Source organism: Lissotriton helveticus, chromosome 5_1 (assembly GCF_964261635.1).
Source record: "Lissotriton helveticus chromosome 5_1, aLisHel1.1, whole genome shotgun sequence".
NCBI lineage: Eukaryota > Metazoa > Chordata > Amphibia > Caudata > Salamandridae > Lissotriton > Lissotriton helveticus.
This window is the reverse complement of record NC_136065.1, coordinates 1845235106-1845523463: the sequence shown is the minus strand read 5'-3', so window position 1 is coordinate 1845523463 and position 288358 is coordinate 1845235106. Positions and strand designations below refer to the sequence as shown.

The window sequence follows — 288358 nt, the reverse complement described above, 5'->3', positions numbered from 1 at the left end:
TTCTATATATATATATATATATATGTGTTAACAAATCAATTTGTATGTTTTTTGTTTTTACTTACATTAATTATTTATTAATTTTAAGGTTATTTAAGTATTTTAAGTATGTTTATGTTAATTATATTTATTATTTATTAATTTTTAATTAATGTAAAGCATTTTTATAAATTCGATATTTTGACTAACTATATTTTTTACATCGATATTTTTGATTCAATATTTTTGTACTTACTTGTTTGGAGATAGGATGTCGATATTTTGGTATTCTATATTTTTACCTCGATATTTTTGTAATTCGATATTCTTGACATCGATATTGTTTCAGTGATCTGGTCCACACATCGCTTACTTAATCTAGTCTAGTTCCTAAACTGTGGGCTTACGGCTTTCCAGAGTTGCTGGACCAATAGGATTCTTCCCCACACCCTTTATGGTTGAAACCATCATGGGTAATTGGTTTTCAGTTCCCTGGCATTAGGCATTGACTTCAGGTGTATTGGAGAACCGGGTTTTGCATGTTTTTCAACAGTTTCCCGCATAGGGGGATTATACCTTGCTGAAGTCAGTTGAGTTATTACTCAAATTGGCTCATCAATCAAAATCAAGCAGTCTCAGAGCTTGGTATTACACAAACTAAGTTTCTAGATTTCTTCATTAAGATATTCGGTAGAGATTACAGTGCAGAAATACAGTCAGTTTAAAATCAAAGACCTGGGAAGCTTCTTATATTGTTTCCTCTGATAGTTTAAAAGAACCACTCTCAATATTGCACTACTGAGCAGCAAAAACACAAGCTCGCCCGAAATATGGCAGACCATTCGGACTCCTGGCAGTTCCGTGGCAGATGGTCTACTGCCCTAGGGTTTCTGACAGCAGATCTAGTTAACACCTTCGACGCTCATGACGAGCTGAGCTCGTCATGAGCCACGGCGCTCCGGTGCTCATGACGAGCTCAGCTCGTCATGGCCCGTTGAACGCTCAGGTGCGGGGAGAATTCCCCTGCTGTGCTGAGCGTTTCACGGGAGTCAATATACCTGTGACGAGCTAAGCTCGTCATGAGCACCGGAGGGCCGTAGCTCATGATGAGCTGAGCTCGTCATGAGCATGGGGGTGCTGTGCGCGCCCCCTCCCCCCCAGCACAGCGGGGGAATAACCCCCACAGCAAAGGGGTTAAAGACAGCAGTTCCTTCACCTCCAAAGAAGAAGTGGATGCATGGTGTATTCACCTTTTCTGGCAGCTATCCTATATATTAAGGCCATCCTTTTTAGGTGTGTGGTAATGTGACATCAGCTGGCAGATACTGTATACTGGTTGGAGGAAGGTACGAAAGAGTCGGTGCCTGAAGGCTTAATGCAAGCAAGGACAATGGGTCCCCATACGTCCGATTTGGAAGTGAAAGACAGCCATAGGTTGGAGGACATAGCTACCTCATAAACCGAGACACAATCAGACCCGGCTCTAGGAATTTTTATTTGGGTGGGACAAGGGTTCATTCGGGTGGGCCCCATCGGGCTCGTTTTGTCCCATATATGTCTGGGCAGGCCTGCTTCAGGGCCCTACTTTATCTCTTCTTAGTCTTACAAGGCCCAGTAAAACGCACTCTTTTCCAAATCTCTTTCTAAATATTATCACTCTCAAAAAGTGCTTTTTCCATGTAATGTTCCTTTGATGAGAAGAGAAGGTTTCTGAGGTGGGAGAATCAGGCAAATGACACTTCTCGGGCTCCTTCTGTGCGAGCCTTCAGGGAGAATCCATCTTCATTACTACCTCCACCTGGTCCCGTACTCTGCAACACACTCACTTCCTTACAGGCTTGATTATCCACTACTCCTCTCCAGTGCACCTTATCTCACAGCTGACCTTGGGCCCCAGCCCCATATCAGGCACCACCAGGTTCCACTTTCATTTTTCCGGGTAAAAACATTAGTAATATCACCTTCAAACTTAAAACATTGAATATAGCAGTAAACATAATTAGCAAGCACTTTGAAGTTTGTTCTACACTAGCCCTTATGACCCGACTGCTAATTAAATAAACAAAAACAGAAAGGCCATGACATGGCTGACCTTAGCTCTAGTTCGAAATTCTTTTTTGGCGCCCGACCAATGACCTCTTTCTTCGTAAATACCTTTACTACCACCTTCCAACAGTGCCCCTCATCCCTCCATGGCTCCCCCTATTGACCTCCTCCTCGGATTCCCTCACTGCCACCCTCTACCAGTGCCCCTCATCTCTCTGTAGCCCCTCCCCCAATGACCTCCTCCTCAGATTCCCTCACTACCACCCTCCACCAGTGCCCCTCATCTCTCCGTAGACCCTTCCCCAATGACCTCTTCCTCGTATTCCCTCACTACCACCCTCCACCAGTGTCCCTCAACGCTCCATAGCACCTCCCACTACATCCTCCTTGGATTCCCTCACTGTCACCCTCCACCAGTACCCCTCATCTCTCCATAGCCTCTCCCACCATGACCTCTTCCTTGGATTTCCTCACTGTCACCCTCCAACAGTGCCCCTCATTGCTTCACAGCCCCTCCCATTACCTCCTCCTCGGATTCCCTCACTGTCACCCGCCACCAGTGCCCCTCATCTCTCAGTAGCCCTCCACCCCATGACCTCTTCCTCGGATTCCCTCACTGCCACCCTCCACCAGTGCCCCTCATCTCTCCCTAGCTTCCCCTCCACCCCATGACCTCTTCCTCGGATTCCCTCGCTGTCACCCTCCAACAGTGCCCCTCATCTCTCCGTAGCCCCTCCTCCAATGACCTCCTCAGAGTCCCTCACTGCCACCCTTCACCAGTGCCCCTCATCTCTCCTTAGCTCCCCCTCCACCTTATGACCTCTTCCTCGGATTCCCTCACTGTCACCCTCCAACAGTGCCCCCCATCTCTCCATAGCCCCTCCCCTCATGACCTCCTCAGACTCCCTCACTATTGTATTTTGCCAACAAAAATAATTCAAGGGGAATCAAAGTACCTGGCTCCAAGACTGGCACCTTCCTATAGGCTCCTTGAGCTGGGATGGGAGCACAATCCATCTCAATCTGAGCAGTACAGCACAATATACCGGCTGTGCTGGCTGACAACTACAGCAGAATCCCAGGATCATGCGGTAGCTGGCCCTGATGTGCATTTTGGTGAAACTGGGGAAGCTTGACTACATCAGGTGACCTGTGAGCACAAGCGTCACCGAGATGGGGGGGGGGGCGCATCACTGGAATGAGCTCCTGCAGGCCTGGTGGCAGACAGTCAATCTGCATTTGCCCTCCTTTGCAGATGGTACATTGGGGGATGTGTCCCCAAAGGTCTTGGGGCCACTGGAATTGGGTGTGCGGGCCTGCGGCCTACGATTATGTGATGTGACGGGTAGCTGTAGCTTTGACAGGTTGGCTTACTAGCTGCCCTGTCTCCCCCAGAACAGCTGACCAGATTCTTTTGGCGAAACAGACTCACCTCCAGACTGGTTGTGACCTCCAGGCCTCTGGGAGTTGGCTGCTGCCACAGGCCCCCCTGGATTGTTGTGGACTTCTGGGGGTCTGCGGTAGAGAATTTCTGTTTTGAGTAGCTTGCTTTTCCCCCTGATTTTTCTCTACCCTATTTGCTTCAGGGGCCCCCTCTATTTGAGTGGCCTGCTCGGGCTTCCCTGTTTATCCTCCTAGAGCCGGCAGTCAGTGATCTTCCTACTCACCTGGTGGGTGCTGCTGGGGAGGCGTGGCTGGGTCTGGGATGCATCGTCGCCGTGCCTGCTCCCCCCTGACCCCGGTCCGATGATGGTATGGCCCTGACTCTACATGCAACAACTGAAAGGGTAGTAATACAGCCTCTCTGCTGTGCCTAAAAGGCCACCCAGACAAATATCTGCTTGACATCCCTAACCCTCACTCATCACTAGTCCAGCAGTGTGCAGCTATCCCATAAGAACTGTGTTAGTTTGGGAACTGGGGTCATCACCAGAGGCTTTTTGCTTCACCTTGTACTCCAGCAACTTACCCCTATATCAACCACTACTATGCTGTGATCTCATCCTTGAAACTTGTCAGGAATCAGCCAATCAGAAAGGGTGTACTAGCCTTCTTTGCAGGTTCAGTGGAGGTTTTACATTTTCAAAAGCATTTTAACATATAGGGTTAACCTGTTTCAATGTTTTCCAAACAGGAATTGTAAATAAAATATAATTTGTTTGATGTGTTTTCCAATGAGTGCAAGGAGACGGCTTACCACTCAGTGTGAAAGCTTTGAGGCTATACCGACATTTTCAGGACACGGTTGGAGTGAGGCGAGTGATAGGCTTTTAGCTATGCCATGTTGAAGCTTGATACATGTGTAGCGGGCAGAGGTCAGCAACATGGATCTAGTTAGAGAGCAGCAAGCGGTTAGTGAGAGAGTGAACAGTTATATAACAGCCTTCAGGCAGCTCATCACTACTTTCAAGTTTATGTATGTGAAGGAAGAATACTTGTGGGGCCTATTGCTGATGCACTCCATCCATCTCAAGAATCTGGAGACAGTGTGGGCTGCAGAAAACCATGGTTAGAAGAATAGTCTCAAAATGTCTTTTGGTTCCAAATGTCACTTAAATGTATTTAGAATGTGAATGATCATGTGCAAAAATAATGAAAGAGCAGAGCCCAAGATGGCCGCAGCAGCGTAGAGCTCCCGAGATCGAGCTATAATAAGCCCAATATCTGTCACAATGATCCGTTTTCGCCCACAACTGAAAAATCTCCTGAGACCCTCAACTCACCGGGGAGAGGCAGACTGAAAAAGAAGTAGCCCCGCCGCCTCTAAATAAAGATTGCGACCGGCTGAAGAGATCAGCAGAACAACGAGTGCCGCTCGCCGGTGGCATGAGCGTAAGATGGCGACCGTCTCCCCCTGGGGCTCCTGCCCACTCAGATGAGCCTGTGTCTGGCCGTAAAACCCCTGCAACCTGACCACAGAGCGAAGCACCGCCCCTGGGGAGGCAACCGGAGGGCACGGATCTGGTGGTTGGAGGCACAGATTGTATAGATAACCTACGGGAGGCATTGGGGAGCTGGATCGGCGGCAAGGGACTGTCCTTTTGCCCCTCTGGTACGAGCCTGACGCAGCTGGGTGCGCGACTTGTGCCGCATGTCGCCACCGCAGTGAAGAGGAATCCATTGTTTCATACTCAGAGGCGTCGAGCAGGGGGCTCTCCAGTATTCCGGCTCCCACCACGATTTCTGGAGCCTCACCCTAAGATGGCACCGGCCGGCTTTCGCTGCCGTCGCGGGGTGGGGGGAGCTTTGTGGCCACGGATCTAGAGGTCGTTGCCCACTGTGAGGAGGTAGGCTGCTGCACCCCACGTGAACTGCTGCTAATGAGGCCGTGCCTGGTCACTGTCTTTGCCTCAGACCCGCCTGACCTTAACATGGTGGCCAGGGTGGCTTGAACGCCCATAACAGTCTTGAGTCCCTAAAGCCTTCTCCCCCACCCCGGCACCAATTAGCATGCAACCATGCAGGTGAGCTGAATCTTAAATCTTTAAACCAGCCCATGAGGATTCAAATGGTGGCGGGGGCTGCACTTTGAGTGATTGGTTTGCTCCTGGGTATCGGTGGCATTCCGGGGACTTGCCTGACGTGCCTGAACATGGTGGCCAGAAGCTCTTTCACAACCCTAATCCCGGCGCTACTCATCCAGATGCCGGCATGTCCCAGCCGGAGGCCCTCCTCGAGCGAAAGTTTAAAAATTGTTACCGGCTGTCTCCACGGTCAGAATCCCTTACCTGACCCCAAGATAGCTGCCACAGATTTCCCTACCACCAGACTTCGAACAGACCTTTATCGCATCCCCCATCGGCATACGTGGCAGCCCCAGCTCTGGCTGTTTTTTACTCCCTCTCCCCCTCCTTCTTTTACCTCAATCCTCGTTGCCTATGTATCTATTCAAAACTCTTTTTCCCGTGCGTTGAGACCTGATCAACATGGCTGATACCCGGTGGAATTGCTAGACAACTAATGAGGAGATTGGCCCTGGTTTCCCCCTCGACCATCACCTACCCAGCCCGACATTGGACACAGTTCTTCCCCGTCTCCTTGCTATGGCTCCTTCCTTCCTTCCTCTCCTAGAAATTCTCTCAACTTTGTTGTTTGTTTACATTTCCCTACTATGCTATTGTAACTGATGTAATTTGTAACGCAATGTTCTTCTGTTTTAGGGCTCTGATACCTCCGGGTCTAGCTAGCGCTACATAATCCTTTTTGATGTACCTTATAATGCAACGATCCCCTCGTTAAGCGCTCTGATACCTCCGGGTCTAGACAGCGCTATATAGCCTTCTCAAATCAAATGGACTAAAATCTTGTTTTCCTGATCGTTGAGACCTGAGCAACATGGCTGATGACCAGTGGAGCTGCTAGACAACTAATGAGGAGATTGGCCCTTGGTTTCCCCCTTGACCGTCACCTATCCAGCCGGACATTGGGCACAGTTCCTCCTCGTCTCCCCGCTATTACTCCTTCCTCCTCTCCCCTCCCTCCTACGAATTCTTGAAAGATTGTTCATGTGTACGGTACCTTACTTTGCACTTGTATCTGATGTAACTTCTAACGCAACAATCCTAAATGTAAAGCGCTCTGATAACCTCTTGGGTCAAGTTCGCGCTATATAAAACTTTATAAATAAATAAATAAAATAAATAATATCCTGGCCATCTAATAATGACTCTTGATACAATTCCTATCCTGGAACATAAGGGGTTAATAACCCATAGAAAACCAGACTGGTGCTTTCCTATCTACAACATTGACATTGCCCTTTTACAGGAGACACACCTTAGTGCTCAAACCACTCCATCATTTGCATCAAAAAATGCCAGTCACAGGTTGTTGACGAATTACTCTTCCTAACCCAGAGACACGGACATCCTGGTAAGGTGAGGATTTCCCTTTAGAGTCCTCCACGAGAATATTGATTCACAGGGCCGCTATAACCTGTTTCAGGTGGTAGGGATTTATTACAACTCATATGGCCTATTCTTTAGTGTTGATTTGTTTGTCTCTCACGCATATGTTTGCATGTTGATCTGACCAATTGCTAATCATGTTATCTCCATGTAAAGCACTCTGATATCCTCGAGGGTCACGTTCGCGCTATACAAAACCTTCTAAATAAATAAATGGCCCAAATTCAGAAGGCCCACAGTTCATTAGACAGCTTTGGGATAAATGTCAAAACCCGAGTATTCAGTACCATACTATTGGCCGGAGATTTCAACCTCGTCCGAAACACATCACTTGACTGCTCAATTGTGGCAACTTGCATCCACCTTGCAGAGGCGGCAGAACTTGCCCATATTTTAGACACATCACCCTAGTGGATACCTGGAGACAAAAATGCACACACTATGGAAGGCACACGTGCACACACACAGACACATATCTAGAGCACATGTGTCATGAGCAAGACTGGATTTCTGGATTGGCTCCCATTATGTGTGTGGCTGGACTAGACATGTTGAACATCTTCCATGCACTCTTTACGATCACTACCCTATGAAGCTCTCCTTTGAAACGCCTTCTTTCAAACATAGAGCCTTCACATGGCACCTCTCTCCTCGGTGGATGTGGCATGTCGGGAAGAGGTTGCTGCTGAAATTACTTCCAAGGTATTGATGCCTCTGATCTATCACATACTACCCAGAGTTCTTGAATCTGTGGGGCTCGACTCCGGTGGAGCTGGGGAGTCCTGGGAAAGGGGTTCCACATTCCCCAGCCTCACTTGTGCCTGGAATGCAAAACATTTGCTTTTGTTTTGGAAAAAGACACATTTCAATTGTTAAAATGCTTCAGCTGAAGTTTCATTAATTGAGTCTCTTGTGCTGTGAAAAACTTTTGTGCCAGAGTGCCTGCTTGCCTGAATGAAATGCGGATGTGCACTATTAGTTAATCTGCAAGTGTAAAGGGTGCTGGGGACTCCGTTCTGGCTTTAATCGATGTAATCACTTCAAACTTTTTAATGACAAAGATTCGGTTTTTTGAGCTGTACTGCAAAGAGTTAACAACAGGGCTGTGAAGTGTGCTTTTAATCATAATTGAATGTACACAGCCCTTAGAACCCCATGGGAGGTGTTGAAGGAAAAAGTTATGCAAAAACAAATGCATTACATACGCTCTAGTATTACTAAACTCTACATATTGGAAGCACCATTTTATCTTAAAACTATTTGCACATTTTGTATCAGTCTATCTTATACTGTGTGTAATGCAGGTGTAGTAGCAAGTCCCAGCCAGGCCTACTAGTGCAAGGTATTCGCCCTTCTCTGCTCAGAGTCCTTAGACTAATAGTAAGAAGTTGGCACAGAAACTGGAATAGAAAAGACAGAATTTATTAAACCTCATGAGGTGGACTACATTCACACAACACCCTTCGGTATAGTATGAGGTAGCACACTGACTAGAAGGATCTTGGTCCTTTTATCCCCACACAGGGGCTGAAATGAAGGCGGTGCAAGGTACAGAGTATTGGTTTCAGACACATATAAGGTCATACAGAGAGTGTGCTAGCAACAAGTGGGAAGGGCTGACAGTTAGCTAATTTTGGTGGGCACATCTTGACAGTTACAAGTTGGAGACAGCTGTATGCTCTTCTGAGCATGTGCAAAGTAGAGGAGACTAAACATATCTTGTCTCTAGGCAGATTTCAAGAGCAGTTGACAGAAAGGTAGGACAGAGCACATGGCATACAAAATGGCCGTCAGAAATACAAAATGGATTCCGTAAACGGGCAAGATAGTCTCTAAATACAAGATGTCTTCTGCTAATGCTTAATCCAATCGCTGTTAAATTACCACAGACGGCCCTTTCAGCATTTGCTGAAGACATTTGTCTGTCTAGGGTAATCTGGATCTGCATCCTGTATATTGATATTCATCATATTAGAAATGTTATTGCTTAACATTTGCTGTTCTTTTGTAACACTTCTCTTGGCAGGTGTACAAGCAGTAATGCACATAGAGCAAATCATGGGACCACATTGTATACAAGTACAGCATGTAAATAGTATCACCAGTAGTATACATAGAAAAGTCAGTAGTTTCCAGCCCCAAGTAACAAAGACTGTCCATATCCAGTTTGAAAATGTCCATGTACCAGTCTCTGGGTGAATGTCTGCAGCAATCTCATGCAGTTTAGAGATTGCGTCATAAACTACAGGCGAATGGTCAGGTATATAGACACAGCAGCTGCTTCCGATGATGCGGCATGCACCACCACGATCAGCCAAGATCACATCGAGCACCATCCGATTTTGGAGTGCTACAATTCTTGCAATTTGCAGTTCTTCTGTAATGTTCCCAAGTGCCATAGCTGTCTGATTGGTGACAGCTTCCACTACATGAGTCAATCGTCTGATCTTTCTACTATTTAATGCAGCACCCACGAAAAAAAAAAATTGGAAATCAACATGTTGTTGCAGGGCGGTGTCTGTCTGGTCAATCTCATCAGTACTTGTTGTCCGTTTATATCTATTCCTTGAAATATCATTATACAGTTTCAGGTCAAGATGATATGATGCAGGTGCTAAAAACACAGCGGGTAGCAAAAATGATATGTAACATACCCCTGACCATCCAACAGGTAATTGGTAATATCCTTTATTGCCACACACAAAATAGGTGTTATGTGACGCTACAAAGCTGCTATTGTTAACACCCTCAATGTTTAATACAGTAGTACATTCGCTTCGTTCTACGGGAATTCTCCCAACACTGCCAATACATTAATCTGATTTTGCTCTGGTTACAGAAATCACAGAGGGTCCAATGTTCTTCATATTCCTCACATTTGTGAAGCCATATGGTGTCTGGTTGGTATTCATCCCATTCCCATTTAGTCCCTTTAGCTTGAGGATACCCATTTTTGTCTTGGTAACATTCTTGATTTAATTGAAAAATGATTCCACCTACTGAAGGCTTTCCATAAGCAAACAAAAGGGCATACAAAGCTTGACATGAACCATTATGAAAAAACGGTAGAGGTATAAAAGGCGTTCCTCCTTTCTTCTGGTGTGCAGGTATCATCCCACACACCCAACAATTGGTAGTATTTTTAGCATTATGGATATGATGCAACATCTGAATGTGTTATTCAGATAGGACTGTCGATGTTTCTGCTCTTGATAAGGAAGAGTGTAGTAGTGATGCTCCAGTGGAGCTGGAGTGGTTGCAACACAAAGCTGTCGATCAGGAACTGCTTTCTCAATAAACCAAGTGGTTATTGCCCAAACCACCAGGGCAACAACAAACCCTACAGCACAAATCAATTTCCCATTCATTTCAATTGACAACTATGCTCGATATTTCTAAGAACCTGTTGAAAACAATTGTTGGAGCTCTTATCCCTTGGGTAGCCACTGATTTCTTCACCACGGGCCAAGAAGGGTGTCACTACACTAATGTAGGGCTGATCCCCCCCCTTGCCTCACTGGCTCTCCGTTTCGCAAACCCAGGGCGGTAGCTCAACCAGTCTCGTTCAAAACTGCAGATTCTTTCCTCGGTCTCAAATTGTATCGCGATGCCCCAGGAATCGTGTGGTCCGGGAAGACTTCCGTAGACTCATCAGATGAGATAGCTTCACCCTTCTCCGTTTCCAGAATCTCTCGATGGTCAATCATCACAGCAGGTTCCACCAAGGTGGGCGATAAGCGCTTGCAATGCGTGGTATGGACCCAGTTCTTTCTGTTCATCACTCAAACCACTGTCCTTGTAGCCAACAGCACCCGCTCCGGACCTTGCCACCTCGGCTCCAAGCTGTTCGATCTGTCGAAGACCTTGACCATCACCTGGTCACCGGGACGGAGATCATGGGCCTCATATGTAGATCTATCAGGAAGAGCTTCTTGAACCTGTTGATGAATAGAAGTCAAACTGTCAGTTAACTGTGCCAAATAATCATTCAACAGAACACAAGGTACATCATGTATAGGGCATGGCTTAGGAACTCCCCAAATGTTCATTGGTGTTCCAAATACTACCTCATACGGTGTGAGACCTGATCGTGAGTGTGGTACTGATCTTATGGACAACAGTGCCAAGGGCAATGCATCCAGCCACTTTAGGGACCTGGAAGCCACTATTTTCGCCAGCTTCAATTTTAAGGTAGCATTATACCTTTCCACCAATCCTGCTGATTGTGGGTGAAAGAATGCATGGAATTTCTGTCTGATTCCTAATCCTTTCATGACATAATCAACAACTTGCCCAATAAAATGAGGTCCGTTGTCGCTCCACAAAATTTTAAAAACACCATACCTAGAGAAAAACTCCTTCAGAAGCACCTTTGCTGTGTTAAGAGCAGTATTATCCTTTGTAGGGTATGCCTCAATCCATTTACTGAAGGCACATACCACCACTAGGACATATATTAGATTATTACAGTGTTCAAGCTGGATGTAATCCATCTGCAGCACTTCAAAAGGTGCGGTTGGTGTAGCAAACCCTCCTATAGGAGTTCGTGTCCCTTTTCCAGGATTGTACAACCAACGGATCAAACAGGACTGTACCACTCTCCTAGCTGTTCTTGAACCTGTTGATGAATAGAAGTCAAACTGTCAGTTACTGTGCCAAATAATCATTCAACAGAACACAAGGTACATCATGTATAGGGCATGGCTTAGGAACTCCCCAAATGTTCATTGGTGTTCCAAATACTACCTCATACGGTGTGAGACCTGATTGTGAGTGTGGTACTGATCTTATGGACAACAGTGCCAAGGGCAATGCATCCGGCCACTTTAGGGACCTGGAAGCCACTATTTTCGCCAGCTTCAATTTTAAGGTAGCATTATACCTTTCCACCAATCCTGATGATTGTGGGTGAAAGACTGCATGGAATTTCTGTCTGATTCCTAACCCTTTCATGACATAATCAACAACTTGCCCAATAAAATTAGGTCCGTTGTCGCTCCACAAAATTTTACAAACACCATACCTAGGGAAAAACTCCTTCAGAAGCACCTTTGCTGTGGTAAGAGCTGTATTATCCTTTGTAGGGTATGCCTCAATCCATTTACTGAAGGCACATACCACCACTTGGACATATATTAGATTTTTACAGCGTTCAAGCTGGATGTAATCCATCTGCAGCACTTCAAAAGGTGCGGTTGGTGTAGCAAACCCTCCTATAGGAGTTTGTGTCCCTTTTCCAGGATTGTACTGCCAACAGATCAAACAGGACTGTACCACTCTCTTAGCTGTGCTGGCAATCTCAGGATGCTTCCAGACTTGTGTAAGCAATTTAGTTATTGCTAGAGCTCCAACATGTGCCAGCCCATGTGCCATTTGAACCATAGGTTGTAAATAGGCTGCAGGTAACTTCCATTTATCCATGTCTTTGTTGCGCCAACAACCCTGATCGTCCAATATTCCATCTTTGGACCATTGCTCAAGTTCTGCTACAGAAGCAGATCTCTGTACATCTAGTACTTCCTCTCTAGCATCATGCCATTGTTCAGCTTGAGATTTCACTACGTACATGGAAGTAGTGCTTCCTTGCATCGCAGTTTCACGAGTTACACGATCTGCAAAGGCATTTCCTTGTCCTATTTTGTCAGTGACCTTCTTGTGTGCGCTACACTTCACAATCGCAATTTTTGGGGGATATGTCAGTGCAGTCAAAAGGTTATGTACTAGTTCTCCATGCATTATCTGCATCCCGTGGGATGTAAGAAAGCCTCTTTCCTTCCAAAGTAGGCCAAAATCATGGGCCACTCCAAAAGCATAGCGGCTGTCCGTGTAAATGTTCACACATAAGTCAGTGCTAAGTTCACACGCTCGTGTCAAAGCTATTAGTTCAGCTGCTTGAGCCGACTTCTGAGGTATGCGAGCTGTTTCTACTACTGTCTCAAGCGTGGTGATTGCATATGCGGCTGAGGTCGTAGCATCTGGTAACTTCAAACAAGACCCATCAACCCACAGTTCCCCATCTACATCTGGAAGGGGCGTATCTTGCAAATCAATGTGACCCTTTGTCTGTTCCTCAGTAAGGAATATACAATCATGAGGTTCCTTTGACTGGGACTGAGTCACAGGATATGGCAACAAAGTGGCTGGGTTTAGTTTAGCACACCTCTTCAATGTAATATGAGGTGCTAACAGTGTCAATTCGTATCCTGTCAAGCGAGCACTAGTTAAATGTTGCGTTCTAGTCTGATTTAAAAGGGCATCTACTGCATGAGGTACTAGCACCAACAGTTTGTGTGACAAAACTATCCCTTCACTCTGACTTATAGACACAGCTGTCGCTGCAACGGTACGAAAACATCCAGGCAACGCATGAGCAACAGGATCAAGAACTGCAGAGAAATATGCACAGGGACGCTGCTTGTCACCGTGTGTCTGCTCGCCCTCTTTGTTGGCCGGGGGGCTTGAAAGCAATGGTGGCACTGCACCTTCAGTCCAAAAATGGATCCTATTAGAAGAACCCTCACTTCCCTGGTTGATGGCTTCAGGACAGTCCTGAACCCCCACCACCCCAGCGTGCTTCCTTGGTCCTGAAACCGAAGGACCTGCTTTGTTTGGTCCCTGTGGCCGTCACTTGCTCCTTCTCCCTGGGGACCTCGGGGCACAACACTGTGCAGACAATCGGCTGCTTGTGCTGCCTATGATGACTTGTGGGGCAAGCAGGCCTAGCAACACTGTACCGTCACCCTTCCCCACAGTCTGGCCTCGATGTTTGCTTCCTCAATATAAGTTAGGACTGCCTGCCCCAACCTCAGGCACAGACACATTTGTACAGATATACCACCTCCATGTATTGGGCTTCAGGCACTACTACAGACTCCCCTCTGATGCTGCTAGTATAGCTTTTATTCTCCAAGCTATACAGGCCACACGCATGGTTGTCGCGACCATGGTCGGTTAGGTGTGAGTAGATGTGGCGCTGCTGTACCAGAATCTACTTAATGTTGTGGACAGGGTCTCTGACGCAGAAGCCCATACCTTGGAGCTTGAGGACACTGTTTGGCAGTTCAGCTCAACTGTCCACGCTTATCCACATCCACCAAACCTCTGGAGGAATGCACATAGGATGCGGAAAAGTGCGCATGCAGGAACAATTTCTATTTTGTTGGTTTCCTGGCGGGTGTGGACGAGTTCCTGGAAGATTGGACTGATCGTGACCCCACCAAGACATTCTGTCTTCTTGCATTGTCTTGGGACGGGTCCCAGGCACAGTGTCCCCCCCCCCACAGGCGATGGCGCTCACGAAGATGGAGGAGTGTTGCTATTGGCACAAACTGATTTCCTGTGCATGAATCTCACATTCTCGCTGCAATTCAAAACTGTTTCCTCAATTCAAAACTGTTTCTTTTCATAACCTTCTCTTGCCTTACATTTAGCCATGGCTCCATTCCCCCCTCCTTTCTATTGTTTGTTCTCACGTGGGAGTTTGAGCGACAGATGCTTCCGGGATTGAAGTGTAGGGTGGGACAGTGATATGGGTGAGTTGGGGTTTTGTTTCAGTGGTATTGTTGTGCTGTTTTTCTTTCTATATTTCTGTCACTTGCGCAGTACACACTTACTTCTTTTACTATGATGCCAACTTGTTACCATTGATCACCTTCACGATCCACTGTTGACCCACCATACCTCTATCCGTCTTATAGTAGCCTCGTTGCGGCCCCCATAGCTTGATGACATCATTCAAGGTTATGACTTGGAACGTTAATGCTCTTAACAATAACATAAAGCGGACTTCAGTCCTTCGCTTTGGCTAAACATCATTCCCCAATCATGCTGCGCCTTCAGGAGACACATCTTATTGGAACCCGCAGTCCGGATCTCACACGATTCAGATATGACAGAAACTACCTCGCTGGTCACCCTCGAGGCTCCTAGTGATATTCCTTCAAAAATCCTATCCCCTCTCCATCACTCACTCAACTTCAGATGTGGAAGGGATGCATGTGTATGTGGAGCGTCTCCTAGAAGGTAGTCACTATAATCTCCTTAGTGTTTATGTCCCACACAATTGCCTCCAATTGTCCTTAGCCCTCATCCAGGGCATAGTTCTAGACCTTACTTTAGGTCCTACCATTTTCTGTGGCGATTTCAACGATGTGATAGATCTCAACCTTGATAAAACAGAGGCGGGGTGAGAAGCCCCCAACCCTCTTCCCCAATTGCGGTCTGGACAATGTCTCTGGGCCTCTGTGAAGCCTGGAGAAAGTGGCACTTATTACTTGCTGAATACACTCACTTGGGATTGTATCCAGGATCGACTACTTTTTCCTCCCAGTCAAACAACTCCCCAATGTATAGCCCACCTACATCTTGCCTCTGGGCATCTCTGCCCACGCCCCAGTGGTACTACAATACAGTTGGCACATGGCTGGCCATAGGCCCCTCTGGCTTCTCAATACCTTGTGGACGAGAAATGTACAACTCATCTTTCCCAAGAACTCCACTCACATTTTGACCTCAACACGGACTATTAGCCTTCAAGGGCACTGTGTGGTTAGCCAGCAAGGCGGTAATATGGGGCAGGGCCAAAGCATTCCTTCGGGGACTAACCCGCACCCGCATTCAGCATGTCTCAGAGCTAGAAGCGAAATTTGTACTCCTGGAGCATTGGTACAGATGCTCTGGGGATGCCCATTCTTTATGACAGTTAGAGAACTGTAGAACTACCCTCCTTCACTTGTGCTTGGAGGAGGCCGAGTAGTGTTGGATGAGCTCCACCAGCCGGGCTTATAAATGGGGAGACAAATCTGGGACGCTCCTCTACTGGCTGGCAACACATGATGCCATCTCTAGACAGATCCCTATGGTCCCCACCGCTTTGGGACCACATATTATATCTTCAGTTGACATTGCAACCAAATTTGCTGCTTAATATGGCTCCTCATATGTCCGTCACTATGACTATGTTTCCAAACCATCATTAGTGTGCTCTATTGGGCGCAAGTTAGGGTCAATGGCATACTGTCCTCTCCCTTTGCCATCCGTAGGGGTACCAGACAGGGTTGTCCACTCTATCTACTACTATTTGCCCTTGCTATCGAACAGCTGGCAGTCTGGGTTCACTGTGATGCTCAAATTTGGGTCTTAAGTAAGTGTGTCTAGATTAAAAACAACGCTGAACTAAGGCGAGAATGAGCCCTTGGCTTTGTTTATTACGGTCAACATATTTAATGGCCACAAGTGCCAAAAGGTCTGAGCATTTTGTCAGGACAGTACCATTTTGTCCCATGGTGCATGAGATGTCATCTTTTCTGAAGGACACCAAGGAAGTTTTAACCCTCCTAAATGATCTGGATCTTGAGGGCTCAGGCACTATTATCACTCTGGATGAGGAAGCCCTCCACACTAAAATCCCCCAAGAAGCGACCCTTTCAGTTGGTGATGACGTTTTAAGAGCAAGAGCATGGACTTCAATCACACCCATAACTTTAATAATGGAATGCACGTATGGAAAACTATTTTCAATTTGAAGAGGCATTGTATCTACAACGCCAAATAACTTCATTGATAAGCTCTTTTGCTCCAAGCCTGGCATGCCTTTATATGTATAATTTCTAGACCCTACATATCTACAATGAAAACAATCCTTTCAAAAACAAGATCAAACTATGGAAACGGTGCACAGACGACATACTCATCATATGAGATGGCAACACAACAGGCATTGACAAATTCTGCTTATGAATCCATAGGATTCACCCCTTCCTGAAGTTCACACATATAATATCTCAGGAGAGATTCCATTTCTGGATCGGATAATCAACATTCCGAGGAAACATTACCACAACAAAATCTTATAACAAGAAAACAGATAGGAAAAGTCATCTGGAGTTCAGCAGTTTTCACCCCATATCTCTGCGCCTTAATCTACCTTACAGCCAGTTCTTGTGAAGATGGAAAAATGCAACAGGCTAACCGACTTTGAAAATCCAGCATACCTATTATAAGAGAAGTTTCGGAGCAGGGGTTATATACGTAAAACCATACGGGAAGCACACACACAGGCCAGGAACAACAACAGAGAGCATTACTAGAAACACAACATAGGAATAATAAGGAAAGACTGACCGGCTTAACCACATACACTCCTGTATCAAATCAGGACAAAAACATAATAATGAACAAAATGGTACACCTTAAACAGCGAAAGAATGCAATAGGAACAACCCCTTTTCTTCTTCAAGAGATCTAGGAGCCCACTAGATTCCCTGGTCCACACTAGGTATTACAGAAAACCTTATCTCACGTCTCTGACCCCCTTTTGGAATTTTCTGAAGATCAAAGGCCCTTTTCCATGTAGTAAATTCAACGTCTGCCACCTCACTACCAGACAAATGGAGATTGAATTGGGTTTACCAAATAAATGGCAGGTAAAGGAACACACCAACTGTAACACAAAGTACTGTGTGATTCTGATTCGATGCCCATGAGCCTTAAAATATGTGGGCACCTATAAAGGTTAGGATCTATTAACACTGCATCCTGATTTGGTGCTAGAGAACAGCAACTTGATTGACTAATCACTATTTGGAAAAAGGACACACACCAGTGGACATAGCCTGGACAATAATAGAGAGATTACTAGAAGGCCCTGACATTCAGAGAAGACTGTTTCAAAGGGAACAAAGATGGGTGTTTACTCTTCATACAGATGTCATTGGCCTCAATGATAAATTTTCTTAGTCTCTTCTTACCAAAAGGTAACTGGCGTCACCCATTGAATAACCCCCATTCGTGGACTTATAAGAAATATGCTACCATCATCACAAAGATGGTCTACAGTAACCATGGGCATCATTATTCTTTTTAACATTACATGGCAATTTCCATTCCAGACCCGGTATGTTTGCTAAACTCTTAGGAAATACTGACTATATAGATGCAGGTGCCCTTTTCCTATCCCTTTTCTTGTGTACCTCTTTCATATGTTACCATATTTAATATACACCACTAATATATAGATGCTACCCAGGCACTTAAGTACCTCAAATTCATGTGTCAGCATATATTACCAATTTAATTTGTTCATTTATCCCCAAAGCATGAAAAATATCAGTTTTCCTCCTTGATATCACTAAGTGAGGATTATGCTTCTCAATCTTTACTACTCATTAAAAACAGCAGCCAATCCAAAAATAGTAAAGCATATAACATACAACATTTCCCATGAGGCTTTGAACCACGCCTCTAACAAACCCACCAATCGTCTGGGAACATCCAATACAAAATAGAGAGGCACCATTTCTACCTCTTTCTTTGCAGACAAGCAGTCCATAAGTAAGAAAACAGTCCAAGAAAGAACAAGCACAGTTCCATCTCTCAACAGAGAGTTACCACAATCCAAATGGTGTAAATTTTGTTTAGAATCAGATCCTAAAAGAGAAAAATACCTTGAATCCCATCTTAAGTAGGGAGGGAGAAAAGACTATACATATCATAAATTGACAGCAATTACATCATAAATCTTACCTGTCCCAACGGGTGGGATAATCCTCGCCTTCGTATTTTTAATAGATCTAAAATTCTTGTTGCAAATGCTAGAAAAGTTTCTATTCTATGGTAGGAGCGGAGGCTCCGTTTATGCTGGTTCGAAGCTTACCAACAAGAACAGAGGATACATACATGCACAATAGGTTTATAGAAAAAAAAATAACAGGGATTCAGATGACCAATCAGCAGCCCTGAGAATATCTTCCAGAGTAGAACCCAAAGCGAAAGCTTTAGAAGCCGTAGACCCTCTAGCTGAATGAGCACCTTACACTGAAATATCAATTCCAGAATCCGACATGACCCAACAAAACCCAACGGGCCAATGTCCCAACTGTTGCTGAGCGGAAATGTTTTCGTATAGCCAGTAACAAGGGACCAAGAGGATCAGTTCTATGAGCCAAAGTCCATGCTTCATAAACCTTCAAACATTTTATTACCCATAATTTAGCATTGTATGGAAAAGCAGAGTAATCAATAGATCGTGGCATGGGTTTTGTTCTTTTTGAAATAATAAAAGAAGTACCATCAGGAGTAACCAACCTACCTGCCAGGTCCAGGGCACGTACATCTGACACTCGTCGGCACAAAATCAATAAAAGCATACTAACCCTGGGCGTAGTATGCGTAGTGGGGCTATGCGAAGCTACGCAAAGTGGGTGAGAAACTATGCCCACCTGCACATTTTGCGTAGTCCCACTACGTGCCGCCTGCTCCCCTCCCCTACATACCTAATTTTTGTAAATGCGCAAAGAAAAGTAAATAAAAGGCACTTACCTTGTCCGCTGTGTCCCGGGGTTCCCTCTGCTCGTTCACGCCGCCGTCTTGGATACCAATGCGCATGCGCGGCCGCCCGCGCATGCGCATTTCTCACGAGAAATGCGCATGCGCGGGCGGTCGCGCATGCGCATTGGTATCTAAGACGGCGGTGTGAGCGAGCAGAGGGAGCCCCGGGACGCAGCGGACAAGGTAAGTGCCTTTTATTTACTTTTCTTTGCGCATTTACAAAAATTAGGTATGTAGGGGAGGGCGGGAGGGAGGCGAGTGGCGGGCAACTTTGCTATGCCCACGGAGTAGGCGTAGTGTTGCCTGCTACGCCTACTTTGCAAAGGGCGAAGTAGGCAACATGAAGTCCTCCACCCAGGGTTAAAGCATACTCAATTTGGCAGAAATTTGTTTCAAGGTTCAATCATTATTATCAGGCCATGATTCTAATAGACACAAAACATATGCGACATCCCATAACTGATTGTACTTAGGCTTTGGGGGATGAGCCACCCTAATACCTTTCGGTAGTTTGCATACCATGGGATGGACAACTACGGGTTTATCATCAATAGGCTTATGTCCAGCCAACAGTGCCGACCGAAAATTATTTAATGACCTGTAACATAATCCTGATTCAGCACATTCAAAAAGGAAATTCAGGACATCTTTCAACACGGATCCCACGGGATCCACAGATCGTTGAAAGCACCAACCCACCCATCATTTCCATGCAGAAGAATATTGTTTGCAGGTGGAAGGAGCCGAAGCTTGATGTATAAATTTGGCAGCTGCCGCCAAGAGTCCCGCAATCTGTTCATGTCTCCTGACACTGTCCAGACCATGAGAGTCAATTGGTCCTGAAGAATTAGAGGATGCAGGGAACCCAGTGGGTCCAGGAGTAACTGAGGGAAAGCCGAAAGAAGAATGTGAAGACCTACAGATAATTCCAATAGAGTCAGAAACCATGATTGTGTCTTCCACTGAGGGGTAACCAGAACCAGAGTCACCAAGTGGCGTCGGACTTGCACCGCCACACTCGGAATCACTCTCTATGACTGGAGTGCCGCTCGTAGCCGCTTCTGAAGTGCCGCGATCCCTCTTGTTCCTGCAATCACCTGGCACTGGGGTTTCTTTGAACTGACTTTGCCGACCTTTGCCTTTTGCCTCCTGATATTAATCGCGCCGAACTGGGCTAAAAGGGCAACATCAGCGCGAGGCTGCGGGACTGTGAGGACCAGAAGGCAGTGCGTGATTGGACGTAGCTAGTCCTCTTCCCGCCACCACCGCCCCGCAGTATAATACGGCTCATGGCCCCCGCTCCGCGGGTGCCGCTCGTAGCCGCTTCTGAAGTGCCACGATCCCTCTTGTTCCTGCAATCACCTGGCACTGGGGTTTCTTTGAACTGACTTTGCCGACTTTTGTCTTTTGCCTCCTGATATTAATCGTGCCGAACTGGGCTAAAAGGACAACATCAGCACGAGGCAGCGGGACTGCGAGGACCAGAAGGCAGTGCGTGATTGGACGCAGCTGGTCCTCTTCCCGCTCACCACCTTCCTCTATTTAGCCACGCCCTTTCCCGCGACTCGTGGGACGTGCGCGGGCGGCGCCGGGCAAAGCCCGGGCCAAGGGCGAGCCCGTCTACGCCAGGTCAAGGCAGGGCTGGACCACCCCTCTTGGATCCAACATCCGGGACTGATTGGCAGTAAGAGGTCTCTCACTGGTTTCTATCATGTTGGAAATGGACCACTGTGTTTGTGGGTGTGTGTTTGTGATAATCCCCTCTGTGACTGTACAATTTTGGTACTTTTTTTGATTTTTGACTATCGATTAGACAATGTCTACTAAACCCGGCAAGGGAAAGAAATCTCAGGTGGGGGGAAGTGTTAGAGGGACATTAGACGCTTTTTTAACTAAGGCCATCTCGACACTAGAGCATGAAATTTCAGTTGCCGAGAGCCGTTTATCGTTAGAGTTCCAACAAAACAAGCGTTCATCTTTGGGTTCAATAATATTGATCACCCCCCCCCCCTAAACAAACTAAACAAAGTACACAGTGCACTGAGAATACTCCAACTACAGATATAAGTATCCCATTATTATTTCAGGATAACTCACAATCTCCATCACACGAGCTAAGTAGGAGAGAGGATCGTGATGCTGTTACTTTGGATCCCTCCTTGGATTTTTCCATGGAGGAGCCTTCATTGTTACAGCTCTCTAACCCCACCCTTGTGAACAAAAAGAGCAAAGCTCCACAAAAACTACCAGGGCAAGGAGCATCATTGAAGAGCAAGAGAGGGGGGAATTCCCATCGGGGCAGGCGAACTAAAACATCTAGAACTGGTATGAGTCCTCCTATCGATCGAAGCCTGCCAGGAAATCAGAAAAACCTGGCCCCAGTGGACCTAAACTTTCAGGGAATAAAGAATCATCCCATTTCCAAAACCATCGAACTCGCCCCTAAGCAATGTACTGTGGAGAACATAGAACATCTAGTTAGATCCCTACTCCTTCCGCTACTCGTGAGGGTAAAAAGGATGGGAGAACAACTGAATACCCTAGAGGAAACAACTATACTAAATACTAAACTTTTAAAGGAATTAGGAGCCATCAAATCTAACCATATGTGCGGTGGGCAGAAGCCCAATAGGCATTCCAACACAGGGGATACCTTATCCTGTTCCAAAAAGCTTAGTAAGGTTGCTGAGAAAGTTGTAACTGGGGCTGTGGAGATAAGAGGTAGAGGACCACCCAGCCATACTCCTAAACCACAACCACTTACTACCGATATAACCCCCGACAAGATTCATCGTTCAGATAAGGCTATAAAAAGAATAGGCTGTCATATAGACCTGCCTCCAGAGGCGGCCCCATACGTCATAGTGCTTACGGGGGTCCCAGAGCTAACAGAAGGGAAGAAGGAAGGCTACTTAGAATTAAAGAACAAAGTAGTCCACTGGCTTAGAAATAATAGGCCTCCCCCCCCCCACATAGATGGAGAAATAGCGCTTGTGAGAAGACTAGCCTGGGTGGGACAGAGACCCAAAGACATAAATGGGGATGTAATTATAATCAATTTTAGAGATCGGAGGGTGGTAACTTATATCGCTGATTGGTATCTGGAACGGAGAGGCAGTGGTATATCGTCTCGAGTTCTGAGCTACTTTTATCCTCAGTCCTTGATGACTCCCTACGGCCCCGTGTTTCTTCTGCTAAATATAAATATCCTGCCCACGCTCCTCATCAGTTGAACATAAATCAACAGAGATTTACTTATCCTGCATCCAGACATGTAGAAAGGCCCATTAACTACCGGGGTGATAGTATACAACCATTCCCCTACACCCCTCATTGGCCATTTTCTCTGACTAACCGCTATAACGTTCTTTCTGGGTTGGATGATCTAGATTGACATCTGAATACTATTTCGGCGGAGTACCCATTAAAATCTGTCACTCCGCCGCTCATAGCGTCCACAATGTCAAATCAGCAAATGAGGAATGTAACGTTGAAGTTGGAAGGGGACTCGAAGTATATAAATGATACTATCGGGAAGAAGGCAGCCGTCTCTAGATATCACCAGAAAGTGACTTCAGATGTTGATATGCCCACGGCTCCACAATTTCAATCAGAACCCCAGGCCCAAATGGCCTCTCTCTCACCTAAGGGAGACAGAGAAAGCCTTACTAGAGAGAACATATGCCGTTGGCATGTGGATTCTACTCACAGCATTCTCTCGTGGAACGTCGCCGGTTTGACAAATAAAGTGTATCAGCAACCCTGGTTAGACGTTGTCTCTGAACATAGTATCATCTGCTTACAGGAAACCTGGTCCATAGAGGAATTAAATATAAGTGGGTACCAAACCTTTCATACCCAGCCGTGGCTAGCACACAGGGACGAAATAGAGGGGGTCTGTGTACATATCTCTCCACAAAAGGGGACATTTAAGCTTTAAAGTTTCTGACCACCGATTTCTATCAGATCTTGTCGATTAATTGGGGCCATCTAAACAACATGATTATAGTAAATTTTTACAATAATGTGCCTCCTGATATGATAGAGACCATAATTAATCAGCTCTCGTCTAGCCTAACTACCCTAAAGGATCAGTCGCTGGGAGAAAAGTTTATGATCTGGGTGGGGGATTTCAACTGTACTATCTGCCCTTACTGCTCCACGGGCATTTGAGGCCTAACCGAGCACAGGGAAGATAGTCCCACTCATTTCACCCACACGAAACATGGTAGCACTTTTAATAATATTTTCTTTTACTTTAATTTGTCCTTTATAAATGAGCTATGTAGTCCGAGTATCTCTTTCCAGCCAACTTTTAATGGGAGGGGGCGCAATTCTACAATTGACTTCACACTAATATCCACAGCCCACGCTGGGTTAATATCATCCTGGGAAACGGGTCAGGTTCCCTTCAGTGATCATTACCCTTTATCCTTTACATTAACAATCAAAGGGCATAGAAGAAATGTAGCGGAAGATTTATTATATACCCCAAAGATTAAATTGGCATCTAAAAATGGCTATACAATCAAATGGGACAAGGTGGATTCATTAGGGTTCCTGAGAAAGCTTCTCTCGACCTCCCTTGAAGATATATCCATCTGCCTGGCACAAGATGAGGACCCAGAAAAATTCACGACCTCCTTTTCAAAAATACAAGCTACTGCAAAAACCTTATTGACCAGAGAACATGGGGCCGAGTCAAATAAAGCTTATAGGTGGTTTGATCACAAGTGCACTAAAGCTTTAACAGCCTTTAAAAAGATCCTTCAGGCAAAACCAAGAAACCATGAGCTCATTCGGCAAGCCAGAAAGACGTATACAAAGACGCTTAAAACCAGAAAAGCTACATTAAAGAGAGAAGCTTGGGAGGCCTTACAAGAGGCATCACATTGTAGAGACAACACAGCCTTTTGGAAGGTGGTAAATGCTCCCTACTTACAAAGTCAAGAGGCTGATTTTATAGATATAGCAATAACCGGGGATATTTGGGTGACTAATTTTAAACATCTCTATGATAGAGTAACTCCTGGCGACATCATGAATATCCCCAGCGATAGTCTCAATGATTGTAATCAGCCCAGCCCATTCCCACTCGACATAATCTTCAGCTACCAGGAGGTGTCTAAAGCTATAAAAGACTACTGTCCAATTTCACTTTTCGACGCAATGATGAAGGTGGCAGGCCGGATCATACTAGACAGGATCCAAACTTGGGGGGAGGAAAATCAAATCATTTCAAATTTACAGTATGGCTTCAGACCAGGCAAAGGGACCGTGGAACAGTGTTTAAACTTGGCACTCCTTATTTCTAAATATACTCAGGCAAAGAGCGGAAAACTTTTTATCACCTTTATCGATCTTAGCTCCGCTTTCGATTGCGTAGATCATGTTTTACTTTGGGAAATTCTCAGTGATATGGGCACTGACAGTCAAATTCTGGCCTTTATTAAAGAACTTTACAGGGGAGCAGGAGCAAGGGTGAGATATGGCCGTATGGGGGAGTGTTCAGATACATTCCCTATACAGAGGGGGGTCAGACAGGGGTGCATTTTGGCACCCCTATTATTAATCCTTATATATAAATTCCATTGGAGAATATCTTAGGGGTGCACAACATGATTACCCTACAATTAGCGGGTCCCCAGTACCAATACTACTATACGCTGATGACGCGGCTTTAATGTCGCGGACCAGACTAGGACTACAGAGGACCGACTACAGAGGACCGTGGATAAATTTACCACTTTCATGAGGGACAGAGGCCTAAGAGTCAACACATCTAAAACCTACATAATGTCCTGTGGGAAAGGGACAAAGAGGGCGCCCTGTCCAGTTTTCCTCGATGGTAAGAGAATTGAAACCACGGATATGTTCTCTTACCTGGGCATAAACTTCGACAGGAGGGGAAGCTGGCAAGCAGCAGTCGCTGCCAGACAATTAGCTTTTACACGCTCTATCGGAGCATTGAGTAATTTTTCGGCCAAACTAGGGGGGAAACCATCCAAAGAATTGATACACATATATAAAGCTAAATGTGTTTCAACAGCTACATATGGTGCCGGTCTGTGGGGGATGGAAAACGCTTAGATGATACAATGTTGTGAAAATCAGTTTATTTGCCATCTACTGGGCGTTTCTAAGTCTACTTCCATGTACATGTCACACATAGAAGCTGGTCTCCCATACATCTCAGATATCATAAGGATTTCCCCCATACTTCTCTGGCACAAGGTCTGGGTTACACATGAGACCTCATTAAATAGAGATTTAATTAATGACTGTCTTTCCCTTGATGGAGTAGCCAATATCAAATGGCTATCCTATGTAAGAAATATGCTTAATGATATAGGACACCCTGAATTCTTTGCTAGACCAATTAGTATGGAGATGGTATCGAGAGGCTCGCTGAAAAAGATGGCTCTTCATCAATTAGCAAGCACCAGATGGTGTTTTGAAAAAGAGAAAAAAACCATCTTGAGATATCAGCAAATTACCCCTAATGAGGGGCTAGAAAAGTATCTCTCCCTAGTGTCAAGCCCTCATGCTCGTATGCTGCTGACTTGCTTTAGGCTCGGCTCCTTTTTTCGTTTGATTACTTTTCCCCATTGTAACAACTGGTCCATGGATAATCTCATATGCCCCTGTGACGACACCTCTCACCAATCGAACATCCATTGTGTTCTGTTTTATAAATTTTATCAGCTACCTCGAAGGGCTTTTCTGCTACCGGTCCTCAGGGCATGGGGGATCCGAACTTGTATACTAGCTTTCATTAAGCTGCAACAGTTAGATGAAGATCATGTTATTCACGCAGTATCCAGCTTTTTGAAACTTGTGATTAAATTTCGGAACACAATGTGACGTTTTAGTAATATCATATGTCTTAATTGTTTATACGTGTTCGAGTAATTCGCAGGCGATATGGGCTTTCCTTATACCCACATGAATTCATATTTTTAAACTGTGACACTGTGATTTTAAGGATTTTTGATTAAGTATTTTATTGATTGTGTACATTGTAATATGCGTTTTAAATTATGCGCTTTCATGATTTTGATTCTTGAAATCGAATAAAGCTTGTTTTGATTTGACTGGAGGAAGGCATCCATGCCTAAGGCCTTTGCATCCAGCCTCCAACTATAGAGCCATTTCAATTGAGTGTTGAGCCATGAAGCAAACAGGTTCATCTGGCATGGACCCCGAGCAGACATTATTTCCTGAAAAATGTGAGGATGGAGTTTCCAGTCCCTTTAGTCCCTCAGGAATCTGAAATTCCAATCCGCTAGCAGGTTGTTTTGCCCAGAAGGTACTCTGCCAGGACCGCAATCTTCTGAGAAAGGCAGACGTGCCAGAAGTCTCTGGCTATGTTGACCAGCAGACGCGATCTGGTGCCCCCCAAGTGTTTTTAGTATCAGACTGCCGAGACATTGTTCATCCGCAAGAGAATGCAGCAGTTGCTTTTGATTGGAGAGATTGACTGAATGGCAAAAGTGCCTGCCAGAAGTTCAAAGCTATTAATATGAAGTTGTAATTCTTCAGCTGACCACCGACTGCCTGTAGAAAAGTCTCTGCATCGCACGCCCCATCCACAACAACTAGCTTCTGATTTGAGGACTATGTTTAGGGATACTCCTAAAATGGCCTTGCTATTCCACACCCCCATGTGGAGTAGCCACCACTGAAGGTCTTCTTGGGCTTTGGCAGCTAAGGGAATTAGATGGTCGTAAATGAAACCCAGTTGCAAGTGGTGAATCTTCAGATGCTGAAAAGCCCTGTACTACAACGGGCCCGGGAATATCACTTGAATTGAAGATGCTAGCAACACAATGATCCGGGCCAGGTATCTCAAAGGCACCATCTGGTCAACAGAGTTGATCTCAATTCCCATTCTTCACTTTCAATGGAGATAGAAGTAACTGCGCCGTGAGGGAATTCAGTTGAAAGCCCAGGAACTCCACTTGTTGGGATAGGACAATCATGGACTTTTTGGTATATATCACAAACCCCAGCTCTGGAAGAAGGGACTTTGTCCAAGACAAATTAATCAACAAAGAGAGTGATCGTTAGCCTTGAGAAGCATATCGTCTAGAATGATGATCATGCGAACCCCCATCTCACTTAAACGTACGACTACTCGTTTCAACCAATACACTGGACACTCAGGGAGCAGAGGATAGACCGAACGGGAGAGATTGATATTGTTAACAAAGGACTTTCCAGCGAAATTACACGTACCAATGATGAGAGGGGTAAATAGGGCACGGCAGACAGGTATCCTTGAGATCTAGACGAACCATCAAATCTCTTTCCTGCAGAAGATCCCTTAATAGATGGATGCCCTCCATCTTGAAGTGACAATAAATCACAAAAGGGTTGAAAAGTTTGAGATTCAGAACTAATCTTTGTCCCCACCTCTCTTTTGTACTAAAAACACGTTGCTGCTAAAGCCCTCAGGGTGGAGGACATCAGCGCAATTACCTGTTTCGGCAAAAGTTCCAGAAGTTCTGCGTCTATAAAAGACTCGGCTGAGAGAAGGGAAGGATCTTGATAGGGAGGGTGAGACCGTTCTCTCTGATAACCCTGGACAGTATCTAGAAAACCAAGAATCGGAAGAGATCTTTTCCCAATTGCGAATAAAGTACTTCAGTCTGCCCCCCAGAGGAAGCTGCCACAGGGTAGTGGGAACCATTACCTGCAGATTGGTTGTCGGAATTACGGAAACCTCTGTTGACTCCTTGATTAAATTGGCCACGGAAACCTCTGGATCTTGTAGGGTAGAAACCTGCCTGGGATGGATCTTGGGCGTAACCTCTAAGCCTGGGGTTGAATCCACGAGGAGCACCTCGCTGGTTGTAGCGGGCCGTTCGAGCATCCTCTACCACGACCGGCCCTGCTAGAAAGGGGGTTGAAAACCCGTTTGAGTGAAGTTTGGGATTTGTCAAGAGAGGTGAATGTGTTTATGAACTTGGCTATATTCTTAACAAAGCGGTCACCAAACAACTGGCCTTCTGCCAGGGGACCCGGGTCTGCAGTAGCCAGCCCCACTAACTGTGGGTCAATTAGATGTACGGCCTTGCAGCGTTCTGAGGCCAGTGCACAATTAGCATTGCCCAATAGGCAGATAGCCCTGAGTCCAACCCACGAGCACCTCTGGATGAACAGGAGCGCCTGTCTCTTGGGCTTAGAGGGTCAATTCTAGCATCTTGGCCATGGGGCCTGAAACGTCAAGGCGTTTGTGTTGGCATGCAGAAAGTGCTTGGTCAATGCCCTTTTAGGGATCCTTGTTGTACTTCTTAAGGAAGGTCTGCATGGATGCATCAATATATGGGGTGAGGGCAGTTGGGGAGCGGCCTGAAAGCTCATCTAAGCATTGGGAAATGGGTAAAAGTTGTGAGCTGGGGGCCTTGTCTAGAGATTTTTGATTGGACTTGTCAATAATGGCCACCATGCCACCATCATAACAATTATCCTCGTCCTCATCAGGACCATAGGCTGCCAGACCCTGGTCAAAGGTCTCATAACCCAACATCCTCGCAAAGGGGAGTGAACACACCACTATGAATCCCCAGAGGGAAGCAAAGTTCATCCAAGTATAAATATCTATATCCAATAAGAATGGAAGACCAGAAGTCAAATTGTTACAGTCCTGCCCAGCTTAGAGTCAGGGTGTCCCTGGGAGCAATCAGCTGGCTGCAGGCTCTAATAGAAGTAACCACAGTGTGAACACCAGGCCTTATGCAGGGAACCAGAAAGATCCCCAGTCGCCTGAAAAGTTTCTTTCGTTTGAAAACCTTTGCCCCGGTAACAGAAGAGCTGCAGGAAATCCCCTGTTTCAGTTCGGAGAGAGGGAGCTCCAGTGATGTGTTCGAAAGCTGTCGACACTGGGCCAGGATATAAACAAGCATTGAAAATGCAATAGGTCTCGCAATAGAAGAGTTTGACCTTTTGGTGTTGCAAATGTAAAACATTTTTTTTGGTTTATATTTTTTCAAATTATAAAAGTATTAATTTTGTTTTTTGTAAAGTGAATAGTTATAAATCTACCAAATGTTAAATTTATAGCATTAGTAAAGTTACATGTTTAGTTTTGTCCTTGTTTACATGTATTTGATATGCAAACTTACAATTTTGTGTAAAATGTTATAAATAAAGGATAGTGACCTAATGTTGTTTCTATTTTTTAATGCTAAAACTTTTACATGTAAAAAAGTACAAAATTAAATATGTAAATTACCTAAAGCTATAAAGTTAACATTTGGTTGAATTATAACTATTCATTTTACAAAAAACAAAAGTAAGTCAGTTAAATAAAATGCACGGCTAGGATGGGATGAGATCACAATGTATGTAGACGAACGGATCCCTCGACCCCTCGCAGTCCGGCTTCAGAGCCAACCACAACACCGAGACCGCCCTCATCGCAGCCACCGACGACATCCGGACCCTGCTCGACAAGGGGGAGACAATGGCCCTCATCTTCCTGGACCTCTCCGCTGCATTCGACACGGTCTGCCACCGCACCCTAGTCCAGCGCCTCAGCAACATCGGTATCCAAGAGAAGGCACAGGAGTGGATCATCTCGTTCCTCGCCGGTAGAACACAAAGAGTCCGCCTCCCCCCGTTTTGCTCCGAGGCCACCGAAGTCATTTGCGGCGTCCCGCAAGGATCTTCACTCAGCCCCACCCTCTTCAACATCTACATGAAACCTCTCGCAGCCATCGCACGCCAGCACAACCTCAACATCATCTCTTACGCCGACGACACCCAGCTGATCCTCTCCCTCACCAGAGACCCCGACACCGCCAGAACCTGCCTACACGAAGGGATGAAAGACGTCGCCGAGTGGATGAAGGACAGCCACCTGAAACTGAACTCGGACAAGACGGAAGTCCTCATCCTGGGATCTTCGCCCTCCTCCTGGGACGACTCCTGGTGGCCCCCAGCCCTGGGCACCACACCCAAGCCAACCGACCACGCACGCAACCTGGGCTTCATCCTGGACCCCTCCCTCTCGATGACCAGACAAGTCAACGCCGTCTCCTCATCGTGTTTTAACACCCTGCGTATGCTTCGCAAGATCTTCCGCTGGATCCCGACCGAGACCAGGAAGACTGTCACCCAGGCACTCGTCTCCAGCCGACTGGACTACGGAAACGCCCTCTACGCCGGAACCACAGCCAAGCTACAGAAAAGACTCCAGCGCATCCAGAACGCCTCCGCCCGACTCATCCTGGATGTCCCCCGACGCAGCCACATCTCCAGCCACCTGAGGAACCTGAACTGGCTCCCCGTCGACAAGAGGATCACGTTCCGGCTCCTCACCCACGCACACAAGTCTCTCCACGACCTGGGCCCCAAGTATCTCAACGACCGCCTGACCTTCTACACGCCCACCCGCCAGCTACGGTCCACCAGCCTCGCCCTCGCAGCCGTACCACGCATCCGAAGAGCCACCGCCGGAGGAAGATCCTTCTCTTACCTGGCTGCCAAGACTTGGAACTCCCTCCCCATCCACCTTCGGCTGACCCAGGACCATCTCGCCTTCAGGAAACAACTCAAGACCTGGCTGTTCGAGCAGTAGCATACCCCTCCCCCCAAGCGCCTTGAGACCCTCCCGGGTGAGTAGTGCGCTATACAAATGGCATGATTGATTGATTGATTGTATGAGCATAAACATCTTTGCTATGCAGCAGCACAAGTGGGCAAATATCGGTATGCAACCATACTAAGCGCGCTGAGACGTGCACCTACACTCCAACGTGCACACTGGGTAACATAGGCCTGGAATGTCAGTGTGGCATATCCTAACACCAGCACACACATTGTGAAAGAGGAGACGTATTATCTTTGCACTGGTGAAAGTACATAAAGTGCATAAAGCGCAATGAAGAAGGTGGTACGGATGTCAAAACGGGAAGATGGACAAGAGAAAACCATGGTACTGTGCATGCATCTTCTATACTTTAACTGCACGATAATGCACACACCGGGACAGGTCTCATGGAAAGGTTGGTGTTTTTTTTAGCGTTTTATATAGCGCAAACTTGACTCAAAGGTATAGAGTATCAGAGCGCTTTACATAGCACCAGTAACGTTACAAGAGGCACATTCATTTTTATTAGGCGCGGGGAGATTAAGTGATTTGCCCAGAATCACAGGGTGTTGCGCGTCCTTGCCGAGATGTGTTCATTCCTGCAGATGTGTATTCTGTAAACACGGCTCATTCTGTGAGGCCGAGGCTGCTGCAGAGAAGTCTGGATTTGTTGATCGCGCCAAAACACACACATGAATGAACCCAGGAGCTTACGGGTTGACAGACACACCACCAGCACAAGCTAGATCCTCAAAGAGCTGAACACACACACACAGATGAAGACAGGTAATCAGCGTGAAGATGCGACTCACGGAAACAGACACAATAAACAGACCATTCTCTAGACGTGAAAAGGAAACAGAGGCACATGGAGACACGCACAACACATGGGCAAACAGGTAAGTGTGAGTGACAGAGAAATGACGATGCAAACGGACCCAGCGACACAGAGATATACTTTAAGCACACAGCAGACAATATAAGTAAAAGCCAGTGCGCACTGACAGATACATTAAAACAGACACAGTGACTCACAGCGATACACACAGACACCAAGACTGGGGAAGCATGGCTACTGATGAGATTGCTTAAGGGTGGTCGTTAATTAAAGTCGCTGTCACTTGCGTTTGCTCTGCCTGTGATACACACACACCACTTGTTACACACAAGGCGCAGCTCTACCAAGAGTGGAGGGTGAGGAGAACGTAGTGTAATACAGCAGTAGCAGCGTCACATCAGCATGTACATGTGTGCTGAGAACCCCAAAGCTGCGTGTGGAGGGCTCCTAATGTGCAGCGGAAAGAGGGAAAGACCAAATTAAAAAGAAACAGCGACGGAAGGGAAACGTTGCATGCGTACTATTTGTACTTGCAACAGTTATAAATGTTTTTAGATACGCTCGCTGATGCCCCATGGCGATGTCTGTGCTGTAAGAGATTAGAACCCACATCCGTCGGTAAGCAACCCAGTGGGCAACTGAGCACCGTGAATGTGATCTGAGGCGGAGTGGGTGCCCGGGCCTCTTGCTGCCTAACTTGATGCACTCGGAAAAGGTGGGGGAAGGGAACCAATGCATTTGTGCTCGAAAGGTGGGAGGGTGAAAGCAACAAATAAAACAAAGGACTGCGTTTGTGCTTGGAGTGTCGGAGGAGGGCTCCTAACGTAAAGCAGAAAGAGGGAAAGCCAAAATTAACAAGAAGAAAATGGAACGATAATTATTTAGAGAAGACATGTCTAAATTGAATGAAAAATATCTTAAGGCTTTTCGAAATCGCTGGATTTGCCATGGCCACGGGTGGAGGTGGAAGGCGAGCCATGGGCAATCAGGAAAATTAACCCAGTCCGCTTATTACCTGCATAGAGCCGCCCAGTGCAACGTATGACTGCACGGCCATCACCACAAAAAAAAGTATCAAGCAAAAAAATACTTATTTTATGGTGGAAAATGGGCTAAAAAGAAAAGGAGACACGGCCGGCCGGCCGTGAAACTGAAAGCACGGCCTGCCGGCCGTGAAAAAGGCTTTGATGCAGCAGGGGGTAATTAGGGGAGGAGAATGGCTGGGCTGAGGCGGAGCGGGAAGAGCTGCTGGCGGCACCAAGCTGACGATTTGATGCTGTGCACACGCATTTTAACTAATTGCGCTTGCGCATTGAGTTAAAAGTGCACATGCACTTCATCAAATCTCCAGTGAATTGCCAGTGTAGGTAAGCTCTGTTTAAGCCTCTATAGTCTCGCTCTGCTCAATGCGCATGCGCATTGATAGGCGAGACCTAAAAAGATCTCCACCAAAGGACATGGAGGGTGTCTGATGTCACAGAGAGGAGATTGGCACATGAATCCTGCTCTTTCTAGCATCAGACGACCTGTCATTCCCTGCAGTGTGCAGGGCAGCAGCATTGTGAACACCCAGCTTTCACAGCTTAAGCGGGGATGGTGTTGACACCTATAATTATTTATGGGCTTATTCTGTCTGCAGAAAAACACTCATAAAAAAGAAAGGGAAAACTATATCAGAGGTCAGGGGTGGGAAGCCAATAACAGTAAAGGAGGCCTAAAAGGAAAAATGAGAGAACGAAAATGAAAGTGTGCAGGGGTGTAGCTTCCATTTGTACAGCCGTGCACCGAACCCTGTTTATTGCTGTATTTTAGCAATCAAATAGTAGCCAAGGGCCCACTTACTTCCTTACAGTGTTGCCCACAATACACTGGCTACAGTGCTGAGAGTGTGGGAGAGATGGCTAGAAAGAACACATGAAAAGAAGAAAGAAACTGTGACCAGTAGGAAGGGTAAAAAACATGGATGCAAGAGTGAAAGAATTGATGGATGAAATGTAAAACAACATTACATTGGTGGGTGAAAGAAAGAATGGTAGGAATGATGAAAGGATGGATGAATGGGTAGATGTATGAATGGAAGTGTGAATGGATGGGTGAATTGATAAATGGAGAGTGAACTGATGGATGGATGAAAAAGAAGGCATGTATAGATGGGCAAATGATGAATGAATGGCTGGAATTGTGAATGGAAGGTTTGAAGGATGGGTGGAAGACTAATGATGAAAGGGTGGATAGGCCGAATGATAAAGGAAGGAAACATGATAGATGAAGGGAAGGTGGGATGAAGGGACCACATAAAGTGTAAGGCTTACTCGCTTCCCTTACCCCTGGACATTAAAGATATGGATCAAGTGTGTGTGGGGGGGTATTTTAGTTTTTGGCTACTCCCCTGGTTGAAGGGGTGCACTGGAGCGGGGTGGTGGGCATAAGAGGCTGGGGAGGGTGTTGGGACGGCCAGAGAAGTTATGGGAGGAGGGGGACAAGAGAGGAGTCACTGGGAGGGAGTGGGGAGTGATGACAGTTGTGAAATCCACCACGCTGATGGATTTTCTGCATTACGAGTGCACTTCGCACTTCAGAAATTCCACTGTCTCAACAGTTTTGTGTTCACACATGGAACATAATCAACAACTTTCAAAAAGAAAAGGGGGAGACGGCTTTTCCTGGAAGAAGGCGCGGTGCTCTGGCTTACCTTACAAACAACAAAAGAGCAGACAGTTTTTCTGGATGGGCGCTTGTGTGCTCCTGCACCCAGGTGTCTTACTTGGAAAAGCAATCAATTACCAAACGACAGCAAAATGCCAATTCAATTATTTTAGAGACTTGTTCAATTGTTGCCAAAGTTTGAGGGCAAGTGATTATATAAGTTAAGTGTCGACTTTTTTTAGTTCACGCTCCCAAATAGGTGAGCAAATCAGACTTCCCCAAGATCCCATAATATGAAACAGCTCAAAACTTTTCTGTTTCAATTTCTCCTTAATTGGCACCTCATTGGCTCCTGCTGGGACACTCCCAGGAGTAGCTGCGCGCGTTATAAAAACCCCATAACATAACAGAGGGAGTTAACACCTCTGCTAGCTGTTTGTCTGTTGGTCACCCTCCCTTTACTGGCTTACTGGTAGTATAATGCCAGTAAAGAGGGTGATCAACCTCGTTTTTAGGTTTCGACCTGGCGAGGGGCAAAGCCCCTCCCAGATCGAAAACTTTTGTTTTCAGTAGGGATGTTTGGACCGCCTCTGTCTATCATTGGCTAGCTCCATAAATGGAGGCTAGCCATTGGGAGACAGAGGCTGTCAATCGCGCTTTCTCTCGAAAACGCGATTCGGGGGCGTTTCTGGTGCTTTTTTTAAGCCCCGCCCCTTTGTCCCGGGCCGCGCTGCGATTGGCTGCCGGCCCGGGACACCCCCGTGATGTCATTCCTGGGCCGCGCTGTGATTGGCTGCCACCCGGGACACCCCCGTGACGTCAGCCAATCACAGCGCGGCCCGGGACCTGGCTTGTTTTTATCTGATGGTGTGTTTTTGTGGACCTAACAAAATAAATAAATTGAATTGAGAGTACCACTTTGTTAGGAGCAAAGAGGTACTCTGAAGAGTGACTACCTGCACTTGAATATTTCCATTTAAAGCTGCGAGTATATCAAGAAAATAATAATGTGTATGAAATATTATGAGGGAAACGTTAGCAGGATCCATCTTCCAAGAGAGAGGTTTCTCTAAGTCAAGTGACAGCTTTTACACCACTTGCTGCTCTGGATATTTTACTATAATTTCGGTCCACACGGTGGTATTTCAGGTTTTCCATTCTCAATGATAGTTTAAACAAAACTACATCACAATTGTGTTTGCCGTGCAAAGTAGTGACCCTGGCGTTGCTGAGGCGAGGGGTCAAAAGTGACGGAGGAGGGTGACAGCGCGTGACAGCCATTGGCCGGGTGTGACGGTTCACAGACGACCCCCTCTGACACCGGTCTGTTTACATAGAGCCTACTGCAAGCACTACCTGCCACCGGAAGTGAGCGCAAGACAGTGCAGGAATTTCCGGTGACGTCGCCGTCTGGACTCCATTAGGGCTGCAGCTGAGCAGAACCGACTCACAGTAGAGTACGGGCAGCGGAGTCAGGAGCAGCTGATCCCCCCCACCGGCTCCACCGAAGCCGAGGGGTGCCCCCTCCCCCTGCACACCCCGCACCGCCACCCCTCTCCCTCCCCAGCCCCGCCGTCTCCCACCACGGCCGCTCTCGGCGAGGAAACTCTGGCGTTTGCTTCCTCCTCCTCCTCATCGGACTCGGACACCGGCGGTGCCTCCCCCGAGCAAGAAGCTGCGAGCCTCGGCGGCGGCGGAGGGCGCAGGAGAGCCCGGGGCTTCGGCAGCAGCAGCAGGCCCAGCCGCCCAGGCCGCCGGCCCCGGCCCGCTCCTCCCGCGGCGGCCCCCGCAGCCTCAGCCCGCAGAGCGCCGCAGCCGCCATGCAGGCCAACGGGGCCCAGGTGCCGGGGGGACAGGGGTCGCAGGAGCCGGGGACGCAGAACGGCGAGGCTCCTCCGGAGCCGGCGCACGCCAACGGGCTGCTGAGCCTCAACAACAGCAACAACCTGAACCTCAACAACAACGGAGTCACCCCGGCCGCCTCGTCCTCGGGCAGCGCCTCCACCGCCGCCCCTGATCTGGGGGCCGCTCTGAAGAAGAAGAAGCGACTGTCTCAGTCCGACGAGGATGTCATCCGCCTCATCGGGCAGCACCTCAACGGGCTGGGGCTCAAGTGAGTGCCCAGGCTGGGGGTCGTTAAGACTGGGCAGTGTGTCACCGAGCAGACAGCCGTGGCAGTGGTTGTGGGAATGAGGGAGATGAAGGGATCCATGTATGCTCCAGGTGCAGCTAGCTGGTGAGGTGTCAGTCTTGGGGCTCCCAAGAGCCTCCTCAGAGAAATCGGATTATTTGAACAGCTGGTTGTAGGCAGTGGTGGTTTATTCTCATGGCAGTTTAATCGCCGTGGTGACAGTGCCATTCCTCCTGGGTGTAACAGGGAGAAGTGTGCCTAACGTGTACGGAAAGGCCGAATCACTGAGCCCCCTAGGGCAGAAAGGCAAGTCTCGGGGAGCTGACTCCCCACCCCTTAACGCAGCCTTCGATGTACTTGTCTAGGGTCAGTCCTGGTCTCGCCTCACCGGTGGCCTTTAGGATAAGTGTGGCCTGTAGCAAATCACACAGGCTCTTGTTTTCCTTGCCTTCCCGCCCCCCCTCCAGCTGTCCGTTCCCGCCCCCCCCCCCTGTCCGTTCCCGCCCCCCCCCCTGTCCGTTCCCGCCCCCCCCTGTCCGTTCCCACCCGTGTGCCCGATTTGTTGTAGATTACATCATCCCTAGCTGCAGAATAGCGGCATCTGCTGGGATTTGCGGTTCTTTCATCCCCCTCGGAAAGAAGGCTGGTATTGATATCATAATTTAATTGGACCCATTTGATGGCGCCGCTTGGAAATTGAAAGTTGTAAGAGTGCTGAAAAGTCGTGCAGTATTCAAGGCGTTTTAGGCGTCAGAGATCACGCTGCCGTTTTGGGGCCTGTTTTTTAATTTGTGAACTTTGGCAGCTCGCCACCCCTGCCACTGTTTGAAATCCGCCATAGAAATGCTGCACGAAAGATCAGGTTATTTCAAACATGTTACTTTAAGATGTGCTGACCTACTTCTCATTTTTTTTGCGATAGAACGACATTATGTGGAACTGAGTGGATTAATAGTACAACATGGGAAGTCAGTCTGCCTGCGACTCTAACGTTATACATTTAACCCCAGGCGATGCGTGTTGTCATACTTTTCTCCACCTTTTGCCTTTCTGCACTGTGATTGATATTTGTAATTTATTAAAAGATTGTTTAATCAATTATAACAAGGTAGGTGACAGTATGCACACAGTCACTGTATTCGAAGGGAGGAAAGGTGGCCTAGCGGCTAAAGAAAGCTGCTGACTTAGGAACAAGGTTCGAATCCCGCCCGCAGCTCAACTTCCTGTGATTCTGAGCAAATCATTTAATACTTTGCTGCTTTAAACGTTTGTAACTTTAAGCGTTCTAATTCCCTAAGGAAGCTTGCAATACATATTAGAACAAAAAATAAATAAGTAATCATTTTCTCAAAATGTAATATCTGTGGAGCACACTTAATATTTTATGTTCATAAGAAAATCCCATAGCAAACATCTCTTATGTTTCATGACTCAAGCACTACCATTCTTTGAGTTGATTTCTCTGGCTATCTCCTTAAAACAACGGAGGAGTCCTACAATATAAAAGTTACAAATATTTGGTGTTCATTTGTGCAGGCCGTTGTCTTTGGAAGCCCGGGTGAGTGCAGTGGACAGTACATCATTGTATTACTTGAAATACAAATCCACAGTAGCTCCCTCCCTGTCACTGCCCCAGGTAGCTACACTGGAACAGATCACGATAGGAGTCAATCTTCAGTATGATTATGTACACCATACTTGACTGCCTACTGTGTTACACCATCACGTGCTTCAGAGCCAGGCAGTGCTTACTTTGAGCAAGTGGTTGCTGGTGCTAACCATCGTCACCTAATTGTCAACACTTGCACTTAAATCAGTCTGTCACATGGAGGTGACTTTTGTCTAATTTACAGATGAGCACAGCAACAGTTATTTATTGATGCAATGTACATAAAAAAAATACTCATTTTTGTCCCCTAAGCCTTTCTTTTAGTTTTGAGGGGCTGGAATAGTGTGGGTGGCTCTGTGTGTGGCTCTCTGTGTGTGGGCGTGTGGGTGCAAATGCAATAGGTCTCGCATTTGCGAAAGATTAAGCTATTGGCATCGTAAATGACAATGCCATTTATTTATCGGTTTTCAAAACCAACACATAAATAAAAAAATTGTCATTTACAATGCCAATAGCTCAAACTTTTCCAAAGGCGAAACCATTGCATTGTAAATGCTTGTTTGTTGTTGTTAGCTGTAATTTTGCGGGCACATTTGTAATAAAAATGGCTTGAGTTTTACAAAAGTGCAGATTTTGCGACTTTTAACAAATCGCGATATCCTTGGTGGTCTGCCTGAGACCAAGGTTAACGCATGTCTGTCTATCTAATGCTTCTTGCAGCTTTGCCTCCGCACTGTCCTTCTTGGTGCTCGTCTTCCCCTGCCTCTCTTAGGAGGCTGCTGTACTGTCAACGACATCTAAGCACGTTGCCATGTGCAAACCAGCTAGAAAGCCTCCAAGTTACTGAAGAAGTTCGTCAATAATGTTGGGCAAGACTTACAGCCCAGGGACACGTTTGTGAAGTCTCTACCAGCTGCAAGTGCAGATTCATTCTCAGCTTATTGCAGGTTTGTCTTTGACCTCAATCTCACTCCTTAAGGAAAATATCCTCCACAGGAGACCAAACACACAGCCGTAGCGCCAGCAGCCCACACATGTGAGATGGATGGACTGATTCCGACAACTGGCACAATAGAAGATCCTGGGAAATAGATTTGTAGCCATATGGATCTGTTTTGCAGGATTAAAAAATGGCCTAATTGAGACAGAAAAGGTTTTTGTGCTGCCTGGGAAGAAAATTAGAGATTCTGTTTTCAATTGTGGTTTACAGTGGCAATCAATGGCTGCCTTACTACACAGAGTTACTATACAGGATAGTACGTACTTGAGGTAATCTGCAGCTTATGAGGGACAAGCACACTCCTCGCCAAAAACTAGTAGGTTCGAAAGAGGTACGTTTTACCTCTAGATTCAGAGCGTGCCCTACTACACAGAGAAAGTAGTTTGGGCGCTCTAAAAAAGATCAGATGATAAAGCAGAATACAGAGATTGTCCAAAATCTTGTGTGGGGTTTAAAATCGAGTAAGAATGGTCTACAGGGCTCCATCCTTGCTGCGTGGGAATCAGTAAATGAAATTGGCTGTGCTATTCGCATATATCTGCACCACTTCTTTGTAATACATTTTGCACCTGCTTTTTTCTACGCAAAACAAAAATGCACAAGGCTCAAAACAGAATCGCATAACGTCTTTCAGCATCACCTTCTCTCACTTGACTCTGTAACTGCTTGGTGGCAGAAAGAGACTTTGGCATAGATTCATCAACCTAAATTGCGCTCGCAATAGCTGCGAAACAGCTATTGCAATCGCAATTACGGCTCCCGCAATTCATCAAGGTAAAAAACAGTAAATTGCGAATTTGCAAACATAAATTCGCAGAATCAATGTGGAACCCCCTTAGCGAATCGGTAACCGTGAATTTCCACTTATTCTGCTAATTAATTTGCGAATTTGCAAATAAATCGCAAATTCAATTCATCAAACATCGCAAATTGCGAAAACCCCAAAAATCGCTAAATGCGACTCGCAATTTGAGAAGTCAAACCAGGTGGTAACCATCAAGTTCAATTGGAAAAAAAAAAGAAAAAAATTCAAACAGGAAAAATGGGCGGAGCAAAACAAACACACTTAAGGAGCATGAGGACATTCACAATGCCAGGTCTATACATCGTGGCAAGGCGGCTGAGGCTCCAGGCTGCAGCCCAGAGCCAACGCAGGATCCAGGAGCACATCTTCCGGCTGCGGATAACACTCCTGGGCCAGACTGAAGAGGAGATATACTATATACTCCAAATACAGGCTGAATGGGGCAATGATAACCAAGCTCATCCAAGAATTTGACCCCCTGATGCAGCACCCAACAAGGAGGACCAATACCGTGCCCACCCATGTCAAGGACCTGTGCTGCCTGCACCTCCTGTCCTCCGGAAGCTTTTAGGGGATAGTTGCATATGCAGGGGGGATCTCCCAGAATCACACTGTCATGCTGCCTACGGAGTTTCCTGGACGCCATGCTGACCCGGATACACCACTACATAACCTTCCCAACCACCCAATAGGACTTAAACCAAACAAAGCTTAACTTCTATAACACCGCGCAATTCCCCCATGTAATTAGATGCATTGACTGTACCCACATCCACAACAGCCCACCCGCTGAGACAGAATACATGTACCGGAACCGCAAGTCCTACCACTCACGCAACATACAGATGGTCTGCAATGCTAAGACAATCATCACCGACATAGTGCCACAATACCCGGAGAGCACGCATGATTCGTTCATCTTCAGGCACAGCGGCATACACACCCGCTGGGCCAGGGATGACATTGGCGAAGGACATCTCCAAGGTGAGTTGACATGCCCACATACAGTATGTCAAGACCATGTAGCTGCACATAACAGTTACTGACCCTCTGCTCCTATCCTTCAGGTGACAGCGCCTACAGCCTCCGTGAGTACCTCCTCACCCCATACCTCAACCCTGCTACACCACAGGAATGGCCTTACAATGCTGCGCACATTCACAAAAGAAATGTCATTGAGCGAACATTTGGGATGTTAAAGAGCCGATTCCGCATCCTACACAAGACTGGTGGGGCCCTCAAATACCAGCCTGAGGTCTGCTGCCGCATCGTGGCCGTGTGTGCCATACTCCACAATATTGCTACCAAGCAGCGGATACCTGTGGAGATCTCTGGCAGTGAGTCGGAGGGGGACAACTGCCCACCTGCACATGTGCGTCATGCACGCGGGGAGATTCCTGCTGAAGGACACAGGCGCCGCAACCACATCACACTGAATTATTTCTAGTGCACCCATACCCCTCACACAACACTGCACTCATGCATGCCAAATGAAATGATGACATGAGTAGGATTTACGTTTGAAATAAATTCTTATAATTAGGTGAACAAGATCTTTCATTTACTTTTTTTGTTCAAAAAACATGAAAACTGTATTACGTCATAAAGCCCCATGATTGAGAAGCAGGCGTGCTTGGTACTTCAGCATGGCACTGATGCTAATGTCCAGTCAATCATTGGCGCCTCCGGCCGGACGCACCCTCCACATCCACCTCGCCAGTATCGGGCCATGATGCTGCATTGGGCCTGGTACTACGGCGTCGTTCGGGTACCACCGGCAGGGACAGGCTGCTCAGACTGGATGTGCCCTCACTGGCATCATCACCCCTCCCCCCTTGCATGGCCATGGCCACACACCTGCTGGTTTTGGACAGCGGTTGTGACCTGTTCCAACGCCCTAGCAACATCCTGGCACCATTGCACCATTTGTATCTGCATTGCCAGGGACCGGCGTGACAGTTGGGATGTTGCATTCCCGATCAGGTGGTTTGACCTGGTATATGCTGATAGCCGGGTCAGCAGCTGGCGGTGGCGGCGGCGGCTGATGTCCTGCTGCGACACCATGATTTGGCTGTTCTCCCTCACTGCAGCCATCAACTCCTGCACGCTTTCGGTAAGCTGGTTCACATTGCGCGCTGCAGCTGCAGCTGCATGGCTGCCATGTGCCGTGCCTGCTTTTGGTGGACAGCTAGCATCCGGCGCTCGATACCAAGCCCTGGATCTTGGGCATGTTGCCCCCTGTCAGCTCATGTTGCCATGTTGCGCTGCTGGCTCAACCGGCCGCTTGACTGCGACCGCATAGTGGCTGTGTGCCGTGTCTGAATCCTGGGTGGTGGTGTGGGCTGTTCCACTGCCATGCATGACGCATGGGGTGGTTGCACTCCTCCTGTGGCTGCAGGGGTGGCCCTGTCCGCTTGGGGAGTTGGTGGTACTGATGCTGGTGTGTGTGACGGTCCAGGTCGTGGGGCAGGATGGCTCTCTCTCTCCGTCTCCTCTGGGGTCTCCTCAATTTGGAGTGCCTGACTGTCTGTGCTCTGTGGATCTGCAGCACCTGAGATGTAAATGGGTGCATGATTAATGATACGAATCGTGCACATGGGATGTTGCAACATGCATGCAGGCTTGCATTCCCTCTCTGGCTTTAGGGATATGTTTCACTTGACAGGTCTGGCTGTGCGTGGCTATCAGGGAACTATTGTCACACTACAGGTACCACAATGCAATATGGCGTTTCTAATGTGCATGGACTGCATTACTGGGGTTATCAAATGGCTAGCTCTGGGGACATGGGCATTCTTAGGGGATGGGATTGTTGTGTGGGTCGGGAGGTGTCCAGCTGAGTGACCCCCACGCAGGCTGCTGGGTTGATGGTATCCTCAACAAGGTCCTCGAGTGGAGTGTTGCCGCAACTGTGGGCTCTCCTCCTTCCGTGGCATGTTGCTCCCCCAGCCTCTCTGCTATGCGCTCTTTGGCACGGCCTCTGAGGTCATACCACCTCTTCTTCAGCTCATCTATTGAGCGCTGGGTCACTCCTACTGAGTTTCCGTTCACCCTGATGCGCTGCCAAATGCGCCTTTTGTCTGCTTCAGGCACCTTCCTGGATTGCTTCCCAAAAAGCCTATCATGGTCCCTACTGACTCCCTGGATCAGGAACTCCAGCTCCTGTTCTGAAAATTTTATTTTTATTTTCCTTCCAGTTGCACTGGTTCCTGCTGCATCCTGGGACATTCTGGAGTTGGATGTATGTCCTGTTGTGGTGCTGCAGGGTGTGTCTGATGGAGCTCAGTGCTGTGCCTCTTCCTCTCTCCAGCTCTGTGTTCAGAATGAGTGAGGGAACTGCCTACTTCCTGGTTGTGATGTCATCATTGTGCTCGAAATGCGATTTCCTGTTTTTGCAATCTCGCAATTTGCGAGATCGCAATTTGCAATTTCGGTAATTGCAAAATCGCAATTTCAACATGGGAAACAGGAGATTCTGCGATTTTTTTTGCGATTTAGCGAAATTCGCATTCGGCGATTGCGGCCGACTGCGAATCGCATTTTTGGAACACTTTTTTTTATGCATCCCATTCTGCGAATTCAAATTTGCGATTCGGTATTTTTCGCAAATTAAAATTCGCAGAATCAGGGCTTGATGCATCTGGGGTTTTTTTTTTTTAAGTCTGTTCTATGCAGCGCAGCCAGACTCAGAAAGTACTGACACCAAGGTACTATCATCCATGAGCGAGCAAGGCTCAAAAACCCTTGATGGAATTAATTTAGTATACATCCCCTACCGACCTTCCTGGTTAGACTACCTTTTGGGACTGATCGAATCCAAAGAGATTTAAGACTGTTCAGTACTTCTCAGGGACCTAAGCACTCCTCTGCATAACCATATTAAGTCAGCACATTTTTATTACAACCCAGGATTAGGCAAAGTTGATGAAAAATTGGCGATGACAGAAAAAGTTTGCTGACATGGCCCAATTTGCTGAGGGGTTTTTAAAGCCACATCAGCTAGACTCCAATAACGATTCTCTGCTCCAGGAAGTCATGAAGCAGGAATTCGTCCTTGAAGCCTGCAGGTCTGAAGCCTGCCACGAGCTTCAGGTAAGTGGTGCCAGGGTGTGTGTCGCAAGATACTGCACAGGATGGAGGAAAGGAGGAATGTAATGAAGCATGGTACACCCAATGGGCAGTGTGAGCAACTAAAAGCCTGCAGAGGTGGGGATCGGGGGGCTTATGGGCGGTGGGCGATACTAGTACTTTGTTGTGGAGACTGGAATGCACCCCAATTCACTCCCCCCAGTTACACTGAGTGTCCATTTGCGTCAGTAGAAATGTTCCCCTCTGCCCGACCCCCTAATAAAGCTCTGAGTGCTTCACACCTTCCCAAGTCCCGGTCCTGAGGAGAACCCCATAATTGTAGGAGGTTCGAAACGCGTTGGCCTAGCACCTGGGGAAGAATACCATATATACCAATATTTCCCAAACCATCCTGGTTTTGGAAATATTGGCACCTTTCCTATTTCACTATTACAAACCATTAAAGTTAGCGGCTCCCCAGTAGCTTATACCGGCAGGAAAAGACTTTGTCAAAAATAGGAAATGTCTATTCTGCTGCATGTTTTCACTTTTTAAATGAAGGAGTGGTCTATGAATGGGTAATCTTACTACCCATTAAAGTGAACAAAATAACTTTTATATGTTTATGTATTTGTGTTATGTTGATTGTTTAACATTTGAACCTTCCCCCAAAAAATTGTTTGCCCTCCATAAAGACATGTGCAGCCTGTAATAACATGTTTTAAATTGACCTACATGTGCACAGTGCTTTCACTCCTAGAATGGAACCTCACAGATCTAAAATCTCACAAAGCTCTAGTTACCAGTGCACAAATCGTTTGCATAAACAGATATCTGAAGTAATTATATTTACCAAATAATGTTTACTCTCAGAATAATGCATTTCCCACAGATTAGTTAATCTTGCATTTATTTTTCATTTCGGGTGTCTGTAATTATATTTTAAATACAGTTATTGCCCGTGCTCAAGACCACTGGGATTAGGTGGTGGGGAGGACCAAATTATGTGGCAGGATTGACTAAATAATATATCAGTAGAAAGAAAATTATGCTGCAAAATGCGGCACATTTTGTGATGGCATTACTACATTATATTGAATTTTTTACAAATCTGAACACTGTTGGGGCAAACATTTCAGCTCCTTAGTACCAGTTTAACACCCAGAGTTTGCATATATGTTGTACATGATGATCAGAGTTGTGCTCTTACCATGCTGTGTCACTGCTCTTATGCATGACTTTGAAGTGAAAAGGAGTAAGAGATAGGTTGCTCTCACCGACTCTAATGTATAGCTGGATAGAAGTATGTGAGCACCTTGTGGCCTATGTTTAGAGTGTTCCGGTATGAGACGAAGGGTACCATCCATCAAAGGTGCAAATCCAGTGATTCGTTTGACACAGTAAACCATGAGAAATTACTAGATTGACTCAAAAACAGGACGGGATTAGCGGGAACCGTTCTTAAATGGTTTAAATTTTTCTTGCTGAACCGAACTCAAAGATTTTTTACTTAACCGAAATCTGTCATCGCCGTCCCCTATTACAATCGGAGTACCGCAAGTCTCAACACTCTCCCCAACTCTATTTAACCTTTATCAGGTCAACTAACTGAAAGACTTCGTCTCACCAACATCTCTTTCCGTATGTATGCAGATGACACACAGATTTACATTAAAATGTTGTCTCTAGAGTAGATTAAGACAATGAATGAAGCACTAAAGTTGACTGTGCATTGGTTAACAAGTAACCAGCTTAAACTTAACGGGCAAAAAACCAAACTCTTACCAATATCCCCCTAAAAGTTCAAAAAAATTTGACCACATCTCTCTGCCCTTGAAGGCACTGAATTTGGTACCATACGAAGCCAGAATCCAACTCAAACTGGCCTGTATCACACAAAAAGCACCTCTAAAACACCTTCGTATCTAGCTCAAAATATTGTTATATCCAGAGGAGGCAGGTACTCCCGGAGTGCTAGGGATATGGTGCTGAAACCACCATTCTTCCAGAAGAAGCTTTCATAGGCGCCTCACCTAGAATCGGGAATTCGCTACCCCCAAACATCAGAAGAATCCCGATCACGTCAAGATTCAAGAAGGAAGCTAAGATTTTTCTACTGGGCAAATTCCTTCCATAACTCCTTTCAGAGCAAATACCAAACAGTTGCTTAGCGATTATCGACTGCTCCTTATGGGGACATAACCCGCTAGCCCCACAAGACGTCTGAAATGAAACCCATTGGGATCTGTACACCCGTCTTTCAGAGAGTCTGACCACAGTACTTATTGAGGCTGATGCCCAGTGTAACTTCAAAATGTGGTATCTTTTATGGTGCTTAGTCAATTGCAAAATTGTATTCGATGTAATCCTTCAGGGTCAGAGTTTATTGTATGCACATATGTTCTTCTCATGCTTTGGAATTTACAGTTTCACTCAAGTGTTAGATATGATTGCTCGCTTCTATTCCACAGACATCATTATATCTCTGTGAAGCACTCTGACACCCTAACCGGTCACATTTGCGCTCTATAAAACAATAAATAAATAAATAAATAAAAGGCCCAGAATTTCACCCATTCACCCCAAAGCAGCTACAGTGAAAGGAAAATGCCACATGAGCCTCCCAAGGAAAATGAGCGCTCTAACTACAAGTTAAATTCAAGCAATACAAACCAAACAGAACCCTGCATTCCAGACTTGCACCACTTATCGTCATACCTCTTTACCCTAAGAAATCCGTAGGAGGCACTGCTTTCTGTGTACAAGTTGCCATGCTCTGGAATTCACTACCAGCCAGCATTTGAAGCACCCAGGAGCATAAACCCTTCTGAAGACAGTTAGGAACATTGCTATTTCCTATATAACTGCACCACCAGCATCCAGGTAATAGAGCCCAGAAAACAGTCACACTCTCTAGCACATTCTTCAGCTTACAACCCGTGAATTCAAAACACCTCAACTAGCAAACCACTTTCATTATGCAGGTCAGCAAAAAAGAACTGACCTACAGTTCACCTTAGCATTAATTAGTTATATACTGCCATAGCTAACAGTTATGGCCCACAATAACACTACAAACATAATACTCAGCAGTCAGCAACAAGCTGTAAGGTACACCTAATAATTCACATAATACATTTTTGCTGCAATACGATACAGTTTGTGCATTTCACAATACAACAGGGCCCATAGCACCCAAATCACTCTTTGCTAAAGACAGCAATTACCTGGAATGAGAAGAATGGATGGACATGAAGGTTTGGGCTATTAACTAAAATCATTTAGAGAACCTGATGACTGAATATAACTTTTTTCAATAAAGATTCTGTTTAAATTGTACCTTATGTTATGAATGATTTTGAGGTGCTGAGAAAATTTAAAAACAAAAAAAAAGTTACTACCATTTATATTCTAGTGTCATAAATATTTATGTGGGGAGTTCCTTGGGACTCCCAAGGGTTAGGCTAGCACCATAGAAATGCAATATAATACTATATAACGGTTGCACTCATCTACATTTTAAAGGAAACATGCTCTCCTTTGTAGCAAAAGTGTGCTAAGGTACCACTGCAATGCATTTGTCAATAGGGAGCGATATGCTAATGGAGACATTCATCCCCGTATATCTGTCCCCACCAAGTCATTAATTGACACCTTGCAAGTGGGCTGAAGAGAGAGCAGGACCAAACACAGGTGGAACAAGAAGCAATTAAAAAACAAAGCCCCTTCTACTTTTAAAAGGCCTTTGAAATACTATAGCCCAGCACGCATCAGCTTAAAGCATCCTCAGTGTCATTCGAAGCTGCAGCAGCCAGGACTACAGCATAGGACAGGTGTGGGGCGGGTATCTGAAACACTTCTAGCACAATGGGCCTTGTGCACGTGGATTTGTGAAAAGACATGCTGATAGGTAAGTCAGCAACCCCTGGTTAAACTTAATTTGTTTTTCAGTCCCCAAGAAGTGAACACACAGAAAACAAGCATTGGAAATGCAATAGGGCTCGCATTAGAAAAGTTTGAGCTATTGGTCTTATAAATGAATTTTTTTTTATTTATGTGTTATTTTTTAAAATAGCTAAATTAATAACTTTGTCATTTACAATGCCAATAGTTATAACTTTCGCAAATGTGACACCTATAGCATTTGTAATGCAACATGTTTTGTATTTCCATGACTTAGATGTATTGATATTACAAATAACAATGGCTTTTAATTTTTTTTAAATAATTAATACTTAAATAATTTATTTTATTTGTAATGGCAATAGCTTAAACTTTTGTAAATAACTTTTGTGAAGATTATGTTCAGTGGTTTTTATTGTGACGAAAATCCAAGAACAGAAGTGAAATATTAACATCTTTTTGTGATTTGTAATAAAGCGTGAACGCTTGAAAACAGCTTGAAACATTGAAAGAACATATTTGAACCAGTGATGCTGTGGTTGCGCTAAGTGATGCTGTAGTTGCGCTGAGTGATGCTGTGGTGGTGCTGAGTGATGCTGTGGTTGCGCTGAGTGATGCTGTGGTTTCGCTGAGTGGTGTGTGCATGGGTGGAGCTTAGTGGGTGCATTGGTGGAGCTGTGTAGTGGGTGCATTGGTGGAGCTTAGTTGGAGCATCGGTGGAGCTGTGTGGTGGCTGCATCGGTGGAGCTGTGTGGTGGGTGCATCGGTGGAGCTGTGTGGTGGGTGCATTGGTGGAGCTTAGTTGGTGCATCGGTGGAGCTGTGTGGTGGCTGCATCGGTGGAGCTGTGTGGTGGGTGCATCGGTGGAGCTGTGTGGTGGGTGCCTCGGTGGAGCTGTGTGGTGGGTGCATCGGTGGAGCTGTGTGGTGGGTGCATCAGTGGAGCTCTGTGGTGGGTGCCTCAGTGGAGCTTTGTGGTGGGTGCCTCGGTGGAGCTGTATGGTGGGTGCCTCAGTGGAGCTGTATGGTGGGTGCCTCGGTGGAGCTGTATGATGGGTGACTCGGTGGAGCTGTGTGGTGGGTGCATCGGTGGAGCTGTGTCGGTGGAGCTGTGTGGTGGCTGCATCGGTGGAGCTATGTGGTGGGTGCATCGGTGGAGCTGTGTGGTGGGTGCATCGGTGGAGTTGTGTGGTGGGTGCATTGGTGGAGCTGTGTCGGTGGAGCTGTGTGGTGGCTGCATCGGTGGAGCTGTGTGGTGGGTGCCTCGGTGGAGCTGTATGGTGGGTGCCTCAGTGGAGCTGTGTGGTGGGTGCATCGGTGGAGCTGTGTGGTGGGTGCCTCGGTGGAGCTGTGTGGTGGGTGCATCAGTGGAGCTGTGTGGTGGGTGCATCGGTGGAGCTGTGTGGTGGGTGCATCGGTGGAGCTGTGTGGTGGGTGCATCGGTGGAGCAGTGTGGTGGGTGCATCGGTGGAGCTGTGCCGGTGGAGCTGTGTGGTGGGTGCATCGGTGGAGCTGTGTGGTGGGTGCATCGGTGGAGCTGTATGGTGGGTGCCTCGGTGGAGCTGTGTGGTGGGTGCATCGGTGGAGCTGTGTGGTGGGTGCATCGGTGGAGCTGTATGGTGGGTGCCTCGGTGGAGCTGTGTGGTGGGTGCATCGGTGGAGCTGTGTGGTGGGTGCATCGGTGAAGCTGTGTCGGTGGAGCTGTGTGGTGGCTGCATCGGTGGAGCTGTGTGGTGGGTACATCGGTGGAGCTGTGTGGTGGGTGCGTCTGTGGAGCTGTGTGGTGGGTGCATCGGTGGAGCTGTGTGGTGGGTGCCTCGGTGGAGCTGTATGGTGGGTGCCTCGGTGGAGCTGTGTGGTGGGTGCATCGGTGGAGCTTTGTGGTGGGTGCCTCGGTGGAGCTGTATGGTGGGTGCCTCGGTGGAGCTGTATGGTGGGTGCCTCGGTGGAGCTGTGTGGTGGGTGCATCGGTGGAGCTGTGTGGTGGTTGCATCGGTGGAGCTGTGTGGTGGGTGCATCGGTGGAGCTGTGTCGGTGGAGCTGTGTGGTGGCTGCATCAGTGGAGCTGTGTGGTGGGTGCATCGGTGGAGCTGTGTGGTGGGTGCATCGTGGAGCTGTGTGGTGGGTGCATCGGGCTGTGTGGTGGGTGCATCGGTGGAGCTGTGTGGTGGGTGCATCGGTGGAGATGTGTGGTGGGTGCATCGGTGGAGGTGTGTGGTGGGTGCATCGGTGGAGCTGTGTGGTGGCTGCATCGGTGGAGATGTGTGGTGGCTGCATCGGTGGAGCTGTGTGGTGGCTGCATCGGTGGAGCTGTGTGGTGGCTGCATCGGTGGAGCTGTGTGGTGGGTGCATCGGTGGAGCTGTGTGGTGGGTGCATCGGTGGAGCTGTGTGGTGGGTGCATCGGTGGAGCTGTGGGGTGGCTGCATCGGTGGAGCTGTGTGGTGGCTGCATCGGTGGAGCTGTGTGGTGGGTGCATCGGTGGAGCTGTGTGGTGGCTGCATCGGTGCAGCTGTGTGGTGGCTGCATCGGTGGAGCTGTATGGTGGGTGCATCGGTGGAGCTGTGTGGTGGGTGCATCGGTGGAGCTGTATGGTGGGTGCATCGGTGGAGCTGTGTGGTGGGTGCATCGGTGGAGCTGTGTGGTGGGTGCATCGGTGGAGCTATGTGGTGGGTGCCTCGGTGGAGCTGTGTGGTGGGTGCATCGGTAGAGCTGTGTTGGTGGAGCTGTGTGGTGGTTGCATCAGTGGAGCTGGGTGGTGGGTGCATCGGTGGAGCAGTGTGGTGGGTGCATCGGTGGAGCTGTGTCGGTGGAGCTGTGTGGTGGCTGCATCGGTGGAGCTCTGTGGTGGGTGCATCGGTGGAGCTGTGTGGTGGGTGCATCGGTGGAGCTGTGTCGGTGGAGCTGTGTGGTGGCTGCATCGGTGGAGCTCTGTGGTGGGGGCTTAGGTGGAGCTTTGTGGTGGGTGCATCGGTGGTGCTCTGTGGTGGGTGCATCGGTGGATCTGTGTGGTGGGTGCCTCGGTGGAGCTGTGTGGTGGGTGCATCGATGGAGCTGTGTGGTGGGTGCATCGGTGGAGCTGTGTGGTAGGTGCCTCGGTGGAGCTGTGTGGTGGGTGCCTCGGTGGAGCTGTGTGGTGGGTGCCTCAGTGGAGCTGTGTGGTGGGGGCATAGGTGGAGCTCTGTGGTGGGTGCATCGGTAGTGCTCTGTGGTGGGTGCATCGGTGGAGCTGTGTGGTGGGTGCCTCGGTGGAGCTGTGTGGTGGGTGCATCGGTGGAGCTGTGTGGTGGGTGCATCGGTGGAGCTGTGTGGTAGGTGCCTCGGTGGAGCTGTGTGGTGGGTGCCTCGGTGGAGCTGTGTGGTGGCTGCATCGGTGGAGCTCTGTGGTGGGGGCATAGGTGGAGCTCTGTGGTGGGTGCATCGGTGGTGCTCTGTGGTGGGTGCATCGGTGGAGCTGTGTGGTGGGTGCCTCGGTGGAGCTGTGTGGTAGGTGCCTCGGTGGAGCTGTGTGGTGGGTGCCTCGGTGGAGCTGTGTGGTGGGTGCCTCGGTGGAGCTGTGTGGTGGGTGCCTCGGTGGAGCTGTGTGGTGGGGGCATTGGTGGAGCTCTGTGGTGGGGGCATAGGTGGGGTTCTGTGGTGGGTGCATCGGTGGAGCTATGTGGTGGGTGCATCAGTGGAGCTGTGTGGTGGGTGCATCGGTGGAGCTGTGTCGGTGGAGCTGTGTGGTGGTTGCATCAGTGGAGCTGGGTGGTAGGTGCATCGGTGGAGCTGTGTCGGTGGAGCTGTGTGGTGGGTGCATCGGTGGAGCTGGGTGGTGGGTGCATCAGTGGAGCTGTGTGGTGGGTGCATCGGTGGAGCTGGGTGGTGGGTTCATCTGTGGAGCTGTGTGGTGGGTACATCTGTGGAACTGTGTGGTGGGTGCATCTGTGGAGCTGTATGGTGGGTGCCTCGGTGGAGCTGTGTGGTGGGTGCATGGGTTGCATCCCACACTCATTGTTTCAAGATAAAAGTATGCAACTTGCCACCATGCTTGAAATGCACGCAGAAAGAAAGCTTACTAGTTAGAAAGTATTAGGCAAAGTAGGACGCTGAGTGAAAATATGCCTGCAAATGCTCACAGCCATGTAAAGTTACAGAAAGCCCCCTGAAATTATAAAAGTGTGTTATATTCAAATAAAAATAAGGTAACACTAGTTAAAAGGAGTCTTTGAGGCATAAAGTTTGAAACACAAAAACAAGAAGAACTCACTTAAAAAGTAGCAAACATGCATAGTTCCATAGAGCAACCTGAAGCACAGGATGAAGACAAGCACACAAAGGAGACAGCTGGAAAACTTATCCACTATCACAGAGTGCTTAATCAAATAGACAAGCGAGAAAAGCCAGAAACACCAGGGGTGCGGGGAAGCAGATTGCCTTCAAGCATATGGGGAAAGCGAGGCACTACAGAAAGGCGAGCGCGCGTGAATATTTAGGGGAGGACAAATGCAGACACGGCCTGGGGCAAGCTTGTGGGAGGAAGGCTGGTGGCATTGTGCACGCGCTCACGTGCACTGCATCAAATCGCCAGTGGTTAAACTCTAGTTAAGCCACAATATAGCTCGCCAGCTATGCGCAAGCGCATCAGCAGGCGAGCCCTAAAAAGGAATCAAGTTTAAACAGAGATTGCATTGCTGTCTTGGTTTAAACTTCAGTGTCGTTTGTCCCCCTCGTCCCACCCATCCTTGTCGCCTACACCTCCAAAATCTGATCCCCCGCATCAACCACACTTCCTGCACCCATGAAAGGGAATGCTGTTCCACCTGCTCAAAATATATATTTTTTATATGCCTTTAAAACAGGTATCAGCTCGACATGTGTGAACGTGTGACAACAATTCCTAGCTGATGAGCTGCGACCAGGCCTGAAATTCTGCTGCCTTAAAAAACACACCCTACTAGTCAAAGAAGAGCAACGAGGCTGCACTAAGTGCTATGAAGCCGCCCACCTAAAAAACCCTCACCAAAGTTGGGAGAGCTACAGCAATGATAGTAACGTGCAGTGAGCTTTTTAATAACATATGTTTTTGGTATTTCCTATAACCAGTTACCCACAAACACCATCCAGAGTGGCATACGTGCCAGCCATGCCAGAATACAGTCCTCAAGCCGCACCTTGAGTTCCCTAACCATATCGGGTTATGCTGGTGTCCAGCTACCAGTTGGTCTTTCAATCACCGGTTCTAGAGCACAAGGGTTTGACCGTGAAGTTTGTTTGCCACTCTTTGGCACACCTAGACACACAATTGCATACACAAACAGATATTAGATAGACTTCCGACCACCTTCACACGAAACAGGGACTCCTTAGGGTTTTAGGACAGATGGGCTTATGTGGCTATCAACTTAGGTACCAGAGCCTCAAAGATCTATATATTCACGATGCTCAGAACAAGATGTAAGACACTGGCTCTCTTTTCCCAGAACAGAACCATTCCAGAAAACATGTGACAGAGTCCTAACATTTAGGACCTTTTCCCTAATTACTTTTGGATTTTTAGGTCTTAAGATAACCATCATTTATATGAAACTCTCCTCCTGTAATATAACTTTAAGGTGTGTATTAAAGAGTATTTTTTTTCTTAAAGCAATAAACCAGGCTGTGAATATATATTTATTGTGTTTGTAATAATTGCTTTTATTGTATCTGGCTAAACCTTTACAGCTGCCTCCATGATCTACGTCTTAGTGGCATAAGCCAGGGAGGTTTTGGAGGCCCGATTTTATGTCTCAGTCCACGTATTAAATATTATGATTAATAAGAGATACCTGCAGTTTCAACTTTCATGCTGCCAGGTGATCTCAACATCTTTGATAAACTTGCAAAAAAGGCCCGAGAGTTGATGTTCAGCCTTGTGACTCAGTTCTACTGTTCAGTGAAGATCCAAGACTCTTGGGATGTTGGCCAGGTTGGTTCTTGGCTAACTATGTCTCTCCTTTCACTGAAAGGCTTACAGGTTTCTGGAAGGCAGGCAGGGCAAATTCAGAAAGTTGAGGAGGACATTTTCTCTAGTCGGTCTTGGTAAGCAGAATCTCCGGTCTTCTTGGGTCCTAAGATTAAATCCCTGTCTTCAGAGGGACAGAAAATATTCAATTCCATGTTCTTCAGTCACCAACCACTAGGGGACAGCGTGCTTTGGCTCAACAAAAAGTTAGGATCAGATTTACAAGCCCCTTGCACCACTTTTGCATCACTTTTAACATGGGAAAAGTGACGCAAAAGTGGCGCAAGGGGCTTGTAAATCTGACCCTTAGTGTCTTCTAGCCAGTGAAGGCAATGTTTACAGTAAAATGTTTTTCATTCATATCGGCATTAACATGTAGTACGCACATTTACTGAGTGCGTATCTTTCACACTTAGATTGACAATAGCTAATGTAGGCCTATATTCTAAAATAGCTAATGTCTGATCGCCATTTTGCTTTGTTTCAGTGGCTTTCTTCCCCGAGAGAAGCTGTTTCGAAATGTACCATTTCGACGTGTCCCTGGTTTTCCAGTTAGGATATGAAATGTTTTCTTTATGTGATGCTTTTAGAATGTGTTAACGAGATGTTGCAATGCACCTGAAGTCCAATCTATTGCATTATCTTGCAGATAGCTAAGTTTGTAGGATGTTTAGACTAGCCTCATAGCGCAGTAGCTGAGAAAATAATTAGCTTAGTTATCTACTTGTGCCTTAACACTGATTGGTCTGTTATGTGGGAGCCATGTGTTGGTATATCAAATGTTGGAAATGTGTGATTTAAAACAAATGCAATGTGGATGAGAATTCAAATGAGTTTTGTTCCCGACTTACTAGCAAAACCTTTCCTTGACTTAGCAGTGTAGAGTGCTTTCTTTATGGGAGAAATGATTTGCTTAACTTTTCTTGTGGCCCAACTTTAGAATAGTTTATCTTTGCTTATATGACTTTTGGATTGTGTTAAATAATACATTGACTAATGCATTCATATATTGATTATTTATTTACAACTAATCAGACCCCCCCAGGATATAGCGGCATGAACTAGTAAATTTAGCGGCACAAATCAGGAAATTTAGCGGCACAAATCTGGGAATTTAGCGGCATTTAGCGGCATTTTATTTTGGGGGTTTTTCGACAACAAACACAGATATCTTATGGTTTGAGTTATTTTACAACATGGAGCTATGTAGATTTTGTTTATTTACAATTCAGGCCATTTGTTTTGGTTAAAAGGCATGTTAATCTTGGCCATGTACGTTCAGTTCTTCTGAGCACTCCAAATCTAGACCAGTATTGTGCTGCTGGTTATAATGTAAAAACAATAATGCCCGGATCAATTGCTCTGAAAGGGACCGTCGTCTGGATGAGAGAATAATTTTGTAGATGCTGTTGCTCCTTTCAGCATCTGCAGAACTGGTCACACAGTCCTTGTACACAGCTGCAAGTTGGGAAAGAGCTGGAATGTGGTCAGCCAGCCCACGCCAAAAGAGGTCCGTGTCAATCACTCCAGAAACAGATGCCTGCTCTGCTTCTGGGCCTACATTTTCAAAGTAGAGGCGAAGCTCCTGATCGGGAACTTCGCATAAACCAGGGATGGCTGAATAGGCACTCTTCTCATTAGGCAGGATGCAGAGTCGCGCAGGATTGAAAAGGCACACTTGTTTCAAGAATTGTATGCTTGGCTGGGCCTCCCCCATGTATTTGCCCACCTTTTCTAGTGAATGTTCAAAAGCTTCATTAAGCTGGGTTGTTATCTTTTTCTTCTGTGCCAGACTTACTTTTGCCCCTGCAGTGGTCTGTAGAAATGGTTGTAGTGACTCCACAGTGAGGACTGAATTGTTGGTTAGGTTCATGTGGAGGTCCTCCAAATAATCATAGACCTTCATGGTCACTGGTGTCTGACTCTGGAATAACTCCATCAGGTTTAAAATGCTTTGGCATTTTTCTGCCACAATGTCCAATTGGACTTTAATGCACTCCCTTTGGTCGCTGTTCAAAATCTTCTGCAGATTTTCAAGGGAATCTGGGGGAGACTTGCTGAGTTGCATCTGAGACTCAACAAACCCAGCATAGGCCTCAAAGTGCTTGCAGTGGTACTGGACAGCAGCAAACCAAGAATTCCAGCGGGTACTGCAAGGGTCAGGTGCCACCCGTGCTTTCATCCCATGGTTCTCAGCAAAATGGTGCAGGTACCTTCTCTTTCTGCTACCGGCCATGTAAAAGATGTGGGAGAAGTACAGAAGGAAAGCTTTGAGCTCCACAAAAGGCTTCCTAAATGACTCCCCAACAAGATTAATTATGTGTGCCAGGTGATGTGTATGGAGTTTGTATACAGATTCCTCAACACCGTGTTGTATGCCTTGAGCGTTAATGCCGCGTTATCAGTGTTAAAGGAAATAACGTTCTGGAAGTCTATGCTGTACTCTGTGAGCACCTTTACAACAGCTTGCGCTACAGTCCCATGGTTGCACTGTGATAGGAAGACTGTGTCCGCCAGGTGGGTATGGATCGGACGGGCACCCTGCGGAGAGACTACTGTAACTAGCACATTCAAAACACACCGCCCTTCGACATCTGGTGATTCATCAAAGATAACATGATCTTCTGATCTTTCAATAGCTCTTTCAGCTCGTTCTTGGCACTTATATATCTCTCTGGGAGATTACGTTTTTGCAGCTGATGACTCCCAGGTATCGCTCCACCATTCCGTACTCGCTCGTGTAGGAACTTGCGCAACACAGGGTGGTCGGTTTTGCTAAGCAGAATGTTCAACGCTGTGCAGACGTTAAGCCACTCACTTATCATTTCATGGTTTGCGGCACCGGCAGCTGTACTCTTTGTGAATAGCGAGTTCACAGTCATCTGACATGCACGTTTTGGCGAAGATTGAAGGTCAGGATCATCTGAACAGCGCTTCAAGTGTTTTTGGGACCGCACATGCATATCCACAGTGTGTTTCCGGATGTGCTCCACCGCCACATTGCACACACTGCAAAACAGCACCCCACCATCAGCGTGCATCACGGTGCTGAAGTCTCTGGCCCGATCTGCTGCGGTTATCTGCGTGGGCAGATGTGATCTGTGCTTCACACCCTTTGCAGGCTTTTGTTGTGGTGGATTGTTGCTCCCTTGGAATACAGAAGATCTCGGTGTTGTGTCGCAGTCAGTTAACTCACCTACAAAGATAGTTGGTATTACTAAATGCGTCTCAAAGGGGGGAAAGGCAATTGTTGAATGGGAAGTTCAGATAGCGCCGGTGCTCAATGATAAAAAATGCTTGCAACCCTGAAGCACTAAGTAAAGTGACAAAATTGTTGGGCCATAACTGCAATGGGAAATGCCAGTCCCCGAACAGCGTTGAGCAAACAGACAGTGTGAAAACCGCATGGGCAGCCGCCTACAAATATATTTGGTGTTAGCTGTGGTTCAAAGGGGGAAAAAGCCATTGCAATTGTTGAAAAACTCTAAGTAAGTGCCTGAAAAATAACATGCCAAAGGTTGCATGGGTGGTGAAAAATGGACCAATAAGTGCCCGGTCAGCCACGTGCAAAGAAAGTGAAAAAACAAACAATTATGAAATTCCCCAGAGGTGCCCAGAACCCCAAACTTACCAGTGCGCTGCGGCAGCTGGCCCAATTACGGCTCTTGTAACGGCAGATTCTTCCCTGTGATGCTCTGCAAAAGAACCAAAATAAAGAGTTAGGAAACTCGCCAGAGGGGCCCAGAACCCCAAAACTTACCAGTGCGCTGCGGCAGCTGCTCTAATGGCTCTTGAAACTGCAGTTCCTTTCCCCACAGCCAACACAACAATTGCCCCAAACCAAAACAAACAATTATGAAATTCCCCAGAGGTGCCCAGAACCCCAAACTTACAATTGCGCTGCGGCAGCTGGCCCAATTACGGCTCTTGGAACAGCAGATTCTTCCCTGTGATGCTCTGCAAAAGAACCAAAATAAAGAGTTAGGAAACTCACCAGAGGGGCCCAGAACCCCAAAACTTACCAGTGCGCTGCGGCAGCTGGCCCAATGGCTCTTGAAACTGCAGTTCCTTTCCCCACAGACAACACAACAATTGCCCCAAACCAAAACAAACAATTATGAAATTCCCCTGAGGTGCCCAGAACCCCAAACTTACCCGTGCGCTGCGGCAGCTGGCCCAATGGCTCTTGAAACTGCAGTTCCTTTCCCCACAGAAACACAACAATTGCCCCAAACCAAAATAAAGAATTATGAAATTCCCCAGATTTGTCCGGAAACCCAAACTTACCAGCGCTCTGCCAAAGAACCAAAATAAAGAGTTATGAAATTCCCCAGATTAGGCCCCCCAGGCCCCGCAGAGTGCCCCTGTGTGCAGCGGGCCCCCACAGTACATTCACAATCAATAAATTAGGCCCCCAGGGCCCCGCAGCGTGCCCCTGTGTGCGGCGGGCCCCCACAGCAATACATAAAAAATGAATTAGGGCCCCCAGGGCCCGCCACGTGCCCTGTGTGCGACGGGCCCCCACAGGATTACATTAAAAAAAAGATTTACGGCGCCCGGGGCCAGCCGCGTGCCCCGTGTGCGGCGGGCCCCCACGGAATACATAAAAAACAATGATTTATGCCCCCCGGGGCCCGCCGCATGCCGCGTGTGCAGCGGACCCCCACAGAATACATAAAAAACAATGATTTATGGCCCCCGGGGCCCGCCGCGTGCCCCGTGTGCGGCGGGGGCCCCACAGCAAAACATTAAAAAAAAGATTTAGGGCCTCTGGGGCCCGCCGTGTGCCCCGTGTGCAGCGGCCCCACACAGCAAAACATTTAAAAAAAGAATTAGGGCCCCGGGGCCCGACGCGTGCCCTGTGTGCGGCGGGCCCCCACAGCGTGAAGGACTGTACCTGTTCTTCACGTCTCCTGCCTGCCGGTGCCGCTTCCTCCCCTGGTCTCCGAGTCGTCGTGTCCGGTACTGCTTCCGTGTTCCTGGGCTGGGCTGGGGGCTGGAGATGAGTCGTCGTGTCCGCTGCCGCTTCGCTTCTCTCTCTCCCAGGTCTCCTGCTGGTTGTCCGCTGCCGCTTCTCTCTCCCCCTGGTCTCCTGCTGGTTGTTCCGCAAAATCCTGGAATGGCTGGATCTGAGTGTGAATGGGCATTAAGAAGCGCCCTGACTGTGAGAGAGACACACCCTTTCTATTGGCTCAAGGCAAAACGGCGGATTTCGCGGGCGTTTGTGCAAATATCGCAGCATTTCAATGGAACTGCCAATTTCGCATTTTTTTGCAAATCGCGAAATCGCAATATCCTGGAGGGTCTGCTAATTTGATGATTTGAGTTTGTAACTTTGCTAATCCGTTTAACAAAACCATATTGGTTTGAAACCTTCACCGCTCTCCATCTTCCTTGTGGAGTTTAATGTACTTCACATTATTGAAATTTATAGAATTTAGATGTTACCCTCAGTCTTAACTAAAGATTCATCAAACTGCACTTGTTGGGCCCTGAATTTGCACCAGAATTTGCCTGAAGCAAAGCAAGCCATCAATTTGGTAGCAGAGGATGGTTTACACTGAGGCTTAATAGAGTTAAAGTTTGCCCCAGATAGAGTAAAATCTGCCCCAACTCACTCTACATTCCCAAGCTTCCATTGTCCCATTTGGAGTACGGATGGCTTTCCATCATGCCTGAAGCAGTTGCAGTATCCTAGAAGTGAGTATAATTAGGATTATGTATTTTTGATTGTGAACTGTCAATAGTTGTTGTGTTTGCGGTTCATGATTTGAGTTGGTGTCAACTTTGGGTGCAAGAGGGCTCTATGTTGGGATTGAGAACTGAAGTGTTTTTTCATGAATATTGCTTGTGCTTGTGAGGGTTAACGCATTTGCTGCAAAGAGTTGAAGTCTGAATATCGGATTCAACGTAATCCAAGATCTCAGGATAGATGTAGAGTTCCATTAAGAGGGTTTCTGACTTGCCTGTTAAGTTGTGGTTTTGGACCGTGAGGTGCCGCCAAGACAGGGACTTATTAAACTACTATTGTGAGACTGTACTAAGTGAGATTGGTGTTTGATTGTTCCTTTGAGCACAGGAGTAGACCGCACTAGTCAAGGTGAGTTCCGGCTGGTCGAGAATGAAAAATTTCCAAGTAATCATGACGGAAAGTTTCATTCTATTAAGGACGCGGAGGCGAGGATTATGCTCATCTTTCTTTATTATCCAAACTCCAGGAACTTCAATCTAACAGTAAAAACTTCAAATCCCATGATCCCTGCAGTTCAAGGGTCACACATAGTACACCAATCATCATTTCCTATGGACTACGAGGGCATGCTGCTGCCAACACCTTTTCTCTTTTTTGACTGCAACCTTGAAAACATCAAGGCTTGCTATTCCGTCTTGGAAACTTCAGAGTCTAGGAGAAAAAAAATAAAAAATGTGAAACTAATAAATCCATTCTCCAAAACTGTGTGTAACATCAGATGGTACTGTAAAGCACACGTTACCAAAAGAATAAGCACTAAGGGCAAACATGGAAACATTCCCACAACAGCAAACCATCACAAAAGTATATACTTATCCCATACGTTGGTGAAAGAATACTTTGGTGACACACATGAACCTTTATGATTCGGGCGGGTAAGGGTCTCCTTGAAACTCAGGCAGGAATATTCACACCTCCGCGTCCTTAATAGAATTGAAACTTTCTGTCATGATTACTAGGAAATGTTTCATTCTATGTCAGGACCAGAGGCGAGAATTATGCTCGTTCAAAGCATATCCACCAACAATGACACAATATCTACGACTGGTTTTAAATAGAATCTTTTAAACATGGAGTCTGAAGACCAGTCTGCGGTGTTTAAGATGTCTTCCAACCTGGCACCCAGTGAAAATGCTTTAGAAGCCATTGCCCCTCTCATTGAATGTGCACCAAATTGCAAAGTATTTATACCCGCGTCCTGCATCACCCATCTGATCCAACGGGCTATAGTTGGTGGCGAAACCGCTTTGAAAGGCTTCCATAAGGAAATCAACAGCTGGCGCTCCCCAGGAGGGCGAGTCTCTTCCATCATACTTTTGTATTCTTTGTGACACCGAACCACACACAGCTTCTGGGATTTATCAAAAGCTGGGTAGGACACAATTCTAGAATCTGACTTTTTCCGGCACATAATATGAAAGGCGACCCCTTCAGGGGTAAAAATTCTACCTGAAATGTCTAGCGTTCTGACATCGGACACTCTACTGCAAGATACCAAGCATAAAAGCATAGCCAGTTTTGCCGAAAGCTCTTTGCGGGACAAATACTTATTGGGTTGCCACAATTGGAAAAGGTGCAGTACTCTATTAACAACCCATAATGAGGAATACCGGGGCTCTGAAATGAGCGTATCAATTTGCAAACCAATTGGTGCTCCCCAACAGGGGCTCCTGAGATCGGGAGGTGTCCGGCTGAAATTGCCGATCTGTAGGAGTTGATAGTCCGATATGCCAGGCCCAGGGTCGCCAATGAGGCCAAGAAATTCATAATGGATATCACTTCGTACCCCATGGGATCCTGTCAATTCCTAAGACACCAACCGACCCATCTGGTCCATGCTGACTTATAGCGTTTGTTAGTGCTATCGGCCCATGCTGCTCCCAGTAGCACTTGAGCTTCTGCCGATAGGCCTGAGACCCTCCAGCGATGCCCGAAATCCACCAAGCTACTAAGGGCATCCGGCCTTGCTGGATTAGAGGGTGTGGAGTGCCCTGAGGATTCCTCAGGAGAAATGGATCTCGGGGTAGAAGGATTGGAGAATCCCAAGAAAGTTCCAGAAGAACTGGAAACCACACATGAGACCTCGACTATGGGTTGATCAAAACCACCATCGTCTGCTGTCTGCGGACTTGCGTCATGAGCCTCATTATCATGACGAACGGGGGAAAGGCGTACCCAATTTCCTTCGACCAATCCTGAAGGGAAAGCGACCGTTGCTGCCACCAGAGGGTCCGGCTTACAACTGAAAAATTACGGAGGCTGATGGTCCAGCCGGGACGCTAAAAGGTCCACAGAGAATGGGCCCCACATGTCATGGAGTCTCCAGAAAACTGGCAGGTGCAACTGCCATAGGCTCATGTCTTCCCAACTCCTGGAGCAACAATCTGTTATTACGTTGGAAGCTCCCGGAAGATACTCCGCTGTCAGTGAGACGTTGTGGGAGAGGCAGAACGTACAGAAGTCTTTAGCTAGGTCCGCCAAGGCCTTGGACTTCATTCCCCCGAGATGGTTGATGTACCGAACCGCCAATACATTGTCCATCTTCAAGAGTACGCGGCAAGACTCTTTGTCTTTTGTCCAACATTGGATTGCGAATGCCCCGCCATCAGCTCTAGGCAATTGATGTGGAGTTGACCTTCGTCTGCCGACCATTTTTCCTCCAGTAAAGGAGTGCCCACACGGGGCCCCCCCAACCTGACTTGCTGGCGTCGAACTCTATCACAAAGGGGTCGATTATGATGGCGGACGGATTGCAAAATCCGTCCGCCATTCTCCCTGAAATGACCCCCCGCCACATTAGGATGACTGGGGGGTCCGCGGCGGACGGCAAGCCCGTCCACCGCTTTTCCGCCGGTCGCCTTCGCGACTGGTGGAAAAAGTGCTAACATATGGTGGCGGTGTCTGCGAGACACTGCCAACCATATTAAGATGCTGGCGGTCCAATGCCTTTCCACAACGGCATTGCCGCCGTGGAAAGGCATACAGTCTTTGCTTTGGGGGCCCGTTGTGGGCCCTCACGGTGAAGAGGGGGTGGGGGTGCACATAGGGGGTACCTATGGTACCCCCCTGTAGTTGCATGCACAATGCAGCAGGCACCGCGCGGTGCCTGCTGCTTTGTGCATGCAAATGCACAGCATGCATTTTTTACTTTGCGGCAGGTGCTGCTTAAAGCAGCACCCGCTGCAATGTTAAATATACGGGATGTGACCGCCAGGGTGGCGGTCACATCCTAATTCCAACGGAGGGAAAGCCGCTGCCCCTGTGGAAGGTCCCTCCTCCTCGGGGGTGGCGGATGGACGCAGGTCCGTCCGCCATCATAATCGACACCTAAGTTCGGTTCGCAACTGAATATGGCTCTGCCATTCCAGGCATCCATATGGTCCAGCCACCACTGCATTTCCATGCGCACTTCCTCCAACAGGGGCACCTGATCGGAGTACTGTAGACCTCTTCGGAGGTGCAAGTCTTTTAGGCGTTGTAATGCCCTGTAATGGAGCGGACCTGGGAAGATCGCTTGAATGGAGGAGGCTAGAAGACCCACCAGACGGGAGATCTGCCTCAGTGAGGTTGAGGAACGAGCTAAGACCCGTCTCAATTCCCTGCGAATCTTGGTCATCTTTTTTGCAGGAAGACTCAAAGTGCGAGAAACTGAGTCTACGACGAAACCCGGGAGGTTAACTGTTTGGAGGGCATCAGAAGCGATTTCTTGGGACTTGATCACGAAACACAGGTTCTGGAGGAGATCTACTGTCTCCTGCACCTGCTGGGAGAGACAGTGAAGACATTGTCCCAAAAGGAGGATGACGCCAGATAGATAAGGCAAAAGCCTTTTGCCCATAAGGTTTCCACCACTGGCTTGAGGACCTTGGTGAAACACCAGGGGGCCAAGGACAGCCCGAAAGAGAGCAAGGCGAACTCGAACAACTGGGCTTTCCACAGAAACTGTAGGAAGCTACGGTGAGGTGGGAAAATGGGGACCACCAAGTACGTGTCTTTGAGGTCCAGTCTGGCAATCCAAGCATCTAGTTGGAGGAGATCTCTGAGCAGATGTATGCCCTCCATTTTGAAATGGTGATAGATCAGCCATTGATTGAATTCTTTTAGGTTTATGACTGGAGGCTGGCCCCCGTCCGTCTTGTTGACAAGGAAGACATTGCTGAGGAAGCCCTTGAGGCGACGATGCGAGGCGACCACCGCTCCTTTTTGCAGCAAATCTGCTACCTCCTGATCTATGAGGTCTGTCTGATCGTGAGCAAAAGCCAGCGGCCGAGGGTGAATTTCCTGCATGGGGAAGCATAGAACTCTATGTGGAACCCCTGTACAGTTTGTAGCACCCATGTATCTAAGGTAATAGTTCTCCAGTTGTGCGTGAAAACCACCAACCTGCCGCCCACCGTGTGATGTGGAAGAGGAAAAAGGCTCACCTCAGATAGGCATGGATTGGCCTCTGGGCTCTCCTCTGCCTCTGCGGCCGCTGTAGCCCCGCCGGGACTGGAAGAATTCTTGGTGGCCCGGATCTTGGGTCTTCTTGCCGGTGACTCGTTGAGGGCCTTGGGTGTAGAAACGGCCAGTCGATAGGAGTAAAGAGTAAAGATGAAATTCATTAAGAAAAAAAGCTTTCTTGAGAAATGATGCGAGAATACCTCTCATGAGGGTGAGGAAGTCTCTTCATGGGGCAAACCTGTGCATTATGTGACTACCAAGATTTGGTTACACACTTGCACTTGGATCAAACAATGGACTAAGATCACAGCGAATGAAGGGTGCTTGAAATTTCCCCCACATGGTAGTATATTCAATTGGGGAATAATTGAAAAACCTAAAGCAAGTGTTGTGCAAGAGGAAACCTCCACTGAGACCTGCTCAATATGGGGCTTTGAATGCATGGAAATATGCTGCACACGTGCAAGAGAAGTAAAAAATATGAGACCCAAGCTAGAAATAAGGTTTTTAGTTGGATGGAGACAAAGTGGGACATGCAGCAGCAGGGATGGGGGGAAAATGTAAATGAGGGAATAGGTATGTATCCTATGATAGCGAGCGTAAGACAGCATGAGGGTGAGGTGGAAATGAGGAGAAAAGGGATGAGAGCGACAGTGACTCAGACTGATGACTTTTTGGATGCTTTGTTAACTTCCAGACCAACTTCATACAATGTTGTTCATCAGGCTGCACAAAGTCAACATCCCTTTTTGGAAGCTGTAGGAAGAGGAACAAACACAGGCAGAGGTGCGAGCACATCTGTTGATCAGCATTTCGCAGAGGGAGGTTTGGCCCCCTATCACTCCAGATCCACTATTAAAAGATACTAGTGCTGCTCCTGTCCTTATGGTGCCAGGTGAATCTGTTGTTACCAAGCTCCTAGTACGTCCGAGGCTGGTACCACCCTACATTTAGGAATATGACCTCATGCAGGAGATGCTCCATTTATAAACGTGCCTGTTATTGGTGCTGAGTCACAAATTAAAAAAAAGAGACAGCTTCTAGAGAACTGGTATGTAAGATTAGATGGAGACTTTGAGGAGCTTGCAAAGGTAAACCATGATTTAGACTTCATAGAGGGGTACAATGGGGAAATATATTTGTCTTCGAGTAGGGAAGCTGCAAGACGTACTTGTGACACTCATGACAGATTGGAAGAGATAGCTATGGAGTTTGGAGTGTATTTGAATAAAAGTCAAAAGTTAAAGAAGAATTTCAGAATGTTCATGAATGAGAACACTCTAAAGAGTATGAGAAAATCTGTTTTGAAATTGCATGTGAGGGAGTTAGCTGAATGTATCAGAGGTTGGAGTAACATTCAAAAGCATAAAGACAATAGTCCAGAAAGGAAAGGAAACAGCAAAAAAAAGTTGGTGAAGGTGGGCTAGAAAAGGAAAACGGTCAGAGTGATATTGAGGTCAAATATGTGCAGGTGCCCTGGAGTCATGGAGCTCTTTCCATATGTACAACTCAGTTTTCATAACTATGGAATAATCTTGACCTATGGTACACTGAGGTGGAGAGGTTTGTGAATATTTTGAAAGTGCTTTGAGAGATCTTAAGAGCTTCCTTTAACATTGTGGTCCCCAATGATTAATGGGCAGAATGTAAGGTGGCTGTAGCTTGGCCAGATGATGAACCTCCAAGAAACGCTGACTCATGCACCTTACATTTTTGTCATGGACAATTATAAACTGGTGATGACTTTTTTTTAAATGAAGGTCCCGCAATAGGGGCTTGATTAGCTTAAGAAAACCCAAGAGTCCAAAGAATATGTATATGCTTATGAAAGGTTAATGCAAGTTTTCAGACAGCATTGTGGCAGTGAATATCCAGAAAGGAAAAACCTTAGTGGTTTCTTATCACAGTTCGGTCTTGTTTGGTGCACATAAATTAGCTCTTATGTACAGCAGGATGTGACTTTTGGCAGTCAAAGTCATTTGATGAGATTTTGTATTATGCAAAGTATTGTAGTGATAATTTGGAGGCAAAACACAAAAAAGATTAAGGAGAAATAATGTTGGACCAGACTATGTTGATATTTCAGAGTGGTTCATATATGGCAGGCACAGGATTAAATTCTGTTCCCGGAGCTGGTGAAGGAATGCTGAGAGTTGGCTACCAGGATGGTGATCAGATGATGAAGAGTGGGAAGTTTGTTCCACAAGGCAGAGGCCGAGGGGTGGTTGTTGATCAGAATTCAGGAATGGCCATAGACATGTTGAAACCGACTACTGCATTTCATATTTGTAACAAGATGGACCACTGGTAACGGGAATGTAGACTGAATCCAAATTAAATGCAAAAAGATACTCAGATGTCAAACAGAAATGCAATGCCAATGCATAATATGCAAGGGTGAAGGTGAAACACACACAAATATGATCCAAGCTCCCATGATGCAAGAAAACATGACCACATTAAGGTATAACCCAAAGGTTCAAGACTGTCCCATTGGACTGGACTCTGATCAATAATGATGACAATGCCTGACGAGAGGAGGATTGCTAACTTGGCGCAGTTCTAGAGGTAGACCAAAGTGAGCCTTATGTAGATGGAGAGGTGAATTACCTCCCGTATCATTCTTTATAGATACTGGAGCTGTTTGCTGTACATTTAGAAGAGAAGAAGTACCTAACCTAGCCCTCTCTAGAAAATAACTTCACGTTAGAGGCATTTCCAATAGAAAGAGTATAAACACAGTTTTGGCCAAGGTCCCTGTGAAAATAGGGCCCCTTGCAGAGGACCATTAGTTTGTAATATGTCATTCGAGTCCAGGCAGTCTGCAGGGATTTACTCTGCAAAAATGAATTGTATCATCTATTGCACACCGGATGGTGTTGAACTTTGAGGATGCAGACTTTTCAAATTGAAAATCCAAGAGACAATTGTTGGGTTATACCCAGGCCTAGCAAGAGAAGACTTACCATCCTGATTTGAGAGATTCTGTGAAGGAGTAACTCTGATTTTACAGGCACAGATATTGGTCTGATCAAAGGTGTTGAACCTGTGAAAATAACCATAAAGCCTAATTTAATGTATCCCAGAACACCTCAATACAACCGTTCGCCTGAGGCATTGGCTGAAATTACACCTGTAACTGAATCTATGCTAGAGCAAGGCATTCTGAAGGAAATATTAGGGAGTCCCTGCAATTTAACCATGATGGGTTTGCAGAAACCAAATAAAAAACATGGAGGATACTTCAGGGTTTAAGAAAGGTGAACCAAATTGTTGTACCATGTTGTCTTGTGGGACCCTATCCTGCTGTGATACTCTTTCAAATCCCCTGTGACACTGAGGGGTTTTTGGTCATTGATCTGTGTAAACAGTCGTTACCATTCTTCTATGTAAGGATAGTCAGTTTCTTTTCATTTACTGATTTTCAGATCAAATCAAGGCATGGTGCTAAGTTGCGCAAAAGTATACAGATAGCCCCTCGATCCTTCATCTGATACTGTATTAAAATCTGGAGACCTTACAGTTGCCATGCAACTCAGTTCTGGTCAAACATATCGATGACCTAGTGAGGTGTCTCTGCCTTGGTAGCTAAATAGTAAAGCAATACAAACTTGTTCTAAGGTACATAGAGGAATACCTGGCTTCCTACTATTGATTTTAAATATGGCCACTACTTGTTTACTGAGGTGGCTGCTGTTGATACAAAGCCTTTTCCTTCTGCTGAATTTTGACGTCCTGGACACTATACAAGAAGGATGAAGAGTCCAGGGAACGTTGCTATATTTAAGGTACCTTTAACCTCAGGATGGCTCAGTGGCCTTCACTGGACTTGCTCTTGCAGGTCAGCTGGAATTACATTAGAGGCAAATACCTCACACAATGAAGCTACTCCTGCTTATTAGTGGAACTGATTGGCACCAGGAGGGACCACAGAGTGGAGGCGCACCACCCTGGGCACCACCCTTGACAACTGTGTGACTACAGGGGGTGGACCTCTTCCCTCGTGACAGTTCTAGAGATACACTTAGTGGAACTCTATCCTATTAGGAGTGTGATTACTGAACCAAACATATTATCATAATTTACAGGTGGAGTAATCTGATATACTAAAGGTATATTGACAGTAAGGGATGTAGCATAGGGATCCGCAGTCCTGATGAATGCCAGTAGAGACACATATTTCGGCAGAAACATGTCGAACTTCATGCAGAACAGAGGGGTGTTGGGTGCCTAATACACTCACTTCACCACCATCCTTTGGTAGGGAGTTACCTTTTAACCCTAACAGGGGAATCCAGGAATACATCTATTATGAGGATATTCCTTATTTACTTTTAGACTTATAATCTGCACAAATCTTTCCTTTTCCTTTTCTTTGTGTTTATATTGTTTTTTCGACCCTATTGCTCCGCTTCAAGCGTTAGTCTGCGCTGAGGCTTCGCAGCAGCCCAATGATGAAGCATGCCACAATTCGTTGTGGGTTAGGGCAGTTTTTTCAAAGTACTACACTTTGCTACACTTTATACTTTGATGAACACTCTATAAAAATTGCGACTTCTGAAGCCTTACTTCTTCATGTGTGTTGAAATTATTATTTTTTACCATAATTACGATTGATGTTTGTTTTGCAAGGTCTGGCCACAGTGATTAAGGTCTTCAAAGCTACTGCACTTGGTTTGGTGAAAGTGGTTTGAACTACCATCAGTCACATTTTGGTGGCTCAAGCTAAAACCTTAGCCTATGGGAAGTTTATTTAATATCTTGAAGATTTCCATGCCACAAACCTAATAATATGCCTTTCTTTCATATTTAATTTCCAACAAGGTTTAGAATTTCTTTCCTTCTGCCTCTTTTTCATCTCTAACATTTTCTTCCTTTTTGTTCTGGAAATTGCAGGCAGTTGCCTCAATGAAATCAGATCTAGGTAGCAGCCCTTTGTTTAATTGATATGCCAGAGTCTCACGTAAGCTAATAATTGTTAGCACATTTTGTCTAGCTCTAAGAATAGATCATTTTAACTTGTTTTTGTGGATTCTTTATCACTAGTGCACTGTGCTCCGGGTATGCTTCAGAATGTCCAGGCGTGTGACCTAAATGTCATACTTGGACTTTTGCTGTTGTGCTGCTAAAGAACCTGATAACTGTGGGGAGCTAATCTTACACCCTGCAGTGAGTTAATCCAAACTTAGCTAACCTTCTATTATTTCATTTTTTATTACATTTCCACTCCCATTTATGCCTAAACAAATTTTAAATTGCTATACCAGCAGGTCATCAATGAGAAATTCTAGGACATAATACCGGAAATAGCCCTCAATCTAGTTATGTACTTGTTTCAGCAGAGCTATGATACTTTTAGAACCCTAAAAAGCTCAAGACCAACAAAGATAGGTTATTAAATGTGCGGGTCTTATCTTGCATACTAGGCATAATAGAAGAGAAAACTGTTAATTGTGTTCCAGTTGATGTATTTGTACTGGTGAGATAGATCCAGGAGATATTTTCTTACTGCGGAGTAGTACGAACATAACTATCCTGACAGGGTGTCAGAAGGTAAATTCAATGGCCTTCTGTTGGTTGTGACAGTTCATTTATAATTTACTCACAGTAACATTTGCTTGTTGCCTGAACAATTATCATTTTCAAAAGCCAATACGTTTCATTTGATTAGAGCTTCTTCGAGGCTTTTGACTGTACATGTTCTCTTTGTCTGTCCATATTTGTGAGTGATCTGGTTCACATACCAACACTAGACCACTACATGTTCTGTTTTGTCTGCTATTAGAATGGCTTGATTAGTACACAAATAACTTGGATTTTTCCTGCTAAATTTAAATACTTTTCAACTTGAGTGACCAAAAAGAGTGGAGAGTTATATTGTAAAATTTGTAGTTGAGAGACAACCTTTCGCAATCTCAGTATAGGGAATTTTGGTGGTGGATCCCATTTTTAATCTGTGCAGCTAGAAGGTTTCAGAAAGCTATTGGCAATAGTGATATGCTGTAATTTCTAAGGGCCCCAGCTGCTATTTGTAAAAACTGTTTCTTTTTCTTTCTTGCCACAGAAAAAGTTAAATGTGGGTGCATTTCATATAGGGAAGTTGACAGCAGTTTATCACAGGGCCCGCAAACTAATATGAGATACCAGAACGAGTTGTACTACTTTGTCATGCAATACTCTGCTATTCATTTTTGGAGGGTAAAGATCATTCTGACTGAAGAAACAAGAGGGTAAGGAGTTATCTTTTATGTAATTGCTTTTACCAGCAACATCTTCTTGGTTCAGTATAAAGAAACTATTTATGGCTAGTGGAAAACCTGGGAGAACGCAACAATTGGGTTGGTTTATATGCACTTAGAAACATAATTCTTCCTAGAACGTTTGTGATAAATGTGCTTAGTACCTAGTCTGAAGGTGCATTCACAATGAAAGATTATTTCAATTTCTACTGATGCTAAGGAAATAGTTATGTAAGTGTCCCTACTGGTGATGCTTATCCGCTCGCTGGTGATTTACCAAGATCTAAAAACTTCTAGTTTTTCTTTCTTCTGAGCAAGAGGTGTATGTCATACTGTATATGAGGTTCGCATCCAAACTATGCCTCAACACCTTTTCAAATTGCAGATTCAGTTGAATTACATGGTTGCGAGACAATTTTGGTATCATTATCAGCAAAACGTCAGACATAGTTTAGTGCAAAAGCTAGAGCTTTGGATTCTTGTCAAGAAGAGCCATGTTTCTGAATTACAGTTATTAAGACCAGAGTTATCAAAGAGATAAAGGCAATCTTTGCAAAGTTGTTACAGTAAAATATTTGCTGTTTCAGTCTATTTGTGTAATTATTTTAGTCCCTCTTCATTATAGATTTATTCAACACCTGATAACTTTTCTTCTTCAGAAATGAACTTAGTACAGATATGTAAAAGTGACAACATACTGGAGGAATAGCTATCACATTTACTTTTCAATGTGATGAGAAGTGAGCCATAAAGATAGAGTAACAACAATAGAAATATAGAGAGATGAGGAAGCAGTAACATCTAAGACAAGATGGATGGAGAAGACCAAGGGTGATATGAGAACTCATAGTGAGGAGCATGTGACGTGTGACAGCCGTAAAGACCAGCAAGAGTTGGATGCCAACAAAGGGAAGAACAGTCGAGTGAGTAATCAGATACAAAATAAAGAGGCAAAAGACTACTGGACAGTGGATTGTGCTGACCAGTCGAACCACCTTCAGAAAAGGGTTGCTGTGTCTCCCAGCGCCATAGATCAGATGACGAACCGTGGGCCTCAAGTCAGTTATCAGGGAACAATGGGGGTTTTTTAAAATAAGCTCCAGCTTTTCCACAACCCAGGATGACAAAGCAGTGTGGCAAAAGGTGAACCCTAGTAGTGTATTGTTGCAACAGTTGTATGAACTTCCTGAACAATGTTAATGGTTCACCAGGATATTATGCAGCTTAAACAGTTACTTGTAAAAAGGGAAAACGACAAATGGTGTCTCTTTGGCGAAGGAAAGGGGAATATTTCTTAACAAGGTAACAATTACATATAATTTGTGTATGTTTGTTTCAAGGAACACAGCATGGGAACCTCCAAGAAGTAGTGGCGACAGAAGGCTACCTGGAGGAATAGTTAGAGCAGGAAAATTGAAACTTCAAATAAAGAGACTATAACTTATTTCTGTGCAATAACATGCTCAATAATGATTTATTTATTTTGCACCCATTAGCCTACTTCAGTAGTGATCTGAGCAGATCAGTGTACTACAAAAGAAGAGAACAACTTTGCCAAAAGAAAGGAAGAATTTCAGTTGTAGTTACAGAGAAGATACACCTGTAACTGAAAAGTGATTTGGAACAAAATCCGATATTGATCTCTGGTGAGACTGTTGGAACAACTATCCCTGAACGACTTCTACCATGAACCTTTCTGATAAAAGAGTGGGGTTAAAAGTTTCAAAAATAAATTCTAATTTGTCAAGTATGAACTATAGTTTGGTAGTCAAACAGATCACCCGTCTTGCGATCGAAAAGAGATGAAATGGTATTTAGAAAAAAACTAAAAACATGGTTCTTCCCCCGATAACTTCTTCTCCTTGACTGCACCTTCTCCTCAGCGCTTGGGAAGCCTTCGAGCAGCCGTGCACGCTATAAATCCATAAACATACGAAAAACTAATTTGTGAAGACATGAAAACAACAAGAGTTCAACCACTTGCATTACTGTATAGCACTAAGAAAAGAATGTCTTCCAGGTCTCAAGACAGCAGCAGATACTCTCTCTATACTCAAAGATTACAATGATTGATGGTTCTTTCAAGAGGTACTTCACTCTATCGTGTTTATCAAGAGAACTCTGGAAGAGGAATTCTTACACTAGATCTTTGTGTCAAATTGTGGAGATTCTCAGTTGGGCCTGACCCGAAAGCCTTACATAATGACAAGTGATTGAAAAGAGGCTCCATGTTCTCCCAGTGAGTTATTATTTGAATTCTGCTTCAGGAGTTCAAATGTGAAGTTCCTCTGATCTTCACTACTCAATCTTGGACGGTGTGCTTTCGGTATGTATCTTTTTAGAGTTGTCTGTCAGGATTTCCCTCGTCTTTTATCATTCAATGATCTAATATAAAATCTATAAGCATAAAATCTGTAGAATTTTCTCCTCCGAATCAAAGGCATCAAAAAGTTGCAGGACTACTTGCCCCCCAAAAAATGCTATGCTCCAACTTCCAGGGATAAGACAGGCTAATGTGTTATATTCCCTGTTCCTGTGGCCCATGACTCCATAGCAAGTGGTCTGAAAGTCTATGGATTTTTTCAAAATATATTAGAATCAAATAGTGGCGTAGTAGATGCCAGATCTTAATTAGTACCTTCATTTTAGGATTTAAAAACAGATGAAGGAGAATCTGCATGTTTCCTGGCATCCGCTTTGGCAGGAGGGATTCTTGGCAGGCACGAGACCAGTCATGTGTGCTGAGTTATCTGATAAACCTCACTCAAGGGGTGAGAATTGGGTGTTTCAAGGTGTGGTTTGCCTTGGATGTTTATATGATAAATCACCTTGCCTTTGATGTTTAAAAAAGCACACAAATATGATTGTTTGTTAGTATTCACAACATCCTGTCCTTCCTCTTTCCACCCTTGAGTGCATTGGGAGATTTACTGATTACTACCATATTTCCTGGAGGTGTAGAGGAAGGGTTTCTCAATTGTTACATTTATTTTATCTCGTAGAGGAAAACACATGTATTTACACACAGGATCCTATTTCTGTGCAGAGTTCTCTGGAGTTGAGAACTCACTTAGCAGTAATAGTATTCTTCATAGGAATATGCACAAAAGCCTGGATAAGCTGTACATACGTATGTGTAAAACTGTAACTTGTCGACCTCTGAGGCGGAAGCCGGAGGACTGTCTGTATTTCTGTGTTTTTTTAAAAAAAGCTTGCACCTTCATTGTAGTATTTAACCGCTGATCACTAGCGCTGCTACAATCTTGTCGACCTCTGAGGCGGAAGCCGGAGGACTCATTGTATTTCTGTGTTTTTAAAAAAACTTTCACCTTCACTGTTTTTAAAACGCACTCACCTGCACCCTGCACTCAAAGCGCTCGCTTCTAGCGCCTAGCAGGCTCTCTGGAATCCCCCTGAAACAGCCGATTGACCGCTGAGACAGGGAAACTCCCCTCCACCCGCCATCGCGGCTCGAAGGGTAGACACGCCCACTTCGAGGCCACGCCCATCCCCTTCTCCCTAAAATGTGCCGGCCATACCAGCGCAGCGGACGAGCGCAGCGGGAGCGCCTAAGGCAAGCCCGTCTGCGCCCGTCCGCGCACGACCGGGCCTAGGGCCAGACTCTATGCCGGACCCTACCGCCACAAGGGTAAGCTACACTCGTAGAGATCTTCTCAGTCTTAGACCCTCTAAAAGCAGCACATGTCATGTAATGCACGATCCCAATGGTTCTTTTACCAGCTGTAATATCTGCAAACCAGGAAAGCTACTTCTTCCCAAACCCCCGGTACCACCCCCAGGCCTTAAAATAGCGACACTTAATTGCAGATCGCTTCCCAAGCACGCCCTGCTCATTCATCATCTTATTGTCGATCTTGATCTGGACATACTTTTCCTTACGGAAACGTGGATCACTGAGCATTCTAATTCGGACATAGTTTTGGCTTTACCCCCGGGCTTTCTTATCATGTCCCAACCCCGCCCCTTAGGCAGAGGAGGTGGATTAGCCATCATCTATCGGGATCTCTTCGCTTGTCGAACCAGCGAGATTCAGAGCCAGGAGTCAGAGAGCTGCCTCTTCACGATCCAGCTATCCCCGACCAGCTCCCTGTCAGGCCTCCTGGTGTATCGGCCCCCCGGGCATTTCGGCCCCTTTTCGGCCGCCTTCCTGGAAACCATCTCATCCTCGGCCCACCTGACATCCAACTTCTTAATTACAGGAGACCTAAACATACACTTCGATGACCCACTAGACACAGGGGCATCCGACCTTATCTGTGACCTGGCGGCCCATGGCCTTCTCCTTGCTAATACCGGTGCCACGCATACGAAAGGGCACCTGCTTGATCCGGTATTTTCGAACATTTCTTCCCTCCAATTCATCAATTCCCTACCACTCCCATGGACGGACCATTTCCTGGTCACGACCCATCTACCAGGGGCATTCAGGAAACCCCAAAAACCCACTACTTACACCAGAGACAGATCGTGGGCCAGACTCTCGGTGGAGGACTGGTCCGATGCCCTGGACTCCACGACCCCCAGTCTCTTGGTTGATCCTTCCACCGCTGATACTCAGTTTAGAGATTGGATCTCCTCTTCCCTTGATAGTATTATCCCCATAAAAAAACGTGAGAACAAAAATTGGATCAAGGGCCATGCCCCATGGTACAATACGGAACTCAGAGCTCTCCGTAAAGAGTGCAAAAAGGCTGAGAGACTGTGGAGAAAAGACTGGCTCCATAGCAATAAGAACATGTACCATAGCTCGGTAAGACGCTACAAATCTGCCCTAAAATCAGCTAAAGCCGCATTCTATGACAATAGAATAAAAAATGCTACTAATTCGTCAAAAGAATCTTACCTAATAGTCAAAGAACTACTTAATGTTCCAATGGCACCGTCCTCTCATTCCCCTTCCGCGGATAGAAGTAAGGACCTGGCTGCCTATTTCGATTCCAAAATCTCACGGATACTGGACTCCCTTCCCACCACCAGCCCACATAATCACATGGATTCAGAGGCCTGCATTAACAGCCCCCGGCTGTCCACTTTTAGAGCAGTTTCCCTCACCGAGTAACTTCCACGCTGGCCAAAATGAAAAGCGGGTCCCCCCTTGACCCGGCCCCGGTTAGATTCTTGAAAACCGTGTCCCCCAGTATAGCCCCCATCATCAGGGATCTCATTAATACCTCTCTCTCCCACGGCACAGTGCCTCCCAACTGGAAGAATGCGGTTGTCAAGGCTCTGTTGAAAAAGCCCCAACTGGACCCCGACGACATGGCCAACTACAGACCCATATCGCTCCTTCCATGTATCAGCAAGATGGCTGAGAAATTGGTGAATGGGCAATTATCCCAATTCCTTGAGGCAAACAAACTTCTACGGCAATCCCAAACTGGATTCCGGCCCGGCCATGGCACGGACACTGCCCTCCTCTCCGTTATCGAGGAGGCCAGGTGTATCCTGGATTCAGGAGGATCAGTGGCAGTGATCCTCCTGGATCTCAGTGCCGCCTTTGACATGGTGGACCACCGTGTCCTTCTACATCGCCTGGCCAGGGCAGGAATTGTGGGAACTGCACATGCTTGGATTGACTCCTTCTTATCCGGACGCTCATTTCAGGTGTGGGACGGCAACTCACGCTCAGACCCACTCCCACTCACAAGTGGTGTCCCCCAGGGGTCTTCGCTTAGTCCCACCCTGTTTAATGTCTACATGGCCCCCCTTGAAGATGTCGTGACCCCTTACGGGATAAAAATAGTAAACTATGCTGACGACACTCAACTCGTCGTCTCTCTTTCCCACCTGGATAAACACCCAGACAGCCTGCTGAACTGTCTCCAGGATATTCACACCTGGATGTGCGAATCTTCCCTGAAGCTGAACGGTTCTAAAACCGAAATTATGCTCTTGGGCAATAAATGGACCTCCATCCCTCCATCAGTGTGGCCGGACGCTTTTGGTGAAATCCCCACACCAAAAAAAGAAATTAAAACACTAGGAGTATGGCTGGAACCGGACCTCACTATGAAGACTCAGGCAGCCAAAACAGCTGGTACATGCTTCGGCCTCTTGCGTTCTATTCGCAAGATCCTCCCTCTCCTTCCCCCCCTATCCAGGAAACTATTGGTTCAGGGGCTCATCTTAGCCCGGCTTGACTATAGCAACGCCGTTTATCTCGGCGCACCTGAATTCACCCTGGCTAAACTCCAGCGCACCCAAAATGCGGCGGCGAGGCTCATTATGAACCTTCCACCCAGAGCCTCAGCCAGGTCTGCACTTAAGACTCTGCACTGGCTTCCTGTTCACCAGAGAGTTGAGTTTAAGGCCCTGTGCACCTCTCATAAACTCATCAACGGTGTTGGCCCAGCCGCCCTGAAAAACATGGTCATTCCCTACAAAGCCCCCAGACTCCTTCGCTCTGACGGCGAACACCTGGCCACGGTTCCTAAGTTCAAGAAGGCTCGCACCGGTGGCCGTCGCTTCTCGGTCAAAGCCTCCGCAGGATGGAACTCACTTCCACGCAGCTTGCGTCTGGAACCTTGTCACGCCCTCTTCCGAAAAAAACTAAAAACCTTCCTGTTCCCCAAATAGTTTTCCTTTCTCCCCCTCTCTTGGTCTTCACAGATTTACAGCGCGGGGATGCCTACGGGTCACCAGGCGCTCTACAAATCGCAAAATAAAATAATAATAATAATAAAGTGCAGATTTACACCTTCCGCTGTGAATTTGTCGCCAGGTATCTAAGTTTCAGAATTAAACCTGTCATGAAAAACAAGGTGCTGAGTATTCTAAAACCTCAAAGGAAATCAAAGGGGGGAGTGAAGAGGTGATGCCGGTGGGCACCGAGGTGGGCACGTCCTCCTCTTGTCAGGGTTTTAGGTTAATCAGAAAGGGCCACCTCACAGGGGGGATAGATAGCTTTTGATCTTAACTTCTAGTTTCGAAATTTCAATTTTCAGTTCTTGGGTCAGCTTTGTCGCTGTCTTCACAATGAGAACCAGCCAATCTCTGGTACATCTCCAGCTGATCAAGGACCAGTCTCGTTTAAATTCGAGGTCATGGGTAAAGATGAAAGGTTCATTTTTAACTATTAGTCCTATTGATAAGTATGCATTTCCATATCTATAACCTCTGGCTATGCAGAACCTATGTATGTTACCTACCCTGTGTGTGACTGACTGTGTGTGTGCTGAAGGAACTCTTCAATAATCCTCAATGTTTACACTGGATCCCCTACTTGAAAATATTTCTGTGTGTGTTTCTCATTTTTCCCTACAGGTAATTTAGAGTTAAGCGCACTTTGGGATCGGCGCATTTTTAATCTCTTACTCTTATTTTGCAGGCATACTACATTATTAGTGTGGTAGCATATATGTGCTGTAATTATTAATTGGTAGTTACTCACATAGTTCTTTTTTTCACTTTTTTGTACATACACTTTTTTTCTACCGATGTGGAGAATACATTAGTGAGTGACAGGGGGATCTCCCCTAGGTCCTGACGAAGAGGCCCCGTGCCTCGAAACATGTTGACCCACTTAGGAGAGAGAGCCCATTAACCTGCTCTATCTCTCCGTTTCACTTTTTCTTTTTAATAATACCAGCCAGTGTTTAATAAAATTCTTTTTTCCACTAGGCCAGGTATTTTTTAACTCACACCAGATATCACCCCTGACCCCACTGACACTCACTCCCAACACATAGCACCTCCATCTAAAAGGTGCTCCAGCGTATCCGCTTGTCGCAGCACTGCCCCGCCCCGCAGCGGGACGGGAAGACCCCGATGATGAAGCATGACACCAAGGGCCCTTTTGGTGTGTGAGGGGTATTTTAACAAAGATGTTGTATTCCAATGACATCTGGATACACATCCACCCATTGTGAGGCTTATTCTAAAACCTCTCCTTGAGAAGACCTGCGATGAGTTCAAACAATGGTCTATGCTACATATCCTCTGTGGAGCAGGATACAGTTGATAAAAATGGTAGCAGAGTAAAGACATCATTTTGGGCCAGATGTAGGTAACTTCAATTTACCGACTCATAAATACCGAATTTTACCGATTCGGTATTTATGAATCGGTAAATATGAAGGAGGGAGATGTAGATCATTTTTAAATGTGATTTACCGAATCGGTAACATTCGGTATTTACCGATTCGGTAAATACCGAATCGGTATTTCCCATTGATTCCTATGGGCTGTGAAGCCCATAGGAATCAATGGACCGAATCGGTAAATACCGAATGTTGCAAGGGTGCAGGGGGTGTCACTTTGACACCCTCTAGCACCCCAAGTAAAGGCATGTGTGACATGTGGCACACATACATGCCCTAAGGGCATGTCTGTGTGTCACATTGCACAGTGTGCATGCACAGATGTGCATGCACACCTGGTTTCGGTATTTTACCACACAATAGGATTGTGTGGTAAAATACCGACTCTTAAGGGCCTGTGGCACTCTCAGGAGTGTCATCTACATTTGGATTTACCAAATCGGTAAAATTACCAATTCGGTATTTTACAGAATCAGTAAATTTACCGAATCGGTAAATTTACCGATTCTGTAAAATAATGGCCCCTACATCTGAGAACCCAAATACCGGTCGGTAAAGACCGAATTCGGCCGTTACCGACCGGTATTAGGGCTCCTACATCTGGCCCTATGTCTTTAGTATTCTTTGTCTGCAAAGGCGACACTATGGGATATGGGTGAAAGTATCGAAATCGAACCTCTGCCATTACCACCGGAGGGCTTCACCTTCTAACCATGGACATTTATCACAAAGCATACCAACCTACAGAAGGTGAGTATTGGCTCCTGAAACTCAACATGAAACCTTTATAGCTAGTCACTCAGAGTTTAGTGGTGGAGGGTTGTAGAGGAATGGAATAGTTCTACAAGATGATAACAATACCTCCTCTACTTGTATATCTGATACAGCAATCTGTGCATATATGCATTTATGTGGTATTTATATAGCGCAAACCTAGCCAAAAGATAGCAGAGCTCTGTACAGTTTTAAACACAAAGATACAATCAATAAATAATAGAAGACGTAGCTGGGAGCAGAAGTGGAAAGCCACTGCATTGTGATTTTTTTTCAAAGAGGTGAGTCTTCAGCTCTTTCCTTATTTGGAGCAATGTTGGGATGGTCCTCGTGTAGACAGGGATGCTATTCCAGATACTACCTGAACAGACAGAGAAAACCTTTATCCTTGTTATTTGTATTTTTTCAACCTCTTTGTCTTCAGTCTGATGGTGTTCTTGCTGCTTGTGTTCCGAAAGCCACGAGAGACTGCAAGCTTTTTCAGTCAGATTAGGGGGGTGGGGTGGGGGGGGGGGGCTCTTGGTGACGATTATGTAATTGATGCAGTGGCTTTTGAAGATGATGCAAGCCGGCAAGGGGAGTCAGCAGAGTTCCATCAGAATTAGGTTGTTGTGGTCATATGTCTTCAGGCCATGGAGGAAATGTGGAACATACAGCAAGCAGGATACACCAATAGGTGGACAAGATAGTGTCAAGAGTGGGAATCCATGGAGGAGGGTGCTACCACCATCTAGATGCAAGAGCTGCTTGAAGTTCAGGGATGTGGCATTCCTATAGCCCGACGCCCTGGACATATTGTTTGAGGTCAAGGGCAACACGTTTTCGTGTGTATTCTGTCCTTGGTACAAGTAGGCCCAACCCCCTACATCATAAACCCCTTGACTGCCAGTTGACAGTACCATATTATGGATCAGGTAAAGGCATTACCTGTAGTTAAGGTAATATTTGTGTCCATGTGTTAATGCTGTTCAAACTTGGTTCATTAAAGCGAAACCTTTATTATTAGGGTGAAAGATCTAAGTACATGTTGTTAGCTCAGACTGTACTACTGACAGTGGTTCCAGTATAAAAATGTGTACACATGTTTTCAATGTTTAGCAATATGAGGCTATGGATACTGCTCCCAGAATGCTCTCTGATTAGATGCAAATATATGCAGAAGCTGGAAAGCAAGATTGATTATTCTTTGCTTTCAAAATAAAATGTTCACCAGAAATTGCAAAACCATTTCGCTAAACTACTGTAACATTTTAGATACCTTTTTCTGAGGCATCAATTAGTAAAATGTGTTGATGTATGATAGTATTTCCAAAAAATATTCATAATGATAAATCAGTGTAACCAATTTTAACCCCTTGCATACTCATGACGAGCTGGACTCGTCATGGCCCACAGTGCTTGTGTGCTCAAGACGAGTCCAGCTCGTCCTGAAACATCGCCTGGGAAATCCCTCTGGTGCGGGCACCAGAGGGATTCCCTTTATACCAAAAATGCCTCAATAGCTGGGCAAGAGCTTCCCCAGCTGCCGAGGCCCCCCCCACCCTGGTTTCCCTGAAATGACGATCTACGCGCACGTCACGCTGACGTCATTTCAGTGAAACTGAAACTGAAATGAGCCAAGAGGCTCATTTCAGTTTCCCTTTCTACGTGCTCAGGGGGCTATCTGCGCCCCCTGAGATGTAGAAAGACGGTAGAGGTATCGTTGGAAAGGCGAAAATCTCCCCTTTCTAATGGTACCCCTCCCCAGTGGATCCCTGCTTGGGAATCGCCACAGGATGGTGATCCCCAAGCAGGGATCCACGCACTAGACACCAGGGAGGGGGGAAGCGGCCCCTTGGGCAAGGGCCTTTGCTCCCCCCAATTTATTTTGGCACAATTTAGTCTTTTTGCCCCCCCCTGGGGGGCAGATGGGGACAGTAGCCTCCAATCTGCTCCCCCGGGGGCAAAAAGCCTATTAACCAGGAGGGATTTTTTTTTGCACAATTATTTTTAGGTTGTGGGCTGCCCAAAACGGGCACGCAAATGACCCCGCCACCCACACAAAAATGATAGACTTTCTGCCCCCGGGAGGCAGATGGGAACTGTGGCCTCCAATCCACCCCCCCCCCCGGGGGGCGCAGAAAGCCCCTAAAACCATGGATTTTTTTGTTTTATTAGTGTAGGGCTAGGGGCTGCCCAAAATGGGCATGACAAAACCCTCACCCCTAGAAGAATGTCAGTCTTTCTGCCCCCCCGGGAGGGCAGATGTGGCAGTGGCCCCTGATCTGCCCCCTGGGGGTGCAGAAAGCCCACTAGGCGCCAGCGAGTATGCAGGCTTTTTTATGTGTGGGGGTGGGGGCTGCCCAAAATGGTCATACCAATGTCCTCACCCCCACAAAAAACAGCCACAGTCTTTCTGCCCTTTTTGGGGGCATATCGGGACGAGCCCCCCTCCCCCGAATCCCCCCCAGGGCAGCAGAAAGCCCACTAGGCTCCGAATTTTTTTTAGCAATGTGCCTACCTGTAGATTTTGAACCTTAGCTCTGCTGGCACCTAGGGAAACCTAGCAAACCTATACATTTGAGGTGACATAATTTTGATGTCGCCTCACTACATTTTGTGCCCTTGCCTGTCGTGGGTACTTGGGCCTCCCACACGAGTGAGTTCTCATTTTCATCGGGAGATCCGGGGAACGCTGGGTGGTAGGAAATTTGTGTCAGCCCCTTGATGCCACAACTTTCCCACACGAAAATGTGTGAAAAAAGTGATTTTTTTCAGCTAAAATTGAGATTTGCAGGGGATTCTGGGTAAGGAAACATTGGGGAGCCACAAAAGCCAATCCACCCTGGAAACCCCCGGGTGTCTAGTTTTCATAAATGTGTGGGCCTGGTAGGGTTCCCTAGGTAGCCGCCGAGCACCGGGCCAGGGTACCCCCTTTGCAGAACCAGGTTGTTTTGTGAAAGGCAATTTTGATGTTGCTTCACTACGTTTTGGGCCCTTGCCTGTCGCGGGTACTTGTGCCTCCCACAAGTGTGAGGCACCGTTTTAATCGGGAAACCTGGGGGAACGCTGGGTGGTGGGAAATTTGTGTCAGCCCGGTGATGCCACAACTTTCCCACACAAAAATGGGTGAAGAAAGTGATTTTTTCACCTAAAATTGAGGTTTGCAGGGGATTCTGGGTAAGGAAACGTTGGGGGATCCACGCAAGCCATACCTCCCTGGAATCCCATGGGTGTCTAGTTTATAGAAATGTGTGATTTGGTAGGTTTGTTTCCCTAGGTGGGGTCCGAGCACAGGTTAAAAACCACAGCTAGGCACTTTGCCAAAAAAGGTTAATTTTTCACTGCGAAATTGAGGTGTGACCACGCTGTGTTTTGCGCCGTTTCCTGTCGCGGGCACTAGGCCGACTCACACAAGTGAGGCACCATTTTTATCGGGAGACTTAGGGTAAATAAGATTTGTAAAGCAACTGTTATTACCTATTGACTTTTGATGCATTTCTGCCTTCCAAATGAAAGACATTTTGTAAAAAAGAAGTCATTTTGAAAAATAATCGATAATTCTCATGCTAGTATGAGTATTCCCAATTTTGAAAATGGGCAAATATCTACTGTTTATAAACTCTATAATTTGTTCCCATTTTAGAAATACATAGGTGTCTTTCATATCGATTTTTCCATGTATACATTTTCCCAGAATAATTGATATATACCCGGTACATAATAAGAAGCCATTGCAAATTGCTGCTCAGTTTTTGACACTGGGTTCGTTGGGTTTTTCAACTAATTTAAATTTTTTCCTATATTTAACTGTTAGTTTCTATACAGAAACCTTGATGGCTCTACACAAATGACCCCTTGCTGAATTCAGGACTTTGTCTACTTTCCTAAAATGTATAGCTTTCCAGGATCCATTATTGCTTTCATACCCATTTCTCCCATTAACTGGAAGGAGGTTAAAAGCACAAAAAATAGCAAAAATAGGCTTTGTACCAGAAAAATGCCAAAACTGTGTAAAAAATGTTGGTTTTCTGACAAAAGTCTGTCATTCCCTAAAAGCTGGGTAAATGGTGATTTCATCCCCACAAAACCTTTTTTGATACCATTTGCAAGGAAAACCCCAGACGCTTTCATTTGCAGCCCTTTTTTACAATTTTTCCCCCAAAAATCAAAATGTAGCTGTATTTTTGCTAATTTCAGAGATCCCTCCAGGGGAATCCACAAACCCCTGGGTACCTTTACAATCCCCATGATGGAAGAGAAGGACGCAAATTTGGCCTGGATACCTTATGTGGTCAAAAAGTTACAGGGGCCTAAGCGCACACTACCCTAAATAGCCAAAAAAAGGCTTAGCACAGGGAGGGGAAAAGACCTAGCAGCGAAGGGGTTAGTAAGATTATGGAACATAAAAATAAACAAGCTGTGGTAAAGTCAATATGTCTGAAATTGTTGGTCAGCCTTTTGTTTTAGTTAATGCGTGACTTGTTTTGGCATGGGTTTTGTAAAACCTTATTGGTGTAGGAGCTTCTGGGCCCTCATCATTATACCAAACATTGGCAAAAGCAAAAATTATTTTGGTCTCAAATAGCACACATTGCCACAGCAGTTCTTGGCACTGAACAAAACGACTGTCGATTACTCCTTGTGAAAGAACAGAATGCTGTCGCTCACAATGAAGCTAGCCAATAGACAGAATTTTAATAAACACAAAAGGGCATGGTTAACGCCAGACCAAATTAGGGGCTCAATTATTAAATAAAATCTCAAAAGTGCACTTGTATCCATGTATTAAGTGCAGATATACAACATTTGCAAATTCACAAGACTTTACAGAAGTAGGCCAAGAAATAGTCCTCCTAGAAAATATTTGTTAACAGCATTTTAGCATGAGCAAATATGCAGGTGCAGATTTGCTCATGAGAAAATCTGAGTGTTTGTAGGTTCACTTTCCCTCCAACCACTTTTTTGCCAACCCTGGAAGAAGTTTAATGTCTGCCATTGTCAGGAGTACATTTCCAAACTTTCTCAGTATGGAAAAAGATTAGAGAAGAGTTGGTGAAACCCCTTAAAACATGCAAGTCAGTAGGTTTGCACAGACTCAAAAGGGCATTCCAACCCTGGAACTGTTGCTTACCATTAACTTTAGCGCCAGTGTGTAGATCTGCGGAAACGTGACAGATTGCTAGTATGCAAAACCCTACTATGAAAGGAGCCCTGGCATAATCAGAGAGGCTATTTCGGAGCTCTTATATAATGAGATTGCTGCTATAATTTGTTACAGCATTACATGGCACAAAAGGGACAAGTGGATTTTGTTACAGGACAAGTAGATTTATGAAGCAACCTGCCCCATGGACAAGTAGATATTTTATTAAATTCCACACCCCTGAAAGTGGCTTTCTGGAAGAAACAGTTTCAGGTTTTTTTTTACAGATGAGAGCTGGTACCAGGCCATCTCTGCTGGCTTGACAAAGTGTTTTTTGAGGATGAGGTGTGTGTCCAAGGTGAATCCAAGTGATTTGGCATGGAGTGAAAGTTGGAGGTCGAAGTCGTCAAGGTTCAGGTCACTGAGCCGCATTTGCACTAATTGTGGCTTGCTTGTTTGGCAAACAACAGAAATTCTATCTTACTGGGGTAAGCTTCAGGTTGGAGCAGGCCAACTGGATCTGGATGAGATGCACGCAGTGTTTGAGGTAGCGATTGACTGAAGCAGAGGAGACTTTCAAGTACTGTTTTTTTTTTATTATACACTTTTTATTTGAAGATGTCAACAAACATAAAAAGCGCCACAAGGTCATAATTATTAAAACATTTCATTTGAAGATATAACACCAGGAAGAAATTTCAATTCACAAGAAGGGTATATATAAATAAGCCATAAAAAGTACAAACAATAAATATCATATTGCACACCCCCAACATTTCTTATTTGGAATTAACCAAAATACTTTTATCCCAAAAACTACAGGGTATAAATAATTTATCAAAAGAGCCCGCTCCTAAAGCATTTATTCTTTCCAATTCCTTGAGTCTACATAATTTCGACCTCCATTGCTAAAATGATGGTATTACTTTTGAGTGCCAGTTTTGAAGAATAATTGATTTAGCAATTAAGACAATGATATATACTCTTATTCTTTGCAAGAGGCCCATGTTATTATCAGGTGAATACCCCAAAACCGCAGTCCAAACACAAGTATGGGATAAATACTGCTCGATTTCAGACCAAAATGATCTTATTCTTCACAACACCAAATGATGTGTCCATGAGCCACCCCCTCCCTCATACACCTAAAACAGATAGAATTTGAGTATTAATTGTATGTAAAAACGCTGAGGTTCTATACAGGAGCCACTTGGAATAATATTGCATCCGTCTAAAATTTGCACCTTTCCTTACAGTAAAATTAAATTCATTAAACGTAGTCCAAGTAGTAAATTAAACCTGGATATCTTCTTTGGAATGCCACTTATACCGAACCTTCTCAAACTGTTTTGCCTTTATTTTGTCTGAGAATTGCGACCTATCCACTAATGGATCTGCACTTTCTGGATTCTACCAAATCCTCTACTAATTCCAGGTTTGCCTGAATTCTGCTTGCATCTAATTCCCTTTAAAAAATCAATTTTAATGAAGGCCCATTGGAGTATTATCAACCCTAATGGTAGGCTCACTATCAATCCACGATTCCGCATTCAAAAAGTCTCGAATTAAACCAAAACATTTATTCTCCCATTTGGAAATAACATTCTTCTCCAAAGGGGACAAGACCCCATAAAAACATAGGCCAGATGAGTAACGGTGTAAATCATAAGAATTCCAAAGTGTTTGAATAACTGTTCTTTGTGTTTTATAAACAATTGTAAGGTCTTATATCTGACTTTTTTAGGAGCTCTGGTGAGGCGAAGAAAATCTGTGATATTCCAGAAAAATTATTTTCAGAACATAATTGTCGAACCCATACCCACTTGGAGATTTAAAAAATCTGAAAGTGTTGTGTGCGAATTTGCAGCATAACATACTCTCAAATTTGGGAGAGCTAATCCGCCTCTTTTCTATGCCTGCATAAAGTGTTGACTGCCAAACGAGACGATTTATTTGCCCAGATAAAAGCTGGAAACATACCCCCAATTTCCTTTAAAAAAACGTCATCTGACGCTGCCATGGATTAGCAGCAAACAAAAAGTTGTAGAAAGGCAAAACTGACATCCTAACCAAGGAAATACGGCCCATTATAGAGAGATGTACCTTATTCCATTTTAATAATAATGCCTTAACCTTACTAGTTAGGGGAGATATTATTCACCGAGCACAAAGACACACTGATCTGAGTGGACAACAGCTCCCATAACTTGACTTATACTATTAGCCAAAAGTTGTGTTATAATCTTACAGTCTACATTTAAAAGACTTAGGACTATATTAACTGATATCCTCCTTGCCCTTCCCTTTCTTTAGGAAGCTAACTTCTGTTGCTGTGCGAAAAGAGGCTGGGATTTCACCCTCCTCCAAAATGTTGTTGGCAAATTTTAACAATTCAGGGTTTAAAACTGATACAAATGTTTTATACATTTCAACTGGAAGGCCATCTTCCCCACAGGCTTTGCCGCTAGCTAAGGCTTTAACAACCGCCTCAATTTCGTTAAGGGAGATTTTTGCTTCTAATGTTTGTGCTTGATTTACTTTCAGCTTGGGTATAGGGAGTTCATTCAAAGAGTTACTGAGCGCTTCCGCATTGACCTGGTGCTGCCTACTATAAAATGCTTCATTATGCTTAAGAAATCTCTCCTGTATTTGCTGAGAGTCTCTGACATGGACATTTGTCTCTGCGTCTACGAGTGATAATATCTTATTCTGCTGCTGGTTGTATCTCACCTGCCAGGCCAAAAATGTACCTTTGTACTCACTTTCCTCATACACCTTTTGTAAGTATGCAAAGTTAGCTATATATCTACACTCAGAGTAATACTTCTGCATACATAGCCTAACCTTCCTAAGTGCTACCTTATTGGCTGACGGTGGCGTCCGTTGTATCGCTATACTTGCTTGCTTTCATTCTGTCTCCAGCAGTGCCTAAGTAATGACATACATTTCCTCTGCCCAGTCTCCTTGGAAGTGATATATCCACATATTGCTTCTTTGAAAGCATCCCATACATTCTCAATTCCAGTTGAGTTATTGTTTATTTTAAAATAGTTGACTATTTCACTCTGTATATCCGTACACCACTCCTCGTCTTCGAGGTTTACTTTATTAAAAAAAATCTTCCCCCAGCCACTCTACTTTAATGCCTGCTATTTACATCTTTACTAAAGCATGATAGGAGAAAGCATTTTGTATGCACAGGATAGCCAGTTAATTGCAAGCTTTATGAAGAGACAAAGTAATCCAATCTGGCAGCTGACATATGTCTACTGAATGACAGAGTATTCAAGTTTATCTCATTAGAACTGACAGACCCAACCCTCCACTACATTCCAACATAATGAGGATGAGTCTAAATCTGAATGTTGAAGGAGATTAGAACCCCCCACCCTAATATAACAAAACCTGGAATATTGTGTAGTGCCTGACTTCATTCTATGAGAGGCAGGGATGTGGAATTATTTTAGCCCGATGCCCAGGGCATATTGTTTGGGGTCAAGGGCAACACGTTTTCATGTGTATGTTGTCCTTGGGACAAGCAGGCCCAACCCACTACAGCACAACCCTTTTGGCTGCTAGTTAACAGTACCAAGTTATGAATCAGGGAAGGGCATTGACTGCAGTTAATGTAATATTTGTGTCCATGTGGTAATGCTATTCAAACTTGTATTCATGGTTCATTAATGCAAAGCCTTTATTATTAGGGTGAGCGCTTTAAGTAAATGCTTTAAGCTCTAACTGCAGTACCGACAGTGGTTCCAGTATAAAAAATGTGTACACACGTTTTTAAAAGTTAGAACTAGGAGGTTATGTATAATGCTCTCAGAAAGCTCTCTGATTAGATGCAAATATTTGCAGAAGCTTGACAGCAAGACTGATGATTCTTTGCTTTCAAAATAAAATTTTCACAAAAATGCAAGCAGGAAAAAAAACTGTTCGCTAAACTACTGTAAACTTTTTCGTACCAAATGTGTTGATGTATGCTAGTATTTCTCAAAAATATTCATAATGGGAAATCAGTGTAATCAGTTTCAATAAGATTATGGGAGACAATAAAAATGAACAAGCATTGGCAAAACCAGTAGGTCTGAAATTGGTGGTCAGCCTTTTGGTTGTGTCAAGACGTGACTGGTTTTGTCATAGTTTCTTAAAACCTTATTGGTGTGGGAGCTGGCAGACCCTCACCATTATAACAAACATTGGCAAAAGCAAAAAAAAGATTTGGTCTCAAAAAAGCACATGCACCTTGTGAAAGAGCAGAATGCTGTCACTCACAGTAAAGCCAGCCGATGGAGAGAGACAGCATTTTAATAAACATAATAGGTTATGATTAACGCCAGACCTAATAAGGGACCCAATTATTAACAAAGTCTCAAAAGTGCACCCATGGTATATGCCCTTGCATTAAGTACAGATATACAAATTTACAGAAGTAGTACTCCTAGAAAATATGCGAACTGCATTTTAGCATGAGCAAATATGCATTTGTTGATCTGCTCAGGAAAAATCTGAGTGTTTTTAAGTTCAGTTTCCCTCCAACCACTTTTTTCCAACCCTGGAAGATGTTTTACATCTGCCATTGACAGGAGTACATTTCCAACCTTTCTGTGTGGGAAAGGATTGGAGAAGATTTGGTGGACACCCTTAAAACATGCAAGGTAGTAGGTTAGCACAGACTCAAAAGGCCATTCCAATCCTGAAACTATTGCTTACAACTAAGCAGGGGTGTGGAATTTAATAAAAGATCGACTTGTAAATAAGGGAATTGCTAGTATTTAAACGCTACTATGGTATATGCCCTGGCATAATCAGAGAGGCTTTATCAGAGCTATTATATAATGAGACTGCTGCCATAATTTGTTGCCGCATTACATGCCACAAATGGGACAACTGGATTTTGTTGCAGGACAAGTATATTTATGACGCAACCTGTCCCATGGACAAGTAGATATTTGATTAAATTCCACACCCCTGGAGAGGAGTCGGATTGTCCAATATCGAGGCAAATTGTAAGTCTATCATTATTAAGAAGTCCACTAATAAGGGCTCGCCTGCCTTCTTTATCCGTATTGAGAGTACGTAACTTGGAGAGGGAAATGTTTATTCATGTAAAATTCAACCCCAATATGTGTTGCGTTTACCCATGACAAACACTGATACCCTGCCCATTGTTTGAGCATTTTAAAAATAGGTTCCTTTTTATCAATGAAGTGTGCTTCTTGCAGAAGCACAATGTCTGGGGAGTGCCTTTTCACCCATGTATCTATTGCTCTAGGCTTGGATGTATTATTAAGGCCATTAGCGTTCAATGTCACAATCCGAGTAAACTCCCTATGATGTTATATTCACTAACATGCATATAAATGCATTAACAGTGCCCCCCCCATGAAATACAATAGTTAGCGTGACTAAATGCGTTCCTTTCTCCAGCTTTTCTTTTTACTAAGTTGCCCCATGCATCATAAAAGTGCAATGTGCTTCTTGAGCCATAAATATAGCCATTATAGCCCTGTTGTAGTATCCTTACTCCATTGCGAAAAATAATGCCTGTGTAGCTAAATGTCTCACCGGGCCCTCCATGCTACACATACAATCTCTGATCATTTAGAAGAGATTTACAATATAAAAAGAAAAAATAATCTGTGAATGGGCCCTGGCCTCTTTGCCCCTTTATCCATTCTTTTATCCTGTTAGCAGCCCCTCTGGTGTTAATAATAGATGACCTTCTTGTAAATACTGTTACAAAACTCTTAGCTTACCAACCCCCAGTGCCCATCAATCAATCAATCAATCAGAGTACTTGTAAAGCGCGCTACTTACCCGTGAGGGTGCCAAGGCGCTGGAGGGAGGGGGGGAGAGGTGGGGGTGTGCTGCTACAGCTCGAAGAGCCAGGTCTTGAGGAGTTTTCTGAAGGTGAGTAGGTCTTGGGTCTGCTGTATGTGGGTAGGGAGGGTGTTCCAGGTCTTGGCGGTGAGGTAGGAGAAGGATCTGCCGCCAGAGGTTGTTCATTGGAAGCGGGGGACAGCGGCGAGGTCAAGGCTGGCGGAGCGGAGCTGGCCAGTGGGGGTGTGGAAGCTGAGTCTGCTGTTCAGGTAGGCTGGTCCGGTGTTGTGGAGTGCTTTGTGTGCGTGGGTGAGGAGCTTGAAGGTGATCCTCTTGTTGACGGGGAGCCAGTGTAGGTTTCTCAGGTGTGGGGTGTTGACGATCAGTCGGGCGGAGGCATTTTGGATGCGTTGTAGTCATTGTAGGTGTTTGGCTGGGATTCCTGCGTAGAGTGCGTTTCCGTAGTCCAGTCTGCTGCTAACTAGGGCCTGTGTCACCGTTCTTCTTGTTTCAGTCGGGACCCACTTGTAGATCCTGCGGAGCATGCGGAGGGTGTTGTAGCAGAAGGAGGAGACGGCGTTGACCTGCTTAGACATGGAGAGGGAGGAGTTGAAGATGAATCCTAGATTGCGTGCGTGGTCGGTGGGTGTTGGTGCTGTTCCCAGTGTGGTCGGCCACCAGGAGTCGTCCCAGGCTGAGGGGGTGGATCCGAGGATGAGTTCAGCTTCAGACGGCTGCTCCTCATTCAGTCGGCGACGACCTTCATTCCTTCGTGGAGATTGGTTTTGGCAGTGTGTGGGTCCTTGGTGAGGGAGAGGATGAGCTGGGTGTTGTCGGCATAAGAGATGATGTTGAGGTCGTGATGGCGGGCCACTAGTGCGAGGGGGGCCATGTAGACATTGAACAGCGCCGGGCTGAGGGATGAGCCCTGGGGGACGCCGCAGATGATGTCGGTGGCGTTCGGATCAGAAGGGTGGGTGGCGGACGCTCTGGGTTCTGCCGGTGAGGAAGGATGTGGTCCAGTCAAGGGCCTTCTCTTGGATTCTGGCTTCTAGGAGGCGTGTCTTTAGAGTATGATGTCAGACCGCGGCTGACAGGTCCAGGAGGATGAGGGCTTATGTTTCGTCGTTGTCTAGTTGGCGTCTGATGTCGTCTGTGGCGCGATGAGGGCTGTCTCGGTGCTGTGGTTTGGTCTGAATCCGGACTTGCCTGTTTGAGCCTGTTAAGGGCAGAGAGGACAAGGGCAGTTGCCTGTTTGAGCCTGTTAAGGGCGGAGAGGACAAGGGCAGTTGCCTGTTCGAGACTGACCAAGGCCAGAAATACTGCCCAAAATACATACCTCCTTTATGCATCTATATACTTTCAATGTACTTATGGATCTATATAGTTATCACTTTCTTCTAATTTAGCATTTCCAATGCACTTCCCTTTTTCTCAGCCTATACTTCGCTCAATATATCCTCCACATCCACTCTCTCATTTAACCCCATACCACTACTATGATACCCAAAATAACCCTTTCTAGACTCTCTCTTACTCTACCCCTCCTTGCATCATCTTACACCTCTTTTACTATAGCGATCCCCCAAAACAAACCTTTCTAAACTCTTCCCTCTTTTTTACCCCTCTCCATCCCTTCTCAATCCAAATAATTGACTAATATATCCACCACTAAAATTAATTTCTTGTTTCACCATACTAATTCAACACTAATCCTGATGGGTTCCAGAGTAGCATGCTACTTGCGCTTCAAAACCCCATCAGGGGTAGCAAGCGCTATATAAATACAAACCTCTTTCCCTTCACTATCCCGCCACCTACCCTTCTCTATCGAAATAACTGAATAACATATCCACTACTCAAATTACTTCATATTTTACTATACTAATTTTCAACACTAATTCTTTATGCGTTCCGGAATGGCGTGCTACTCGCCAGAAAAGCGCTTCAACATCCATCAGGGGTAACAAGTGCAATATGAATGCAAACCTTTCTTCCCCTTTTATCCCTCCGCTATCCTTCACACTCCAAATAACTGACTAATATCCACCACTGAAATTACTTTCATATTTCACCATATTAATTCACCACTAATCCTTTATGGGCTTCCTCAATAGCATGTTTCAACACCCCATCAGTGGTAACAAGCGCTATATAAATACAAACCTTTTTTTCCTCCTCTATCCTTCTGCTATCATTCCAAATCCAAATAACTGACTAACCTATCCACCACTTAAAATGTACTTGCATGTTTCACTATACCAATGCAACACTAGTCCTCTATGGGTCCCGGAGTAACGTGCTACCCGCCGAAAAACCGCTTCGCCGCCTCGTCAGGGGTGGTGTTAAAATCTAGATCGTGGCATAAACATTATCGGCGCCATCTTGTCTCTTTGCAGATCCATGCGTGTGCGCAAGCAGCAGCCATTTTGAATGCCATGATCTCTCTGCCTACTGCCGATAGCCAGCGCGCCTCACCCCCTCACACCCCGGCTTCGCAAGCACACACCACCCCTTTTTCTTGACAGCCCCCGGTCTCTCCTGCTTGGACCCTAAATGCACTTCCAGCGCGACCCTGCCTCCGAGCCACATCCCGTGCTGAACCCCCCCACACCCTTTCATCTCATTCATAAAACAGGCCCTTTTGATAACCTCTTCCTCCTTGCCCTATTGTTCGGCCTGATCCCAGGCCATCACTTAGCCCAACAGATGCAGTTTATTGCCCCTACAGTAGGACCTCGCCTCACTTCAAAGGAGTGGGGATTAATCAATGCCCTCACACCCCTAGATCCGATCGATTGCCCGCATTTCTGTTCCCAGCGGAATGCCCAGCTGCGCGATAGCCATCATGCTGAGATTAGGGGTGGGGACTCCTACTGTAGATATGTGTGGGAACGGGCCTGAACCGGGGATTCCAAAGACGCCTTTTCCGTACTTCAAAGCATTACCAAGAATGTGTTGCATGTAATAAAGTAATAAACCAGTGTATAAGAGGCGAGGCCTCAGAAATGTCGAGAGAGGACCTCGAGAAGATACCCTGTTGTCTGATTTGACGTGTTCTGTTCCGTCGGAAATAAACTCCTGTTTCCTGCCTTCCAGTCTCCAGCGCCTGCCTCTTTATTTGGGTAATCGTGAGTTGGGTGAGAAGCGGCTAACGCCGGGCAAACCTAGAAAAAGGGGTAAAACGACCTGATCTGCCTGAACCCTTTTTCATCAATTGGCGTCCCAAACGTGGGGCCCATCAGCGACACGTGGATCCAGTGGGAGAGGTCCCGACGACGGAGTGAACGACTGCAACGATCGGGAAGAGCTCCTGCCCGATAGACCCTCGTCTGGCAGCCGATCATCCGAACTTCACTGGTTCCCAGCAGACCTCTCTCGAGTGATCTACGGTCCTGACTGGGAACCATCAGGAGTGCCACAGCAATTACGGAGAATAGAGGACGATCGGGCGCTGGAAGCGGAAGACGAGAAACTGTCCATACGGTCCGGGTAAGGTCGTGTAACACGACAAACTGGGAAATATTTGATTGTTTGATTGGAAAATACTAGTATTACTCTCCGAATTGTTGGTTCTCTTGGAGATTCTCTGTCTGCAAACTGAGAGGGATAAAAGTATTCTCTCTTCCTTTGCAGGTAGTGAAGGGTAGGTAACACAGGCTTTTGCCCCCGTTGTAATCCGTCGTGCCTATCTTTCTCCCCCACTGATTGATTGTTTGCCCGAACATTGTTTGTTCGAGGATTGTTTTCTCGAGAATTCTCTGTCCACAAACGGGGAAGGATAAAAGTATTCTGTCCTCCTTTGCAGATAGTGAAGAATAGGTAACGCAGGCTTTTGCCCCCATTGTAACCCGTCGTGCCTATTTCTTTCTCGCCACTGATTGTTTGATTGAACGGACATTAATTGTTCGATATTGGTTCTCTCTTTGGGTATTCCCTATTTGCGAATACTGCAGAATAGAAATATTCTGTCCAGTCTTCACAAAGTAGTGAAGGATAAGTAGTGCAGACTTTTGACCCCGTTGTAACCCGTCATGCCTATCTTCTCCCCATTGGTCAGTAGTTGGTTCAGCCCGGACCGCTTATTAGAGGTGGATCATCCGGCTCCTCTGGAGGGCACCCCTAATAAGGATATGTTTTTAAAATATGGACTAGTCGCCGTAGCTTATAGTAAGTTATGGAATAAATATACTAAAAAGGATCAGGAAAGTCAGTGGCCACTGATAGGATCCTTCGATGACACAAAAATAAGCGTGCTGGAAACAGCCCTTTGTAACAATAAAACCACGGCCACTATGCTTGATAGTTTCGGCATGTGGCGCAAAGAAGCAGAACAACGAAAGAAAAGAGAAGAAGCGAGAATAGGAAAAGAATTACGAAAGGCAGCCCACCTGGCCGCTAAGAAACTAGAAGAAGAGATAAAAGAAAGGGAGAAAGCCAGACAAAAACAGGAATCTGAGTCGACAGGCCAGTGTCCTGTTAGGACCCCCTCTACGCTCTACCCTGAGCTGACCTCCAAACAACGGGCGAACGATGAGCTGCTGCTAGGTCCTCCGATCATCTATATGCCCCCCCCATATGCCCCCTCCCAACCCCTAGTACAGCACTTGCCAGCTCCGAGTGCAAATGAGAATAACCTTGAAGCTAGTGCCCCAGCCCTCACGGCCTCCGCTCCGGCCGCATTAGTAACAACATCAGATGAACCCGAGACTAACAAGCAGCCACCGGCTAGACCGAATAGATTGAGCAAAGATGAACGGGAGGGAATTGACAAGATAGTAAAGGCACTGGTAGACCGGAAGGAGAGCGAAGAATACACGATGGATATGCACAATTCACATGCCGGTAGCCACAGACGGCATTTCATTTTACGGTTTAGTTACCTCACCCTGAACGCATATGAGGATAGGTATCAGAATCGGGGTCCTGCTAAACTGACAGCGTTATATAGAAAAGTCGATATTGGAGACGAGGCCGAGCGTGACGCGGCGGACCTCTTCATGCAAACGCTTGAGGTTTTCCGCCACCTCACGGAACAGAAACCAGAAAATAAGATTACAGTTCCCGAAACGACTGGGTCCTCATCAGAAGTAGGCAACACTATGATGCCTATCAGAGAAGCCGCCCCCTACTGGGTTCCCCCACGAGGTCAGGGAACGAACGACGATATCAACCATGCAGATGCAAAGGGGAGGGTTGTGTGCAACTGGGTTTATCAACCATGGGATCGGCAAGATATTTTAACTTTTAGGCAAACCCTACCCGATTTAAGAAAGAACCCGACAGCATTTTATACCGAACTAGGTACAGCCTTGGGCTCAACCATAATGACTCTAGCGGACATTGACTTGTTTTTCGGGTTATGTCTGCCGGCTGACGTGTGGAAGCAAATCCGGAAAACCGACCACACAGATCTGTTCGGACATACCTGGAATCAACTCAGTGAACTAGATAGGCAACGGGAGCCCGGAAAGAAACCTGTAAAAGACATACTGGAACTCCCGGACAAAATAGTTCAGAAGCTAAAGACATTGATCCCAGAGAAGAAGGTAGACTGGTCGGTAGTCACGGCTTGCCGTCAGAAACCCCAGGAAGACGTATCAGAATACTTCTCCCGATTTGAGACGGTGTTCTCCGACTACAGTGGCCAAGACATGACCACTGCAACCGGACAACACCTATTCGTGCAAAACTACGTAAAGGGTCTATCGCAAGAGGTCTCCCAAAAGTTACAGACGAGCTAGGGTAGTTGGGGGGCCTCCAAACCTGCAGCTATCCTTCAGATGGCTCAGTATTACGAACACCAAAAGAACGAGAACGAGAGGGCGACTGAGAAAAAGAAAAAGGACTTGAAAGAACGAGTGATGATTGCTCAATTGCAGGGAGTGACGACAGGAAGGGAACGGTATAGAGGAAACTACCAACCAAATGCGCCCCCTAGAGACCGCACACCCACACCCGGCGCTCCACGAACAGACCTCGATGAGAACCAGTGTGCGTTTTGCAAAGGATTTGGTCATTGGAAGTCTCAATGCCCGGTCCTCCTGGAAATGCTTAAAAATAAAGAGACAAGGGACATGGCAAATGGCCCCAAAACTAGAGGGCAGGGACGAGGGCACACCCACGACACCAACAATGACAGACCTGGCAGACCGAACACATTTGACCGCCCCCGACAGAATCAGTGCCAACAGTCTGACTGCGACAACACTCACGACTTTGCATAGGACTGCCAAGGGCAAGGAAGGGATCCAGTCGAGCTCTATGTTGACCAGCAAGGTCCTTACGTCACCGCTAAGGTCCTAGGTACGAAGTCTCTGGTAGACACTGGCGCGACACGTAGTGCGTTATCTAAACGACTGATTCCAAGGGCACCCTTGTCTGGCTCACACATAACATCAATAGGCTTTTATGGAACGCCCTCCACTAACCCTTTATCCGCACCGGTTTCCTTTGACTTGGACAGTAACCCCACTGACACGACGTTTCTGCTTTCCTCCAACACCCCCGATGCCATTATGGGACTTGATTTACTAAAGCATTTCCGAGCTACTATCAAGTGTTCACAGGACGGGGTTCGAGTCATTCTGTACGATAACCTGACTCTGCTCAGACATCATCATGCACGACACATGTTCTCCATCTCAGACGCTGACGCATCCTTACTTGACTCTCTACCTCTGTATCTGTGGGCTAAAACTGACGCTGATGTAGGACGAATGATGATCGACCCCGTGCGCATAACTGTCCGCCAAGATGCGATACTCCCAAAACTCCCACAATATCGGATATCGCCCGAAGGTGAGAAGGCATTGGTAATGATTATCCAGTACCTGGTAGAGGCAGGAGTGGTAGAGGAAGTAGTCAGCAATATTTGCAACAGCCCTATCCTACCCATTGTGAAGAAGCAGGGCGAGGGAGATGAGAAAGCGTACCGCTTCATCATCGACCTTCGAGAGGTCAACAAGGTAGTTGTACCCCAGTACCCCGTAGTCTCAGATATCGCCACCATTCTGACCCTGATTCCTTCCACAGCCACCACCTTCACTGTAATAGACCTCAAAAACGCTTTCTTCTCCATCCCCATCCACCCGGACAGCCGCTACCTTTTCGGCTTCACGTTAAAATCCCGCTCATATAGATTTTGTAGAGCTCCCCAAGGCTACACAGAAAGTCCCAGCATCTATAGCCAGGCCCTCAAGAGACAGCTGGACGCCGTTCAGCTACCGGAGGGAGTGGTGTTGATACAATACGTCGATGACATCCTTTTGGCGGCCGACACCACTCCACTTGCAGTCACAGCCACCGTCCAACTCCTGCACTTCCTCGCGGAAAATGGCCACAAGGTCTCCAAAAAGAAGTTGCAATTCTGCCAACCCCAGGTCACCTACCTAGGCCACCTCTTGTCCAAAGACGGGAGAAAGCTTACACCCGATCGAATTCAGGCCATTCTGGATACCCCCGTCCCAAAGACCCAGAAACAAGTCCGCTCCCTGGTAGGCCTCACCTCCTTCTGCCGGCAGTGGTTGCCAAATTTCAGCCTCATTGTAAAGCCACTACTTTCCCTACTAGCCAAAGATGTCCCCTTCCCACTCCCTTGGACCCCCGAATGCCAATCGTCCTTCAAAGAACTTCGAGACGCCCTTTGTTCTGCACCGGTCCTAGGAACCCCCGATTACACAAAGCCCTTCTCTCTCTACACTCACGAAAGGGAGGGGTGCGCTTTGTCTGTCCTGACTCAAACCATTGGCCCCAAGCAACGACCATGTGCCTATTTCTCCGCCACCCTTGACCCCGTAGCAAGAGCCTTGCCTGCCTGCCTTCGAGCCGTAGCTGCCGCTGCTGTCTCTATCCGACAAAGTGAGGGGATCGTACTCTCGAATTCCCTCACGGTATTAGTGCCCCATGCTGTTGACACCCTCTTGTAACCAGACTAAGACGCAACACCTGACTAGCGCCCGACTGACTGGATACGAACTGACTCTGCTTGCACCCCACATCACGCTGAAAAGATGCACCACACTGAACCCAGCCACCTTGTTGCCCCTGCCCGAAAACGACCCGAACGTCCCCCCTATACATGACTGCGTGACCCTCACAGACGAACAGACTAGGAGTAGAGTTGACCTCCGAGACACCACCTTCACAGACCCTGACGGAGAGCTATGGGTAGACGGTTCTTGCATAAAACTCCCAGACGGCACCACCTCAGCTGCCTATGCAGTTACCACAACCCAAACCGTAGTTGAAACTGCCCGCATCGCGCAGCGATCCGCACAGGCGGCAGGACTGATTGCCCTCACACGAGCATGTATTATAGCGACAGGGACTACTGCAAACATTTACACGGACAGCCAGTACGCCTTCGGAGTGGTTCACCATTTCGGACTCTTATGGAGGGAAAGGGGATTCTTGACGTCCCACGGCACGCCCATCCTCCACGGAGATTTAGTCTCCGCCCTGATTGAAGCAGTTCTCCTTCCCAAACGATTAGCGGTAATCAAATGTCAGGCACACAAGAAGGTGACAGACTTAGTCGGACAGGAAAACGCGCTGGCCGACATCACTGCCCGAACCACAGCTGAGAATAGGACAACGACACGTATGTATGTGACCAGGTCACAAGCAGAAAAATGGACTGACGCTAGGGAAACGATTAGGGACATCCAGATGGCCAGCTCACCACACGAATTGACTGAATGGGCACGGGTGGGATTGAAAGACGAGGAAGGCTGCTGGCGGACAAAGGACACTAACAAATGGTTGCTACCCAATTCATACTTGATCCCCATACTGACTATGGTACACTCCCCCGCACACATAGGATCTGCCCCCATGATCAAACTCATCTCCAGGGTCTGGCACAACGACAAAATTCCCGACTCAGCCAGACGCCTGGTCCAGCAATGCCTTATCTGTTTGCAACACAACCCTGGGAAAGGAACTGTGGTACCCCGGGGAGGGTTTGGGGTCCCCGACCATCCTTTTGAGGTCCTCCAGATGGACTACATCCAACTAGAAAGATGCCAAAACCTGAAGTATGTATTAGTCATTGTGTGTGCTTTCAGCAAATGGGTAGAAGCCTATCCAACCCGTGATAACACTGCCATGACCACTGCCAAGGTACTGCTGAAAGAGTTTTTCCCTCGCTACGGTCTTTGTCGAATACTATGGAGCGACAACGGCCCCCACTTCATAGCTGAAGTTATCCAACTAATCTTGAAAGGGTTGGGTGTAAAACAGAGGTTTCATGCAGTTTTTCACCCCCAATCTGCTGGCTTAGTTGAGCGACACAACGCCACACTGAAACTAAAACTGTCAAAGATAGTGGCCACCACAGGACTTAAATGATCAGATGCCCTCCCACTGGCATTGCTATCGATGCGCTCCACTCCCACTAAGCACCATTTGACCCCCTACGAGGTTGTATTTGGGCGACCGATGAACCTCTGGACTGCCCCTAAACCGACCTCCATTCACGACGTCCCGGACATCCTACTGTCTGATTACTTGTGCAAATTGACTAAAACGTTGTCTGTCATTCATCAGCAGGTGCAGCAGGCCATCCCGATGCTTCCAGGGGTCCGGGTCACGATATCCAACCGGGAGATTATGTGCTGATCCGGAATTTCCAACGGACAAAGAGTCTGGAACCCCGGTGGACGGGCCCCTGGCAAATACTGATTACCACCCGAACGGCTCTTCGAGTGGAGGGGAAGCGACACTGGCTGCACGCACACCACTGTAAGAAGGTCTCCTCGACCCTGACCACGACAGAAAACGTCAGCACCCAAGAAGAACTGCTGAACGAAGACCGGCCATCATTGAACTGTTATCCTGATACCGAGGCACTCGAACTTGCAAAATTCTCTGATCCCACTGTGCCATCCAGGGAAGGGTATTTCCTGCGTCGAAAGGAGGGAGCTTCGGCTAAGTAGACCACAGACTAAGTTGAATCTCAGAACGGTAGCCTAAACACAACCAAGGGTTACCCGAAGAGAGGCTAAACGAAGTCAGCGGTTCTGCCCACTACCGAGCACCTTGAAGATGATGGAAGCGCCAGATAAGAAGACGACGGAAGCAACAGGAAATACCCGTTATCGAAACCCAAAGACTGACAGTATACACGAATCGAAGACAATTGCTCTTTTCATTGTCCTCCTCTTTTGCCTCCTCCTCATGACTTCCTTCTGGATCATGGAAGAGAGCGCACCCGCTCATCAGATATTGCCGACCGCTGCACAGCCAACCACTATGAAAGAACATCACCTGATCTCCCTTTCGCCTCAGCTCCGAGAAAGGCGTAAGGAGTTCTGGAACAATTCCTTCGTACAACTGTTGCATCAACACAACCTTGCCGCCAACGCCACAAACTGCTGGATCTGCGGGTTGCTCCCGCATGCCACTGGACACTCCATCCCTTTCATCCCTTCCCCTTTCTCAGTTCACGGTTCTTGCCTTGCCTGGTTGACCCTCTTGCAAGAGAGCTACAGGGACAACGCCACTTCTGATCAAACAGTGTCGCACTTCTACCACGGGTTCTGGCTGAACAAAACCGGAAGGACTTCTGCTCCCTTTTGTCCTTTGACCTCTGGCTCCTCCTTCCAGATGGACATCCCTGCCAAGGAGCGAGTCGAAATGCAGGTGTTCCATAATCCAGCCAGACCCACCTTCTCCTACTTACGGAAACGAACTGCTGCCACTCTGACGGTGGCTCTGTCTGTTATCAATGTCACGGGCCTCGTGTGCCTCGAAGGCTTGGGAACACAGCCGGTGGGTCACAGTTCCTGCCACATCACCAGAACATTGGACTCCATCGATCCCCCCTCCTTTGTTGCTTCTCCGAATATGTACTTTGTTTCTGGCATCAAAGCTTACACTTGGCTTCCAAAAAGTTGGGGGGGTACCTGCTACGTCGCCTTCGTTCTCCCTCCAACGTACGTGGCCCCAGCAAACCATCACCGGCAGAAGCGCGCAAAAGACATTGAACAAGCCGACTCCACTGGAGCACAGTTCCTGGATGCAGTGAAGGGACTTGTTCCTCTGTGGGGCCCAATGGCAAACAGCCGCGCCATCCGCCACCTGACCCAGGCAGTAGAAACGACCATGAACATCACGGCTGGCATCCTCACTAACAATACGGCCGAGCTTCAGGCAGTCCGCCTGGTGGCTCTTCAGAACCGCCTTGTTCTAGACGTAGTTCTAGCTGACCGAGGAGGAGCATGTCGCATCATTGGATCCAGCTGTTGCACCTACGTGCCAGATAACTCGCCCTCAGTCTACAAAGCAATCGAACACCTCCACAGACTTTCCTCAGAGGTTCACCAGGAACAGGAAGGATGGTCGCTTGGAAGTTGGTTTTGGGGCACTTTGAAGGACTGGGGATGGAGGTTATTCACATTTATATTGATACCGGTCGTGATACTGTGTGGGTGTTGCCTAGGTATTCAATGTTTGCCACCTCTGTGTTCGCTCATTGCTAACTGCATGTGCCCTAAGACTTCGGACTTCAAAACTGAACACATGAAAGCATTGTATGACCTCGAAATAAGAAATATAATGGGGATTGACGTAAATTAACAAGCTGGCTAGATATGTTGAAAAGGGAGGACTGTTAAAATCTAGATCGTGGCATAAACATTATCGGCGCCATCTTGTCTCTTTGCAGATCCATGCGTGTGCGTAAGCAGCAGCCATTTTGAATGCCATGATCTCTCTGCCTACTGCCGATAGCCAGCGCGTCTCACCCCCTCACACCCCGGCTTCGCAAGCACACACCACCCCTTTTTCTTGACAGCCCCCGGTCTCTCCTGCTTGGACCCTAAACGCACTTCCAGCGCGACCCTGCCTCTGAGCCACATCCCGTGCTGAACCCCCCCACACCCTTTCATCTCATTCATAAAACAGGCCCTTTTGATAACCTCTTCCTCCTTGCCCTATTGTTCGGCCTGATCCCAGGCCATCACTTAGCCCAACAGATGCAGTTTATTGCCCCTACAGTAGGACCTCGCCTCACTTCAAAGGAGCGGGGATTAATCAATGCCCTCACACCCCTAGATCCGATCGATTGCCCGCATTTCTGTTCCCAGCGGAATGCCCAGCTGCGCGATAGCCATCATGCTGAGATTAGGGGTGGGGACTCCTACTGTAGATATGTGTGGGAACGGGCCTGAACCGGGGATTCCAAAGACGCCTTTTCCGTACTTCAAAGCATTACCAAGAATGTGCTGCATGTAATAAAGTAATAAACCAGTGTATAAGAGGCGAGGCCTCAGAAATGTCGAGAGAGCACCTCGAGAAGATACCCTGTTGTCTGATTTGACGTGTTCTGTTCCGTCGGAAATAAACTCCTGTTTCCTGCCTTCCAGTCTCCAGCGCCTGCCTCTTTATTTGGGTAATCGTGAGTTGGGTGAGAAGCGGCTAACGCCGGGCAAACCTAGAAAAAGGGGTAAAACGACCTGATCTGCCTGAACCCTTTTTCATCAGTAGTAAGCGCTATATAAATGCAATTACAATACAATACAATATTATGTGTGTGGTAAGAATGCCTACTATAGGTCGCCTGCACACTGGTATGGGTGTTATATGGGGATTGTCTTTCACAAGGATAAAAGTTATGGAACGAATGAAAAGAAGAGGGAATTAACACAAACTAAATGGGGAATTAGTGCTGCAGAGATTGTGGGAGATATTTTTGGAGCATGGATACCTTCAGTTGGAGTAATTTTAAATTCACATAAAATTAAAGTAATTGTCCACAGTGGTTGATCGTTTATCAACAGACACTGCTGGTGGGTTCTTAATGATTGATGCAGAAATGGTTGCTATAAGATCTATGGTCTTGCAAAATAAACTTGCTCTTGAGGCAAAAGAGGGCTGAGTCTGTAGTATGGTGGAAATTCAACAGTGCTGCACATATTTTCCTGACTAAAGTAAGAACCAGAAAAGGGGGTGGTGATGGACAGAGCATCTGAATTAAGCAGAACACTCATACCCAGTCAAAAGATCAGGGCTTGATCCATCACCGTTTTTTTAGCTCACTGCACCATCCCAGTTCAGAAACTGGCTCTGTCCATCACCACCCCCTTTTCTGAATAGTTTTGGCCACTATAGGAGTGGAAGGGTATGCTCAGACATGAGTCCCTTGCTCCCAGCATCATCAGGATTCAAGCAAGCCGGGCCGAAGACGGCTGCAATGCCAGAAACCGGTCCCCGGAAGCTTTTTTCCTTTCCAGTAAAGAATTGGCTTGGTAGTTTGGTCTGCCCTGTTCCCATGATGCACTGGGCCAGGGACAGACTAATTTGACTGTAGCCAGGTTCTGAACTGGGATGGTGCAGTGAGCTAAAACGGTGATGGATCAAGCCCTGATCTTTGGACTGGGTATGAGTGTTCTGCTTAATTCAGATGCTCTGTCCATCACCACCCCCTTTTCTGAATCGTAAAGTAAGAACCTGGCGGGATATATTACAAATATTACACATCTAAGGGAGGATTTAACTGAACTGAAGGTTGACGGTGCTTGGGAGAGACTTGGTAAGGGCTTCTCCTCAGTGGGTAATTGGTTTATACTTTAAGTCAGAGTTTGCTAGGAAAAATACTAACACCAATAGTTGCTGTTGCTACAGGGATACTAATGCTGTTATTAATATATAAGTGCTGCAGGTGCAAGAAACAAACACTAAATACAAAACGAAGAGCCAGAAAGAGAGAAGAAATAGAGTTGGAAGACAGAAGAGGAAATGACTATGAAATAGTAAAGGATATAGATGGAGTTCTGTTGAAACAGAAGAAAAGTATTGCTTTCTAGGTAGTATAACATGATGACAATCAGATTTTTGGGGTGGTTATTATGATGGCTCAAGTCACCATCAAAGGGGGGATTGATGGAGCAGGGTTTTTGTGAAATAAAACCTGCTTGGATTGAACTCCTCATTGTGTGATTAACCAAATGGTGTGAAAATTTTCAGTGCAAAACTAAAAGGGGTAAAAAGGAAAACTGCACAAGCGCATGCGGGGGAAAGTTAGTTTAGGCTGCAAATGCACATGATTAATGCAGAAAATAACAGCCAAAAGGTCGCAAGTTTCTTTTCACTAACATGTTCGAAAATAATGTGCAGAGCGTGAGAAAATACAATCAAAAGCATTCATAAGAGTATTTAATAGTTGAGTTTTATAAAATAACAATGATAATCATACTTGCATTTATTTTTCCTAGAGCGCATTTTACTGCTTTGCAGAGAAGGCCTCAAGAGTCCTTTAGGTTTACTTTACTTTTAGAATATAGAATGAAAATATGTAATCTGCCCTTCGTGAGGTCCTAATGATGGCCAAGGTTGTGTAGAGGAAACAATGAACATTATGAATGGAACTTCTTTGCCGAGCGGAGTATGCGGACACTTGTACTATAAGATTGATACATTTGCAAGATGGAGAAATGCACAAGCCACAGAATAGCGATATTAGTATTTCCTCTGCCGAACGTTGATGACTTGAGCTGTCAGAGACAAAAGAACTATTGAAAAGTTAGGCACATCAAGAGTGGAGTGATTAGACACCCCTTGTTTTGAACCAATAAGATTTGCATATTTTATGTGTAATGATACATGAGGGGTTGGACCTTTGGTGAATTTAGGGTATAACTATTAGTAGTAGGAGGGTGGGGGCTAGGTGCGTTTTTCCTACGTTGCGAGAGGAGAGAGCTGTGTTGCTGTTTCCTACGTTTTGACTGGCTGTTGTTCTGCTGATCCTGACTCTCTGACTATGCTCCTCAGTTCTTCTTGTGGAGGCCCAGCTTACTTTCATGGCCGGAGGGCAGCTTTCCAGATTTCTAATTATTGCAGGATAGGTTAGAATGAAATTCTGAATTTGCATAAATCTTATTTGCAATTGTCCTTATCCTTTTGTCTCTACGCCTACCCACTCTTTCATTGCGCTGATATTTGAGATGTACAATCGTAATTTATCACATTACTGTTCTCTTGTGTGATTATCTATGATTCGAGTTGTACTGTACTTGATGAACAATCACATTATTTTAGATAAAAACATACTGTTTCATAAACAGAGTTTGTCTTTATTTGAGTCAATTTAGTTATTTTGAATGAATATTTCTTTATGAGGATACTTCTTTAATTTCTGATATTATTTTGCCAATCCCTGACCACAATCAAAGATTCATCGAAGAAGGAAGAGGATAAATTAGTAATGAGCAAAATGGTAAGATTGGATTAAACTCATACAGGGCCTGTTAGGTATTAAATTGGGTCCAGATAATAGAAATGAATCAGTCCTCAAACGCTGGATCAAAACGAAGAACTTTGTGCATGAGAATGTGAATGTAACTTTGAATTGTTTTTCCAACTGTAACACAAGTGGAGTAGTTTATGCCATCAGAGAATCTATGTGGGGCAGACCTCGCAAAGAATAAAAGCAAGAATACTCCAGCACCGGAGCAGGATACGCTGTGAGACTGTCGGAGCTCTATTGGCGTAGCACTATCACTAACATGGACATTCTTTTGATGACATGAGATGGCAGGTGATTGAGGTACTCTTACGGAACCCAAGAGGAGGCAACCATCAAACCAAATTGAGGTTCCAGGAATATAAATGAATCAAAAGATTGAAATCAGTTGACAAAAGATTGAACATCCAAGAAGAATAGTGACAACCCACCTCTATGTCCTTCTAACCCTCCTCTCGTGGACCATATTATATATATATATATATATATATTATTATTTTACATGCTCTAAATAGCTATTGTATTCAGTCCTTGTTGTCTGATTACATATGAATGTCTCTTCCTGCCACTTATCTGCACTGTGTTACCATCTACCTCTCTGACTTAGTTTTGACCCATTCAATACAGCACTGTACCATATAACTATCATATTGAATAACAGTTCTCTCTCTCTCTCTCTCTCTCTCTCTCTTGTTCCCTTTTCCATAACACAAGGGTGACCGGCAGAACCCCTGGGATTTCTGAAACTCTTGTAACCAATTCTTTCCTCTGTGATTATTTGTTTCGCCCACCTGACATACACATGGTCCGACTGTTTAGGTTTGGTTTGATTCCGATATATCTTCCAGGTACTATCATTTCTATTGGGAATACCTTAACTAGCTGCAGCAGAGTAGACCTACTTTGGTCCCTCCAGTTTTTCCTCTTCTGTTGGGTCATGATATGGCCGTTTTCCTGGGGTTTTAATCCTTTGCATGTATTATTTGGTGTTTGCTTTTAGTCATACCCTTAGTGGTCTCCATCGTATGTTCCTTGTATGAGTGGTTTTATTCACTTATAGGCCTTAGGTGTTTTAAACCACATCCGATTAAATGGCATGCCACATGTTCTATGCCCAAGTAGCTTTTTGTGAGACAGCATGATTAGCTCTGTGTCCCATAGCATTCCTTAAGGTCCTTTCAAGAGGGTGACTGTTTTTAACCTGATCACAGTGGATGCGGATGCAGTCCCTGTTTGATGGTTACCTGATATCCGACGCATGCGGTTCTCTCCTTCGCCCTATGTTACAGGCAGGAGTAGCAATGGCTTTTTGGTTTAACTCCATTACAGGCGCCATCTGGTTGTAATAATACTTGGTTAATGTTCTGCATCAGTCTTCTATTATGATGATAGTGTTGTGCTTACATTTACAGCAGCTCAGCCAGTATGCATGTGTGTATGTATGGAATCTTAGAATGCCTGATGACAGTGTGGAATGTTGGTATGCCTGGTGGACTGGAAGAGTGACTGTTGGAGTGAGTGGGCTGAGCTGTGAATATGCAGCTCCTGGTGGGGCCATGAACTAACTTGAATTCATCTTGAATCAACCATCATTCTGCTTGTAACCAACAACTATGATCCTGTAACTTTTTAAAATAAACCTCTACTTGGATTTACCTCGTGACTACCATTATACTTTATTACAGATAGCAGGATCAGCTTTGTGTACTTTTGCAGTCCCTCCAAGATGGGGCCTGTTTCTGACCCGATCCCAGCAGACACATTCTTCTTTCCATTTTGATGTTTGCTTGATATGACTCGTGTCTCTCTCCGCCAACACTGCTGAACAGCACGTGAAAAGGAAGGAACATCCGTACTTTGAGGCATGTCCCTAACTGCTTCAGGCCATGGTATTTATGCAACCATCCTAGCGCCCCTCAAGATAACTTTTTCCTCTGGCCCTTTTAGGAAAGCGAGAAGGTACCACGCTTCCCATTCACTCCTGATTTCTAACGAGTTTTCTTTGATGTACGCCTCAAGTAATCAAATTTTACTCCCAAATATGTTCGCTGGTGTGTTTTGTGCATAATGGTTCCTGTGGCACTCTGCATGAAATCTCCCTAATGCACCAATGAACCACTGAGTACCCTTGTATTACGACTTGTTCAGACCCCTGGGATAAATACAGGGGGCCATGTATGTATTTCTCACAGCAGCATTTTTCTCGCTTTCCTAGAATTCACTTGATCTAATAAGATTTTGGAAGGGTTGGACTGATATCTCAACGGTATGGTTGATTGGGTGATATCACAGACAGGTTCTGCACTCCCAGTCATATAGATTAGTTATGGCATTACTCTGCAGATGGCGATTGATATAGGAAATAGCTCGTTTCCCCTCACTGTTTCCTGTGAATAACTACTTTCCTTTTTACATTTCTGTTGTTCTGATTGATGACACCCGTCGCTATTGTGTGCTTTTTCCCTGGTACAAGTGTTCTCATTTTTCAAACCTGTCTCATTCGTGAGACATAGCCTCCAGCTATATCAGGTGAGCCCCCAACTGCTATGCTTTTATGTTTTCCTTTCCGAGCCACCTACTCTACTCAGACCCTACTTTCTTTCATTTGCTGCATTTGTCTTGAGGAAGCCCCTGCTAAATGTTATTCTCTGAGGGTCGAAACTCTGACCAATACATCCCCACATGGTCATTTGTTGAAATGGTTCCCAAAACTATACTGTGACGAGATATTATATTTTCGTGATTTTGAAATTGGTCCTGTTAGTTGAGCTTTCAATCTGTGTTTTGCACACTGTATATATATATATATTTATGCACTCTACTTCACTTAACTTCACTTTGCACTGCACCACCACACGGAGCACCTTATCACCTGTTGGAATTGCCATATGAGGATTATAAATATGATTAATCCAATCATTAAATCTGAATTTATTTTTCATTCTTGTCAGTAGGGACCTTTTAGACCTACCTAACTTGCAAATAATTGCCCTTGGAACACTTATGATAATAATGGCTGGGGAGAGGAGTTGGCCTAACGGCTAGGGCGCTCGACCTCGGACCTGGGGATCTGGGTTCGAGTCTCGGTAACGACGCCAAAACCTCCTGTGATTCTGGGCAAATCACTTAATCTCCCCGTGCCTAAAAATGAATGTGTGTCTGTCCTCATGTAACGTAACTGGTGCTATGTAAAGCGCTCTGATACCTGATTCGGTTCGGGTCTAGTTCGCGCTATATAAAACTCTGCAACAAAAAAAATGGCTGAATTGAATACGGGAATATGCTGTCACAGCCTCAGAGTGTGTGCTCAATCACACCAGATACGTAAAAAGAAATCTTCATTGTGAAACCCCCTCAGACCCAAATTCAAAACATCACCCACCCAAGTGAACATCCCACCTCGAGATACAGCTGTGATCCTGGTCAAGGAATTGCGATGAACAGCTGCTGACAGTTGTTGTATTCGATTCTATCAGAATGTGGTCATGGCTTCTTGAAGTGCCAAGTCAACAAAGGTACTATTGCTCCTTTCACTGGTGTGGCTGAACACAGTGTGATCTTTCTGTGGCCCTACGTCCCCACAGATTTGTGGATCAAATCATTCCGCTCCAGGGTATGGTGCAGAGGAACCAGAGTCACAAAGCCTTCCCGAACTGTGGTCCATGGAAATCATTCCCTGGGCTAAAGTGGGCCACTGTTCCACTCCACCTATTTGCTCAAGTGCTCCTCATCTAGGCAGGCTCTCTTTCATACAGAGATGCATGCAGTACTCCTCTAGAGTAGTAGCTAGGCTCCCTCCTTGAATGTAATTACAAGGAAACTCTGTAGCAGGATGAGGAAGTTGTAGGTTTCTGGTCCTCAACTTGGCAATGGGTGTTGGCAGTCAGCGAACCCAAAGGGCTTTCTTTGTCTCCAGAGGTGTGGGTCTCCAGATACTGGTTGATGAGAAATCCTTAGACAGACTGGGGATTTCTAACCTTTACTCAAACCGGAGTTTGTGTATTCCACAGATTTAATCCTGGAACTGGTTTCAGGCAGTTCACGACTTTTCTGTATTCTTCCCAGACTGGTCAAGCCACAGTCTTTGTTTTTAGTGTTAGCCGAAAGAAGTAGTGGGGCTCGTAGCTCTTATTAGGGAGGCCAACAACAAAGGCCTCTCCTATTCTTACAATGTGTTGCAACCCCCACTGTCAATCCTTCACGGCTTGGTGAGCTGACTGCGGCCGCACTCAAAACAGCACAAGAATTGCCTCTCCAAACCACAAAATCTAGTCATACTCTGGGTCGCATTCCACGCCACAGTGGGCTTTCGGAGCACATGACTGTTGTGTGTTGAGGTAAAAAAATCAGAACACCCAGAAGTTTGCTATTGGAAATGCAAGGTAGAATGGCACACTCTTCTGAGCCACGCAGGCAACCAATTCCATCCCAATACACTCAGGAACCTGACAAGTTGCTAGTTGTGGTACATAGGACATTATGATATACTTTCTTCTACAATTAAATGCCAATATATCTGCTAACAAGTTGCAAATAAACAAAAAAGAAGAGAGCAGACTGGTTAGGGTGAGACTGAATGTGTCCAAATTGGTCAAATGAACAAATGGGTACACCTGAATGTGTCCGGGGGTTGACATGAATAAATGTGTATGTTTGGAGGAGTAGAATGAAAAAGAAAGTGTGTGGTTGGTTTAAGATCGTCTCAGAGGTCACTGAAAGGATGCGGCTATAGGAGAAATGTGGAAAGCGTACTTCTGCGCTCTGGATACTTCCACTCTTGTCCATTTAAATCCAATGGGGTACAGGTAGTCGGAGGTAAAACAAAGCAGTTTATTCAAGCTTAAGCGGGGCAAAACCAACAAGGAAAAAGCTGTTCCGTGAAGGTATGAACAACTGAAAACAATTCTTTTATATTTATAGTATATTTCAAACAAGTTTGTGTGCAGACTCCACTCCCATCCCCTAATCCTGTGGTTCCCAAACTGTGCGCCGCGGCGCCCCGGTGCGCCGTAATGAGGTGCCAGGGGCGCCACGCACACTAGGGTGACCAACCGTCCGTAAATTCCACGGGCCTTTTATCTGTAATTTTGGCCATCACAGGGAGCAGCGCTGCTCCCCTGTGAGAGGCCTCACCCCTGCTGCTGGAGGCGCCTCGCACTCCTCCAGGAGCACTATAGCAGCCCCTCCCGCCCATTGTCATTCAGTATGCCGCTGATTGCCACTTACTGAATGACAATGGGGCAGTCTGGGGTGTGTGACACCGTGTGGCAGCCTCCTCCTGCCTCAGACAGTGTACAGAAGGGCATTCTGTACGATAAAAAGTAAAACGCCCACTCAGCAGTTAGAAAATACTTCATTCTAAGAAGCCTGTAAAACAAGTTAAAAAGAACGGGTTATCGTTCTTTCACTGTACTGTCATTTTAGAACTGAAGTATTTTCAATATTGTATTCAACAAAGCCATGGTTGCTCCTTTTTTTTTTTTAAGGAACTAGCAACCCTTGACAAAGCCAATAGTCCTGGCTTGTTGAGGTGTAATGATACTTGCTGTATTATATATCTGGATGCAATGACAGAAACAACATAATACCAGTGAGGCGGAACACTATGCTAAGCGCAGATTTTTAGCCTAGGTGTTTTAAGCTGTGCTCTTCATTACGTTAAACACCCGCTTTGAAGAGGCCCCCCAGTTGTTTTACACCGCTTAAAGCCCTGGAAACAAAACCTTGTTACAGTAACCTCCCATCCTGGCACTGTGCATCATGCATGACTTCTATGTTTTCAGTCTGCCTATGTGCAGGGGCATAGTGAACTCTCCACCAGCCCACCCCTTGCTGTAGTTCATTCTTGATGGGACTCTTCTGCCTGCAACTCTGCAAACAAAGGCTCAGCTTATAATGTGAAAAGGTGGGTGAGTAAATAAGTGAAGGAATGTCTGAATGGCTGGATGGATTCCTGAAAGGATGAATGCATGAATGAAAGGGGGAATGGATAGATAATGAAAGAAAGGATGGATGGATGGATGAGTGAATGAATGGAAGTATGGATGAGAGAAAAGATAAATAGATGGATGTATGGGTGGAAGGGTAGATCATACATGGCAACATTTCAGGAGAGCAAAGTGGGAGATTTAAAAAAAAAAAATCAGGAGAATGGGGCTTTGAATCGGGTTACTGGCATGTATGGGCTTTGGAAGTGTGCTGCTGCAGGATCGGACATTTGACACGCAAATGCACTTTTTTTCTTACCTTTTAGAAGCATGGAGCATAATGGCAGGCAGAGAGGGTGATGCAAGTGTTGGGCACTGGCCTGGCAGGTTGTTGGCAGTGCATGCATCCCCACCCCCCTGTGGCAGCCCGGGTTGAAACAGCTCCCCCCCGCCTCCCCCCCAGTACTTCGCAGGTCTTTAAAAGACGATTCCCTTCTAATGACGCTTTGTTGGTTTCTCACTCTTCGAGAGCCCCTGCATCGCCACTCTTTGCTGGAGAATTAGCACTTTACACAATACCAAGCCCTGTCAGCTGAAACTCACGAGGAATCAATGTTTTGCTACTAGGAATCGGGAGGCGGGAGACTAGCCTTCAAATCGGTAGTCTCACGCCTGAATCGGGAGGGTTGGCATGTCTGGGGTAGATGTATGAGTGGAAGGGTAGATGGACGGGTAAAAGTGTGGATGGGTGTGTGAAAGGATGGATGGATGAGTGAAAGGGCAGCTGATGGACGAGTGAATTGGTGGATGGGTGTGTGAAAGGATGGATGGATGGGTGGATGAATGAAAGGGTAGATGATGGGCAAGTGAATGGGTGGATGGATGAATTGATAAGTGAAATGGTGAATGGATGGATGAGTGAAAGGGTGGATGTAAGGATTGATGAGTTAGTGAAAGGGGGTAGATGGACAAAAGGATGGATAGATGGGTGAAGTGAAAGGGTGGATGGATGAGAGAACGGACGGCTGGATGAGTGAACGGATGGTTGGATGAGTGAAAGAATGGATGGGGAATAGAATCAATGGATGGATTCATGAATGGATGAGTAAATGGGTGGGTAGATGGATGGATAAGCGAAAGGGGGATGGAGAGAGAAAGGGAGAATGAATGACTGAAAGGGTGAATGGGTGGAAGGATAAATGACTGGGTGAATGGATGAGTAAGTGAATGGGTGGATGGATGAGTAAGTGAATGGATGGCTGGGTGGAAGAGTGGATGCATGGATGATTGTACAGATGGATGGGGTGACAGGGTGGGTAGATGAATAACGGATGGAAGAGTGAAAGGGTGGATGGAGGGATGGATGAGTGAAATGATGGACGGAAGGATATATGGTGGATAGGTGTGCAAATGGTTGAATATGTTTGGATATAGATGGGTACACAGATGGAAGGACAGACCTTTTTAGTGTAAAAATAAGGCTGGGGATACTGATTACGACAGACCAAACTCAATGTTCCATTTTCTCAGAGCGGGTCTCAGTACCAAAAGGTACTGAAAGCAGCAGCTGGCATAAATAAGGGTTTGGGACCAGGCACTCTGTTGGGGGAAAAAAACGATGGATTGGGATGCAGCCAAAGTGATTGCCAGTGGATGAGATTAATAATTCAAGCATTCCAACCAATATAATACCTTCATTGCGTCCCAAATACTTAAAGGAAGATAACAGGAGGTACACACCACCCACCCACCCACCGGTAAAAAAATGGTGGGGAGCCACGGCCAACTGCCAATTAGGTCAGGGGAGCCACAGGTCAAAAAAGGTTGGGAACCACTGCCCTAATCCATTGGAAATGTCCTTCCAGTTAGACATACAAAAAGAATAGCTAACCACACTACGTTTTCAAGATAAGTAATGTAAGAAAGAATCACAGACCTTAACTAATTGCAAATTGAATGGGAAAAGAATGTGGCTTAACATTTCAGAGAAGCACAAATGATCAACAAGGTCTAATTATTCTAGCAATCATTCAGTACTTTTCCAAGAGTATGGAAAGCAAAAGAATACACAATGTCAGAACATGGAAAACCTCTCAGACAACGTTGTAGAAAGTTAGGTGGATTTAAAAAATGTCTGAACTCATGTTCATATTATGTAACCTTTTCCTCAAATGGTCCTTGAACATAAGTTCAACATTTATTAATTGTCCGCTATCACTAACCTATAGAATTCGTAATAGATCATTTGGATTTACCCCTCATATCATGATAGTACTTCATTTTCAGACATTCTCCATTATAGGGTTGTTAACAGGGAAAATAAGAAACAAATGGGCCTTTGTAAGAAGGCTAATCTGTGAGGGCACTAACACTAATGTTCATTAAGTCCCATATTTATTCTTCTTGCATCACAAGCATATTCTGTTGTGGAACAGAAACTGGAAGGGGCTTGCAGACTGAAAGGAGCATGCTGCAGCACATGGGAAGACAATTCACACATAGACAGCAACCTAAAATAATCTCATGAAAACCAAGGCTATCACTAATGAAAAGGGGGGGCCCTCGGCCCCCCCGCACGCATGGCGGCGCGGCGACCGCCTCACCCCTTCTCCCCGCGGGTCCTTCGACGGTGGGGGCGTGCCCTGGGGGCGCGGCCCACTGCCGATTGGCCGGCGCCCCTCCTGACCCGGAATCAATGGACTGGTTCCGGGTCGGGGGGGGCGGGCGTGAGGAGGGGCCACCCGGCCCCTCGGGAATAAGAGGTAGGGAGCGCCCAGGAGACTCCCTTGTCCCTGGACGCTCCCTCGCTGAACGTTGTGCCCCGCGTTCGGGGCTTCTTTGTTTAGTAATTCCTCTCGTTTATTTTCCAGGTGTGCGGGGAAGAGCGTGGAGCAGCGCGGGATTCCCGAACCTGATCGCCGGAGCCGCCGTGTTGGGCCAGCCGCGTCATTCGGGCGGAGAACGCGTGGTTTAATTATTTTTCGCTTTCCTTTAGCAGGGGACGAGAGGAGGTTCATCGCTTCGCAGGTTGGTGAAGCGGATTGCGGAAGCGTGTCAGGTGCCGCGCCGCAGGCGCCGTGAGCGGCTGACGAAGCGTGGTGCGGCCCGTGGGGGAGGCCTTTAAGGTATCGTATCGTGTGGGGACGGGGGTAGCAGGGATCAAGGCGCTGACTGAACAAGCGACCGGGAGCGGGCAATTGCCGTCGCAGTCTGTGGCCGATAACGAAGACCTTGCTTCCTTACCGATTTGGCGCGCAGTCACGCTCGCGCTTAAACAAAAAGAAAACTTGCTTACCTAATTTTGGCGCGCATTCACGCATTCACGCGCATTAGTGGCAGTACGTGTAGCAAGAGATAGCTGTGTTAGGTGGATTAGACAATTGTTGGGGCGCGCAGTCTCGCGCATTCTTACTAGCGCATAAACAAAGTAAGCAGGGTCCAAAACGAAGTGGCATTTAGGTGACTGTTTTTCACGCTACATTGCAGTGTTTATTTATAATTCATTGTGCTACAGGTAACACAAAGTGTGCAATTTATTGAAAAACGAGGTGACATTTCGGGAATGTTTTTCACAACGTATTGTTTTAATATTTAAGTGATCAATTTGCATATCCTTACACAAAGTGAATTAAGGTTTATAGATCTTTGAATGCTTGCACACTGCTTTTTAATTACAAGCCGCCAGTGCTGGTGATACGTATCTCTATGCAGACATTTGACGACATTAATGGTGCAAAAGTTCGTTTATAGGAGGGATATTGTGGTGATTTGGGGTGATTGTGCTGATATTAATTTTGTGGTGCACAGCAACAGTGAGGTGAACTGGGGGGTTCAAGTGTCTCCTTGTACTCACACTGGGTTTCCCTAAATTTGCCCTTGTTTCATTACACGGTGCTAATACATATCTCAATTCCAGGCAATTTAACGAGATTTTGGGGTTCGATTCTCTAGCGGACAGGACCTAGGGCCATCCAGCACGCAACGTGGTGTGGACGGGGACCACTGACCTACCGCCAGCAAGGACGCAGGACTGATCGGTAAGAGGGGTACGGGGGGCTAGCACTCATCGCTCCTGGTGGCCGCCGGGTGGGTCTACATTAGGTTTACTCACCCCTTACATAAGCGGACAAGCCGCTAGTGTTGCGGTCGCCGTTGCATGGTGCTGAAAGCCCCCTGGTGACCCTCCATCTGTAAGGTACACACAGCTGACCTGTTGGGAACTAAGTAGGCAGCGGGTGTTTTTTGGGGGTTAGCATCATGCCAGGTCCAAGGGGTGGAAAAAGGGGGTCCAACATGGAGGCTATGATGCGGGCTATGATGCGGGAGATGAGCGACATTAAACAACAGCTAGGACAAATTAAGGAGCGGGAAGCCCGGTTGGAGGATAGAGATGGCGAGGCACCAGGCCCGTCCGGGAGACCGGTCCGCAAGAGGGTGGCACCAGTGCCAAGAGGTGAATTTGTCACCCCACAAGGGAAACCTAGGTCCAAAAGACCCAAGGAGGCGGTACCTACCCCAGTCCCAGGGGATACGTTACCCGCCGCACCGCCCGCGGTGGTCCCACCCCCGCAGGTGCCTACACCCATTGCCCCTGTGGTGCCGGTGCCGACAGGTCAACCAGTAGACGCTGGGGCTGCTTCCGCACCGGTGCCCACAATCCCGGGTACAGGCGGGCCACACCCGATACCCGCTCTGCCAGCGGTGCCAGGACCAATGGGCATAACCCCAGTGGTACCTGTTGTCCCGGGGGGTAATGTAGATTCAATGCCACCCGAATTGTTATCTCAGTTGACGGCCATGATGCCATGGCTCCAAAAAGGAGGAGCCTTCCCGAATTCAGCAGATTATGCGGCAGAGGCGGCAAGGTTCGTAGAAAAAATCAGATCGGCACCGATCGCCGACAGTGTTGCATTGCCAATTTCTTCTCCCCTTGCAGGCTCAAGTGTTCCCCAGCTGGACGGAGTACAAGGGCAGCCGCCCCCGGTGCCCGCACTTGGTAAGGAAGTGGCATTGCCGCTCTTGGGGGACGGCGTAGTACCTTCCAGGAGCGAAAATCTAGCTCAACATGTGTCTTTAGCTGTTAAAGAAATGATTTGGGCTGATAAATACGTGTACATTTATTCTTTATTATTGGATAATAGGGAAATGGAGCAAGCAAAAGCACTGAAAGAGTGGATGCTCCCGAGTGAATGGAGGGCGCAGTGTACTAGATTCAGGGTTGAGGAAAATCTCAATAATTGGATGCAAGCATGGGCCGTTTTTACTGCAGTTAAGGCTGAGCGTCCTCCAGATCTGCAGGCTGCATTGGCCTGCTATTCGAGCAGGATTGTGGGGTGGAGTCAACAGTATTCTGGGGAAGCATGGAAGGGTTATGATGTAAATTTTAGGAAGGCGTTGGAATTCAATAGAGCATTACCATGGGACACGATAGACTCCATGGCCTGGCACAAACAGTTCTCTGACACTGCACCTCCCCCTCAGTTCGGTGCGGGCAGGGTGTTCACTAGACCGCAGCAGCCCTTTCGGCCCCCCCAAACGAGTGAAGTGCCTGGGAAATTTAGGGCAGGTGGGCCAGAAAAGAAAGGGGTGTGCTGGGATTTTAATAAGCGTACCTGCACAAGGGCCGCGTGTAAGTTTAGGCATGCATGTGCCTCCTGTGGGCACCCCTCTCATCCAGAATCTACCTGTAGGTCCAAGCAAGGTAACACGGGACAGAGGGGTAGGGGAAGGCCACTATAAGTCAGACACGTCACGCCCCCCCACTCCGGTGGATGTGGTGGCAATGATTCCATTCTTGAACAGATACCCTGACCACAAAGCGGCCACCCTACTCCAGGAAGGTTTTTCAAAAGGTTTTAGGATCCCGGCCGGGGGATACACAGGCAGTGCGCACTGTAGGAATCAATTATCAGTCACACACAATCCGGCTGTTGTGGCCGCCAAAATTGACAAGGAGCTTTCCTTAGGCAGGATATCTGGCCCTTTTTCTGCAGTGCCAGTACACAATTTTGTGTGTTCCCCACTGGGAGTTGTCCCCAAGAAAGAGAAGGGGCAATTCAGATTGATTCATAACCTATCAGCGCCAAAGGGGGCCTCACTGAATGATGCCATTGACGAAGGTATCTGTAGTGTTAAGTACGCCTCTTTTGATCAGGCTGTGACCTTATTACAGTCCACTGGACCCGGGGCGCTGATGGCGAAATCAGACATAGAGTCCGCCTTCCGCCTCCTCCCAGTCCACCCGGCTGACCAACATCTTTTAGGTTTCACCTTTAGGGATAGCTTCTACATGGACAAATGCATGCCTATGGGTTGTTCTATTTCTTGCGCCTACTTTGAGATGTTTAGTTCATTTCTTGAATGGGCCATGAGACAGGTGACAGGCCACCAAAGGGTCATGCATTACTTAGATGATTTCCTCTTCCTCGGTACAGCGGGTTCTCAGGAGTGCGCACTAGCATTGCAGGAATTTTGCGTGCTCATGCGGGCTTTTGGGGTCCCGCTTGCGCCTGGGAAGACGGTGGGCCCGACCACCTGCTTGGAATTTCTGGGCATCGAGATTGACTCGGTAGAGAAATGTTTTAGACTACCTAAGGACAAGGTGCGCAAATTCAAGACGTCGCTACAGTTATGCCTCCGGAAGGAGAAGGTCACTTTGCAGCAATTACAGGAGGTGGTAGGGCAATTGAATTTCGCACTAAGAATCATCCCAATGGCTCGCCCCTTCTCTCGCTCCATCGCGCACGCGATGCAGGGGCTGAGGGAAAAGCACCACCGCACGCGCCTATCGTTTGAAATTCGCCAGGATATGCTTATTTGGATGGCATTTCTGGAGGATTTTAACGGTAGGGTGGTCTGGCCCCGCCCGCTCACTACATCAGCGGAGTTAGGACTATGGACCGATGCGGCCGGTAGTGTGGGCTTTGGTGCCATCCTAGGGAATAGGTGGGTCGCACAACAATGGCCAGAAGAATGGAACACATGGGGTTTGCTCGGCAACATTGGCTTCCTGGAACTTTTTCCAATATGGGTGGCACTGATGGTTTGGCCCGAACATCTATGTAACCAATCAGTGGTGTTTTGGTCAGATAACATGACAGTGGTGGAATGTATCAATCAGCAGGGGGCGCGGTGTCCTTTCATACTTCGTCTGATCAAAGAAATTGTTCTGCGTTGCCTTAAACTGAATGCTAATTTTAGAGCCAAACATGTCCCTGGTGTTTTAAACAATGCTGCTGACGCCCTTTCTCGCTTCAAAATGCAGGTTTTCAGGGAACATCTCCCCACAGCAGACCCCTCGCCAGCACACTTCCCAGCAGTACTTTGGCAGATTGGTGCCCCAGATTACAAGACCTCGTGGTCGCTAGCCTAGCCCCCAGGACCAAGACGGCTTACGAAGGGGCGTTTCTGTCTTATTGTTCTTTTTTGGGGCCACAGTGGGAAGCGCTTTGGGCGAAGGAGGATGGGTTTGCAGCCTATTTAGAATGGATGCACAAAGAGGGGCGCTCAGTAGCAGCGGCAACCAGACATAGGGCAGCGGTGTCATTCTTCGCTCAAGCTAGGGGCTTCCGGGATCCCACCAATACCTTTATGATACGCAAGGCTTTAAGGGGATGGCGCCGTATTCAAGGACACCAGAAGGATAAAAGGAAGCCCATGGGGTTGGCCCGGCTAACAGCCTTATTGGGCACGCTGGAGATTGTTTGTAACTCAGAGTGGGAAGTGCTTCTTTTTAGGGCGGCATTCTCCCTGGCATTTTATGGGGCACTGAGAATTAGTGAACTTGTGGCAGGGTCTAAGGCTGACATACTGGGTGGCTTGCAGAAGGCTGGGGTGACGATAAGGGGTGACACCATGTGGGTGATTATCCAGAAATCAAAGACCGATCAAGAAGCTAGGGGTCACACCATAGTTCTGCAACGGGCCCCCGCCAACCCGTGCTGCCCGGTGAGGCACGTGGAATCACTCATGGGACTATTGGTCGGTTCAGCAGGCAGGGCGTTGCTCTGTCACGCCGACGGGAGCCCCTTGACCAGGTATCAATTCAGGAGAGTGTTCGAATTAGGGGTTACAAAAGCGGGTCTTGATCCTAGAGATTTTGGATCTCATTCCTTCAGGATTGGGGCAGCAACTGAGGCGGTGGCGGGGGGCCTCCCAGTGGAAAGAGTGAAGACAATTGGGAGGTGGTCGTCAGACTGCTATAAACGTTATGTTCGGATTGACATGCTATGATTACCTGTCACTCACGCTTGGTCTCTTTTCCGCTCTCTTACAGTTTCTCAGACCTGTTACGCAGGGGAGGAATTTGTCGTCGGGCACCGCCAATATTCATCGGCACGGAGCGGCGACCAGGAAACAACAAAGAACAATGTCTGGATTGTTGGTCATTCATATGTTAAGCGAGCGGAATGTGTTTTCCTGTCAGGTGACAAGAAGGGAAGGGCGGCACAACTAGGGTTGAATATCACGTTCTTTGGCAGAGGAGGGTTGTGTCTTCACGAGTTTAGGGGATTCTTCCAAGGGCTGTTAGCACGCCAGCGGGCTCCACCGTCAGTGGTGATACTTCACCTTGGGGAGAACGATTTGGCAACACTGGGCAGGCGCACCTTGATTGAGGAGATTATCTCAACAGCGGGTTGGATAGCTAGGACCTGCCCCGGCTGCACACTAGTATGGTCACAACTAATACCTCGACTTCAGTGGCGGGGGGGCGATTCAGTCAGGGCGTTGAATCACTCGGTAAAGAGGATCAACACACGGCTGGATAGGTTGTTCCGAACCCCCGTGTTACAGTCAATACCTCACGGGTGCATCTGGGGTCAAAAGTATTACTTGAAAGACGGGGTTCATCTGACAGAAGAGGGTAATGTCCTATGGGCTGACAATATCTGGGCTTGGCTGGAGGGCTGGGGTAGGAGGATGTGTCCTTAGATAGGGGCTAGAGGGGGAGGCCAGATCGTCGGTTAACAATACTGGCCTGTGGCGGTAAGGTCATTATCGGTGAGCACATATTTGAGGTCTGAGGGGGCGGGCATCATCCTATGGAGGTTCCCGCCCAGGGGGAGGAGCCTGCGGGCCACTCCCAGTACTCCAGGGGCAAGGTAATATGCAAAGGAGCGCGGGTAGGAGTAGTTCACGCTTTCCTTAGGCTGGTAGCCACCCCGCGCGCGTGGACTCATGACGCCACCGGCGCAGAGTAAGGGCCCTCCTTTAGTGGGTAAATGGAGTTTGGGGCGTAGACCGGGCAATTCCCGGGGTAACAATGCGCATGCGCACTTCTAAGGGGAAGGCGCCGCTTGTAGGACCTGACACCGGTAGTGACCCTGCCATATGGCCAGAAATGTACAAAAATCAAGATAGGATGTTTAGTTAAGCTAGGAACAACTTGTATTAGAGTTTTGTTAAGGTCAGGCTCTCAAACTTGTTGATAACGATTGTATAACTGAATGTCCTGCTGATTTTTGTATTTCATTGTTGATTATGCAATTAAAACCCTTTTTTTAATTTCATACTTTAATAAATACGGCCGGGCGACTAGCGCCCGCCTTTCCAAAGAGTAAACACGTCTCGTGTCCACGTTCCTTGGTGTTGGGTGCCGGATTGGGGGGGGGGCGGCAGCTAGTCGCTGACCATGTGAAAAGGGGGGGCCCTCGGCCCCCCCGCACGCATGGCGGCGCGGCGACCGCCTCACCCCTTCTCCCCGCGGGTCCTTCGACGGTGGGGGCGTGCCCTGGGGGCGCGGCCCACCGCCGATTGGCCGGCGCCCCTCCTGACCCGGAATCAATGGACTGGTTCCGGGTCGGGGGGGGCGGGCGTGAGGAGGGGCCACCCGGCCCCTCGGGAATAAGAGGTAGGGAGCGCCCAGGAGACTCCCTTGTCCCTGGACGCTCCCTCGCTGAACGTTGTGCCCCGCGTTCGGGGCTTCTTTGTTTCCCACCCACCATCCCTTGGTACAAAGTTTAAGCAGCGTTATGTCCGGTCTAATGGTAAGTTTCATAGGTATAGACCGCGGGAGAGAGTAGGTTGTTGTGGTATTTTGTGATCTGTTGTCAGGACCTTTTTCCCTTTGTAGAAAAATGATGTGTGAAGTGAACTATATTTGAAGATGTGTGTCTTTAGGCCTTTTTTCCCTTGGTAGATATACGTAGTTATTGTGATTATGAGCAACATGCATGAACCGAATTGTAATTTTATGCCATGTGTCGTTAGGCCTTTTTTCCCCTTTAGCTATGCGTGGATACTGTTCTTTATTAGCCAGTGTAGTTGTCCTTTAGACTTTTTTCCATAGGCCGTCGTATTTATTAGGTATGGGGCATGCGGTAAGGTCATTATCGGTGAGCACATATTTGAGGTCTGAGGGGGCGGGCATCATCCTATGGAGGTTCCCGCCCAGGGGGAGGAGCCTGCGGGCCACTCCCAGTACTCCAGGGGCAAGGTAATATGCAAAGGAGCGCGGGTAGGAGTAGTTCACGCTTTCCTTAGGCTGGTAGCCACCCCGCGCGCGTGGACTCATGACGCCACCGGCGCAGAGTAAGGGCCCTCCTTTAGTGGGTAAATGGAGTTTGGGGCGTAGACCGGGCAATTCCCGGGGTAACACTGCGCATGCGCACTTCTAAGGGGAAGGCGCCGCTTGTAGGACCTGACACCGGTAGTGACCCTGCCATATGGCCAGAAATGTACAAAAATCAAGATAGGATGTTTAGTTAAGCTAGGAACAACTTGTATTAGAGTTTTGTTAAGGTCAGGCTCTCAAACTTGTTGATAACGATTGTATAACTGAATGTCCTGCTGATTTTTGTATTTCATTGTTGATTATGCAATTAAAACCCTTTTTTTAATTTCATACTTTAATAAATACGGCCGGGCGACTAGCGCCCGCCTTTCCAAAGAGTAAACACGTCTCGTGTCCACGTTCCTTGGTGTTGGGTGCCGGATTGGGGGGGGGGCGGCAGCTAGTCGCTGACCATGTAGTTTCCAACCCCATGTGAGCAGTATTTCTCTAAACCAAGCTGACCAAGCCCAGTCTCCAGTATCCTGATGTGTTTCAGCAGCAATTTTGTAAAGTTTTTGAATGGCCAAATTCACATTTAAAGCGTTATTTGGAATATGCACACAGCATGAACTACAAATTAAGTGGCATACCTCCTCTCTCCTAAAAGAATGTCTAACAATACGAATTTGAAGGGAAACAAGACGGGTGGCTTGCATGTCTACAGGAATGTTACTGAGTGCACCAGCATTCTCATTAATAACTGCTTCCACTATCCTGATCAATTGGCGCATCAGTACACTATTGGCCATAGGACCCCAGAAAGGCACCAGACCCTTCCTTGCATCAATAAATTGCTGCAGTGTGGTATCTGTCTGGTCAACCTGTACTTCCAGTTTATTAAATCGATGTGTCCTGTGATAATCAGACGGTGCAATATTAGCGAGAGGAGGAATAAATGCAATATAACATCTACATGACCATCCTTTAGGGAGTCAGACACAAGCCTGATTACCACAAACAAAGTAGGTATTTTGTGAGGCCTCAAATGATGGAGAACTAGTGCAATTTAATATCACTGTACGGGAGCAAACACTATTCCCAACAACAAGGGGCTCTTCACCTTGAACACAAAAGGGGGTGCTATGGCCATGCAGAGGTATGGGTATCATAGCCACATTGAACAGCTTTCTCTCATTATAGTATTATAGCATAGAGGAGTTATCATAGCCTGTAAATTCCTCCCTCTCCTCCATGGTGCCATAGATCCTAACAGCATTTGGCCAGCATAGATGATAAACGGGATCGTTAAACTGGCTCTGTACAGTTTTATTAGTAACTTTGATATAGGAAGCAAAATTCAAGTCCCACCAGGCACTGCAAGACCCTTTGTAGGATAAATGTAGAGGAATAAGAGGTGCCTTCCTTTTGACTGAAGATGGCAAGAAGCCACATATCCAACAAACTGTGGCATTATAGCCAGGATGAGCATTATGTAAAACCTGAATGAATGTATTATTCACATATTGCAAGGGGTGTGGTTGCTTAGGAGGGTCAAGGGTTATGTACCGGCGCTCTGGTATTGGTGTGGTGACTGATGTCGCTGACTTTGAGGCTGGGTGGCTTTCTTCCAACCACCAGAACAATCCTAGCATTCCTAACATTATTACAGAAAACACAGAAGCACAACAATTTTCACTTTCTTGGTCCAAAATAGTTGCATACCAGACACTGGAGTCTTCCCCTCCTGCCACAGATCAGAGGGTGATTTCCCAAACTGTCTCAGTTCAATACTCCGAGTCTTAACCATATTGTATTATTTGTGTATGATATACAAATACCTGTTCTTGATGAGTGATGCTTTATGCTCAGACCATTCTTGTTCTCTCTTTTCTACCCTTCCCCTTCCTTGGATAAATAACCTTGTCTCTGCAGGCCTCTTCTTTTTTCCTTTTCAAAATCAAAAACACCTAACAGTCAAAAGCAAACTAACATGGCTAAGACCTCCTAAAAATCCCTATTGATTCTACCCAAGAACATCTTGAGTTCACAGTGTCCTTTACTTCAAAGCCTCACTGGCAAGCTTTTATATAGCGATCCCCTTTTGTATCGCTTTGTTCACCCTAAGTTGGCAGGGTATGCTCAGACGTGAGTCCCTTGTTCACTTGGCAACTGGATTCAAGATAGCATGGCTGATGAGGATTATGAATCCGAAACCGGTCCCAGGATGCTTGTTTCCGGTCCAGGGAAGACATGGCTTGGCAGTTCGGGCTGCACTGTTCCCATGAGGCACAGGGTCAGACTGATTTGCATATGGTCATGTCTGAACTGGGGTGGCTGAGTGAACTAAAGAATGGTGATGGATTTAACCCAGATAATTTGACTGGGGGTGAGTGTTTGATTTGCTCAAACGCTCCGTCCATCATCCCCTTTTGTATTGCTTTGTTCGCCCTAAGTTGGCAGGGTATGCTCAGATGTGAGTCCCTTGTTCACTTGGCCACTGGATTCAAGATAGCCTGGCTGATGAGGATTATGAATCCGAAACCGGTCCCAGGATGCTTGCTTCCGGTCCAGGGAAGACATGGCTTGGCAGTTCCGGCTGCACTGTTCCCATGAGGCACAGGGTCAGACTGATTTGCATATGGTTATGTCTGAACTGGGGTGGCTGAGTGAACTAAAGAATGGTGATGGATTTAACCCAGATCATTTGACTGGGGGTGAGTGTTTGATTTGCTCAAACGCTCCGTCCATCATCCCCTTTTGTATCGCTTTGTTCGCTCTAAGTTGGCAGGGTATGCTCAGACGTGAGTCCCTTGTTCACTTGGCCACTGGATTCAAGATAGCCTGGCTGATGAGGATTATGAATCCGAAACCGGTCCCAGGATGCTTGTTTCCGGTCCAGGGAAGACATGGCTTGGCAGTTCCGGCTGCACTGTTCCCATGAGGCACAGGGTCAGATTGATTTGCATATGGTCATGTCTGAACTGGGGTGGCTGAGTAAACTAAAGAATGGTGATGGATTTAACCCAGATCATTTGACTGGGGGTGAGTGTTTGATTTGCTCAAACGCTCCGTCCATCATCCCCTTTTGTATCGCTTTGTTCGCCCTAAGTTGGCAGGGTATGCTCAGACGTGAGTCCCTTGTTCACTTGGCCACTGGATTCAAGATAGCCTGGCTGATGAGGATTATGAATCCGAAACCGGTCCCAGGATGCTTGTTTCCGGTCCAGGGAAGACATGGCTTGGCAGTTCGGGCTGCACTGTTCCCATGAGGCACAGGGTCAGACTGATTTGCATATGGTCATGTCTGAACTGGGGTGGCTGAGTGAACTAAAGAATGGTGATGGATTTAACCCAGATCATTTGACTGGGGGTGAGTGTTTGATTTGCTCAAACGCTCCGTCCATGTTCCCCTTTTGTATCGCTTTGTTCGCCCTAAGTTGGCAGGGTATGCTCAGACGTGAGTCCCTTGTTCACTTGGCCACTGGATTCAAGATAGCCTGGCTGATGAGGATTATGAATCCGAAACCGGTCCCAGGATGCTTGTTTCCGGTCCAGGGAAGACATGGCTTGGCAGTTCGGGCTGCACTGTTCCCATGAGGCACAGGGTCAGACTGATTTGCATATGGTCATGTCTGAACTGGGGTGGCTGAGTGAACTAAAGAATGGTGATGGATTTAACCCAGATCATTTGACTGGGGGTGAGTGTTTGATTTGCTCAAACGCTCAGTCCATCATCCCCTTTTGTATCGCTTTGTTCGCCCTAAGTTGGCAGGGTATGCTCAGACGTGAGTCCCTTGTTCACTTGGCCACTGGATTCAAGATAGCCTGGCTGATGAGGATTATGAATCCGAAACCGGTCCCAGGATGCTTGTTTCCGGTCCAGGGAAGACATGGCTTGGCAGTTCAGGCTGCACTGTTCCCATGAGGCACAGGGTCATATTGATTTGCATATGGTCATGTCTGAACTGGGGTGGCTGAGTGAACTAAAGAATGGTGATGGATTTAACCCAGATCATTTGACTGGGGGTGAGTGTTTGATTTGCTCAAACGCTCCGTCCATCATCCCCTTTTGTATCGCTTTGTTCGCCCTAAGTTGGCAGGGTATGCTCAGACGTGAGTCCCTTGTTCACTTGGCCACTGGATTCAAGATAGCCTGGCTGATGAGGATTATGAATCCGAAACCGGTCCCAGGATGCTTGTTTCCGGTCCAGGGAAGACATGGCTTGGCAGTTCGGGCTGCCCTGTTCCCATAAGGCACAGGGTCAGACTGATTTGCATATGGTCATGTCTGAACTGGGGTGGCTGAGTGAACTAAAGAATGGTGATGGATTTAACCCAGATCATTTGACTGGGGGTGAGTGTTTGATTTGCTCAAACGCTCCGTCCATCATCCCCTTTTGTATCGCTTTGTTCGCCCTAAGTTGGCAGGGTATGCTCAGACGTGAGTCCCTTGTTCACTTGGCCACTGGATTCAAGATAGCCTGGCTGATGAGGATTATGAATCCGAAACCGGTCCCAGGATGCTTGTTTCCGGTCCAGGGAAGACATGGCTTGGCAGTTCCGGCTGCACTGTTCCCATGAGGCACAGGGTCAGACTGATTTGCATATGGTCATGTCTGAACTGGGGTGGCTGAGTGAACTAAAGAATGGTGATGGATTTAACCCAGATCATTTGACTGGGGGTGAGTTTTTGATTTGCTCAAACGCTCCGTCCATCATCCCCTTTTGTATCGCTTTGTTCGCCCTAAGTTGGCAGGGTATGCTCAGACGTGAGTCCCTTGTTCACTTGGCCACTGGATTCAAGATAGCCTGGCTGATGAGGATTATGAATCCGAAAACGGTCCCAGGATGCTTGTTTCCGGTCCAGGGAAGACATGGCTTGGCAGTTCGGGCTGCACTGTTCCCATGAGGCACAGGGTCAGACTGATTTGCATATGGTCATGTCTGAACTGGGGTGGCTGAGTGAACTAAAGAATGGTGATGGATTTAACCCAGATCATTTGACTGGGGGTGAGTTTTTGATTTGCTCAAACGCTCCGTCCATCATCCCCTTTTGTATCGCTTTGTTCGCCCTAAGTTGGCAGGGTATGCTCAGACGTGAGTCCCTTGTTCACTTGGCCACTGGATTCAAGATAGCCTGGCTGATGAGGATTATGAATCCGAAACCGGACCCAGGATGCTTGTTTCCGGTCCAGGGAAGACATGGCTTAGCAGTTCGGGCAGCACTGTTCCCATGAGGCACAGGGTCAGACTGATTTGCATATGGTCATGTCTGAACTGGGGTGGCTGAGTGAACTAAAGAATGGTGATGGATTTAACCCAGATCATTTGACTGGGGGTGAGTGTTTGATTTGCTCAAACGCTCCGTCCATCATCCCCTTTTGTATCGCTTTGTTCGCCCTAAGTTGGCAGGGTATGCTCAGACGTGAGTCCCTTGTTCACTTGGCCACTGGATTCAAGATAGCCTGGCTGATGAGGATTATGAATCCGAAACCGGTCCCAGGATGCTTGTTTCCGGTCCAGGGAAGACATGGCCTGGCAGTTCGGGCTGCACTGTTCCCATGAGGCACAGGGTCAGACTGATTTGCATATGGTCATGTCTGAACTGGGGTGGCTGAGTGAACTAAAGAATGGTGATGGATTTAACCCAGATCATTTGACTTGGGGTGAGTGTTTGATTTGCTCAAACGCTCCGTCCATCATCCCCTTTTGTATCGCTTTGTTCGCCCTAAGTTGGCAGGGTATGCTCAGACGTGAGTCCCTTGTTCACTTGGCCACTGGATTCAAGATAGCCTGGCTGATGAGGATTATGAATCCGAAACCGGTCCCAGGATGCTTGTTTCCGGTCCAGGGAAGACATGGCTTGGCAGTTCGGGCTGCACTGTTCCCATGAGGCACAGGGTCAGACTGATTTGCATACGGTCATGTCTGAACTGGGGTGGAAGAGTGAACTAAAGAAGGGTGATGGATTTAACCCAGATCATTTGACTGGGGGTGAGTGTTTGATTTGCTCAAACGCTCCATCCATCATCCCCTTTTGTATCGCTTTGTTCGCCCTAAGTTGGCAGGGTATGCTCAGACGTGAGTCCCTTGTTCACTTGACCACTGGATTCAAGATAGCCTGGCTGATGAGGATTATGAATCCGAAACCGGTCCCAGGATGCTTGTTTCCGGTCCAGGGAAGACATGGCTTGGCAGTTCGGGCTGCACTGTTCCCATGAGGCACAGGGTCAGACTGATTTGCATATGGTCATGTCTGAACTGGGGTGGCTGAGTGAACTAAAGAATGGTGATGGATTTAACCCAGATCATTTGACTGGGGGTGAGTGTTTGATTTGCTCAAACGCTCCGTTCATCATCCCCTTTTGTAAAGCTTTTATAGAGGTCCAGACGTGTGTGGTCTTGACCACCGGCATGGGTTGTTATCTCTACAGAGATCGTTTTTTCATTCAAAGTCTAAAGTTTTTGACAGTCCTGGGTCTAAAATTATACAGAGGCGAATCATAATCCAGAGACTCAAATAGAGGTATTGGTATCAATTTGGGCTCAAAAGGAGTGTAGTCGATCAGTATATGCGCTACTTCTCCTTCTTCAACCAGCTCACCGTCATTAAAAGATACTTGCAGGGGGATTTGTTCACTTTCCAAATCAGGAATTCCTTGCTTCGCACATTGATCATAGAAAAAAGGCAATGGAGCTTTCTTAACTTGGCTGGCATGCAGCCAGTGTTTGTGTCCCATGCACTTGACAGCACTCTGAGTGGCGAGTAGCACTTGCACTGGTCATTTCCAGCGTGGCTCAAGACTGGATTTTCTCTGCAATGTGCGGGTGAGACCCAGTCTCCAGGATTCAGATTATGACCTGAACCTTCAAGACAAGGAGGGAGACTGGCTTTCACCTGTGAATGAATAAAAACGCAATTCTTTAGTCAATTGGTCAAAATAATCAACAAACAAGGAATATTCAATTCCTGAGACTTTCTTTGGGTTAAGTACATGCCATACATTTGCAGGCCTCCCCATGACTACCTGAAATAGAGATAAACCAATTTTCGAGTGTTCAGTATTGTGCAGTGAAAACAAAGCTGTGGGCAAGGCATCGGGCCATTTTAAGTTTGTTTCAAAACACATCTTTCCCTGTTTCCCTTTCAAGATACCAATGTATCTTTCCACTACGCCTGCAGCCTGTGGATGGTGGGAAATGTGAAAATTTTGTCTCATCTGCAAGCCTTTCCATACCAGGTCCATCACTTGGCCAATGAAGTGTGGCCCATTGTCGCTCCAAAGAACTCTGGGCAAGCCAAATCTCAGTAAGTACTCATTCAGGAGTACTTTTGCAGTACATAGGGCTGTGTTATCTCATAGAGGGTAAGCCTCCACCCACCTACTAAAAGTGAAAAGTACCACTAAGACATACTTGAGCTCGCCCACTTGTTCCATTTCTATGAAATCCATTTGCAGGACTTCAAAGCACAAATCTGGTGGTGCAAAATGGCCTGTCGGGACTGGGGTACCTTTTCCTGGATTATAAGTAGTGCATATCATGCATCTTTTGACATGAGACACTGCCACCCTGGGAATCAGTTGTTGGAACCATACGTGGTCTTATGTTGCCACTATTCCTTTGGCACTAATGTGAGCCGGGCTGTGTGCCATAGTAACAATAGCGTTAACATTACAATTAGGAAGCATCCATCTTTGTTTCTCTGACAGATCTACCCAACATCCACTATCATCTAATCTACCATACAGCTGCCACACCTCTTTCTCTTTTAAGGTAGCTTCCTGTTATATCTCTGTAACACATTCTTTGGTATTGTTAAACATTGGTACTTTAGGGACCCATCTAGCTGGTCCTGTAACATACATTAAGCTATATTCCGATTTGGCTGTTTGCTTGGCTGTTTCATCTGCAAAAGCATTTCCCTGACCTATCTCCTCAATAACCTTTTTACGGGCGCAGCATTTGACAATGTCTACTTTTCTTGGTAACATCAACGCATTCGATAACCTTACTATTAATTCCCCATGCTGTATTTTAGCAGGCCTGGGTACAGTTTGCGGACTTTTGTAATGCGAAACTACGCAAAGTTACAAAAAAACTCTGCGAGGTTACACGAGTGGCGAAGTGCAGTGCAAACTGCAGTTTGTGCTGGTTTTCCTGCTGCTCGGGTAGAGCAGCAGCTCCCGCTGGCAAACTTACCGCTCGCAATCGTGAACTTACCATTTGCGATCGTGAGCGGGGAAAAAGCACCGTTGCACTACACGAAGCAGAGTTTTCTGCACTCCGCGACGCGCAGAGTGCAAAAAACATCACAAACTCCGTGAATGGAGCGGAGTTGACTGCCCAGGCCTATATTTTAGTACCACGTGAGGTCAAAAAGCCTCTTTCCTTCCATAATCGCCCAAATGAGTGGGCAACACCAAAGGCGTACTGGCTGTCAGTATAAATATCTACAATCAGATCTTTACTCAATTCATATGCCCATGTAAGGGCAATCACTTCTGCTGCTTGTGCTGACATTTGCGTTATTTTACACAACTCTACCACTGTTTTCAAAGTGGTGATGTCATAGGCAGCAGTATTTGTACAATCAGGTAATTTGAAACATAAACCATCCACAAACAACTCTCCCTGTTTGTCAGATATGGAAGTATCTGTTAAGTCTACGGTCCCTTAGTCTCTTCTTCAGTGGTGAACACACAAACATGATGTTCTTCCCCTGAATCGCTGAGGAGGGGTAGCACTGTGGCTGGATTCAAAACATTGCAACATTTCAGAATGATATTTGGAGCAAAAAATGTTAAGTTATGCCCTGTTAAGCGTGTACTGGTCAGGTGCTGGGTCTGAGTTTTGTTTCGTAGCACATCCACAGTGTACGGTACCATAACTGTCAAATTGTGTGGAGGAAAAATAAGCACAAGGTCTATTCCTCCCCCATGGTATTGTGTTAAAAAAGATAGAGCGCAGCCATCTTTCTAATTGGACAAACACAATTCCTTTGAATAATCAGACATACCCAAAGCAGGTGCATTGCATAAAGCATCCTTTAGTTGTCGAAAAGCATGCTCACACTCATCTGTCCAAGGGAGTGGGTTTCTAATATTCTTAGATGTTAGAGCAAGCAAAGGTTTTGCAGTTAAAGAGAAGTTAGGTATTCACTGCCTGCAAAAGGAAGTCATACTTATAAAGGCACGAACATCAGATGGGGTCTGGGGGTGTTTCATTTTCTGTACCAAATAATTTCTTTGTGGGTGCAGTCTTCTATCCCCCCTTTGACAGGAGGTAACCCTAATAGGCAACCTCCTGTTGACAATATTGCATTTTAGATTAGGACACTTTATGTCCTAGCAGTGCTAAATGATGTAACACATTAACTGTTGTCTCCTTAGAACCTTCCTCTGTAGCTGAGGCAATTAATAGATAATTAATGTATTGGAGTAATACAGAGCCTTTTGCAGGGGTAAAAAAGTCTAATTGTTTCTTCAAAGCTTGACTATATATACTAGGGCTTTCTGCATACCCTTGAGGAACTCGGGTGAATTGAAGGGAACGCCCTTGGAATGAAAATGAAAAAAAGTATTGACTCCCTTAAGCAATGGGCACACTAAAAATGCATTTTTTAAATCAAGCACAGTAAAATGTATTCATTTATTTATTTTAAAGGTTTTATATAGCGCTGGCTACACCCGAAGGTATCAGAGCGCTTTACATGAGCATCAGATTATAGTTACAGGTTACATTGTTACAAAGGTTACACAGTTATTAGAGCATGGCAACATAGTTACTTGTAAGGTCGAGATAAACAATAAGCACAAATACGTATGGGGAAAAGCAGGCAAGGGGAATGATTCAGGGGATCGGGGAAGTGGACAGGTAATGAAGGCGGGAAAGAGGGAGGAGAGGGTGAAGGACACCGCATGGAAAGAGGAGGGGAAGGGCAACGGGGACACATACCGGTAGACGAGTCAAAGCAACGTCCAAAGTCCAGTAAGCTGTGATCCCAGGGGAAGTGGTATCACTTCCCTATCTCTGCTGCGGGAGCCTCCCTTTACGCAGTGGACTCTCTCAGAGGGGTCTCTGAGACTCCAAGGCCTACATCCTGGATCCTTCCTCAAAAAGGGGAGAGGGAATGTTTTGGCAAGGGGTGCCATACCATACCTCAGCTGTGAGTGGCTCCCTTGGCGCAGTGGACTCTCTCAGCGGCTTCGCTGAGACTCCAGAATATAAATATTGGATCTTTCCCCAACAAGGGGAGAAGGAGCGTTTAGTCAAAGGGCACAAAGGACAGGGGGCTAGGCAGACTAGCAAGCAAGGTGAGAGATTCAGGGGAGAGGGGATAAGAGCTAGGGAGGTAGACAAAGAGAGAAAGAATACTAAATGGGAAAAAATTTAAATAATGAAGTAATATATAGTGCTGGCTAGACCTGAAGGAATCAGAGCGCTTTACATGAGGAACAATAATGTTGCAATTTACATCAGTTAAAAGTTACATAAGTATCAAGAAAAGCATTTGAAGAACATAGGGGACAAGGTGAATGGAGCAAGGAAGGGTAAGGGGATAGGGTAAAGGGGTAGGAGGAAGATAGGATGTAGAGACGAGGGGAAAATCTGCCCAATGTCCAGCTGAGTAGGTGACGGCAGGGGAGCGGGGGGTGGGGAGTCCACAACCCATCTCCTCTTTAGCTATATGGTAGCTCCACCGGGCATCAGCCAAATCGCTAGGTCTCCACAGTCTGGGATAAGTTCCGCAGGTTCCAAGTTCTGATGTGTAGGCAGGTTAGGGGAAAGGTTCAAGGTCTGGTCAATGTCCAATTGTTGTCCCAGGGAAGTAAAACAAAGTGTAGGGGACCACTATGGAAGCCATCTTGGGGTCAGGCAGGGGACTGTACTGTACACTAGTACACTGGTGGCCATCCTAAGGTTAGGCATCTGGCAGTTAAAGTCAATATCCAGGACAGTGGCCGCCAGAGAATAACAAACCCAGCGTGCACACACCATCACACGCACACACATGCACAAGCACACACAAATGTGAGCAAACACTCTCATATGCGCACTGACGCACACACACAAGCACATAGACAGAAAACATCCAAGAACAAAAGCACACATAAAATCCCATGCTCTAATACAAAAACACCCAAATACATGCACACACAAACACCATCACATGCATAGACATGCACAAGCACACACAAGTGCGCTCACACTCGCATGCACGCAGACACACACTGAGGTATCGGAATCGATTTCTCATTATGCAATACCTATAATCGATTTGTTATGATTAGCCTGATGTCACTAAATACCTTAGTTAAATATACGTACACATTAACATTATAGTATTCACCATAATAGCCTTGCACCAATACACGCACAAACGTCCTATTGTGGCCTCGCTAAAAGCATTGCATTAACTAGGCCCCATTCCTGTCTTGCACCCGAGACTCCCTCCTGAGAAATATCCCAACTGTTGCTAAATCCGCTGTTTCAGCTCGGTAGGCCTGCCAAGGTCGTAGGTAGCCGAAGAGAAGACCGATAAGCACATTCCGGGAGGGGTGCGGGGCGGGCTGTCTCAAGACGGCAGAAGGGAGTCACCCGTTCGACCTTGCTAAATCTAGGATGAGCGAAACCAGGAGCGCATTGTGTGCCATATATGGACTTTCCTTTTCCTGTCTGTGCCAGCCTGTACTAATTTGTATTTTTCCATGTTGGGGTATGCTGATGCCAATGCAACTGTATATATGTGATGTACTGACAAGCTGCCAACAGTCTTCTTGGCGGACCTCGTGGGGAGAGGTCGCAAGGAGCTCCTCGGACAGAGATTGTTTGTTATAATAAATGCTTGGACCTTCTGCACTGCCAACCGACTGATTATTGGTAATTGGGTTTACTGTACTATAATTGGGTGGTGGTAAATATTTTGCGGTACTTCAGTTGGCGACTCCGCCGGGACTCCGCGTTGGGGCTGTCCCTGTGTATGCACAGACAGTCGGAGGGACATTGAAAAGGGGTACCCTCGATCGGGGGAGTTTTCAGACTAAACCGACAAGAATTTGGGGTTTGCTCCGCCCTCCCGATCCAGAGGACCTCAGCTGCTAATAGCCCCACGCCGGAGTCCTTCGGGCATGACCCGAGAACCAGCCACGTTGATTTTATCGAGAGTTGGCAGTGGAGAACGTTCAATCAGACCTGCGTGCACCAGGTGAGTGTCGTGTCTCGTTATATGTTGAACTACGTCTGCAGATCTGGATATTGGTACTTAGCATTTGGTGACCTGTGGTCACGGAGAAACTCTGAATTAGCATTTGGTACGAGGAGACTCTGGATAGGGGGTCCGACGGGGGCAATGGTGAGATTGCACGTGCGGACGCTCCTGGTGTCTTTTGTGTAAGAAATACTGGAGATAAGGATTGCACGCCTCAGGGGAACTGTGGTTCTCGCTCGGCCGGACTGTTCTCGGGAAAGCCGATGGTTGAGATTGGGTAGCCTCCGGACAAATCTGGAGCGGCGCTTAAATGCGGGCTCAGCCAGAATAGTTCGGGAGGTGAACCATGAATACTGTCGGATGGCCTGTAGGCCGGTCTGTGGTTTAAAACCTGTGTGACTATCTCCAGGCAGTCTGAGGACGAGACTGTTGTTGGAAACGTTCTTTGCAGTATTTTGATTAGTAGCAGAAGAGTTCTCCATAGGTGGGAGTCGACGGGCTCCACCTTTTCATTGCATTTATTTGTGGGATTTTTTTGGTACGTTTTGTGTTTTCATGTTATGTCCTTTTAAAGCTGTACAATGCAAGACATGAGCGGGTTTTGAATGACAAACATGGCCATGAGAATGAAAGCGCTGTGATTGATTAGCAGTTGGTTCTGTTATATTTTGTACTAAACTTAATTTCTTTTCAGCTGAAATAAAACAAAAGGGGACATGCCGTGTCTTAGCAAATTATGTTTTGGTTGTGTCCGCAGCGATGATGTACGGCTGGACGAGAGTCAGCCAGCTCCCCCAGAGGGGACACCCGGCCATGATATGTATTGCAAGCATGGTATTGGCCCCCTTATTTTTAATTCCTTATGGCACAAGTACACTAAGGATAACGAAGAATTGGAGTGGCCAAAAACTGGGTCTTTTGATGAAAAGAAGCTTCAATATTTACAAGAGCGCCTTTTTGTTAAGCAAAGTCGACAGTCTATGTTCGACACTCTTAACAAATGGCAGAAAGAAGCAAAACGGAGGCGCATTCGATCAGAGAAGCTCCTCAAGATAGAGCAAGGACAGACTATAACACAGAAAGCTATCGCCCATGACAAAAACAAAATAGAGAGAAATATCGAAATTGCAGATAGACAATTTAGGTTACAAGTGGACAAAAGCTATGTAACTCGAGAAGGAACGGAAGATGAGATAGAGGAGCTACTGGATGCAAGGCCTCCTCCGCCGTACGCCCCACAGCGCGTATACCCCGCCATTCCTGTCCCGCCCGAAACCAGGTCACGAGCATCAGCCCCAGAGGAACAGGGCTCTATCACCTACGGGCAAAGCGCCGGTGTTCCTCCTCCTCCTGGAGGGAACATGGCCTCGCTTGTCCCCGATTCCATGCAGGCACTAGTACCCCCTCATATACAACTAAGTTCCCCGACTCCCGAGTGGGTCTCGCCCTCGATCGGGGCCGCGCCCGGCGAGTCAGGACAAACGCCGAGGGGGGCAGCTGGGGGAATGGACGGCAAATGACTATTCACTAGATCATCCGTGGGATATGGGGAGAAAAAGGTGCTGGAAGATCAGGCTGTTAGATGGATAAGGAGCGACGTGTACCCTGTGACTGATATATGGAGTACGGTCAAGGATTTAGAACCGGTCATGCAGCAACACGTGCTATTCCAAATGTCTAATTCACTCATTTGGTCCTGGGAAGTCAGCTTCAGGGACGGGACTGCCCCTCAGATATTGTATAATATCCGAGACTGGGCCCATAAATTCAGCCTAACACCGAATGAGGTATTTAAGAATATAGATACCCTGGTTCAATACCGAAGGAGACTGTTTTTGAAGAGTCCGCAGTGGACTACTCAGCATCCGATGCGAGAGGATCATCCCATTTATCATCCCGAGGTCCCTGAACAGCGAGATGATAATCAGGCAGTCACACGGGCAGGGATAGCAGCTAGGTTCCAGGAACAATGGGTTTACACTCCATGGAAAAGAAGTGAGGTCCTAGCACTGAAATCCCAACTACCTGACCCCCGAAAGAATCCTACCGCCTACTATAAAGAGTTGACTGAGGCAGCTGCCTCTGCTGTAATGACTTTAGCAGATGTTGAGTTGTTCTTTGGGTTACTTGTACCTATTGACATATGGCGACAGGTGCACGACTCTAATCATGTTGAGCTAGGAGGGACATGGGAGGAGTTGAGAGGCTGGGACCAGGATCGCAAACCCGGGGACAAACCGAGGGCCGAAATAACGTCTCTACCAGCAAAAATAATAGCTTTTATGCATACTCTGATTCCGCCCAGAAAGGTTGACTGGGATAAATTGTCTGCTTGTCGGCAGAAGAAGGAGGAAAGTGTGTCCGACTTCTTCACAAGGTTCGAGGAAGTTTTTATCGATTTTAGTGGGCAAGATTTGGCAACTGAAGGTGGAACTAGATTGTTTGTTAACAGATTCGTTACGAACTTGGCCCCAGAGATTTCTGCACGATTAGAAGCAGCAGAAAGTACATGGACTACCTCTACCCCGTCCGTAATCCTAAACATGGCCCAGTACGATGAACATAGAGAGAACGAAAATAAAGAAAAGGTGGAAAAGAAAACAAAAGATCTTAAGACTCGAGTATTGTTGCAGCAAGTAGTGCGGGGACAAGGAGGGGGGAGAGGAGGCCGAGGAACTATGTCCAGAGGGGCGGGAGCAGGAAGGGGTGCGGGAGGAGCCCCGACAATAGGTTTGAACCAGTGTTCTTATTGTAAGGAGGAGGGACACTGGAAAGCACAGTGTCCGTTTTTGCTTGCCCAGAACGGAGCGGTCCGAGGGCGGGGGCGCGGACGAGGCGGCTCCGACCTAAGTGATATGCACAAAGAAGAAAGACCAGGCAAGTCGGAAAAGAACCATTTTGATTGTCCCCAAAGCAGACAGTACTTTCACGAAGGTTATGAATGCGAGGATCAAGACGCATACGCGACAGCATAGGACAGCCAAGGACAGAGTAGGGGCCAGGTGTCGATTCCGGTCAATCAAAGGGGACCTTATGTAAAAGGGGAAGTGTTGGGGACCTCTGAGAATTTCCTAATTGACACAGGAGCAATTAATAGTTCAGTTGCTCGATCATTGGTTCCAGGGGCGGCTCTGTCCGGGCAAAATAATGTTTCAGTGGGATTCTCGGGAGTCCCAGTTGTCAGCCCCATCTCTAGACCTCTCCCTTTCACGATCGGTCCTGCCACCATTGACACTCCTCTACTACTGACCTCACATTGCGGGGAAAATTTGTTAGGATTAGATATGTTAAAGAAATTAAATGCAACAATTCATTGTTCGGCGGACGGGGTTTATTTAACGATCCGACCCTATGCTGATCACGTGAAACAATGTTTCGCTAAAGGTGAACGCCTTCCGTCTGAGTTCGATGGCATTCCCGCAACGCTTTGGGCAATAGGGGATGCGGATATGGGTAAACTGGATATTCCTCCGGTTCACATTACGTTGAAGCAAGGCGCAAAATTACCACGCATCCCGCAGTATAAAATAGCACCAGCAGGAGAACGAGCGTTGCTGCGCATTATTCAGGACCTGGTTGATAAAGGAGTAGTAGAAGAGACGGCTGCCAATGTTTGCAATAGTCCGATCCTCCCCATTTTGAAAAGGAACTCCGATGATAGTGAGCAGGGTGCTGCTTACCGTTTTGTGATTGATCTGAGAGCTGTTAACAAAATAGTGGTGCCACAGTATCCCGTGGTGACCGACATCACCACGATTCTTACAATGATCCCACCAACTGACCAATATTTTTCGGTCATTGACCTGAAAAATGCTTTCTTCAGCATTCCCATCCATCCTGATAGCAGACAGATCTTCGGATTCTCGTTATCTGGTCGCAGCTTCTGCTTCTGTCGTGCACCTCAAGGTTATGCTGAAAGTCCGAGCATATATAGCCAAGCCCTTAAGGCTTTGCTGGATGACCTGGATCTGTCGAGTGGCAATGTATTGTTGCAATATGTGGACGGACTGCTCATTGCCTCTGACACGGAGGAGGGTTGTAAGGCGGCCTCGGTTAAATTATTGCATCATTTGGCCGCTAAGGGGAACAAGGTATCCTTATCAAAATTCCAATACTGTCGACAGGAGGTGACCTACCTCGGTCATCTACTATCGAAGGAGGGTAGACGACTAACACCTGAACGCATCACGACTATTTCTAACATGTCTGTTCCTTGCACGCAGCGTGAAATTCACGCATTTCTTGGCATCACCTCTTACTGTCGCCAATGGATACCTAATTTTTCCCTTCTTTCTAAACCTTTGTTGCACTTGACTACGAAAGATGTGCATGAACCCCTACCCTGGACGGATGAATGTCAGCATTCTTTTGACTCTCTAAAAACTGCTTTGTGTTCTGCTCCTGTTTTGGGCACTCCTGACTATCATAAACCTTTTGTACTATATGTACACGAGGTCGACGGTTGTTCATTGTCAGTGTTAATGCAGGACTTTGGTGGTAAGCAAAGACCGTGCGCTTACTTGTCAGCCACGTTGGATAATGTTGCAAGAGCGCTTCCTAGCTGTCTGAGGGCCACAGCGGCTGTCGCAGTGGCAATCCGGCAGTCGGAAGGACTCGTCTTGAATTCTAATTTGACTGTGATGGTACCGCATGCTGTGGACACATTGCTAAATAAAACCAAAACGCAACACCTTACAAGTGCACGTCTCACCGGATATGAATTGACATTATTCGCACCACACATTACGATCACTCAATGTGCAACATTGAACCCTGCCACGTTGTTACCACTCCCTATGAGTGAACATGATACAGATCTCCATGACTGCTTTTATCGTACCGAAGAAGAAACCAAAGGCCGAGTTGACCTTACTGACACCCCTCTAGATGACCCTCAAGGGGAGTTATTTGTGGATGGGTCTTGTTTTAAGCTAGCAGATGGAACAACAACAGCTGCATATGCAATCACTACTTTGAAAACGATTGTTGAGACGTTACGAGTACCTCACCGGTCAGCCCAGGCTGCTGAACTCATGGCCTTGTTGCGAGCCTGTGAGTTGAGTGAAGGACTCGAAGTCAACATTTACACGGACAGCCAATACGCCTTTGGCGTGGCCCATAGCTTTGGGCGGCTGTGGAGGGAGCGGGGTTTCCTTACTTCCCATGGCCAGAAAATTCAGAATGGTCCCTTGGTTGTACGGCTGTTGCATGCCCTCACCTTACCCAAGAAGGTAGCCATCATCAAGTGCAGTGCACACAAAAAAATAGTGGATGAAGTGGGGGAGGGAAATGCTTTCGTAGACCAGGTGGCTAAACAGACAGCACAAACCCCGATGTCAACTATGTTCGTAAATACCTCTGCAAGATGGGTGGAGGACTCTGAATTGTTTGATAATACTATTGAAAGTGTGAGAGTGTTGCAGAAGGAAGCCAACCCCGAAGAATTAGAGAGATGGGAAACGGAGGTAGGTAGGTTGGATGAAAATAATTGTTGGATTGATTTGACTGAAAAACAGAGATGGCTATTGCCCAATGCACTAGTACAGGCTGTTGTGACTATGGCACACGGACCGGCACACATGGGAGCGAAAGGTATCTGCGGGCTCCTGGACCCATTTTGGAACAACCCTAATATTCAAAGGACGGCTGTCCGGTTGGTCCAATACTGTATGGTCTGTTTACAACAAAATCCAGGGAAAGGGGAAAGTGTCTTGAGCGGGAATTTTGCACCTCCCTCATTGCCTTTTGAAGTGCTCCAAATGGACTACATTCATATGGAGCGCGTCAAAAATTTGAAATACGTACTGGTGGTGGTATGTGCTTTTAGCAAATGGGTTGAAGCCTATCCCACCAAAGAAAATACTGCAATGGCCACAGCAAAGGCCCTCTTAAAAGAGTTTGTGCCCCGCTTTGGATTGCCCCGTTTGATCTGGTCGGACAATGGGGGGCACTTCCATGGGGCCCTTGTCAAGCATATCTGTGAGGGTCTATACATTAAACAGAAGTTCCACGCTGCCCGACATCCGCAATCAGCAGGGCTCGTGGAAAAACATAACGGCATCCTTAAGCTCAAGATGGCAAAAATACAGGTAAGCACTGGGTTAAAATGGCCTGACACCTTGCCTTTAGCTCTCATGTCATTACGCGTTACCCCACATTCTCGTACCTTTATGCTCTGACTAAAGACCTTCGTTCTGTTCATCAGCAGGTAGCTTCTGTACTGCAGCCGCTTCCAGAGGGCCCCGGTCATCGACTGCAACCCGGCCAATGGGTATTGGTGAAGAAATTTGAGCGTGATACCAGTTTGGCTCCAATGTGGTCCGGGCCACACCAAATACTCTTGGCCACCAGGACGGCGGTTAAAGTAGATGGGAGAAAGCATTGGATACATGTCTCCCATCTAAAGAAACTGCCTCTGCCGCTTCCTTTCGATCAGCAACGTCCAGGGGGAATTCTGACGCAGGAAACAGAGAGAGCCGCTGCACTTGTACCCTTTTCGGACGCCTGCGAGATTGAACCGAGGCTAGGAGAGGAGAAGTCGGGACCAGATGACTTGGTCCCTACTAAGTCTGCAAAAGCTTTGAATCCTGCTATCAGTACCCCGGCAAGTGAAAGTTCTTATGTGCGTAAAGCACCTGGCATCCTTTTTCCGGATCAGGAAGTGCCGGGTAATGTGCGATACAATCTGCGGCCAAGAAAGCCAAAACCCGGCACCTCAGACCCCGTCCTCAGGAGATAGGGAAGGACTGAATTGCATAAGAAAGGGTTTGCTAGTTCTTTTGGTCTGAGGGGCTGAGCGAGACACTGGACTGAACACGCTGAGAGCTGGAACTCTGATCATTGTGCTCTGTTCAGAAAGAAGACTCACATCTGCTTCAGGGGCCTAGGTTGTGCAACGGAGGTAAACTGGAGCACTACTGGTTGGTTTTGTCTGGGATGAACAATAAGAGTCCACCTGTGAGACTCTGACGGACACAGGAAGAAGAACCCTCTGGCAGGACGGACTGCTAGTCCTACTTTGGACTTTTAGCTAGGAATGTACCCTTTTGGTCGTATTGTCTTAGAAGAAGAAATCCCGATTGCCCCAAAATACGTACCCTTTTATGAGCCAATGTTTTCCACATGGACCACGAAGGTCAAGGTAGCATTCGTAGTGGTTATAGCTGTTATTGTAGCATTGTTTATGGGCTTGTTCATATATCTAGAACATGAATATTCTTTGCAGAAATTGTTGCCATCCACTGCTGCACCCTCCGAGCATTTTCTGTTTACGTTGGCACCTCACAAAGAAAGGCATCGTCAGCAATATGCTAAAAATGTATTTGTCGAAATGCTTCATCAAACACACAGTGTCACCAACACCACTGATTGCTGGGTTTGTGGGCTTCTACCGTCTGTGGTGTGCAATCATGATCTATTTCTCTCACGACCGTATCCTATCTGGGCAGCTGTGAGGCTTGGTACAAATTGTTTTTAGCAATATACCGACACTGGGGCGAGCAGCGCAGGGATTTCGATGTTAATGAACATAATATCATTCTAGACTATGTTCGAGCACACTATGGTTTGAACCAGACAGGACATGGGGGGCGGGGAACGATAGATCCACAAGCTTGTATCCAGCTGGACTTGGTAACTATGAATAAGACTTGGTTGCAGGATGAACTTTCTGATTTCAAGGATTTTAATGCTTCACAATACTTTCAGCTGTTTATTGAACGTAATGTTACAAGAGATCGTACTGTACCCATTCCTATTTTGAATGTTTCTGCTGCATTTTGTGTGCAAGGAGTGGGCCGGATACAGATGGGAAACAGTATCTGTAATTATACCTTTCGTCTGAAGAAACGCATTAGTCCCCCTTTGGTAACTCCACCTAATGTGTATTTTGTTTGTGGAAAGCATGCATATAATTGGTTGCCACGCAATTGGGTGGGCTGTTGCTATTTATCTTTCCTCTTCCCGCCAGTATACATAGCACCATCTGACTACCATAAGACGCATCGACTATATCCAGCATGATCACTCCCACTCCCTGTAAGCACCACCCCCACTACATTCCTTAATAGACCGCGCAGGCAACTCGATATGACCGAAGTCGATCAGACAGACACCTCTCTGCAGCAGTTCACGGATTTTAGCAAGGGTTTAACACCCTTTTGGGGCCCCATATTCAATAGCAGGGAAATAAGGAGATTGTCCAGAATAGTGGAAAATGTCATTAACATAACAACTGACATTCTAGCGAACCTCACTGTGGAGCTTCAGGCGACGAGACTCGTGGCACTTCAAAATCGTATGGTTTTGGACGTTATCTTGGCTGATCGAGGCGGAGCATGCCACGTGATTGGCAGTTCTTGCTGTGTATATATATCCCTGACTCCGCCCCCTCTGTTCATCTGGCTATCCAGAAATTGCACCGCATTGCTTCTGAAATGCATACCGAAAATGGGTCCTGGTCATTGTCGGGTTGGTTCTGGGGACTCTTGTCCGCTTGGGGATGGAAGTTGTTGTTGATCCTGGGTGGTGCAGCCGGTATCATCTTTACCTGCTGCGTCCTGATACAATGTGGTCCGGCCTGTTGCTCTTACTGTGCTTCCCGAGTCACTACGCTGTGCGTTCCGACCACGGTCCCTACTAAACACCAAATGTTGCAGCAAGGGATACATGAATTAATGACAATTAATGAAGAAATATTCGAGGAGTAACTGCCCGATTTTGTATTTAGCTACACCACGCTAAAAGGAGGGTTTGAGGTATCGGAATCGATTTCTCATTATGCAATACCTATAATCGATTTGTTATGATTAGCCTGATGTCACTAAATACCTTAGTTAAATATACGTACACATTAACATTATAGTATTCACCATAATAGCCTTGCACCAATACACGCACGAACGTCCTATTGTGACCTCGCTAAAAGCATTGCATTAACTAGGCCCCATTCCTGTCTTGCACCCGAGACTCCCTCCTGAGAAATATCCCAACTGTTGCTAAATCCGCTGTTTCAGCTCGGTAGGCCTGCCAAGGTCGTAGGTAGCCGAAGAGAAGACCGATAAGCACATTCCGGGAGGGGTGCGGGGCGGGCTGTCTCAAGACGGCAGAAGGGAGTCACCCGTTCGACCTTGCTAAATCTAGGATGAGCGAAACCAGGAGCGCATTGTGTGCCATATATGGACTTTCCTTTTCCTGTCTGTGCCAGCCTGTACTAATTTGTATTTTTCCATGTTGGGGTATGCTGATGCCAATGCAACTGTATATATGTGATGTACTGACAAGCTGCCAACAGTCTTCTTGGCGGACCTCGTGGGGAGAGGTCGCAAGGAGCTCCTCGGACAGAGATTGTTTGTTATAATAAATGCTTGGACCTTCTACACTGCCAACCGACTGATTATTGGTAATTGGGTTTACTGTACTATAATTGGGTGGTGGTAAATATTTTTCGGTACTTCAACACACACACAAGCACACAAACAGAAACTATCAAAAACACAAGCACACATACAATCACATGCTCCTGAACAAAAATACCTAAGGACCTACACACAAATACATGCACACACACACACACCATCACACGCACAGACTTGCACAGGCACACACAAATGTGCGCACACACTGATACGCGAACAGAGGGCGCACACAGGCACGCATACAAAAGCATCCACAAGCACACATACAATCCCATGCTCTAATACAAAAACACTCAAATACATGCACACACCATCACACGCACAGAAATAAGCACACATACAGAAACATCTGCGCTCACAAACACAAGACACATAGAATCACATGCTCTAATACAAAAACAACCAAATACATGTCCACACCATCACACGCAAAGACATGCACAAGCACACACAAATGTGAACATAGTCTTTCATACACGCACAGGCGCATACACAAACTTGTGTCCGCACACACCCCCTCATACACACACAGACACACACACAAAAGCACTCCCATGACACATTTCTCCAGGACTGCCGCAGCATTGATGGCAAACAATGGCAGGTTTGGACAGACTAATGAAAGAAGGCTAGTTGCACACGCACTTATTGCAACTGCTGCATCCTCCGCTATATTATGCAAATCGCGGCCCCTCCCCCCTCAGGCACACTCGTACCTCACAGTGGGTGCAAGGCAGTAAAGTCCGTAGAAAGGAGTTTTGATCCCCCGGAGTGCAGCCAGCAATACTACTCGCCAGGGAGGGGGCATGGGGTGAAGAGAGCCCCATCAGTAGCTTGGGGCCTGGTCTAGCACATGGCAGAGAGGTGCATTGTGGGCAGGATGTCTGCCATATACAGGGTGTACGCTGCCACACAGGACCCACCAGATGCCACAGAGTCTCAGCAGCTCACAGGGTAATCAGGCATAGTCAGTGGTACCGATGTCCTGAGGGCGCCGCCATCTAAGGACCAAGCAGTTGGCCCACGTGTTAGCTCCGTCGGGTGTATTCCTCAAGAGAGCACTGGGTGCACACTGATGGTCGCGCAGTTGCTCCCGGGTCCATCCAGATGCCACCAGGTACCAGGAGCTCGCAGGGTGGTAAGCGGGAGTCAGCGGCGCCTATGTCTTAAGGGCGCCACCATCTTAAGGTCAGGCGTCGGCCCACGATGCATCTCTGCCGGGTGTACATTCGCAGAGGAGCAGGGAGAGCTTCCTGACGCTGCCGGTGGAGACCGGCTCACCTCGGGCACGAGAGCTGGCGAGGGGAAACCCAGGTCTTCGGAACGTCGTCGTCCTCCTCGGATCTGGTGTTCAGGTCCGATCGGCAGCCGCCATCTTAGCCCGCGGCCCCGAGAGCCTCCCGCGGCCAGGCCAAGGACACTCCCGCGATTGAAAAGTCAAGTAAGCGCCACTAGATTGCGCGCTACATGTTCTGCTGCTGAATATGGCTAATTTCAGCCCCGGGGGACCGGCACTGAGAGCTCCTGAAGTCTTTCCCCGTGCACAAACTCCAAAACCACCTAAACGGAATCATGGTAAAAATATAATTCATGTCAGGAACAACAGGATATTGGGGTACCACAACTTTATTAATAGCTGGAAGATCAATCACTCATATATATATTTATCAGGGATTCCCTGTGTTTTTTTAAGACCAAGAAGTATATGACTATTACATGGGCTGCCTTCTGTTTCTTTTATTATCCCCTTATGTATTAAATCAGAGATCATCTCTTTGAGACCTTCCTCTCCCTATCGGGATATTTTGTATTGAGGAAGGCGGGGTAAGGGAACACCTTGTTTCACCATGATTACTATGAGATCTATGTCCATTTTACCAACATCATTATCTCCTGATGCCCAGACCGTTTTATCAATTGCCTGAAATACAGGTGGTAGGTGAGTAACATCTGTCATTGTTAAACATTTGCTAAAATCATCAGAAGCCATTGAGATAAAGACACCAACAAGAGAACAATAAATGTTAGCATTCAGTCTTTTCAATGGGTCTAGACCTAATAAGTTCTCAGCACAATTTTTTGTGAGCAAAAATGGGGCAGAGGTAGTGAAGGGAGCTATAGTAACATCTAGGGGATTGGAGATGGGGTTCTGGATGGGGATACCTGAGAATCCCACTGATGTATTCATTCTGCTCGAGAGGGGAGCCCCTCGAAATTGGTCATGAACCAGAGAGGTGTGGGTGGCACCTGTATCAACAAGGAAGTCGCGTACTACCCCTTCTATATCCATGTTGACATATGGACCTGCTCGATTAACTTGAATCATGACCCTATTTCCACCCTTCCCATTCCTGTCCTATTGTGAATACTCAAAGGTATTGTAATCAATGTCAGTAAAATCTTCAGTATAGAAACTTCTGTCAACTTGTTGCCCATCAAAATAATTCTGACGTTTATTGTCATTCTGACGCTGGGTGATAACTTGCCTATTTGTGCCACCTCTCCCTCCTGAAAGCAATAGGCACACTGATTTTGGCCTAATCCTGCTATGTTCTGCTGCGCAAGAGCTGATGAGGCCCTGCCAGCCCCTCTTCCACGTCCACCTCCCCTCACATTTCCCTTACCCCTTTATCTTCCCCTGTCTGGGAATGCTTGCTGTAGCAAAACATTTGATTTTAATGCCTTCATTTATTTATCATTCTTTTCTTTATTTTTTTTCTGGTAATACGCATAATATTTAGCCATTACCAAAACATCTGCAGACTTTTTAGTTGGCCACGTACTTTCTGATTACTTTAATCAACTCTCCTAATTCTTTCATTAAATTATTCACAAATTTGTCAGCAAACATTCTTTTCGCCGTGACAGTTGCCAAATCCTGACCACTGTGAGCCCTGAATATTTCCTCCATACCAGTGAAATAGTCTGCGACTTCTTCTCTAGGCTTTTGTTTACAAGCTGTTTTTTTATCCCAATTTACGTCTTCCATTGGTATTATTCGTAGCAATTTAGCAATTAGATCAGGTAAATCAAGTATAAGTTGATCTGGTCTGTCTCCTGGTCTTCTCTGCGTGTAAAGATTTACAAAATGTACCCAAGCATGCCAAAAGTGTGCTACATCATCAAGTCTACGTATTCCATTCCATATTTATCTGGGGAGTAAGGCATCAAAAATATAACTCCAAGTCCTTAAATGTCATTACACATAATTTCGTGCCTGACACTAGGGCTTCATAAAACCCCTTTGGGTTTTTCCTAAAGACTAGTAAATCTTTCTTTATTGCTATTAATTACCAAGGAGTATGGACACATTGGGCAATGGGGTTCTGAACAGGAATGCAAGCAGCAGCAGGGGGTGCAGGAAGGGGGTGTTGGTCCCTCATGGGATATTCCCGTTCATTTTTTGATATTTTCGTTTAACCTTAACACCACAATGCAAACAATTTTCAACAGTCCGTGGGACAACTGGGGAAGGGATCATGTGACATTGCACATCATTCCACAATTGTAATACCTCTTGTGGGGTATTTTTTATTACACCTTGTCCACCAGTCCTCTATCCTTTTAGTCATATATTGAATGAATAAGTTTTGCTGAAAAACATCAAACCTATTTACAGCTGGCATAACAGTATTCATGGTGGCATTATTTATGTCATCCATCTTTGGGATATCCGTTTTAACTCTTCTGGATCAGCTCTCTGTAATCCAATCTAGTATTAGGTCTGTCCCTCCAATTCCCACTCCAAACTCTCAAATTACCACTATGCTTGTGAATCAAAGGTGGGGTACCTGCAGGCGTGCTTCCAGCAGATTAGGATGCAGATGGGGTTTGTCCAGTCACTAGCCTTGGTAAAAAATTTACCTGAGGGGTAGTCAGTACAGTTGTTGCAAGTATCGCTTGTCCTGCTTGTGACTGCTGTTGAATAGCAGACGGATTAAGTATTGATCTGGGTCAGGACAGGCAGTTGCTGACCTGGTAATGGGGCAGAGAGATTAGGTACATTTGGAATGGGTACTAGAGGTGCATTTCCCTGCTGACCCATCTGTAATGGTAGATTCTGTGCCAGTGCGGCAGGTATGGGAACCTGTGGGACATATGGTGGGGGATTCTCCAATTGTCTCCCTAATATCTCATCCTTGTCCTCATGTTGTTTTTCTTACATCACATATGTCTTGTTAGTGGTCATTCTAAACTTTGTCCATACATTCAATACATTTAGTTTGTTTTAATTGATCATATGCTTTGGCTTTCAGCAACACTCCATTTTTTGTTCTCGTTCCTGCTATTTTTGTTCTTTAAATACGAACATTGTAGCATGTTTTTCCCATTTATTAAAACTGTCCCACAACGTTTGTCTAACCGTTTTCTCAAACAAACATTGCTGTAAATATTGAATTTTATCTAGATCGAATGAACTACCTAACGGCCTTCTCAAATCCTCTTTTCCCTTAGTATATCGATGTCACAGTCTGTTCCACAAGTTCACACCTGTCTCATATTTTGTCATCTACCATGCACGACTACCCACAACTGGGACTGGTTGGGTCTCATCCTGGCATGGACTTATGAAACGGCAACAAAGGCACCTTGAAATATATTTCATTAGTTTCCTCATTGTGCCTTAAAGCCAAAGATCATGTAAATGAGAAAACCTACCAATACAATCAATGCACTGCCTGCAAGGGACAGCAGACCTCCATTCTTGCATTTGCATTCAAAAAAGGAAAACGTTTTTAAAAAGCAACCCACGCCTTCAGACCAGAAGACTTGGATGGTCAGATCTCCTTCAAACACACCCACTGGGCTCTAAAGTAGTGCCTGTTCAAAAGCCTAATTAGGCCAGGCATTCAGAAGCCACCAGCAGTCTCCGAGCATAGCCTACTTGGCATCATTCTAGAGCTGTGGCTGACCTTCAAGGCCCTGTGGTCAGCGCACCTGTCCCTAAAGCATACGTTGCACCTGTGCTGAGCACCTCAGCCCCAGGGGCTTCATTGACGTCATTAATGGCATCACCAACTATGTGATTTTTGATCTTACCTATGACAAGAAGATCGGAAGCCAGGAGCAATGCATTCAAACAGTTATGGCTACCTAGATGACTGTAACTAGCAAATTTTGGAGGCAATTCGTATTTGGATTGCAACTAAAAAGGCCCTAGTTTTATAGGGATTTTCTATTTTTTAATAATGATGTGTGTTGTTATTTTTCTGACGGGAGTGCCGAATGTTAAACTCTCTTTAACAATGTTTTTCAGTGACGGCGATAGTATTATGTGTGTGTGTGTAAGTTGGCAAGTGCATAGGAAAAACATGCTTAAGGGATAGTAACTTCAGCCTTGTTCCCCACATATGCAGAAAATGTATTAGAAGAAGTATACATGCATCTAAGACTCAGAAATGTTAGGGGTCAGGCACTAAAAGTTATATTTTCCATTGAAACCACCATAACAAACCTATGCCTCCGACACCAAAAACTACTTAAGAGGACTAGACCATCTTGGCAAGAAGAAATAAACGTAGCACACCCTAGACAATCCGTTCAGTTCAGTTTGGTTTATCTCCATTCAGATGATTTAGTGAACTAAAAAAAATAAAATTTGAAATATCTTGGTGGTTGGTTAATGACCCAATTCATGTATGAAAATGTTAACTTAAACTCTCCCATTGATTCTAAAAAACTAAAAACTACTAACATTTCCAAGTTAAGCTAGTAGCATGCAGAAGGTGCTAAAGGATGTGCACCACATAAATCAATAAATCTGTTGCACGGGCAGGAAATACGCGTGCTTCACACAGGTTTTATTAAGTGTTTGGGAAAAACAAGCTCGTCATCAAGTTTTATATAAAGCATGGGGATGCTTCCGTGACCAACGTCGTCTTCCGGGGGTTCTTTCTTCACCTCCTTGGTGTCTTTTGCTCCGGTGTCACAGGGTACAGAAGGGATGGGGGGAACAAAAAGAGAGCACGATGGTTAGTGCCTGGTTTCGGCACGTAACTGAGGGTAAGGGAGTGAGGACCTCTTCATCAGTTTCTAACTGAGGTGGTGTTGGGGAAAATAGGAAGAGGGGAGAACCGTCACCAAGGAAATCAGGCTTGGGTCACTACCTCTGAATGCTGCGAGAACCCCGAAGCCTGCGCAGCCCTAGCTGAGGCTATTTCCACCCTCCTCCCTGTTCCAAAGAGGTGCGCTTGTACCTACTCGAGCCATGTCCTGCCTGGAACGTGGCTGGGCGCTGAGCGGGGTCGTTGGCCTCTGGGCTTCTCTGTCAGTCCTTCTTCTTGGTCGTTCCCGTACCTTCCTCCAACTCCTGGTGTTGCTTCCACTGGTCCCGCCTCGCTCGTTCCGGCTTTTATCACTTCCTCCTTCCGGGAATTGACACACCGCTCACTACTCCAGGCGGCCTTATCTGGAGCCAGCGTCGCTAGTTCCCAACCCAAGGAAGCAGGCCGAGTCCCTCTAGCTGAAGAGGATTAAAGGGCCAGTCCTGCAGATCTTGGTCCTCGCTTTGATCTCCCAAAGAACGATCCGGAAGCAGGGGCTGCAAGCAGGGCCGGACTGGAAACTAAAACCAGCCCTGGCAAGGTGCTCGGCCGGGCCCCCCTCCCCACTCGGAGGGGGTTGGAGGTGCCACCGAGCGCTTCGCCAGGGCCGGTTTTCGGCCGATTTTGTTGCAGGGCTGATTTTGCAGCTGTGCTGCAACAACGGCCCTGTAACAATATCGGCCCCCAGGTGCTCAAAACCGGCCCCCACCCTTGCGGCGCACCGGGGGATTGCCCGGTGCCCGCTATGGCCAGTCCGGGCCTGGCTGCAAGGGAGAGAGAGGGTCGGGCTGGTAAGGGGTAGGGGTTGACATCTGTTCACACGGGTCAGGGGCTGAGTCCCGACACACCCCTCCCCCAGAGTCTTCCCGGTCAGGGAGAAAGGGAATACGGGAGAGAAAGTCTGCATTGGAGTTGTTTTTGCCCTTACGGTGTTGTATGTCAAAGGACAAAGGTTGAAGGGACTGGAACCAGCGCATCATATGCGGTTTGTTGCCCTTGTTTCTACTCGTCCAGACCAAGGGGGCTTGATCGGTGAACAGAGTGAAGCGACTGCCTTCTAGATAATACTGGAGCTTTTCAATGGCCCACTTGACAGTTAGGCACTCCTTTTCTATGGTTGGGTAGTGTTGTTCCCGGGGAAACAGCTTTCGGCTGATGAAGTGAACAGGTCTTTCATGACCATCCTTAGAGACCTGGGAAAGAATGGCCCGATGCCGACATCGGAGGCGACTGTTTGGAGAATGAAGGGTTTGCCGTAGTCAGGGGAGATCAAAACAGGTCTGCTGGTTATAGTCTGTTTCAGTCCCTTGACCGCATCCAGGACAGTGGGGGAAGGTTCTTCTAGGCTTCTTTTGTCAACATTTTTCATTAAGAGGTCAGTGAGAGGTGCAGCTATCTCGGAGTATCCTGGGATGAACCTTCGGTAATAACCGAGGCGACCCAAAAAGGGTCTTTTTTAGGTCTCGCCTAGCGATGCAGCGCAGCTGCTCGCTTGGCGAGACTTATTGTCGCCGACTTCGTTCGGAAGGGAGACAGGAGATGGCACGCGCGGACAAGCGATGTGCACGCTCACGACGTCTGTTTGAGCTTCAGCCTAGACAGCCAATGTGCACGCGTACGGCTCGCGGCGTTATTACAACTCCTGCTCGCACCATACACTTGCACATCTCCTGTCCAGGCGCGGCGCGCTTACTTCAGCTGCATGCAGGAACTGCGCCAACAAACACACACAAACCCCAGCCGCCCCCAGCCTGTGCACGCACACTCGTCTCCCTCAATGCGTGCATGGTTTGCTTTCGCTTTCCCTCCCTCTGGTGTTTCAGCACACGACCCGTGATCAGAGACACAGCGCCTCCGTGGGACCGCAAACACTATGTGAGAGCAGAAGCAGTGACCATCACTGGACACACTCCAGGTGCTTGCATGTGTCTTGTGCTCCCTGTCCGAGATTGCATCTCTGCTACATCCCCCGACTAAGTGCCTCGGGCAAACTTAAGGTTGCGTAAAGCGCTATAAAATAATAAGCCATACAATGTTTGGCCTGTGATGGTGCCCATGCTTCCATGATTCGTCACGAAGCGGTGGTGCCTGTTCCCCTATATGCTCACTTCTGCCTGTGCCTGAATGCGATGGGGTCTATTCCTCAATGTGCCTGCAGGTGACTGAATTAATTCCTTTATCAGGTTCTGCCCACTCCGCATGCACGTGTGCAAGTGACGGTATTCATTCCAACCCAAATACCTGCATGTAATGGTGCCCACTCCTCCACGTGGTTGTGTCCATGTGCCTTTCTCTATAATTCCTTTATGTGCCTGCCTTGCTCGTTCACGTACCCGTCTATAAACAACTATGTCCAGTCCAGGTACTTGCTAGAGCACATGCTGTCTCTGTGCCTTCCCATTACCGGCCCAGTGTGCCCCACAAGGCGGGGGCTGGGAGGGGCATGCATGTGTGCTCCGATCACACAGGCATTCAGTGCAACATTTGGAACCCCAAATACAAAGTGTGGCTGTAAATATGTTTGCTTTGGCTACAGTAGTTACTCCGGGATCGTTCACCAACTGCAAGAGGAAACGTGGGCACCCCTTTCATTGGGTTTGACGTAATACTCCCCCATACACACGCTAAAGGGAAGCGCACAAACAAAAAGAGCACGATGGTTAGTGCCTGGTTTCAGCAAGTAACTGAGGGTAAGGGAGTGAGGACCTCTTCACCAGTTTCTAACTGAGGTGGTGTCAGGGAAAATAAGAAGGGGGAGAACCGTCACCAAGGAAAACAGGCTAAGGGCGCGGCGTAGCAGCTTGGGTCACAGCCTCTGAATGCTGCGAGAACCCCGAAGCCTGCGCAGCCATGGCTGAGGCTATTTCCACCCTCCTCCCTGGTCCCAAGAGGCGTGCTCGTTCCTGCTCGAGCCAAGTCCTTCCTGGAACGTGGCTGGGTGCTGAGTGGGGTTGTTGGCCTCCGGGCTTCTCCATCAGTCCCTCTTCTGGGTCGCTCCAGTACCTTCCTCCGTCTCCTGGCATTGCTTCCTCTGGTCCCGTCTCGCTCCTTTCGGCTTGGATCGCTTCCTCCTTCCGGGAATCGACACACCCCTCACTGCTCCAGGCGGCCTTCTCTGGAGTTAGCGTTGCTGGTTCCCACCCCCAGTAGGCGGGGCCGAGTCCCTCCAGCTGAAGGGGGTTAAAGGGCCAATCCTGCAGATCTTGGTCCTTGCCCTGATCTCCCACAGAACGATCTGGAAGCGGGGACTGCAAGGGAGAGAGAAGGTCAGGCTGGTAAGGGGTAGTGGTTGACAACTGTTCACGCGGGTCAGGGGCTGGATCCCGACAAAATCATTTGGATTTCTCAATAACTGCACCCTGGTAGGGGACGAAAAATTGGCAACACCCTGCAGTGTAACAGAATGTGTACAACGATTAGAAAACCCTTTGGTAGAGCTCAGCAGACTTGAAGTGCAGCTGACAATCACTTCTATATTTAGCTCAGTAGGCTCTGAAGTCTGAATAGTGAGGCTCAATGTGTAGATACAATGCCAATGCCCAAAGTCCGCAATGTCCAGACTCTTCACATAGACCCTGAACTCCACAACCCATGGCTAACTCAGCATGGTCTTCACTGCACTCTGAAGGCTGTGATTAAATCACGTGCAGCAGCTGCGGAGCGCGGGGGCTGGCGCTCCTAAGGGATCCATCTCACTATCAAAGGTAGCCAGAGTCGCGGCCGGTATGATATGCATGCAGCCTACATAGAGAAAAGGCAGAGAGTGTGCATGACTGGTTTCAGTCAGGGCCCACAGCACTGGGCAAGCCACTCCTCCCCGACTCACCCCACCAACCAAGCATTCCCTTCTGCTCATTCCGACCGACCCGCCCAGCCGCCCCACCCCACCCCCCCACCCCCAACTAGGCATACCCTTCTGCTTTCTTACAGAGCAAGAATCAGAAACATAAAATGGTATTTATAATACCATTTTATGTTTCTGCTTCTCACACTGCGAGAAAGCAGTGGGGCGACGCCCCTCTGCCCTAATGGAGGAGCCGTCCCTGATGAATTATAAAAAGTGTTAAGAGCAGAGGCACAGTGCTCTACAGAAAATGGATCTCAAGACAAGTCCAAGAGTCTGTCTGAGGTCTCACATACCAAAGAGCATACAAGAAATGTTAAATCCTTCTCAGCTGACAGCTCCATAAAATTATACTCCATGGATCAAAAAATGTAAGGCAGTTCTGATGTCTGGCATTAAAGCATATAAAGTGGGAGGAGGCACCAAGCACAAGGTTCTGTGGGCCCTAACCCTCAAAAGTACTTGGAATCCAATAAAACTCATGCTGAACAAATCGAAAGTGATATCCTTTTCAGTTGCTGAAGAGACATCCCTCAACAAGCACAAATAAAGGTGTTGGGAGGCTGGCATATGTCCAGCACAACACTGGACTAGGCCTGGGCGGTAAATTCCGTTCCGCTCCAGGAATTTACGAAATTTGGGTACTTTTGCGTTATTGCCAAAAATTTCACTGAATTTTTTGCATGTTCGCGCTTTCAAAATGCGTGTTCGCAAGATATTTCTACCCGAGCGCGCAAACAGTTTTTGCGAAAAGGAAAAAAGCATTGCGAACGGGCGGAACAAGCAATTCCGCATGTTCGCAGGACTTTTGCGTGCTCACGGAGATTTTTTACCATTTCGCGGAACTTTGCGTAGCGCGACTACGTAAATTGCGCCCACCCCTACTCTGGACCACTGTGACATCTAACGCGAAATGGAGTGTAGTGGAAGCATTAGCAGTGAAAGGTGGGGGCGCAGGGATCTGGTAATTTCCCCTGTAGTCAGCACCACTGAGCACCACCTCTGAAAGAATGCTGAGAAGCCTTAGGAGTAGACTCCTAGCTAAATTACTTAATTGATTCAGAAAAGGGGGTGGTGATGAACAGAGTGTCTGAATTAAGCAGACCACTCTTACCCAGTCCAAAGATCAGGGCTTGATCCATCACCGTTATTTATCTCACTGCCCCATCCCAGCTCAGAACCTGGCTATATGCAAATTAGTCTGTCCCTGGCCCAGTGCATCATGGGAACAGGGCAGACCAAACTACCAAGCCAATTCTTCACCAGAAGGGAGACAAGCTACCAGGGACCGGTTTCTGGCATTTCAGCCTCTTCGGCCCGGCTTGCTTGAATCCTGATGGAGCAGTGAGAAAGGGACTCATGTCTGAGTATACCCTGCCACACCTATAGTGGCCAAAAACGATTCAGAAAAGGGGGTGGTGATGAACAGAGTGTCTGAATTAAGCAGACCACTCTTACCCAGTCCAAAGATCAGGGCTTGATCCATCACCGTTATTTATCTCACTGCCCCATCCCAGCTCAGAACCTGGCTATATGCAAATTAGTCTGTCCCTGGCCCAGTGCATCATGGGAACAGGGCAGACCAAACTACCAAGCCAATTCTTCACCAGAAAGGAGACAAGCTACCGGGGACCGGTTTCTGGCATTTCAGCCTCTTCGGCCCGGCTTGCTTGAATCCTGATGGAGCAGTGAGAAAGGGACTCATGTCTGAGTATACCCTGCCACACCTATAGTGGCCAAAAACGATTCAGAAAAGGGGGTGGTGATGAACAGAGTGTCTGAATTAAGCAGACCACTCTTACCCAGTCCAAAGATCAGGGCTTGATCCATCACCGTTATTTATCTCACTGCCCCATCCCAGCTCAGAACCTGGCTATATGCAAATTAGTCTGTCCCTGGCCCAGTGCATCATGGGAACAGGGCAGACCAAACTACCAAGCCAATTCTTCACCAGAAAGGAGACAAGCTACCGGGGACCGGTTTCTGGCATTTCAGCCTCTTCGGCCCGGCTTGCTTGAATCCTGATGGAGCAGTGAGAAAGGGACTCATGTCTGAGTATACCCTGCCACACCTATAGTGGCCAAAAACGATTCAGAAAAGGGGGTGGTGATGAACAGAGTGTCTGAATTAAGCAGACCACTCTTACCCAGTCCAAAGATCAGGGCTTGATCCATCACCGTTATTTATCTCACTGCCCCATCCCAGATCAGAACCTGGCTATATGCAAATTAGTCTGTCCCTGGCCCAGTGCATCATGGGAACAGGGCAGACCAAACTACCAAGCCAATTCTTCACCAGAAAGGAGACAAGCTACCGGGGACCGGTTTCTGGCATTTCAGCCTCTTCGGCCCGGCTTGCTTGAATCCTGATGGAGCAGTGAGAAAGGGACTCATGTCTGAGTATACCCTGCCACACCTATAGTGGCCAAAAACGATTCAGAAAAGGGGGTGGTGATGAACAGAGTGTCTGAATTAAGCAGACCACTCTTACCCAGTCCAAAGATCAGGGCTTGATCCATCACCGTTATTTATCTCACTGCCCCATCCCAGCTCAGAACCTGGCTATATGCAAATTAGTCTGTCCCTGGCCCAGTGCATCATGGGAACAGGGCAGACCAAACTACCAAGCCAATTCTTCACCAGAAAGGAGACAAGCTACCGGGGACCGGTTTCTGGCATTTCAGCCTCTTCGGCCCGGCTTGCTTGAATCCTGATGGAGCAGTGAGAAAGGGACTCATGTCTGAGTATACCCTGCCACACCTATAGTGGCCAAAAACGATTCAGAAAAGGGGGTGGTGATGAACAGAGTGTCTGAATTAAGCAGACCACTCTTACCCAGTCCAAAGATCAGGGCTTGATCCATCACCGTTATTTATCTCACTGCCCCATCCCAGCTCAGAACCTGGCTATATGCAAATTAGTCTGTCCCTGGCCCAGTGCATCATGGGAACAGGGCAGACCAAACTACCAAGCCAATTCTTCACCAGAAAGGAGACAAGCTACCGGGGACCGGTTTCTGGCATTTCAGCCTCTTCGGCCCGGCTTGCTTGAATCCTGATGGAGCAGTGAGAAAGGGACTCATGTCTGAGTATACCCTGCCACACCTATAGTGGCCAAAAACGATTCAGAAAAGGGGCTGGTGATGAACAGAGTGTCTGAATTAAGCAGACCACTCTTACCCAGTCCAAAGATCAGGGCTTGATCCATCACCGTTATTTATCTCACTGCCCCATCCCAGCTCAGAACCTGGCTATATGCAAATTAGTCTGTCCCTGGCCCAGTGCATCATGGGAACAGGGCAGACCAAACTACCAAGCCAATTCTTCACCAGAAAGGAGACAAGCTACCGGGGACCAGTTTCTGGCATTTCAGCCTCTTCGGCCCGGCTTGCTTGAATCCTGATGGAGCAGTGAGAAAGGGACTCATGTCTGAGTATACCCTGCCACACCTATAGTGGCCAAAAACGATTCAGAAAAGGGGGTGGTGTCCATCACCACCCCTTGTTGTAAATAATTTTGTCCACCCTAAGCGTGGAAGGGTATACTCAGATGTGAGTCCCTTGCTCATTGCACCATCAGGATTCAAGCAAGCCGGGCCGAAGACGCCTGAATGGCAGAAACCGGTCCCCGGAAGCTTGTTTCCTTCCCAGTGTAAGAATTGGCTTTTGTAGTCTGGTCTGCCCTGTTCCCATGATGCACTGGGCCAGGGACAGACTAATTTGCATACAGCCAGGTTCTGAAACTGGGATGGTGCAATGAGCTAAAAAACGGTGTTGGATCTAGCCCTGATCTCTTGACTGGGTGAGAGTACTCTGCTTAATTCAGAGACTCTGTCCATCACCACCCCTTGTTGTAAATAATTTTGTCCACCCTAAGCGTGGAAGGGTATACTCAGATGTGAGTCCCTTGCTCATTGCACCATCAGGATTCAAGCAAGCCGGGCCGAAGACGCCTGAAATGGCAGAAACCGGTCCCCGGAAGCTTGTTTCCTTCCCAGTGTAAGAATTGGCTTTTGTAGTCTGGTCTGCCCTGTTCCCATGATGCACTGGGCCAGGGACAGACTAATTTGCATACAGCCAGGTTCTGAAACTGGGATGGTGCAATGAGCTAAAAAACGGTGTTGGATCTAGCCCTGATCTCTTGACTGGGTGAGAGTACTCTGCTTAATTCAGAGACTCTGTCCATCACCACCCCTTGTTGTAAATAATTTTGTCTACCCTAAGCGTGGAAGGGTATACTCAGATGTGAGTCCCTTGCTCATTGCACCATCAGGATTCAAGCAAGCCGGGCCGAAGACGCCTGAAATGGCAGAAACCGGTCCCCGGAAGCTTGTTTCCTTCCCAGTGTAAGAATTGGCTTTTGTAGTCTGGTCTGCCCTGTTCCCATGATGCACTGGGCCAGGGACAGACTAATTTGCATACAGCCAGGTTCTGAAACTGGGATGGTGCAATGAGCTAAAAAACGGTGTTGGATCTAGCCCTGATCTCTTGACTGGGTGAGAGTACTCTGCTTAATTCAGAGACTCTGTCCATCACCACCCCTTGTTGTAAATAATTTTGTCCACCCTAAGCGTGGAAGGGTATACTCAGATGTGAGTCCCTTGCTCATTGCACCATCAGGATTCAAGCAAGCCGGGCCGAAGACGCCTGAAATGGCAGAAACCGGTCCCCGGAAGCTTGTTTCCTTCCCAGTGTAAGAATTGGCTTTTGTAGTCTGGTCTGCCCTGTTCCCATGATGCACTGGGCCAGGGACAGACTAATTTGCATACAGCCAGGTTCTGAAACTGGGATGGTGCAATGAGCTAAAAAACGGTGTTGGATCTAGCCCTGATCTCTTGACTGGGTGAGAGTACTCTGCTTAATTCAGAGACTCTGTCCATCACCACCCCTTGTTGTAAATAATTTTGTCTACCCTAAGCGTGGAAGGGTATACTCAGATGTGAGTCCCTTGCTCATTGCACCATCAGGATTCAAGCAAGCCGGGCCGAAGACGCCTGAAATGGCAGAAACCGGTCCCCGGAAGCTTGTTTCCTTCCCAGTGTAAGAATTGGCTTTTGTAGTCTGGTCTGCCCTGTTCCCATGATGCACTGGGCCAGGGACAGACTAATTTGCATACAGCCAGGTTCTGAAACTGGGATGGTGCAATGAGCTAAAAACGGTGTTGGATCTAGCCCTGATCTCTTGACTGGGTGAGAGTACTCTGCTTAATTCAGAGACTCTGTCCATCACCACCCCTTGTTGTAAATAATTTTGTCCACCCTAAGCGTGGAAGGGTATACTCAGATGTGAGTCCCTTGCTCATTGCACCATCAGGATTCAAGCAAGCCGGGCCGAAGACGCCTGAAATGGCAGAAACCGGTCCCCGGAAGCTTGTTTCCTTCCCAGTGTAAGAATTGGCTTTTGTAGTCTGGTCTGCCCTGTTCCCATGATGCACTGGGCCAGGGACAGACTAATTTGCATACAGCCAGGTTCTGAAACTGGGATGGTGCAATGAGCTAAAAAACGGTGTTGGATCTAGCCCTGATCTCTTGACTGGGTGAGAGTACTCTGCTTAATTCAGAGACTCTGTCCATCACCACCCCTTGTTGTAAATAATTTTGTCCACCCTAAGCGTGGAAGGGTATACTCAGATGTGAGTCCCTTGCTCATTGCACCATCAGGATTCAAGCAAGCCGGGCCGAAGACGCCTGAAATGGCAGAAACCGGTCCCCGGAAGCTTGTTTCCTTCCCAGTGTAAGAATTGGCTTTTGTAGTCTGGTCTGCCCTGTTCCCATGATGCACTGGGCCAGGGACAGACTAATTTGCATACAACCAGGTTCTGAAACTGGGATGGTGCAATGAGCTAAAAAACGGTGTTGGATCTAGCCCTGATCTCTTCACTGGGTGAGAGTACACTGCTTAATTCAGAGACTCTGTCCATCACCACCCCTTGTTGTAAATAATTTTGTCCACCCTAAGCGTGGAAGGGTATACTCAGATGTGAGTCCCTTGCTCATTGCACCATCAGGATTCAAGCAAACCGGGCCGAAGACACCTGAAATGGCAGAAACCGGTCCCCGGAAGCTTGTTTCCTTCCCAGTGTAAGAATTGGCTTTTGTAGTCTGGTCTGCCCTGTTCCCATGATGCACTGGGCCAGGGACAGACTAATTTGCATACAGCCAGGTTCTGAAACTGGGATGGTGCAATGAGCTAAAAAACGGTGTTGGATCTAGCCCTGATCTCTTGACTGGGTGAGAGTACTCTGCTTAATTCAGAGACTCTGTCCATCACCACCCCTTGTTGTAAATAATTTTGTCCACCCTAAGCGTGGAAGGGTATACTCAGATGTGAGTCCCTTGCTCATTGCACCATCAGGATTCAAGCAAGCCGGGCCGAAGACGCCTGAAATGGCAGAAACCGGTCCCCGGAAGCTTGTTTCCTTCCCAGTGTAAGAATTGGCTTTTGTAGTCTGGTCTGCCCTGTTCCCATGATGCACTGGGCCAGGGACAGACTAATTTGCATACAGCCAGGTTCTGAAACTGGGATGGTGCAATGAGCTAAAAAATGGTGTTGGATCTAGCCCTGATCTCTTGACTGGGTGAGAGTACTCTGCTTAATTCAGAGACTCTGTCCATCACCACCCCTTGTTGTAAATAAATTACTTAATTGACATCGAAATATCCTTGGACAAGTCCTAATGCTAAAGGCATACTGTATGGAACTGAACACTGAGAAGCACAGGCAATGGGGGTACATCCAGGACATCCACCAAAATTGTAATCACTGGAAACAGAGTGAGGTAGGTTCAAAAAAAAGGAAAAGAAAACACTACAACTCGTCTTTCTTAATTCTCCAAATACCAGGCACCTTAGTCACCAGGAATAGGATCGAGGAAGGAAGGAAAATGTATCTTCATGCAGGGAACAGGATCTCATCCTTGAGCTGGTTTTCTGTTACTGTGTTAACTAGGGGTCTGATTTAGAGTTGGGTGGAAAATCCACAAATTCATGAAGGAAGTGCTTAATCCGGAAACAACACAGTCACGAAATTTCCCCATCACATTATCCCTATTGTGGATTAAATGTCAATGGAGGATTCGTCTTCGGATTTATCATTTCATCTAGTAATCTAAGGATTTTTCACTAACACTCAAAATGAGTCTGCAAATCTTAACCTCTGAGTAAATGGTTAAACATTTTTAGATGTCCTAGATAAATCAATTTATACGTTTATGTATCTATTCAAGTCACATGAGGTGTCTATTCAAGATAGCCAGTGAACGATGTACCTCGATTGCAGATATTGGAAAACCCACATCTGTCAATGTGTAAGATATTTTAGCTTTCTCTGCTTACAACTTGTAAAATAGCCATGAAATTAAATGGAAAAATAACATTCTTCAAAGTTCTGACTGTATATCTTTCACTTAGTTGATCCAAAATGTTGGCGTGCACGTATTCTTTTATTTTTACTATCCGCCTAAACCTCACTGTTGCAGTTGGTGCGTGGCAGGCCACACGGTACGCACACGTGTGTTACTACACCGTTTGACAAACCTAACAAAAAATATATTGCAAACAGTGGACTGTTCGGAAACTAGTGAACTTCATAGCGGTCACATAACAGCAGAGCAGAACAATAAATTGCGACGCACCTTGTAATGGCCACGGCCCACGGATATAAACACAGCTCAGCTGTGGACAGGCGGCCAGTGATCACGCGCATTAAAAAAACACAAGAAAACGTAAGCAACGCGAGAACTCACTTTCAGCGAGATCAGCTTGGCATTGGCAGAAATATAGACGTTACACGAACGTGCTACTAGAAGAAGCTCAAACGTTCCTCATATTGGATAAGAAAACTGTCTTGCATGCTGTCAAAGGTAGCTGCACAAGCCCACGTTTAGTTTTTGGCAAACAGGTCGCCAGCCAATGGAGCATTTCTTATATGGGTTTTCCAGCACCTTATGTTTCAAGTCACTGTCTTAACCCTATCCGAGGTGTGTAGGATCATCAGTCATTGTTCTTATATACCCTGCAGGTACCAGTTAATTTATATTTTTGCACATTTATCGTTATGCGGGACCCTGAATGAGTTGCCGGGCATTACCTCCTCGTCCTGTCTCCCAGTCCCATTCCTTAACAGTGAGCAGCTAGTCTGCTCTACAGAAACCTATTACCTAGCTGAGCTTTTGCACTTCCCCCAACATGGCGTCACCATCATGTGACAATAAAGGGGGAAGTGCCGCAGAGAAACATCCGGTTCTTTTTTTTTCTTCGTTGCAGTCCTTGGTGCCTACCTGTGCTGTGGTTCTACTTTCATGTGAGTGTTCCCTTTTTAGGGCTCGGGCCTACGTCACCACAAAGTGGGGGCGGAGTTTCCGAGCTCTTATGTATTAGAAAAAAAAAGAATTCTGAAAGCGGTCCGGGCTGCCACATTCCAGAAAGCGCGCGTTTTTTGCGTGTGGTATTTTGCCATGTGCATGGTAATTGGTCCAGGCAAGGCTGTGTTTAAGTAAGGCAGCACGCCATAGGACTTAGGAATTTGTCAATGTCCACTTCCTGCATAAAGTGTTCGGACACGCGCAGAAGAATACATAAATCCTCAATTACCAGCTGTCCGAGGTGCCGGTAATTGAAGGCAGATGGTGCTGGGAGCGTGTGCACTGCTGTGTTTTTTTTCCCTTCAGCTCTGTGTGCGCGCATGAACAGCCGGCCAGCAATGTAGAGAATCACATGCATCAGATCTCGTTTTTTTAAACAAATGCGATCGCGAAAGTGATCTCTGTCTGTGCTGCTTGTTTAAACAATTGCGATCGCAAAAGTGATGCTTTCTGTGCTGCTTGTTTAAACAATTGCGATCGCGAAAGTGATGCTTTCTGTGCTGCTTGTTTAAACAATTGTGATCGCGAAAGTGATGCTTTCTGTGCTGCTTGTTTAAACAATTGCGATCGCGAAAGTGATGCTTTCTGTGCTGCTTGTTTTTCGTATGTAATCTTGTTCTTCTACGAACTCGATGGTAGCGGAGTATCCCATCCTCACCCTCTAGGTCACTTCATTAATTTTCCACGAGTCCGCCGTGTCTGGTGGCGAGTGCAGATTGGTAGTGCAGAGTGCAGAGTGGTAGTGCAGAGTGCAGAGTGGTAGTGCAGAGTGGTAGTGCAGAGTGGTAGTGCAGAGTGGTAGTGCAGTTTGGTAGTGCAGAGTGCAGAGTGGTAGTGCAGAGTGCAGAGTGGTAGTGCAGAGCGGTAGTGCAGTTTGGTAGTGCAGAGTGGTAGTGCAGAGTGCAGAGTGGTAATGCAGAGCGGTAGTGCAGAGTGGTAGTGCAGAGTGGTAGTGCAGAGTGCAGAGTGGTAGTGCAGATTGGTAGTGCAGAGTGCAGAGTGGTAGTGCAGAGTGGTAGTGCAGAGTGCAGAGTGGTAGTGCAGAGTGGTAGTGCAGAGTGGTAGTGCAGAGTGGTAGTGCAGAGTGGTAGTGCAGAGTGGTAGTGCAGAGTGGTAGTGCAGAGTGCAGAGTGGTAGTGCAGAGTGCAGAGTGGTAGTGCAGAGTGGTAGTGCAGAGTGCAGAGTGGTAGTGCAGAGTGCAGAGTGGTAGTGCAGAGTGCAGAGTGGTAGTGCAGAGTGGTCGTGGTAGTGCAGAGTGGTAGTGCAGAGTGCAGAGTGGTAGTGCAGATTGGTAGTGCAGAGTGCAGAGTGGTAGTGCAGAGTGGTAGTGCAGAGTGCAGAGTGGTAGTGCAGAGTGGTAGTGCAGAGTGCAGAGTGGTAGTGCAGAGTGAGAGTGCAGTTTGAGAGTGCGAGTGGTAGTGGTAGTGCAGATTGAGAGTGCAGAGTGCAGATTGGTAGTGCAGATTGGTAGTGCAGAGTGGTAGTGCAGAGTGCAGAGTGGTAGTGCAGAGTGCAGAGTGCAGAGTGGTAGTGCAGAGTGCAGAGTGGTAGTGCAGAGTGGTAGTGCAGAGTGAGAGTGCGAGTGGTAGTGCAGAGTGGTAGTGCAGAGTGCAGAGTGAGAGTGCAGAGTCCAGTTTGGTAGTGCAGAGTGCAGATTGGTAGTGCAGAGTGCAGATTGGTAGTGCAGAGTGCAGAGAGGTATTGCAGAGTGCAGAGTGGTAGTGCAGAGTGGTAGTGCAGAGTGGTAGTGCAGAGTGGTAGTGCAGAGTGCAGAGTGGTAGTGCAGATTGGTAGTGCAGAGTGCAGAGTGGTAGTGCAGAGTGGTAGTGCAGAGTGCAGAGTGGTAGTGCAGAGTGCAGAGTGGTAGTGCAGAGTGCAGAGTGGTAGTGCAGAGTGCATAGTGGTAGTGCAGAGTGGTAGTGCAGAGTGGTAGTGCAGAGTGCAGAGTGGTAGTGCAGAGTGGTAGTGCAGAGTGGTAGTGCAGAGTGCAGAGTGGTAGTGCAGAGTGCAGAGTGGTAGTGCAGAGTGGTAGTGCAGAGTGGTAGTGCAGAGTGGTAGTGCAGAGTGCAGAGTGGTAGTGCAGAGTGCAGAGTGGTAGTGCAGAGTGCAGAGTGGTAGTGCAGAGTGGTAGTGCAGAGTGCAGAGTGGTAGTGCAGAGTGGTAGTGCAGAGTGGTAGTGCAGAGTGCAGAGTGAGAGTGGTAGTGCTGAGTGCAGATTGGTAGTGCAGAGTGCAGATTGGTAGTGCAGAGTGGTAGTGCAAAGTGCAGAGTGGTAGTGCAGAGTGGTAGTGCAAAGTGCAGAGTGGTAGTGCACAGTGGTAGTACAGAGTGCAGAGTGGTAGTGCAGAGTGCAGAGTGGTAGTGCAGAGTAGTAGTGCAGAGTGCAGAGTGGTAGTGCAGAGTGCAGAGTGGTAGTGCAGAGTGCAGAGTGGTAGTGCAGAGTGCAGAGTGGTAGTGCAGAGTGCAGAGTGGTAGTGCAGAGTGTAGAGTGGTAGTGCAGAGTGCAGAGTGGTAGTGCAGAGTGCAGATTGGTAGTGCAGAGTGCAGATTGGTAGTGCAGAGTGCAGATTGGTAGTGCAGAGTGCAGATTGAGAGTGCAGAGTGCAGATTGGTAGTGCAGAGTGCAGAGTGGTAGTGCAGAGTGCCTAAAACACATTGCAATTTACAATGCCATTATCTCTAACTTAAAACAAACTCGAGCCCTAATGCATTCCTAATGCTTGTCTTTTTTTGTATTCTGTTGCGGCGGCCTGCTTTAGCGGCCGCCTTTTTTCTTGTTTGATTCTTTCTGCCCCTTTTTCTGCCTATATGTGCCTAGGTTATGCGGTTCGCTCAAGCAGCCGTTTTTCGGCCGCGGCCTGCTTTAGTGGCTTTTCCCTGTTTGCCTGGTCCCGGGACGCCCTGCTTTAGCTGGCGGGAGTTGTGGAGTTGTTTTTTTGGCGGCGCATGTAGTGATGCTGGTTCTGGGGGCAAATTTCGGGCGGGCGGCTGTGTTTTACGGGCCGGCCCCTTTTTTTCGGGTCTTCGGGACTTCGTTGCTTCTTAAGGGGGTACTTGGTTGCATGCATTCGTCCTCTGTGAGTGCCTGTTTTGGTTCTTGGGGCATTGTTTTTTTGCAGTCATGGCTTCTGATGCCTCTTCCTCTGCTGCTCCTCTTGATGCCCTGCACCTGTTAATTAATGATGCAGTGGCTGCTGCATTCCTGGCTAGGGACACGTCTGGGCCTCCTCCCAAGGTGCCTCATGGTTCTGTGGATCTGCAGGCTGCACCTGATGATGAGATGGGTCCTGAGGAGGATGAGGGTGTCCGGGGGCGCTTTGTTCAGGGTGCTGAGCTCTCTGGCCTGTTCGCCCATGTGTGGGACAATTTGAGTTTTTCTCCTTCCGTTGCTGATGTTCTGGAGGATGACTTCTTTACACAATATCACCAGCCAGCTGCTGACTCTTTTCCATTGCACAGGGCTATGTGCCAGGTGCTGGAGTCTATCTTCTGGGGAAGGAGAATGGGCCTGCGGACTCTTTGAGCAGGGTGTTCCCCTCCTCGGTGTCTCTATGTCTGTCCCCGGATCTGTTCGATCAGATTGTCCTCAGGTTCTGCTGTCCTTGGCTGGGTCTCTTTGCCTCGGTCTATTCTGCCCTTCTTCCTCGGTTTTGCAGCCTCGTTCCCTCCCGGTTGGCGTGGGCAACCGATGCTTTCTCGGTTCCCTGGTCTCCGGGGCTGATGTTTGCATTCCCTCCGTTTGCCTTGACTCCGGAAGATTCGGTTGGACCGGGCGGAGGTTCTCCTGGTTGTGCCGGAGTGGTCTTGTCAGTCTTGGTTTCCCCTGCTGCTGACCTTGTCTGTTTGCTCCCATTGGAGATTTCCCCTGCATCCCTCCCCTCGGCGGGCTCCGCTTCTCGGGATTGCCTCCCTGCGCCGCCTCTGTCAAGGGGTTTGGCACTTGAGAGGTTGAGTTTGCTGGGTCAGGGTTGCTCGGTTGAAGTTGCCCGGTGTCTCCAGATGTCGCGGCACCCTTCCACCTTGGAGTCATATGCCTGTCATTGGAAGAATTTCTCCTCCTGGTGTCTTGGGAGGGTTCTCTCTTCTGCCTACTGTGAGGCTGTGAGGGTGTTGGACTTCTTGCGGGATGGTTTAGTCTTGGGGCTTGCAGTTTCTTCCCTGCGTGCGCAGTGCGCTGCCATTCTTGCCTTTAGGGGTTTCTCTGTGTCCTCTGTCTCCCCGTTGGTGGCTCGCTTTCTGCGGAGATTTTTGCTTCAGCGTCCTGTTTCTCGCTCTCCTGTACCTGCCTGGGATCTTCCCTTGGTTCTCCAGTCCTTGACGGGCCCCCCTTTCGAGCCCTTGGACTTCGTAGCTCCTCTCTGCTAAGGTTCTCTTCCTGGTGGCCGTTACTTTTGGGCGGCGGGTTGGTGAGATTGGGGCTTTGATGGCTTCTCCCCCCTTTTTGCGCTTCTGCGCTGACAAGGTCATTCCCCGTCCCAGTCCGTTTTTTCTGCCTAAGGTGTTGTCTTCTTTTCACTGTCAGGAGGCTATTGTTCTCCCTGTTTTTTTTCCGGATCCTGCCTCCCTGAGGAGGTGGTCCTCCATTCGTATGATGTGCTGAGGGCTCTCCGTATCTACCTGGAACGGACCTCTGGTTTCCGTAAGGTTGATTCTTTGTTTGTCACCTATGGCCTCTCTGGGCTGGGTCTTCGTCCTTCTTTGTCTGTCCACTTTGACTCGTTGGGTAAAGGGTGCTGTGGTTTCTGCCTACGATTCTGCCCACTGTCCTCTCCCCTCTTCTGTTCAGGGTAAGTTGATCAGGGCCGTTTCCTCCTCCTGGGCCATGTTCAAACGGGCCTCCTTGAGGGACATTTGTAATGCTGCCACGTGGGCTGCTCCTTATACGTTTGTTTCATATTATTGTCTTCAGTTGGGGATGGCGGCCTCTGCCGCTTTTGGCGCTCATGTCCTGTCTGCGGTCCATGGTTTGTAATGTGTACTGTTTTCTGTTGATTAAATGGACCTGTTTTTCTCGCACGTTTTGGTCTGTTTTTTCTTACAATCACCGTGGGCTTGGGTATGGGCTCACTGTTAAGGAATGGGACGGGGAGACAGGACGAGGAGGTAATGCCCGGTTACTCACCGATAATATTCATTACTCCGAGTCCTGGTCTCCCCGTCCCATTCCTGAGCCCTTCCCTCCCTCCCTGGGTTGCATTGTTGCTTTGGGGGGATTGTTTCGATTTCTGGGATTGTTTTCTTTGTTATTCTCAGGATGTTTCTCTGCGGCACTTCCCCTTTATTGTCACATGATGGTGACGCCATGTTGGGGAAGTGCAAAAGCTCAGCTAGGTAATAGGTTTCTGTAGAGCAGACTAGCTGTTCACTGTTAAGGCATGGGACGGGGAGACCAGGACTCCGAGTAATGAATATTACCAGTGAGTAACCGGGCATCACAGGAAGGTGACCCAAGACCAGGGCGCAAACCTACGTACCCTGCTACTAAGCCATCTTTCTTCTTTTCCTATTGCGTGTATAACAGTAATGTTGTCGTTTCAAAGCAATTTAAGTAACAGGTGTTGCCAGCTCTCTTTTGATTTCATAGTGATAATTCTTTGGGAGAGGGCCTTCACATTCTAAAAAAAATGTAATAGGGCAATTTTTAAATTTTTTTATTAAACTTTGTTATTTTTTACCAAAATCAATATACGTTCACAAATAAACAGCAAATGCCCTCTGTACAGAAATACATAATTTCACATCTCTGCCAGGATAATATACACTTAAAATTTGCCGCGGTCTATGCTGATCTTATTCTGTCTTTCCCACATGTTGACTGCATTAAAAATAACAGTGGTTGAAGTGGGTGGGCTTGGAGAGGCACCTCGTGCCCATATTTTTTTAATTTAAGAATAACAGTTTCCCTACTTTTGTCAAAAGACAACCATCCCGGGACAGTTAATTGCCAGAGCAGAAATGCTTCAGGTGAGGGTACGGCAGGAAATCTCCTGTGTTGTGAAACCTAGGGAGAAGCAGACAGCTAAATAACCCTTCTTGCCAGGGTGCCTGCTTGCCTCAGAGAAATATAGGGCCTCATTTATGAAAAGTGACGCATCGCTGCATGAAAACAGCGATGTGTCACTTTTCACTGCACCCTCCTTGCAACACCAATGATGCGTCATATTTACAGAATGACGCATCATTGCGCAATGAGTTACAGATACGTCAGTATTTCTGACGTATCTGTATGGCGCAAAAGTGACGCATTGCTGGAGTGTGTCACAAAAGTGACGCAACTCCAGCAGTATATCCTTTCACATGGGGCAAGCCCCATGTGAAAGGGCCTGCGTCAGTCTTACGCCTGCTGTGAGGCAGGCGTAAGAAATTGACGCATTTGTGTCCTAGAAGTGGCGCAGTGATTTGACGTATAGATTTCACTGCGTCACTTCTACGACCCTTTCTTGCGTCAATACGCCCCTCTTGCATAGTTTATACCTGGCGCAGGTATAATGTGGCGCAGGGGTTTACAAAGTGACGCATCTACCGTCACTTTGTAAATATGGCGCAACAAGGAGCATTTTTTACGCCACTGGTGCGTCACAAAAAGTGACGCACCAGGGGCGTAAAAGTGACGAGGCCCATAATGTGTGCAAAGTGTTAATCTGTAAACGTGAAGGGTGCTTGGAAGCCGGTATTGGCTTTAAATTATGAAATCGCTTGAAGTTTCCAGATGACACATTTATTCTTTTTGAGTGGTATTGCAAGGGAGTTACCAGCAGAGCTGTGAAGTGTGTGCATTTAAAGGACAGTTATTAAAAATAAATTGCACTATGTACAGTCTGGGTATTACTAAAATCTATATTTTGGAACACTTTTTTATTTTAAACGTTTTTGCTCATTTTGTAGCAGCCGATCTTCTACTGTTTGTAGTGCAAGTTTAAAATAATGACTTACATATTCACAGTGCTTTCTGTCACAGACATGGTGGGGCCTTTCCGCACAGAACATACACAAGTCACTATTCTCCACTGCACCAACTGGATTAAATTCTGTGGCTCTCTGGTTACAGACATAGACCTCTGCAGTACAATAAGTAATAGAGATTTCATAATGTCAATTGCATTCAGTGCTGGATGGTATTTACGGGGAGGGCGGGAGGGTGCATGCCTGCATATAAAATACAAATAAAAACCATTTTACTCGTCCAGACCTTCTCGTTCCAGACGTCCTCGTCGCTACTGCAGGCCGGCCACCAGGAAACTCCCTTGACCAATCAGGGGGCTGCTCTCACTAGCAAGCGAGCAGCACCCCGATTGGAGGGAGCAGCCTCACTCGGCGTTCCACAGCGCTCTGGAGGCCTGCACTTGCTCTAACTCAGCTGCCACGCCCCTGTCCTAATGCTATGTTTGGGACAGGAATGAAAAATGAAATGGTAATGAATTACCATTTTATTTTTCGTCTTGGGGGCATTTAAGTGGTGCGACGCTCCTCTGCTCCAACGAAGAAGCCGCCCCCGATTGCATTTCTCGCTTATTAACTTGACTTGCATTTATTTTCAATTTAAGCTGTGCTTTAGTTTATATGTACGTTTCTGAAGATAAAAGACTGAAAAAGTTATAGAATGTTTTCTTAATCACGCCTTTGACCCTGCCCTTATGGTTATTCACTCCGCCCCCTTTGTGCACAGCATCAAAAAATGTACTTCGACCACTGAAACTCTATCGCTAAGTGAAGCACCATTCAATTTCACAACAGCTACGATATGGAAGGTAAAATGTACATTTTAAATCATTGACCCCTTGTTTCGATGTATATTTTCTTTTAGAGCTTTTGATATAGTTTTGTTAGACTCTGAAGAGTGATAGAGCACTTTACAACAAAGGGTAATTGGATAATAATTTGCACAACATCTGCAGGTGTAAGAAATATGACAATAATAAGTACATTAGTGAGGCAAATGACAGCTATGTGCATTTGTGCTCGATTTCAGTATCGCCCAAGAGCCCTTAAAATATATGTTTTTGTAGTAGACAGCAATCTAACATTTATGGAGAACAGTGCTACCGTAGTAAGGTACGTAAGATGTATACATTTGTATTTAGCAGCGGTTGTAGGAAAGAACTAAGGATGTAGTTAGTATGTGAAGCAGACATAGAGTTCATGTGAAAACATGCATGGTGATAAGAATGTGTCCTTGAAGGCCGCAGGTACCGAGTTACTGTGTAAATGAAAAGCCTGCGACTGACAAAAAACAGGGTTTGTGACCACGAAACAACTTTTTAAAATGTATCAATGTTTAGTTAAAAATCAGAAAAAAGGGCATTACAAATTGTTCATTGGAGGGGACTTAAGCGAGGCATCACCATCCTATTTGGGATTCGCAAAAGAATGCATCAATGGTTTGTGACCTCAATTGTGTTGCAAGCCATTTATAAGCCACAAGAGTTTGGGGAGGGGGGGGGATATACTGATAAGTTAAGCAGAATCTGTTGCCAGATTTGTGGCTGCTTAGACGGGGGTGGCACCAATGCACAGTAACTTATTTCAGTTCACTTGTGGGACACCCCCGCGCCGCACGGCCACCAGCTGCTGCGTGTGCCCCTTGCCTGCCCTCTGCCTCGCTGCCTGCCTCGTTGCCGGTTGCCGGCTGACTCCGCTCTGGTTGTTTTTCCTTTGTTTTTACTGTAATTTGTGCCTGTTTAGTATATTTTCTTCGTGCCTGTGTTTTAGTTGTTTTTGCCTTTGTTTTTACTGTAATTTGTGCCTGTTTAGCATATTTTCTTCGTGCCTGTGTTTTAGTTGTTCTTGCCTTTGTTTTTACTGTAATTTGTGCCTGTTTAGTATATTTTCTTCGTGCCCGTGATTTGGTTTCCTTCCTTGTTGTCCGCCTACCTCGCCGCCCCCCGCTCTCCCTTCCCGCCACCGCCGCTTTTCCCCGCCCCTTTTTCTATTCTGTACCCTCCCCGCTCCCGCCTCCCAGCTGCTCCGCCCACCCGCGCACTTCGCCTTAAATGGCGACCGTGCGACGCAGGTGAGTGTGACCCACTTGTGGGACACCCCCGCGCCGCACGGCCACCAGCTGCTGCGTGTGCCCCTTGCCTGCCCTCTGCCTCGCTGCCTGCCTCGTTGCCGGTTGCCGGCTGACTCCGCTCTGGTTGTTTTTCCTTTGTTTTTACTGTAATTTGTGCCTGTTTAGTATATTTTCTTCGTGCCTGTGTTTTAGTTGTTTTTGCCTTTGTTTTTACTGTAATTTGTGCCTGTTTAGCATATTTTCTTCGTGCCTGTGTTTTAGTTGTTCTTGCCTTTGTTTTTACTGTAATTTGTGCCTGTTTAGTATATTTTCTTCGTGCCCGTGATTTGGTTTCCTTCCTTGTTGTCCGCCTACCTCGCCGCCCCCCGCTCTCCCTTCCCGCCACCGCCGCTTTTCCCCGCCCCTTTTTCTATTCTGTACCCTCCCCGCTCCCGCCTCCCAGCTGCTCCGCCCACCCGCGCACTTCGCCTTAAATGGCGACCGTGCGAACGCGCAGCGGTCACGCGCAGCGGGCGCGCCGATTGTGCGCCGAAGGCGCGCCAAAGGTAAGCCCGTCTGCGCCCGTCCGCGACCGGATCGCGACCAGTGCCAGGACCCCTGGCCCACGAAGACCCCGACCTACCCGACTGACGTACTCCGCCGCCTCCCTCATCGCACTCAACACCGGCCGACTTCCAGACTGCCACCAAGCCACTCCACGACGGACCCACGGACCTTTCAGCTGCCACGCCTGCAAGTTCACCTGCAGCCGGACCTGCCTCGCACCAGCACCTGCCAAGACAAACACCAGCAGCACCCACCTCAAGTGCATCCTGCTCAACACCCGCTCCGTCCACAGGCACGCCGTCGAACTCTGGAACCTCCTAGACGCCACAGCCCCTGACGTTGCCTTCCTCACGGAGACCTGGATGAACGCCTCTTCAGCTCCCGACATCGCCATCGCTATCCCAGAGGGCTACAAGATCGTCCGGAGGGACCGAAACGCCAACCAGATGGGAGGAGGCATCGCCATCATCCACAGGAACACCATCCGTCTCACGACCAGCACCGACAACACCCTGACCAGCGCCGAACACCTGCATTTCCAGATCCACACCAACCCGAACACCACCCTCAGAGGCACACTGATCTACCGACCCCCCGGACCACGCACACAATTCAGCGAGGACATCGCCGACTTCGTCAGCCCGCATGCCCTCCCCTCCGCTGACTACATCCTCCTGGGAGACCTCAACTTCCATCTGGAGAACAACAACGACCGCAACACCAGCACCCTGCTCGACAACCTCGCCAACCTTGGACTCAAGCAACTGGTGTCCACCCCCACCCACCTCGCCGGACACACACTCGACGCAGTCTTCTCTTCCAGCACAGACATCGACTTCAGCCACGCCACAGAGCTTCAATGGACGGACCACAGCTGCGTCCACTTCACCTTCAAGAGAACGACGACCCACCAACACCAGCAACAGGCCGCCCGCAGAAGCTGGAACAAGATCACAGCAGACCAGCTCGCCACCTCCCTGAGCCAGCACCCTCCTGCCAGCTCAGCGAACCCCAGCCAGGCCGCCGACAACCTCACAAAGTGGATCAGCAACTGCGCGGACGAACTCGCCCCACTGAAGACCCCGCCTAGCAGACCCGGCAGCAAGAAGGCCCCATGGTTCACCGACGAACTCAAGAGCTCCAAGAAGAACTGCCGAGCCCTCGAGAAAGTCTGGAGAAGGGAACCGACACCGGACAACAGGACCTCCTTCAAACTTGCCACCCGGAAACACCACCAGCTGATCCGCGCCGCCAAGAAAACAGCATTCAAGGACCGGTTGGACAACAACGCACACAACTGCAAGGAACTCTTCAACATCGTGAAAGAGCTTTCCAACCCCAGCGCAGGAAACAACGACATCACCCCATCGCAAGACCTCTGCAACTCCCTCGCTTCATACTTCCACAACAAGATCGCGGACATACACAACAGCTTCAACAACCAACCAACGCACACCATGACCGAACCACCACCCCCCTACACGCTTGGACCCCGATCAGCACCAAAGATACCATCCGCACGATGAACTCCATCCACTCCGGATCACCGACCGACCCCTGCCCTCACTACGTCTTCAACAAGGCCGACGCTGTCATCGCACCCCACCTACGAGACATCATTAACACATCCTTCGACACCACCATCTTCCCTGAGAGCTGGAAACACGCCGAACTCAGCGCCCTACTCAAGAAACCAACAGCGGACCCCACCGACCTCAAGAACTACCACCCCATCTCGCTCCTCCCGTTTCCAGCCAAAGTCATCGAGAAGACCGTCAACAAGCAGCCTTCCTCGAGACGAACGGATCCCTCGACCCCTCACAGTCCGGCTTCCGAGCCAATCACAGCACCGAGACCGCCCTCATCGCCGCCACCGATGACATCCGAGCCCTGATGGACAAAGGAGAAACAGCGGCCCTCATCCTCCTAGACCTCTCCGCGGCATTCGACACGGTCTGCCACCGCACCCTAGTACGGCGCCTCAACGACATCGGAATCCAGGACAAGGCGCTGGAATGGATCATCTCCTTCCTCGGCGGAAGAACACAGAGAGTCCGCCTACCACCGTACAAGTCAGAGGCCTCCGAAGTCATCTGCGGCGTCCCTCAAGGATCATCTCTGAGCCCCACCCTCTTCAACGTCTACATGAGCCCCCCCGCGGCCATCGTACGCAAACACAACCTCAGCATAATCTCCTACGCCGACGACACCCAGCTGATCCTCTCCCTGACCAACGACCCCGCCGCCGCCAGAGCCAACCTGCACGAAGGGATGAAAGAGGTAGCCGAGTGGATGACGACCAGCCGCCTGAAACTGAACTCGGACAAGACGGAGGTCCTCATCCTGGGCTCCTCACCCTCCGCCTGGGACGACTCCTGGTGGCCTCCCGCCCTGGGCACCGCACCCAAACCAACAGACCATGCACGCAACCTGGGCTTCATCCTGGACTCCTCCCTCTCCATGACCAGGCAAGTCAACAACGTCTCCTCGGCGTGCTTCAACATCCTACGCATGCTACTGAAGATCTTCTGGTGGATCCCCACCGAGACCAGGAAGACCGTCACCCAGGCCCTCGTCACCAGCCGACTGGACTACGGCAACGCCCTCTACGCCGGTACCACCGGCAAGCTCCAGAAGAGACTCCAGCAGATCCAGAACGCCTCAGCCAGACTCATCCTCGACATCCCACGAACCAGCCACATCTCCGGACATCTGAGAGACCTTCACTGGCTCCCCGTCAACAAAAGAATCACCTTCCGCCTCCTCACCCACGCACACAAAGCCCTACACGACCAAGGCCCGAGCTACCTCAACAACCGAGTCAACTTCTACGCTCCCAAACGCCACCTCCGATCAGCCAACCACGCCCTCGCCGCCGTCCCCCGCATCCGAAGAGCGACTACAGGAGGAAGGTCCTTCTCCTACCTGGCCGCCAAGACCTGGAACTCCCTGCCGACCGACCTGCGCCTGACCCAAGACCACCTCTCCTTCAGGAAGAAGCTGAAGACCTGGCTGTTCGAGCGGTAGCGGCACCCCCCCCCCCCCCCCCAGCGCCTTGAGACCCTACGGGTAGGTAGCGCGCTTTACAAGTGTCACTGATTGATTGATTGATTGTCGTTTTTTTGGGGGGTCTGGAGAGTTTTATATAGTGGGAACTCAGACTGAAGGTATCAGATCACTTCACATGAGCACCAGTTGCCCCAGTTCTCCCAGCAAGGCACTGGTCATGTGACGAAATCTCTGGCTGTACAAGGAGCATAACTGTTCTCTCGGCCTCAGACCGGAATCTCTTCCAGAGTGACCCTACGTGATTAAGGCATTTACAGGTAAAATCAATGGCAGGTCGAATGTGAGCATACACTAGATCATGGGTACTCACAGACATTTTCCTGTGGCCCGCAAAGATTGGTCTGTGGTGTGAGAGAGGGCCGCATTGATGCCAGCGGGGGTGTAAAGTCAGTGTGTAGGGGAAGCAAAGCATGTATATTTAGTGGCTGAACTCAATTGCGCAATGTGAAAATAGAAAACTTGGGATCAATCCCGGTTTCACCACTTGACCAAATTGTGTGACCCTGGACAATTGTTTTATTTTAATTTCCCTACTTTTTCTTCATTATCACATATAAGAGGAACTCAAAATATATGACTTCAGAATTAATACTGCTCAAACCATCTCCTGTCATTGGATGTATTCACTAATGGCATTGTTGTCGAAGGAGGGGGTGAAGCATCAACGTTTCTAAATTCATGTTTTAAAAACATCACTTTAGGGGTAGCATGGAGCGTCAAGATGGCGGTCGCACTCTAAGAGTACTCTGGACCCCTCCGTCATCCTTCTCTCGAAATCCACAGCCATCGGCAGCCCAATTCTCCTCCTGGTGAAAGATATCCACTCACCGTTGTGGCACCATCCCTTTGGAACAAACAGAGCCCCTGTGGCACCCGTCTACCAACAACCATCGCTATCTCACCCCGCGGCCTGCAGGGTGGCCTACCAAAATAGCGGATCAGACTCCGACTCCAATGAGCCTTGCGGAGGCCAGAGGCGAGCCACAACAAATCTGCAGAGTCCAGAGAATAGCGGAGACCCGGCACCTTGCCCACGACTCTTGACAGCACTCGGCGCAACCCGCGGCCGGACATTGCAGCTCCCATCTACCGCCTGCCTTCTCCGTTTCTTCCATCAGGCATATGGAGCGGCCCAGGTGGTGTGACGATCCTGACTCTAATGTCTGGGATCAGGGTGCTGCCGGCGGAGAACGGAGTCACGTCCACAGAAACGGGGAGACGACGGGCCCCATGCCACACCTGCAAAGCCTGGAGGAAACCCCCGATGTCGATGCTGAAGCAGCCTACTGAGAAGTGAAGCGATGCCCCGGCCTGGGTGCCATGGTGAGTGCATCCCACCTCCAGCAACTCCAGAGCACACAGTCCGGTGGGGGCTCCCAGCCCAGGGGCAGAGGGTGGACAGCCGTCTTATCCCCCGGAGTCTGTACCCCAGGGGAACCCTCTGATAAGCACGACTCGCCAGACTTTTCCTCACCGGCGACTTTGAGCTGACACCAAGCGGAGCCCCGAGGAGACATGAACATACCCTGTGCAGCTGCTCCCCCCTGCCTCGCTGCCTCACTGTTGCTCCCGACACTCTCCTGGCCGTGATGCTCCACTGACAGGCCGGAACCGGGAGGGTACCTTTGATCCAGCACAGCCCATCACCCCATGACTCCGCGTGGGGTGAATCGGAGGCCCAGACTGATCCTGGAGATCCGGCGGCAACCCCGAACCAGCTGGTCTCGGAGTTACAGCCACCATGCCGGGCCCTGCCTTAAAGCGGGTGACCAAGAAGACTGTGCCCACGAACCCCTCCTGCCTGGAGCCGCCCTCCTCAATTCAAGGCCCATAGTGACTGAGCCATCGGAGGGGGAGCCGGGGCAAGACGCGTGAACCACCCGGACCAGAAGCACTGACCCATCGAGCTACCATAGAGGTGAGCCAGGTCCTTGGGACTGCCTTGGAGGGAGGGGGGACGAGAAGCAGTCTTTCAAAAGCTGAATCCTTCACATGCCCTGGATCCCTTGGGACCCTCCCCGGCCTGAATCGATCACGAGGGGCCACCGCCATCTCCCGGCACCCCGCTGTGGGCCCTTGCCGACACCACTCTAAGACCCGAGGTGGGTTTGACATAGGGGCCCCTGCTCTATCCTCACCCAGGACTCCAGGCAAGATTACTCCGGTCCAAGCGAGGGTGTCCTCAAGCCAGCTTACCTGACAAGGGAGCGGTGGGCCATGCTCCCCCTGGGTCCGGCCTTGTCATCGATGCTCACAGGCCCAGAGGACACAAGCACAGGTGGAAAACCCCCGCTTCCTGGGCCCTGACCCCAGGAGGCCTCAACAACTGTGGGCTCCAACTATAGAAAGCCAGACCAATCCTCTCTATTGCAACATCCCGAGAGTGGAGCAGAAATCATCCCCCTGCTCCCCTCGATAATTAGGCCCAGAACTGCGACACACCGTCACTCGACCTGGTAAAAGTCCCTTTCACCACTCACTATGGGGAAGGACCGTGCACCTAAATCATCCACTAAACAAATGCAAACTAAAATGGACCTATTCACCACTATCAAGGCTGGCCCGATGGAAGGGGCAACGGGGGATTCATCCCTCCCGGGGACGACCTCACTGTAATCCAGCAGGCAATCAGCCCATCCCAGGCTTCAGGGGAGGGTAAGATCGGCGAGGTCTGGGTGGACATGGCCCTCATTCACTAAGATCTGCGAAATGCCACAGCCCCCATCCCTGAGGCAGAATCCTATATCTCTACAGTCAAGGATGACGTCTGCCAGTTGAAAGAACAGCTAATCCACCTGCAGACCCTTACCAAGGAACTACACAGAAGGGCTGAAGACGCCAAAAATCGGTCACGGTGTAACAATCTCCGCCTGGTGGGATTTCCGAAAGGGTCGAGGAAGGCCAAATGGCAACCTACATCAAGTAATGGATGGATTCATGGATGCCCAAGGACACACTGTTGTCTTGGTTCGCCGTCGAGTGGGCCCACCGGTCTCTCGCGCCTAAGCAACCTCCTGGCACCCCACACCATCCTATTATCACCAGGATCCTAAACTTTAAAGATAGATGCTATCCTGAGAGAGGCCTTGGCCCAGGGCACCCTGACTTTTCAAAACCAAACCATAATGATTTTTACGGACTACACCAAGGAAGTTCAGGCCCAACGGCGCTCATACACAGGCGTCAAACAGAAACTGGGTGCTCTTGGCCTCCAATATAGACTGCTTTTCCCAGCCCGTCTTTGAGTCGCTTTTCAGGACAAAACGCAATTCTTTGAATCCCCAAAATCCGCTTGGACCTGGCTGACTGAAGAACGACCCCTCGGATCCGTCCCGCCTGTCCACCTGCACAACCCAGATCACAGGCTACCGGACCACCGTCTCCTAAACAACACAGTAGGTGCACGCATTCACGTAGGGGTCATGGAGGCCACAAAGAGGCATATAGCTCACCTAGCTCAGCTACTCGGGGGGCCTAAAAGCCCCACCAGCCCAACGGGCTCCCAGCTCCGGCAGCTGGAAGGATCCACAGATGACCTGTCCCCCGAGCTAATCCTCTCCAGAACTCTGGACCCGGCGACCATGGACTCAGACCTTTCCAGAAGCCCAGTGATCTGAAGAACCAACAGGGCTCATTGAGACAGAGCCAAGAGGCCTCAATGCAGCGGGACCCAGGATACATATCCCAACAAACTACAAAACTCAGAGGAATCTGCCAATGCTGTGACCACATCCAATATCTGAGGAAGGGTCCACCACGCAACTCCTAAGCTAAGTGTTTCAGTTTAGCAAGTTATTTCTAGTTCATAGGGCGACAGATGCTTCAGTTCCAGAAGTATAGGGTGGGGAGTGGCAGGGAAGGGAGGATCAGGACCGTTGTCCACTGTTTAGCTTTGTTTTTCGCTTTGTTATTATTCTCGCTCATTGTTCACAGCACTCTAACATCTGACCATCGAACTTGCATTTCGACCCCACACACCACAAAACAAAGACCAGAACCACATCCTCTCACAGATCCACAATAGTCCCCCAGGGGGGGAAGGGCCCCCGACCCCTTAATCTACACACTTAACATGTTGCAAGAGTAAAAATAGATTACATCAGCATGTTTTCGCTCTGTAGAGCTGATGAGGAGAGAAGATGCACAGGTGGGACAGGATGGGAAGGTTGAATGCAGGAGTGAATCATAGAACATCATCCACTTTATCCATTATGGCGTTTTTATATTACATTAATAAACACACTTCTATAGATCATATTAAACTCGTTTCTGCTGAAATCATGTTAACTAATCATTTGCATATTAGAATCCAACGTGAAACTCATTATTCATTAATGTTAAATTAATATAAACTAAGGAAAAATGCTACCACACTCGGGTATCCCATATTTATTCAACTTGATGTGATATATGCATAACAAGTCAAAATGTCTTTCTTGAGAGCAGAATAAAGTTAAGAATAAGGTAAAGGAGGAGTCTATTTTAATGTGAGCACACTGCCTTCCCCCGAATTAAAAAAACAGGTAAGAGGTAGAGGACCAGTACCACGGTGATAACAATTATATTGATTAGATAAACGGAGAACTCGGACTTCTCACAGGTCTTCAGTGAGACACATGGTAGTTGCATTGCTGCCAGGGTCCATACACACATGCAACAGAAATGTACTTTTTAGATTTCATGTCCCCAGCTTTCATGCATACAGTGCTTTATGATTATTTAAAACTGCAATGGGGAGAGGAAAAGATAGTTCTTCGGAGGCTTGGCTCAGCTGTATTTCGACTTCTCGGTCCCCAGCCTTCTTAGGACAGGTTCTGAGCCAGAGGTGGACTTTTATTCCGAGCCAAGCCCGAGCATTGCTCTACTTGCCACAGTGACAATAGAGAAGTAGGCATTGATTGGGCAGGGAACAGACACCAGGCACTAAACACCAAGGTGACCTAACAACATAGGGATGGTGCAAATTCTACCTACCACTGTAACAACTAAAAGAACTTTCACCAACCCGGTGCCCACTGCTTCGTCTGGTGATATTGAATTTGCATATACCTTGATCCATCTATTTTTCTTGTGCTGATAGGAAAATGCTGAGCAGTCTTTAAGCCTAAGGACATGTTAAGGATTTAGGCACTTCCTATTGAGGGATCAGGGTCTTAATTGATAATATAGCAGTTTCCGCTTACTGGCACTTGTGTAGAAATAGGACCGAAAACAAACGTTTTATCAATTGCATTCTATGAAAATACACCAGGTATTAAATAAAACTTTGATGCCACGTAGGATTAATGACCCTGGGTTAAGACCGACTGATTTTTGAAGTTTCTGGTTGCTGGGCCTCTGAATAACCTGGTAGGACTGCCAAGGAGCCCTACTGTAACTATGGAGCACTATTGTGGCACTTCGGTCACAGCTGTGTGGGGTTCTATGCACGTACATGCCGGATGGGAACTAAGGAGTGGGGATGGGGAGTGACATGATAAGCAGGCGCATACCCGCAGGCATAGTAACCCCTTCTAGGGTTATCTCAAATCCTTCTATTTCTCTTTTTTGCAGGAGTCCTCCTGTGTTTCTGAGTATCCGTCTCTGAATGGATTTGTGGTGATCAGAGTAGCTCTCCTGTTGATGGGGTTGGGTCAAGGTTTCTTTCAGGCAACACACTTCAGACAGGTAGACAGCTTGGGCCATCAGCAGACCTTCAGCATTTATTCCATCAGAGGGAGCACATGCATTAAGATGCTCGTTGTCTGGTAAATCCAAAGAGGTCAAGTTGGTTAAAGTCTTGAAAGCGCTGAAGCAGAACTCCCAAGTGTTTTTTTAAAGCCTTTGACAGGTCACCAGAAATCCACTGGCAATCATGGGTGCTAGATCATTGTTTTGAAAAGCATGCTTTTCTTCAGCATTTGAAGGGTCAGCTGATTTGGACTCGATCTTTTGTGAGTTCCACCTCTGAAGCTATACAAGAGTAAAGCATCCACATTTAGAGCTTCATGAGTTAATTTCTGGACGGATTTTACTTTCTTGGACTTGGATTCTCCAAGACAGTGAAGCAGAAGTCCCTGAATAGGGATGCGGACTGGTCATGTCTTTATGCTGCAGGCCCAATCCGTAATTTTAAAGCTTGCAGCCATATTTTCGAAGAGGCACATTTAATAAAATATACATTACCTCACAACTCAGTGTAAGGAAGAAAATACCCCGATACATAGGATCAATGGACTTAGTATAAGGGGCTTGGTAGACTTCACTCAGGAGTAAACCATGATGCACACCCAAACACTATATATTCACTGCCACTTCTAGGGAGTTGAGGAAGCGGTTTCTCACAGAGGACTATGTGCTGGGAATAGGGACGCGGGAGGAGGGGGTTGGAAGTCCCTTATACCAATCAGCATCTTAGGCATCTGAGTTGGTGTCTGCTGGATGACCTTTCGGTTTGGGTCCACCCGAAGGGACTAAGGGTCAGATGTATCAAGGCTTTTTGCGTTCACAAACGAGCCGATTCACAGTATCGCAATATCGGCAATCACAATTTTTTGTGATTACCTAAATTGCAAATGCATTTAGGGGATCGCAATTTGCGATTCCTTAAATGCGATGCATGTAGCATTTGCTAAATGCGGCTATGCATTTAGGAATCGCAAATTACCATCAACTTCAAGTTAATCCTTTGAAAAATGCACAAGAGTGAATTTTTCAAAGTGCCATGTGGCGTACACACATGCCCTTAGGGCATATGTGTGAGCCGCCCTTAGGACATGTGTGTGCGCCACATGTGCACACTTACCTTTTTGGGGGAGCCTTAGGCCCCCTGGCATCCTTGGATTTGCATTCGCAAATTGTGATTGCCAATTTAGTAATCCCCAATTGCAATGCATTCCCATTTATTCCTATGGGCCTACTGGCCCATACGAATGAATTGGAATGGGTTCCCTAATAGCAAATTGCAATTTGCAATTCGCTATTAGAGAATGTTAAGGAATCGCAAAATATTTTGCGATTCCTACATACATTGCATTTTGCGATTCCAAAATAGCGAATTGGTAAAATTTGCTATTTCTGAATCGCAAATGCTTTCTTGATACATCTGGCCGTAAAATATCAAGAGACTTTAGGTGATCAATGCAAAAAAAACAACAGGGTGGTTGTCTTTGTACAAATAAGCGTGGCCTTTTGTCCCTAAACGTGACACAATGATCCACTCTGTCTGAAGTGGTGAAGGGGCAGGGGTAATCAGAGGTACGGGTGGGACTGGATTAACAGGGTGTGGGTGGGGAGGTTTTTGTAGAGGTTGAAAAGAGAAGTGAGAAGCATGGCTGATGATGAAGAGGCAGAGTGTGCTGCACTAGGATGCCTCGTAGTTTGTATGAGCCAGTAAAGAAATATGGTATACAAATTATGCAATCATGCAGTACATATTTGTCCTACACACACAAACACACACAGACACACCTGTATAGACCGGAAGGGTCAGAACAAACATTCTTCACTCAAAGCAGCAACAGTTCATGAGGTTGTTTGACCCTACATTGAAGTAGGCTGTGGTGGACTAGAACCTAAATCACGTCTCGCAAGAGTAGAAGGTAAGCGGATAGCAGATATATCTTCCTGCCACACACACTTGCCCTCCCTAGTTTACCAGTGGCGTAACGAAACATGAGGGGGCCCCCCTGCAAAGTACATGGAGGGCCCCCCCCCCATTCTCTGTGCCAGTCAAGAGCTCTCAGGCCCGCGACCCTCCATACTGCAGGGGATGTTATATTTATTTACTCCAGAGTCTTCACTGGTGTCTCTATAGAGGCCAGATTGTTCCTGTTACCCGGTGCTATTTGTCCTGTCTCCGCTAGTTCCCACCACCACAGCTGATCAATGTATTGGGTGACAACACATAAAAAACTGACACTGCACCTTGCCACACACATTAAATTGTCCAACTACCTTTTCTAGCAAATCAGTGCTGTTTGATTAAAGTGTTTGAATCTCTCTCTCTCGCTCTATCTACATACACACACACACACACACGCCCTCACACACATACAAAAAGGCCACTGATAGAGGAGAAGACTTTGCTGGAATGGGGGACATATCTCTTCCACTGACCCACCACAAGCCCTTTTTGTTTTGGGCCATGTATAATAGCCTTGTTCAAATCCCTTCACTCTCCTTATCACTCATATAGCATTCTAGTTGTATTCTGTACAGTGACATAGCAATGTTGTTGTAGACTCTTCTGCAAACAAAAACAAGCCCCCAGCAGGTCAATACCTCAAATACAGAGACATCCACATTGACACAACTCCCAAAAACCCAGGCATATTCCAGCATAGGAAAAGGTAAAAAAGAGAACGAGGGGCATCATTTAAGTCAGCACATTGGCTTAAAGAGGATGTACACTTTTCTTTTGGTCAGAGTAGGCTTATCAACATGTTCCGTCAGCTGTGACATTAGTAAACCTGGTCTTGGAATATCTCACTACTGCCTTTTAATTTTTGCAAATGCATTAGTTTCCACACTCTGATAATAAATTGTAAAGACCAGGCAGGGCTGAGGTTTTCAACACATGCAACTGTCTGTTACCATTCTTGGACAGATGTATTTGAAAAGTCCATTGTTGTGTTTCCTGGATGCTAACAACTCCCTCTTGCTTCTTTTTCAACCTCCACGCCACTACCTCACAAAGCCATTTACTGATAAGCACCACTAAGGATCAAGGACAAAATCACCCTAAAAAATAAGCTGTGTTCCAACCACACACCATCTTCCCAATAACTCACTTTAAAATACTCTGCAGAGGGCTGATCCATTTAATGTTTGCCAAAAGCCCTTGAAACAGACTTCACAACCCGTCCAACCTGCTAATGTTCAGAGAACAACTGAAGGATCTCCAGCCAACACCCAACCTTCCACCATGTGATCCCGCTACTAAAGACTCACTAGAGTCCCAAATTCCTGGTTTGTTGATAATCAGCCCAAAACTAAGACCAACCTCTTTCTCCAACCTACCTGCAGAAACAATCCAAGGTGTAAATCGATCAAGACAAAGACAACCAGTCACAAACCTAACCTTTCACACTGTGCAGCTTTCTCTTCCAGGGTGTCTGAGAGACTGACAGACAGACACACGTTCACGGTAGAGTGAGTCTTAGCACTTCTCTTGTCAATTGACAGAGACATGGCATTTGATCAAGTGCACTGGCCTTTTTCTGTGAGAAACACTGGATAATGTGGGTCTGGGGACACAATTCAAAACATGGGAATTGTGCAACTATTGTAGCCCCGCAGCTCGGAAGCTGAGCTGGACTTTCACTTCATCCAAAAGAAATCGACTGACATCCTCCACAAAGTGCACACCTCCTTATTCTGTGCCTCGGGAAAAGAAGCAATGCTTAAGGTGACACACTTTTGGTACTACACCCCAGCCAGAAGGTGAAATGGAAACTCAACAATCCTAATGGCCGTTAACACAACTTTGGCCACCCAGACACACTCTGTCCCAAACTCGAACACTACTGATAGGCCGTCTAAAAGATATCAATGACATTTTTTAAACAGATATACCACGTCTTTCTAGTTACGTCCTACTGAGACTCCCCAATGTCCAAACACACTCTCTACACTCTAACAAAGGGAAGGCAATAATAATGGCTTTTTGTGGGGCTAAACATGTCATTAAAGCCAAATGGGGCACAGATGCATTGTTGTCTCACTTTGACTGGCTACATAATCTATGGGACCTCACAGGGATGGAAAAGCTTCCTGCTTCTCTGCAGAGCAAGTTACTACACTTTGCCAAAATGAGGGGCCCATGCATCCAATCTCTGGCAGAGGACTTTTGGGAATTTACTAGTCCTCTTTACTTATGAGTACAACAGCTTACAGAATGGGGAGGCACGCCTGAGCAACAAGATAAAGACTAACCGCAGTGGGTAAAACGCACTTAAAGGCCCAACCTGCTGACACTGAATACATTGTGAAAGAGCTCATTCTGACGAGAGGGGTTATGCTCCCTGGGTGGCAACCCCTGATATTTTATCCCTCCTCTCCAACCTTTCCCAGTCCCCCCTGGTATCCTCTCTTCCTCGCTGTTTATCTCCTTCTTATGTTCTCCCACTGTATGTCCCATTGTTCTACTTAATCGGCATTTGGATTTAGGTAAGAGTATTTGTACCTGGATAAATTAATAAAAAGATCAATGGGTCTGCAAAATAGTAAAATTTTAACATTAATATAATATTCCATCAAGTAAAATTCAAAGTTGTGTGTAGCAATAAGAAGCACTATTTACAAGGAGAATAAAGCAAATGAAAACGTTTGAGGGAAAAAGCCAAGACCTCATTATACCAAGCAGAATAGAATATGCCACCAAATGCTTAGATATTTTATAAACACAGATATTCTAATTGCATCAAGATTAAAGAAAAGTACATTTACGTCGATTAGTGTGATGGTAAATGTGAGCCTTAAATGTCAAATCATCAATATACGAAGAGTTATCAGCTTGGGAAATGTAATCCCTGACACAGAGTTGGATTTTAATTATGGACTATGCAGAATGGTCCATGAGCCTTAATGAATGAACCTTGATCCCGCTGAGCAGTCTGAGAAGGTAGCACTGTTGGGAATTACGGCAGTGGCTGATCAGACCAGTGTGAGCTATTTACACTTAACTAGAGAGCTTCAAACTCTGTGCTCGCAATCCAGCACATCACACATGCACTGAAAACTGATAACCAACTCATGTAAAGGCAATACTATTCTCTTCTCCCTCCGGGGTTTCCTTTATCTAAGTTTCTTCTGATGTGTCTCCTTTACCCATTGTTTGGGTGGATTTCTCCTTCCGCATTATCGGTCTTTTGCAAAGTCTTAATACTTTGCAGACGCCTTCTCCCTTAGTCTTTCACTGGCTCTCTGTTTTACTTTTTCACTCTCTTTGTGGGTTCCCGGTCTCTTCCCCCCATTTTCCTATTTGGGATCTTTTTACCCTACATTGATAACGCTCTTTCGTCCTTTTTTTCAACATCTTTATCACCTCTCTCTCTGGGCTTGTTTCCTTCACTCTTTCTGCCTCCCTGGGATGCATTCTATTGCTCCCCGAGGCCCTACTTCATCAATCTTTGCTCCATCTCTCAATCTAATTGAAGGGATTTCTTTCACTCTCTCCTAGGTTGTCTAACATAACCTTTCTCTCTTTGCTCGTTCATCCCTCCATCCCTCTCTTTATCTATCCCCTGACAATGGTCCACCCAACACAATCTACCATCTCTGACTTCTTTAATTTTCTCTGCACAACATATTTTGATGATGTTCAACAGAACGAGCATGTATTCTTTTACAGAGATCCTTACAGAACTCAAAATTCATTTGGTCTCTCTCTCATGGCTTAACTGCCTTTCTCCCTCATTCTCAAGGGTGTCTTGTTTGCACTTATGGGTCTCTTTCAGTCTTTATGTGATTCTCTGGGTTTCTCAGGCTCCTTTTATACTTTATCTTTGGGGCTTTCTTTCGCCTTTCGATCTGATATTCTTTCATACTCCAGAGTGTTTTTTTCAAGTGCAAATTAATACATTTACCATAGCTCTACTCCTGTTTTCTTTCTCCCATGCACACATTTGTGATCTTTAAACATTAATTTATTCCTCTCTGTTTATTAAGGTTTCCCAGATTTGTGGTCTTATATTTTCGCTGTTACTCTCAAAAACTGTAAAGTTATTTCACTCTCCTTTGGTCTGCGGAACTCTCTGATAACCCGCTTCACCTCAAGACACCTCTTATAATAAAGTGTTTCTTCAAAGGCATTACTGTACACATTTACCAACCTTAAAAAGATGAAACTGTGACTTGGCCTAGTTGAGATTCAAATTCATGAACACCAGATCACAAAACATGTCTTCTCTTTTGATCTCACTGTATCTTCTCTCTCACTTTCTCCCTCTCTCAAAGTCCGCTTCTTCACTTCTTAGTTCTCTCACCCTTAGTCTCTCTCTCTCTGTGCCTCACTCTCATTCTTTCCATTCATCTCCTTCTCATTAACTTGCTCCTCCTCTGTTTTACTTTCTGTTTTCCTCCCTCTCTCGTTCTTGACCCCCTATGCTCTGCTTCTCCTGTCACCTAATTTTTTCTCTGGCTCCTCACATTTGTTTTCCCTCCTACTGTTACACTTCTAAATCACGGGTTTCCCTTCTCTCATTTGGTTGCTCAGATGGAAGCGCTCTCTGCTCTCATTTCATCTTCCACTCTGTCTCTTATATTTCTCCCTGAGAGTTCAGACTTCTTTATGTGTAGACGTCTCACTCTGCACTTGAGAATGAAACTATAAAATAAGGTTAGAATCCCATACCAGTGAAATACGTTAAATAACTCCAAGAGCTGCATCACCTTATGGATAGGCAGCATTCAAATATACCACTGCATATAGGTTTTAACAACATATTGCCATCTGAAAAATGCAAATTGTAGCATTTTTGTCCCTACGTTCAAATATGCACTGGCCGGCGCTTTGTGTTCTTGGGTCCTCTGCAGTGTTTACCATGTAGCTCGGGTCAAGGAACCTTTCTCCAGCACATGTGGTCTCCCCAAATGGACTGCTGTGAATCTAAGCACATTTATAACATTGTGGTAATGAGCTTTGGCATCCCCCAAAAAATGGAAAATACTTTGCTCCCCAGGAGGGACTGTATGTACAGACAACAAACTTTAGTTTAATGCCAAGTAAATGCCTAAGTTTCTAGAACAAAAGCGCTCACCTTTGTTTACCCTGGAAAATCACTGACTTCCTAGGATGTGTTTATTTCAACTTTTCACTACTGGTTCATTTTTATAAGTTCTAGCTTTTAAGGGAAAATATCCATATAGCAATTGAGTTTGGGAGTGGTGAGCACGGGCGGCTTTAGGGCAGTGCTAGTGGTGAGGCCGCACTAGGCGCTGACCTGGAGAGGGGAACTGTACTCAAGAGGAGCGCTGTGATTAGCAGCTTCTTACTATTTAAAAACGCCTGCTGCAGAGTTCCTTGTGCATCCAGCTTTCGGGCAGCAATACAAATGGCAAGATAACTCTTGTAATGAATGTTCCTGCTAGAGAAATAGATCAGAGTTGTGTCTAGTGGTAGTTTTAACTTGCCATAAAGTAGCAGAGAGGGTTAATATGCCTGCTGCAAAGAACAGATCTATATTTCTTTAGGCTAGGTGAGTGGATTAGTAAAACCAGCCTTTAACAGTGCTTTAAAACAAATGAAATGTATGTGAGAGAGGGGCTATGGAGAGATGAGGGGCACTTTTGACAAATGACAGTGGGAATCCGAAGAAGAGGTCATTGGAGGAGGACACCCAAAAAATACTGTAGAACTGGGCACCACCAGAGCTAAAGCCGGCCCTGGTGGTGAGTGATGAACTGACAGCATTGCATGTGCCGAAAGTGCTTACCCTGCCTTCTCAGTACCTCCTCTAAAGTGTCTTCATTATGAACTGCTCTGTCATTGGATGGCTGATGCAGCGCCACTCACTTATAAAGCATCACAACTCATGACAAGCAGCCAGAGCACCATCATGATGCAGCCTCTCAGAAATAATCTACAAATTAAACCACTGCTCATCTCCGATGCCCATCTGCGGCGGTCTGTTTTTTTTCAACCTGCCCTTCAAGTTTCTTTCTCTCCAGCGAGTGGAAACAGAGAGGTTGGTGCAGGGCAGATATGAGGAAAAACACTGATCTGAGCAGCCATTGAGTAAAATAATGCAGTCTCCACAGGCAATCAAGGTGAGCACCACTGCACTGGCTGCACCACTGATAGCTCTTCCCCTGATTGTTTACCTACCAATGCATCTCACCAGATCCTGTTTTTTTTGTGTGGCGTTTTATATAGGGCAAACTAGACCTCAGGGTATAAGAGCGCTTTACATGAGCACCAGGGAGATTAAGTGATTTGCTCAGAATCACAGAATGTTGAGCGTCCCTGCCGAGGCTTGAACCAGGTTCCCCAGCTCCGAGGTCGCCCGGCCTATTCGATAGGCCACATTCTCTCTCCTGTAGTTTTACACAATCTACTTTACTCTATGAGTGCTAATACAATGTTGATTAGTGCTTCAATTAAGACTAAATCAGCGAGTGTTGGTTAATACATTCTTCAACAGGAGCAAGTCAATGTGCATACATTATTAAGCTTTGCATTTTGCATATCGATGGTATTCATGGCAAGAAAGCCCTGCCAAAGACTGTGTGTGCCCCATAATTTGCCATTCCTTAGCTCACCAGCAGGACCCGCCTCCTGCATAGGAAACTGCAAAGGGGGGTTGGGTAAGTTGGAAGGGGTGCATCTGCACCCCACTGTGCCAACAGCAATGGTCCATGTTAAGCAGAAAAACATCTGCAACACATTCAGCAAAGTGGACCCGTGTCCACTAGAGTCACCCAGCAGCAGATAGGTCACAGGGAGTCAGATGCAATTCAGTGGCTAAGTGCAGACTGTGGAAACCGGCAGCCAGGAATTCACTCCTTTTACACGCTTTACCCCATGTGTGAACCTGAGCAAATGGATTCATCGCTTTATCTCCCAAATGGGACAAATAGAAAAAGACGGTTATAATGGGACAAAATACGTGACCGTTTTTTACTTTCCATATAATTGCAATGGGGATTCGATTTAGCTGACAAGGTAAGGCAATCCAATGTCTTTGCCTAAAAAAGTCAGTTGAGCACTTGCAGGACGCTGACTGTTGAATTAATGGACTTGTTTTTTAAATCACGACTCCCCTACTTGGAAACACAGTGTGATCTTAGGCAGAATGATATAGTCCCATCACCACTACTCTTCAGGAGATGTAAATACTTAAAATAATAACTGTACCATTCATGGATTCACAATGTTATGCGCTGTTTCAAGTCACTGTATGTGCATTTGCAGTAGAGCTGCAAGGGTGCCATGTGCCTTAATGCAAGCAAGGAATTGCCCCACCATCAGGCATGGAAGTAAAACCCAGCTTTAACAGCGGTAGAGTGGGCCCTCACACTGCTGGGCCTGGTGCCACTGTACCTGCTACACTTTGGGCAACTGCAACCAGTGCATTTACAGTTCCGGACTGCGCAAGGACAACCACTAAGAGCACTGTACTGATTCCTAACTTACACAGGAAGAACAGCTTTATAACTTGCCTCGTCAAATCTCTAACATATTCAAACAGAACCCCTCAAAATGAAAACGGCAGTTTAGAGAAGCATTGCCCTGCATGGTGCAGCTGCCTGGCGCTTCCCTTATGTACAGATAGATGGTGATCCCCACCTGGACCGCACACCTTGATTAAAAACAATGAATTGTAAGCAAAGTTATGGAAACTTCGTTATTCCCCACAAAAATTAGATGGGGTTGGCAGGCACCCATCTCATCTGCTCCTGTCCACTCTTACCTCTTTGCTGCTGGCACTGCACCACCCCTGCCCAGAGCAGCAGCAAGAAGACGGTCCTTTGGTGAGACATCTCTGACAGGCAGGCAGGGTCCGACCCTGCAGCAGGCAAAGCATGATGGTCGCCAGCAAACCCCCCGCCCCCACGGGATTTACAACTCTCCTGCTCTTCTGCCACCCCAGCCCTACCCACAGCTCTCTCCTGTTCATGTCATGGAGGTGCCAACATTTTCCTGCTCCTCTAGTCAGCATTGTGCTGCTTCATCCCTTCTCAGACCCTCGAGCAGTGCCCCGTGGAAAACTCTCTCTCCAGAGCCCTCACCCTGTCAGGAGCCTGGCGCGCTCTGACTGAAGAGAAACATACCCTGGGTCAGCGAGGTGCTCAGAGCAGGCTGCAGACTGCAGCTTCTGCTTCCGAGCCTGTCTCTGTCACGGCTCTCTGCAGATGAGCTGAGGGGCCCCCTTCATGTACAGGACACTGGGGGACCCCCGGACTGTGTGGGCTGCGGGGGTGTTTGTTACGCCCCTGTAGTTTACCCAGTTCCAATGTTCTCGATGGCCTAGCCTTTTTTTCTGATTCCAAAAAGTTGTATTAATCTTGTATCTTTTTCATTGGCTTTTTCGCCCCTCTATTTCTCCCTGTTGCGGACAATCTTGTTTGGGGGTTTCACATGTTGCTCTACCATGTCTTGCACACCTGCCCTATTCTTCCTACAGTTGGTTGTGAAGTGTGCAGGTTTTTGTGGCAGCGTTATCCATAATATTACTGCACATGACTCTAGCCTCCACAGAAACAAAAGCCAGGCTGGGGCCCTCCTCCACAGAAATAATAGCAAAGCTTTGAGATTTGAAAGTGGTAGGGCGCAAAGTGATTTGCATACTGCACCGTTACGAGCGAGCGCAGCGAGCTAGCCCGAAACCCAAAAGGGGCGTTTGGGGGGATTACCCCCCCCCCCAAGAAAATTTTGAAAAAAAAGAAGAAAAATCGTGCATTTTCAAGCAAATTTGAGAAAGCAGGAAGGTTAATAAAGCAATTGTGAAAGTGCAGTTATTACATTAATAGATGGCATAACATAGGTAGCTGCTTATTCAGTATAACCACAGAGCTTCATACATTCTGTCCTATTATGCTCAGGTGTTGAATTCAGACTATAAGACTTTCATGGAAATCTCAGCTCTAAGAGTAGAAGAAGTTGCACAGCCTAACTCCCATGTAAAAAAATATAGCATCAGTTTGCTTACCTTTATCACTGGTGTTTGCTGGGTGGTAGCCGGGGTGAAAGAGCAGCAAAGGAGGTTGTGGTCCTCTTCTTGTTTGCTGAGAACTGGCCCCAAAATGCGGTAATGTTTCAGGTTGTCAGGTGCTGAAAATGAAAAGATAACAATTTATTTTTGAAACAGTAGGGTAATCAAACAAAGACTGTGGGGAAAAACATAACGCTCCAATCTTGTCCTTGCAGTTTGCACCCAGCTCTTAGATGACAGTTAATAGCTCGCTGTTGTATGTTAGGATTTTTACTTTGAAACTGCAAGTCACTCACTGACCTATTTACATCATTTGCTCCAACCGGGGTTCAATAAATTCTCCCTGAGGATGTTTGGCAGCCAGAAAGCTGTGCTCATTTCATTTTTGAAACCCACTAGACACATAGACTGTCTTTTATGTTTGTAGATAAAGTAGTACAAGACACCAGCACAATGTCATCAGCAAGTGTTTCATTTTAGGGTTAAGGGCTATGCACAGAAGTCTGAGTTATTTCTACAGACTGTAGGGTTCGATCACGTAAATTAAGAAATTATGTGGATATTATTCCAGGTAGACATTTTCAGGGCATACTTTTTAAAAATATTCAAAAAACAGACTAGCGTACAGAACTTTCCTGTTGTGCAAGTCATGTGCAAAATGTTCATAGCTTGATACTGGCTCATGTCCCTTTGATTCTGGTGCTTGGAGTTGTGCATTTTTAAGTAAAGTCAGAATTAACAGGCACCAGCATTCTAAGTGCTCTGTACTACAAAACCAGGCCCAATGTCCCACATCAGATATGAGACAACTTAGTCTTTGTGCAGGTGGGAAGATGTGTGGATTGTATTCAGCTGCTGACTTTGCTGAGAGAGGGCGTCTGCCAGGGTGAACTGTCGGTTGTCAGTCCCCCATGTTAAGTTGTCAGTGACTTTCACATTTTACAAGAGAAATATATGTACAGCACCACCAAAAGGCACCGTTTGTGTCAATTAAGGTAACTAACTCCATTTCAAAGAAACTGCGCTTAAATTAAGCTCTCATTTGTATTAAACGAGCATCATGTGTTTGCTCTTGCAATTGTTGCATATGAGTCATGAGTGTAGCAGGAGTGTAGTGTACACAGCGTCTATCCTACAGTCCTAGCGCACAGAGGTTCTGCTCCACATAGCGTCTGCACCAGGGCCTTCAGGCGCACACAATCAGTTCCTGTGGTGTTAATGGTGCACATAGTGTCAGCCACCGTGATTTTAGTTTATACAGCGTCAGCCATCAGGGATCTTAGCTTATTCAGTGTCAGCCACCGGAATCTTAGTCCATGGAGTGTCAGCCACCGGAACCTTAGTTCATACAGTGTCTGCCACCAGGGTTTTGGTACACACACTGTCACCCACCAGGACTGAGTGCACAAAGCGTATACCACCAGAGAGGCCCAGTAACAACAACAATGCCCGGCTGTTCGGGGAAAGCCAACCATGTTGGAATGGGTTGCGCAGTCTGAAGCAGGTTCTTGACCCCCAGCTTGCTGGGAAAGGCGCAGCTAGGGGTGCAGGCACGTGCACACTTCACGAGACATCGTTTCTCGCCATTATCTGAGGGGACATTGTGAATATGAAATGGCCGCACTGCATGTAATAGATGTCCAGCAAATTTCCTCTGACCCAGAAGAGCCAGGCGCTTGCATCAGTGGTCAGTCGTCCTGCCCACATAAGATACTCCATGGAAATAGGGAATTGATGGCTTTGACACATTGATTGATGGCTTTGACACGCTGATGGCTTTGACACATTCTGTTTGGAAGAAAAGGGGGCATGATGGATTTAAGAACTGCATACCAAGATTTTGGCGAATTCATTTTATGATTGTTCTTTTTAGCTAATTTATATAATGTCAATTACATTGATGATTTTTCAATTGTTATCATTGTTTCCATTCCTGTTATTGCTGTAAAACATTCATAACGATTTTAAGTAATTGTATATATTAAATTCAGTACAATTTAAAATCAATTCAGTAAGATAGCCAAGTGCATTTGCTGTACAAGCCTCATGGTGGGTGAACTCGGATACACTCATAGCTGGAGAACTCGAACCCTTGTCACAGCCCTTTGGAATTGTGTCTCTTAAGATAATGAGACATCTAATGAGGGTACAAGCCTCATGCACTGAAAACCACAAAACCTATTCCACTCTGCAGCGATAAGCGAACATACCAACCCCTTCACACCACAGCTGTGGCTTCCTCTCATAAGTAAATCCCCAAATACAATGTTTGAAACCTAGCAGGTGTCTTGGGCAAAGCAACAAGTGCAGTGTGAAGAACGCAGCACTCTAACGACGTCTGATTCAATAGTCAAAAGTAATGTTGTTATAATTATAATTATATATCCCCTGCCCTGGTTTTCATAGCAAAGACTGAAATTTGTGGGTGTTGTAAAAGCACTCGGGGAAATACAGGACCACTGGGTGCGATTTTACTAACACATTCCACCTTCAGCACACAGGAAAGGCAAAAATGCACTAAAACACGGGTTTTCCACCTTTATGAGATGCAAACCTCGTAGAACAAATTTAGGCAGGTATTCCATATGGCAAAAGTTGTGTTGTTAAATACTGCGTGCGAGTACATGTATCGAACCACTCAGAATAGGAAAACATGCCCAAATGCTGTTTGGCCAGACTAGTTATTTTGTGCAGCCCTCGGTCTTTGTAATTTGCACATAGCTGAACTGGAACAACCAGCTGGAGATTAAGCACAGATTGACCTGCATTTTGTTCTGCAGCTCACTGTGCCTTGGAAACAAGACTCAACTGACGCAATACTGTGTATATATATATATTATGGGACAGCACAGGACTATCGTTGAACAAAACATTCGACTATACCTCAGATATATAGATGATTTGTTTTTTGTCTGGAGGGGTTCAATGGACAGTGCTGTGGAATTTGTTGCCAAACTTAATACTAATGATGTGAATTTACAATTTACATCGTCAATTAGTGATGTTTCAGTGCAGTTTCTGGATGTAGAAGTCTACATTGATAGACTGAACAACAAATTGGAGACGAGACTGCATAGGAAAATTACTGCCGGTAACACATTGTTGCATGCTTCAAGTAGCCATCCTCAACATTTAATACGCAGCATCCCATATGGAGAGATGCTGCGCATTAAACGTATCTGCAGTACTGAGTCTGAATGCAGATTAGCCCAAGAGCAGTGTAGATCACGCTTTTTGGAAAGGGGGTACAGCAAAAAGTTGGTGGAAGTTGCTATAACCAAAACTAACAAATCTACTCGAGAGCAACTATTAGGAATTCATCCAGTGGATGACGATGACCTAGCTGAAAGTCAGCCTATAGTGAAGGAGAAAGTACAGTGTCGAGCCATTGTTACGTATAGTCAACAACATAGTGAAATACGTAAGATCTTTTCACGAAATTGGAATTTGGTTCGTGGTGATCCCATAATAGGAGATCTGGTAAAGAACAAACCTGATATCACTTTTAGGAAATCTCCATCATTAGGCAATGCCATTGTTAGCAGCACCATGGACGTTCCCAAAAAATGGTGGGAACGTATCACTGGATTTAAGAAATGCCAGAGCTGTAAAGCATGCAAACATGGCATTAATAAGACCCATTTTATCAGTCCTTTTCATGACACTCCTGTTGCCATTAGACAGAAGTTGGGATGCAAGACCGAATATGTTGTTTACGTATTGGTCTGTCCGTGTGGCCTACAGTATGTGGGGAGTACTCGTCTCCTGGCCCACAAGCGCATCCTCCAACACTTACGAGCAATCATTGGGAAAGATCAGGCATACCCCGTGGCCAGACACTTTGAGAAACACCATCAAAGTAATGCAGATCTTTTAAAGTACTATTTGGTTGATACTATATTACCATTAAAGAGGGGTGGTGATAGAGATGGGAAACTTCGTCTCTTAGAAACGCGCTACATCCTCGAACTAAATAGTAAACAGCCTGGGGGATTGAACCATAGTGAGGACCTTTATACATGCCTTGGATGATCTATGGTTCTTTTTAAGAATTTACTTGCAGGACACTGGCTGTCGTTAGAGCTAAATGAAAATATATGTAAATATGTATATAAGGCAGCCTCTATATATTTGTATTTCTATTTTGAATAATAGATACAATTTTAATGCACTGTCACTTTACTATAAATTGAATGACCCCCGAGGAAGTACATAGCAGAGAATGGGTACGAATATGAATTTCAGATGATATAATGGAGAATTGAGGTTTGGTTCTGGTCCAATTGTGATATTGTTCTGACAATTAATTTTGGTTATAACGGGAGTGAGGGTTGGACATTTAAACATATGAAATGAAGGTTAAAATTTTATATTTACTGACCTGAATATGCCAAGGGTATTCATACTCACACAAAGATTAACAAAGGGCTAGTTTTAGTCTGTCTTTTGAGGCAAAATAGAGTCAATGTGATATTTGTAAATAGGGTGTAAATATATGAAATTAGGATATGAATTTATACATATTTTTAAAGAAATTGAATTTTCTTTTCTTTGTTTTCTGTATTGAATATTCTTATTGGGTTTTTTCCCTTTTATATATATATATATATGCCTTCTTACCCTGAACAATATCTTTGAAAAATGATACAAAATGGACATATATGATGATATGCCGTATCAATGTGGACATTGCATTTTTGAACCAAAAAATGATGAGAGCACTATGCTCTGTATTTTGTTTTCTCCATTAACTGTAAATTGGTGCATATCCCTTTAAATTTTAAAAGTGGAAGTACTGCCCATGTGATTATCACACTATTTATGTCACTTCCTCCTTCTTGACATGACATGTGATCAAGCCTCGGCTGAGGCGAAACGCGTCATGGCGACTGGTGGGCGTTTATATGCACAATAAACTCACTGGAACGAGAATCACCGAGTTTGTGGCTTTTTTCGAATTCTCGTCGAGCAGCGAAAGCGGATGCCAAGCTGGGCTTCGAGACTATTGGAAATATATATATATATGTGAACATATTTTATGGTTCACTTTACAATTGGGCAGCTACAGTTCACACACAGACTGGCTTAGGATATGCGCAGCGTATAGCACAACAGACAGAATATCTCGACACACTGAATTTGGCTTTACTTGGTATTCATGATGCACCCTTAACCTCTATTAGTGTCCACTCAATAAAGCCATCCTTAGGACAGGGCCTACCAGTCTCAGTCACACGAAGAGACTTCTCTCACCCACAAGGCAGGGACATATTCCTGCAACAAATGAACTACGATCGGCCGTGCCCACAGTGGAAATATTCCGCAAACACGCGGTCACATACTGCTTCAAGAAGTAAAACTGCAAGGACTGGGGCCTAAACAGCTGCTCCGCCATTACCATAGAAAGGCAGTTGAACCTTAATCTATGGCAGCTGCGACACAAACAAAACCGTCCCCAGTCTACAGCGTTCCGGAATCCGTCTGCCTTTACATGTGACAATTAGTACTCCAAGTGGTAATGAGTCAGAAAAATAAAACCGCGCATAACATGACTGCGAGGCAGAGCTAAATGTTCATATCCTTTCTTTCAGGGGGAAGATTGGACTTGTGGGCATTTCGTTAGAAACTTAAAACGCGGCTGCATAAAGCTCAAAGAATTCTGTATATTTTCTGAAAAATCGTTTTCAACTTTCTGTGCCCGAGGCGAATTCCACACAAATCCTGCCGTAAGCGCTTGCTCAGTGCTGTAATTTAAAATGCCTACAAACCACATCGCCGCACACTCCACCAGCCACCCGCACTGTGGCCTGCCTGAGGCCACATCATGTCATCATAGCTGCCAAGGGTTCTGATTACTTATGTGTGACATTTTCACAATTGCAGTGTAATTATGAGTGACATTCAACGACTATGAGTGACACTTTCTCGCAAGCAAAATCAAGCAATGAAGAAGTGCAAAACATATAAATAACAGACATTAAACTCACTTGGGCAACGAAAAACTCAGATCTTAAAACTGCTGTAAAGTGCTAGAAATGGAAGGGCACTAACCTAGTAAAAAGCAGTAGCTCACAGATAATCCTCATAAACTACAATTTTGTGAACGTGTGGTTCATGTTCTTTCTTTCCTTCCTTCTCCCCTTTTCTCCTCTTTCTTGCTTTTTCCCTCCTTCCCATTGTCTCACTTTCCATTTCCCTCTCTAGAACTCTTTTTAGGTCTCGTGACCTTAAATGCGCTCGAGCGCATTGAGGAACGAGAATTCAAGTGCTCAAAATGCTCATGAACCACCAGCTTTTTGATGGCGTTTTCATGCAGTTCATGTGAACCACGTGTTCAAACATGAACGCGCATCAGCCTCCCTCCATTTGCCGCACAGCACATCAAAGGGCTTCGCCCAGCGTGCGCTCTGCGGCTTCTCGGCTTCTCCTCCCCTAACTTCCTTGCATTTCTCCTCCCCCTCCCCAGCCAGCTTCCCCCAGGCCGTGTTCCCTCATCCCTCGCACCCCCTCCTCCTTCAGCTTATCACATTCTTCAAACTAAAAATGCGTCCCCGCTTGTAGCATGCAGGGGCCTAAAGTGATTGCATTAACCAAACTAGTTTTCCTATCCAATTTTTTTTCCCGACAGATAAAGGTAAGTTGCATTTATATTTTCCATTTAAGGTATGTGCGTTGTATTGTGTATGTCTGTACGTAAACATCTACCAAAATCCCCCAGGATCAGAGTTCACTTACTTTTATTTATGCACTTTGACTGCTGCCCAGATCAGTGATGAGTGCTTGGCAAAGAATAAATAGTAATAATAAAATACATTTTCATGCAGATTTTAATAATGCTAATCAGTAAGTGGCCACATCAAAGGCTCTGTGCCACTTTCACCCACACAGCAACACTTACAGACACGCAACGCCACTCACACCCACGCAAGCCCGCTATCATCCACGCAACACCACACTCACCCACGCAACGCCACTCACCCAAACAACACCACTCACACACGCAACGCAACTCATCCACGCAACCCCACTCATCCACGCAACCCCACTCATCGACGCAACGCCACTCATCCACGCAACGCCACTCACACACGCAACGCCACTCACACACGCAACACCACTCACGCACGCAATGCCACTCACACACGCAACGCCACTCACACACGCAACGCCACTCACACACGCAACGCCACTCACACATGCAACACCACTCACACATGCAACGCCACTCACACATGCAACGCCACTCACACACGCAACGCCACTCACACACGCAACGCCACTCACACACGCAACGCCACTCACACATGCAACGCCACTCACACACACAACGCCACTCACACACGCAACGCCACTCACACACGCAACGCCACTCACACACGCAAAGCCACTCACTCAAAGCCACTCACACACACGCAGTGCCACTTTCACCCACACTGTGCAGTGCACAATAGGTCTCGCAGTAGGAAAGTTGGAGCTATTGGTTTTGTAAATGACAAAGCCCTTTATGTTTTTAAAATGAAAACAAAAATAAAAGGCATTGTTATTTGCAATTGTAATAGCTCCAACTTTCCTACTGCGAGACCTATTGGCAACGCCAGTGCTTGATAGATGAGCGTCAGCTTTTTTCTTAGTCTTCAATAAATTCGAAATAAATCAACGTGTGAAATACACTCAGGTTATTTACACTTTGTGTGCGAGCTAGTCATACGCACCAGTTTTAGCTTTACAATAAATTGTGCAAACAAATCCAGTGTCGATATAAAAGCCAAGAGGAACAAGCATTGGCATGGCCAATAGGTCTCGCATTTGGGACCTTATAAGTATTTAGTTATGCAGCACAATATCCCTGGTGCAACAACATCAACTGTTGCGTTGCTAAACACTTATAAGGTCCCAGACACGAGACCTATTGGCTATGCTAATGCTTGTTTTTCCTGTTTCCGCACTCAAAAGGTAACAGTGGTAAAACGGGTTAGCCATGTGGCATTATTTGGGATCAAAGCGTGCATGATGTTACTTCTGCTACCCCCAGGCGTTTGGACTGACACTTTATAAAACTATCTCTGTATGCTATAGCACCAAGAGGCCTTATTAATCCAGAGCCCTGTGCAGGCGTCCCTGGAGGGTGAAAGGGCGCCGTAAACTGCCATCGACCCTGACTGACTTGGCACCCTGTTCGGGACACAAGCTGTCTCCGTTCAGCTATTAATGAATAATTGGTCTAGTTACTGCCAGACAAGGTGATCAGTAAGGTGCAGCTAAACTTGCTACTGTACAAAAAGAAAAGGAGAGGTGTGGCTCACTGGTTAGAGGCGACAGACCTGTAAGCAGAGAACGGCCCGGGACCAGGGTTCAATTCCCGACGCAGCAGGGTCTTGGACCAGGGTCAACGGACTCGATAATTCTCGCCTCAGTGCCTACTCTAACCAGGGAACACACTCGGTAACTCTGGGCATTAAGCTTGCCTCATCTCTACAACGGCCCCCCACAGATGCCGGGGATGCCTGGTTTCACCCTGGAGATACCCAGAAAGGGACCATCCCACAGGGAAAACCAGGACGGGTTCCCCAGCGGTCTACAGCGCCAGGACACTCGGGTAGAGTAACAGTGTGCTTTACAAGTATCCCACATTTACATTTACATTTACATTTACATTTACATCTCGGGAGCCTCCAGGCCAAGCCAGCACTTTACTGGGTCCATTCATTAATTGTATTGCCCCTGTTCTGCAGTCTAGGCCACGGTGCCCTGCACCACTTAAAGTAGGTAGGTCAGTTGCCCTCCCAGCCTGCACCCTCCGACCGCTGAGGTGTGAAACCTGCCGCCTGCGATAGCATACGCTGTGGGGGCACTTTGAAAGGTTGTGCAGCATTTTGTTTTATTTGCTATGCTCTACGTTTAAATGCACAATCGACATCACCCGTACCTTGCAAAAGTAATACGCTCTAATTATGTTTTGCAAGGTAAGGGTGATGTCGATTGTGCATTTAAACATAGAGCAGAGCAAATAAAACAAAATGCTGCACAACCTTTCAAAGTGCCCCCAAACAGCCGCCACTTTGGTGTAATATCGGCGAAATCACCGACCTGTGCACAAGACCTAGCAAGGCCTGCAGGCAGCCAAAACTAACTAAAGCAGCCATCACTGACCTGCACAGCTACCGGCCACTCGGAACTCCGGCAATGCCGGCGGGGTAATACCGCGCAATCAGCACAGCGCGACTACCCTTCCTTCAGCCCCCTAAACACAGTCCTGCCCTGCCCCCAAGCGCGACCCGACCGGCTGCACCTACTTTTAGTATTCCTTCGAAAATTTCAGTCGATGAGTCGATTCGATTGACGATACTTGAACCTCTCTGAGCAGTGTCACAGTGTTGTGACTCAGGCTGTTGTGACTACTCGAGTCGAGTCAACAAGTGAGTCTAGACTCTAAGTGTCGGACGGAAGTGCTGTTTCCTGGTGCTGCCTGGCCTACACGCAGGAGACATATCAGAGAGGGAGCCCCACCCCCTACCCTACTGGAAACTTACACGGCGCGCACGTCCCCGAATGGCCAATCACTGAATGACTTCACATGCTGAAGTCACAGTGATTGGCCATGATTGATAGAGTGCTGAGCCTTGTCCTTGGCGTGGTGGACCAGCCAATCCTGGCGCTCCATAAGCGCCAGGATTGGCTAGGGGGGCCCGCAGACTCCTCGCCCTGGCACCTTTCAAATGACGGGGCCCGGCTAAAACTGCACCCCTTGGCCCCTTCTGTCCCTTCAGCCTGTATAATGGGAACTGCTGCACGCTAAAGCGCATGCTCGGGCTAGTCTCAGCCCTGAATTCCTCATGCGCTGTGCTCAGTGGCCGGATCATGCAGACTCTCTGACTGCAGTGTCACTCAAGCTTCAGACCACCAGCCCCACCCCCTGTGCACTCCCTATTTCATCGGGTGTATCCCGCAAGCGGATTGCAGCGGCGCTTTATTTAATTTATCGGTGCTCTCAGTGTGTCACGCAGCGCAGGTGCGTCCACCAGGCTTAGTGGGGCTACGCCCCTACGCCCCAATGGACGCCCCGCTGCTGGAGACAATTAGCAAAGCTGGAGGTTTTTTGTGGAAGTGGGAAATATTGGTGGCAGTGCTTGTGACGAGGAGCTAAAGTTGTATGGTTGATTGACATTTACCATCTAGAGGCTGCAGTCCTGTGGACCCCGTGAGGAGCTGCAGGTAAATACCGGAAGTCATAACACATCTGGAGGGCGAGTAGGCCTGGTTGGATCTAAGCACACGAAACGTGAGGATGTGGGCTGTTCAGCAGTTACACATTCTTTGGTGGACCAAGAAGTAATACACTATATTCAAAGAAGAGCAGACTCAAAAGAAGGAAGGCCAAGTAGACATGGTAGGAGGTGGCATCTGTAGGTAGACCAGGGAGGCGGACCATGCCAGCCTGCTTATTCTTAGGGCACCGCTGGTCCTTCAATAAGACAATACTTGGTGCAATACAGTGCCACTTAGGACACCGCCAATAAAGGGAAACCTTATGTCCCCATACCTTATCTAGTATCACATCACTGCCAAGGAAGCGGGGTGTCAAAATATCCTTTTGTACAGGGCACCAAAAATCAGCACCGACCCTGCCTGGGATGGAGGTGAGTGTGTGGTTGGCAGCAAAGGCTGCTATACACCAGTGTTGTTGTCTCTTGGACAAGTACATGAGATCCCAATTAAATACAATAAAAAGACCTGCAAAAAGTAGGCCAACTTCAGGTTGCATGGGCAGTTACAGACGTCAGTGTATTGTCCAGGCAGGCTTAATTAACTGAACTATTGTGCCTGTCTTATAGAAAATACAAAGGAGACTAAGTGCATTATTGTCATCATTCATCAAAACTCGTCAGAACTAACGGCACCGCTGAGAGAATACACAGAAACTGCAACACAATTTAGTGCACAATGGGGATGTCAGAAGGGACTGTAAGATTCAGAGTTTACCAGACTGGGGGTCTATCTGGTGACCCAAATTTCCACTGTTAACTGCACCACCTGACGCCACATTTTAGCAAAGCCAGATGATCCCCTCTGTGCAGGCCAATTTGTTATGACCCAGATTCATGTGAGCTAAATAAACATAAAGGACTCATTCATAAGGTGATCGTAGTAGCAACTGTATGTACATATTGTCTTCTCTGCATTAAAGTTCATTAAACACTCTAACACACAAACACACAAATAAATTAAATATACACTGGCCAGTGGTAGCTATTGTTCTGCCTTACTTCCAATTGAAAAGATGACTCTTGCTTAGCTTATAACTTTGGGATGTTTGACGAATCTGCATGAAACTTTCCAAATGCAATGCTAGTGGCAAAGTTCCGGCACAGCTGGTGTTGTGCAGATCCTTTGGGGCAGAGGGAAATATGGGCCACAAGGTTAAAAAAATAAAGTTTCCATTTTAATTCCCTTAGGAAAATCCGATCTCTGCTACTACAAAAACCACTGTATGGAATCGCATCAAAAGTTTAAACTGCCACAAAACTAGATCTTTGGAGGTGTGCCTTTGGGGAGTATTGGAGATATGTGAGGGGCGTGCAGCCAATAACCATTGGCACCAGGGGCTGGTCACCTGTAGGCAGCTCGACCTATGTAGGGTTTGTGTACAGGGACTATACCCGAATACCCACTGCTTCCAGACAACAATAAAGAGATGTGCAGTATATCAATAAAACAAGTAAATTACTGAGAAAATACAGGTAAAGGGAAGTCATGTTTTCCTTTGCTCTTAACCAGGTGTTCCAATAATATTGAAAACGGGATGGAGTACATTTGCATCTTTCTGTGGATACAACAGGTGAGAGGCGGATTAGTACATTGCCCCAAAGAATGATTTAAAGGTCAAAAGATCAGAGGAATTTAAGTCCGTTGTCTCTGACTTTGGTTTATCACCGAACCACTAGGCCTGATCATGAAGGTAATGCTATGTAGAAAGCTACTGTGTGGATATTTATTGCAGTTTCTGCCTGTGGTGTTGGGAGTCTCTTGTGTGTATCGATGTCTTCAGATTAGATTATGTTTAGAAGTCTTGGGGGTCCATCAGCAGGTGCTTTGTAGCCCATGGCTCTGCCAGCTCGTATCTTGAGATGCAATAAAGCTTCACTGTACTCACCAATTCTATCTTAGTGACATAACGCAAACTGATGGGGGGCCCATCCAGATGAATGCGATGAGGGGACCCAGAGTCTCCCAAATCTCACAGACATTGAATGGCTTCTGGCTGACTGCAGGGACCTGTATTACCCCTCCCTGTCAGTGGCACTGGTGGAGCCACCACACCCACATGCATGCTGACTGCTGAACTGGCCCCCTTCTATATCTGCTGACCTTCAGAGCTGGTCTGCTTTCCACGTACAGAGTCTGCTGCCTTCAATTCATCGTTAATGTCGCTATTGACGGAACTCTGTTCCAGAAACATCCTGAAATACATTTTTGCGATCGGGTCCTGAGGTGGTAAATTCTGTGCAGGGTCGGATTGGCAAAGCGGGCAATCGGGCATAGGCCGATGCCTGAGTGACAGCTCAGGGCCGTTTTTTTTAGTGCCTCTGCTAACTGTCCACAGTGCCCTACTACAGAGAGATTTGCAATCAGCCTTTGCAAAGAGCCTTCCAATGGTTAGGAATACGTCTTGCCATGTTTTAGTAGCATTTGAACCAATTGAGTTAGAAACTATTTTTTGGGATTTTATGCAGTGAATGGTGGAATATATGGCAAATGCAGCAAATCCATAGTTATGAGGAAAATGCAGCAGTCACTGAATCTCATATATCCAGTGACTCTAGATATAAACCTTCCACTGCAGCACAGTGAGCTATGAATCCGCATCAATAAGTTGCATGAAAGGTACAAAGCATGGATTTAGAAACGTATTGTTTTTTGTTTTTTTCTGTCTTTCTTTAATCTGAGATTGCTGAAAAAGGGTTCTTTGGGTAGCATTGAAGTTTCATTAGTACTGGCAACCCCAACCTCTATGTGTTGTTTAAAGTTGGCTGTGTTTCTCCAGACCAAGTACTCATAGCTTATGGGGGCTACCAATATAGAAGATATCTGACTTTTACACCTTGTAACCCTTATCTGTTTTATGTAATTCCCAATATATTGATTTACACAGTTGAAGGATTCATTCTCTCTGTACAATATATGAGTGTGATGTAAATTCCTCTGACTTTCTACACTGGCCAAATAGCTCTACAAAAGAAATTAAATTAGAAAATATATATTTATATATATGCATGTCGCTCACAAACACGGGGTTGAACAAAGTCACTAATCGGTCTCCAAATTATAATTTCTCTTAAGCATTTGTGAAGTGATGAAAAACTGTGCACCTTTAGATCCCTCCATTACACTGACATCTAGATGTCAGGCTGCAGATAGCTCCCGACCACGATGAGATGGCAATAAAAGAAGAGGTGATTGCCCTTTTAGTGAGGCCTTTCTGATGGGCCATGTTGGACATGAAAATAAGAAACCTCCCTCACCCACTGCAGATTGCACCTCTGAACGGAAACCAGGCATCCTGCGAGCACTGCTGAATGTGTTCCAGCACTGGAACATTCTATCAGAACAAATTTAGAATATTTCAGTGGGGCCAGCCTGGATATCAGGTCCAGCTCAATAACAACTGCCAGATCTGGGATCCAGTTGGATCCCCTCGTTTCCTGCACGGCACCCAACTCAGTGGTATTCCTTGTACCAATCTCTGTACTATGAAAAGCTGAGTGTACTAGTCGGAGAGTAAAACGGAGTCCATGAAAGCGGATCTTTTTTCACGCCATCTTGGGTGAGTCTGAGGGCGGGCAGACTACTTGCTCGGCCCTCCCACCCTCACCTGCATAAAATGACTACCCTATCCCGGACGCACAGCGGGCGGGCGCAGCGGGCGCGACGAAGGCGCGCCAAAGGTGAGCCCGTCTGCGCCCGTCCGCGCCAGACCCGGGCCTAGGGCCACCCCCCTGGTCTTTATATTCCACGCCCTACACCCCCCAGAATCTGGTACGAAGCTGCCTATCTCAAGTCGCTTAATACTACTATCAACTCTTGTACTCCTACAAACTTGCGTATTATAAATGACTCCTCATACACTTGTCCTCACTGCCCCTTTAAAATTATTGATAACTCCTACTTTCTGGGTTCCACCAACTTAATTCACAAGAAGGCTGCTAAAATCATTAAAGTGGCACTTCTTAATGTTCGATCTCTCCTCAAACACAGGTATGAAATAGCTGACTTTATCGAAAACTGGGATTGGATATTTTATTCCTGACCGAACCCTGGGGTGGCCAGGCCTCTGATCCTGATTTCACCACGGCCACGCCGAAGGGGTTTGTAAACATCAGACAGGACAGACCCCTAAAAAAAGGTGGTGGCATAGCGATAATTTATCGCAATACCTTTGTCTTACGAACGGAGCCTATAACCACTAATACATGTGAAGCCTTGAACTTCACATTTTTCACTCCACACTCTAGTTCCTTTCGAGGTGTTTTGCTTTACCGCCCCCCTGGTTCTCGCTCAGCATTCCTATCTTCCTTGAGTCATCTTTTGGAGCCTGTAGCAGGGGAAAATAACTTCACCATTATAGGTGACTTCAATTTTCACCTCGATCTCTGTGGTGGTCCTGACACCATTGCCCTCCTAACCGAAATGGATGCAGTGGGTTTAAATCAACTCATCCACTCTCCCACGCACTTAGCAGGGCATACACTAGATGGAATCTTCTCCAATCTCAAATCTCTCTCTATAGAGAAAATACTGCCCCTCACATGGACAAGCCACTCAGCTGTATGCTTTGACATTTCCCCTTCTAGTCCCCTTCTCATCAAATCCTATAATACCAATACCTTCAAATCATGGAAAAGTATCAACATTGAAGACTTCAAGAACAAATTACACATGTTGCAGAATATTAATACCTCTAATCCCGAAATTGCAGCCACCATATACACTAACTGTCTTCAAACCCTAGTTGACACCACTGTTCCTACTAAAAAAAGATCTACCAATAGAACATCTAATTCAGCCCCTTGGTTCAATGAGTCTCTTAGGTTGGAAAAACAAAGCTGCAGACGACAAGAACGTAAATGGCGCCAAAAATACGACCCTCATGAAAAAATTTGTTATAAAGAGAAATTAGCTAAATATAAACATATGATTATTACTCAGAAAAGTCTATTCTTCAACAATCAAATCGAGTCAGCACAAGACTCGGTTAAACAACTCTACCAGGTTGTCTCGCACCTCACTGGTCAAGATAAATCCACCCCTAAAGAGGCCTCTTAAGCTATGTGCGACGCCTTGTCAACTTATTTTCAAGATAAAGTCTGTGACATTTATTCAAAATGTAATAACCTTAACTATGACATCACTTCTTCCCATACTACTCCTGATCCAATTCTTACCAATTTACCCACTTTTTCTTTTGACCAAGTTTCACCTGAACTGGTTCACAAACTTATGATGACCACTAACTCGGGCTCTCCCAATGACCCCTGTCCTCCGTCAATACTTAAATTGGCTCCTGTTATTATATCTTAAACTCTCTGTGATATCTACAACGCCATGCTCATCTCAGGTACTTATCCTTCAATATGGAAAAGAACAGTAATTAAACCCTTACTCAAAAAACCCACACTAGATCCCTCCTTGGTAACTAATTACACGCCAATAGCATGTCTTCCCTTCCCTGCCAAAATCATGGAACAAATCATGAATAGCCAGATCTCTGAATTCATTGACAATAACAACTGTCTTGATGACTCGCAGTTTGGATTCAGAAAAGGTCAAGGAATGGAGACGGCATTAATAAAAGCTTCTGATGAGATCAGAATGATCTTGGATAGAGGAGGTAGAGCGGTGCTTATAATGCTCGATCTTTCTGCAGCCTTTGACACGGTCGATCATTCCATCCTGATCGACCGTGTCAAAAAATCCGGAGTTTCCAGGAACGCCATCTCCCTTCTCTCCTCCTTCTTAGCTAACCGAGAACAATCCGTTTCCATGAGTGGCTACTCCTCCTGCTCCTTCTCTCTTCCCTGTGGTGTTCCCCAGGGATCCTCGCTGAGTCCAACACTGTTTAACGTTTATGTAGCGGACTTAGCGAGGATCATCAAAGCTCATCGCCTAGCAGTTACATCTTATGCTGACGATACGCAGCTTGTCCTGGCTATCAATAACAACGGACTCGAAGTAGCCAACAACTTCCAACGGGGAATGACTGCCATCAGTAACTGGATGAGTAAAAACTGTCTAAAGCTCAATTCAGACAAAACTTAAGTCATGGTATTTGGTAAGCTCACTCCTAGTTGGTCCCCCACCTGGTGGCCTCAAGATCTTGGACCCCCTCCTGTCCCTGTCACCAAGGTCAGGAATCTAGGAGTGATCTTCGATAACAAACTCTCTTACATACACCAAGCAAATTCCATTGTTTCAGCTTCATTCCTCACCTTAAAAATTATTAAAAAACTACAACCCTACCTCCCTGTAAATACCACAAATACCTTGATTTCCACTCTACTTATGTCTCGAGTTGACTATTGCAATGCTCTTATGCTTAATGCACAGGAACAGGTGTTAAACAAACTCCAGTTGGTACAAAACGCAGCCGCCAGACTTGCCACCGGAACACCTAAGTTCAAACCCATTTCTAATGTCATCCGAAAACTTCACTGGCTTCCTGTGAGGCAAAGAATTAAATTTAAGGCTTTGTGCATAGCCTTCAAATCCATCCAGGAAAAGGGTCCAAACTTCTTAAAACACGCCCTCTGCCCTTACAGACCAAGTCGCACCCTTAGATCCGCCAAGGCAAATCTCCTGGAGATATCCAAAACTAGAAAAGCTACATGGGGAGACAGATCCTTCTCAATTGCCACGGCCAAACTATGGAATGCCCTTCCTAATCAACTTAAGAGCTCTCCCACACTAACTCTTTTCAGGAAACACCTAAAAACCTGGCTATTTAACCAATAATCCATGCTAATTTTACTCATAACTCTAGCTCTCCTATGATCTTCTGTCTAGCGCCAAGACACCCTCGGGTAATCGCGCGCTCAACAAGTTGTATAAAATAAATAAATAAAATAAATAAATGAAGTCAAACTCTGATCCCTGCAGTGGATGCATTAGCCCACTGCATTACCAGACCATGCTTCTCATCATGAGACTCTGCTCATGCTGTGATGATGTTATTAGAAGAAAGACTAATCTACACATTAAAGTGCAGTTGGTGGCCGACGCAGGTCAAACCAGGAAAGAGCAGTGGCCTGTCTGCACTCACTGCCTGTCATCTGGAAATGGACGTACCTGGCCCACCCGTTGCCTCAGTGACCTGCTGAAACCTGGAATCCACACCTGCCTGCTACCCTGTGCCTTGACACATCACCTGCAGGCTGCTTTTGACACACTTCCAGCTCATGCTGTGTTGCTGAGCTGACTCTCCCCGAGCTTTTCTTCCTTGGAACCCTTACATACCTGTCCAGTCCCTGAGTTGCCATCTAAACCTGATGAGCAGGACTGGAAACAGGGAAGAAAGCTGGCAGCCTTTTCTCAAATATGGCCAGTCCTGAACTGCCATGTACTGTCTGCCAGTTGTACCTGTCTCTAAACCAGCATTGTCAGCTTTTTCTGTTGTTTTTCCTGGACGGTAACATGATGAATTTCACTAGCAAAGGCCCCCTTTCCTGCTCTCGAAGACTAGAAAAAAGGTAATGCTGTTTGAAATAGTTTGGAAGTTCTATATTTTAATGGCTGATTTTTAAACTCTTACTTACAAACATTGAGCATGGATTATATAGAGAACTTCAGATAATCTCTCCTACTTCCAAATTTAAATCATCTTTGCCTCTGAGCGCTTATGCCAGCAATTAGACAGATTTACTGACTCAGGCTTCAGCAACGGTAGGCATATTAACCAAGAAATGTTTAGTGAAAGATTGAACTCCATGAGTGTTTTCCACTTTTTTTGGGTTGCCCGGGCCGATTTGTGGTCCTGATCCGACCCTGAGTCTATGGGGTGCATTGCAGCAACAAACACATCATGGACTGCACTTTTCATCAGGCCAGCGTGCAGCCATCTTGTTTTAGACAAAGAGGCGCACACTGGTCATCCCTGTTACCTTACTGGCATGCATTCCACCACTTCACTTTACAGTGATATGCACACCTTTTATTATGTGGGAATTGTGCATTTACCGAGAGGCATCAGTGGTGATATCCGCACCGTTTAATATGTGGGTACTGTGCATTTGCCATGAGGCATCAGTGGTGATATGCGCACCTTTTATTATGTGGTACTGTGCATTTGCCGAGAGGCATCAGTGGTGATATGCGCACCTTTTATTTACGATGTCCTGTGCTCTGATCCTTAATCTTGATCAGCTAAAGAGCAGGAACTGGCTTAACAAGGTTGGCTTCAGGCAAGAGGGTCAGTTCGCTCAGGTCATTCAGAAGTCAGCTAAAGTGTACGTGTGCTAAAGACTCGTTCGGCCGTAGTCATCAGCCTACGTGAGGGCAACCACAAAGTGGCTGACATACACAAAATGGAACCCATGGGTTCAGAACGAAATCCCTAAATACGTAGTGAATCCATCGGTCTAACGTGATGAAAACACTCATACTTGCCGCACTAACTAGTTACGGTTCGCTAATATCAAATTCGTAACGAAACCATGACCTTTATGAAACGGGTTCAGAATTCACGGAACCTCAGAGATATGCGCACCTTTTATTATGTGGATACTGTGCATTTGCCGAGAGGCATCAGTGGTGATATGCGCACTTTTTATTATGTGGGTTCTGTGCATTTGCCGAGAGGCATCAGTGGTGATATGCGTACCTTTTATTATGTGGATACTGTGCATTTGCCGAGAGGCATCAGTGGTGATATGCGCACCTTTTATTATGTGAGTACTGTGCATTTGCCGAGAGGCATCAGTGGTGATATGCGCACCTTTTATTATGTGGGTTCTGTACATTTGCCGAGAGGCATCAGTGGTGAAAATGGCACCTTTTACTATGTGTTTTCTGTGCATTTGCTGAGAGGCACCAGTGGTGATATGCGCACCTTTTTATTATGTGGGTTCTGTGCATTTGCCGAGAGGCATCAGTGGTGACATGCACACCTTTTTATTATATTGGTTCTGTGCATTTGCCGAGAGCCATCAGTGGTGATATGCGCGCCTTTTATTATGTGAGTACTGTGCATTTGCCGAGAGGCATCAGTGGTGATATGCGCACCTTTTATTATGTGGGTTCTGTACATTTGCCGAGAGGCATCAGTGGTGAAAATGGCACCTTTTACTATGTGGTTTCTGTGCATTTGCCGAGAAGCACCAGTGGTGATATGCGCACCTTTTTATTATGTGGGTTCTGTGCATTTGCCGAGAGGCATCAGTGGTGATATGCGCACCTTTTTATTATGTGGGTTCTGTGCATTTGCCGAGAGGCATCAGTGGTGATATGCGCACCTTTTATTATGTGGTACTGTGCATTTGCTGAGACATCGGTGGTGATATGTGCACCTTTTATTATGTGGGTTCTGTGCATTTGCCGAGAGACATCAGTGGTGATATGTGCACCTTTTATTATGTGGGTTCTGTGCATTTGCCGAGCGACATCAGTAGTGATATGTGCACTTTTTATTATGTGGGTTCTGTGCATTTGCCGAGAGGCATCAGTGGTGATATGCGTACCTTTTATTATGTGGTACTGTGCATTTGCCCAGAGGCATCAGTGGTGATATGCACACCTTTTATTATGTGGTACTGTGCATTTGCCGAGAGACATCAGTGGTGATATGCGCACCTTTTATTATGTGGGTACTGTGCATTTGCCGAGAGACATCAGTAGTGATATGCACACCTATTAAGCAATACCTTTGAGTAATTGTGTATTTACCGTAAGCCATCAGTAGTGATATGCACACCTATTAAGCAATACCTTTGAGTAATTGTGTATTTACCGGAAGCCATCAGTGGGGCTCTGCACACCTATTAAGCAATACTGTGTCTACCTCTACTTGAGTGCGTTCGCCGGAAGGGTGACACGCACACCTATCATTACAAGCAAGAGCACTTACGGTGAGCGCCAACTATTGTATATTCAGGTTACAAACTCAACAATACGCTAGTGGATGTTGTGACTAGTGTTCTTAGCTTTAATTTTGCGTTTATTTCGAGTGACATGCAGAGTCAACACTGAAGTAAAGATTAAGACATTTTGAGCGGATTCTGACATTAGACACTCGTGGTATTGGAGGTTTTAGTGTGTATATAGGGTATTTGGACATCATCTGTTGTAAATTGGTGAAAAGTGTGCTTTGAATGTAACTGTTCTCTTCTTAGATAAACCGTTCTAAAGCAAATAATCAACTCAATCCCAAGTTTTGAAATTCCCTATTTATTATTTCCACTAAGCAGCAAAGTGTGGTTTCCCAACCTTCATTTCCACCAAATCCTGCTGTTCCAGATAAAGATTAGGAGCAGCGGAACAATGGATGTTAATCGCCTTGAGAGTGTTCTTTCTGTGCAGGGCATAAATGTCCCAAGAGGCGGAGGTAGACCGCTCCTGGCACTTTTATACGCAGACGATGCTGTCTCAATTTCCTGCACTGCCAGAAGTATGTTGCAGCTTTTAGATCTTTTTGTTGATCTTATGGGAAGCATGCACTTACTCACTAATTTAAAAAAAAAATTCATGTGAAGGCATTGGGGCAGAAAAACACGAAAAGTGCCACTTTTTCTGCGCAGGGACAGATTTTAAGCAAGGTTGCTAATTTTACCTATTTAGGAATTTAAATAGACTCCTGGCAAATCCTAATAAAAAAAAGACCACAGAAAGTCTAAAGACGGTGTGCGCCAGAGTATATTATTTCTCCTCATGTTTGGTCCGAAAGCCTTCTAAAACTATGCTGGAAATGTACAAAGCTAAGCGTGTCCCAGTCGCCGCTTGTGGCTATGAGATCTGGGATTGCAAAAAACTAGGCTTAATAACAGTGGCGCAGAATACATTTTTTAGACCCCCAACTGAGATCCTACATGAAGAGCTAGGGATGAGTTACAATACTGATTTTATTCCTTTCCGATTCCATTTGTTGTGGTGGGTTGCCTGGTTGAAGAAAGACTTACATCTCAACAGGCTAGTCATTATGGAGTGTATGAAGTTGGACAACATGCATAATATCCCCAGGCCGGTATATATCAAGAAAAGTTTTAGTGCACCCTCCCCACACCACCCCCCGGGTCTTGGACCTGGTAATAATTCAAAACAGACATTGAAACAGGTCCATACGGGCCCTATATTCATTCTATTTTTTCAAATATCATTTTTATTGGCATTTATGGTAATTATCACAGTAGGATATATGCATTTCCAGATCAACAGCTGGTTTATGGTTCCTCGGCCGTAAACAGTCAACTTCAAATTATTAAAATCAACATCAATAAACATGGAATCAGCCTTCTCCAGAGTTCAATGCATTCCAGCTAGCAGTTCTTCAGCCTGTAACAACCCTTGTCTATCGACTATGGTGATATAGTTCCATTGTAGCAAAGTATTCTGTGGAGAGTCACTAAGTCTGGCGTCTGTACCCTCACTGTTACCCTACCAAGCTGTGTGTGTCACATTCGTCTCAATATAAAGCCATGAATGCAAATGAATACGAAATTATCCAATACAACAAAAACTTAATGCCAAAATAGTTAACTGCAAATCTTTTCCTGTCCGCAAGGGGGGGGGTAGGAGGGGGCAGCCCACCACTGGTGAGTCGAACAACCCTGGGGTAGGGGCAGGGAGGCAAGGAAGGGGATCCGGAAGGGCGGTGGGGGTTGAAGGAAAGGGGGAAGGGGGGTAGGACCAAAGAGACAACCCAGGGCACCCCCGTTCCCCAGCAGGCCCTTTCTCATCCCATCCACCTGGCTTCTCATAGTCATGTCCTTAACTTTACAGGCAAAAACACTGATCGATTTTCTGAACAATGAATGTAAAAAATGCTAAGCTAATCCATGTAAATGATTTGGTTCCTGTTTATATTTTACGTTTTACTTAATCTTGCATTCCTTAAGAATGTTTGCTGTTTCCAGGATGTTGTGTTTCTGTATATATTTTTCATGTAGCATATTACTCTTATGTATTGTATACTTTGAACTGAGTCGCCTCCAGGTGTAGTGCTTGCCAGTGGGCAAGAAAGGTGTTCTGAATACTTGGTCATCCAAGCCTTGGCCTCCGCGCACAGAGCAATAGTCATGTATTGCAGTTGCATCTGGGACTGTGAAAATGTGTTAGAAGAAGGCACTCAGTGTTCATAATATTGAGGCAAACGAGTGGTAGTGTTGTGTGATTGGGAGGGAGGGGCGAAGCGAAGGAGATGGAAGGAAGTGCATTCAGTGAAGAGTGAAAGGAGGATGCTGAAGAGGAAAGAGAACCTGAGACATGTGAAAAGTTGTACGGTGGGCACCCAGTCCTGCATACCGCATCTAGTACCCTAGAGAATACTTGGAATAGGTGGGTTTACCATACCCGATAAATACCTCAACCCTCGATGTTGATATCCACCAGGTGTGCCTAAACCCCCTACCTCTGTCTACTCCTCTCTTAAGGGCCTGGGACCCACATTGTGGCATTTATTCCACCACTATTTTGGTCTACGGTGTTAATTCTGCTGATGGCAGATGAAACTCGGCCACTCACTAATTCTGCTGACTTTCTAAACTCTCATCTTTAGATTTACCTTCATGTTACGCTTTTTATCCTCAAGACTTTGCCTAGCTGTGTTTCTATGTTAAGGTGTGTATTTCTTCTCCTTTGTGTCAGATTGGTATAATTGCGACATTCATGAAATGATGGCTATGAAAGCATATTTTGGGAGCCACTTTTATTTCCAAATCCTTGGTACTATATCAGGGTCACCTTCCCTTGCCCTATTGCAAAGGGCGTCAGTTCACCGGGCCCTGAAGCAAGCAATGGGGGCAGGGAGAGGAATACGTTGACAAGCTTACTTACATATGTCTGATTTGTAAACATGCTGAAAGGCTGAGCAGTTCCAGATGTCTAAGAATGTCCCTCCATCAATGTGCTTTCACTTTACATGTCTCTGTGAACAGGGCGGGATCGGGAAGGTTATGAAAAGACTAACACCGGATCCCTAATCTTCCTTGCAAAGGAAAATAAATAGCGTGTCACCTCCAGCGTGATAAGGGCAGGAACAAAGAGAGACGTCTGTCTCCTGCCCTCCCGTGTCTCTCCTGGTGGGCTCTGCCCCCCTCCTCCGTTCACAGGCCCGGGGTGGTCCTATGTGTTCGGGAGTGACAAGGGGCTGGGCGCCATCTTCATGTGTGGACTGGAGGCTGTCGGTGAAGGAGCAGAGGTGTAGCAAGGATGCGTGGGACCTAATGCTGGCAAAAACAAATGTTACACATGGATCAGGGTTGTATTTGCACAACCTTCTCTCTCAAGCCCGGCCACTGATAAACACATCTCTGTGCCAGCTTGTAGAAGAAAGGTTGGCAACGCTTGTACGCTAGAAGGCGGGTGATATGTGGTCACTTGCACTGGTACATCTCTTCTCTGAGCCTCTTGAACTTCAATCACTTCTATTTGTGCCTTAGCACCATCACACGCTGGCATCCATCGCCATGCCAGGAAGTGACATCATTAAGCCTCGGTCAGTCATATGCTGCTGTGGGCACATGCCAGGCACGCCCACAGTATGTCATGATTTACCACCGTAATGTAAAGGCAAGCATGATAACAGGGTGAGTGCAATGGATGCCCAAAATATGCCAAGAATTGCCATCATACTGCAATAACATCATTCCGCCAGAGATGCCCACAATATGGCAGGAATCACCATCACTGTGACAGGGTAAATATTATGGCAGGCACCATTGTGCAATGGACGCCCAAAATCTGCTAAGCATTCCCACATTGCGGCCAGGACTACCATTAATCTGTGGGTGGGCCCCACTGCAGTGGATGCGTACCATATGCCAAGAACGACTCCTATTTTGTCAAGACCAGCATTAAGCCACCCAATCCACTGTCATGCCATGGATGCCCACAATATGCCAGGAAGTACCACCATTAAGCTAGAAGGAGCATTTTAGCAGTGGTATGCAACGTGCCATGGACGCCCATAAGTTGCCAAGAATTACTACTACTGCGCCTGGGTCCGCATTTTACCACCGGTGCACATCATACCATGAAGCCCCATAGTTTGCCAAGAAATGGCACAATAATGCGATAGCAGGGATGGGCATCATCCATTGAGTGCGTATGATATGCCAAGAATTATGAATGCCCACAGAATGCCAATAATTACCTCTATTGTTTGAAAGCCAGCATTTCACCAAGGTAGGCAGTGGGCGCAACAGTCACACACACACAAGCACACTCCTAGCTGTGCATGCACATAAGCTCGCGCACACATCATCAGCATCTGTTTTTTAAACGTAGCTTCCATTGTCGAGCTTCCGTCCTGACTCCTGCTGCTTCTCTGATGGCTTCCTTCCAGCCCTCTTCCTCACATGACCAACTTCTGTTACCGAAAGACACTCAGGAGAGAAAGGCCTGGGGACAGTAGCGCCTCGAGCTGGTACTTGGAGGAGTGACTGTGGAGCAAGAATTTAACCGCGAGCAGTTTCACGGCGGTAGGGTATTGGTGGACCTGTGCGGTAACAGACAGGGGGGCATCAGGGGATCTTGGGGGCTGTTGAGAAGGAGAGTGGAGCTGGAATACATAAGTCTGACAGGAGAAGGGGCAGCAGAGCTTTCCTCTCCGGTGAAAGGCTTTCATAGTTTTAGTTTATTTTTTCTTTGACAGAAAGGCAAGCGGAGTAATCTTCTTTATTTAATTTTAATAATATATATATATATATATATATATTTATTTTTTTTGCAATGCAAGTAGGTGTCCTCCACCTGCGTTGCAACAAGGTATTTAACTTAGATTTCCCTTGATGTCAATATACATTTTTGGGAAAATAGTCAGACTAGATTTTGCATCACCATTGAGGCGAAGCCTAAAACTGGCCTTCCGCGCCCCATTTACTCAGTAAAAGACATCCGTAATTGGGCTGCCGTGGGCTATTCCTCAGGCCCAGCTCCAGGAATTTTCATCTGGATGGGCTAGGGGTGCTTTCAGATGGGCCTCAGTGGACCCAATGTTTGGTCATTCTGGAGGTAGCCTACAAGCCCTAAATTGCACCATACCTAGTTCCAGATAGGCACCACAATGCAAACGGTAGATTCTGAGTATATACACAGCATATAGAGGGTAAAGAGATTAGTGGTAAATTAAGCTAAGGTTCATTTTAGTGGGTAGTGGTACAGGGATGTAAGCATTTTGGGTGTTGTAGTCTTTGTTTCTATCAAAATAATTAGACAAACGCCGAATACCAATGATTTGTGAGTTTGTAGTTATGTTATGTTATGTTATGTTAGGGTGATTTATTATGCGCACAGATACTCCAGCCAAGGAGCGTCCCGGCGCAAAGACAAGGCAGAACATAACACAACAAAAAATAAAATCAGAACAGCTAAAACATGTAGTGCATGACTAGAAACAGAGCCCTTGTTTACTTGGAGGGAAGTTGTCATCCTACACACAGGCAAATGCTCCTTGTACCTCCAGAAAGCTTCCTAAATGGAATGGGGCCTAGCCATAACTGCTGGAATTGGGATTGAAATCACCATCTCTCCAGGCTGTAATCCTCATGTCCTCTACACAGCAGTCTGGGGGCACCATATCACATGGAACTATAAAAACCGCAGGTCCACCATTTCAGACACCTGAACAAGAGGAGTAAAGAAAGATAAGCAAGAGTAGGTTAACAGAACAGAAATCCCCAGCAGGAAAAGGTGTGGTGCAGCAGCCAGTGTGACCGACTCCGGCACCGCAGTTCCATCCCTGGCAGCGGCTCAGCTTAGCATCATGTGACTCTGGGCAAGAGCTCACTTAATCTTCATGAGGGCCCCCACCGCCTTGAAACCCTCTAGTGGTGATATGTTTGCGCTTTAAAATTCGAATCAATCAATCAGAACTGGTGACAAAACAGTGACTCAAAAAGTGAAGATGCACAGAAGAAAATCCCTGCTCAAACATTGAGAGTCCAAACTAAATGAGTGAATCCAGAGTAACAGCAGTCTACCTCCAAAGAGCTCCTATCCCATGAGAGTCAGGATGCCATTTAATCACAATTTCAAGATGAGGTCCTTCAACAGGATCAATGCAAAAAGAGCAATTGATGTGGGTCCCTTGCTCGCTTTGCCACTAGATTCAAGCTAGCCTGGCTGAGGAGGGCTGTTATCCCAAAACCGGACCATCACCTTTCCCACAAAACCACTTAATACCTTGGTACATAGTTCTTTGCAACCATGAAGAATACAAATAGACCTTTAGTGCAAAATTTAGTGTAAAATTAAACAGATTAAGACCTATTAGATATTTATTGCAAAAAGATATTGGAAAAAGTTCAATACAAGTCAGTTTAAAAAAAAAAAGCTGCAGTGGTTCAGAATGCCTATAAGCATGCAGAAAGATTCTAACTTTTCTAAAATTATCTAAAGAATGCAAAAAACAATAATGATCTATCTGCTAGTCACTTTAAGCTAAAAAAATAGAGCAGAAAAAAGAAAAGCAGTATTTCATTTAACTTGCTTTAAACAGCTGCTCAGTGACCGGACCTGCCTTTCACCTTGGCAGCTGGCTCAGGCAGCAGGCTTTGTGACATCAGAACTCGACTGCAATAACTTATTAGTCGAATTTGGACGTCTTTGACTGCAATAACTTATTACAGTCGAATTTGGACGTCTTTTCTTTATAATGGACGACTGGGTGTGTCACACGTAAACTGTGTGAATGTCTGTTTCAGTCTGTCTGCTGTTGTATAAGCTGCTCCATGGGTTGGTTAGTAGCTACATGAGTATCTATATGGGTTATTGATTGGTTGCCAGAGTATTTGTATGGGTACCTGAGTGTGTGTGTGGGTGCATGGGAGGTGTGTGGCTCTGTGCATACATGTTTGAGTGATTGAATCACTGGCTGTATGGGTTCAATAGTGCATGTGGAAACAGCTGTATGGGTGGGTCAGTGTGTGTATGGGTCTGTTACTGAGTCAATGGATGTCTTGGTGGTACATGTTCAAGTAACTACATATGTAAAAGGCAGTGTATGTGAGAGTTAGAGTATATAAATGACTATATGTGAGCGTCAGTGATTGAATAGATGAGTGTTTACTTGTATCAGTGATTGTATAAGAGAGTAATTATGTGTTTGTTTCTGTTTGAATAAGTGATCTGTTGTGTGTGTATAACTCTATAGGTCAGTCAATGGACGAGTGATTGAGTCTTTGCATAACTGACTAGGTGTGTGAGTAACTCCATGAATGATTGGCACTGTGTGAGTGTCTGTATAGGTGTGTGAGTGCATATGATAGTGTCGTATTGATGAGTGACTGTATGTATGAGTGATTGTATGGGTGAATGAGTGGATGTGTGTGTGTAGACCTAGAAATCAGTGAGTGCATATGTAGTAACTGGTATTGGTGTATCGATGGTTTCGGAAATGGTAATTTGTATTTTACAGTGGGTGTATAAAAGGTTATATTAGAGTGTGAGGAGGTGCATCAGATTTTCACAAGGATGATGTCATCTGTGATGTCATTTGAGATGTCATCAGTGATGTCACTGACCATGTCATGAATGATATGATATGTGACGTCATCAGCAGTGCATTGTTAGCTGAACATACTATAACGTGGGAATTTCTATGGTTTTGTACGAGTGAAATGTCCAACTAACTAGAACGTCCCTGAAACCTATGTTTTTTTCAGTGAATTTCTAATGTTTTTTAAATGCAAATTTCTAACTATAACGTGCCTGAAACCTATGATTTTCTTTTGTGAATTTCAATGTTTTTTAAATGCTAATTTCTAACTATAACATGCCTGAAACCTATAGTTTTTTTCAGTGAATTTCAATGGTTTTTAAATGCTAATTTCTAACTATGCCTGCAAAGTTAGGACATGTGAAGAAAGAGGAAGAAAAGCGCAGAAAGAAGCAAGACAAATGCAGAACGAGGCAAAACAAGTCCAGAAAGACTAACAAAAATGTTGGAAGAAGCCAGAGATGTGCAGAAAGAACCAACAGAGGAGCAGAAATTCCTCCTGTGCCCCAACATTTTAGTGACGGGTACTGGTGGTAACTGACTCTCACTAACCAGGACCAGAGCCAGTGCTATGCTAAAAGACACTTGGAATACAGTAAAAACACCTACTTATACTAGGGAACACTGTGTGTTGGGGTACCCCTGTAATTAGCATGACCTCCTCTGTATTTGCCCTGAGTTAGTGCCTGGGTCATTGCATGAGTACATGGGTAGTGACTGGATGATTAGAGTGCTGCAAGGACAGTGCATGGTGATTTTATAACTGCTTGTTTTGGCGGAGTGATTGGATAAGTACATGATGCTGGATGGCTGATTTGAGGAGTGCATTGGTAGTGACAGAGAGATTTCTGGAGTGCATGGGTACAACCTGGAATATTGGAGGAGTGAATCACTACCCTGCATGGGTAGTGCACAGGGGAATGTAGCAGTGCATGTGTTAGTGCCTGGGTCATTCCATGAGTACATGGGTACTGACTGGAAGATTAGAGTACTGCAAGGAGAGTGCATGGTGAATTTATAAGTGCTTGGGTTTGGTGGAGTGAATGGATAAGTACATGGTGCTGGCTAGGTGATTGAAAGAGTGCATGGATACTGACAGGGCAATGGCTGGACTGCATGGGTAGTGCTCAGAGGATTATATCAGTGCATGTGATTGCATAAGTACACACATGTCATATCAGGCCCAGCCTCCTCCCTTCACCACTGTGCAAACGCGCCCTCTGGTGGGTTTTAATTTGGGGAATTAATTCCCCTTGAATCCTGAGGGTCCCTGGGGGCTAACTAGCCACCAGGTACCTCCAGTAAGCGCCACAGAGCTGTGTTGCAGAGAGGTGGTCCGAGGCCACATCCCTTTTTGTACCTCTCTGCAACGCAACTCTGTGGCGCTTCCTGGACGTACCTGGTGGGCTAGTTGGCTCCCAGGAACCCTCAGGAGTCAAGGGGACATAATCCCCGAGCTTAAAACGTGCCACAGGGCGTGTTTGCACACTTGTCACATCATGCCACGCCCCCTCCCTGCACCACTGTGCAAATGTGCCCCCTGAAGCTTTGTAAATTGGGGGATTAAATCTCCTTGAGTCCTGAGGGTCCCTGGGGGCCAACTAGCCCACCAGCTACCTCCAGTAAGCGCCACAGAGCTGTGTTGCAGATTGGTGTAAAAATGGGCGTGGCCTTGGATTACCTCTCTGCAATGCAGCTCCCTGCCGCTTACTGGAGGTACCTGGTGGTCTAGTTGGCCCCCAGGTACCCTCAGGATTTAAGGGGACTTAATCCCCAACTTAAAACGTGCCACAGGGTGCGTTTGCACATTTGTCACATTAGGCCACGCCCCCTCCCTCCACCACTGTGCACACGGCCCCCTGGAGCGTTTTAAATCGGGGGATTAAATCTCCTTGAGTCCTGAGGGTCCCTGGGGGCCAATTAGCCCACCAGCTACCTCCAGTAAGCGCCACAGAGCTGCGTTGCAGAGCGGTGTAAAAAGGGGTGTGGCCTTGGATCACCTCTCTGCTACGCAGCTCCCTGGCGCTTACTGGAGGTACCTGGTGGTCTAGTTGGCCCCTAGGGACCCTCAGGATTCAAGGGGACTTAATCCCCCAACTTAAAACGTGCCACAGGGCGCGTTTGCACATTTGTCACTTCAGGCAACGCCCCCTCCTTGCACCACTGTGCAAACGTGCCCCCTGGAGCGTTGTGAATTGGGGAATTACATCCCCTTGAGTCCTGAGGGTCCCTAGGGGCCAACTAGCCCACCAGCTACCTCCAGTAAGCGCCACAGAGCTTTGTTGCAGAGCGGTGTAAAAGGGGTGTGGCCTTGGATCACCTCTCTGCAACGCATCTACCTGGCGCTTACTGGAGGTACCTGGTGGTCTAGTTGGCCCCCAGGGACCCTCAGGATTCAAGGGGATTTAATCCCCCAACCTAAAACGTGCCACAGGGCGCGTTTGCACATTTGTCACTTCAGGCCACGCCCCCTCCCTGCACCACTGTGCAAACGTGCCCCCTGGAGCGTTGTGAATCGGGGAATTACATCCCCTTGAGTCCTGAGGGTCCCTAGGGCCCAACTAGCCCACCAGCTACCTCCAGTAAGCATTACAGAGCTGCGTTGCAGAGAGGTGTAAAAAGGGGCGTGGCCCCTCAACACCTCTCTGCAATGCAGCTCCCTGGCACATACTGGAGGTACCTGGTGGGCTAGTTCGCCCCCAGGGACCCTCAGGATTGAAGGGGACTTAATCCCCCAATATACAATGTGCCAGGGGTTGTGTTTGCACCCTTGCTATGTCAGGCTCCGCCCGCTCCCTGTTATGTTATGTTACATTTGATTTATATAGCGCACGGCTACTCCAATGGAGTGTCCCGGCGCTTTATTGGCAGCTCATTTAACAAAAAACATAACCACTAAAAACATCCTGAACAGCAGAGCGACATAAACTAAAGGGTAAAAAGCCAAGTTTTCAGTCCCTTCCCGAACAACTGGAGATTAGCAGTACTCCGTAAGGCCAGAGGCAGAGTGTTCCAGAGCTGTGGTGCCCTTAAACTTAAGGAATGCCCCCCAATACGTGCCCTCTTCACTCAGGGAACCACCGCGAGAGCCAAAGATTCAGAACGCAGAGATCTGGCCGGTCGGTAGAAAGCAAGCCTACGCTGAAGATATTTAGCTCCCGAGCCAAAAAGCGCTTTATGAGCCAGGGTCAACGCCTTAAAAACTATCCGCTTCCGGATAGGCAGCCAATGGAGCGACTGCAGAAGGCCGGACACTCTGTCTCGCCTGCGAAGGCCAAAAATTGCGCGCGCAGCAGAATTCTGCACGACCTGCAGCCGCTGTACCAGATAGTCCGGAAGGCCCAGATAGAGGACGTTGGCGTAGTCCAGCCTAGAGCCAATCAAGGCTTGAGCCATGATCCTCCTGTGCTCTTCTGTGAGCAGAGGGAGAAACTTCCGGAGCATCTTAAGGATGCCGAAACATGTGCCCATAAGACCGAAGATCTGGGATCTCAGTGTCAGACCTTTATCGATCTTGACTCCCAGATTTTTTGCCAACTGGGATGCCTGAGCTGGGGGGAACATGTCAATCGGCCACCATGCCTGCCAGTCAGGGTCTGAGGTACAGCCAAAGAACAGCACCTCTGACTTGTCAGAGTTACATTTAAGGCTGTTCTGCTGAAACCAGTTGAAGACAGCCCCAAGACATTCCCGAATGCTCTCTCCATCGACATCCTCACCCTTCCTACATGTGAAGAGGAGCTGGGTGTCATCAGCGTAAGAAACGATCTGGGCCCCAAAAGACTCCACCAGTGCCGCCAATGGGGTCATAAAGATGTTAAAGAGAGTCGGGCTCAACACAGAGCCCTGTGGAACACCGACTCCCAAAGGCGGCATCTCAGCGGAGCTAACAGGGGCCCAGACCGTTTGTCGGCGGCCGGCTAAAAAAGATGTAAACCAGCTGAGCACCGTCCCCCTCAGACCGATGTTTTGAAGTCTGGCGAGGAGCCCCTCATGGGGGACGGTGTCAAAGGCCGCCGACAGATCAAGCATGACCAGCATGGCTTTACCTCCAGAGTCCAGAACCTCCTTGATGGCCTCAGACACCTCCAACAGCGCCGTCTCGGTACTCTAATTAGGGCGGAAACCAGATTGAGTCGAGTGAAGCAAGTCGTTAGTTTCTAAAAAAGCGGAGAGCACGCAATGCACGTGCTTCTCCGTAATTTTAGCCAGCGCTGGGAGGAGCGATATAGGCCTATAATTGGCCAGCACCTCGGGGTCTAGGCCAGGCTTCTTAAGGAGGGGAATCACCATTGCCCGCTTCCAAGCCTGCGGGACCGTCCCCTCCCTCAAAGAGAGGTTCGAGAGTGGATTAACCAAAGGGTTAACCACATCCGCCATCCTCGCTAGGAATTTGGCCGGGCAAGGGTCTAACGGCGACCCCGATTTCAGGTTGGCCAGAAGCGCCAGTGACGCCGAAGGAGAGATAGGCGGAAAAACAGACAAAATAAAATCCAGGGTAGGCGATGGAACTAACCCAACCCCATTACAGGGAGGCATTTCAACCGACCTCCCTGGGAAGGAGTCCTGGATCAGTTTAATCTTGTCCATAAAAAACTTAGCAAGATCACAGGCCCACGACTCAGAGGGAGCGTTTGGGAGAGATTAGATCTGGGGGCCGTGAACTCCCTCACTACAGTGAAGATCTCCTTACAGGAATTGGAGGCTGCCTCTATCCTCCTCGCCAGGTAATCCTTTTTCTCACGAAGAATGCCGCGGTGATAAGCTTTGATTGCGGTCCTGTATGCAAGTCTGGCCATCGGGTCGTACTGCGTGCGCCAGACCCTCTCCGCCACCTTACACTGGCGACGGGAAGCAAACAACGCCTCCGTAAACCATGGAGCAGAAACCCGCTTTGATGTCCCCCGGGAAGCCGACATGGGGGCTAGATCATTCAGCCTCTCAGTCAACCACCGCTGCAGAGAGTCCACATCCTGCTCAAGGTCACCTGAGAGGGGACACGGATGGTCAAGAGAAGCCTGAGCAAGCATCTCAGGAGTCACACGATGGAGTGCCCTAGAAGCAGGTCCATGCTGTCTAGACGCATTGCTAGACAGTTTCTCCCTGCCCGGTACATAGAACCTGGCCATCCTGTGGTCAGACCAGAGCACCGGAACGAGCTCTATGTCCTCTAAAGGGGCCGTAGAAAAAACTTGATCCAGCGTGTGACCCTTATCGTGTGTGGGGCCAGAGAGAAAAGGTACAAGGCCGAGGGGACCCGTAATCTCAAGTGGCTTGTTCGTATCTGGATCCTCACCCTCGTCCATGTGGAAGTTAAGGTCTCCCGCCAACACACAGTGCTCAGCCCTCAAAGCTAACCCCGCAATAGCTGCCTGAAGTTCATCAAAAAAGGATCCCACTGGTCCAGGAGGTCTATAGACCAACAGCCCTTTGAGAGCTTGATGGGGAGCCAAAGTAATGGAGAAGGCTAGGGACTCCGAACCTGTAATCGTATCCAATGGGATAATAGAACAAGCAACACGCTTATCCACCACAAGAGCCACCCCTCCTCCCCTCCCCTTCACTCTATCCTGCCGAAAGATATTATATTCCGGTGGAATGGCCGTCATAATGTCGGGATTGGACAATTCCCCCAACCATGTCTCTGTCAGCATCAGACATAATGGTTTTTCCGCCACAAGGAGATCAAAGATCTCCAGGGCATGTCTGCACACTGACCTGGTATTTAGGAGCAGACAGAGATGTTTCACCCTAGCCTCTCCCCTCTGCGATAAAGCAGCAGGGGTATACCCGGGTGTCCATCCGCAACCAGGACATTGCCTCTTACCCATATAGTGACCAGGAAAAACAGTCCGACAGGCGCAAGATACCTTTTGCAGGGAGCGAAGTTCCGACGACGAATACAAGACCATCCTCCCAGCAGCAACAGAAAGCTCTACAGAGCCGAGCCCAACCGCCACTCCGCCGCCTCCGAGACGCTGACGGGCGCAGACGGGCAGGACTCTGGCAAGACTCAGGCACAGTGAAGGCACGACCGCTGCACGTTGCCGCTGCGCGGTCAAGGGAGCTTTAAGTAGGCGTCCCTCTGGCTGTCCTGAGCGCTAGAGCGCTCTCAACTGGCTTCCCCTGCAACTCTGCACCACTCCACTGTGCAAACGCGGCGAAATAAAAAAACAAAAAAAATCATTTTTTGGCCTTGGGGGTCCTTCTAGGACCCCCTGAGCAGGCCTAGGAGGTCAGGGTGTTTCTACCCTGCCCCCTTCTCTTGTTTTATTCCTTAGTTTTTCTGTTTTCTGGTGACTTGTTTCTACCGAGCCACATGATTGTGTCGTAATTTGGCAGCGATCAGGGTTAGCATTTGCTTCAGCTACACAAACTTTCCTCTATTAGCTTGGCTATATTCCGGAGGCCATTTTGTATTCCTGGCTTCCATTTTCAGTGAATGCTCTGCCTCGTGGTCAGCATGCCCTTTTGTCCTTTCTCTCTCCCGATTACCATTTAGTCTGCCCAGCTACTGGCTATTTTTAGTAATGGTCAAGCTTGCGCATGCGTATTCGAGCCTTCAAGGTTAATGATCGGTCACTGCTTAGGAATGTTCTCCAAACTGACCAGTGGTACTAAACCCCTCCCACAAGTTGGCTGTGTTCCAAAAATGCCCTTATATGTACCTAAATTGTGTAAAGTGTATACCGCCTACTATTCAAATTCCTGTAAACTGTATAAAAGAAGCCATGCATTCGATGTTCGGTGTGATACTTCTTGCATTGCCGAAGGGTGCTGTAGGATTGTACCACCCCCCCATGGGGTCTTAATAAACTTGTCTTTTGCATTTTCAGTTTTCGTGCCAACTTCTATTCTAAGGTATCGAGAGTTTTTGCAGAGTATGTAGGTCTGTTGAAACCCAATACCACAATGGCTGCCAACTCTTCCTCGTTAGGAGTGTTGACAGACAATCACAGTGAAGCTGGTGCACAGCGCTTACGCTCAGCCCAGATATCGAAACTTTTATTTTTCTAATTTCCCAGCAACTACTGATTGGATTTACACCATTTAAAAAAAAGGTCGCTTTCTGGTCCAAGCACTACCTTTTTGCCAAATTTGGGGTAATTCCGTTCAGTAGTTTCGGCTGTAGCCTTGCACAAAGTTTCCCATGGGAAATTAATTTTTTTACTTATTTTTTTAATTTCTCAGAAACTACTGAACAGATGTACACCATTTAAAAAAAGGTCGCTTTCTGAAGCAAGCTCTACCTTGCTGCCAAATTTGGGGTAATTCCGTTCAGCAGTTCGAGCTGTAGCTTCTCGCAAAATTTCCTATGGAAATTAACATGGGGAAAACACGTTTTGGGACACCCTTTTTTTCTCAGCCCCCGCTTGACGAATCGCCCCCAAGCTTTCAGGATAGGAGCTGACCTGGATAGACTTTTTTGGGGAAAATTTACAAAGATTCATCAAACGACGCCAAAGTTATTAGCAAATCAAAAAATGGTTTTCATATGTAAACTAGGTTGTAACTATAACTACCTACTGGCGAGGGCGACCTTCCCTACCTAAATGTACAGGCACTTAACATTTGCTATTTAGACCCTCGATATTCTTAGGCTCGATATTCAGTAGTGCAACTTTCCATTGGCATACAGTTGTGGCCGTCAGGAGGAAGGTGGGTGGACATGTTTGAAGTTCTTGAGGATTTTGCTGTTGCAGATGAAGTCAGAAAAAGTCAGTCAAATGGTTGCTGGTGCAGGTGCAGCATTCTAGGACCCCTCATTGAAGGAGATGGTTGCCTGGGGGCCAGGGAACAATATACAGGCTGCAACCACAAGATGAACGCAAAATACGTCAGGACCTTTGAACAGACAGTGGTATTAAGCTAGGTGAAACGGCGCCACTCAGGAAAATCGCACATATATTAGTTTCAATAGATCCTACATTCTGGACAGTGCTGTAAGGTGAGGAGAACCACCAACCTCCCCCAAATTTGTGGCCGAGGCCACATAATACACAAAGGAAATCCTCAGCACATGTCTGTAGTATAGCTAAACATTTATCTGCACATTGTATGCATAAATATTTCCTTTGCAAAATACTTCAGGAGCTGGCGTTCAATAAATAAAACAAACAGGTGCAGCACAACACTCATTGGACTTGTGAAAATTGCTCTGGGTTAATGTAGGATCTGATGTTTCTGGTTCAGTACCACTGTGCCGCCAAATTCCTTACTTCATTGTCTTTTCTAATGGACCTGTTTTGTGGCCAACTCAAGTAGCTTGTATGACGGGATCTCTAAGCAGTGCTCAACACATTTTTGGATCGTATTCTATAGCCGAAAGTTTAGAGATTTTGGAAAAGTTGCTATTTCCCCCCTGTATATATTGTGTCTTTTAGACATGCTTTGAAATGCTTGTTCTCAATGTTCTGATGTTTAAGTCTGAATCATGGAGTTCCACCTGTGGCAATTACAAGGTGTGAGCAGCTCAGGGAATTCACACTTAGGCATGCTGAATAAAGATCCTCTTATTTGAAACTGATTGCTAAGTGGACCTAAGTATTGCTTCATTTTGGCGACAAGCTACCGGCCCATTCAGCATTCCAGGTGATATCATATCCCTAGACGTGTCATTGGCCTCACTGCAATGCCCGGAGCAGTAAGGAGTGACGCAGGGGAATCACTTGATTAGAGCACCTTCTGATCCCTGCCATTGTAAGGTACTTAGCAGGACTCTGAGGCTGTGTGCTAGCGGTGTAATCAAATGTGTTAAGAGTGCACTGTAGACCCGCCATTGACCGATACAATGCTCACGTGTCAGATGCACACAACCTCCGCCATTGACCAGTGCAACACTCTCTTATCAGACGCATGTGCCATTAAAACATTACCTGCCATTGTGCTGATATGCACTGATGCTGGTACTCTCATACAGAGACTTGCTGTGGTACATGGCGTGTATCAGTTTCTGCCCTGACGCGTGGCTCTTGTGGGTGGAAGCCTTTTTCCTTATTCCAGTAGAGCGATTAGAGGAAAGTCATTAGAATTACCAACAGACTTTGGAAATAGAAGGACTCTTCAAGCAAGTATCTAATTTTGTAGGAAAACCTTATGATTCTATGGCAGTCCATGGAGGCTTCGTATTATGCTTCTCTTTCTTTACTAAAGCGAATATAGCAGCCAATCAAACTTTAAAATACATAATCCGGAAGGACAACCCCTTCCGACGTATGCACCAATCACTATACCCCCCACAGGTATAAATGTCTCTGGCCCTGATGTCCGTCCCCTTTCTTTCCTGCTGCAGCAGCGAGTTAAGTGACCTTTATTTATATGTGTACTTTGGCGATTTTACGCAGCATTCTGATTGTATTTCAATTGTTTTGCTTAGCGCTTTGCATGCACTTGTAATTGTGGTATTATTATAAATTTTGTTGTATTATACGCACTCCGGCGCTCACTGAGGCAATTTGGCGTGGAGCGGGAGTGGGACAGACGCACACTGCGCGCTCGAGGAGCAGTCCTCTTTTCATTGCCATTGCTCTCGCGCATGCGTGAGCAGCTGGATCAGAGTTTCATTACCGATCGGTTTTTCCCTGCATGCGCGAGTGCTTCTGCTCTATCCTCGGTCCCTTCAAACACCTGACGAGGCACATAAAACGGAATAAGGCATTGCCTGAGGGGGATTGAGGGGTGGCTCCCTCCACTTACAATTTGAACAGTCTGCACAAGCTGCATAAGTAAGTTGTAAGGCTAGTGTCTGTCTTACATTGGTAGCGGCAGGTTAGTTAGGGTGAGTCATTTTCACTACAATTAAAGACTGTCACCCCTGGGTTGCTCTCCCCCCCCCCCCCCCGAACCTCCACCACATCTCCATTAGCACAATGGCATACTATGCCAGGGAGGTTGACCATTGGGCTGAATTTGATGAGTATGCAGAGTATGAAGAGGTGCCTTACGAGCACCAGATGGAGGAGCAGTTGGAGAAGCCCTAGATACACATATCCAGGGTTCTGTGAACAGGTCATTAATAAAGGCCTTGCAACCTTTTACTAAACCATAACAAAGTTATGGGAAGAGGAAACTTAGCAACTCATAGGGCGAATCATCGTGTCACTCCTAGGCTGAGGTACTATCACGCAAGGCATCGTCGGTCATGAGAGAGCGTGGTTATGGCAACTCGCTCCCTTCTGGTGATACCTCACTCCTAACTCCAGGGGAGGCGGAGGACTCCTCTCTGGCCACTCTGGACACTTCTGAGTCCGATCAAGATTCGGATGCTCGGAAAAAAGCGACAAAGCAGAAAAGAAAGTCCCATAATGTAGAGGACAGACAATCTAATAGGAACCTATTGTTTGACCCTAAGAATATAGTGCACCCAAGATCCATGGAGTGGGTATCGTGTGTGGAAGTAGCTCACTATGTGCAAGAAAACCTTAGACAGGATATCGAAAGCAAGGTTCATTCTACTTTAAGATCTGAATGTCCCTGGCTTTCCTGCTTGGGTAAAGTAGCGGATACCCCTGAGTTGGACCCTAACATGGCCACTTTCATGAGGAAGTTTGCAAAGGATCCCAAAAAGGGCCTAGATAGAGTGTGGAAGGGTTGTCAAGACAAGCTGCTAGCTATATCAGGACTACTGACCAAACTCCTCGAAGCAGCGGTGACGGCTAAGGACTCAAATACACCGCTGGATCCCATGGAAATTCTGGAATGGGCTCAGAGGGCTTTATGTTTCCTCAGTAATGCAAACTGTGCCCTTTCGACAGACAGCAGGAGATCCTTTTTGACAGAGGCAGGAACCCTAGCAAATTGCCTTTTATTTGTGGACAAATTTGTTAAGGAATTAGGAAAGAATGTGGCAACCTTCTCGGCCCTCGACAAAGCTCAGGCTCAGTCTTTCATACTGGCCTTTTTAAGAGAGCCGGAGGCTTCAGGGGTCGAGTGACCGGCCGAGATTTTACCCGGACCTCTAGAGGATTCGAGCAGCGTGGTCGAGGCGGAGCCCAGTGTTTCATTTTCTACCCCAACTGCCATCGGGATGGCCGAGGAAGGCAGAACAGAGGAGGATACAAGGGACAGAACAACAAAGGAGATAACTCCTATTCAGGTAAATTTGGTGCAAGCCAGGTATTTTATGGTGGGAGGTCAGATTGCTTTATTTCTACACAAGTGGGAGAATCTAACACAGGACCCATGGGTACTGCAGACGGTACAGGGGTTTCAGATAGGGTTTTACACCTCCCCTCAACAGGCACACAGTCCGTCCCCTCTACGTTTTTGTTATGTAGAAATGTCTTTCATAGACAAAGAGGTGACCGCTTTATTAGCAAAAGGAGCGATCTTGGAAATGACTCCACACCCTCAAGGTTTTGTCAGCATGATTTTTCTCATCCCAAAGAAGGATCAGGGCTTCAGATTGGTGTTAAATCTCAGGGAATTCAATTCTTGGGTACAGTATTGCCATTTCAAGATGGAGGGCATGTAATTATTGAGGGATCTTCTCTTGGTGCGCTTGGATTTAAAGGACGCTTACCTGGCAGTGCCCATTTTCCCTCCGCATCGGAGGTTCCTTCAGCTCCAATGGTGAAACCGATGGTTCAAATTTTCGGCCATGCCATTCGGTCTCTCGTCCGCCCCTTAGTGCTTCACCAAGTTGCTCAAACCAGTGGTTCAATATCTGAGAGAAAGAGGGGGGAGACTCATTACCTATCTAGACAATATCCTTATTGTGACACAGAATGTGGATACAATACGTCTTTATCTAGCGTGGAGGATCCGGTTCCTGCAGGAGTTGGGATTCGTCATCAATGCGGACAAGTCTATCCTAACACCGGCACAATCGATGGAATTTCTGGGTTTTCAGGTAGACTCAATTGTAGCACAGTTACTTTTGCCACTCAAAAATTGCATCGTGATCAAGAAAGAGTTGAGGAGAGCGCCTGCCTCACTGACTATATCCTTGAGGACGTTGGCGCGTTTGGTAGGTCTTTTAGCTTCATCAATTCAGGCAATATTTCCGGGACCCCTTCATTATTGGGCACTTTAGAGACTGAAAATCTTGCATTTACACAAGGGCCTGAATTATGCGGAACAAATGTTGCTCTCCCAGGATGCCAGGATGGAGATTGCCTGGGCATTTGGAACACATGGACGCATGGAATGGCAAGGCCATTTTCGCGTCTGCACTGGAGGTAGTAATCAAATCAGATGACAGTCGATGGAGGTGTGGAGCCCCTTGCGGGTCAGTGGAAACAGGGGACAGATGGCCCTTGTAGGAACTAAAACTCCATATTAATTGTCTAGGGTAACTAGCAGGTTTGTTTGTGATTTGAACACTGTCCTCATGGAAGGCGAGTTGTTGTATTCCCCTGAGGACAATGTATCGGCAGTGAGATACATCAATCACCTGGGGGGCCCGAGATCTCGGCTACTGGTGGAGATAGCCAAATATTTTTGGCACTATTGCCTCCTACACCACATATCAGTGACGGCGTATTACATTCCGGGCAGCTCCAATGTGGTAGCGGACTGGAACTCTCTGTTCCTACGGGACTCTAGCGATTGGAGGTCGAGACTAGACACACAACTTCCTCAGTTCTACAGTTGGTGTTCAGATTTTCTGGCGGATGCATTCCTTCAATCGTGGACGACAGGTACGATTTATTTCTTTCCCCCGTTCGCCATGATACCGAGGGTATTAGCACAAATCCGCAGGCAAGCAGAGGAGGTGCTACTGATCTCTCCATAGTGGAGGGCACAAGCTTGGTTTCCAGTGACATTAGCCTTGTCTTGTGCTCCGCCAGTACGTCTAATGTTGTTTCCACAGATACTTGTGGACCCCCTGGGTCTTCCCCATCCACTAGTGCGACAGGAGCAGTTGCCACGCATGGCATGGAGACTTTCAGGAGACGTTGGCAAATGGCAGGAGTTTCGCAGGAAGCACTGTTTTTCCTGCTCCAGTCCTGGGCACCCACCACGCATAAACGGTATGAATCCGCTTGGCGTAGATGGGTTAGTTAGTGTGCTGAATGACATGGGGATCTCGTGGGATCCAGAATCCATATGATTGTTAACTTCCTGTCAGAATTGGTGAGTTCAGGTTAGGCTTACCGGACGGTGAATAATTTTCGGTCGCGATTTCAGCAGGACATCCCCATGTGGATGGTAAACCTGTGGGGGGGAGGGGACATCCCCTGGTCTGTAAATTTGTACGGGGCATTTGGTTGGTGAATCCTCCAAAGCCCAGAGATTTCCCCTTTTTGGGACGTTGATGTGGTTTTGAGATTTCTGAGAAACTGTCTAGCAAACAACGGTTTATCTCGCAAGCAATTGTCGGCAAAACTTACATTACTGTTATGTTTAATATCTTGTATGCGTGTTTCAGACATGCGAGCATTGGACCTAGCAGGTAGAGTATTTACTACTTCTGGTGTGTCCTTTACAATTTCAAAAAGAACCAAGGCAAATTCTAAATGTATTTCATATCCTGCTTTTTCACACCATAGAAAGTTATGTGTGGTGCAGTGTTTGAAGTGTTATGACGATTGTACTAGAGAATTTAGGAATGATGTAGCAGGTCAATTGTTGATTTCATTACAGAGACCGATCCGCCCAGTCACGTCAGCTACTTTGGCCAAATGGGTTACTTGGTTGTTGAACCAAGCAGGTATTGATACTGTGGCCTTTGGCACTCATTCTGTGAGGGGAGTGACGGCTTCTAAATCTTTTTCTACTGGTTCTCGTTTAGAGGACATTATGACTGCGGCAGATTGGTCGTCTGATTCAACTTACAAGACGTTTTATCATAAACCAATTGTATATGTAGCAACTACGGTGGTGGCTCAAAACTAGCATAATACGAAGCCTCCCTGAACTGCCGTAGAATAAAAAAATTCTAGCTTATGCATCAAGAATTTTGAATTCTATTAAAGATACGGAGGCGAGGATTATCCCACCCGAGATTTAAACATATGACGATGATTTATGTATAATATGTTTTATGATTTTGATACATGTCTATGATATTGCTGGTTTACCCGCCCTTGTTCTATTATTATTTTTTTTAATATATTTTTTTTATAATTCTTTTTATTGAAAAACACATCAGCAAGAAATACAATACAGAGGATCGCTCAAAGTGTACACTTCAAAACAGATGGGCAAAATGAAATCCACCATACACAGAAGAGAGGAACATCACGGGGTGGGGGAGGTCATCCTGAGTAGTATTCCGGGGTGGTGTACAGATCTCCCCCCTGTAGCTATTCCAAGGGCCCCAGACAAGCGACCACTTCCTGGGGCATCCCCTTGCAAGATACACCGTTTGTTCCCTAAACATGCACCAATCTAGATTACTTTCCCATGTTTTTAGGGTAGGTGGTTGCACTGCCCCCCACAGTTGAGCAATATTCGTTTTGGCCAGCATAAACCCTAGAGTGGCCCACTGCGTCTGAGAGGTGTTCAAGTCTGTGGGTTCCCATATATTCAAGAGGCACCTCTTTGCCTCTGGACGAAGGGAAACACGCAGAACTTTGCTAATGATGTCGTGCACTTCGAGCCAATAAGTGTTAATATGTGCACACTCCCAGATGACGTGCATGAATGTGCCAGGGAGACCACATTGCCGTTTGCATAATCCTGTGTCGTCCCAACCCATGCTCACCAATCGGGGCCCTGTAATATAAATCCTGTGCAGGATCTTAAGCTGGACTAATTTCAAGCGTACTGAAATTGCTACCACTCTGGGGATGACACCGCTGTCTGCCAATCTTCGTCATCAAGTTCTATCCCATCTTGCACCTACCTATCCCTCAATGCCTGGAGAGGGTCTGCCATGTGGTTGATTAGTTTTTTATATATTAATGAGATTGTCTTTTCGGGGAGGTGGCCATCTAGAACTCTGTCCTCCAGTGGAGAGGCCTCCGGGGGATCAGTAACCCTGGGTAGAGAGAACTAAAGTGAGTGCCGAACCTGCACATAACGAATATACTCCGCGTCTGCCAGCTCATACTCCCTCTGAAGCTCCTCAAAAGATTTAATCCCCCTTCCCCCATACATCTCCACTAGAGAAAATTCCAATAAGGTCCCATCTGTCAAATCCCTTCGTCTTCCAAAGATTACCCAGTTTCTCGGAGTCCCAGAGTGGAGTGGCTAATGTTAGCTTATGCCTCCATCCCAAAGAGCCAGTGGCGTCATGCCAAATTTGAACGGCGTGCTTCGTAGGGCCTGTTAATGCTAGCCTCTTCGGTCGGGGGTACAAAGCCCTACCTTAGTTCCCCCCAGGGAGGAGCCACCTGTCCACGGCGTAGCCCGCCATGTTATATCATTGAACATTTAACTGGTGAATGGTATATTACGACTGATATTCTCTTTTCAGGAGATCAGAGCAAAGTGACCTGAAGGGTCAGGAAGTGGCACTATCGCAGTCATGTAAAGAAACATCTTTGTGGAAGTTCCGGTTCAATTTGAGGACATTAGTCTACAGAGTTCAAGTTCATTGGTTCGAGGTAAAGGACTAAAGTTGTTGGTTTTTTACAGAAAGAGGACGGACATCGGGCCAGAGACATTTATACCTGTGGGGGTACAGTGATGGGTGCATATATAGGAAGATGTTATCCTTCCGGGTTATGTAGTTTAAAGTTTGATTGGCTGCTGTATTTGCTTCAGTAAAGAAAGAGAAGCATAATACAAAGCCTCCGTTTCCTTAATAGAATTGAAAATAATTCTTGACGCGTAAGCAAAGATTTTTTGTTATTGCCAGTAGGCTGTAGAAATAAAGGCATGGCATATTCTTAATCAGATTCACAACTATTTTGCTGGTATAAAGCTGTTTTCTTTCTTATAGGTATTGACACAAATCATTTTTTATGAAAAGAAAACATACTTAACAACAACATGAAATCGGCTGCGGTTGTGACTCCACCACCATTCTTCCTTATCAGGTGCCTTCATCCATCCAATGGGAAGATTGGATTGAAATGATTGATAATTACTTGCTAGCTCTTGATGGTCAACATTGTAATCCAGAGCTGAAGAAAGCCATTCTTATAAGTACTTGTGGTTGTGAGAGTCAGCACACATTCAAATTCCTCCCTGCAGGGTTGGATCATAATAGAAAGAGAGTACCAGATATATATAAAGAGGCTAAATTGAGACTGAAGTGTAGATTTGATAAAGAAGAAAATGTAGTAATGTCTAGATATACATTTTATTTGCAACCACAAAAACTTGGAGAGGCAATTGACGAATTTGTGTCAAGGTTACAAGAGTTGTCAATGAAATGATGGTTCAATGGCTGAAGAGTTAATGCATGCAAATAAACAAAAGAAGAGAGGTTGAGGTATCAAAAAGCCACGTAGATGGAGCGAAACAACTAGTGGAACTCACACCCTATTTGGGTGGAGAAAAAAGCCCTCACACACCGACCTAGTCAGTGTCATGCTTCATCATCGGGCCCCACCAAAGAGGCCGAGTGCTGCGAAGACTGCGGAGATGGTTGTGTGAAATGGGCGTGTTGTGAGGTTAACTAAAAGTAAAAGTGTCTAAAGGGTATCTACAAAAAAAGTTTAATGAATGATCACTAGGGCACGGATAAAAGATTTATGTGTCTGAATTTAGTGCCAAAGGTAATGGATGGTTAATTCAGAATTAAGTCAGTCAACATGTTTCAGCCTTACGGGTGGTTTAAATTTACCTAGGCATTCGTCAGGACAGAAATAAACCCCGGCGGTATGGACTCTCTAATCGTCCACCCTGACCTGGGGGCGTGAAAGTGAAAAACTAATAAAAAGTGATAAAGTGCATAAAAAGGTGGAAGAGCGCAATGCTCATTCCAAAAATACTCCTAGTTATGGAGTGTATCTGCACTTTAAAATATGGCGCTAATTGCTCCATGGGTCTCAGGAGGGGGGTAGGAGCGTCTCTGGCACATCGCCCTCAGCACTCGCTGCCCACTTGAACACCTGGTATTCCCTCAAACCGGACCCCGACGATGAGTTAATGCATGATCAACTAATTGTTCAATTATGGGAGGAGAAAGATTCAGGGACGATTATGGGCTGCAAAAATCCCACTTTACAGGACACAATTGATATGTCTAAGGTGGTGGAAGAGTCTGTATTTTGTATGAGGGAAATATGTAGGAAAAGGGGTGATACAGCAGGAGACAAGGGAAATATAATGGTCGTGAAGAGTGTGGAAAAGGTAGGCAATGTGGTTGGAGCTGTATCCAGAGGTACTACTAAATCACAGAGAAACCAGGGTAATAAGCAGATTGCCAAAGTTTGTCACTGGTGTTGTAGTAATTTCCATAATGGAAATTCAAAGTTGTGTCTTGCCATAGGTAAAGAATGCAGGTAGAGCTGTTGAAAAGGTCATTTTGCACACATGTGTAAGAAATTAAATCACAGGTGGCTGTAATGGAAGAAACACATTATGAGCGGTTGAATGATCGGCTGGTAAGCTTGGGTCAGGATGAAGGGAGTGAGATGACGAAAAATAGCCACAAAGCATTATTCAGTGTGTCCGGTAGGGACATTAAGCTGATGGCTGACACAGGGTCTAGGTATATTATCATTTCCAAGGACCTGTTTGTGAGGGAATGGGCCAATGTTAAACTTCTTCCAAAGAATATTTGCCCAGGTGGTTATCAAGGTGATGACTTAGTGTGCTTCTTCAATTCCACCATTAAGTTTTTGACTAGAGAGACAGAGGGCGAGGTTTATGTTGCTGAGAGTGGACCACTAATTCTTGGGTGAATGCATCAGTATAATTTGCATATTATCATTAACAGTAAATCCTCAGAACAAGTGATGGTGGTTGATGAGATCAATGTGGATAACATCTTGGAGAGTGAGAATTTTTTTTATAGAAGAGCTGAGAGAATTGAATGGGTATGTACACAAAATTTAAGTCAAGCCTGCTGTGATACCTAGTTAACATAAACTGAGAAGGATCCTTCTTGTAGTCAAGGATGAGGTCAAAAAAATGTTGGAGGAAATGATAACAGAGTGAGTTATAGAGCCAGTGAGGGCATCAAACTGGATATCTCCTGTTGTCATTCATGCAAAAGGATTATGGTCTTTTGAGATTTAGTATAGACCTGAGAAGTATGAACCAAAACATTGCCACTGACAATGTTTCTTTATTTAATGAGTCTAAGTTATATTTATGAGTGGAACTTTCACAAAAAAATAATATTTCTGTTCTTGATGAAATCTTCAGTGTGGAGGGTTTTTCCAATACTCTGATCGCGGATAATGGTACCCAACTCACTTCGGTGGAAATGAAAACATTTTTGGATAGCAATGGTATCAGGCCTTATGGCGCACCCATGTACAAACCTCAGACCAATGGTACTGCAAAGAGGGCAAACCTATATGGTGAAAGGGAATAGCCAGATGGCAATTCAGAGTGATAGCAGGGTATGCTGTGCTGTTAATGAGTTGTTACAGGCATCGTACCACAGTAAATAGTGCAACACTTATTTCTCAACTTGAGGTAATTAGAGGTCAGAAACCTAGGATCAAATTAATTGCTGGTTGATTGGAGGATTGTGAGGTGAAATGTGTATCTCTTGGTCGGCAAGTTGCTGTGCCCCACTCAGTTGAAGCTGGAGACTGGGTTAAAATTAAAAATGGGCATGTAAGAAGAAGTCTTTCAAAGCATAGGGGGCCCTTTAAAATTAAGGAGGTGACTGTGGTCTTGGAGAATGGAGAAAAGTGGAACAGACAGAAAGTTATCTCTCTCTCTCAAAAAGGTAATGAGTGTGTAGTGAATGGTGATGACAGCGGGTGTAGCAGGTTTATGTTGATGGGAGATGAGGAATTGCACAGTTGCTCAAGATGTAGGAGGGAGTGGAAGGAAGAGTGCCAGAGGGTGGTGATTGCAGTGAAGGAGTAAGATGGAGTTTAGGTGCTGGACAGGATGGTGTGAGGTTGGGTCACGTAAGAAGAGAACAGAAAACACCTATCTGTTTGGAGAATGGTGTGTAAGGTGACATTTTACCTCCTGTTACATTTGTAAGGGGTCGTTCCCAATTTGTGCAAGGTTTAATTTTTCTTCTGATTGTGATTTCCTCTGTGATATTATACTTATGTTCACAACTGAAATATAATGTTGTTTTAGTATGAATTATAGTTTTGTTTGTAATGATGATCAGGGTGGGGGGAGGGGCTATGCTGTGTCTTTAAGAAATGCTTTGGAATACTTGTTCTCAATGTTCTCATGTTTATGCCTGAAGTCTGGTGTTCCACCTGTGGCACTTTCAAGCTTTGGTTGGCTCAGGGAAGCCACTCTCAGGCATTTTGAATAAAGATCCTCTTATTTGAAACTGATTGCAGCCTGGACCAGTGTATTACTTCAGTATCCCTACCATAAAAAGGAGAGACTAATGTCTTCCTAACCACATTGTGTTGAGAATTGAGGTTGGTGGCAGCTGATCATCACTTTGAAGTACAGGCCTGATTACCGGAACTCATTTTGGGGAGTCTACATCTCAGCTCTTGCGGTATAAAATCGATTCAGTTATCCCTGGGACCCATCACTTATTCTGACTGCACTATGATTGTTGAGTTTCATGTGTTTGTGTAAGAAGGAATTTGGTAGCATGACTTGTGGTCCTGGTGTTTCTAGACCCATGGTGGAGATTGGCATTGAGACATTTGTAGACCTCTGTGGTAGCTTTTCTCTTCCTGAATGGTGCTGCGTGTGCTTTCCATAGGGTAAAGTGTATTGTGCGCTTAGTGCTGCGTGTGTCTGGGTTTGATACACCAAACGACACTGGCGAAGAGAAAAGACTGTTTGTATTTCACCATAATGGTGTGTGTGAGGTGCTTTGTGCTCATCCCCTTTATTCTGTTTCTGGCTGATGTAAAGGGGGAAGTCCGAGCGACAGCAATATTGTATTCGGCCTGGGAAGCGGGGATTCTGGGATGACTCCCTTTGTACTATATTCTGAGACACAACATGTACTTTGGAACTCCTCCTCATCATTACATTAAACATCACACAAAAGAAGATGCACTTGGGTTTGATTAGTTCCCTCCAATTGTAGCCCAGCACCTGATTCACTTCTTGGCCTGACCCTGGCTTTAGCATATATCAGCATATCAATTCACATTTAGCTTTTTGGAAGCTCTGCGTGTGCACAGACGAAGGATTGCACCAATGTAGAGCACTAACAGCCTTACTTAGAGTTTGGTAGCTGCAGAAAATCTGCTAAAAAGTGACTGATATCTCATGAGCCCCATTGCATGTAGAGGGCCTCTATAAACGTTATATCATTTTGTGGGCTGCTAGCGACCTCTTTAGCTAGCACTACCCCAGCATTGATGTTTAATTACAAATATGGCACAAGAACAGCTGATAGCTCCCCGGAATGCAGATATTCATTGTTTTAGACAATTCCCACCTCATCCTTGGAGACACAATGCCACCTTGCCATTTAACCAGGTGGGAGGGGGTTACTAAATCCCCTCTTATGCCCTTAGGCAAACCCTGGATGGGGAATGAAATACCCCTTTACACACTTGGCAATGCAAAAAATATACCCTCCACATTTGGTCAAGGAAGTGGGAATGTGAAATATCAGCACTTATGTCCAGCAAGGCCTTTGGTGGGTGGTGGGTCAGGACATGAATAGGTTTTCTTCAACTCTAAGGCAAGAGGGAAAAAAAAGAAACTTGGGTACGGTAAGTTTGCATTTTGAACAGTGGCGGAGACAACTGAATACTCCTTGTATGTTTATGGAGGTCAGGGAACGTATTTTATCTTACATCCCAGTCTTGCAAGACATTTGTAACCCTGACTCGTCCAGGCCGATGGGAGTGGGTCTAGACCAGTAGTGGCTGCTTGAGGAGGAAGGGGGCTGTAAAAAAAAAAAGGATTTACCTTTTTCAGCTGGACTTCGCCTCTCCTCCGTCCTCCTCCTCTGCATCTTCCTGTCCCGGCCAGCAGCAGGAAGCACCCAGGCACTCAGGCTCCCTTTAATTAATCACAACACTGCATTGTGATTGGCCTGAGCGCTGTGAATCAGTGCTCAGGCTGGAACAGAGAGTCTGTGCATGTTCATCAACAGGCTGTGTAATGCAGCCTGGTAGGAACATGCAAAGTGCGCATGAGCTGGTTGGGCAGCCCAAGAGGGCTGGCCAAACCGTTCATGCAAACTTAGGGAGTGCACATCACTTCTCTCCTGCTCTGGCCAGGGCTGCACCGCCACTGACTGCAAGAGGGAAAATAAAATAATAATATTGATATTTTATTATCATTTTATTTTTCCTTTTTAGTGATGGGGCGATACCCCTCCGCCTTAGCGGAGGAGCCACCACTGCTCTAGACAATCCTTTTCATGGTTGGATCTCTCCTCCAGTATAATGTAGGCTAGGGAGAGACCTGCATACGTCGGTGGGCTCAAGAACGCCAGTCTTATACATACTGCAGCATCAGCTTTTTCATGTTTTTATTGTGCTTGCCTACAGACAATTTAAGCTGTATGTTTACATTAAAATATGCCGTCTCTTGCTGTTGATTGGAAAGGTGTCTTGACTATATTACTTCCCTGCTTCTTATTCACTGGTTTTCATCCCTATTCTTATTCTGATACTCCACACTCTTTGGAGCATTTGTTCTTTATTATTTTCTGATTGGATGACTTGTGTCCTTCCATCACTCACATTCAGGAAACCCTTTTTTAATTTGAGCACTTCATGAGACCGTATGAGTTTTCTTGCTCTTTCCCTTTTATTATGCCCCCCTTCAATTCCCTCCCTGTATTCTTGTGTTGCCCCCTCTCTTCCTTCACAGCTATTTAATTGTGCTTCCCACCCCTCTGTCCGAATTAATAAAAAAACTTTGCCTCCATCCCCATTGTGTCCTTTTTATTTCTTCTTTTATTTAATTTCCAATTGGAGGGCTCTGCAACTGTAATTTGCTGCTGGGCCACTCCTTTCTTAAGCGACACCTTTGCACATTCTAATTCTTTTTATATAAAAAGTTACCACTTCAAGATAGGTGACCCCCATTTTGAAAAGGGAAATAAAAAAAAACAATAGGACTCATGTCATACTGTATGCACACACATGCGTAGTGACAAATGCATACATATACCTCATGGCTCATGAGCAAGTATTTGTGATAACACATGCACGCATACACATCACTATTTAATTCAGCCAGTGTAGAATAGCATCCTCAAAGAGCTTTGCGAAATCCAATAGGTTTACATTGCTTTTAAAAGGAGAGACTGATTTGCTTTGGCATTGCTTGTTTATTATTGTTTCTCCCAGAGTTAGTGAAAGATTGGGAGGCGCCGTAAGTGTAAGGTATCAATCAATTATATCATTTGTAAAGCACACTACTCACCCGTGAGGGTCTCAAGGCGCTGGGGTGGGGAATGCTGCTACTGCTCGAAAAGCCAGGTCTTGAGGAGTTTTCTGAAAGTCAGCAGGCCTTGGGTCTGCCGTAGGTGGATGGGGAGGGTGTTCCAGGTCTTGGCGGCGAGGTGGAAGAAGGATCTGCCGCCGGAGGTTGCTCTTCGGAAGCGGAGGACTGTGGCAAGGGTGAGGTCGTTGGAGCGGAGCTGGCGGGTGGGGGAGTAGAAGCTGAGTCGTCTGTTGAGGTACGTTGGTCCGTAGTTGTGGATTGCCTTGTGTGCTTGGGTGAGGAGCTTGAAGGTTATCATCTTTTTGACCAGGAGCCAGTGCAGGTCTCTCAGGTGGGGTGTGATGTGGCTGCCGCAAGGGATGACAAGGATCAGGCGTGCAGAGGCGTTCTGGATGCGTTGGATCCGTCTCAGGCGTTTGGCCGAGGCTCCTGCGTGGAGGGCATTTCCGCAATCCAACCTGCAGCTGACGAGGGCCTGGGTGACCGTTCTTCTCGTTTCAGTGGGGATCCACTTGTAGATCCTGCTGAGCATGCGGAGGGTGTTGAAGCAGGAGGAGGAAATGACGTTGACCTGTTTAGTCATGGAGATGGTGTAGTCGAGGATGACCCCTAGGTTGCATGGGTGTTGGGGTGGTTCCCAGTGTGGTCGGCCACCAGGAGTCGTGCCAGGCCAAAGGGGTGGATCCGAGGATGAGGACCTCCGTCTTGTCAGAGTTCAGCTTCAGTCAACTGTTCCTCATCCATTCAGCGACGGCCTTTATTCCTTCGTGAATATTGGTTTTGGCAGTGTGGGGGTCCTTGGTGAGGTAGAGGATCAGCTGGGTGTCATCGGCGTAGGAGATGATGTTGAGGGCGTGTCGACGGGCGACGTGGGCGAGCACTGCCATGTAGATGTTAAACAGAGTTGGGCTGAGGGATGAGCCCTGGGGTACGCCACAGATGATCTTGGTGGCTTCGGATCGGAAGGGGGAAGGGGGCACTGTGTGTTCTTCTGGAGAGGAAGGAGTTGGTCCAGTCCAGGGCCTTCTCTTGGATCCCGGCGTTGTGGAGGCGTGTTCGTAGTGTGTGGTGGCAGACCGCGTCGAAGGCGGCTGACAGGTCCAGGAGGATGAGGGCTGCCGTTTCTCCGTTGTTCAGCAGGGACTTGATGTCATCGGTGGCGGCGATGAGGACAGTCATGACGGTGCTGCGGAACCCGGACTGGGAAGGGTCCAGGATGTTGTTCTCCTCAAGGTAGCGGGTCAGTTGTTCATTGACGGTTTTATCGATGACCTTTGCCGGGATTGGGAGCAGGGAGATAGGCCGGAAGTTCTTGAGGTCCTTGGGGTCCACCTTGGGTTTCTTGAGTAAGGCATTGATCTCGGCATGCTTCCAGCTCTCCGGGAAGGTTGCTGTCTCGAAGGAGGTGTTGATGACTTTCCGGAGAAGGGGTGCGGTGGCTGTGCTGACTTTGTTGAAGATGTGGTGTGGGCATGGGTCAGACGGAGATCCGGAGTGGATGGTGTTCATGATCTTGATGGTGTTGTCGTCGTTGATGTTGGTCCAGGAGAGCAGGCGGTTGATGTGGATGGTGGTCGTGGGGGCGGAGGTATCAGTGGTTGTCGGGGCGGTCGTGGCACTGAAGCTGTCGTGGATGTCTGCGATCTTGCGGTGGAAGAAGGTGGCCAGCGAGATGCACAGGGGTTGGGAGGGTGGGACGTCGTTGGTGTTGGAGCTGGGGTTTGAGAGTTCCTTCACGATGTTGAAGAGCTCTTTGCTGTTGTGCGCGTTGTTGTCTAGGCGGTCTTTGAAGGAGACCCTTTTGGCGGATCTGATGAGGTGATGGTGTCTGTGGGTGGCATTCTTGTGGGCTGCGTGGCTGTCCGGTGTTCATTCACGGAGCCCGATCTTCTCCAGCTTTCGGCAGGTTAGCTTGGAGGCCCAGAGGTCTTCAGTGAACCAGCTGGCTTTCTTGTTGGTGTGACTATTGGAGGGTTTCTTGATCGGGGCGAGGGTGATGGCATAGTCATTGATCCATAGTCCGAGGTTGCGGGCGGCAATGTCTGGGTCGGTGGGGTCAGCGGGAGGGCTCTGGGCGAGGGCGGTGGTTAGTTGGTCTTCTGTTGGGTGCAGTGGTGCTGGTGGGTTTCTTGACGGTGAAGTGGATGCAGCGATGGTCGGTCCAGTGGAGTTCGGTGGTGTGGTTGAAGGAGACGTGGGGTCTTGCGGACAAGATGGGGGTTAAGCGTGTGACCGGCTGAGTGGGTGGGTGTTGTGACTAGTTGTCTGAGTTCGAGGTTGGCTAGGTTGTCGATCAGGGTGGTGGAGTTGGTGTCGTTGTTGTTCTCGAGGTGGAAGTTCAGGTCCCCGAGGAGGATGTAGTCTGTGGAGGCGAGGGCGTGTGTGCTGACGAAGTCAGCAATGGAGTCGCTGAACTGTGGTCGGGGCCCGGGGGGTCTGTAGATGAGGGTTCCTCTGAGGGTGGTGTTGGGGTCGGTGTGGATCTGGAAGTGCAGGTGTTCGGCGGTGCTGAGGGTGTCGTCGGTGTTGGTCGAGACTCTGAGAATGTTCCTATGGACGATGCCGATTCCTCCTCCTGCTCCGTTGGTGCAGTCCCTGCGGGTGATCTTGTAGCCACCCGGGACGGCTATGGCTATGTCGGGTGCGAGGTGGGGTTCAGCCAGGTCTCCGACAGGAAGGCGACGTCTGGGGAGGCTGAGACGAGTAGGTCCCAGAGTTCAACGGCGTGTTTGCGGGCAGAGCTGGTGTTGAGAAGGATGCATCTGAGGTGGTTGGGTTCTTTCCTGGTCGGCGGCATAGTGGGGCGGATGCTTGTGAAGCTGCAGTTCCGGCTGGTGAAAGCTCCGTGGGTGCGCCTCGGGGCGGCCAGGAAGGAGGTGTGTGCTCGTCCGGTGTTAAGTGTGTGGAGGGTTCTGGCATCGTAGCGGTGTCAGGCGTCGTGGCGTTCGCGGGGTCCAGGAGTCCTGGCGCTGGGCGCAGTCCAGGCGCAGACGGGCGCAGACGGGCTTGCCTTAGGTGCGCAGCCTCCATATGAGGGGATGTGGGAGGGAGGAGCAGGTGGGAGCGGGGCGGCGTATGGGATTGCAGGGGGGGCGGGGCCACAGGTATAAATGTGCTTTTTGCGTAATGTCCTGAACTTTCGTTTATTAAAAACAATTTACGTTTTTTGTGAGCACTTATGTACATCCGCAGTGCTGGCGGGTGTTCACTTCTTGTTTTGGTGGATAAAATCAAAACAGCTATGCAAAAATGCACCCATCAAATAAAAGGTACTGATAGGCGGAAAGCAATACGTGTCGGACCAATGTGGTGTATTTCACTCTGCTTGAGTTCTTCGCTAAAAAAGGTTGAAAAAGATTTCTACGCTATTTTGAAAAGGGAATGAATGTGGGAATCCTATCCTTGTTTACCCCTTTGATCAATTTACACCAAATTAGACTCGCTGACAAGTAACATTTGAAAGTCCGTTTTGGCGAATCTTGCTGCAAATTGGGAAATAATGGTAAAGTTATTAAGGTTACAAAAAAGATTTTCCTATATAGTGAGGTAACCAGCTTAACAGTGGTGCATTATCACATTTGTAATATCTGTAGTGTGTAATGCATAGAAATGCAGGATTAGCGCAGAAACTGTTTACAAAGGCCAGATAAAAAGATACCTGGACACAGTGTTTGACACGTTCTGCAACATGGCTGCTTCACAATCGTTTCGCACAATTCTGAAGGACTTTTTGACTGGAGTCCAGGGGATTAGATCAAAGTGGAGGTCAACATTTGTTTGGATTTCAGTAAAACCCTTGACCCTGGATGGCTAGCCTGGGGGTACAACATCTGGTGGTACCAAGAGTGCAGAGCTGACAATGTGACATATGGCCAAAGGTGCAGATGACTGGAGTCAACTGAAGAGTGAGTGGTGGCCTGCAACGTCTCTCAAGGGAATCTTATTGCCCATGTTTTCACAAGTAACACTCCTGAAGGTCTGAAAGATGAAGGAATGTTTCTTGTTTTTCTTGACATTGAGATTTGCAGCTGGGTTTGTAATAAACCGGTCCCGGACCATACCTTCTGCAGCACAGTGTGTTTTGTTAACTTCATCCCACCGACCTCGAAGTTTACAAGAGGAAAGGCTCCAGTTGCTGTACTTTGCACGTTGATAATTGTACCTTAACCGTAAGCTCTTGGGCGAAATTGCCAATTATTCTAAAAAGTCAGAACAAGAATCATATAAAAGTTAGAGACATTAGAGATTTGGAAACTACCAGGAAAAATGGCGCTGTCAGGTTATTGGTTTACACATAGGTGTGTCACAATCCACCAAGCACAAGCAGAACAAATGGTACAAATAATAAATAATGTATGTGCTTACCAAGATCACCGTTCGAGGTAGACAGCAAACAGAAGCCTATAAATGCTGAAGGCAGTGTGCAGAGACGACACAGGCAAGTTCCAAAAATAAACAGCATTAGGTCGAGCAAAACACAAAAAGATGTGCAGAGAGAAGTCGTAGATTGAAGCAAGAGCTAGAGCAAGAACCAAACACGACATACAGAGTTGACACACAGGAAGCAACCTTTTTCTGCCTTGCTCATGATGTTTGCACCCACTGTGCCCTGAAAATGTATGTGTCCTCAGAAGAGATACGGGGATCCACTGAGTTGGATCGTGGTCATTTCTGCTTCACCGTAAGCGATTGAACTGTATTCAGGGATGTGGAATTCCTATAGCCCGACTCCCAGGACATATTGTTTGGGGTCAAGGGCAACAAGTTTTAATGTGCATTTTGTCCTTGGGACAAGTAGACCCAACCCCCTGCAGCACAAACCCTTTGGCTGCCAGTTTGCAGGAGCACATTAAGGGCCAGGGAAGGGCACAGCCTGAAGTCAAGTTATTATTTGTGTGCCTATGTTAATGCTGTTCAAACTTGTATTTATGGTTCATTAATTGAAAGCCTTTATTATTAGGGTAAGCGCCCTAAGTAAATGTAAGTTCTGACTGCGCTACTGACAGTGGTTACAGTATAAAAATGTGTACTCACTGCTTCAAAGTTTAGCAATATGAGCTATGCATAATGCTCCCAGATGCTCTCTGATTAGATGCAAATATTTGCAGAAGCTTGAGAGCAAGATTAATGACTCTTTGCTTTCAATATAAAATGTTCCTAAAAAAACTGAAAGTAGGAAACAAATACATTTTGCTAAACTACCGTGAAATTTCAGGTACCGTTTCTTTGCAGCATCATTTAGTAAAATGTGTTGATGCATGCTAGTATTTCGCAAAAATATTCATATTGGAAAATCAGTGTAACCAGTTTCAATAAGATTATGAGAAACAAAAATAAACAAGCATTGGCAAAGCCAGTAGGTCTGAAATTAGTGTCAGCTTTTTAATTTTGCCAATACGTGACTTGTTTTGGCATGGTTGTAAAGCCTTCTTGATGTGAGAGCTGCCGGGCCCTCACCATTATAACAAACATTGGCAAAAGCACAAAAAAATTTGTCTAAAAAAAGCACACACTGCAACATTAGTTACAGCCACTGAACTAAACTACTTTGTGTGAAAATATACTCCATGTGAAAGAGCTTAATGCCGTCACTCACAGTGAATCCAGCCGCTACAGAGAGGGGGAGAGAGAATTTTAATGAACACAAAAGGTTGTGAGTTAACGCCAGACCAAATTAGGGGCCCTATTATTAAAGAAAGTCTCAAAGTGCACCCGTGGTATATGTCCTTGCATGAAGTGCAGCTATATGGCTTTGTGAATTTACAAGAATTTATAGAATTAGGGCAAGAAATGTACTCCTGGAAAATATTTGTGAACTGCAGTTTATCATAAGCAAATATGCATGTGTAGATTTGCTCATGCGAAAACCCAAGTGTTTGCAAGGTCATTTTCCCATCAACCACTTTTTTCCCCCAACTCAGGAAGAAGGTTTACGTCTGCCATTGTCAGGAGTAAATTTCCAACATTTCTCAGTATTGGAAAATATTAGAGAAGAGTAGTTAGTTGAAAACCCTTAAAACATGCAAGTTAGTAGATTTGCACAGACTTAAAGGGCATTCCAACCCTGGAACCATTGCTTACCACTACCTTCAGTCCCAGTATGTAGATCTGTAGAAAAGTGTCAACATAAAGGGATTGCCAGCATTCAAGAACCACTATGGTATGAGCACTGGCATAATCAGAGAGGCTATATAAGCTCTTATATAATGAGACCGCTGCCATAATTTGTCGCCGAACCACATGGCACTAAAGGGACAAGTGGATTTTGTTAAAGGACAAGTAGATTTATGAAGCAACTTGCCCCATGGACAAGTAGATATTTTAATAATTTCCACACCCCTGTGTATTATGCACACAGTACAACAAATACTAGCCACCCTGACCTGGTGACCAGACAAATGCCAGCCACCCTGGCGACTGGTCAAAGCTGACACAAATTCCAAACTCATGCTCCTTTAGCTGTGACTGAAATGTGGTCATAACACAACCTTCAATGGAACCACTGGCAGTAGTGGAGAACACATTACTAGTGGAACAGCAAAGTTTTTTTTTAAATTTTATTTCAAAAACCTTTGAGTCATGAAAGCATGGTACATCAATGCAATAAAATCAAGTTGGTATACATAGTATTATTAAGCAGAATAGTGGCATCTTCCCATGCAAAGCAGTACTGAACAAGTATCTGGTACAAAAAGAATATCCAATGCATAACCGCAACCACCCACCCTGACCCCCCCTTAACATAGCGTCCTAATACAGTGAGCAAATGTCCGAAGTAATCAAGAAACAGCCTATGCAAGTCCTGAAGCCACATCTGGGAGAGTGAGACCTTCACCTCCCAAACCAAGCAATTCCGCAAGCCCATCAGTAGACACAACGTCCAAACAACGACCCTGATAGAGGTTCCCTATTTGACCCCATTCCCATAGACAGGCATAGCAAGGAACATGCAGTTACACTACAACAAGCAGGTGAGCAGCTGCGAAGTGCACGTGGAGGGAGCATTACCCACTCAGTGCATGGGGCAATGTTTCAGTGGATATAGCCTCTGCAACCTGGTCATCTTCTTCTTCTACCCTCAGCTTGAGGAGATACGCCGTGAAAGGTGCCCATATGTCTTTTGGCTGTGAGCTAGGGGGCAGGAGTTCTGCATAGTCATGTAAGCTCCTTGCCATGTAGACAGAGAGCGAATCCAGCACTTAAACTTGGGGGCACGACCTCTACCCCAGCGGCACGCTATTAAGCGCTTAGCTAGTAAAAGGCTAAGGGCCAGGAACCTTTTGTGGGTAGTAACTACAGACTCCGTCAATCCCAACAGCGCCTGGAGTGGGCATGGAGTCAGTGCTACGCCTAGCATGCTTGTAAGACCAGCAAAAACTTGTTCCCAATACCTAGCAATTTGGGGGCAGGACCACGCAAGATGTATAAAATCGGCACCAGCGGCGCCACAGCGAAGGCAGCAGTCAGAGTCGCGTAAGTGAAATCTCTTCAGTCTGGCAGGTGTATGATACAGCCTGTGGAGAAATTTATAATGTAGGAGCCGCAGGCTGTTGTGGCGTGTAATCACCTGTGTTTGAGTGCAGCTGCTTTCCCATTGTTCGTCCTTAAGTGGTGACTCAAGGAATCTATCCCATTCCATTCTAGCCCTAATAGGGGCGACCCTAGGTGTGGTCTGTGCATGTTTATAAAGCATGGATACTACGTGCCGTGGTGCGTCGGGCTGTACTATGGCTGAAAGCGGAGCAAATTTGTCGGGTTCAGTGGGGAATGAAGGGGTTAGGGCCCGGACATTTTTCCTCAGTCTAGTACACAGGAAAGTGTTCATGCAGGACGGGGACACATCCCTAAAATACTGCTCCGTTGTACGGAAGGTGCCCTGCACGTACAAGTCTCCCCAGCAGCAAATTTTTAGTTTCCGGAGCAGGGTATGACAGATTACTTCGCAGGAGACTTGTAGTCTCGGATCATTCAGCAAAGGGAGATTGGATGAATAAACAAATGGACTATCAAGAGCCCGCACAAGTCGGTTCCATGCCTACACCGTGCAGTCCACAGTGGAGGGATCCCGGCTTCTTTGGCTCACCAAGGTGTGGATATAGCCAGTTGGGACTATAGGAGCCATGTAGCCCTCCTCAACAGTTAAATGAGCCATATATGGTGGTGGGTGATACCAGTAGACGGCGAAATGAGCCTGTGCACAATCGTAATATCGCTCAAAGTTGGGTACATCAAACCCACCAAGGTGAAAGGGAAGCATAAGGGTGTCAAGGCAGAGGCATGCTTGTTTCCCACCCCAAATCAATCGCGTGATCTGGGACTTAAGACAGCGGAAGAAAAAATTGCCTGGATTGTACGGGATGTTTACAAAAAGGTATAACAGTTTGGGTAGTATATTCATCTTATTTAACGCAATGCGGCCTGCCATGGAAAGAGGGAGGTGCAGCCACTTAGTGACGTTGTCCGTGATTTTATCCAGTGTAGTGCCATAGTTGGCACGCATCAGTGCCTCCTTGTCCCTGTGGATGTGGATACCTAGATATTTCAAGCCATCCTGCTCCCACACCAGCGGGTAGTCGAGTTGGAATGGGTGCGTGCTGTCAGTGAGCGGGAAGACTGCAGATTTGGCCCAGTTAATTTGTATTCCGGCAATCCCTCCAAATTTTGTAATTTCCCATAGGACTGGATTGAAATTCTCACAGGGTTTCTCAATATAAAGCGTAATGTCATCAGCGTAAAGCGAGACGAGGAGAGGTCGGGAACGATAAATGAGGGAACGATGATTGTGTTTTTGCCAGAGCATTGCGGCTAAGGGTTCGATTGCTAGGGCAAATAGGATGGGGGATAGTGGGCAGCCCTGACGGGTTCCTCTCTGGACAATAAATGGAGTGGACCTAGACCCGTTGAGAAGTACAGTAGCCGTGGGTTGGTGATACAGTAATTTCACCCAGTCCAGGAAGCTGAAGGGCAGTCCTATATGTTGTAATGTGCCTAGCAGGTAATCCCATTCTAGTGAATCGAAAGCCTTGGTGGCATCGAGGAACAATGCCACGGCGTCGCGTTTAGGGTTGAGGTCTTGGAGCACGGCATGAAGAGTGCGGAGGTTATGGGAGGTAGCGCGGTTGGGCACAAACCCGGCTTGGTCAGGGAGAACTAGGCGTTCCATGAGTAGATTGAGTCGTGTAGCTGACACCTTGGCACGGATCTTGGTGTCGCAATTTATGAGGGATAACGGGCGATAAGAGTGTGAGGGGGATTTACCTGGTTTAAGCAGGGAAGTGATAAGAGCCTCACGCATGGTACGGGGTAGGCTACCTTCCTCCAAAGTGGCATAGTACACCTGTTTCAGAATGAGGGCCAGTATGGGGGCAAAGAGTTTGTAAAAATCAATAGGGAGGCCATCCGAGCCTGGGGCCTTACCAGATCGCATGCTCATAATGGCCTCGCTGTTTTCCTCCAATTCTAGTTCAGCGTGGAGGAACTTCTGCTGGCCGTCCCCATACCATGCCAGCGCGACATCCTTAAAGTTCGTGGAGAGGTCAAGGGGCTCAGTTCTGTGCGAGGAGTATAGCGCCTGATAGTGGTCTCGGAAAGTGCGAATTATGTCAGGGAGGTTCCTATGAATATCGCCACACTCATCATGTATTTCTGTAACGTAGGTAGTGAATCTAGGGGGCTTAACAGCATTCGCCAGGGCTTTCCCGGGTCTGTCGCCCTCCCCATAAATACGGGCCAAGTGTGGGCGTCCTAGGAATTTGCTCTCTTTGCCAGCTACCTGCGTGTACTCAGAAAGTTTACGTCGCATGCGTACATGGTTTTCAAGATCCGCAGGGTAGCGAGAGATTGACTTCTCCAAATCCCTCAACTCGGTCTCAAGCTTATGCAGATCAGTGCGTAGAGATTTTAGAATACCACCCCCTTTAGCGATGCACCAGCCCCTGATGGTCACCTTAAAGGCTTCCCAAACAGTGACTACACTATCTACAGATGAAATGTTGCGTTCGAAAAATTCCTGAATATCCCGTTCGAGTTCGGCCTTAAAGGCCGCGTCTCGAAGGTGAGCCGGGTTAAGACGCCAGGACAGGTAAGGGGAACTATTCAGGGGGATCTGTAGTTCCAAGAGGACTGGTGAGTGGTCAGAAAAGGTGCGGGCGAGGTGGGTTGCGTGACGCAGCCAAGGAGCCAAACCTGCAGAGACAAAAACATAGTCCAATCGTGCCCAGGTGGAGTGTAAGGTAGAATAGTGTGTGCCTTCCCGTGATGCGGGGTGTAGGTATCGCCATGTATCTGTCAAGTGATTATCCACTACTATGTCACAGAGCGTGCGTTGCGTGTTAGTAGTGGAACAGCAAAGTTCCTGAAAATACTTAAAAGTTTAAAAATGTTAAAGTTACTGAGTTGAAGGAAGCAACTTTTATACAGGAAGCGGGGTTGTAAGGATGACCATTCAATGCAGGTTTGCATTATGTATGCACCACTCAGTGAATGGATATAACAATACCAGGATGGATGGGAGGCTGATTTATTGCAAACCTGTACTTATTCTTTCCGCAAGGGTTTCACCTTACAAAGGGAACACTCTGAATCAGCAAGGTCTCATGGGTAGAAGCAGATGAGATGGGACAACCTTCACAGCGGGGTAAACAAGCATTTACAATGCAACGGTTTCGCCTTTGGAAATGTTTGAGCTATTGGCATTGTAAATGAAAAAATTTGTATTTATGTGTTGGTTTTGAAAACAGATAAATAAATGGCATTGTCCTTTACATTGCCAATAGCTCTAACTTTTCCAAAGGCGAAACCGTTGCATTGTAAATGCTTGTTAAGAATTGTTGCTATTAATAAGATCAGGTTGGTGTATCTAATAAGGTTTGCATGATTTCCACCTGTACCTCCATTCCTCGCACTGACAAAGACTTGGAATAGTGATCGTATTGAAATTCCATTCACATGCTACAAAATAAGAAATATTGATGAACTACTGGTGTCCGATATGCTAGTGTTTTCATACAATTGATTGATCTGCCTCATCCTTAACCACAGACCGGTTTTCCTAAAAAAGCAGAGAATGAATAATCCGAAAGAATACCCAGATCGGCTATTTACACGCTTTGACTTGGAAGGCAACAAAAGAAGGTAATCCCTCCTCTACCCCAAAGCGGTTAGATGAGGATAAGAAACAGTTACATTCGCAAGTGCTACACAAGTGAAAATATTGGTTATTAAAGATGCTAGAGAAAAAATATTTGAGAAGGACCAGCTTTCTCAATCAGAGATCAATCTGTTGAATCAACAAGTAATGCAATTAAACTAGAATTATGTAAGTAAGCATGTATTATTGACCTTGTTGATCAAAATATGGGTACTGCGATTGATGATTAGTTTTCCAGAAAACCCATACGTCTGACGTGTGACTAAGCATAACAATATCATCCCACAGATAAGATTTTTTTAATCTCCACATTCTCCACAGCAATCTAGAGAGAAAACATGTTTTAACAAAACAAAGGTGTACTACGTTGACAGTTATATGGCAATAGCCCAACTGACCCCATCTAACAACCCTGAACTTGACACAATGAGCATCGTTTTATCTTGCTAATATAGATTTACGAGACATACGGTCCTTCTTTTCTAGGGATATAGAGTGACAGCGCTCCCTTAACATACTCTGTCGTCTCTCAGTTTTTTAAGCACACTGTATTCATTTTATGTGAGAATCGTATGACTTAACACAAATTGTAAAGAACCTCTCATTCATATCTCCAATGAAGACATTTATCCACCTAACAAATGAATAACATTAGTTGTTAGAATTCGGGGATTATCGAAATACAGGTGGACGGGCGATACTCTCCGTTGTTTTGGTCCCGTAGACGCAAATAAGCCGACCAAGGGCCGTTCTGATATCGAGTCAAAACATGCCAGTAGCCGAGGTACCCACCAGGGCTCCTTTTCGAATTAATATCTTGCAGGGACCGGAGTGGCTGGGTCGTCCCATTTAATACCATGCAAACAAATCAGCTGCGACTGTAACACTGAGATCATTGTCATAATTAACAGGCACTAAATGCGACAGGCAGCCAGAGTCGCGAGAACGGAGCCCCCTGACTAGACAATAGAGTCAACGGGGACAGTGTTTACCTCTCTCCAGCCGAGCAGGTTCGCACAGCGCCGCCATCTTCACCAGTAGCCGTAGAGATGAACTGTCAGGAAATGACGCGCTCAACGAGACAGGGAGGAGGCGCCGCAACTAAAGAAGGACTTAAAGGCCCCCACTATCCCACAGCTAAAGCGCCACTGTGTGTTTTCTCTTGCCAGACCGCACCAGACAGCCTTGTGGGAAGGGTGGTTGCTGGCGTTGGCGGGGGGGGGGGCGGGAGAGGACACGGACGGCAGGAGGGGGCGGGAGAGGACACGGACGGCGGGAGGGGGCGGGAGAGGACACGAACGGCGGGAGGGGGGCGGGAGAGGACACGAACGGCGGGAGGGGGGCGGGAGAGGACACGAACGGCGGGAGGGGGGCGGGAGAGGACAAGGACGGCGGGAAACGTGCACAGGACAGCGAGGGGGGGCGGAAAGGCACACGGAGGGGGCGGGAATGGACATCGCATCTGAAATCACTTTCAGTGAAAGGGGAGGGAACGGGAAACAACGTAACTCCGCCCAGGGAAAAAATCTCAGGAACGCCCCCGAATCTGGTCCGGCCTTGACGAACAGATCCGGCACTCAATGGCTAGCCTCCATTTATGGAGCTAGCCAATGAGAGCCGGGGGACGTTCCAGAACTCCTTATTGTCGACATAGGATTTCACCTGCGCTGAAAAGCTGCGCAGAGCGCAGCCTTCGGCAGGCGAAACCCAAAAAGGTCTCATATTGAACTAAAGAATCTCTGAGTCAGAGCTGAACCGAAAGTGCTGGAGACTGGTTAGTGTAGGAGTCAAATAAGTATCTTAAAGTACATGTCTACTGGAGCCTGGTAAGTATTGAGAAAGAGAAGTATGCTGGCAGAACCAGGCAAAGTAATGGTAAAGTAAAAATTCCTTTGTTGAAATGACAAAACAGGGAAAATGGGAGGAAAACACTGGACGAGACAAGCGAGAAGGCTCAAACAAAGACTGGAAGTACTGGAGAATTGTTACAAACTTCTACGAGGACCCTCTGAACTGGATTTGATGATCAGTTGTGAAGCACTCATGTCGAGGAAACCTCGTTTTGTATTAAAAGACCTCGGCACATGCGCCGTCCAAGCTGTGCATTTGCCCAAATCATGCTTTTCTGTGTTGCTGAGAGAATAGAACACTTCTCTCCAGAGCCTGTTCGATACCTCCCTCCAGGATACAAGGGAGTCTGTGTTCTTGGGGACCTGGATACAAGGGAGTCTGTGTTCTTGGGGACCTGTCGCCCTTACGGAAACTGCATTTTCACAAGTAAGGATTTGCGCTATGTATCTTGACATTACCTCCTCTTTGAGGAATTTGAGAGATAGGCTTAGTAGGATGCTGCAGATGAAAGGATTGTAATAGGCTTGGAACATTGATGTTAATAGCTGGTTCCCAGGAATCATCATCAATTCCATATCCTTTCTAGTTAACCAATTATTACATCTTTCCTTTGACTATTCTTGCGTAACATATACATGATATTTCATACTCATCAGAGGACTTGAAAATTGCAGATGGTCACTTTAAAGTGCTATATCTTTCTCTTCTACTTGTATTTTTTAAAGTTGATTTATACCACCAAGGGCAGCAAAGTATTTCTTGGGAAAGAATAATGGCGAATTTACGGTAGATGTATGACTTTATGAGTAGAAAATTCTTCGTTCCCGGAATTTGGACGATGTGAAAGTTAAAACATCTTAAAAATAAGTCCCACCTCACTAAATGCTGGTTCACAGATCGAAGAATTCAGAGAAATGATAAATTCTTATGATCGCGATGCTGGTGATTGCTTGAGGTGAACCTTCCAAGAGATGATGCCACTCCATGATCGCAAGTCTGATTGCTAATAATTCTTTTCTCATGCTTGTGTAATTAATCACTGCAGCTGTAAGTTTGAGGGAGTAATAAGCTATAGGAAAAAGTGTTTGTTCGGTGTTAGATTCTTGTAGTTAGATGGCTCCAAGACTAATATCGGAAGCATCAACTTTTGAAACAAATGAGTCTTCTTGTCGAACATGGGTCAAGATTTGGGTTTTAGTAAAGGCTTGTTCTATATCTCTTCAAAACATATCCTCTGGACTGGATACGATGATCAGTTGTGAAGCATTTTTGTTGAGAAATTGCTCCCTTTTATAGTAACAGGGCCTTGTATGTGCAGTCCAAGTTGCAGGGCAAAACACTATTCATTTGCATAGACACCTGAATCGCACATCTTGTTGAGTTGCTTGGAGAGCAGAATGCCACTCTCCAGAGCCACACAATACCTCCCTCCAGACTACAGTGCTCTTAGAGGCCCTTTGCCATTTGGAAACATCAACCTATTCACAAGTACTTGCAATGTGTATCTTGACATCAAGGGCCACCAGTCCAAATCATGGAGGGTGCCTGGGGAAAGCACACTAGTCCAAGACAATTAATTCATGGTTCTCATACGCGAAACAGCACAATTAGACCTGGTGCAGGCAGCAGTCTCACCGTGTGGTACCAATCTTCTGTTCCAACGTGCAGGGTGGTCTTTCATGCTCCTGTGCAGGGGAAACAGTGCTGCATATAACAACACCCAGGACATCGCTCTGTTTATGAATCCCAGACAATGTGCAGATCTCCCCCTAATTAGCTGCATTACTCCGTTTTGTCTACCTCCACACCTGCCTTATTTTGCTCTTGTATGACCGTGCAGTTGTCTGATGATTAGCAATTCTTTGAAATATACGTAGAGTGGGCTTTTGGCTCTATCTTGACAATTTTACCAACCATCCTCATGCTGTTGGCTATTTAGTGAGACGTTGTGCCTATTGGCTTTCAGTAAAATAGATGAGGGACTATTTTACATCTGAAAAGCGTTCTCCTATCTGCTCATGACTTTTCTCACATTCGTTTTTTTTATATCCTAAGCATTCTAGTAAAAAGCAGTCCTGTTTCTTTTTTTCCAGCACTGGTAAAGCCAATTGGGTAGGCTTTATTTTGTTAACTAGCATTTGTTAATGGATCAGCATTTGTGAATACCAATTTTTACGTGCATTGACATAATAAAACCTGACCGATTGACTTTGCCAATGCTTGATTTATTTTAGTCAGTAGAGGGATTTTTAATGAAACTGCTTTTTGTTCAGAACTTTACTTTGATCCTCGGAAAAGTTAGGTTCATTGTTTACCAGGTTATTAGCAGACATTATTTATGTTGTCATTATCAGCCAACCTCAATCAAGACTAGAAGTGCAATTCAATGCTAATTATTTGCTCTTCTTTCCTCCTGCTGTGGACAGTATTGAGTAGTGGCCGTTTATTCGACGCTGTCTCTTGGATATCAAACCCTGTAGATCAGAAGGAGGGAGGAATTAGGACCGGAGGAGTGACTAGCCAAGGACTATCCCCCAAATGGCTTCTTGGGGAGGTAGCTGATGGCGAGGGCGCTATCGCACACATTTCATTTGCAACTTTTTGTCTTCCCAAAACGTGCCTTCAATAGAGTTGAACAAGGACGTTCAGGGTATTGTCTGCACAATCATTGGCAAGTTGGCATTTCTGCAATTATAAATGTTCGATGTAACACGTAACCTCCCGCGGCTGCACTTTATCACACCAGTGCGGTAAAGGTAAGTGGGTTACAGCAACATTGTGCATGTATATGTGGTAGTTAGGTTTGTGTACAGTTCCGTCTTCGTTTCTCTGCAGTGTGTAGATGGTGGCTGCTCGTTACAGGCAGTGCAGTGTGTTTACTGTGACTACCGTTTGTGACTAGACACTGTCCTCTACAGTTCGTAGGTAATGGCTACAGATCAACAGTGTGTAGAAAATGGCGATAGGCCCTTGCATTGATATATAGGCACCGGCCCTGCAGCGACAGGCCCTTGCATAGATATATAGGCACTGGTCCAGCGGCTGTAGGCCCATGAATAGATATATAGGCACCGGCCCTGCAGCGACAGGCCCGTCCATAGATATAGAGGCACCGGCCCTGCATCGACAGGCCCTTCCATAGATATAAAGGCACCGGCCCTGCAGAGACAGGCCCGTCCATAGATATATAGGCACCGGCCCTGCAGCGACAGGCCCTTCCAAATATATATAGGCACCGGCCCTGCAGAGACAGGCCCGTCCATAGATATATAGGCACCAGTTCTGCAGCTGCAGGCCCTTGCATTGATATGTAGGCACTGGTCCTGCGGCTGCAGGCCCATGCATAGATATATAGGCACCTGTGCTGCAGTTGCAGGCCCTTCTAGAGATATATAGGCACAGGCCCTGCAGCTGCAGGCCCTTCCATAGATATATAGGCACCGGCCCTGCAGCGACAGGCCCTTCCATAGATATAAAGGCACCGGCCCTGCAGAGACAGGCCCGTCCATAGATATATAGGCACTGGCCCTGCAGCGACAGGCACTTCCATAAATATATAGGCACCGGCCCTGCAGCGACAGGCCCTTCCATAGATATAAAGGCACCGGCCCTGCAGAGACAGGCCCTTCCAAATATATATAGGCACCGGCCCTGCAGAGACAGGCCCTTCCATAGATATATAGGCACCGGCCCTGCAGCGACAGGCCCTTCCATAGATATATAGGCACCGGCCCTGCAGCGACAGGCCCTTCCATAGATATAAAGGCACCGGCCCTGCAGAGACAGGCCCTTCCAAATATATATAGGCACCGGCCCTGCAGAGACAGGCCCGTCCATAGATATATAGGCACCGGTCCTGCAGCTGCAGGCCCTTGCATTGATATGTAGGCACTGGTCCTGCGGCTGCAGGCCCATGCATAGATATATAGGCACCGGTGCTGCAGCTGCAGGCCCTTCCATAGATATATAGGCACAGGTCCTGTGTATTGTTCCATACTGAATATTGACGTGTAGTGAATGCCCGTTGGCTCTGCGTTGTGTTGGCAATAGCTGCCGGTCACGTGCAGGCTCTTGCATACATATGTATGTAGGCACCGTTCCTGTGCATTGTTCCATATTGAGTTGCACACGTGCAGTAAGTGGCCCTTACCTTTGCAGTGTGCAGACCATGGCTCCAGGTCACATGTGCAGGTACCATTCCTCTGTAATGTTCCATGTTGTTGAGTATGGAGACTTGCAGTGAACGAGTCCGTCTGTCTGCAGGCTCCGATGATAGCTCGAGGCGGCTGTCTATACCGTTTAAGGCCTCACAGACCGAGTCGTAAAACAAAGCCGCTACCTTGGCTCGAGACCTCGTCTCTGTTTCCTTTTAACAAACAACCAGCTTTGCCGTTCCATTTCTCCGACGGGAATCCATGCAAAGCCTCCCCGTCAGGTCTCACCTCATCTCCGGCTTTGAGGCTCGGGGTGGGAGTCGTTCGGTGCTGAGAGGCCGGCGGTGACTAGAGTTCGAGTGAACCGCACAGGGCGAGGGCGAGGCGGGGAGAACCGAGCAGGGGCCTGCTTTGTAAGGAGGGCCGCGTCTGCCTCAGTCTGACCCAGGAGTTGTAAAAGACGTGGAGAAGTAGAGGCGAGGAGTTAAAGGGAGGGCGTAGGTAGGATGACCAGGTGTCCCGGACTTGCCGGGACAATCCCGGTTCCCATCAGTTGTCCCGACAGATTACGGCATATTGGGCTCATTCATGTCCCGGTTTTTAGATGTTGATGAGGGCTGATATGCTTTGCCACTTCGCTGATGTAAAATTGGAGTCCTTCCTCTATTTTTACGAAATGTCAAGGTTTTTGGGTCACAAGATCCGGTCACCCTAGGCGTAGGCCTGTTAGTAAATGTAAATGTAAATTGATACTTGTATAGCGCACTACTCACCCGCAAGGGTCTCAAGGCGCTTGTACGAATACCGCTGTGGAACCCATCATGGCTTTCTCTGTGAGGTGTCCACTCCTGGGCACCCCCAAGGTGGAGGCCAGGCATCCTTAGCGTTGTGGGGGCCGTTGTGGAGATTAAGCAAGCTATTGCCCAGAGTATGACTCCATGATTGGAATAGGCACCGAGGCAAGAATTATCAGGTCCGTGGAATTTTGAGCCCAAGACCCACCGAGGCAGGGGATTGAACCCTGGTCCCGGGCTAGATCTCTGCCTCAGGGTCTGCCGCTCTAACCATTGAGCCACACTTCTCCACTAGTCTTGGAGTAGTGCAACCAAAGGCTTAACTCTATCAGTCATAAAACAGGTGCTATTCTCACCAAAAAGCGTAATTTCTTCAGATAGTGGGGCAGGCTGAGATTATAGGCAGGATTTATGTTTCATGCTGTAGTTTTTCTTCACAGGCCCAGAGCCTTGAGTAATTTAGCCTGTTTAGGTTATCTAAGGTTGTCTGAGTTCTTAGACACTCTCTTCGCTGAGGTCGAGCCCTTGAGGGTCAGTCTTGGACTGGGGTGCCAACCTCGGCTCAAAAGGGCCAGACCCACAGACTGAAAAATCAAGCATGGATCCGGCCCTCATGGGATGAAGTTCGACCCCCTAGTCCAGCAGGTGGTTAAGGGGTAGGTTCAAATTAATTAAAACATGGAAGTTACCACATTAATTCAATCTTAGAGTCAGGAAGATGCATTCCTTTAATAAGGAAAGAATCTTTAATATGACAATGGAACAATATCGCACTGAAAACAGAACACAAAGGTAAAACCCTGAAGTGCATTGCACTTGCAGTTGGCGGTGGAGTTCTGTAAGGCCAACATACATCTCAGTGGAATTCCACGGGTTTTCTCTGGTATTCGTGTTACTACGCTCTCTTTTTAGCTCACAGCAAAGTGTAGTACAGCAGTATGAGTTGGGGCCCACTAAAGCGTAGCAGATCTTGCTTATGTATATTGGCCTAAAATTCAAGTAGCGTACACTAAGTGGGAAAATCAAAGTTAGTGGGAGAAGTGTGGCTTTATGGGCAGGGTGGCACAGTCTTTTTAGTGTCTCCAGGTAGCCTGAGATCTCCGAGTGACACAAAAGTGGCTTGTATCTTGAATATTGCTAGGAGGCATTTCTGAGTGATCCAGAAATATTTAATAACTTCAGGAGTCTTGGAGCCCGATAGCCAAGTTACTGGTGGTTGACGCTACAGGAAGGAATTAGAAAAAATATTTCACATGGGGGTCCAAACAGGCATGTGGGAGAAGCAGACCTGGGAGGCCACAGGAAGCAAATACATCTCTCGTTCAACTTCTGGTTTAGGACCTTCAGCATCTCCGTACACCCTCGCAGCCCAGCAGAGGGTCTTGGCTCCTGTCTTAGAGACCTAAAAAAAAGAAGACAGTTAGGGATGGGCAGGTTGGGTGCTCTCTTATGGAAGCCAAGAGAGGCGAAGAGAGGTTCTTGATTGCATGGAAGAATGTTTCTTAAGCTCACGAGGTTCAGTAACTAATCTAGAGCTGCTTACCTGCACTGTGTCAACCATCATCAGAGTTATCTTTGGACCCCTGTATCCGTACCTCCATCATCGCTTGACCCTCACCCAGGCAGTGTCTAAACTCTCTGTTGGTCCTGGACTGATCATTGGTTCCTCAGGCTAGGATTGCTACGGGTCCCCCAGGCACTGTGTCTGCACACAGGAAGGTAGTCGTCCTAAGCAAAGCGTCAACCCAGGTTGTTTCCTGCTGGACGAAGACTGTCTACGTGTAGTACTATCTCCCAAAAGCACCACCAGTGTTCATGCATGCCAGATTCAAAGTCAAACGATTCTCCTCTAAAGGGCCATGGGGTCCAGCTTATATGCAGCTATTGGTGGGAACCAGCCACCAGTGTTACCTGGAACAACACCTGACTGAACCCAGTGTTTTTACAAAGAGTGTTGTTATATACAGAAATTATTAAGACTTTCCCAGATTATTCAGATTTTGAATCAGGTATCCTTAAATTGCTCACAATATTTTCTGTCGTTAGCCAATTTGTTAACATTGGACTAATATTAAAACCTAACATTGAACAGCTCTATTATTCTAGAGACCCATATATATTAACGCTTTATCCCACAAGGCAAACAACACTTGTAAACTCAGATGTTGGAATGGGAGCTGCCCATCTGGTTGCCAGATTTTAAATATCCGGCCTTCAAAAACAGAGGTAATCCTCAAAGGTAAGGTGTTCTTATAGATCACAAACTTCTGTGATTGATCTTGCAAGTGAAAGATGTGCCAATGACAACCCCTCTATACACTCATAGCTAAGTTATCCCCCAGACCATGGTGCAATGATCTACACTGCCCATCTCCAGATACATTAATCTCTTTCTCATCAATCTACAGCCTTTTGAAAGAAAGTTCTGTAATTCTGTCACCCCCTTACAAACCTGGCTCAATGACTGGAACCTTGACTGCTTTAAAACCCCAACATTTACTGAATGTTATCCTGGACACCAACCTCACCCTCAAGTAACACATTACCAAAAACCAAACATAGCCTGGTACCAGCTCTCTTTTCTGAAGAAAGTAAAACTATTTATACCAGAAAGGGAGTTCAGAACTGTTCAAGCTGTTATCTCTCATATCTGGATGGTGATAACAACATGTCCCAAGGCCTCCCAGATTCGACACTGGCATCCCTTAAGGGCATCCATCACCCTTCAGCACGTCCTATCCAAGGCCTGAAGAAATATCATCACATCACCCCCCCCAATACTGATGGAACTCCAGTGGTTCCGCATGTCAGGCCACATAATCTTCAAACCCAGCTGCATCATTTACAAAGCCATTACAACCACAACTCCTGCAAATCTTGTGGAACAGCTCATCGTCTCTAGTGGTTTTTGGCACAACCAAATCCAAGACCCCATCAGATTGCAGACTTAGAAGTGTAAAAAAGAGAAAAAAAAGATGGCAAGGCTTTTCTATCTATGGAACCATGATCAGGAACAACATCCCCATATCCAACAGAATCACCCCAACTGTGTGCTCCCATTTAGGAGTGTTGAAGACTCACTTTAGTCACTTCATCACAATGCATTAACCACCCACAACTGAGCTTCCGCTTCTATTACTCGTTGATTTGTATGCTTGACCCTGTACAGCGCTTTGCTGCCTTTTGGCTAGGATTGTGCGATAGAAATAATGCACATAGATATATACATACACATCACAGTAAGTATAAGCGACGGAACTCTAATTCTCCTGGGTGATTTCAATATACAGCTTTTAAATCATTCTTACACAAAAATATCACAACTCCAAACAACAATATGATCGGTCCCAGATCAGATAAAAAAGCTAGGTTCTTTTTTGTTAAGGAGGTTCCAGCAAACAAAAGAACAGTACTGGGCATTTAGTCTGTTTGAGACCAGATTGCAGAAACCAGAATGTGAAGGTGCACACAGGTGAAAGCATTAATTGGGTTCATCGGATTGTACACCTTTTGATTAATTTATAGTGTTGTATTATTTGACGTACCATCCACGGGGTCCGGTAGCAGGAATCGCTAGGTGTCGAGCGGGTGTTTGGCGTTGCGGGCGGTGTGCCATTGTCGCCACCACCCCCCTCCCGAGACCCATGAAGTGTGGATCTTTTAACTAACATACCACAGGTTCCTCAAATTCTGAAGGACCACTCACTTTTTCTGGTTTGTTCTTTTTTGCACTTATTTTACACTGAATTTTAACTTTCACGTCCTCTGGCAAGGGTGGGCCTTAGCACGCCTACACCGCCGAGGTACACTGCTACACGGTCCTGATGAAAGCCCAGTAAAATCTACACATAAATGGGCAGAAACATGTCAACCCCACTCTAAGTGGAAATAACCAACACATTAGTTGGTAAATTTCCCGACACATACATTTTAACTAATGCCCGGCTGACCACAGAATAAAGGTTTTTTGTCTGGTACAGCTCGCTGGCATTTTTTAATTCACTTTTCACACCACTGTCACGAAAAACCTGCTCCGCAGTAATCTGGCGTTGTATCACACCAGGGAAGCATTCGGCTTCTCCTGGTGGGCCCGATGATGAAGCATGTCACCACCCAGGGTGGTGAGTGAGGGCTTCCTGAAAAAAATCCCTAATTGACCTCCACTGCGAACTTTTAGGTTGATTGCAGCCTTCTCAAAAAACTGTGCTTAACTTTATTCTGGCGTAAGGACACTCTCTTGTTGTTTGACATAATTACCCGGGGGATTGAGAGTGATCTTTCTCTTCCCTCCCTCTCTAGTTGATCTAATTTATTTGACGTACCTACATGTTTTTTTTAGCATAGTGTTACCTTGCACTTCATGGAAGAATTTTTTTTTTATCGGGTCAAGGCATGTTCGATCTTTTGTACTTCACATGGTAAACACCCTATTTTACCATCCTCAACTTAAGGGTCCACTAAATAGTCATTAACTATAGGCGAATGGCATTTCTTTATTGATTTTCTAACATCTTTATGAAAATGACCTTCACTAGTCATTATTCTCCCTTTCCATTTAAAATTGGTGTTGTGGTATTTCTCCTTGTTTGCTACAATTAGGGGTTTTCCGGAAGACCTTTGGTCATATTAATGCATTAATATGACCATTAATGTAAGAATGAATCATATACCTTTAGATTACATTTTTTGACAAAGTAAATACACCACAGTCAATAAGAAAGTTCTGTTGATTACAGGATTCTGTTAATAACCAAATACATTTCTTTGTTTCATTTTAACTCTCCTTCTCTCTGTGTCGGGAGGAGCCTGAAGTTGACCACCCTTTCTATATTTTTATATTATAATATGTTCTTGGATGAATTAATTATGTGGGAGTGTGTATAAACATTTATAAATGCATATATTCGCTGAAAAAAACAAAGGTTAAAGTGATGTTATAGTTAGGTGAATATCAGTGACGACGACAACATTAACGTTTTGAACTCGGAAAACCACAGAAATTAACACCAGTTAACTTGCGCTCCTGCAATGCACTGCTCATGACTTGCATGTTTCCTTGCCCGCTGAAGTGAGGGCAGGGAAACTACTGTGTCCGGGAATGGCTCCCCATTACACAGTCACTGAATTGGCCCCGGGTGTTGAGGTCCCCAGGACCTATAAAGGCTCAGGGATGGAGGAGCCCCTCTCTCCCTTTTATTTTTTTGCATTCGACGCTGGGGAATGGAGTCCCAGGGCTTTCACAGGCTTTGGAGGGGCGCGACCCCCTCCTTTTTTTGGTGGGATAGGCCACGAAGGATGGGGTTCCCTGGGCCACCATCGTGGATAGTGGGGGACGTGTGCACCCCATTCTTAATTAAACATACCCAGCCACAATGGATAAGGTCCCTGGGGCCCAAAATTAGCTGGAGCAGGAGGGCCCTAATCACACCTCTTTTCCCATATGTTCAAATGAAAAAAGTGAAGGCTCCTATTTTTTATTTTTTTGGATGCTATCTGGCAGAATTGCAGCAAAAAACACAGATTGTTGTTTTTTTTGGGGACCCACAGCGCCTAAGGGGACAGGGTAGCCCTCCCCTGCCCCCGTTATATAATTGTTTTTACACTTTAGGAGAGGGGACTTAATCCCTGAGTCCTGTAATAACTGCCAGCACCATTTCTCTCATGTTTTGGAGGATAATCAGGACACTCGCTCCCGCGAGAAAAAAATTCTCCCTTGGCCAATCAAAATACTCTATTTTGGAATTGGTGCACCCACGAGACTCTCACTGGAGTCCCTCGGGCCCAACCGTCCAGATATACAAATATTTTGTAACCTTAATTTCAATAAAGGTACTGAACAGATTCACACCAAATAACAAAAATCACAATCTGCGAACCAGTATCTAGCTTGCTGCCAAATTTTGTGTAAATTCTGTTTAGCAGTTTTTGCAGTAGCACGCCCTAAATAAGTTTATGGAAACTGCTTGTGGAAATTTGTTTTTTTGACCACCCTTTTTTCTCGGTCCCTGCTTGACAGATCACCCCGAAACCTTCTAGAAAGTAGCTGGGGGGAATTTTTTTGGGAGGGCGAGGGGGAGTTTCATGCAGGTTTGTCAAACGGCACAAAAGTTTTTAGCATAAAACAGAAAATGTCTTGTCTATGGAAAAGCAATCCTAACTATAACTACTCTGTGGCGACCGCACACATAAATATAATAAAAGGAGAGATGTCACACATGAATGAGTATTGTATATTTATTGTGTCATATTATAAAGCAAATATGACAAGAAACGGTTTCCTGATATTATTGTATAATTGGTTCTTGTAAAAATCCTTTTCTTCTTGGAGGTACTGAGAACGTTTTTAAAGGGTTTCTCTTACTGAAGATTGATGTACTGAACAACGTGGTAAAGAAAAAAGGAGGAATGTCACAGTATTTTTGAAATATTTTTGAGTTATTTATTGTTTTATGAATCTGATATCTCTTATCCTGTTTTTATTTTGATATAGACCAGTGATTCCTAATTTTGAGAACGAATTGTATATGATGTTTATCTGCTTTTGGCACACATGAAGGTGGACGGCTAATTGGAGGTTGTCCACCGAACCGTGAATTCGTGTTTTTATTCTCCTTTGTGGCACTACTCCACGGATGGAATGCTTCGACATATTTTCTCCTATTTGTTAAAGACCTTTGTTCTGCCACTAGGACCTTCCTTTTAATGAATGGACTATTTGCTGTGATTTTGTTTGTGGGGTTATTTTTGATGATGTGATTAACCAGTTGATTTTAATGATGGGTCTTAATTTTCAATTAAAGATTATTTCCGTTTCATTGTGCCTTCTGAGTTGACCGAATTATAATGTTTGGGTTTATGGGTTATTTCTTTAATAACAGTTAAGTACCAATGGACCATTCAAATAACCTGAATTTTCTTTGTTTAGCATTTTTGTGTTTCTTTATGTGTGTTTTTTAAAGCATTAATTGGGACTCGACTAGTTATTTTTTAAATATATGTATATTGTACAGTTTGTACACTGCTGCACATACTTACAATGTAGCATTACACGTATTTACAGTTTGAGGCACAAGGAGACAATCACCCTGGCATTTTGGTCAGAAATAGTGTCATACTTCATCAATGCAGGGTGCGGTTTGAATGACCCTTTCTAAGTTCCATTGGTCGAATGAGGCATAACATTCAGGATCATACTTTGCTCACCCGATCACAGCGTGCTCTGCTTCTTTCTCACTGTTTTTCCTGGTAACTTAAGGCTTCCTGGTGATCTAGGACCTGGGAAACTGAGTGTGCGGTATTTGCCACATAAGAGCAAACCATGGCCTATTTATTATAAGCAGAAGAAAGTAAATATCCTACGATTGAAAAGAAGCTAGAAAATGATATGTGCTGCGGACGGACAGCGGTGAGATTAAACTCATTAATTGGTGTGCAGTAGCATTGGTGGCAGTGATGAAGGTTGCAACCATAGATCTATTTTTATTCCTGACAACTTCTGTCATCGATTTAACTTCGAACAGAAGTTAGAGCTACAGAGCTTGCAGGGTCAGAATCACTGACTGCACCATATAGGTACCACCTAGGGACAGCCAACCACGTTGTCTGCAGGTGACACGGGGCCCAGTCACGTCTATCCGGCCCTGCTCAGCCTCAAGTGTGTGACAGTGAGCCCGTGGCAGTCACAGGCCGGGCTCTTTGTCCTGTCTGAAAGAGAGAGGTTTCTGTTACTAAATAACAGCTCATTCCTCCCTTTTACTCCCCGGCCCTCTTGTCTTCGGCCTCTTCGCCTTCCTCGTCGCCATTAATGTGGCCGCATGAACAATGTACTTGACATCCGGCTCGGGTTCCCTTCTGTCCTCGCCGGGCCTTTGATCTGCCCTGAGCCCTCCCCAGACGGAGCAGCAGGGGCTCCCCGGGGGTGCAGGTTGTAAGACTGCTCGTAAACAAAGCAGATGCTTTCATTTCCACTCACCTGTGCTAGATTTAGGATGTGAGGGAATGGCTTCCTGTCAGTGCGAGCAACAGTGTGTTCTGAGGCAGGGAGTTTTCATCTAAAGTACTTCATGATAATGTATGTGCTTGAGAGAATCCAGGGTGCAAGTGTTGCAAAGACACTGGATCTGAAGATGAAGAAGACATCCCAGCTACACCTTGAGGACCAATACTGTGCGCCTAGTATGCAGATTCAAGGCGCCAAGATTTAAATCCTTATAGTAATGTAAAGTTGCTTCTATTTGATTTTGTATTTTGTTGTGGTAGAGTGATGTTGTACAGTGCTTGGCTTCCCTTCTGAGCTAGCGCTCTAGATCTCACCATGTGTTCTAAGTTCTGGAACTCTTCTCTGCCCTGTTGGCAGTTGGAGCTCTGGTCAGACAGGGAGCTGATCTATTTCTCTGTGCTGCAATAAAGCTTTACAGTAAGCTTACCTCTACGTGTAGTCATCATTGTATTTACAACAATTGGCGACGATGGACTGGAGAAGCGTCTGACCACTGTTCACTCCTAGATGATGCAGCCTGAATCAGTTTCCAGAGAAATAGAAGCACAGCACATCAACTCCCTAAAGAACCCCATGGGATTTGCAGCGTGTACATGAAGTATCGTCTACTCAGCGACGGCGACCATTTGGTGAGAATTTGCGGACTTTTGGGCTGATTTCATAGTCGTGGCGCAGTGAATGACGTCGTCCATCTAACGTCGAAATCAACGTTTCCTAGCAACGTGCCACTGACAACCACGTCATCAGCCTACGTCCTGGAACTTCAACAGTGTCACCAGAACCAGCATTCATAGCCGGTGAGTCTCCTAGCGACGCTGTGTCACAGAATACTGAGCGCGTCTGTCCTTGCGCACAGTCTCACACTGCAATCGACGTGAAACGTCTGACGTACTGTCGGCCATCTTGATCTTGTAACCACAGTTACGCAACAACAAATGCTGAAGCGCAGCGCACTCGCCAGCAGCCGGAGTGCAGAGCTTGCGTAGCAACACACATTTCAGCCTGGGAGTTCATCGCTACACAGATCTTTGTGTTGACATCGTTGGGTACGCCTGTGATGAACTAGTAAGCTTCAATATTGCTTCAATATTATAAAAACAATAACTATATACCTGATTTTGCCCTGCTGTGTGGTTTACTTGTTTGGTAGATATATTGATAACTCCTTAAAGAGATGGCACAATCTATCAATATTGCTCTCCCTCCTCAATTTCTGTCAGAGCCAGGAAACCCCTCCATACCTTGGGAGGATTGGGTAGTTATGTTCCATAACTATATCGAAGCCCTGGATGGGGAAGACTATTCACCCAAGCGAAAGAAAGCACTATTAATGACCACATTGGGTAAAGAGGGGCAACGTTTATTCAGATACCTTCCACAAGTTCTACCTGCAGGGTCTCAAGCTGACTTTGATGAATTTAAAGAGGCAATATCAAGACTTGAAACTCGCTTTGGTAAAGAAGAGAATCTTATATTGCAGAGATTTAAGTTTTATAAGAACAAACAGTTAGCTGAAGAGAGTATAGACGAATTTGTGGCAAGACTACGAGAATTGTCGATTAAGTGTAACTTTGGCCAGATGGCAGACGAACTAATAAGAGATCAATTGGTTGTTCAAGCCAACAATAGAAAGGTACAAGAACGTTTGTGGGCAGCTAAGAACCCGTCATTGAAAGACGCTATAGAGTTGGCCAAAGTAGTAGAAGAGAGCGAAAAATGTATGAGAGAACTGCAGAAAAGTGGATTGGAATCCAAGGTGGCTGAAATCTCTCACAAGAATCCTATTAGCGATAATAGCGATGATGAAGCTACTGCCATTGCAATTGTCAGGAAGAAAGGCTACATTCTTCAGAAAAAGAATATGCCACAGACACCATTTATCAAGAACAATCAAAAAACATGTTCAAGATGTGGTAGCTTTTCTCATTCTTCAGATGGGAAATTTTGTTTTGCTAACAACAAAGAGTGCCTACGGTGTGGCAAAACAGGACATTTTGCAAAAATGTGTAGGAATAAGAATAACTCTAAAGTTACGGTTGTTGATGAGTGTGATTTGAGACGTGATATTAACAAAATCTTAATCTTAACTGACACAGTGTGTGCATGTGACAACCAGAGAGGTAATCCTTTTAAAGACGATTTTGTTATTGACGGAGAAATAGTCACACTCATGGTTGATACCGGTTCAAAGTGGACCATAATTCCCACTTCTTTGATGGAAAAAGTATGGGGAAAAAGGTCTCTGAAAGCGTGTGATATTTTCCCGTCAGGCTATCAAGGTGAGAGAATCAACATGCTGGGTTTCTTTGAAACAGAAATTGCTTTCAAAGGCAGATCAGCTTATGGGAAGATATATATTTCAACAGATGGTCCTGCTATCCTAGGCCGTCATCACCAATATGATCTGCACATAGTAGTTGATCCCAGATCCAATAACCCTGTTTCAATTGTCGAGAACTCATCTGTGGAGGATATTTTGGTCAGATTTAAAAATGTGTTTAGGGACCAACTAGGTGAGCTCATTGGATACTCACATCGCATAATTCTTAAAGAAGGCAGCTCACCTGTACAACACAAAGTAAGAAGAGTGCCCTTTGCCCTACGCAACGAAGTTAAGGCTACTCTTGAGGAGATGCTCCAAGGAGGCATCATCGAGCCCATAGAGGCGTCTCCGTGGATTTCGCCTGTTGTGATCTCGCAGAAACCAGACAACAAGATCAGGTTCTGTGTGGATCTTCGCTCCCTTAACAAGTGCGTTGTAGCTGATGTGTTTCCCCTCCCTAACATAGGCGAACTAGTGTCAACTCTTAGAGGAGCAAAGTTTTTTAGTAAGTTGGACCTTAAACACGCCTACCATCAAATATGTCTTGATGATAGCTCAAAACACCTAACCGCTTTTATTACCAGCGAAGGCACATTCCAATTCACCAGACTACCGTTCGGATTAGTCTCAGCCGCTAGCGTGTTCCAAAGGCTTGTTTCTGAAGTTTTTAAGGGTCTTGACAAAGTATTGTTTTTTCAAGACGATATCTTGATTTATGGTAGCTCATTACAGGAACACAACAAAATTTTACACGATGTATTATTCAGGGTAGACGAGGCTGGTTTGACCTTAAGAAAAGAGAAGTGTGCCTTCCTATTGAAAGAGATAGAATATTTAGGTTTTTGTTTGTCTGAAGAGGGCATTAAACCCAAAAAGAATCTTATTGAAGCCATTGAACTAGCGCCCTCCCCGGTCGATAAGGATCAACTTCGATCCTTTATGGGCTTGATCGAATTCTACTCGAAATTTGTAAGGGATTTCTCGTCCAAGACAGCTTCCCTTAGATCTCTACTTAAAAAAGGTGTCAAGTTCAGCTGGACCACAGAACATGAGTCCTGTTTCCAACTGATCAAAAAAGAGCTCAAATCCGCAAATGTTCTCACTCCTTTTGACACTACTCGGTCCTCCATCTTGATGGTGGACGCCAGTGCCATTGGTCTGGGCGCAGTTCTTTTACAGAAGCATGGTGGTGTTGAAAAGACAATTGCATTCGCATCTAGACCCTTGTCCTCTTCTGAGTCAAACTACTCGGTGATAGAACGTGAGGCTCTCGCCGCAGTCTGGGGTACGAGCTACTTCCGGACCTATTTGTGGGGCTACAAGTTTGTTTTACGTACCGATCACAAACCCCTCGTAAACGTTCTAGCCCCTGGTGGTGCTGGTAAGGGTTCTCCGAGGTTAGCGAGACTAGCTTCTCGTTTGCAAGACTTTCAGTGCGAGATTGAATTTATTCATGGGTGGAAAAACATCCAAGCAGATTGTCTATCTAGGCTACCCATGCCTTGCACTGATCGCAGTCTTGACATCAAGTCAGATGACCTCGCAGTTGCTGTTATGGAAGATGTCTTGTCAGTTAGTGGTTGTACATTTTCCCGTGATGAATGGTCCAAGGGCATGGAGGAGGATCTGACTCTGAAGACTGTTATCAGTCTAGTATCAAGTGGTTCTAGGAGGGAAAGTACTGTCAGTCCTTCTGTTAGGCCCTTCCTGAAAATATTGGATGAACTTTCCTTAGAGGGAAAGGATGTCCTAATGCGGGGCGATCGTTTTGTTCCCCCTAGTTCGTTAAGAAAGAGAATTCTGGACTTGGCACACGAGGGCCATCTAGGTCAAAGTCTTACACAACGCCGTGTCAAACAGAACTTCTGGTGGCCCTCTATCGATAATGAGGCTGTAGATTGCGTGTTAAAGTGCAGCTTCTGCAAGGAAGGTGAGAAGCGACTCAAGATTTTGGGCTCCCAGTCCACTCACAAGATCCTCTTTGAGAATACTCCCTGGCATAGTGTCTGCATTGATTTCATAGGCCCCATGAACGAACTTCCCAATGATCACCGCTTCGCAATTGTTCTTGTTGACTGTTTTTCAAAGTGGTTGTGTGTACAGTTTGTAAGGGAGATTACCACTGATGCTACCATTAAGTTTTTGAAGGGCATTTTTATTAATGAAGGGTACCCCTCTGTTCTCATTTCAGACAATGGTACTCAGCTCACCTCTTCAAAGATGGTTTCCTTTATTAATGATTGTGGTATTAAACATCAGAAGACGAGTCTTTATAATCCTCAAGGCAATGGACTCTGCGAGAGGGTGAATCGCCTTGTTAAGGGCGTGATTCAAATGTTTGTGGAGTCTGGCTGTTTCTCTGACGAGCGTGTCCAGGATCTGGTCTGGGCTTATCGCTCCACACCCCACAAGTCTGGTGAGAAATCCCCCTTTGAGCTTATGCGTGGTCGCACACCAGTGAGTAAATTGACCCCTTCTTGGCTGAATTCTGGTAGTGACGTTCCCTCTATTCATGATAGTGCTTCCTTGCCCATCTCTGTGGGTGACTTAGTCAAGGTTAAACCTGGTAGATTTACCAAGGGCCTTGGCAAATTTAGAGGTCCCTACAAAGTCAAGAAAGTCTTTCCCCACTTTATCTTACTGGCCAATGGTGAGAGTTGGAATTACCGGAGGGTAGCTCTCTACCAGAAATGTAAAGACTCCTCTTCTGTTGACCCCTCTCCTGCTAAAGGGGACGGTTGTAATGGTTATTTATTGTCTTCTGATTGTCCTTCATCTCCCATTCCCTTGTCGACCGGTCGGGAGGAGGTGGGTGGTGGTGATGCCTCCACTTCCTTGTGTACTCATCATAGTAGTTCCCTGATGGATGCCGGTTCTACTTCTCCTGCTTCCTCATCTGTATCTCGTACTCCTACTCTTTCTTCCTCTTCCCTACCTATTGTCCGTTCAAGGAGCTCTCGCTCCCATCACCCTCCTGCATATTTGAATGACTATGTTCATTAATGCTTCCTATATCATTGTTCATGTGTTTTCTTCTCTTGCAAGGAGGGGAGATATGTTGTACAGTGCTTGGCTTCCCTTCTGAGCTAGCGCTCTAGATCTCACCATGTGTTCTAAGTTCTGGAACTCTTCTCTGCCCTGTTGGCAGTTGGAGCTCTGGTCAGACAGGGAGCTGATCTATTTCTCTGTGCTGCAATAAAGCTTTACAGTAAGCTTACCTCTACGTGTAGTCATCATTGTATTTACAACAAGTGACCATCTGCGGTGTTTTAGGCTTGGCTTGCTACCTTTGCAGCTGTCCTTCTGCCAGGTTTCAAGGTTGTACTACTGCAGGTTAACTTCCTTCGCCTCCTGGAGGCCATGCCATTTGGCAGCCCAAGGCTCACAATAGGGACGGCCATTCATCTGGTCTTTCTTGTGACCATGACATTGGACTTCTGGGGTTTACTGGCGTAGTTAGTAGCCCTTGTTTATATGTCTGCCACCTGCAAACAGGAGTACAAGTATACCCGAACTTTTGGGGCTAACAGGTCTACCAATGGAGGCTGGGCTAACATTTCAAGCAATGGAGCAATCAATCAATCAAGAACATTTGTAAAGTGCGCTACTCACCCACTAGGGTCTCAAGGCACTGGGGGGGGGGGGGCTGCTACTGCTCGAAAAGCCAGGTCTTGAGTTGCTTCCTGAAGGAGAGATGGTCCTGGGTGAGTCGTAGGTGGGTGGGGAGGGTGTTCCAGGTCTTGGCCGCCAGGTAGGTGAAGGATCTTCCTCCTGTGGTGGTTCTGCGGATCCGTGGGACGGTGGCGAGGGCGAGGCTGGCGGAGCGGAGCTGGCGGGTTGGCGTGTAGAACGTGAGGCGGTTGTTGAGGTATTCGAGGCCCAAGTCGTGGAGAGCCTTGTGTGCGTGGGTGAGGAGTCTGAACGTGATCCTCTTGCTGACGGGGAGCCAGTGCAGGTCCCTCAGGTGGGCAGAGATGTGTCTGTGTCGGGGGATGTCCAAGACGAGTCGTGCTGAGGCGTTCTGGATGCGCTGGATTTTATTCTGTAGTTTGGCGGTGGTCCCAGCGTAGATGGCGTTCCCGTAGTCCAGACGGCTGGTAACGAGGGCCTGGGTGACCGTTTTCCTGGTTCCAGTGGGGATCCAGCGGAAGATCTTACGGAGCATGCGGAGTGTGTTGAAGCAGGAGGAGGTAACGGCGTTAACTTGCCTGGCCATCGTGAGGGAGGAGTCAAGGATGAAGCCCAGGTTGCGTGCGTGGTCCGTGGGCTTGGGTGGGGGCCCAGAGCAGGGGGCCACCAGGAGTCGTCCCAGGCGGAGATGGATGGGCCAAGGATGAGGACTTCCGTCTTGTCTGAGTTCAGTTTCAGGTGGCTGAGCTTCATCCAGTCTGCGATGTCTTTCATTCCGTCCTGGAAGCTGGCTCTGGCGGAGGTGGGGTCGTTGGTGAGGGTGAGGATCAGTTGGGTATGGTCGGCGTAGGAGATGATGTTGAGGTTGTGCTTGCGTGCGATGGCTGCGAGGGGGCTCATGTAGACGTTGAAGAGGGTGGGGCTGAGCGAGGAGCCTTGAGGTCCGCCACAGATGATCTTGGTGGCTTCTGCGAGGAAAGGCGGGAGACGGACTCTTTGGGTTCTGTTGGAGAGGAAGGAGGTGATCCATTCCAGGGCCTTTCCTTGGATCCCGGCGTGGTGGAGGCGGGTTGTCAGGGTGCGGTGGCAGACCGTGTCGAACGCGGCCGAAAGGTCGAGCAGGATGAAGGCGGCGGTTTCTCCGTTGTCCAGCAGGGTCCGGATGTCGTTGGTGGCCGCGATGAGGGCGGTCTCGGTGCTGTGGTTCGCTCGGAATCCGGACTGCGATGGGTCGAGGGAGGCGTTTCGTCTCCAGGAAGGCTGTCAGCTGTTTGTTGACGGTTTTCTCGATGACTTTTGCAGGGAAGGGGAGGAGCGAGATGGGGCGGAAGTTCTTGAGGTCTGAGGGGTCTGCGGTGGGTTTCTTCAGGAGGGCGCTGATCTCTGCGTGCTTCCAGCTCTCCAGGAAGGTGGCGGAAATGAAGGAGTTGTTGATGATGTCCCGAAGTTTGGGTGCGATGATGGAGTTGGCTTTTTTCAAGATGTGGTGTGGGCAGGGATCGGATGGGGAGCACGAGTGGATGGTGTTCATCGTGTGGGTGGTATCTTCCGTGCTGACCTGAGTCCAGGCGCACAGGGTGGTGGTGGGGGTGTAGGTTCGGTTGTGGGGTAAGAGTTCTGAGTGCCGATGCTGTCGTGTATGTCGACGATCTTACAGTGAAAAAAGGTGGCCAGAGAGTTGCAGAGGTCTTGAGAAGGCGTGATGTCGTTGTTGCTGGCGTTGGGGTTGGAGAGCTCTTTCACGACGTTGAAGAGTTCCTTGCTGTTGTGGGTGTTGTTGTCCAGTCTTTCTCTGAAGGATGACCTTTTGGTGGTGTGGATCAGCTGGTGGTGTTTGCGGGTGGCGTTCTTGAGGGCTGTCATGTTTTCCGTTGACTGGTTGTGGCGCCATGCTTTCGCGAGGTCACGGCAAGATTTCTTGGAGTCTTTGAGATCGTTGGTGAACCACGCGGCTTTCTTGCTGTTGAGGTTGCTGGGAGGGTTTATCAGTGGAGCAAGGGTGTCGGCGCAGTCAGTGATCCACTGTGTGAGGTTGCGGGCTCCTTCGTTGGGGTCCGTGGTGTTGGTGGGAGGGTTTAGGCTCAAGGAGGTGGTGAGTCTGTCGGTGGTAATCTTGCTCCAGCATCTTCGGGGGTTTGTTGAGGGCGGTGGTGGGTCGTTGTTTTCCTGAAGTTGAATTGTACGCAGCTGTGGTAGGTCCAGTGGAGCTCGGTGGTGTGGCTGAAGGAGATGTGGTTGCTGGAGGTGAAGACGGGGTCGAGCGTGTGGCCGGCGTTATGGGTGGGGGTGTTGACTAGTTGCTTGAATCCGAGGTTGGCGAGGTTGTCTAGTAGGGCGGTGGTGTTGTTGTCCTGGTCGTTCTCCAGGTGGAAGTTGAGGTCTCCTAGGAGGATGTAGTCAGGGGAGGCGAGGGCGAGCGGGCTGATGAAGTCTGCGATGGCCTCGCTGAAGTTTGAGCGTGGTCCCGGGGGTCTGTAGATGAGGTTTCCTCTGAGGGTGGTCTTGGGGTCGGTGTGAATCTGGAAGTACAGGTGCTCTGCGGTGGCGAGGGTGTCGTCGGTGTTGGTCGTGATGCGGATAGTGTTTCTGTGGGTGATGGCGATGCCTCCTCCGATCTGTTTGACGCAGTCCCTCCGGATGATCTTGTAGCTGTCCGGGATGGCAATGGCGATGTCGGGGGCTGAGGAGGCATTCATCCAGGTTTCCGTGAAGAAGGCGACGTCTGGTGCCGTATTGTCCAGGGGGTCCCATAGTTCGACGGCGTGCCTGTGGATGGAGCGGGTGTTGAGCAGGATGCACTTGAGGTGGTTGTTGTTGGCGGCTGTTTTGGCTGGCGCGGTGCAGGACCGAGTGCAGGTGAAGTAGCAGGCGTGGCAGGTGAAGGCTCTGTGGGTGCGTTTCGGGGTGGTTTGGTAGCAGGCTGGATGTCGGCCAGTGTTGAGTGCGCGGAGGGTGGCGGCGTCGTAGCTCAGTTAGGTTGGCTGGCTCTGGCGGGGTCCAGGGGTTCTGGCGCTGGGCGCGGTCCAGGCGTGGATGGGCGTCCACGGGCTTGCCTTTGGCGCGCCATTGGCGCGCAATCGGCGTGCCCGCTGCGCGTTACCGCTGCGCATACGCGCGGTCCCCGCCATTCATGGTGAAGTGGGAGGGAGGAGCAGCTGGGAGGCGGGAGCGGGGCGGCGAATGGGGAGTGGGAGAGAGGAGAAGGGGGCAGGCCGCAGGAGAGCAGCGGCGGGGAGCAGAGGGGGGTTGGAAAGAGCGGGAAAGCGGAGTGGGGGAGAGCGAGGGCAAGCCTGGGCAAGCCTGGAGAGCGAGGTCAAGCCTGGGCAAGCCTGGAGAGCAGGGGCCCTAAGGAGAGGCGGCAGCAAGAGGGCCAAGCAGGCAGCGGCAGCAGAATCCAGGCACACGGGGGCCGTGCGGTAGTAGAGTGACCGGGTCAAGAGCAGAGCTATCCTTAACCCTATCAGTGCTGCCGTCGGCCACTGAACGTTAGGAGCACTACCTGGCTGGTGCTGCGAATGTTCAACGGTTGACGCGGCCCCGCCCACTCTCTAGAACGCCCGCACTGCGCCGAAATAACGGCCGCAGTAAACGGGTTAAAGTCAATAGATGAATACAGTGGTAAACTGTACATTGTAAACATTGGTCAAACCTGATACGATTATGAAAAGCATATTCTAGTGAATTTGACAATGTTTATAGGCTACTGACAAAGAACTTTAAAAAGGGGTAGAGGGGTTTGACAACTAAAAAGCAGCGTATACAGATTTCAGTATAACACACTTCCAAATCAGTTATTGTAAAGTTATTCCTTCTGTGGAACGACAGTGATCTCATGAAATAATTTTAATTCCATTTTAAGATGCTCCTTCCTTATTAGTGATCCAAGTTATGTTTTCAGTTTGATCCTCTGGCAGTTGAAACATTAGCTTGTTTGAGACTGCTTATATATACAGGTCTCAGAAAATGAATCTTAATATGTTAATGCTCTTGATCTCGGGATGTGTGACTGGCAATTCATAGGTTTGATTCCTAATGCATTTTCCATTCCTCCTGAGTTTGAATTTGTCAATGGCAATAAGTTGGCAATATTGCTGCCTGTTAATTACTCTGCCAGAAATCTGTGCTAAACTAAATCAAAATAAAATGATTGTTGTTAGCACCTTACATTGAGTAGTTCTCATATGAGGTAGCTACATTCATGCACAAAGCCACCTGACCTAAAGAACTGGTAAAAAAAGGATTCTTGCCTTCAAATCATTTTGCAACAAATGGTGTTCTAGCATGTAAAGAATAGAAGTATTCCTTCAAACTGCTGAACACACAAAATATGCAGCTGATGGACAAAGTCCTGTAAAGAAGTCACCAACAGAAACAAAAATAGTGTGTTTTAAAAGCATATGTTTTAATAACAAAAAACATGATTTCAGTACTGTTCTGAAGCCCCCCCAACATAAAAATCCCAATCCATGTCCTTGGTTAAAAGTAGTCACTCCAAAAAAGAGGGACCCCTGTGGAAGCCTGAAGCGCATTCAGTCTCCCCGGGACCAGTGGCACTAGTCCCCTGTAAACTGCAAGTAAAAACACTCACCGGATCCAAAGAATCACTGTCCATCGGGCCCTCTGTGGGATTGGCCAAACCCAGGTACTCCAGTGCATTGTGGGAGTTGTAGTCTCACCTACCCCGAAGTGTCAGGATGCTACTTCACTCCCTCAGACGCATGAAGTTCCAGAAGCATGAAGTTCCAGAAGCTTTTCACTGTGCTCGCCAATGCAAAGGCTTGTTGGTCGTCGGTCCAGCAACCAAACTCTTTATGCTGCATCAAGATGGAACCCTAACCGACTTGTGACTGAAGTTAGCAACCTCTCTGTTGATGTTCTTTTGCATCTTTTTCCCCTGCAACATCATTTTAGTGGTAAAAGCAGCTTTCCAGCGACTTCTGTTGAGCACGACAGACAGCCAGGACAACTCCCCCCCGGGCTCCATGGGCCAGGTAAATTTTAACTGATTGTCGTGGCTTGGTTGTGGGACCTGCATCACCTTTACCCTACAAGGGGACAACACAACTCGACCTGCAAGTGACTGGTTGGCACTAGGTGTTTTTGCCATAGAAGGCACTTCTATCTTTTCCATCTATTTTAATGCACAGATTTAATATTGCTTCCAAAATCTATACCTCCGGTTATATGTATGCTAGTCCGTTCATTTTGGTGTCTAAATTAAAGTAAAAATACACTATTTTTTCAAATTTGTGTCGATTTCACTTGAGTGGTGTCAATTACTTGTCATCTATGTTGGTACTCTGAAGTACTTAACTCATGTTCCTCTAGTAAAGCCTGATTGATCTTTGCCACTCTACCAGGACTGAGCTAAGGATTTCTTAGTGTGACTCCAAGGACCATCTTTGTGGTATTGTGATCATTTTACATGATAAGTCCACCCGGCCATGCCACATAACATTCCACTTTCCAACATTGCATTGTGTAAACTATTTATGCAGCACTTCAAACAGTAATAAAGTCAAAACACAACAGAAGAAAATTCCCACACCAATTTAGAAAAAATAGAGTAAAATGTAATACATTATTTGAGACCAAAATAACAAAAATCCAATCTGTAGAATCTGGGATAGGCAGTTTCAAAGTTTTAAGTAAAAATAGTGCCTACAAAGACAATGCACCAACTGTGGGTAGCCGGTGATGCTGGACTGGGACAAATTCACAAGTTCAGGCAGACCGTGATGGAGCGTGGGCCAGATATAGGGACCCAGTTAGGCCCAATGAACAAAGTACCGTAAAATCCGGGTTTGCATAGTGTTGGGAGACCCCACCTTGAGGTTAGATCACACAGCAGCAGTTCCGAAGAGCTGCAAGGTTGTAATGCGAAGTCCTGCGTCATCATTGAGGATGCCGTCAACAAGAGTTTGTGATGCGAAATCTTGTGTTGAAGATGCATTGCGCACCGGCAGTCCTGGAAAATACTAGGGATTCTGCATAAACATAACCCTAAAAGCACTCATTTATGTATTTACCAGTTTCAAGCAGTAGCGGCTCTTGGAGTGAGTGCTGCCGGGTGGTGACGCAGGGCGGGGGAGGGGCAGGGTGGAGGGGTAGTAAAGTCTGGATTATGCCTAACATAGGTAAGTATACAAATAAATAAATAAAACTAATTTTGTTGCATGCGCTGCATTGCCAAATGCGATGCAGTGCACGCAATAAAATTTGTTTTATTTATTTATTTGTATACTTACCTCCGTTAGGCCATAATCCAGACATTACTACCCCTCACCCTGCCCCTCCCCTGCCCTGAGTTACCGCCTGGCAGCACTCCCTCCAGGAGCTGCTACTGGCTTCAAGGTTTCAGCAAGCTTATCTGCTGATGTAGATAGACGTCTAATTTTTAAGTCATTTATTGGTGCACCTACAGGAGTCATAGGACCTAATATATCTAAACCTTTTCAAAACTCTGTTTTACCCATTTTTAGGTCCATAGCATCAACCATTTCACTCTCATGATAAACTCTAGCAAACACTAAATCAGGAAAAAAAGATCCAAACAAATGATATGGTAAATTAAAAAAGATAGTCTTTTTAAGCAAACATAATACATTTATCTCAAGATGAGCACAACCCAACAAACAGTTCCCACGTACCACTAAACTTCTTTCACACATACTTTCTTTCACATAGTCAGATATTCAGATTTATCATCTTTCAAAGGTCCATGATGCACCATATGCAACTCACCTCTTTGTTCCTTCGCCATGCTTAACCTAGGATTTATATTTGATAATCTCAATTCTTCCTGTTTCTTTACCTGTTCCATTACAGATTTTCCTTCTTTCAAATCTTCTCCAACTTTCACTCCTCTCTTATTATATCCCCTAATAAACTCAGTTTTCTCTTTACCCAATCCACACATACAACCCCAGTTTAGTAGTTTTAGTCTCATGCTTAGATTGTGCAATTATCCTAAAAATATTTACCATATTTATCGCTTTGTTATCTTCTTTTATGGGCAAATCTTCTAAAGACACCTTGAAATCTGTTAAATAAGGAGAAGGAAAACCATTATTATTAAACAGAGTAAAATACACATTACAGGATGGGGCATAAGAAAATGGAAGTTGAACATATGCTGATCCCTCATCAGCAGGAGTAGGAAGAAAGGTACAAACATAGCACCCCTTTGTATTTGTGTATTCTTTTTGTGTAAATGTTTTCCTGAAATACACTAAGGGGGTCATTAGGAAGGCGGCCGGACTTTGCCCGACTGCCATCCTCGTGGTAATCGGGACCGCCCGTCATAAGGGCGGGGGTACCGTGGGGACTATTAGGATGTGCCCGCCACAGTGGCGGGCACATCCTGTATTTTTACCATTGTGCCGGGCTGTGCTCTCTGCACCGCCCGCCACAATGCTAAAAATGCATTTCAGCATTTCCATAATCAAAGCAGCAGGCACCGCGCGGTGCCTGCCGCTTTGATTATGCTAATGCATAGGGGTACCACAGGTACCTCCCGTGTGCACCCCGTACTCTCCATCACTCTGGGGGCCCGCACGCTCATAGAGGCATGTCCCACCAAAGATAGTAAGAGCAGCAGCAGCCCAACTAACATGAAATGTATTATTAGTATAATCATTAACTGTACAATTTTACAGTGTTTGCTCATCTACAGCTTCTATTTGAGATTAAAAAAAATATTGTGAGGTTAAAAAATTAGAAGGCAACAAAAATGTTCTTTAAAAGAATAATACATTTCTTATTATTATTTCTTTAAAAAGAATAAACCAAAAAATTCAAAATAATCTTCTCAGCTTCTTTCCGAGGTTTATTTGATCCTGTGACTTTGTCTTTATCTTGTTCAACAATTGTTTCTTGCTTTAGTTTTGTCTTAATAGTCTCTCTAGTTTCAAGGTTGTTGTTCATTTGTCTCTGTTCCACTCAGATTCACTCTTGGATTTGTATTGGCAATGATTCCCTGAACTGTAGCTTTCCAACTCTGATATTCTTCTTCTTCTGACACTGTGGCTAAATATATCCATTCAGGTGAAGTATATTTTCTATTTGGAGCTCACCATCTCGTTTTCCTTTTGGCAACAGGTGATTCACCTCCACTGATTTTGGAATCTAGTAGTCTCCTATTGTTTTCTGGTTCACAATAGGATGAAAATTACTCCAAACTTCTTTTTCTTTTTTTTTAAACATTGTTTTATTGATTTTTTTCATGTAAGCAATACAAACTATTGTGTCATTGTGTTACATTTCAGAAATCATCTCATCATACACAGTTTGTCTTCTAGTAATATGTTCCTTATCATAGATATTTTTCATTATACTTGTTATAATCGAGCAACATTTGGATGTACAATTATTTCCATTTTTATAGATGTTGTGCCTATACACATTTTTGATGACTGTGTAATAAAGCAGTCCAACTTGGAACACGATAACCTTCCCCAACTCCCCATTATCCCACCATCACCCCCCTAACTGGCTCACTCCCTTGCTCGTCGTTTTAGGGTCCGGTTGTACATATTCCCTTTGAATTGTCTTGTCTTAGCTAATATACGTATTAAGTAGTTTCTTATTGGAGAGTGTTATATAGAGGGACTGTACTACATGGACTCAGTGACTTGTGGTGGAGGGGGTAACACTCACTAGGGCCCAGAGGGCTTTGCCAGATCCTTAGTCTTCACTGTTCTCAACATCTGGTCCCACTCCATGGAAATGGGAATTTTGCGCACCCCACGTAATTTCTCTCTTCTGATGATGGCGCTTTGGCATGGCCAGAATTCTCGTGTGCACCATCTTGTGTGAGGGAGGGTCAGGCATACTAACATCTGCAGGCGCCATTTTTGAGTAGCGCTCTAGCTGTTTGGCTGCTCCTCAAGGACATAATTTATAAGTAAGGAGATGCAAGCGCACAGCGCGCGCGCGCAGCGAGCACGCCATAGGCGTGCCGGAGCCAGAGGCAAGCCCGTCTGCGCCAGGCGCTGGTTTTGCTGCCCATTTAGACAGCGCCCAAGGACGTATAATTTATGGTAGAGAACAACTGCTAAAGCTCGGTAAGGTAGAACATAAAGCGTCCCCAGCCCTGGCATGTGTAAGAAAGGCTGGAAAGATTCTTTTTGGGGGTCTGATCAACAGCCGGTCCCTGGTCAAACACTCTACCGAGGTATCGGGCATGTTAGAGGACTTGGGACTTGATGCTCTGTTCCTAACAGAGACTTGGACTAATACAGAGTCAGCTGTTGATATTGGCTGTGCATGCCCCATTGGTTATAAAAATCTTGATAAGCCCAGAACCACGGGCAGAGGAGGAGGTGTGGGGGTGATATTTAAGGAGGAGCTGGACCTTAGACTCCTACAGGTAGATGAAGTGGTGGGGATAGAAATGTTGGGGTTCTCCCTACACTCTTCTAGTGGGAACCTCCTCAAAGGACTGGTGTGTTATCGACCTCCGGGTGGGACTGTACACTATCAACATCTCCTTGAATGTATCACCAACTTGACACTGACACATTCTAATATGATCATCCTAGGTGACTTTAATCTCTGGGAAGAGGGGAATGTCAATAGTCATTTACGTGACTTAGGGCAAGCATGTGCAAACTTGAATCTTTCCCAATTGGTGGAAGGTTCCACACATTGGGGAGGTCATACCCTAGACCTGATATTCTCCAATCAGTCATCTACTAAGATATTTAACATCATACCACAGACCTGGTCTGACCACTATCTTATTCACTTTAACATCAGGCTGGAAAATAACGGGGATAGTGCTGGTCAGCAAAGGTCTTATAGGAAGGGCAGGGAATGGGTGAAACTTACTAAATCTGGAACTCCAATATCTGACCTGGATGTTAACCATTTTGAACCTACGTTGACTGTAGAAGAAAACTACAATGCATTCACAAAACACATAGTTGATATCCTGGACCAGGTAATTCCCATAAAGGTTATAAAAAATAGAAGTACAATATCGGCTCCCGTGGTTTAATGAGGAGCTCAAACAACTCCGTGTGCGCCGCAAGAAGGCAGAGAGAAAATGGAGGAAAGGATATGATGAGGATGATAAGAAAGTTCTCAGACGGATACAGGTGCAATACAAAGAGGAAATCCTCAAGGCCAAGGCAGATTTTTATGCCAGTTCTATTATACAGGCGCCGAATAGTACTAAAGTACTCTTCAAAATTATCAAGGACCTTTCCTCCCCTATTTGCCTGGAAAATAAAGTGGTAGCCTCCCAAAAACTACGTGATGAAATAGATACATATTTCCAAGACAAGATTACTAAAATCGTGAGCAACCTGCATATCAACGACAAGGATGAACAACCTCACCCTGAACTAGGGATCGAGGCAGTCCCACAACAGTCTGTCTATCTAGATAACTTCCAAGTCCTTACAGAAGAGTTTGCCTGTTTGGGAGATATTGTATCCTCTGGTTCCCCCTTGATCCTCTTCCCCACAAAATTTGGAAATCTCTTGGGCGTAACACCTTTCCATGGCTGAGGCAGATCTGCAATCAGTCTCTGGAAGAAGGAATAGTCCCGGAGCGCTGGAAACTGGCGGTGGTCTTTCCACTGATAAAAAAAAATTCTCTGGACCCGGCAATACCAGCAAACTTTAGACCCATCTCACTTCTCCCCTACCCAGTGAAGATACTTGAGAAGGTGGTCAGTAGGTCTCTGTCACGTTTCCTGGAGGAGAACAATCTTTTAGATATAGACCAGTTTGGTTTTCGGCCCTGACACGGGACTGAGACGGCTCTGGTCACCATGCTGGACAACCTGCGGATGCGAGCCGACAACGGGAATACTACAGTGTTAGTACTTCTCGACATGTCGGCCGCATTCGACACGGTGAACCACCTCATACTGGTGGAAAGATTGAAGAGGATAGGAGTGAAAGGCGCTGCAGTGGTTCTAATCTTATTTAGATGGTCGACAGCACATTGTAACTCTAGCACCATTCTCCTCTGGTAGATCTCTGGTTGCTCATGGGGTGCCGCAGGGCTCTGCGATCAGCCCCATTCTATTCAATGTCTACCTGCAACCCCTGCTCTCCACCATAAAGTCCTCCGGGATCTGTCTAGTCAATTATGCCAATGATACACAACTAGCCTTCTCCTTGGAAGGGGACTATGCAATATTTCTGGAGGCGCTCCAGCATTGCATGTGGCAGACGGCTGATTGGCTTAGGAGGAACTCATTACAATTTATTAGCGGAAAGACTGAGGTAGTATACTGCTCTGCTGGAAGGAGGTCTAGACCTTTTCCATCTGACTTTAGACTCACACCAGAGGAGGAAACTTTAATACCGGTTAGGAAGGTTCGTAATTTGGGGGTGATGTTTGATGACGACCTTCAGATGGAATCTCAGGCAAGAAAGACAGCCAGTGTTTGTTTTGACTAATTCGTTTGCTACGGAAAATACTCCCTCTTCTTCCTAAAGAGGCTCGTCCTCTTGTGGTAAGTAGCATTGTGGGAAGGAGGCTGGATTATTACAACTCCCTCTATTTAGGGGCCCCTGCCTATATTCTTCAGGGACTGCAAAGAATCCAGTCTGCAGCAGCTAAACTGGCTCTTGGCAGGCTACGGAGCTCCTCCTCTACACTGGCTTTGAGAGAGCTACACTGGCTGCCGATCAGGGAGAGGGTCCATTTTAAGACTCTCTGCTTGGTCTTCAGAGCGGTGCATGAACTAGGTCCTATTCCTCTTCAGAAAAGATTCAAACGGTATTGCCCGATTAGACAGCTTCGCTCCTCTAGGGCGTGTTTTCTGATGATTCCTCGGTTTAAACACTCAAGGTTAGGAGACAGGACATTGTGATGGCATGGTCCGCTACGAGAATAGCCATATCTGCAAATTTATACTGTATTCTCGTGCTTTTTGGGCGTGGGTATAGCCCTAGTAGGCAGCTATTTGCTGTGTCCCAGACGGAGGTGCCTGTTGTGTCCTGAATTAGGCATCCTATCATTGACCAGAATCCCCTCAAACGTGGGCATTCCCACAACATGTGGTATATCACTTCAACCGTATTATATGCAATTGAACTAATTGATGTAATGAAATGGAATTTTTAATATAAGACAGAAGGACTAATTTTGAGGAAATTGTGTGGTTTTAATATACATGCAGCTAACCCTGGCAATTATACTACAATTTGGGCTAGAAGTGTATTTATACAAGGCTGCACTGCAGTTATATGTTGGGGTTATTGGCTTCTGAGATTTTTTATGCATATTGAGATTTTTGAGGGAAAAAAAGAAAATTTGTTGTTCTATGTAATTTTATTGATACATAAGCATGTTTGAGTTTAACCAAGAATGCATATGTTCTCATTCTGCAAATGAAGATAATGTATGTAATTTTTATAATGATGGTGTTCCATATTTAAAACGGTGTGCAGTCAAAATATCGAGTTTTTATTTTCGAGTGGTCAGAATATCGACTCCAGAATATCGAGATGGGAGTAATATCGAGATAAGTAATATCGATGTCATTTTTATCGATTTCTATGTTTTTTTAAAAATATCGAAGTTAAAAATATCGAATAATTTATATCGACTGTAAAAAATATCGTTTTTTTGTATTAGTGAAAAATATCGAAAGTTAAAATATAGACTGTCAGAATATCGACTGTTATAATATCGAATGTCATAATATCGAATATTCAAATGTAGACTGTTTATAATGTTGCAATAGTTATTTTGTTGTTAAAATATATTTTTAATTTAGTTATTTTTGTATTATAAAATATATAAATATTTTAGTAAAAATTTTAAAAATATAGTTAAAAATGTATAATAATTTTTAGGAGCGGGTTGTGGGTTTTTAGGGGAATAGGGTGGGAAGTGTTTTAAAATATATATAAAATAATTTTGGTAAAATTGAAAATTTAGTAAAATATAATAAATATTATACAACAATTTAAGGGAAAAAAACAAATATAGTTAAAAATGTATAATAATTTTTAGGAGCGGGTTGTGGGTTTTTAGGGGAATAGGGTGGGAAGTGCTTTAAAATATATATTCACATTTTTTGTAAAATTTAAAAATGTAGGAAAATATTGAAAATACTTATGTTTTAGGAGCGGCTTGTGGGTTTTTAGGGGAATAGGGTGGGAAAGGTATAAAACATTTTTTTTTTCATTTTCAAATTTATAATAATTTGAAATGTGAATTTTTTTTAAAATACATTTTTAAATAAAGTTGCAAATTTATTTCAATGTAATTTTTTTTTAAATATTTTAAAATTAATTTGAAAATGTATTTCAATTTAAATGTAAAAATAAATTCACAATTTAAAATTGTGTACGGAAGTACATTTTAAAATGTATTTAAATAAAAAAAACAAAAATATTTTACATTTTAAATTTTTGTATGGAATTATAGGATTAATATTGCTTTTTGGTGTTTTAGTGGAATAGGGTGGGATTGTTTGTTAAACTTTTTAAATTAAAATTTTGATATTTAATTAAAAAAAAATGAAATTTAAAAACAAATTGAAATTTGAAATAATTTTTTTAAAATTTTAAAATAAATGTGCAAATTTATTAAAATTTCATTTTTTGTATATTTTAAAATACATTTGAAAATGTATTTCAATTTTAAATTTAAAATAAATATACAATTTAAAATTGTGAATGGAAGTACATTTTGAAATGTATTTAAATAAAAAAATATATATATTTAAAATTTTAAATTTGGGTATGGAATATTTGGATTAATATTGCTTTTTGGTGTTGTAGTGGAATAGGGTGGGATTGTTTGTTAAACTTTTTTAATTTAAATTTTGATATTTAATAAAAAAAAAAAAATTCTATTTCGAAAATATTTTGAAAGTAGAAATTGTATTAAATATTTAAATTTTATGATTAGTTTGTGATTTTATTGGGAATAGTTTGCTACAAAAATTGGAAAATGTTTAATATTTGTTTACAAAATAATATAATTTATAAAAATAAATTTAGTAACCTTGTTATTATTTATTTGGTATTAAAATGAAAAATTTTAGGATTTGTTTTTGGTATTGTATGGAAATAGTGTGGTACAAAAAAAATCTTGAGAAATAAATTAATCTATAATTAAAAAATGTATTACATTTTTTAATGTACAGCACCAACAAACAATAAATATTTAGTGCATTGGGAATAATATTTGTAATGGTTTGAATGTCCAGCACCTTCCTTGAGTTTATATTTGGTGGTGTGGAATAGTAATTTATATGTGTTTAAAGTCCAGCACCTTCCCTGAGTTTATACTTGGTGGAGTGGGAATAGTAATTTATATGGGTTTATTGTCCAGCACCTTCCCTGAGTTTATACTTGGTGGAGTGGGAATAGTAATTTATATGGGTTTCTTGTCTAGCGTTTTCCCTGAGTTCATACTTGGTGGAGTGGGAATTGTAATTTATATGGGTTGAATGTCCAGCACCTTCCCTGAGTTTATACTTGGTGGAGTGGGAATAGTAATTTGTATGCTTTTATTGTCCAGCACCTTCCCTGACTTTATACTTGGTGGAGTGGGAACAGTAATTTATATGGTTATAGTGTCCAGGACCTTCCCTGATTTTATACTTGGTGGAGTGGGAATAGTAATTTATATGGGTTTATTGTCCAGCACCTTCCCTGAGTTTATACTTGGTGGAGTGGGAATAGTAATTTATATGGGTTTATTGTCCAGCACCTTCCCTGACTTTATACTTGGTGGTGTGGGAATAGTAATTTATATGGGTTGAATGTCCAGCACCTTCCCTGAGTTTATACTTGGTGGAGTGGGAATAGTAATTTATATGGGTTTATTGTCCAGCACCTTCCCTGAGTTTATACTTGGTGGAGTGGGAATAGTAATTTATATGGGTTTATTGCCCAGCACCTTCCCTGTGTTTATACTTGGTGGAGTGGGAATAGTAATTTATATGGGTTTCTTGTCTAGCGCTTTCCCTGAGTTTATACTTGGTGGAGTGGGAATAGTAATTTATATGGGTGGAATGTACAGCACCTTCCCTGAGTTTATACTTGGTGGAGTGGGAATAGTCATTTGTATGGTTTTATTGTCCAGCACCTTCCCTGACTTTATACTTGGTGGAGTGGGAATAGTAATTTATATGGGTTTATTGTCCAGCACCTTCCCTGAGTTTATACTTGGTGGAGTGGGAATAGTAAGTTATATGGGTTTAGTGTCCAGCACCTTCCCTGACTTTATACTTGGTGGAGTGGGAGTAGTAATTTATGCAGGTTTAGTGTCCAGCACCTTCCCTGACTTTATACTTGGTGGAGTGGGAATAGTCATTTTTATGGGTTTACTGTCTAGTACCTTTTGTGAGTTTATAATTGGTGCAGTGGGAATAGTAAAAGATTTGTAGAAAAATAATTTTTGGTTGGCAGAATACTATAATAATTTGTATCAAAATATAAAAAACTATAGTAGTAATTATAATTATTGTTAGTGTATTAATAAATTGATACATAAATTCTAATAATTATAAAATTAAAAAATGTATCTCAAATTATTAAAATTAATATTTAATTAATCTTTATT

At 46.5% G+C, this 288358-nt stretch overlaps 1 long non-coding RNA gene across 1 annotated transcript; it reads right to left on the bottom strand.

Annotated features, from left to right (window-relative positions):
* Positions 1–60029: 60029 nt before the first annotated feature.
* On the bottom strand, positions 60030–227677 carry LOC144753843 (uncharacterized). Its single transcript, XR_013594560.1, has 3 exons — positions 227421–227677; positions 190845–190966; positions 60030–60238 (listed from the first exon to the last, which is right to left on the bottom strand). It is a non-coding gene; the product is annotated as an uncharacterized LOC144753843 (long non-coding RNA).
* Between the last annotated feature and the right edge of the window lie 60681 nt (positions 227678–288358).